Source organism: Triturus cristatus, chromosome 3_2 (assembly GCF_964204655.1).
Source record: "Triturus cristatus chromosome 3_2, aTriCri1.1, whole genome shotgun sequence".
Lineage (NCBI taxonomy): Eukaryota > Metazoa > Chordata > Amphibia > Caudata > Salamandridae > Triturus > Triturus cristatus.
This window is the reverse complement of record NC_140584.1, coordinates 1,102,828,232-1,103,104,761: the sequence shown is the minus strand read 5'-3', so window position 1 is coordinate 1,103,104,761 and position 276,530 is coordinate 1,102,828,232. Positions and strand designations below refer to the sequence as shown.

The following is a 276,530-nucleotide window of genomic DNA, read 5'->3' as shown; positions in this document are numbered from 1 at the left end:
CCGCGAGGGTTTCAAGGCGCTGGGTGGGAGGCGCTACTGATCGAACAGCCAGGTCTTGAGTATCCTCCTGAAGGTCAGCAGGTCTTGGGTCTGTCGTAGGCTCAGTGGGAGGGCGTTCCATGTCTTGGCGGCGAGGTGGGAGGAGGATCTCCCGCCGGTGGTTGCGCGGGACGGTGGCGAGTGAGAGGTCGGCGGAGCTTAGCTGGCGGTTGGGGATGTAGAAGGAGAGCCGTCTGTTGAGCTAGGCTTGGCCGGTATTGTGGAGTGCTTTGTGTGCATGGATGAGGAGCTTGAAGGATATCCTCTTGTTGACGGGGAGCCAGTGCAGGTTTCTCAAGTGGGGGGTGATGTGGCCGTGTCATGGTACGTGGAGGATCAGTCTTGCCGAGGCATTTTGGATGCGTTGTAGTCGTTTGAGGAGCTTGGTCGGGGCTCCCGCATAGAGGGCGTTTCCGTAGTCGAGTCTGCTGCTGATGAGGGCCTGGGTGACTGTCTTTCTTGTATCTGTCGGGATCCATCTGTAGATCTTGCGGAGCATGCGGAGGGTGTTGAATCAGGAGGAGGAGACGGCGTTGACTTGCTTGGTCATTGAGAGCGTTGAGTCGAGGATGATTCCCAGGTTGCGTGCGTGGTCGGTGGGTGTCTGGGCTGCCCCCAGTGCCGTCCGCCACCAGGAGTCGTCCCAGGCTGAAGGGTTGGAGCCGAGGATGAGGACCTCCGTCTTGTCCGAGTTCAGCTTCAGACGGCTGATCTTCATCCATTCGGCGACGGCCTTCATTCCTTCGTGGAGGTTGGCTTTGGCGGTGATGGGGTCCTTGGTGAGGGCGAGGATCAGTTGAGTGTCGTCGGCGTAGGAGATTATGTTGAGGTTGTGCTGTCGGGCGACGTGTGCGAGCTGGGCCATGTAAATGTTGAACAGTGTCGGGATGAGGGAGGATCCCTGGGGTACGCCGCAGATGATCTCGGAGGCTCTGGAACGGAATGGGGGGAGGCGGACGCTCTGGGTTCTGCCGAAGAGGAAGGAGGTGGTCCATTCCAGAGCCTTGTCTCGGATCCCTGCGGCGTGGAGGCGTGCGCGTAGTGTGCGGTGGCAGACGGTGTCGAAGGCAGCGGAGAAGTGTAGGAGGATGAGTGCTGCGGTCTCACCGTTGTCCAGCAGGGTCCTGATGTCGTCGGTGGCGGCGATGAGGGCAGTCTCGGTGCTGTGGTTGCTGCGGAACCCTGACTGGGAAGGGTCCAGGATTCTGTTTTCTTCGAGGTATCGGGTTAGCCAGTCAGTCAAGAAGGCTTTATTTCGATATAGATATATCTTAAAAAGCAGAGTTACACAATGTACACAGTAAAATGTTAAAAGACATCAGTGCATTAAAAGATAACCAAACATTTCAGAGCAGCTACTGGTGTCAATAAATTAAGTAAAAACCAATGTATTTTTCATAAAAAACAGATTAAACAAGATAAGAAAGCCTAGTTGATCTGATGCGCCAAGCCCAACCTAGGAACTTGGCTAACCCACAGGCAAAAAGGGGCCGTGGATCGTTTTTTAATATTCGCATGGCCTCTGTGTGGAGTCTGGTTCCAAGTACTCTGCAAAGAGGCTTGAGCCATCTACTCCGGGGGGCTGCATAGGCCGGGCATTCAAACAGTAGGTGGGGTACAGACTCAGGCCTTTTTTCGCAGAAGGGACAAGAAGAAGTTGTCTGCATTGGAACCTTCCACCTGAATGTCAGTTCACCAACGGGGAGTAAACCTACTCTGAATTGAAAGTATAAAGCCCTATCTTTTCGGTTTGAAATGATGTCCAGGTAGGGTTCGCAGAAATACACCTCCTTAATCAGGAGAAAATCCATAGAAGACCTACACAGTTTGGCGTCGCTACTTCTGATGCCAGCTACCCAGGTCCAATAGATCTTTTTCAGCTCCAGCTTAGGAGGTGCAGTTCTGTTGTTCCAGTTTTCGCCGAGGCCAAGGCTGAAGAGAAGACGCTTGACTTCCCTCAGCCAAGGAATCTTGGCCCAGGCTGATGAACCCAGCACATCGGTTAAGCCGTCTGCATAGCTGGATAATTCTGGTGTTCTCCATATTCTCGCCCATAGGAGGAGAGGGCGAAGCCTTACTTGGTCACTCAGTGGGCGAATACCCGTATCTAGAAACAAAGGGAGGAGTGGGGTGCTATGGGGGAGCCCCATTAGATCCTTAAGAAATTTATTTTCCGAACGGGAAAGAAGATCTACCTTTTGAACCCCCCACAGTTCAGCCCCATATAGAGCAGCGCTAACAGCCCTTGCCCTGTAAATGTCCAGAACAGCAGCGATGGGTTTTATGGATGAAGCACGATGTTCCTTGAGCAGGGCACCCACCACCCTCTTATGGGTCAGCAACATCTTTTGGAGGTGGCAGTTCCAGCTCATGGAGTCGCAAAGCCGAATGCCCAGGTAGTCGAACTCTGAGACTCTCTCCAGAGCGATAAGATCTAAAGTCGGTGGTTTGGCCAGTTTTTTAGGGGGATTGAGGACCAAATACTTGGTCTTCGCAGTGTTAATAACTAGCCCTCTCGCATCACAAAAGGACTTAAAAGTTAGTTAGTAAACTCTGCAAGCCTGCCGGGGATTTGGAGATCAGGAGGGTGTCATCTGCAAATAGAAGGGTAGGTATTCTTCTGCCAGCCAGGGATGGTGCGTCTGCAGGGTGCTGAAGCAGGTGCTCCACCACTCCATTGACATATAGGGAGAACAAGGTGGGAGCAAGAACACATCCCTGGCGTACCCCTCTATTTACAGGGATGCATGCTGTTTTTTGCCCCTGACTACCCCACCTGATCTGTGCAAAATTGTCCGCGTGAAGACTTATTAGCAGGTTTAACAAATAGGGTGGAATACCCTGTTCGTCAAGCACTCTCCAGAGTTGGCTACGGGGGACTAGGTCAAAGGCAGTCCGCAAATCTATAAAAGCAAGGTACAGACTGCCCTTGGCCAAAAGAACAACCTTCCAATAAAGCATCATAAGTCGAAAGGATTGCTCTATTGTCCCCGTGCCTGATCTAAATCCAGCCTGAAAGTCTGAGAGAATGCCCTTTTCCTCCACCCACTGCAGTATCCTGGTCAAAATTACCTTTCCAGCCACCTTTTGTGAAGTGTCTAGGAGGCTTATTGGACGGTAATTAGCTGGGTCGTTCCGACAGCCTTTCTTAAAAATAGGGACGACCTCAGCACCCTTCCATGAAGTCGGGAAAATTGCCCCTTCGAAACTAAAATTTAATAGGGCAGAGATGAGTTTTCCCCAATGTTCCGGATTGGAGCGTAACAAGTCTCCGGGAATGCCGTCCACACCTGCTGCTTTGTTGGGGACCAGACTGTTTATTGCCCCCTCCACTTCCTTAGATGTAAACAGAAGCTCATCCTTGAATTGGGCAGAGTCATAAGGGTATCGCACACTCAAGCTAACCCCCGCTTCCTGAGCCATTGAATAAAGTTGGGAGAAATGGTCAACCCACGCACTCTCTGGTACATTACAAGTAATCATTGTGTCCGCAGGTTTCTCCCTGGATCTCAGTAGGTCCCAAAAACCCTTTGCATCCTTCCTGGTGCTTGCGGCTATGAGGTCGCACCAAAACTGGTCTTCCCAATCTGCCTTTGCTTTTATTAATGCCCTCCTATAATTACCCCTAGCTGCACATACTAGGGCTCTATTCTTAGCTTTTACTGCTTTTAGTAGATCCCTTTCGGCCGCTCGACATGTACCTGAGAACCACCCGGGTAGGCCCTTCCTGGCATCTCTCTTAACCCCCTTACCCACATTCTTGGCTATGAGTAACTCACCTATAGCCTTTGTGGTTTGTACAAAAACTGCAGATACCTCTGGCGCACTGATGGAGGGGGAGTCTAGGCGAGGTAAGATATTAGCCATTATAGATTGTGCCTCCCGCATCTTGGCCTCATTGCCAATAAAGTTCTTCCATTTCAGGCGCCTACCGCAGTTAGATGGACATACTTCGTGTGATGATTTCCACACATGGGGAGTTAAGAGAGGGGGGCTACCCTTCCACAAGGGGGACAAAGATAAGAGTAGAGGGTTGTGATCACTGTCTGTGGAAGGGCGGACCTCCATGTCCACCAAGAAAGACCACAGACAAAAGCTCAGCATAATGTAGTCAATCCTGGAGGAATGGCCTATTCTATTAAATGTGTGTGCCCCCTTTTGATCAGACTTGGATCTGCCATTGGTAGCTCTCAGTCCGTGTTCCAGACAGAGCGCATTAAGGTCAATTGCGTTTTGGGACCATCTTTTGATTGGAGCAATTGACAGGGGCGGGATACCTCTTCTTGCGTCGTCGTCTCTAAAGCCCAGCACATCGTCCACTGCAAGAGGTTCGAATGTGCAGTTAAAATCCCCCGCTAATAAGACAAGGGAGTTCGGGCCACAGTTTTTAAGTTCCTCATCAACGCCGGTTGAAGAGAGAGTAGATCCTCCACCCCTAGTGCCTCTAACATAAATATTGAGTATTTCGAGTGCCCGCCCTCCACACGGGCCTCGAACTGAGAGTCTCTGTAAATCCGGGGAAGTAGTGGCAATGCATTTAATAAAATACCGCACGGAGATGCTCACCCAAATTAAGAGACCTCCGGAAGGGCGCCCCTTGCCTTCCTTGGGTCGGACAGCTGGAACAAAATAGGTGGTAAAGCACAGCTTATGCTGTGGTTCCAGGCACCAAGTTTCCTGGAACAAGCAAATCCCAAAGGTTTCAATAAATGCATTCCAGTCAGGAATATCTAAATTTCGAGCTAGACCGGCAATATTCCAGCTAGCTACCTTCAGGGGCGTAATAGGGTCCCCTCCCTGCCCTAGGGCTGATGTACTTGTAGTGGGAATAGAATTAGTAATATTGTTTGATTCACCGACAAGTGAAGCCACATCATAAGTGGGCAAGGGGCTTTTAGTGGGCGGATCCCTACTGGGTTCAGGCATAGCCTGAGAATGTCCCCAAGGGATAGATAAGAAGGAGAGAATAGGGGTGGAAAGACCCCCCGATTGCTCTCCAAGAGGAGAGTTACCGATGTCAAATTCCCCAGGTGTTTCAATATGGCACTCCTGTCTAGGGCAGATTGCCTGTCAATAACCTTGCCAAGGACAACCCTGTGGCTGGTTGTGGTTGGTGTTAAATAAGCTGAATTTAGAAGTGTAACCACGAGAAAGGCAGCTGTCCCAGCCCTCCCTCATGTGGAGTCCAACTTGTCTCGCGAGCGGAATTGGAGGATTAAAGTAACTAAGGTCGCGAGTATCGATTGAGCCCACATTGCTTACTGTACTATGTGCCTTCCTAAAGTCCCTACATATATAGCTGACAATCTTTGGGTCTTCAAAGTTCACTATGATGCAATCCCCTTTAATGGATTTTTTCCTACTACCAATCCAACCGACTCTGCGTACATGGATTATCCGGCCCTCCCATAGCTCGGGCAGGGGTCTATTCTCTTTGAGCCAGAATAGAGTCTTGTTAAACAAATCAGTGTAAGGCTCACTCTTGCCCGGGCTAAGCACCGGTACACTGGTCAGCACAACCACATAGGGCTGGCAATCAGGAGGAAGATTTCTGTTGAGGTCCCGCATTAAAGAAGGGGCCTCACCAGGCTGCACAGTGTTGGCCTTTGCAATTTCAGTTGAGCTAGCGGTTGGGATCTCATTTATACTGTGAACCACTGGCCGGGTAGGTATGATAGATGAGGTTTCGTTGCCGGGGCAGACCGGGGCTAAGGGGCGTGTCGTCTTATTGCCTGAGATAAGGCTGGGAACCTTGGGAGTCATGAGTTTCGCCACAGGCTTGTGGGAGGGGTGGACTGCATGGCTGGCAGTGTCCTCCACCAACACAGTAGGGTACAGGTTAAGGTTGGGTATTGCCAACCCAACTGATAAGCTGTCGGAGATGGTAACTGAACTATGTGGAGCGGTAGACAGTGCCTTGCCATCGTGACCCCCCCCTAGTCCTTCGTCCCTAGTCTTTAGCTGCACTTTTATGAAAGTTTTTAAAGAGAAAAAGTTGTCTAAAGTTGTCTTTTCCATTTTGTCCACACGCTCAGTTAACCCTCTAATTCTATCAAGTACTGGAAGGAGTAAAGATTTCATTATATCCTCCATTTTTTTGATGAGGAGAGAATCTGGGGGGAAAGTCGCTGCACTATCCGCAGTCTGATTTTTAGGCACAGAATCAGCAGGCCCCTCAATGTTATTTTCTTCCTGGAACGGTCTAAACGCCCCCTCCAGTACTTTATTGGGATCACCCCTCCTGACGCCTACCCGCCTCTTGTTCTTACGATTCTTTGACAGTCTGGTTATCCGAGGGGTAGCAGATCTTGTACTCTTTATAAGGGCCGGATGGATTTCTGCCTGTACCCCAGTGTCCTCCGTGGAGGGCGATGTTAGGAGAATGATGGGATCAACCGAATGTGAAGAGGAGGAAGACGTGGCTGACTTAGTTACTGCTAAGATGGGGGCCACTTGGTTTTGGATGTTGAGTGTCGTGGCAGTCAGGCTTTCAAGGCCTTCTATGTTGGCTCTCAAGGCCGCAACTCGGGGGTGGTCCAAGGAGTGGGGGGCGTGGGGGAGCGAGTCCGAAATTCGGTCCGGGGAGGGTATTTGGGCTAGCTGGCCAATCGAAGAACGTCTGTCAGTGAACGGACTTTGGGATAGCCGCCGTTCAGCCATAGTAATTTCCTTGTCAATAACATTGGCCACACGGGTGATAAACTGATCCATAGTGCCCGCCATACCCCCCTCCTTCCCCCTCAGACTTTTCCCGGAGCGAGTAGACATTACTGTTGCTAGACAGAGCTTTACATAGAATCACAACAAAGCCCTGGGACAAACATAAATGAAGCGTAACAATGGGGGATAAGAGATAACCACAGTCCAATATGAGAGCAGAATGACCCACACTCTGTCGTGCTTACAAACAGCAGAGGTTGCCGTGGATATGAATCTGGTAAAGACGATCCCAGTCCACAACCACTGAAGTAGACAGAAAATCACAAAAGTCAGCAACAGTACCTGTATGGGGCCGGGTATGGTGATATCAATGAATTAGGGGGTGGGCCCAGCCCGGCCTCTTCCGGCCCCGGACGGCCACAGACGGTCCCGCCCTTGTCCCGGGCTTAGCCCGGCGCTGACCGCGCGCGGACCCGCGACGCGGTGGCTCACAATGTTTTTAAACGCCTCCCGGCGCGAAAGTACAGTGGGCGGGTTCGGGTTCCGCTTCCCGTGGCGCTGCTGAGGATCCTGGGGATGGTAGTCCCCCTCCGTACAGCGTCCGCGTTTGGAGTGGCGGGAACGGGAGGGAGACAAACGGTGAACTCAGGACAGCACCCAGGAACACAAGCTGGTAGAATTACTTTTCGCCTCCACAACGGGTAAGAATATCGCCCGCTGTGCCAGTGGCTCACAATGTTTTTAAACGCCTCCCGGCGCGAAAGTACAGTGGGCGGGTTCGGGTTCCGCTTCCCGTGGCGCTGCTGAGGATCCTGGGGATGGTAGTCCCCCTCCGTACAGCGTCCGCGTTTGGAGTGGCGGGAACGGGAGGGAGACAAACGGTGAACTCAGGACAGCACCCAGGAACACAAGCTGGTAGAATTACTTTTCGCCTCCACAACGGGTAAGAATATCGCCCGCTCTGCCAGTGGCTCACAATGTTTTTAAACGCCTCCCGGCGCGAAAGTACAGTGGGCGGGTTCGGGTTCCGCTTCCCGTGGCGCTGCTGAGGATCCTGGGGATGGTAGTCCCCCTCAGTACAGCGTCCGCGTTTGGAGTGGCGGGAACGGGAGGGAGACAAACGGTGAACTCAGGACAGCACCCAGGAACACAAGCTGGTAGAATTACTTTTCGCCTCCACAACGGGTAAGAATATCGGGTTGCTAGACAGAGCTTTACATAGAATCACAACAAAGCCCTGGGACAAACATAAATGAAGCGTAACAATGGGGGATAAGAGATAACCACAGTCCAATATGAGAGCAGAATGACCCACACTCTGTCGTGCTTACAAACAGCAGAGGTTGCCGTGGATATGAATCTGGTAAAGACGATCCCAGTCCACAACCACTGAAGTAGACAGAAAATCACAAAAGTCAGCAACAGTACCTGTATGGGGCCGGGTATGGTGATATCAATGAATTAGGGGGTGGGCCCAGCCCGGCCTCTTCCGGCCCCGGACGGCCACAGACGGTCCCGCCCTTGTCCCGGGCTTAGCCCGGCGCTGACCGCGCGCGGACCCGCGACGCGGTGGCTCACAATGTTTTTAAACGCCTCCCGGCGCGAAAGTACAGTGGGCGGGTTCGGGTTCCGCTTCCCGTGGCGCTGCTGAGGATCCTGGGGATGGTAGTCCCCCTCCGTACAGCGTCCGCGTTTGGAGTGGCGGGAACGGGAGGGAGACAAACGGTGAACTCAGGACAGCACCCAGGAACACAAGCTGGTAGAATTACTTTTCGCCTCCACAACGGGTAAGAATATCGCCCGCTGTGCCAGTGGCTCACAATGTTTTTAAACGCCTCCCGGCGCGAAAGTACAGTGGGCGGGTTCGGGTTCCGCTTCCCGTGGCGCTGCTGAGGATCCTGGGGATGGTAGTCCCCCTCCGTACAGCGTCCGCGTTTGGAGTGGCGGGAACGGGAGGGAGACAAACGGTGAACTCAGGACAGCACCCAGGAACACAAGCTGGTAGAATTACTTTTCGCCTCCACAACAGGTAAGAATATCGCCCGCTCTGCCAGTGGCTCACAATGTTTTTAAACGCCTCCCGGCGCGAAAGTACAGTGGGCGGGTTCGGGTTCCGCTTCCCGTGGCGCTGCTGAGGATCCTGGGGATGGTAGTCCCCCTCAGTACAGCGTCCGCGTTTGGAGTGGCGGGAACGGGAGGGAGACAAACGGTGAACTCAGGACAGCACCCAGGAACACAAGCTGGTAGAATTACTTTTCGCCTCCACAACGGGTAAGAATATCGGGTTAGCTGTCTGTTGACGATTTTTTCAATGACCTTGGCCGGGAAGGGGAGCAGAGAGATGGGCCGGAAGTTCTTGAGGTGTCTTGGGTCTGCCTTAGGTTTTTTGAGTAGGGCGTTTATCTTGGCGCGTTTCCAGCTCTCTGGGAAGGTCGCGGTCTCGAGGGAGAGGTTGATGACGTTGCGCTGGTGGGGTGCGATGAAGCTGCTTGCTTTGTTGAAGACATGATGCGGGAATGGGTCTGACGGAGAACCGGAGTGGATTATGCTCATGGTCTTGATGGTCATGGTCACGCTGGCCCAGGCTAGCAGGGGGTCGTGGTCGATGGTTTGCGGAGGGTCTGTTGTGTTGCTGTCTATTGGGGCTGTCTGGGTCTTGAAGCTGTCGCGGATGTCTGCTATCTTGAGGTGGAAGAAGGTGGCGAGGGAGTCGCACAGGGCTTGCGACGGCAGGATGTCGTTGGTGTTGGAGCTTGGGTTGGAGAGATCCTTCACGATGTTGAAGAGCTCCTTGCTATTGTGTGCGTTGTTGTCGAGGCGGTCTTTGAAGGAGGTCCTCTTGGCCGCCCTGATGAGGTGGTGGTGGTTGCGGATGGCGTCTTTGTGTGCTGCATGGCTGTCCGGAGTTTGTTCACTGTGCCATTCCTTCTCTAGTTTCCGGCAGGCTTGCTTGGAGGCAAGGAGTTCTGGGGTGAACCAGCTAGCCCTCTTGCTGGTGTCTCTGTGGGGGGTTTCTTCAGCAGGGCGAGGGTGTTGGCGCAGTCCTTGATCCAGCGTCTGAGGCTGTGGGCAGCGTCGTCGGTGTTGGAGGGTTCGGTGGGTGGGCTGAGAGCGAGGTTTGCATGTAGTTGGTCTTCGGTGATTTTGCTCCAGCAGAGGCGGGGGATCTGTTGGGTGCGGTGGTGGGTTTCTGGAAGGCGAAGTGGATGCAGCGGTGGTCGGTTAAGAGGAGTTCGGTGGTGTGGCTGACGGAGACGTGCGGGCTTGAGGAGAAGACGGGGTCGAGCGTGTGGCCGGCGGAGTGGGTGGACGTTGTGACGAGTTGCTTCAGTCTGAGGTTTGAGAGGTTATCGATCAGGGTTGTGGAGTTGTTGTTGTTGTTGTTCTCAAGGTGAAAGTTCAGATCTCCGAGGAAGATGTAGTCGGTGGAGGTCAGGGCGTGCGTGCTGATGATGTCGGCGATGGAGTCACTGAACTGGGGACAGGGTCCGGGGGGTCGGTAGACGAGGGTGCCTCTGAGGGTGGAGTTATGGTCTGTGTGGATCTGGAAGTGCATGTGTTCGGCGGTGCTGAGCGCGTCGTCGGTGCTAGTCGAGACCCTGATGCTGTTCTTGTGGACGATGCCGATTCCTCCTCCAACTCCATTGGTGCGGTCTCTGCGGGTGATCTTGTAGCCGTCTGGGATGGCTATGGCGATGTCGGGTGCGGAGGAGTCGTTGAGCCAGGTCTCTGTCAGGAAGGCGATGTCCAGGGATGTTGTGTTGAGCAGGTCCCAGAGCTCGACGGTGTGTTTGCGTGCAGAATGGGTGTTCAGTAGTATGCATCGGAGGTGGTTAGGGTCTTTCTTGACAGGTGGCTCGTCGGCTCTGAGGCTGGTGTAGCTGCAGTTCCGGCAGGTGAAGGGACCGTGTGTGCGTTTCGGGGCGGCCTTGGAGCAGGTGTGGGTCCGTCCGGAGTTGAGAGCGTGCAGAGTGCTGGCGTCGTAGTGGCGGCAGTTGTCGTGGCATGTGCGGGGGCCAGGGGTTCTGGCTCTGGGCACGGTCCAGTTGCGGACGGGCGCAGATGGGCTTGCCTTAGGTGCTGCCGCACAGCGGCCGGCATATATGAGGAGGTGGGAGGGAGGAGCAGCTGGGAGGCGGGAGGCAGGGGCAGCGAATGGGCAGTGGGCAGTCAGGGGTGCGGGGGCAGTGAGGGACGATGAAGGGAACAGAAGACAAAAGAGCACAAAAAACGAGGGAAAACGAGTGGCACAGAAGGCAAAAAGGGCACAGAAATACAGCAAAAACGAGTGTCACAGAAGGCAAGAGGGCACAGAAATACAGGGAAAAAACGAGTGGCACAGAAGGCAAAAAGGGCACAGAAATACAAGAAAAACGAGTGTCACAGAAGGCAAAAAGGGCACAAGAATACCGGAAAAACTAGTGTCACAGAAGGAAAGAGGGCACAGAAATACAGGGAAAAAACGAGTGGCACAGAAGGCAAAAAGGGCACAGAAATACAGGAAAAACGAGTGTCACAGAAGGCAAGAGGGCACAGAAATACAGGGAAAACGAGTGTCACAGAAGGCAAGAGGGCACAGAAATACAGGGAAAAAACGAGTGGCACAGAAGGCAAAAAGGGCACTGAAATACAGGGAAAAAACGAGTGGCACAGAAGGCAAAAAGGGCACAGAAATACAGGAAAACGAGTGTCACAGAAGGCAAGAGGGCACAGAAATACAGGGAAAAAACGAGTGGCACAGAAGGCAAAAAGGGCACAGAAATACAGCGGCAGCTGAGAAACAGAAGGCAAAAACGGGCGGAGAGGCACGGGGGCAGCGAGGGGTACAGAAGGAAAAACCAGGCAGAGACATGGGGTCAGCGAGGGGTACAGAAGGAAAAACCGGGCTGAGAGACACGGGGGCAGCGAGGGGAACAGAGGGAAGAAAACGGGCACGGACCACGAACAGGCAGCGGGGGAAGACAGAAATATACAAAAAACTCCTCTCTGACCTATATTTCTTTTGTCTAAGATTTATTCAGGGCATGGGTTGATCAATGGTTATAATCCTAAACACTACACATATTAAATCATTTTTACAAAGATTTTCTAGTTTTTTATAAAAATATACTCTTTTTATTCATTTCACAATAACATTTTTGTTACACATCAATTTTCATTTGATAAATCGATTTCTGTTCAAATAGACATATACACAAAACTATTTTTCTCAAAATTTGTATGAAATCTGTGAGACATCCGAGCCCTACTCATCACCTGGTCAATCAACATTACAATCCACATTCATAACACAAATACACTATCATACATACAACACATTTATACTTTGTGAGTATAGGGAGTATCAGAATATTAAGACATCTCCTATAATCGCTTGTACAGAGTAGGGAAACTCTTAAAGATCGGGTCGGAATTTCATACTCCAAATTTCAACTGGAAACAATATAGCACGTGGCTTCTGTTGTGCCAGGAACAGACACGAATTCTGAAGGGTATGTAGGATTAGAGTTCACTAATCTGACACTATCTCAAGGGGAGAGACGACAGAATGCTGTACATCATGGCATTTGGGATGTAGATTGAGTCCTCGAATATTTAGACAGGAAGAATATCCCTAATTCAGATAAGATGGATGTGCGGCAGAAGATTTTCATAGATGTATGTAGATAAAAAGCCTCCTGTTTGTGAAGCGCAAAGAGGCTCCAAGTATAAACGCTCGCTGAGTAGTTGGCGTGTAGCGGGGGAAGACAGAACAACAGCAGTCACAGACACAACAATGAGGTACAGGCAATACAATAAAACAGTAGAGTGGAAGATGAACAAACCTACGGCCTACCACTGGCCGCCAGGGATGAGGTGCAGGTGGTAGCCTGCGGATGGTGGAGGGCCTCGAACTTCCTCAGCAGCAGCGGCAGCTGGGGCAGGACACACAGGCGGTGCTGTGCGGAGGGGGAGCGACCTACCTGGTGGGGTCAAGGATCGCTAAAGGTCACCTTTAACAGGTCTTTATTGTCGTCTTGAATACACCACCAACATCAGCAGCCAGCCAGTGTGCTCCCAGTTTCCAACTGATCTTCCTTAGAACCTATCACCATGGAGACTGTGAACATTCCTGGCATGAGCTGTTGGACATGCTTAAAAGAAAACACTTACATGTAACCACAACCCATCCCCATTACCCATAATACAAAGAAAGCAATAACAAATCAAATTAACCATTTGATAAAAAACTTTTCTATCCATACAGAATAAAGTGACATAATAAGTCACTAAAGGTCAAAAGAAACATGAAACAGAATAATTGATATGCACAGGGACCACGAAATACCTGGAACCAGTATTAAAACATTATATAATCCTTGAAGCTCTCAGGGGTCACATAGGAGTATGTAATGAAGAAGGGACAGCAGCGTTGAGAAGTAAAGCGTAAGGTAGCTTTATTTAGTAAGAAGATATGTAAACCCCATCCAGCATCAAGTCCTGCAACTGCCAACTGACCAGCTGCTTACAGTCTTTTACAAAATGCTCATTCCACATTCCAAGCTGCGTAGCCTAAATACAGTAAGAACATTCTAAAGATAGCAAGGTAAGAAGTGAGAACACTACATCACTCCCCCCCTAATAATACACAAAGGCAAAAGTCATTAAGAAAAGGAAAGAAAACCAAACAAAAACAAAATAGAAGTAATAATGTGCAATGAAGCAACAGAACATCTAAACATAATCCTGATATCTGGCGGGTCCTTGAACGAGCCTGCGAGGTCTAACTGACTTCGCTTGTGACCTAGCATCAGGAACCTCTGATGTTAGACAGGGTCGAGAACTCGCAGCATGACACTTGGCAACCCTATTCAAGTTCCAAACCTTATGGTCACTAGTCCAAATGGCTCCGTTCTTAAAAACCTTTATTACCTTAAAGTGTACACTGTATTTCGACCCTGAATTGCCCAAGCGGGAAGATTTTATCTTCACCCAATCACTCACTGAAACAACAGTGTTTTTAACTGCCTTTCTCTCATCATACCATTGTTTCCTCTTTTCTTTAATCACCCTTTCTCTGTCTCTCCAACCCTCAGTACACACAGCATCTTTATCAACAGACAGTCTCTTGGAAATGACCCAAGAAGGACACACCTCTGTTTTGGGCGTCCTTTTCTTGAGCAATTGGAAGGGTGAAACGCCCGTAGATGAGTGCGGGGTAAACCTGTATTCTTTCACTTTCCTTCTCATTGCTGCCTCTTAATTGGTACCCGTGGTAGTAGCCTGCTGTAAAGTTTCTTTCAAAACTTTTATGAACCTTTCAACAACCCCATTGCTCTCTGGGTGATAAAGAGCTTCTTTTTTGTGTTTGATGCCTCTTGAATACAAGAAATCCTCAATGACAGCAGAAGTGAATTGTACACCATTGTCCGATAATACAGACTTGGGAAAGCCTTTTCTTTCAAAAAGAGAGTCCAAAAACTCAATAACTATGGAGGATTAATGGCATTTACCACCTTAATCTCTGGCCAGCGAGAAAACATATCTATGCAAACGAGAACATAACGGTCACAAGATCTTAACTTAACTGGACCTAGGATGTCTATGGCCACATCTGACTAAGGACCATCTGATTCCTCTCTCGCTACCATAGGCTGTGTTCTACATTTTAAGATTTTGTCACAACAGACACACTCTGGGCAACTCCTCACCTCCCTTTCAATCCAGGCATCCATGCCCGGCCACCAGCATGACTCTCTTAACCTTTCCTTTGTTTTGACAATTCCCATGTGACTGGAATGTGCATGTTTCAACAATTTCACCCATAACTCTCGAGAGGGAATCAACTGGCTGCCCCTTAAGAGCACCCCGTCTACAACAGTGAGTTCGTCTTTTACTTGCCAATACCCCATCAACTCTTGCTCGCAATCTCTTTTGCCACACCAGCCTTCCAAAATCATCTTCATCACACTTTTCAAGGTTTCATCTCTCGTTAAAGCCCCTCTCCATTCATCCTCAGATATGATACTGTCACTAATGAGGCAAATATCCACAGCTTCTTCAAAATCGTCACCACCAAAGTAATCACAATCAGCAGATTCTTCATTAGCACAACCCAGTCTGGATAAGCAATCAGCGAGAATATTGGTGTGACCTGGCAAATAAGAAACAATAAAATTAAACTCTTGCAGGTCAACCACCCATTTGCGAATGCGGTGTGAGACAAAGTCAATGCCTTTTTTTTCAAAAAGTTCCTTCAAGGGTTTATGGTCAGTTAAGACCTCAAAGGTACTGCCCAAAAAAACTTACGTAACTTTCGAATGGACCAATAGATAGCTAGTGCTTCCCTCCCCACAACGGAATAATTGCACTCTGCCCCTCTTAACGGTCTGGACATGAATAAGATCACTTTTTCAACTCCGTCGGACTTTTGGAATAAAACCACACCTAAACCTTTAGAGCTGGCATCCGTCATTAAAGAGGATTTCTTTCTGGGATCGAAGCTACTAAGATCTTGTGCTTTGTTAAGGCACATCTTCAAGTGTTTGAACTCACTTTCGCAATCATCAGACCAGGCAAACTTGCTCCCTTTTTTTAAGAGATCTTTCAGGTGAATAGTACTGCTGGCAAAATTGGGGACTAATTTGTGGTAAAATTCCGCCATCCCAAGAAATTTCACCAGTTCTTCTCTGTTTAGAGGAGTGCAGAGTTTGCATATGGTCTCAACTAAGGCAGATTTGTGTTTAATACCATTTGCAGACACCTGGTGACCCAAATACTCAATCTCAGATACATCAAATTTACATTTGTCAGGACGTAGGGTTAAATCTGCATCACTCAACTTTCCCAAGACAAAACCCAACCTCCGATCATGTTCTTCTGAATTAACACCATACACCAAAACGTCGTCTTGGTAAATGTTTATACCCTCAATGCCCTCAAGAATGTGCTCCATGACTCTGGAATACTGAGGCCGCAGAGATCAGGCCAAAGGGCATTCTTAAAATTTAAAGGTGCCAAAGGGCGTAATAAAGGCATTTAGGTCTTGAGAAGTAAGATGAAGTTGTACCTGATGGTAGGCCGAGGTTAGATCTAGCGATGAAAAATGTCTCGCACCTCCAAGAGAGCACAACATTTCACTGATGTTAGGCAGTGGGTAATGATTCACAACCACTGCTTTATTAAGCTCTCTAAGGTCCACACAGAGTCTGGCCTCACCATTGGCTTTGCGGGCCATAACTATGGGGGAAAGCCATTCAGAAGCTTCAATCTCCTCTATAATTTTGTTTTCTTTCAGTTTATCCAGTTCAGTTTTCATGCTATCCTTTACTGTAATGGGAACCCCGCAGACTTTAGCTACCTTAGGTACAGCCCCAGGTATAATCTTAATATGATGCATGTAGTTCTTGAGACAGCCCAGTTCTTTCTTAAATACCTCAGGGAAGCGACTGATCCAATTTTTGCTGTCCTTTCTGACTTGATTAATGGAAGGTAAATCCTTCAAACCGGGGGATTCTCGTTTGGATCCAGGAATACGTGTAAGTCCCTTTGGTGAAACCAGCTTATTCATGAATCACCCTTCAATGAAACTTACATTTTACCAGGAATAATCCTGTCTTTGTAATCAATTGTGTCCAGAACCATCATAAAATATCTATTATCTCACCCCCATATCCTCTTGGACGTATGTCAGGTTTTGACAGAGTAACTTTCTTTAGAAGATACTGGTCAAAGAACTTTTTGGGAATCAGGGTGACTTTGGCCCCTGAGTCAAAAAGCATCTTCACAGGAGCGTCATTGACCAGTACCACATCAATAGGAGCATCACAACCAGAATTTTTAAATTGACAGATGTTGACCTCTTCTATATCTTCTTCAAACAAATCTACCTCTCTCACATTCTTTTGATTTCTGGAGGCTCTACAACATCTAGTAAAATGACCTTTGCGGCCGCAAGAGGAACAAGATGCCCTCCATCCGGGACAGCCCTTGAAATTTGCCATGTGGCCAGTGTTTCCACACCACAACGTGCCGATACCCGCCGTCACACCGGCTCAACTCGCTTCCTGGTGGAAACGCCACGAGTGCCAATCAGTGAAGAGTGGGAGGGGCTAAGGCTGACTAGGGATACAAATGCCGCCAGCAGTGCGGGTGCACAGCGGACGCGCCGGCGGCACGCCAAAGGCAAGCCCGTCTGCGCCCGTCCGCAGCCGACCGGGGCAAGAGGCAAGCCAATATGCTCAAAACTCTATCTACTCCACGGCCAAACTAAAATCACTCCACTCCAACAAACCAGCAATCGACCAGCACTATCTGGCTAACATAGTCACGAACGGGATAATGGCAAAAAGATCCTAATTGCCCGAATTCTGTGATCACACACACCCGAGTAAGAGACCGAACCTCAAGACCACAAACAAGGAACAACCCCTGACAGTTATCTATCTAAATACCCGTTCCATGGTCAAACACCAACTTGAAATACATAATCTACTGGCGACCGAAAAACCAGATATCCTACTGTTAACAGAAACCTGGTTAACACAGGACTCCTCCCCTGATATCCTAGCAGCTCTACCTAGCGACCATTACATCCTCCAAGCTAACCACCATCAGGGAAAAACAGGAGGGGGATGGCAGCTATAATACATCAAGACCTAAAATTCTCAGCACTTACCCCCCTCGACCTACCACAAGTAGACAACCTAGTGATTAAACTAGAGTCCGATTCCGCCCCGCTAGTCTGTGTCATACTCTACAGACCACCACAGAGCATGCCACAGTTCCCACAGTCTTTGAGTGAACAGATGACACATATCACAACAAACCACGTGAAAATACTACTGATTGTTGATCTTAACTACTGGGCTAACGACCCAGCAGGTGGACCTCACTCAGCGGAATTAACTGATTTACTTACAGGGCTAAACCTCCGTCAGCATATCACCTCCGCTACTCAGATTAAAGGGCATACATTAGACCAGTTATGGTCCACAAACCTGACCATAACAAATCCAGATGTCACTCCTTGTATCCGGTCAGATCACTACCTCATAAAATTTTCCATAAACAACCTTACTAAACCTAAAATACCCCTACATGAACCTGGATACGTTAGGAGCTGGAACACCATCGACAAAGTCCAATTCCTCGAAACGCTGTCCAATACAATCCTCATCAGCCAATCCTCTATAGATGAGAGTGAGGAAAACCTGTCGGAATGGCTCTTGACAGCCAGCAATAAACATGCCCCACTAAGGAAAATACAACAAGCATGTTGTCACGAAGCCCAGAAATAGTTTTCCGACGATTTAAAAAAGTTAAAACTTGCTCTGCGCCAAGCGGAAAGGAAATGGAGAAGCAAATACTCACCCGACGTCAAAAGCACCTATCTAAACAGCCCTTAGAACTTAAAAAAAAAAGATTCTGACCACAAAGGCCGAATACTTTTCACTTAAAATCATCACCTCCAAAAACCGATCAAAGGACATTTTCTCAATAATTAATGACCTATCAAACCTTGACCGAGTGACCTTAAAAACCACACCTTCGCAATCCTTATGCGACTCACTGAATAACTTCGTCATTGACAAAATCAAAACTATCAAAGCAAGCATCCCCACATGCACAAAGCCCACTTGTCAAAGCAAACCAAAAAACACACAAAGGCTAGAACAAATTCTAATGATAAGTCAAGAAGTTTACAGACCTACTGACCAAAGTAAAATCTGGCTCTCCTAGGGACTATTGCCCCCCTTGGATCCTAAAGGAAGCCTTTGCGGCCTGGCCAGAGCCAGCCATGGCCCTCTTAAACAAATCGCTATCCCAGGGATACGTACCTGATGCATTCAAAGAGGCGTTTGTCATCCCCCTCCTGAAGAAGCCAGGAGCAGATCCCGGAACTCTCACCAACTACCGACCTATCTCACTGCTTCCCTATACGGCCAAAATACTCAAAGCCCACGTAGCCAAAAGCCTATCCACCTTTTTGGAGCAGTCAGATTACCTGGACCCTCATCAAGCAGGGTTAAGCCCATTTCACTCCACAGAATCAGTGGTATTGTCAGTCCTGGACTCTCTGCGAGAGAAAGCGGACAGAGGTTCCCCCCAAGCCCTGGTGCTGCTGGATCTTTCTGCCGCTTTTGACACGGTCGACCACACATCCTGGTCGACCGTGTCATGTATGCAGGAATCCAAGGATCGGCCCTTGAATGGATAAACTCCTTTCCAACAAACCGTTATCAAGCGGTCCGCCTGGGAAACTTCACAACCCCCAAGATTAAGAACACTTGCGGTGTGCCCCAGGGCTCCTCTCTCTCCCCGCACTTATTTAATTTATACCTCCTCCCCCTGACCCATGCACTAAAAGAAAGGAAAGTCCAAACCTTCAATTATGCAGATGATTTTCAACTGATATTTCCGATTAATGACTCCCCTACCACCGTCCTCGAATTCCAGACAACTATGCTGTTCATCCGTGGCTGGATGAACAGCAACAACCTCAAGTTAAATCCGGACAAAACGGAAGTGATCCTCACAGGAGGCTCATTGAACCCCTGTAGCTCTCACTTCTGGCCTAAAGAACTGGGACAGCCCCCGTCCCCTCTACATCTGCAAAAACCTTGGGAGTCATAATCAATAAAGACCTCACAATGAAAAATCAAATTGGTTCCGTGATCTCAACATGTTGCTTTCAACTAAGGAAAATAAGGAAAATCAGTAGGTTCCTCACTCAGGAAGCAAACATACAGGCAGTTCTCGTTATGGTGATATCCCCCATCGATTATGCAAACTCTCTTTACCTTGGCATCCCCGCCTATCTCACCCACCACCTTTAAATGGTTCAAAACCAGGCGGCCAGACTGATCTTTCAAGAAAACAGGCGCCAACATATTACCCCTCTTCTTAAGAAACTACATTGGCTTCCAATAACCCAGAGTTGCGCATTCATTGTAGGATGCATCATCTTCAAATCCCTGAATAGTAAAAGCCCAAAATTCATCAACAGTTTTAGATACACTCCTACCCGCAACTTACGATCTGCTCACGTGCATCTCCTGACCACACCATCTTTCAGGCTAAAACGCTTTAGGGGGACAAGGTTTGCCACCCTAGGCCCTAAACTCTGGAACTCCCTGCCTCTTGAGATCAGATCCTGCACAAACCTCATGAGCTTCCGCAAACTCCTAAAAACTTGGCTATTTAAACAGGCATACTAGTAACACCTTAGTCTAACACCTGCAGAGCAGCGCCAAGAAACCAACCTGGTGTACGTGCGCTATACAAATAAAGTTTAACATAACATAACAACATTTACCCAGGAAAGATTTCGAGGTATTAGGTGGAGCTTGGTAGTGCTGGGTAGACTTTCAGACTTGTTGAAGATCGTACTTTTTGTTCCTTCACCTTTACTATGTTTTTCCTTGTCTTTGTCTACTTTCATCACTGAGCTTTGTTCTTTTTCAGGGGAGGTATTTTTGTGTATTGTCTCTAAACATACTTTTGAGTGCTTGTAGGTTTTTGCAATAGTAACTACTTAGTGCAATGAAGGGTTGTCCTTCTGCCACAAATAATTTCTCGCTATGTCAATGCTGCAACCCAACATCATTTGATCACGGAGACGCTCTTCTAATGATGCCCCAAAATTGCATGTAGAGGCTAACTTGCGAAGTTCTGTAATGTATTGCTCAACGGTTTCTTCCTTTTTTTGCATACGTCGGCCAAAGTGGTATCTTTCAAGGACTGTGCTTATTTTCGGTAAGTAGTGCAAGTCTTGTTTTTTAATAGCAATTTCAAATTCATTGAGTGTTGATGACACATCATCAGAGAGGTCCGGAAGATGTTCGTAAACTTCTTGGCCTTCTGCCCCTAAACAGTGCATCAATAATGAGGTTTTCCTCTCTGCGCTTGGGGAAGTCCCGCAAACTCTAGCGTAGTTTGGAAAAACCTTCTTCCACTTCAACCATGGTAGATTAGGCTTACCAGGGGATGATAAGAAGATGGTTGGAGCAGGAACATTCTGCATGTTGTTGAATAGTTAAATAACTCTTAAAACTACAATTTAAATCACAACTGAGATAATGTGAAAATAGCGTTGTATAAACACAGGTGGTGTACTTAAATGAAAGAAGAGGCTGTGCGTGTCAGCGATGTTGAACAATAAATAATGTTGCACTTGATGGGTAACATCAGGTGTGCATAGGAAATGCGTGTATCAACAAAGTAACCTATAAAAGAAATGATGCACTTAAATTATGGAGTAAACTGTGCGCATCAGAGATGTCTGGACATGAAATGCTGTGCGTATCAGTGACGTTGCAACAGTGAAGTGACACACGTGAACAGCTGTGCGTGTCAGCGTCATTGTGAAATTTGAGTAATGGGCGTGAATAAAAGATAAAGCTGTGCGTGTCAGCGATGTCAATCTTCGCTCGCGTATACGCCGGGTTGAGTAATGTAACTGACACGCAAGGAAACAGCTGTGCACGTCAGCGATGGCGAGCCAAGGAACAATGGTCAACAACGGTAAGCAAGGGAGTAAGCTGTGCACGTCAGCGATGATGAGCCTAGCAACAGTAGCTGACAGAAGTAACCATGGGAAAGAGCTGTGCGCGTCAGCGATGACGAGCCTGGCAACAGTGATTGCGTGTCTGTAGTCGCGTTGACTGTGACGTTGGGTGAGCGAGTCAGCCAAGTCTCGAGCGTTGGACTGCAGAGTTGAGCTCGCACACCCTCACGCAGTGCGTGTTTGTGCTGCGTCACACGCTCAAGCTCAGACTTGCTCACGCCGGAGACCTCGAAGGTGAGTGCTCGTGCTGTGTCACACGCTAATGCTCGTGCTTTCTCACGCAGGAGTCCTGTCATGCAGGAGTCCTCTCCGTGCCTAAAATTAATTACAAAGTACTTACAAGAGTCTGCCTCACCAATGAACCAGTGAGATTTTGAAGTAGCAGGGCACGCATGTGCCTCTCAGGATGACGTGGACAGCTCCGACTGAGGGACAGCGCGATTCTTTACTTTAGAGCAGGTGGAGCGCGTAGATGAAGAAGGGTCCGTTGAGAGCATAAATCAAAGGTGGGCTAAATGTGTTGGGGTTGTTAAATGACGCGTGGGTGATCCTGTTCCAGTCGTCGCCAAATGTAATGAAGAAGGGACGGCAGCGTTGAGAAGTAAAGCGTAAGATAGCTTTATTTAGTAAGAAGACATGTAAACCCCATCCAGCATCAGGTCCTGCAACTGCCAACTGACCAGCTGCTTACAGTCTTTTACAAAACGCTCATTCCACATTCCAAGTTGCATAGCCTAGATACAGTAAGAACATTCTAAAGATAGCAAGGTAAGAAGTGAGAACACTACAGAGTGTTCCTCCTGAGAGAACCACTAGGCAAATTTATTCTATGATCATGCAACTTTGAACCCGGAGGGACTACATCCCCAACTCATGTGGCAACTTGTTACCACTGTACATCACTAACTGGGACATGCTCCACTTGATCCCAGTGTGAACCGTCACCATATTCCTTCAAATGGAAGTAATGATGAAGGGACCCATAAACTCAGTAACACCCTTCCTCTACTACTGTGGTTTCTTCACCAGAACCCATTCTCCTTCACACCATTTTTTATTCTTCACCGATTTCTTTGTCATACCTGCGTTTGTATTTTTGCTGATATGACTTGATCCAGGCATTCACCTCCTCTTTGTCTAAGCTGAGAGTCCTTTTCATTGGCAACGAGCCAGGATTCATTTTGGACGCAGCTACCTTTCCCCTCAAGAGCTCAAAAGGAGAATTTTGCGTAACACAATTATGGGTAGTGCCCACCACATGTCTCTCAGAACTTCCTTAAGGGGAATTCTTGTTTTCAAGGCTCTCTGTGCACAAACTTTAACCACCCTATTCATGCATTCTGCAAGGCCATTGGCCTGTGGTGCATAGAGAGCTGTTCTCTGATGAGTGACCCCAAAATCCCTTAAAAATTCCTGCATTTCTTACGAGTTGCATTACACCCTATTGCCAGTGACCACAAACTTGGGTATCCCTTCATTTGCAAATTCATCTTTGAGAAACTCCAAAACCCCCTTAGTGTTTACAGTGCTCACACACCTTGTAGATACACATTTGGAAGTGTAATCCACTAACAATAACACACATCTCTCAGATGGCTTTATAGTTCAAACTGGTCCATCATGCCTAGGCCTAACTCAGTCCATGGCTTGCCTGGGACAACCACAGGTGAAAGAGGGACAGAATTGGAGACTCGAGATTTATCATTGGAAGCACACCGATAGCACTCTTAAACCACCTCCTCCACTTGTCGATCCATGCCCAACCACCAATATCTCTCACGAACACAAGCTTTGGTTAGACCCCTCCCCAGATGTCCCTCATGACCTAGGTTTATTATCTTGGATCTTATGCAACTGGGAGGAACGACCCTCTCACGAGATGCCCCTGAAGTAGTGTAAGTTCATTTTTTATTGACCAAAAAGGCTTTAAATCAGAATCCAGACTTTGGTAATCAGGCCAGCCCTTAATAACATGATGAACAGCCAGAGGAAACAATGTATCCTCCTCCTTTCTTTTTTCCCACTCCTCTTTTGTGATGGTAGGTTCCTTAGTGCAATTCATACCAGCTGACTCAACAGTAGTAACATCACATTTGCCCTCCACTGGCAAATGAGATAAGCAGTCAGCTGCTCTATTTACTACACCAGGAAGATATTGCACCTGAAAATTAAATTCCTCCAAACCTTCACTCCAACGCTTAAGTCTAGGTGTTAACCTCTCACTTAGGCTACATGAGAATATTTGCACGAAGGGGCGATGATGGGTTGTTAACAAAAAGGGAATGGCCCACAGATAAAACTTGAAATGCCTCACTGCCCAGGCTATAGCTAAGGCCTCCCTCTCAATGCAGGAATATTGTGCATCTGCCTTCTTCAGTGCCCTGGAAGCAATCACAACTACCTTCTCCTCACCCCTGTCAAATCAAGTAAGAACCGCACCCAACCCTTTAAGGCTGGCATCCTTGGCGGGATTATTCTTCCATTTGGTGTAAAAATGACCAAGGGTAGGCATTCTACTGATTGCTTGCTTCACAGCCTTGAAAACTGCATCACAAACTTCTGACCAGGCAAACTGAGTCCCCTTTTTTAACACTATCCTGATGGGTTCTACATTGCTAGCGAAACCTTTAATGAACTTCGAATAGAACTCAGCAAGTTTAAGAAAGGATCTCACTTTCTCCTGGTCAGAAGGAGTAGGAGCATCCGCAATACTCTCTGCTAACTCAAGCTTGGGTTGAATACCCTCTCCCGATATACCATGGCCCAAATATGTGACTGACGTCACTCCAATTTAGCATTTATGTTTTTTACAGTGAGACCTTTGTTTGACAATCTCCCCAACACCCTTATAAACATTCCGTCATGCTCAGTCACATCTTTACCATACACAAGGATATCGTCTTGAAAGAATAATATGTTAGGCATATCACCCAGAACCGTCTTTATGATTCGCTGGAAGCAGGCCGCAGCCGAGGCCAAGCCCGAATGGCATCCTCACAATACGATATGTATCCAGTGGCTTCACAAAGGAAGTCAGGTGCTTTGAATCTTGGTGCAACTGCACCTGATGATACTCTGAAGAAATATCTAACACACTTAACCACCATCCCGCATGGTGATGGATCCAGCAATGTTGGGGAGTAGTTGGCGAACCAATCAGATCCATTTATTTAGGCTTCTCAAGTCCACACACATTCTAAAAGACTTTCCCCCATCCTTAGGTGCCAACACCAGTGGAGCCAACCACTCTGAGGATTCAATTTCCTCTATAACATTCAGAGCCATAAATCTGTCTACTTCCTCTCTCAAAGGTTCTAACATCATATTAGGAACCTTTCTCAGTTTTTGTACACAAGGTTTAGCATCCTTCTTTAGCACTATGCGATGCTCAAAGTCTTTGAGTAGGCCTAACTCCTCCACAAATACCTGCGGAAACTCTTTGAAGAAATTATCTCCATTCCCACAATCATCAACTAATATAACTTGGTCACATGCATTGCATGCATTCGGATATAATATAATCCCCAAGTCTCTTTGATGTCTCCAACCTAGGAGGTTGTCCCCTGGCTACATACACTTTCCCAATGGTCTCTGTGCCTTTGGATTCTTCCTCATTATCACATAACCTAAGACATCAATATATGCACCTCCATAACTTGCTGGGTACTGGGTTAATGTCCAGAGAACAGAGCTGGACATTGGGAAATGTCATATCCCATAACTCATTTCCAATCATTGTAAATGGGGAACCCAAGTCCGCTAGAACCACAAATTGTTTGCCTCAAATATAAACCCCACGCTCAGGCATGCTCACACAACCAGCATCCACTTCACCATCACTTTTTACATTCAGTAACACCATTCTGAGACTATCGCTCACATTTTCCACATTTTCCACAGCTAGTACTCTCCCATTAGACCTGCAATCCCTTGTATAATGACATTTAAGGCCACACTTAAGACATGTGGAATTTTTTGCATAGCAGTTGGGACTGCTGGAAATGTGACTTAAACTTTCACAACGGTAACATTTCACTTTAGTAGTCTCAGTTGGAACCTTAACCTTCCCTCCATGGGTCACTTTATAAACGTTTCCAATTGAATCTTGTTGCACCTCCTTCTCCCCCACTTCATGTATATTACTAGGTGTACGAACATTATCCATCACCATCACGTAAGTCTTCATCTCTTTTACCCAGCCCAAAGTATTTTCCATTCCCTTAACGATGGCAACTCACAAAGAAGCCTTTGTGTGAGGGATTCCTTGATAGTAGTGTCTCTTGTACCCTACTGCTGTTTGTACACCTTACTAACTGATCCCTCACCAGTGAGTCTGTTAAGTCTCCAAATTCACAACTGCGTGCAAGTGTTTTTAAAGACGCAATGTAATTGGCCACTTTTTAATTTGGTTATTGTGCTCTTGTGAAAAATATATGCCCCTTTAATAAGACATTGATGTGTGGACCAAAGTATAAGAAGAATGGCTTGTTTTCTGTGTGCAGAGAATTTCTCACCTCCAATAGCCACTAAATACGAGTAAAAAAAGTTTCCTCCATCGCTTCATGAAAGCATTGTTTCCACTTTTTCACATAGAAAGGAAGGAGGTTGAGACATGTTGGTAGATGACATGACTAGAGCAATGTGTTCATTGAATTGCAATAATAAGACTATACCTTTATTTTCAGTCAATGTCAGTCATAAACTTGTTTTGTATGAGGCTTTTTAAGAAATTGTAGTGTCTTTGAACTAATAATCGCGTCACAGAATGCCGAACAGCTCAATCAGTGTAAAATGTGATCGATCCAACATGGCGGCTTGAGTTCACACGGTGAGGCGATTCGTGAAATAATGCTGTCCCAGAATTAATGGTCGTGTCATACAATGCCTAACTACTTAATGGGAAATGTGACCTATCTAATATGGCAGCTCACGTACACGTGGTGACATCACATGCCTTTGTATGCCAGGAGAACATCGCTGTAGTCTCGATGACCTGGTGCTCCGCTGCACGGTATTCCTTGTGTTGTTCCTCTGAGCTGAATAATGGTTGTCCTTGCGAGCTCTCTCAAACAAACAATGGCTGCTCGTTCATCGTCTCGATCCAATCACGGAGCACGAGGAGACCGCCGGCAGAGTCAAAATGTCGCAAATAAAGGTAAAAATTACCTTGTTAGCACTACACATGGTTGTCCTTTGCCGGGTCAAAAACGGTTTCTAGTCTTTTCAAATCTCCATCCAAAATCTCAGGCAAGGCCCATTGATTCCTCAATCTCTGTCAATCTCCACAATTGGGTTCTCAGGGGAGTTGGGGTTGAAGCTTGTCCCCAATCAATAATCACTTGTCGCCAGTGTTAAGACGCTGTACATGGTAAACTTTAAGTAGCCTTTATTGTCGTCTTGAATACACCACCAACATCAGCATCCAGCCAGCCAGTGTGCTCCTTGTCTCCAGCTGATCTTCCTTAGAACCTATCACCATGGAGACTGTTAACATTCCTGGCATGAGCTGCTGGGCATGCGTAAAGGAAAACAGTTACATGTAACACACGTACAACACGCTTCCAACAAGGAACTGTGCATTTAAGCAGCGAGGATGTGCACTTCATTGTTCATGTGCCTACTTTTTCAAATACTGTGGCTGGTGTCTCAATTGGGCACCAATAACACTATTTTACTTTTGTGCCTAGGCCGGGCAGTTCAGCCGAGTCCTGCCTCTGCTCTTGCTCCCGCTTTACTGTACCATGTACATACGTGCCAATAGACTAGATTCACCCATGGATTACTTTAGAAGTCATCCCAGAGTCATTAGATGATCATCCAAGTACTGTAAAGTCATTTTCACATCATCAGACATCATCAAGCTCTTGAAGTCATCAGCAAAGTTTAGAAACTTAAGTCTGATAATTCGAGGATGACTTGAAAATTAGTATCTGATGACTTCACAAGGTGTGACTATTCCCGATGACTTCAGGATTATTTAAGAATAAGTATCCGATGACTTCAAAAGGTGTGACTATTCCTGATGACTTTAGGAGGATTTAAGAAGAGTATCTTATTACTTCATAAGGTCCAATTGTTTTTGATAATTTGAGGATGATTTTAAAATAAACATCTAAAACTACACAAGCATAATTTCTTTTTAGCATGATGAAATTGTTTCTGATGTTTTGAGAATGTTTGCGGATTACCCCAAGAATACACCCACTATTTTGGTTTAAATTTTTTGTCTGAAAGGTCTAACCTGCTGTGTGATTTTAGAATTATTTGCTGATTACTACTCATTGAACACTATTTAGGTATTAAATGAGTTTTCTTTAAATGCAAATTAGCATGCAGTGTGCTTCATACGGCTATGTAAGAAAAGCCACAGGAAAATATTTTTTGAGTTTTTATGAATTTTACATAATTGGTCTTAGGTGTGCCGAATAATAATTGGAGGTGATGAGCATGTCGGCCAGATGCGGGCGATTGCTTTGTAGATTAATCATCTGGCCTTGAAGATGGTACATGTTGAGAAGGGGAACCAATGGAGTTCTGTGGGGAAAGAGGGGATGTGGTCACATTTCTTGAGGCCCAGACGAGGCATCCTGAAGCATATAAGATGCCCAGTGGGAGAGGGGGCTGTTGGAGGCAGTGTGGAGTCCGGTAGGCTGTTGAGTAGGACTTTACAGCATCTGGATGTGAGAATAAAAGGACTGGGATGTAACCCTGGGCATAGTTCGCGAAGTAGCACTACGCGAAGCTATGCAAAGTGCACTTCGCGAGCTACGCGTAGCACTTCGCGACCTGCATAGTACCCTGTTCGCACTGTGCAAGATGTCGTTTTCAATGATTGCACAGTGCGGTCAAGCAACCGGCACTGTGCAATCATTGAAAACGGCATCTTGCACAGTGCGAGCTGTAGTTTTCTGCCGCTCGAGTAGATTTTTACTCGAGCGGCAGCTCTCTCAAGGCGGACTGGTAGTTTCTCATCGCGAGCGGTCGCGAGCATACGCGACCACTCGCAATGAGAAACCTGACCTCCTCGCGTTGAGAATCTCGCTGGGAGGTTTATTTTCCACGCTCGCGATCGCCAACTTGATGTTGCTGATCGCGAACGAGGAAAAAGTCTCGCCGGGATGTGATTTTGCTTGCTCGCGGTCGCCAACTTGACATTGAGGACCGCGAGCAAGCAAAAAATGACCGCTGCACTATGCAACACTACGCTACGCGTGTTCGCACTGTGCTACGTGCAATTTGCGTAGTGCGAAGTAGCGCAAACTTCGCAAACTACGCGAGCGTAGCGTAGTGCTTTGCCCAGGCTTACTGGAATGGCAGTTCTGGAGTCACTGTCCCTGAAGATTGGTTTCACTTTCTACAGTACAGAGAGATAGTACCCATCCGTCTTGGTTTTCTTAAGGATGAGTTCCTTCAGGGTGAGGTCAGTCTCCAGAGTGAATCCTAATGCCTTGGCATGGGTGAAAGGTGGGGTTCAAATATGTCCATGGTCATGTCACTGTGCCATGTTTGCAATACTTGTTGCTGGTTGTTTTTGAAGAATAGTGGCAATTATCTCTAGGCGGGGTTGAGCTTCAGTTACATGTTGGACATCCAGATCTGGATATGGTGACGGCAGTGTTTGAGGTGGTATAGTTTCTTTGGAAACTGGATGCATAATGTATTCAAGACATACAGAGATACAACTACCATATTCTTAAATGTATTTTAAAGTTATTGTATTGACAGTATATTGGGCCACTGGAATTATACGAGTTTGGGCAGCAGCATTTTCCAAATTATTAGGAATTTGCTGCAGTTCCCACATAATCCATCATCTGCTGCATAATCTGCAAATTTTTACCACCAAAATTGTTTCTATGTTAAACAGATCAAACATTACTATAGATGCAACAGCACATATTGCTGCACAGTGGAAGGCCCTTCACAAAGGTTGACTGGTCATTTTTCGGTGGCTTGTTGCTGTATTTGGGTGTAAAACTAGTTGCAATGAGGTAAAACCTTTCCCCAGACAGTATTAGCGTGTACAAATGACAAAGTAATGAGGTAATACTATATAAAAATGTGCTTCAATAAACTGCATAATTTGCCTTCTCTTGCGGCATAATTTAGTAAAGCCTGCCACATAATTTGATCCAACCCTGCTGCATAATTCCAGTGGCCCTTAAAGTACATAGAAGGAGACTTGTGAGAAAGAGGCAGAATTGTACTCATATTTGTCACCATTCCAATTTTAGCTATGATGCTTCTGTCACGTTATAGAAGAAAATGCTGTTAATTTACCTTTCTCCTGCTTAAACGTTCTTCACTTTTAGTTAATTAAATTCCTCCCATTTTACCCTCAAAGCCGCTGTTGCACCTGCTTGTGTGCTATCCTTTGACTTAATTTTTTTAGTACATTTTATTGTGAGCAAAAGAAAATACGAAAAAACGAAAACATACACTTTTGGTTAAATAGTTGCAATTTTGTGTGTAGTTTTATATAATACGAGGGCAAATTCTATTTTTTTATCATATGTAAGCTCTGGGACATTTAGCGATTTGACTTGAATCACAGGATGCTGAGCCGACGCCGAGATTCGAACCGGGTTTCCCTGTTTCAAAATCGTCAGCTGCGGCTATAACGCCACACCCGCCAATTTCTTATGGTTTCATTTGTTCCGATTTTCAGTTTGACCTAAAATGATCATGTGTGTTTCTATGTCTTGAACTAAAGTGCATTGTTTTCATGTAACATACGTTATCTAAGATTCTTGTAGTTCCACTTCTTGCACCAGCCCCTATTGCTGCCGATTTTCTCTAACTGGGCTTTAACAAATACAACAAAGGCAAAGCTTTTCGTGCACTTTGCTTTTTCTTTGGGCGACACCGAATAGAACAAAAGGAAACAATCAGCACCACTCTCTCAAATACAAACTCTAATTAAAGGTTTGATACATGAGACCCTGGCTAGATTATTTTAACCAATGAGATGGTTTGCAATTCACGTGTTAAATAAGATCAGTAAACATTATCAGTTCACCCTCATATGGAGGACCATTGGCAAAGTCCCACAACAGTTCATTCATTCACTCAAAGTAGGTGCATCTCAACTAGAGGTGTAATTTTATCGAAGTTTTGTGCTGCATTGTAGCTTTACAAATCACCGGTATCCAAATCAAAGATTGCTATTTTTACGGGCGTGAGAAGGCCTAAGGGCTGAGCCAGTTTTTCCATATATTTATATTTCCAGGACAACTGACTCAGCCCTTAATCCCACTGAGGTCAATAAAATAACAATGTCACGTTGAAACTTTCAAACCTTTCGAAAACAGCAAAATGTGTGACTTTTAATTAAACTGTCCACCACTGTTTGCCTGTCTATTTGTTACATTCACCTGTCAATAAAGATTGTTGAATAATGAGCACTTGCTCCCCTTCAATCAACCTTGTGGCCTCTGCCTGCCCCTAGATCATTTAGGACAATCAACAAGAAGATTGTTGTGATCAAACCGGTCCTCAAGTTAACTGCCCTCTGGTCTTTGTTCCATGTCATGTTGTTGAAACCGAGGGAAATGCCGAGGCTTCGAGCAGAGCATTTTTGGAGCTATCCCGAAGGAAATATGGGCCATATGTACGATTCTTTATTGCGGCTGCAAACGGGAGATCCTCCCTTTTATGGCCGCAGAAAAGGGTAATAGCATGTACAAATGCTATTTGGCGAGTCACTACCTAATAGCGAGTCAACATGCTATGTTCTAATGTTTAGCGGCCGCAAAACCACTTGCAGTTTACCACCTACTTCAAGTAGGTGGTAAACCACTCGCAATGGGGAAGGGGTCCCCTGCCTTTGTGAGTATGTGGGAAAATAATTTTTAAAGAGTAGGCAGTGTTCCCAGAGACCACTGCCTGCCTTTAAAAAAATGAAACTGAAATGTTTCATTTTTCTTTTTAAAATGCATCCCGTTTTCCTACGGAAAACGGGCGGCATTAAAAAAAAAAAATGTCTTTATTAAAAAAGCATCCATGTGAATGCCAGCCATTCTTAAAGGGGTCGCAAATTGCGCCTACCTGATTAATATTATTGAGGCATGCAATTTGCGACCCCATTAGGAATCGCAAACAGTGTTTGAGACACTGTTGTGCATTCCAATTAGCGAGACGCAATTTGCGACTCGTTAATTGGCGGGTCATACATCTGGCCCTATATCTGCAGCTTTTTCTGTTTGTTTTGAGATTAGGGGCCAGATGTACGGCTATAGTAAATTGCGACTCGCAATTTGAGCTCGGTTGCGAGTCGCACATTTCGAGTTGTAATTTACTATGTATAACAGTGTCAGAGACATTGATTGTGATTCCCAATGGGGGGTTGCAAAATGCGAGGCTCGTTAATATTAATGAGGCACTCGCATTTTGCAACCCCATTGGGAATGGCTGGCCCTCCCAGGGATGGTGGCCTGCTGGGCTCAGCAGATCACGATGTCTGGGACTGGTTTCAAATAAAGCAGCTTTTTTTTTTAATGCAGCCTGTTTCCTTAAAGGAAAACAGGATGCATTTTTAAAAAATGAAACGTCTTCGTTTCATTTTTTAAGGGCAGGCAGTGGTCCCTTGGACCACTGCCTGCCCTTAAAAATTATTTTCTCATGCATTTACAAAGGGGAAGGGGTCTCCTGGGGACCCCATCCATTTGCGATTGCATTGCAACCTACTTGAAGTAGGTGTTAATTTGCGAGTGTTTTGCGACCGCAATTGCGGTAGCAAAACATTTATACATGGCTCATGAATCGCTATTAGGAAGGGAATGCCCCTTCCTGATAGCGAGTCGCAAAACCTATTTTGAGAGTCGCTAATTGATTAGCGGTCACAAAATAGGTTTTGTACATGGGCCCAAGGTTTTTAGTGTACCCAAACGGGTCTAAAACCCGTTTGGGCACGCTAAAAACCGGAGTACATCTGGCCCTAAATGAGGAACGGTGCAAGGTGTTCAACAGGCAGGAAGGAATGGGGCGAAGTGAGATTAGCAGGGAGAAACTGAGATGAATGTTGTGATGAATGATTGAATCTTCCCATCCCCCAAGGTGAGAGATTTGAAAAGTTTCCTATTATTTATACAGGAGGGCACAGGGATACCCTTCACTCTGAGCCTATGGCATATACGACTACAGAACGGTATCTTTCTTTCCACATCTACGATCTACCCTGCTCTTTAACTTCCACGTTTTTTAAATTTATTAAACAGTGCAAATTTGACCTGAAGGTATTGGAGCGCTTTACCCGAGCATCAGTTACATTACCCAACATCAGGTTAATTTTTTAGAAACAGGCAATTATGTGATTTGCCAAGAATCACAGCCTATTGAGCGATGCCGGGACTCAAACCAGATTCCTCAGGACCCAAGTCTGCAGCCATAACGCCACATCCTCTCACCTACCACGCATGTTTCACACTCTCAATCCACTCTCCGCATGTGCTATCTATATTATATCCACTTTCTACTCTACGTCCAAGCATTTCTCCACTCTATACATTAGCTCTCTGCATCATGTACATCCGCACTGATCTTGACTCTCCTCATGTACCCCCATTTGCCTTTTCAATTTCTATGCATGCTCTTCCATCTGCACCCTACACTCTATACACTCACTACATACATTATCACATTTATTCTACACACTGTGCTTCTGCTGTTCACCTGGTCTTTGCCCTTCATATGGGCTATCCACTCACCACATGCAGTCTTGACCCTCCACATATGTCCTCCACCCTCCACTTACACACTCTACGCTGAAAATTAATTCACCACCGTGTAATGCACCCTCTCTCCTCCACATCTGATCTTTGCCTCCCACATGCACTCTACATAGTCTCCACACATTATCGTCACTATCCACATACACTCCTTTCATTTATTCTCCATGATCAACACCTTCTCTCCACTGTACTTCCACTGTTTACCATGTACATCAGTTTCCAACCCAGATGTATTCTCTACACTCCACTTTTGTTCCCCATCCTGTACTTGTAGTCGGCACCCTGTTTTCAACTCTTTAGCCTGCACATTTTCCTTAATCCGTCATTTGCTCTTTCCAAGCTGCGCAGGCTCTCAGCATCCTCTATCCACATCTGCTTTCCACCCTGTATATTTGTTGCCCTTCTGCAGATGCATTCCCCCTGATATATTCTCTAAACCATCCAGATCCAGTCCACTCTCCACCCTGTACACCAACTCTCCACATGTCCTCTGCTCCTGCAATCTCAACCCTATACCTTCACTCTCTATGAACCACTCTATATCCATTCTCAACACCTCTTCACCACATCTACTGTGCAGACTGTATATCCTTTCTCCACCGTGAACACCTGCACGCCATGGTCCAGATCCACTCTCCATTTTTGCTCTCACATTGTGCATTTGCTATCCATTCTGTTCATCCTCTTTCCCTGGTCTCCACTGCACATATGATCTCCACCATCTGCGTACACTGTCCACCCATCCTCTCCACTATGTACATCTGCTTTCCACCCTCCACTCAGGATTCTTCCTTTATTCTTCACACTCCAGGTGCTCCTTCAACCTCCACCATGTGCAATAATGCAGCAGGTGCAGTGGCAATGTAGTCCAGACGGGGTGAGGGTGCCTGTACCCTAATCATGGCACTGTTTTACTACCTAAACACACTCGCTACCTACACTATCACATTTATTCTAAAAACTGTACTTCTGCTGTTCACTTGGTCTTTACCCTTCAGATGGGCTAGCCACTCACGATTATATACTTCAACATTGCATGCGTTTACAACGCATGTGATTACATTACCATTACCATTACTACGCAAGTCGTTACAACGACTTGCTCTAGGGGGCGCTGGACGCTGGAATAGTATTATTTACTATTCTAACTCCAGTGTGTGCAACAGTAGGGAAGGTGTTGGAATAGTAAATTATACTATTCTTTATCTTAGAGCGCCCCCTCCAGCAAGTCGTTGTAACGACTTGGGTAGTAATGGTACTGCTATGTAACAACACGGTCGTTGTAACAACCGTGTTGTAATTGCATGCGTTATTATGCATGTGATGTAATGGCTGTTTCCCGCCACTCACCACATGCAGCCTTGATCCTCCACATATGTCCTCCACCCTCCACTTACACACTCTACACTCTGAACATTCTTTCACCACCGTTTAAATGCACACTCTGTCCTCCACATCTGGACATTTTCCATATCTGAATTGGGAGCCAGGATACTCTAGCACATGCTCTGTCTGTTGTGAGACATTTTATTAGCTTACGGTAGGGTCAGAGACCACCCATTGCTTACCCTGGTTGTCTTCAGTACCACTCTTATTTGTTTTCTTCTTATTGGTCAGCTTCTATAGGCTTTCTTTCCACTTCTTGTGTTTTTCCCTCCCCTGGAGCATGGGCGCATTACTTCTATCTTCCACTGCTCCCTTTTCAGGCACTACTTTTTTGTTTTGTTGATGCACTCTATGAGTTGTCTATGTGTTTTCTTTTTTTTTAAACTCTTTTTATTAAGCAAGCTCAATAGACAGTACAATCATGTGCGAAAGAGCATGTATATCTTTGGTTTACAGTTTTACAATCATGATTCATGATTCAGGAGAGCAGGGATGGGGGGGGGGGCATTGCACAAGGAACACAATCTCCACCTCCAATACTATCTGTTGGAGTTCTTGTGTTTTCCAGCTGTCTCTCTCATGTACTTCTCTCCCCTCTGTATTTCTCTTTTTCACCCTCCCTCGGTTGCTGTTCTTGCTTCCTCCTCACCCACCTTCCCTTGCTGTTTTTGCTTCCCTAACACCCCTTTGTCCATGTGCTTCCCCATTCACTCCCTCCACTTTCCAACTGCTTCTCAGCACTGAATACCCACCTTCAGTTGTCAGCCTCCTTGCTTCTCCAGCCACAATGGTGGGTGGATAGGAGGGAATGGGGCTGCAAGCTGAAAGTGGAGGGTGAATGGGAGGGGCAGGAGAGGCAAGCTGGCAATGGAGGGTGAGCATGTGGTCCCGGAGAAGCACTGTAGAACTGCCAGTCTACCATCTGTTCTCCGTGCGCTTCCCATTTACATTGTAAGGATTCTTCCCCAGCCCCTCCTGTCCACCTTCCATTGTCATAGCTGCACTAGTCCCTAACACCCCCCCTTTGTTGTCAGCTTACTGCCCTATCCCCTTCCACCCACTCTTTCTTGTCAGCTACTGCCTGAGCCCCTAACACCCACCCTCCATTGTCAGTTTGCTACCCTAGCCCCTCCTGCACACCCTCAACTTTTAGCTTGCTTCTCAAGAAACTCCTGTCCACACTCAGCTTAAAGCTTTCTTTCCTATATCTGTTGTCATCCTACTGCCCCAGCCTCTCTGGCACACCCTTCATTGTCAGCTTGCCACCCCATCACTCCCTGCACTAACATAATTGTCGTTTGCTGCTCCTTACCCTCCTGCCCACCGTCCATTGTCCGTTTGCTTCCCCAGCTGCTCCTGCCCACTTTTCGCTGTCCGTGTGCTTCCTGAGCCCTTGCCACCCAGCATCTGTGGTCCATGTGCTTTTTAATTGTCTCTCACGTGTCTCTTTCCCCACCAGCATCTTTACTGACTGCTCTCGCTCCCTCCATTTGTCCTCATCCCGAACACACTCCACCGTTTTTTAAATTCTATAAAAAGCACATTAATACCAGCCATGTCACAGCCTTTTTACAAAAAAAATAAATATATATATATATTTTAAGCCATGCTGCTGGACATCGGGCTAAAAATAATTTCTGAAGCCGATAGCTCTCAAAGGTGAGACCTATTGGCTTTGCCATGCTTGTTTATAAAGTAAGGCACAGGCTGGATATTTGAGTTATTAAGAAGAATTGTTGACTACTGAGTGTCTAACCCTCATCACCTTTCCAGCCTTTACATCCTCTATATTCTCTTTGTACGCTCTCTATATTAGCTCTCTACATTGCACACCCACTCTGAGCTCTCCCCACATATCGTCAAAGTCCCACCTCCACTTTCAACAATGTACATCTGATCTGCATTTCCACTCTCGGCACTCTATCCTTTCAGTGCACTACATCTGCTTGTTACCCTCTATCTATATTCTCTGAGTGTTCTCTATATCTGCCGTCTACCTTTCACTCCACAAAAAGTCTTTGCCTGCTACATCCACTCTCCACCAAACACATTCCTCCACATCTGCTCTTCACCTTGAAAATCTGCTCTCCATCCTGGACATCCGTCCTCTATACTACACATGTGCTGTCTATGCTATATATATGTGGCCTCCATCCTCCACATGTACTCTCCACTGTACTTCCCTTCTCTGCATGCTTGTACATGTAATGTAAAGGCTCCACTAGTGTTGTACATGCACCCTCCATCCTCTACATTTGTTCTCTACTCTATAGAGCCATTTTTCACATCTACTACCCAGCCTATACATTCCTACTCCACCTTGCAAGTGCTCTCCACATTTGCCATCCACAGTCCAACCTACACTCGCTCTCCAACCGTGTTTCCTACCTCTACATAACGCTATCCACCCTTGAGATATGCTCTCCACTAAGCCTGGGCAAAGCACTACGATACGCTCGCGTAGTTTGCGAAGTTTGTGCTACTTCGCACTACGCGAATTGCACATAGCACAGTGCAAACATGCGTAGCGTAGCATAGTGCAGCGGTCATTTTTTGCTTGCTCACGGTCCTCAACGTCAAGTTGGCGACCGCGAGGAAGCAAAATGACATCCCGGCTAGACTTTTTCCTCGTTCACGATCAGCAACATCAAGTTGCCGATCATGAGCGTGGAAAATAAACCTCCCGGCGAGATTCTCAACGTGGGGAGGTCAGGTTTCTCATTGCGAGTGGTCGTGTATGCTCACGACCGCTCGCGATGAGAAACTATCAGTCCGTGTTGAGAAAGCTGCCGCTCGAGTAAAAATCTACTCGAGCAGCAGAAAACTACAGCTCGCACTGTGCAAGATGCCGCTTTCAATGATTGCACAGTGCCGGATGCTTGTCCGCACTGTGCAATCACTGAAAACGGCATCTTGCACAGTGCGAACAGGGTACTACGCAGTTCGCAAAGTGCTACGCGTAGCTCGCGTAGTGCGAAGTGCACTTTGCGTAGCTACGCGTAGTGCTACTTCGCGAACTACGCCCAGGGTTACTCTCCACACTATGTATACTCTCTCCACCAAGTACTTCTGTCTTCACCCTCCTCATATCCAGATATGGTGAGGTGGTGGGGAGAAAAATATGGAGGGAAGGGTTTAGACCATGGACAGCCCTACATCCACTCTCTGGCCTCTACATCCTCTGTGTAATCTCTTTATCCACCCTCTACGTCTGTTCTCCACCTTATGCCCCCAATCTAAACCCTCTATATTGACTCTCCAAGTTCCACCTCCACTTTCCATCATGTATATCTGCTCTGCATGTCCACTAAGCACTCTCAGTACATTACATCTGCTTGTTGCCCTCTACATCCCCAGGTCACTCTATATCTGCCATCTTCTTTGGCTCTCCATCCTCCACAAACGCTCTCAGCCTGCTGCATCCACTCTCCACCCAACACATTTACCCTCCACATCTTCTCTTTACATTGAACATCATCCACTCTTCAGCACTCCACATGTGCTTTTCATGCTATATATTTGCTTTCCACCCTCCACATTTACTCACTGCCCTGTGCATCCACTCTGTACGTTTGTTCTCTACCCTGTTCATCTTCTACAAATACTCCACATGTGCTGTACATGCACTCTCCAACCCATATGTTTGCACCATATATATCTCCCCATTCTATACATGACAATTTGCACAACTACTCTGTACATTCACTTTCCGCATCTGATCTCCAAACCATACATCAACACTTCCCATGTGCTGTCCACCCTGCACATCACTCTCCCATTCGCCTTCCCACCATTTCATGCACTCTCCTACCTCACTGCTCTTTACCACCCTGATCATACACTCTCCACCCTCCAGATATTCTCTCCACCCTCCAGACATGTTCTCCACTCTCCAGATACAATGTCCAACCTTCATGTGCTCTCTCCAGCCTTCACATGCTCTCTCCACTATCCACAATCTAGGCACCCAGTACTTCCCTCTTCACCCTCCATGTGCTCTCTCCATGCTGCACATTCAATTCAAATGCACTTCCACTCTGTATAATCACTGCCCATGGTCCAAACCCTTCCCTCAGTATCATTTCTCCACACCCCTTATCTTATGGGAGGCTCTGCATCCTCATTCCACATGTGTGTCTACACTGTGCTGCCCCCATCTTCTCTCCAAGTTCTACTTCCAATCTTCATATCTCGTTTCTAAACTCCTGCACCGTATTATATATTTGTTCTCCCCCAACCATCCAGTTTCCACCAGCACCTCTACATATATGCCATCCATTGTCCACCTCCATAATACTCTTCATCCACCTTGTGGAAACTCCAATATCTACAGGAGCTTTCTGCCCTTCACTAACACACTCCACTCTACAGTCATTGTTCTCCCTCTATATCTGTTCTTCATATTACACATCTTATCTGAACCCTTTCTATTAATTCTTCAATGTCCATATCCTCATCTTGCCTTATACATTTGCTTTCCATGTCTACTTTAGCCAATTTCCGCCTACCACTTCCACTCTCTACACACTACTTCCACTCGGCACTCTCCATATCCATCTTTTACTCTCTACCCTGCTCATTGAATTTTAGTCCTCTTCATTCTGCCTCCAGGCTCTACATCTTGTCTCCAGCCTATATACCACGGTGCATAATATCTGCTAATAACCTTTTCCAGCTACGTCCCCTATATACATAGTCTCCACCATCTAAACCAGCCTCTACATCCACTGTACATCCTCGATATGAGCTCTCTATACCTGCTGAACAGCCACTGACTCACCACCTCCAGCCTCCCCAAACACTGAAGTTTTCTTGAAACTACTGTCTGTTGAATGCTAGCCAAATCTGTTTGCACACCACACTCACATACCATATGTATACATGTCTATCCAGCACTCTACTGTTCCAATGAACCCATTCTTTTTTTATTTATTTTATAACTTTATTTACTTTTTAGCACAGCATAGCACAGCATAGCAATACAGGCGTAGAAGTTCACTGTCAATGACTTTACAATGGAGAGCAGTAATATGGAGCATCAAACATCAAAACACTGATTGATATGGAGTATGTCTGTTAGATGACATAGATCAGCTAGGCATAGAAAAATAAATAAACAGCAGACCTGAAGGCCCATCCTCCAACCCCGAAAGCAATCAAGCGTCTCCCAGCAATAGGTCTATAAGCCCACTGTATACAACCACCACAGTGGAGGCGACATAATCAATTTGTCACAAGTACTGTAGGATAATACAGAGCAGAGGAAATAAAACCTTGAAGAGGAAAAAACTTGTCACCCCACCCCCGCAGGAACAATGCCCCGTTCTAGCTCTAGCTGTGAGCCGTAGGCTCGTCGAGCAGTTTCCACATAGGGTCTGTATGGTTCCCAGATGTCCTTGGGTTTTTCACTGGTGTTTGTCAGCCAGCGGGAATTGGGGATCATGAGAGCAGAGGCATATAGTGTGGAGGCGCCGGAGATTCGTCGCAGCTTATCCCAGGCCAGCTGGTAGTGGAAACAGTCTGGATATCATTAGGGTCTCTGGTCACGCCCTTGGGTAATACAGTGGATAACCGCTCAAGGAGGACAAAATCCACCTCATTGCGGAGGAAGGGGATCCTAGCATCAGGGTGGAACCATGCAAAGGCATAGCAGCATTGGGCCACAAGATAATACAAGTGGAAATCTGGCACCCCAAACCCTCCCCTCTCATACGATAGAGTGAGCACCTGCCAGCGTACGCAGGCCTGTTTGCCCCCCCAAACCAATTTAATAAGGTGTGATTATAACGTCAAGAAGAAACTGTTCAGGCGGGGTATGGGAATATTGATAAAGGGATATAAACATTTGGGGAGAACCACCATCTTAATAACTGCCACTCTGCCGCCGATAGATAATGGCAGCCGCAACCATCTTTCCACTTGATCTTCGAGGGCGCTGATTGCCTGCCCATAATTGAGACGAAGGATCTGGGCAGCGTCAAGATGTGTGTGTATACCCAAATACTTAAATGAGTCAGAGCACCATTCGAGGGGGAATTCACAGTCCCATTGAGTCGTACTGGAGGTTAAGGGAAAAATAACCGACTTGCGCCAATTGATGCCCAGGCCGGAGTGTTGGCCAAAACAGAGAATCTCTCTGATGAGCGGTTCTAAGTTAACCTGGGGTTCTCTGACATAGAGGATGGTGTCGCCTGCGTAGAGCGAGGCTAATAGAGGGCCGGTGTTGAATTGTAGGCCTCTCGGCAGATGTCTTTTACTGAAAATATCACATTAAAGGGTCCATGGCTAGGAAGGACAATAAGGGGGACAGGGGACAGCCCTGTCCGGTGCAGCGGGATAAAGAGAAGGGTTGGGAGAGCGTGCCGATCAGGCGCAGTCTCGCCGTAGGACGACAACATAGTAGTGCGATGGTGGGTATGAATCCCACAAGCATTCCCGTACGGCACATGACCGACACGAAGAAAGGCCACTCCAACTAATTGAAGGCCTTCTCAATGTCCAATAATATTGCGGCGGCAGGGACTTCTGGATCAATCGCGTGGAGGACTGAAAAGAGAGTCCGGAGATTCAATGAGGTCGATCGACGGGGAACAAAGCCGGATTGGGCCGGCTCGATAATGAATTCCATCAGCTGGGACAACCGATTGGCGATTATCTTAGCTAAAATTTTGTAATCCAAATTTTGTAGGGACAAAGGTCTGTAAGACCCGCATAATAATGGGTCTTTGCCCGGTTTGGGGAGGAGTATGACGACCGCTTCATGAAGAGTGGGGAAAGTATTTGTTTCTCGAGGGCCTCTGCGTACACTTCAATTAGTTTTGGCACCAGTAGTTCTTTGTAAGCCTTATTAAACTTCCCCATGAAGCCGTCCAGCCCAGGGGGCGGATGCGCGTCGGAGGGTGTCAATGGCTCCAAGGACATCTTCCTCGGAGATCGGCTCCGCTAAGAAATCCTGCATATCTTTTTACAAGTAGACAAGTGTGATCTGAGATAAGTAAGCTTCCTGAGCCGTGGGATCACGTCCCGTTTTGGAGGTGTAAAGAGATGTGAAGTAATCAAGAAATTTGTTGCGAATGTCCGAGGTGCCTGTGAGCACCTGGTCTGTAGAGGTACGCAGCTCAGTGACATAGGCCCTGCTCTATGGGGGCCGAAGCATCTGGGCCAGCACTCTGCCTGGACGCTCGCCTTCACCGTATTGCTGAGCAGTTTGATATTTGCCTAAATAAAGTATCTCATGATCTGCAGTGTTCCTATATTCGGTGAAGAGGGCCAATCATTTCCCCACCGTGTCCGGCTTAGGGATGTGTATATTTTTGTTGTCCATTTATGTCAGGTCACGTTCTAAGTGAGAGAGGGTGTTACAGAGATCCTTGAGGACTCCATCATGCTTGGCGATACAAACGCCTCTTATGTATGCCTTGAAACCCTCCTATAGAACCGCCCAGGTGTCGACCGAGCCCATATTAATAAAGAAGTAGTCTTCAATGGCCTTGCGTACTTCAGTATGGAAAAGGGCATAGTTGAGGGCGCGACTGGGGAAGCGCCATTGCCATTTATACCCTTCTGGACGGGGCACCATAAGGAGAAGCTTAACCGGAGAGTGATCAGAGTACGTTCTCAGGAGAGTCAGGAGGGAATGGACCCAGCTGGAGATGCCAGGGGAAACAAGCCAGTAATCGATTCTAGTCCAGGTGTTGTGTTGGCCAGTGTAGTGTTTATATTCGGTGTGGGATGGCTTGCGCCTGTGCCAAATGTCTAATAGAGAGAATTGCTCGCAGAGATCAAGAAGGGCGTGACGCGTGCGTGGTTTAGTGCCGGGGGAGCCCGCAGTACTCTCTAATGCGGGATTAAGGAGCAGATTGAAGTCCCCCCCCCATTAATAATAGGATAGGGTCTATTTTGGAAAGCTGGGCATGTAAAGTGTGAAATAATTCTGAGGAGTCAGTGTTCGGGGCATATATACACACCAAAGCTGTACTGTGGCCCATTAGTGACCCAGTGACAATGAGGTATCTACCCTCGTTGTCCGTTACAACTGAGCGGGGGCTGAAAGGAACCCTTTTGTGGATGAGAATCGCCGTGCCCCTAACATAGTTGCTGAAGTTGGCAAAATACCTGTGTGCGCCCCAGCTTGCTGCGAAATGAGTAGAGTCGGATTTAGGTAAAAGCGTTTCCGGCAGAAAGGCAATGTCCACGCTGTGTCGAATAAGATAATGGACAACATGTTGCCTCTTACGATTATCATTGAGACTCCTGACGTCCAGGACATCAAGGACAGGTCAGAAGGACCTTCAATATTACCCAGCTGAGCCATCCGTTAGTCGAGGAATGGATGACAAGTACAGGCTCCAACAGTGAACTGCAAACCATGACAGTGTATCAAACGGAAGAGAACCATAAATGGCAGTGCAATAGCAATTATCCCTTCCCCACCCCCCACCCACACTTACTACAAAGAAAGCAAGGCAGACCCCTAACAAATAACAATACGTGAGGTACCAATTGACTTTACAGGGGAATGAGAAAATCCCGAAACGGTACATCAGAGTATCAAGAAACAAACCCAGGGTGTACACCATGAGGGGTGGCAATGCCAGGTCAAACAACTAGCTATTTGAAACAGTTCGGTTAGATGCATAACATTATCCCAGTTCAGTCCTGCTACGAGAGAAAGGGCAGTGCAGCATCATCAGCCATTCCCAGACCCAGAGAAGAGTTCCATGCTTGCGTCGGAGACCCTGTGCGGAGAAGAAGGCCTACCATCGGCCGCACCCGTCTGAGTGTTAGTCTGTTTGTATGCACAGCAGAATTCTTGTACCGCAGTGGGGTTATCAAAAATGCGAGGTCGGCCGTTAACATCAATTCTCAATCTGGCAGGGTATAGCATGCCATATTCGAGTCCTAGGTTCCTGAGTGCGGCCTTGACCCAATTATATTTGCGACGAGCCTCTTGCACCATGATGGTAAAGTCCGGGTAGAATGAAAGTTTGGAGCTCTGCCAAGTTGTGTCCCTGCGTTCTCTGTCAAGGGGCAGTGCGGTGTTGTGGTCTCGGAAGTTCATAATGCGGGCGATTATAGGTCTTGGAGGGCAGCCCGGGTTGGGCCGGGGCCCCAGGGTGAGGTGAGCGCGCTCCACTACGAAACCGGGTGTAAAGGATTATTTCCCAAACAGGTCGGCCAGTAGAGTCTCCACAAAGAGGTCAAGGCGGCCCATGGTGGTGGTCTGGAACTCCCAGGATACGAACAGTGTTGCGCCTACTGCGCCCTTCGAGGTCTTTGTTCTTGATCACCACTTCTTTGAGGATGCGCTCTACCAGCTCTAGCCTCTTAAGGGACTGCGCAGTACCGTCCTCAATGGCTGAGATGTGCGCCTCAGCCACGTCCAGGAGCCTGTCATACACTTGGATTTTGGCCCCCAGGCTCTCAAGGTTCTTGTTGAGGGCATCAAATCACCCTTCTAGTGCTCTAAAGCCCGCTCTCATCTCCTGCAACAGGGAAGTGGATGGGGCCAAGGGGTCTTCAACACGATCCATACTTGCCCACCCTCCACCATGCTGGCGCAGTCCTCTGACATCTTGTCTGCGAGCCTGTCGAAAGGGGGGGGTCTTCTGCTTGGGATCTTTGCCGCCCATGCCGCAGCACAGCGAAATATAGGTGGCGGCAGAGGCACAATCCCTGTCTATGGATGCGGAGAAGCAACACGCCCAGACCAGGAGCCAGCAGCTGAGAGGAATGATCGGTATACAGGGCCCTTGGTGGGGACGGAGCAGACTGTAGTCACTCCCGGTCCGCTGGCACAAGGTGAGTACGGACGATGTAGAGCCTGTATTCGCTGGGGGCAAGCTGAGGCAAGACAGTGCACCAGGTGTACAGTATTCAGCCCCCAGTTCAAACCTATAACACAGCCACTGGATTCAAATCCTGGGAGGTGGGCGCAATGATGGAGCAGAGTAATGGCCAAAGTGAGTGGGCCCAGGGGGGGCAGAGCGACAAGACAGGGCCTGGAGCGGACCGAGGGCCAGTGAGATACTCCTCTGAGTAGCTTGGAATAGGAGGAGAAGGGCGTCGAATGGTTGAGGGCGCCTGAGCAGGTCCCCACAGCAGCATGGGAGCGCCCCAATCGTGACTACCAAACTGCATCACAGCCAGGACTACACGTCGGAATGTAGAGATCTGTTGTAGGAAAAAGCGGAGATCAAGGGAGGAGTAGCGGGCCAAAGTCGGTTCATTACATGTGGTCCAAGACGCCTCAATGCAGAGCGCAAAGGGGTCACGTGTCTCAGATGCACAATTGTGTAATGGCGCCAGCACAGGTGGGTCTCCCGGCTTCAGGCCGCATGTCGGGTGGGCCGATGCAGCTAGTAGCAGCGCGGGGGCAACCGGGCGCAGGAAGCAACGGTATCACCCTTACCTCTCCCCCGCAGCCGCGCCTGCAAGCGACCGGGTCGTCACCTCCCAGGCTCTCTCGCGGGCCCTGTCCCCACGAGGCCTCGGCGAGAATGAAGGCGGAAAATGTGGAGCCCGGGCCCAGCGTGACGTGGCCGCACCCAGGTTGATTCGGGGGGTCAGCGGAGGGGGTAGGGAGTCAGGAGGGAACCGCGCCCAGAGCACTCACCGCAGTTGTGGAGGACCTCCTCCGCTATCCAGCAGTCCCGGGTCGCGGCGTCTCGTCCTTCGGGCCGCATAGGCCGAGGCATGCTTCGAGGCCTGGCGACGCTCCACCCCTATTCCTCCAAACGGCAGTCTTTTATGAGCGGGGCCTCCAAACTCTGTGAAAGTGGGACCATCGGGCTCTCCACATGTTCAGCTGTTCGTAGATGTCGAGCAGGAGGCGGCCACTGCAAGATTTTATGGGAATATCGCCGCAGAGCTGGGGATGTTCGACGGAGCTTCAGTGCCGCGTGGCTATCTTGGTCGGCAGCCTGGCCACGCCCCCTACGTAAACCCATTCTTGACTCTTACCACCACTTGTCGAGAGGTACTTCAAATACTATTTGGTAACACCCTCTATTCAGAGGCTGCTACTAGCACTACTTATTCTCGCCTTATATTCATTCCCAGCCACGCAACACACCAAACACCCACCCCAATCACAATACCTCAGTTTTCCTCAGCTGTTCACACTCTGTGCCCTTAACCATTTGTAACCACTCACTCAATGCAAAGTTTATCTGGGCATCAGGTCTAATCACTGAATACCGCTGATTCATACCAGTCTCCAGTCTCCAGCACCCACTACCATACTTTTTAACCTACTGTCGCTTACAAAATCAAATATGTGGTCTTGTAGGTTACAAAAGATATAGGTTTATTAGGTTTAGATCAGGTTACATGAAAATCCGGTGAATCCACACTAGGAGCTGCATCCCGCTGCTCAGCCACTCTCAATCCAACCGTCCACTCATCCAAGCACAAACACTCTCAACATTCCAAGCATCAATTATCCTCACTCACTGTGTGAGCAGCAGGGAACATCAAGACTATGGCAAGATAGCAAGAAGCCACAACATATCTCCCCCCCCCTATGAAACAACAGGAAATTCATCAGGACGAAGGACGGCAAAACACCCTCCCACAAAACATCCAGCAAAACTATAAATACTACCCCACCGAAACAAACAGAAAAGTTCAAACAACACTCTCTGCAATAACTTTAATGCTCCAATGGGATGTAAGATGGAAAAATACACAGGCAACCAATATTCACAATGCAAGTGTACAGATAACCCAAAAACTGAACACAACTACCCGTTCCCCTCACAACATATGCAGTCTAGCAGGCTCAGCCTGTTACCCTACATGACACAACACTGAAACGGAACCAGGTCTTCTTTCACACTAAACTGGCTCATCGTTCTAACCCCAAAGGAAGGATGGTAACTACCCACCGGGCTTAACACATTGCCCATACATCCTAAACCCATTAGTTAGGATGGACAAAATCACACGTCATAGCAATGTCACGTGGGTCCCGTGCTCTCCATGCCACTGGAATCAAGCTATCCTAGCTGAAGTGGGGTGAAACCCCAAAACCGGTCCTAGGATGCTTGTTTCCAGCCCAGGGAGGACCTGGCTTGGCAGTTCGGGCTGGACTGTTCCCATGAGGCACAGGGTCAAGACTTTTTTGCATATGGCTGGGTTCAAACTGGAATGGCATGGTGAGCAAACAAACGATGGATTTAGGCCTAGATCTCTGTACTGGGGTGAATGTATGACATTTTTATGCATTCTGTCCATCAACTGTGGTTTTTGCATTTGTCACCCCGAGTGGGACGGGAATGCCCAGACGTGGGTCCCATGCTCTCCATGCCACTGGAATCAAGCTACCCTGGCTGAAGAGGGGTGAAACCCCGAAACCGGTCCTAGGCTGCTTGTTTCCAGTCTAGGGAGGACCTGGCTTGGCAGTTCGGGCTGTACTGTTCCTATGAGGCACAGGGTCAAGACTGATTTGCATATGGCTGGGTTCAAACTGGAATGGCATGATGAGCAAAAAAGCGATGGGTTTAGGCCAGATCTCTGTACTGGGGTGAATGTATGACATTGTTCTGCATTCTGTCCATCTACTGTTGTTTTTGCATTTGTCACCCCGAGTGGGACGGGTATGCCCAGATGTGGGTGCCGTGCTCTCCATGCCACTGGAATCAAGCTATCCTGGCTGAAGAGGGATGAAACCCCGAATCCGGTCCTAGGATGCTTGTTTCCAGTCCAGGGAGGACCTGGCTTGGCAGTTCGGGCTGGACTGTTCCCATGAGGCACAGGGTCAAGACTGATTTGCATATGGCTGGGTTCAAACTGGAATGGCATGATGAGCAAAAAAGCGATGGGTTTAGGCCAAGATCTCTGTACTGGGGTGAATGTATGACATTGTTCTGCATTCTGTCCATCAACTGTTGTTTTTGCATTTGTCACCCCAAGTGGGATGGGTATGCCCAGATGTGGGTGCCATTCTCTCCATGCCACTGGAATAAAGCTATCCTGGCTGAAGAGGAGTGAAACCCCTAAACCGGTCCTAGGATGCTTGTTTCCAGTCCAGGGAGGACCAGGCTTGGCAGTTCGGGCTGGACTGTTCCCATGAGGCACAGGGTCAAGACTGATTTGCATATGGCTGGGTTCAAACTGAATGGCATGGTGAGCAAAAAACAATGGATTTAGGCCTAGATCTCTGTACTGGGGTGAATGTATGACATTGTTCTGCATTCTGTCCATCAACCGTTGTTTTTGCATTTCCCATCAGACAGGTGTCAGCCCTGGGCTCAGCTGGGAGGCCTGCCCTCCTGGCTCAGGTAAGATCCGTCACTGCTGGTTGTGGCCGATTCCCAGTCGTTCCACGGCGAGCTGCTCTTTTGCTTAAAGCTGGCAGGATCTATGTCAACTTGTTCCTGGCAGCCTCCGGGGTGAGCATAGCCTTCTTCCTGCCGTCGGGCTTCTGGGTGTTCTTTGCGAATCTTCTTCCCGTGAGGATGCTCCTCAGCGGCGACGACTTCGGTGCCTCAAGTAACTGACAGCGATTCAGCCTTGATTGCGGGGTTCAGTGTACCAAGAGGGAACCTGTGCCCCTTTTGAACCCCTCAGCCACTTGCTCCCTCACGCCTGGATTGGGCGGCTAGCGGCTAGCTTGGGGGGGTTCCAATCTGGTTGCCCCCTTTTTTGCGGGCTTGTGGTTTGGGGTTCCTGGCTCAGGGAGGCTTTTGGTAGAGGCGCCTATTGGGTCCAGCTTCGCCTCCCCCGGCCCATGAATCAGCTTGTTCCAATGAAGTTGAGCAGCAATTTCCACTGAAATTTCCAATGCCCACAGGGAATGGCAGTCTAACGCGATCCGGCACTGACATGAGATAAGGATCGTATAAGTGTTTGGCTAGAGCAATAGGCTTTGCCAATGTTTTAAGGTATGCTGTTGTGGCTGTTGTGCAGCATGTTGAAAAGTTATGATAAAAAAGTTTAATAAGTATTTTTAAGGTCCCAAAGGCGAGACCTATTGGCTATGCCAATGCTTGTTTTTTATTAGCTTGTGTGTTTGTCCTTTGTAAATGCCGTCTCCATTGATTCATTATGAGGCTTGTTAGTCCCGCTTTAGTACAGCCATTCACAAAGTGTGGGCTGTTACCTTACGAAATCGTGCATATGATTCAAAATCAGTTTCTTCAGTAAACATTTAGCCACCGTTTGAGCATCCCTCTTCTTTTAGTGTAAGCCTCAATCCAGCCTGAGAACATTAGGCCCACCACTAGTGTATACTGTAACTTGTGTGCTGGTGGGAACTCCACAAAGCCTGTCTGTAAATGTTCAAAAGACTGGAAAGTCTATCGGGGAGAGTAGCACTGTTCAAAATGATGGCGCTGCCACGTTTTCTGCACATGTTAGAGAACACACCATTCTATGTTCCCGCAGACTACTTTAAGGCTGTTAAGGGTGAGATCAGGAAATTACTCTGGGATGGTGGACCCCAAGGATAGCTCTAGATAAATTAACCCGAAATTGGTATGATGGCGGAATAGCCCTACTGGATATACAAAAGTACCATTGGGTGGTTCAGCTCACAGTCATAGATCAAGGGGTTTGTATTCCAGTAGATGAACCAGCCTATCGTATGGACCAATATTTTTTTTAACTCGGGAGAGGTGTGTACTTGTGAGCCCTCTACACTGACATGAAACTTGCCAGACCAACTTCACTTACAGTCCAATTGTGGCACACAACACTTACATCCGTGGGCTGGGGAGGCAAAATCATCCAGGCAGCTCTGTTATGAGATTCTGAAAAATTGGGCACTCTTGGGAGACGTCACAGCTTTGACAAATGGGATCTTATAGGATTATGGGTTGGAGATCTTTGGACCTATGGAGGAATAATGAAATTTTCTGACCGACAAAGGGAATATGAAGTGTCACCCATGGAGACTTTCCGTTAACTGCAGGTGCACCATGCCCTGCAGGCATTTCCCTGCTGGGAAGGCCTCCCTGAATCGTCGCCACTCGGGGACAGATTACTGGATGAATGCATGAACCGCAAAGCAATATCACTCACTTAATAAAACAAGCATTAGCATAGCCAATAGGTCTCGCCTTTGGGACCTTGTAAGTAAAAAAAACAATGAAGTATAAGACTTCACGTTTACATTTACTTCGTATTTAGGATGCAGTAAATGTTAATGTGAAGTCTTACACTTCAGTTTGTTTTTTTACTTACAAGGTCCCAAAGGCGAGACCTAGTGGCTATGCCAATGCTTGTTCTCTAAGGAAACATTTCAGATAAACGTGAAACCCTGTCGCTGTTCCTTGGAAGACAACTCCCATGATGAGTGTTCTGGAAGTGCAGGTCTTTTTCCTGTAACTCCTTGGGCGTGCCCACCATGCAGCAGAAACAAGAACGAGAAAATAATAGTGCGTTGTGGAACATTCCAAAGTTTTCATGCCTGTTTTCACAGATGCTCAGCGCGGCGTTACTGTCACTGCAGCCTACTACTTTTAATTGAACCAATTTGGGATGAAAGACCGACGTGCCACAACACACGGGCTTTCCAAATCCTACGGATTCCCTTCTTCGGCAAAAGAGCACCGTAGAAGACACCAGTATAGGTAATGTCTACTCACCGATCTCTCCGTCCACATCCACCTCTGTCTCCCCATCCTCGGACACCCCTTCCAGTTCCAGCAGGACATCCTCGTTGTCCACGTTCATGGCTGCTCCCTGCAGAGGGATCCCTCCGCTCTCCCAGGACTTGAAAGCGCAGCAGTCTGCACACAGCTGGAGAGGGGAGGGGAGGGGACCTGGGCGGGGAGGAAGAGGCTGTCAGGGCGGCAGGAGGGGGAGCTGCCACGGGCAGGAGGAGGCTGGGGAAGCCGGTCTTGAGCAGAAGAGGGAGTCGGTGGTAAGGAGAAGCCTGACTCGACTGAATACGAGGGAGCGGGGAAGGAGAGGAGGGGGCAGCCCCCAGCGAAGAGAACGAGAGAGACACCAGATTGAGTATGTGGCGTAACAGCCAGAGCTGTCGGTTTTAGAGCTAGGGATCCGAACCAGGTTCGAGTCTTGGAATCCACTCACTCTCCTGTGATCCTGGGCATTCTCCCACTGCCTCCTAAAAATTGAACGTGGTGTAAAGGTTAGAGCTGCCGACTTTGGAGCTGGGTAACCATGGAGTCGGCTCAACATCCTATGATTCTGGGCAAATTACTTAATCTCCCCGTGCCTAATGTAAAGCACTTCAAAATCTTTGGGTCGTATTTGGACAGTATAAAACTGGAGAGAAAAAAGCCTGAGAGGAGTGTGCTGGTGGTGATGCGTGACATCTCCAGGTAGTGCTGGATGCATGGCCAAAGGTTTTACATGCTTAGATTTGTAAGCCTATACCTGGCATTGGCGTGTTATCTACACACATTGGACGTGCTTTAGGTGTAGCAGGAGACTCTCCCACCACTGACCAGCCCCTACCGAAATCAAGTTATTGCCATGCCCAGTGTAAGTGGGTGAATCTACTCCTGCCTTCTTTGATTGTATTCTGGTCCTTGTAGTTTAAGTTATACCACAACACAGCCCGGGGCAACAAATCCCAGCATGAAGTAACACTGAGGCTCGATGACTAGATCGTGCCCGACACACGGCACCTCAGGATAGTCCTGTGCACCGCTACATTGAACGAATATTGCCGGGCTCTGGGGGGATCAGATGTGTGACGAACACTAACTGTTGGAGGGAATATTAAACCAATCATTTAGCGATTCATAACCGACGTCACTTACCACCATGTAAAATCGGAGAGAAGTTTGGAGAGGAGGAGGCAGCAGGGGGAGGGGAGAGAGGAGGGGGCCTGCACCTGTTTCCCTTGCGGGAGCAAGCAGGAACCATCTATTAATTACAAACAGATGGTTTCCAAGCTCGCTCCCGCAAGGGAATCGCCAAACGTGCACATGTTGCCTTGGAAAGCAATGCAACGCGTGCACCTTTTTGGGACAAAAACTGGATCGATTCCTAAAGGTCTCCTTCTATACAGCGCATGCGCGCTGCATAGGCGAGACCTAAACAACGAATCAATAATCAGCCAGATCTATTTATTCACATATGAATACGTTGGGAGGCTGATTTTGGGGGTCTAGCTGATGATGACTGGTCGGAGGCACTAGCCTCTCCAAAGAAGTTGCCATTAGGGCACGGTTCAGACTGCTTCAATTGAAAGTACTCCATAGGGTGTGTTTCTCCAGTACTACGCTGTTCAAAATAGGAAGACTATCTGATGCGAATTGCCATAGAGGGTGTGGCAGTGAGGGTACCTTCTTCCATATCATTTGGGACTGTTCGATGGTCCAGACTTTCTGGGAGTCAGTGGTGACATGTAATAATACTGTATGTGGTAGTGATCAGCCGGTCTCTGTTAAATGGTGCCTTCTCAATGTGTGGGTGGCCACTGGCTTAGGTTGTATGGACCAAATTTGGATGATGCTACGTATGATTATTGCTAAGCGGAATGTAGCTAGCCAATGGGGGTTGGCGACAGAGCAGCTTCTGAAAGACTGGAAAAGAGACGAAGATTGGTGTATGGTAGCTGAGAAGGTCTTTTATGAAAGTTGGGATAGCCCAGGGAAATGGGAGAATGTCTGGGGCAAATGGAATTATAGGGTAAGCCCCTGTGCCTTCCAGTAGTGCTAAATGCGGAAGACATAATTTTTGGGGAGGGTATTTTTGCCACATGAAAACTGGGGTGGACTGGGGAAGAGCCAGATTAGATCATTGTTTAAAGATGTAGCTACTGTTGCTTATTTCATGCTTGTTGTAAACTTAATAAAAAGATGTTTAAAAAAAAAAATACTGGAACGTGTCCCGATGCTGTGGGTGTTACCTTACCACTATTAAATAGTTCACAGGTAACACAGTTACGACATATGGTATTAGCATTCTTCTGAAAGTTCATACTATACCAAAATTGTGAAAAGTACCAACACTTGGCATTACACACCAAATGTGGATAGTAAAGGCCAAATTAAATAAATAACTAAGAATTAGGCAGCCTTATCAATCTATTCAGTCCTACCGAAATCCCATCAACCTCGGTACCCTCCTTTTGCCATTCAGCCTTTTCTTCCTCAGTTGCATCTTGTTGTAACAAACGAGGATCCATATTCATAGTATATTCTGCTTGTGAGATTTGTTCATTTTGTTCGGATTGAGTTACATAGATAGTATTTGGCTCTGCTTATTACAGTGGCTTTAGTGTTCTTAGCTACATCATCAATGATTTTCTTTTGGGCAGCACATTTGATTATGGCTAAAGCCTTTCGTAAATCCAGTGCACTGAGGAGGTGCACAATTAAGGTACTGTGTTTTATTTTAGCACCACTAGAGGTCAAAAATCCTCTTCCGCCCCTAAGCCTACCAAAATTGATTACAACCCTAAAGTTCACTGTAAAATCTGCACTTAATTCACATGCTTGACTGATGGCTATTATTTGAGCTGCCTGGGCTAACAATTATGATATGTGCCTTGTTTCCACTACTGTGTGTAATGTATTATGGCACAAGCTGCTCTAGTTTCTCCTATTGGAAGTTTAAAACATGATCCATCTACCCATAGATCTGCATCTCTTCCAGTAAAAGCTTTATCGGACATATCACTTCTGCTTTTAATTTGCTATTATATCACCAAAATACAATCACGTAATTCTGTAATTTGATCTTCCACAGGTAATGGCATCAATGTGGCTATGTTCAAAGAAGTACAACCATGTAAAGTAATATTGTTAGCTGACAAAAGAATCAGTTCATCCCTAGTCAATCTTGAATTGGTCAATTGCTGCGTGCAGGTTTTGTTCAACAATGTGTCAAGAGAATGAGGAACGTACACGTTCAATGTATTGCCTAAAACCAAACTCTCACTCTGTCCCACCGATGCTGCAGCTGCTGCCCTCAGGCATTTGGGAAGTACTCTGGCTAAAGAGTCAAATATAGCAGACAGATATGCACAAGACCTCCATGTTTCTGAGTGAGTACTGCAAGGGCACATCCTACTAGCTCATGTGTAAATAGATGGAACTCTTTAGTCTAATCTGGAATCCCTAATGCTGGATTCACAGAGAGCTTTCTTAATAGTTTGAAAACTATCCTGATGTACCTGCATCTAGGTGGCAGGGTCAGTAACGTCCTTAAGTGTCAGGTCTTGTAAAGGTTTAGAAAGCAGTGAGAAATTTGGTCTCTGTTGCCTGAAATACCCTGCCCTTTTCTAGGAATCAACTTACTTCATGTTGTGTCATGGAAAAAAGTTGTATTATTGCATAAATACTTTTGGATGATATTCTCCTATCCCCTTTATAAATCAGGTGGCTCAAATAGGACACCTGCTTTCTAGAAAACTGTAATATCTTTGGGGACGCTTTGTGAGCATGAGTTGCTAAAAAAGTATGCAAGTTTATACCTACCCACATACACTGTTCTTCCGTATTGGCAGCAAATCATGTCGATCAAGTTCTGCTTTTAATATTTGTGAATACATGGAAGAAGATTTGGTATACCCTTGGGGAGTTTGTGTTCACAAAATGGAATGACCCTGAAAAATGAAAGAAAATAAATATTGGGTACCGGGATGTAGGAGAATGAAGAAGTACTGATGGCAGTATGGTGCTTAGAATGGTAGTGGGTTTAGGCACAAGGGGAAAACTGCTTTGAACTATCTTGTTAATCTCACGGAGGTCTTGAACCAAACGCATTCATCAGGTTTTAAGGGGTCTTTACTTTGTTTGCACACTGGGAGAATCGTTGAATTACATCCACTGCCCTCTGTCTCTACTAAGACTCTCTCCTGCAACCCCATTTTTCCCTCCCATGAAATATGATACTGGAACTTGAGCCAGTACAACATTTTTCTTAAAAAACATGAATAGGCTTGTGATTCAATATTCTACCTACATCAGATTTGTTTAAAGCCTAAACATCTACTGTAACATTATTCTGTACAATGTCAAGTAAACAATCCAGAATATCAGATTCAACTTAAGTGTGATGTATACATATTTGATATATAAATCAATATTTGTCTCTGCATTCAAAGAAAACACTATCCATTATACATTTTATAACAGCATTCATCTGTTTCACTAGATCAAGATCAAAACAAATTAAATGTCACAGGTTGACTGATAGGACTTTAAATGGCAAATTTGAAATCCCCATAGAGGTGTTCATCATCCCCAAAAGGGGTACCTGGAGAACAGTATTAGCTGATACAGTGGAGTTAGTGGCACCAGTGTTTATGACACCTAACATTATGACCATGAACCATTCATTGAACATAGGGACCCTTGTGGTCAACTGACTCAGCAGGCGCCACTACTCCTAATTCCAATCTGGGGCACCCCTATACTTCTTAGCAATAATCACCATAGGCATCTTTGGCCATTATCTGGTGTGGGGTCTGCTGCTGGCGCCATTCAAAATAATGTTTGTTTACTGAACACGACAGAGGCCTTGGACGGGAGGCGGGGAAGGAATTGGGTGGATGTTGCATGGGGGGGGGGGGTCATGCTGGTTAGGAAATTGTTAGGGTTATAAGGACTTTCATTCTTCCAGTGATCATTAGCACCACAAATACAACATCCCTAATCTAATTGTGAGGATCCCTCTTCACCATGTCCCCTGAAGCCTCCACGTCTCTGGCCATGCGTGCTTATGCCAAATCCCCTTCTCCATCCCCTATTGTTGGTATTGACATGCTGGAGCTGTTGAACCATCAACTTAGTTTTAGTATCTCTTCATTGTTTTTCCTATTTTCTCCCTGTTGTTGTTGAAAATCATAACAATATTGGGCATTAGCTAATATTTTGTCAAGGGGTTTCACTGCCTAACAGGGAATGACAGGTGGTAAATGTTTCATAACCGGGGGTAACAAATCCTGTACAAAGGCATTCACAAGTGCGGAGGAGGAACCTGGCACCTCTATGTCTATCCCACTATGGGTTTTGAAACCTTTTCTCAATCGTTCAAAATAAGCATGTAATGTGTCTTCATTTGATTGTACTATCTGAGCCAATTTAGACCAATCTGTTCTTTTCCTTGGAATTGTGTCAAGAAGGAGTTGCAATACCTTCCTTAGGGGCTCTAAAACCTTGCCCTCCGTAGATCTATCTTCCTCTCTTTTAGGTTCCCTTTTCAGTCCCTGTATTTCCTGCCTTCACTTTTGCCAAGAGATCAGATGGAACAATAATAGAAAACATGGTATCTAGATCCTACCAAGTGAGATCATGCAGTTTCAGAACCTGGTCTACCCTTCTACACCACGTTTCTGGATCCTCTCTTAAATTAGGGAAATCTTTTGTGAAAGTATATAAATCCATTTTTGTCCATGGGGTATAGACATTTTTAAACTCCTTGGGACCTGCTTCAGGGATTCCCTCATAGGGAGTACATGATCCACCGTTCTGTTTCCCTATGTTCAGAAGGAGAAATGCTACTTCCTTTCTAGGAGTGATGGTGGCAGTAGTTGTATGCTGTTGGCCCAAGTGACTACCCTCCTTAGCTATGTCTATCGCTGTTTGCCACACTGCCATTTATTCACCAAGAGCCACTTGAGCCCTATAATCTGTTTAACAAGTATCTTGCTGCGTCCATAGACAATTACATGCTTCCTGCCGCTTTGCTGATTATTTTTTCCTCAGCCGGCCAGCCAGCCTCCTCGGAAAGTTGCATCAGTGTGGGATGATGCTGTGCCATAGCCCTCAATTGTTTAGATAATCTCCACAGTTGCAGACTTTAGTTGTACACAATTTTGTTCATCAGTTTGTTATCTGCAATTTGCCCTATTTCAGTTAAATTGACACTTTCAAATGTTTCAATACATCTTTGATTAGCTGATTGTAATTGTGAACGAAAAGGTATATAGTTGCTTCCTCATCTTTCTGTTACGTCAACTTCACCTGTACTTTGAACACTTATTGTACTTGGTGTATAGGGGTGGCTTGCTTTCTAAAATCCTTTCAATAACTTCATCCACATCCCCTATACTGGCGGGGGCGAAGGCCGCGCCACCAAAGGTTTACTCTCTGCTAAGGCATCTTCATGCCAGTATTCCATACTCTTTTGCAGGCTCTTAGCCTGTCTAAATCCCTGTATGTTTCATTTCACTGTATTACGTACTATTCCTTTCACTTGTTTTGCATACTTTAATTGCCAGGTATACGTCTCCTATTCGTTCAAACAAACTATGGTGATATAATCTTCTTTTTAATATCTGTTTACATCATATAGTGTCTCAAAAACTGTAACTTCGATAAATCAAAGGTTTCCTACAAAAGTAATTGAAAGTAAATATTATCCTTTGAATACTCATGCCACTGATTCAAAAATAAGCCTGTCGATATAGAAACCTTCGTCATTATTTGATGGGATAGAAACTCTTCAGGTGGCAAAGACTGACTTTGGTCTAACCGATTACTTTTGCTGAATGCATGACCCATTATTGAACACTAAAGGCACTCCAAAGCTCTAACAAACCCTTGTAACTTGAAATATCCTAATGGGAAGGACTTAACCTCCTTATCTGAGGAAGAAACAGTTTCCTTGGGGAAAGTAATCCGCTTTGTTCCCTTTATCAGTGCCTCTCTTTCTCCTTTATCCTGCTTGCCACTCTTACCCAATATCCCATCTCTCATTAGTTCTTTGGGATGACGCGTGGGTCACTTACCTTGTGTCCGGGTTTTACAGCTGGTTCCGCACAGATGTCGGCTCTCAGGAAATCAGTTCTGTTATTGAGGTGTGCACAAATTACAATGAAAGAAAAGTCAACATAATACGATCTCTCTCAGTGAATTCCCTTGCACCGTCTTCCAAAGTCACAGTAAGTGTCACACTTCATGAATATATAACATAGGAGCTAAAAATACACTTTCAAAATATAATAAAAGTTAGGATTTTTCTCAGTTTAGGAGTAGTAAAGTTAGACTTTACTACTCCTAAACTGAGAAAAATCCTCCTTTTAAGACTTTCGGTATTCACAGAAGGCATTTAGGAGTCCTAAAGTTAGGACTCCTAACTTCTGTGAATACCAAAATGAGTAAGTGCCTTCTGTAAATACCAAAATGGTAGTAAGTTTAGGATTTTGTCTTAAGTTAGTTCTGTGAATCGGGCCCTATGCACTGATTGTTAACATTCCAAACTCCCTAAAGGCCTTACTGGCTCCAGACTGGCCAAATGGCAGAGTCTGGTATTGTCAGTTCAACAGAGAGACTCCACCTCCTCTGAAGGACCAGCTCTAAGCACCGCAAGTGCACTGGCTGGTGGACAGTGCCGTGGTTTATGTTTGCCTTGCAAAAAGATGCAGGGCCCACTACGCCTATCACCTAAATCGGTACAGGGTGCCATGTGGCGCTTGTTTTATTTTTGCTAGAAAATCAGGTCATAGGAAAATGCAGTATGCGCATGTATGCAGTGCTATCTTTAGAGACAATGACAGAGCAGGTGGCAAGAACACACACGTCTTCTGACCTACATAAATATCAGCATGCAGAAATGACTGTCAACAAAAAACAGACAGTCTGTTGCAGCAGGACTTAGACATGTGTCTCCTGAGCTTCGTTCCAAATGTTAATGCCTGGCCCTTGAGAGGTGTCTGCACCTGCACGTTGGTGGACTTGCAGTAGTGTGATGACACTAATCTCCGACTTCCTTAGCAAGCAACACAACACAGTGCCCATGAATGCCAGGAGTCTTTCAGATGGTCTGAAGGTGCAGTGGTAATGACAGTGAAGTCATTCAGCAATGGGGACAATTAGAATAAAGAAGCTGGATCATGAGGTGAGGAAGGGGCTGCATAAATGGGAGATCAAGGCACAGTCACTGCACAGTGACTTCCTCAGCTTGAATTTTCTTTTAGCGGGCCATATGTGCCAATGACCCCCTTGACTGATGATAGCGAAGGAGTCTCAGTTCAGCATTCAGAAATATTAGGATTTAGTCATTAATGTGTGTCAGTCTCTCCAGGCTGAGAGCATTCATGTGGTGGTGGCAGTGATAATATTGCCTGCGGGTCCAGTGGTCAGTTGTTACTGTGTGAGCCTTTCAGCTGCGCCAGGGCCATGTCCCTTTAACACAGGCATGATTGTGGAGCTCTTGTATCTGCATATTTCTTCATTGTATCCGTTTTGTGAAGAACTCTGCAGACTTCATTGTGCTTCTGTGACGTCATATAGGCTGCCAGGGTATACACGTTTGCACCTTCCTGGGACATCAAAGCTTTTGTAATCATTCAATGACGTTCTTCAGTGTTGCCATTGGCAGGCTGCCGAAAGCGTGCGATTGTGCGATGTAGTCAGTGAAATCCTTGAAGCTTTTTCCACTGAGGTTTTCAAACGTCAATTGAGAAATGAACACCTGAACGACCATCCTGAGCAGAGACATGCCTTAAGATCAATTGAGGACTCTCCCTGAGTAACTAGCAAATATTGCCCAGTGAGATTGGGGCCACGAGTTTGAATTGCTCCTTCTTCCCACACTGCTGCATGTGGAGGAGAGATTTTTAGAGACTCTGAACGTTTTTACATTCCTCTCACTTCTCTGATTCCACCCACAGCTCACTTTGACTTCACTTTCCCAAGGAATAGTTCCACAGTGCTTAAAACATGGGCACATCCTATCCTGCCCTTACTAAAAAAAACAGGTGGTTGAACCTGCAGTTCTAAATAACATTTGCCTGGTTTTAAATCTTTCCTACTCGGTGAGTCTCAGATCAAAAACTACTCTAAGAACTCTGACCTCTTTATCTCGTTTGATTTGTTTGGGCAGACGAGCCGTCCTCCTTTTCTGAGATAAATGGAAAATGGACTGAATGGCACAATACTCATCTATTACTCCTCAAACTTGGAGAATCATAGCTAATACAAAAAGAAAAATGCTAATTATCTTTCCAGTCTGGCAATGATCCACTTTGCAACATCTAAACGAAGCCACCAGTAGTCTGTCATCTCCTGTCACTTTTAAGCAAATGACACACAGAAGTAGCTGAAACTCACCTTCCTGGAAGATGTGGACAAAATCCTTGCTGAGATCCAAAAATGGACGTTAAACACCATATGAAGCCTAACTCTCTTAAATTTTAAATTTATTTTTTGCTTTGTGAACACGCCACAGGACTCTCAGCATGAGCTGTCAGACTCACTGGACCCATAGAATGACAGACAGAACACATCAGAAATCTCTAATCGGGATAATGACTGTGTTGCCCTAAAACAATATTTTCTGATTGGAACAATTTGGTCCTAGGGCGCTTCACACTGGGTGGTGCATCAACAAGTGGGCCCTGTTCCTCAAAAGGTCCTGGGAAAATCCTGACACTGTTGAGAACACTGATGCACAATTCACACTAATTAGGGCCTCATGTAGGTAGCATACCAGTTACCACTTCTTAAATACCGAACGTTACCGAATCGGTATTTAAGAAGTGGTAACTCGTATGTAGGTAATGTGTCGGTATTTTTTACCGATTCGTTAAAATTCGGTAATTACCGAATCGGTATTTACCGATTCAGTAATGAGGCATACCTTCCCATTGAGGGGAAGGTATGCCTCATTACCGAATCGGTAAATACCGATTCGGTAATGGGGGAGAACATGCAAGGGTGGCAGGGTGTCACATTGACACCCTGTTGCACCCCTGATTCGGCCATGTGTGCACATGTGGCACACATACATGCCCTAAGGGCATGTATGTCTGCCACATGTGCACACTTCTAAGCGCTTTTAAATGCTTTTCCTCATCCATACATTATTTACCACCAACTATTAGTTGGTGGTAAATACCGACTCATAACAACACCCACACACTCCCCCTACATCTCATTTCTGGATTCGGAATTTACCGAATCGGTAAAATTACCGAATCGGTAACATTACAGATTCGGTAATTTTACCGATTCGGTAAATTCCGAATCCAGAAATTGTCCCCCTACATACCAATAGCCAAAATACCGGTCGGTAACGGTATAATTACCGAAAATCGGCCGTTACCGACCGGTATTTGGCTACCTACATGAGGCCCTTAGTGCTAGAGCAGAGTTTTCAGTTTGAAAATTAACTGGGTTTTGAAGCTCTGGCATGTCTATTTGTTATATTAATTTATTAATTATTAATTATTAATTATTTGTTTTGTGTAAGTGTTTATATTAATCAATCCGTTTGTTTTAACAAGAGAGAATTACACGTGGGTACGCATAAGTGTGCTGTTTAAAAATAACGTGCGTGTTTACATGTTTAAAGTTGCTATGTGCTGTTTATTTTTGAGCACAAAACGCTTTTCGAATTAATGCTTTTTTATGTTGCAAGAGCTAGATAATTACATATACACATAAGGGTATTAGTGGGGTTAACACTGTTTAATCACTATGCTGTGGTAATGTTGTTTTTGTCTCTTTTAATTAAGATGGTCTATTGTGGCCTATTGTGGCCTAAATAAAGATGGCCGACATGTAGAGCCTGGCCTCGAGTGAGAAATCGTGATGAGAGAGAGCCTTGCTGAATATGGTCCTGAAGTCAGCTGACCACAGTCCTTGCTTGCCTGGTTAAAACTTTCCGTGAGGACAGCAGCAGTTTTGGGTGATCTCCAAATGAAATGAAACGTCCTTGGCAGCTTTGGGAAACAAAGGAGCTTTAATGAAAGACTCTGAACTATGATCTCATTGCAGAGGAAAAGTGGAAACTACAAGATACAGTTGTGTTTCTTGGTTCCTGTTCCGTTTTGTTTATTTTGTGATTTTTCCTGAGCGGAGATTTTCAAATGTAGTGATGCTACATCCTTTCCTTCTCGCTCTGCTCAGCGGTTCAACGGACGTAATGAACTTTTTATGTATCTTTCCTTTGTTTAATTCACTATAAGAATTGTTAGCCTAGAGAGGGTTTTTTGCCACTTGCCATTTGCCTTTTGCTGCGTTCCGAATCTGCGTTGGTGAGGATCGTTGCTGAGAGGACTTCGTCTTGAGAGACTTTACCGAGAGACTTGTCCTGACCCGTTCTGACATTTAGCTAGAATAGGTAACTATGAGAAAAATGATTTATTCTGATTGATTTTCTTTGACTAATTTTAGATAAAGCAATATAATTTTGAATATGGTGTTGGTTATTATTTCTTGTCAATTATTGAGTACTATATTTTGATTATTGTTGTATAGATTGTTGAGATTATGTTTAAGGGCAGTCACAATAACCAGGTCTTATCGACCTCGATATAGATGCAGGGTGTTTAGGAGTTTACTTTCCACAGGTTTATTGCTGGTAGAGTATTTGAGCGTATGTTAGTGAAATGGGCCCTAGTGTATGATGAGTGTATGTGCGTGTAACTGTGAGAATACTCTATCCGTGGAAGTAGGGATATTATATGCACCCTGATCTCTATCAATTTCCTGGTAGCAGAGGATGGTTATTGATGATTGTCTTGATCTGATTAGATTGCTTGTACATTAGCTTATTGATTATTGATTATTGATGTTGGTATATGTACTAATACTATATGTTGGAGTCGTCATGTTGAGTTATATGTAGTGCTTCTGGAACTTGGAAGCTGGTAGCAGTTCCGTAGTAGGGCAGAGGGAAGTATATGCTGCTCTCGGGAAAGACGGAATTGTAAGGAAAAAACGTGTGACAATTGAAGTTGCGCGTCACATTGTCTGGGTTCGGAATCAGTGACATTATTGTATGTTACTATTAGAATATATTTCTGGTATATAAGGAGTGTGTATGGTAGTGAAGGTTATCAGTGAAACTCTGGTCTTAAGTCCCAGGGATCCGTAAGGTTCACCGTTAAAGCTTATCGCGGGAGGAGTAATAGGTATTCTCTGAGCTTGTTTGAGGAACTGGGCAGAGATAAGCTGCTTAGTTGATTAATGTTATAATTCTGTAGTAGGACAGATTGTTCGCTGTTCTCGGGAAACAGGATTCTGTATGTATGTACTATATTTTCTTGTATGAATGTGCGTGAATGCATATACATTTAATTGATTGTAAGACTCTTTGGATAAGTCCTGGAGGAAACAGTTAAGAGGTGTATGAAAGTTTGTTGATTCTTGTGAAATAGATTTCCTTTTACTATTCTGTGGTTAGCGAAGCAGACAATGGAGATGTTTATATGTTGTAACTAATAGATTTTGTAGAAATTTTGACACGAAGTCTACTGAGAAGATTTTGTAAAGGAGGGGTAGACGAGTGACAGGAGACAGGAGACAAGCGACTGCAGCGACTGCTGACGTCAGAAAGACCGCGCTCTGATTGGATAGTGGGTCAGAATAGTGTTTGCGCTGGGATTGGTGTGTTGGTGTGAGCTGCGCAAGGATTGGAAGAGCTATTCTAGTGACGTAGACGCTCCAGGATTGGTGCGTTAGTGTGAGTCGCGCTGTTATTGGTTGAAAATTCGTATTGTATATTTATAATACGGAAAAGAGTAGAGAGCTTTGGTAAACGCTAAAATGTATTACCAAGAAGAGAAAAAGAAGAAAACATTCTTTGGAAAAATAAAAAAGTGGTTTAACAAGGATAAAGATGTTAAGACGAGAGAGGGTGAGTTGTTACCTCCAACGAAAACACCTGCATCCTTCATGGCTGCAAAATATGGGTATCATACCTGTATATGGTTGGAGAATTGGGTTAGGTATACTAAAGAAGATGGTGTTCTAGCATTTCCAGAACATGGTTCATTTAATCTGGCCGTGTTGAGAAATTTACGGGAAAAGATGTTATGTCTAGACCCCAAACCAAGACCTACACAGTTCGAGGCTTTAGTGGAATGGGAAGAGGAAGTTCATGAGCGAGAAAAACAGAGATCTGGAGGACAGTACAGGTACATGTTTGGGAGGAGACATGATCGTGAGACTCATCATGATCGAATGAAAAGGTGGCGAGATGCTAGTATGTCAGAGGGATTATATCCGATGAGAACAGTTGAAGGGGGAGCAGAAAGGGTTCCTGAGTCAGAAATGAGAAGATATGGAGTTAATGAGTATGAGGATGAGGTCTTGAATGACATGATTTACAAGAGACCACCTCCATATAGACCAGAACCAGATGAGAGTACACCAGTTGTTTCTCCGATAAGAGATACAGTTTGTATCATTGAGACAGAAAATGTGACACCTGAATCAAGAAGTAGTAACTCTTTCAGGGAGAGAGGGAATCGAAATGGTGACGAAAATGCCAGACAACTAGCCAGAACTACAACAGAGCTGACTGAAAAGATTAGGGAGTTAACGAAGAATCTGGAAGCTGTTACGGTGCCTGTAACCATAGGTCCAGTTATGCCTGTATTTGACAAGCAGAGGACGGGTGAAAATGGACTGGTGATTCCATATGTTGGGAATAATTTGATAAGTTCAGTTGGTCCTTCAGGAGATTCAGGAAAAAGAGCAGAAAGAAGTGACCTGAGACAATCCAGACATGACATATGTAGTGAAATACTGGATGCTAGTGAAGCTAGTTGTTCAGGGATGCCAATTTTAGAACCGCAGAAGAGAGTGGTTCCAGTGAGGAAAACTACTGAAATAACAGCTGAAGATTTGAATGATTGGATGAAAGTTCTTCAGAAAAAGGATAAAGATTCACAAGCAATTGATGTGGCTAGGTTACGTGTAGAATTAGAAGAGCTTGTTACAGGGACAGTTCCAACAGAAATTCTGAAGAGTCATCATGATGGTGAGCTGATGTTCATGTGCAAGAATATTACCTGGAGAGCGAGAAATACACATGACAGGTTAAGAGCAATAGCGAATGAGCAGGGAGTTGACATTGATAAAGTGAAGGCTTTGCAAAAAACCTACAGGATGGATTTTACAGAAAAGGATATTGAAAATTTGAATGCAACTGGTAGAACAGGACAGATTAAAGAAATGGTCGCATTATTGCGAAGATGGGGAGATGTAGAAAAATGGAAAGATAGGTGGTATAAGAAAAGAGAGGAATCTGAAGATAGAACAACTTATTCAGCATTTCCAGTGAGAGAAAAAGAAAAACCAGTGGATAATTATCCTATGAGAGAAATACCTGGAGGAGGATATGTACATGTTCCATGGACCAGACAGGATATTTTATCATTTACGAATGATTTCCCTCGATTGAGAGAAAAGCCCGTCGAGTGGTATAGGCAGGTAGATAGGTTTGTGAAATTGTCAAAAGTGCTGTGGATTGACCTGAATAGTCTGTTTGATATAATTGTTCCAGCAGACTTGTGGACTGAGTGTAAAATAGTTGTGAGTTGGCCTACTGAGGAATATCCAAGAGATCCAAGGACAGGGGCACCAGATCCAGAGGTAATGAGAAAGTATGACCAGGTGATGGTATACCTGAAGAGTAAAGTACCTGCAAAAGAGACAGACTGGGTAAAAATAGATAGAACACAACAAGAAGCAAAAGAATCAGTTCATGCTTTTTACGAGAGGCTGATACTGGCATTTAAACAATTCAGTGGAGATGAACACCTGGGTGACAAAGATTTGAGTCATTTTGTATACAGATTTGTATATGGCCTAAGACCTGAAATTGGTGAGAGAATTCGTGAGCACACAGTGGATTGGCAGAGTAAGAAAATAGATGAGATTCTGAGACATGCGAAATACTTCAGTTATGAAATTGAAGCAAAACAAAGAAAGCTGAAAGAGAAAGCAATGTGGGCACAAGTGAAAGTTGCGGAAAGACAGGAAGCACAGTTAATGGAACAGACAAATAATCCAGGAAATAATGCAGGGAATAGACCTAGATATGCAGGGAAAGGAAAAGGGAATCTCGAGGAAGCAAAGAAGAAGTTTCCTTGTCACAACTGTGGCCAATTGGGGCATTGGAGATCAGAATGTACCAATCCACCATTAGCGAGTAATGAGAATAAACCCTTGAATCAACAGGTGCAGAGTGAAGGAAATAATCAACAGCAGCAACAACAGAAAGTTGTGAGACAGCAGAGTCAAGAGCCAAAACCGCCCTTGCCGCAGAATAGAGGGTCACAAAAGTATAATCAGGATTCAGGATTCTACAATGATGAACAGGTAAACAAACCAAGGCGTTCTAATCAGGTACAACAGTACTTGTTAAAGAGTGAAGGGAGTGAATCTGAGGGTGATTATTGACGGTGCCGAAGAGAGGAGGAAGAGTGCATACTTGGTGCAACTCTAGAAATAGACCAGGCAGGACCATTTGTAGATGGGAAAATAAATGAAGAGAGTGTTACTTTTTTGGTAGACACAGGTGCGACGAGATCAACTGTCAGGTCAACAGATGTTAGAAATCTTCCTCTCTCAGATGAAGCAATCCAAGTAGTTGGTGTAGCCAATACACAAATCAGGACACGTCTTACTGAACCAGTAAGAGTACAGATAGGGAAATTTTCAGACATGCACAGATTTATCGTCTGTGACACGAGTCCAGTGAATCTGTTAGGTAGGGACTTGTTGTGCAAGATGAACTGCACAATTTTCTGTACACCGGATGGAATAGCTTTTGAAACACCAGTTGAGGATGTTTTGTACCTAGTGACTCTAGAGAATAGAGAAAGTGAGTTAATTGGTGCATTTGCTGTGTTTGATCCAGAGGATTTGCCTCAAGAGCTGAGGGACACAGTGAAAAGGACAGTTTGGGATTTTACTGGAGAGGATGTGGGATTGATGAATAATATAGATCCAGTGAAAATTGCAGTGAAAGAGGGAATTACATATCCTAACATTCCTCAGTACAAAATGACACCAGAAATAATTGAAGGGATAACTCTTATAATTGAGAAAATGATTCAGCAGGGAGTCCTGAGAGAACTACTGAGTAGTCCGTGTAATTCACCGATAATGGGGCTAAAGAAGCCTAATGGGAAATTTAGGATCGTACAGGATTTGAGAAAAGTTAATCAAATTGTGGTGGCATGTTGTCCTATCGTGCCAAATCCATCAGTGATCCTGTATCAGATTCCACATGATGCTGAGTGGTATACAGTGATTGATTTATGTCATGCGTTCTTTTCAATTCCATTGCATCATGACAGCCAGCCGATTTTGGCCAGCGTATTTTAGCATGGTGTCGTATCCCACAGGGGTATACAGAGAGTCCTTCGATATTCAATCAGTTATTAAAAAAATCGTTGGAGAGTTTGATCATGCCCGAAAACTCAGCACTAGTGCAGTATATTGATGACCTACTTGTGGCATCAAAGACGCGTGAAGCTTGTGAAGTAGATACCATAGCTTTACTGAATCATCTGGCAGATGGAGGGTTAAAGGTATCTCCAGCCAAATTGCAATTTTGTAAGAAAGAGGTGCATTATCTTGGACATAATATTGAAAAAGGTCTGAGAAAAGTGACTGATGACAGGATCAGAATCATCAGAGAAATGAAACCCCCAAAGACTCAGAGGGAAGTGAGAATGTTCCTGGGGATGGTGGGTTATTGTCGTCAGTGGATAATGAATTTTTCCCTGATAGCAAAGCCACTGATTAAACTGACAAAAAGTGAGATGACAGACCCATTGGAACTAGATGGAGAACAAATGGCAGCATTTGAAGAGCTCAAAAATAGAATGTGTGAGGCTCCAGCTTTGGGTATGCCTGACTATGAGAAGGAGTTTGAATTGTACTGCAGTGAGAGAAATGGATGTGCACTTTCAGTGTTAATTCAGAAGCATGGATTACTGAGAAGGCCTATTGCGTACTTCTCATCGACACTGGACCCTGTAGCTGTGGGTTTACCAGGTTGTCTGAAATCTGTGGCTGCAACATGCAGGAGTCTGGAACAAAGTGAGGGAATCATAATGGGATATCCTGTAAGGGTATTCGTACCTCACAATGTGGCGATTCTTTTGACAAGAAGCAGAACCCAGTATATGTCACATAGTCGGCTGACTAAATATGAGAAAGTGATTCTGGGAGCATCGAATGTGACTCTTGAGAGATGTGTAAATGTGAATCCAGCGACACTCTTGCCGGATATTGAAAATGTGGGTGTGAAAACAGAAGATGATCATGATTGTTTGGATGTGCTTGATTACTGTACAAAACCAAGACCAGACATAAGGGATCTTCCCTTACATGAGAGTGATCATGTGTTGTTCGTGGATGGATCATGTCTGAGAAATGATGATGGTATGCTATGTGCAGCATATGCGGTGTGTAAAGTTTCAGAGGTCATGGAAGCATCACCATTGAAAGGAGTGAAATCTGCGCAAGTTGCTGAATTGGTGGCATTGACAAAAGCTTGCGAAATTGGGAAAGATTTGAGGATAACTGTGATGACTGATAGTCAGTATGGATTTGGAGTTGTGCATGATTTTGGCCAACTTTGGCTACAAAGAGGTTTCTTGACATCGAGTGGAACTCCAATAAAGAATGCTGAAGTGATTGGTAAATTACTTGAGGCGATACAGCTGCCTAAGGAGTTAGCAGTTGTAAAGTGTGCTGCCCATGGACAAGGAGAAGATTTTGTAACGGTTGGAAACCGTTATGCTAATGACATTGCTCAATACTGTGCGAAATACAACCAGTCTATTAATCGGGAACGAGAGGGTGAAATGTCTTTTTGCTCTGTGATGTTTACTAATGTCTTAGAGACATGGGATGAAGTGAAGCAGTTGCAGGATGAGGCAGGAGAGGAAGAGAAAAAAGATTGGATTAAGGCAGGATGTGCTCCAAGAGAAACAGACCATGTTTGGGTCTATAGGGATGGCAGACCAGTAATGCCGAACTCCATTTTGTCGTCAATGGCAAGAATGTATCATGGCCAGGGACATTTGGGGAGGGATGCGATGATCAGGTCGTTCAAGCAAACCTGGTACTATGCAAAATTCAGGACAATTGCAGAGAGCATCTATCAAAGGTGTTTGATTTGTCAACAATTTAACACTGGGAAAAAGACAGTGGTGAGTCTGGGAACAATAGGCAGAGAAGGAGGTCCTTTTACAAGAATGCAGATTGATTTCATTGAAATGCCCCAAGTGAACAGACTGAGGTATGTTCTAGTGGTAGTTTGTTTGTTTTCAAGATGGGTGGAAGCCTATCCGACTAGGAGAAATGATGGAATAACAGTGGCAAAGTTACTGTTAAGGGAGTTGATTCCTAGGTACGGGTTTCCAGTAACGATTGAGTCTGATAGAGGTGGACACTTCTATAATGAACTCATGAGTTTGATTTGTGAAGCATTAAGCATACAGCAGAAGCTACATTGTGCATACCGACCAGAGGCTTCTGGTGTGGTTGAGCAGATTAATGGCACAATGAAGAACAGAATTGGTAAAATGTGCTTAGCTACTGGCATGAAATGGCCAGATGTTTTGCCTCTAGTGCTGATGACTATTAGATCTACTCCAGATAGAACTACTGGTTTGAGTCCGCACGAAATAATCATGGGACGTGCAATGCGCCATGCATTTGTACCTGTCAATAAGTTGATGACAATAACTGATGACATGATTTTGGATTACTGTAAAGGCCTGGCTGACGCAGTTCATTCTGTGTTTCACCAGGTTGGAGAAGAAGCTACCACACTTGAGAAGAAGCAAGCCCATGATCTGAGTCCAGGAGACTGGGTGAGGATTAAGGTGCACAGAAGAAGAAATTGCTTGGTTCCAAGGTGGGGAAGGCCGAGACAAGTTATTCTGACTACAACAACTGCAGTAAAGTGTGCTGGAGTGAAAAACTGGGTACATGCAAGTCATACTCTGAGAGTTCCAAACCCAAAAGAGGGGACTGGTAAAGAGTACTTTGAAGAGTCAGATTCCAGTGATGATGAAGATACAGAACCAGTGAGAAAAGAAGCAGAAAAGGCTTCAAGAGAACCATTGAGAGACTCAGAAAGGAGATCAGATTCTGTAAGAGAGCCTGAAGTTTCAAAAAGCAGTGAAGGAAAAAGAAAAGAAAAGAGCAATTCCACAGAGACTACTCCTGAATTAGAAGAGAAGGAGATTGAAGAACCACTTCAGATTATACCTGAAGAAGTAGGGTCAGAAGAAGATAGAGAGGGACAGATTGCGGAAGACCCCCGAGGAGGTGTAGGGAACATTCTTGACAAGCTAGGTGAAGGGACAAGTAGACAGCAAGAAGATTGCGTGTCGGAGACCCGAGGAGGGACAGAAGTAGGGAAGTCTCAAACAGTGGTGAAAGAAACTGTGGAGAAAAAGAAAACTGCTAGAAAACGAAAACAGAAGGCACTTGAAACAGAATTGGATGAGAGTGAGAATGAACAAACAGAGGGTCGAGTTCTGAGAAAGAGAACTTGGATTGGAGAAAGAAATAATAAAGAAATAAGGCCGAAAAAGGTGATAAAAGGAGATCGTTGGCCTAACAACAGAGTTAAGAGGCTGAGATATAGAGTAATAAGAGCAAATACATCGAAAGCTGAACAAGTAAATGAAAAATCGAGTCAAAATTCAATAAAAGGAGAAGAATCAAAAGAACAAGAAAAGATCAAAAGAATAAGAAAACCTAACCAGAAGTATAGGTCGCCGGAATGGATGTACATGACATTGTCTGAAGGTGAAGAGGCAGAAGGTCAAGGAAATCCAGAGGAGACCGTACGAGAAGTGGTTGAGGAAGATACTGGTGAAATCCTGAAAGTAATCTTGACTGACATTGGAGAAGAGTCAAATACTGAGGATTTTGATGTTGGAGATTTAATACAATTTGATGTTGAAGAAATTGAAGTGAAGAATGACAAGTATCCAAATTGAATAAAAGAAGGATTCACTTGGATTAAGTGAACAGAAAGAATCATTTGAAGAAACTGAAGAGAAAAATCCTAAAAGAATTGTTGAAGAATTTTTAAAGTTTCAATTTCAGTAGTGGAGTAGTAGAGGCTAAGTCAAAAGATAAGGTCAAAGTAGTAAAATGGCTAACATAGAGGATAATCAAAATAGATGTGCCTTCTTAAAAAGGTGGTGTAGAATGTGCTGCTGCTGTACTGGATTATTAATGCTTCTATGGGGTGTTTTAGTTTTATTAGTTACTTTTAAAGTTACATTTGAGATGCATACAGAGAATATGACAGATATAGAGAAAAATTCGCAAAAAGTAGTTCCAACTAGAATTAGTAATACTTACATACACAAAGATAGGTCAATTAATAATTTTTCTAGTAATGTTTTTTCAAAGTTGTTATACGAATATGTGAAAACAATGGAAGTTAGGGATTGCTACGTATGTATGCAATTACCTGCATCCGTTTCAGAGGGTGTTACTTATCATCATTTGCCAGCTACATATGGTATTTCATGTAATATATTAAGTAGTGTTTTCTATTTGTTAGGGAGAATAGATTATAAGATGTCTAACAGAGATAGTATTTTGGGGCATTTGCCAATGAACAAAGAGCTGAATCCAGCTAAAGAGGCTAACACTTTTGGTGAAATTTTTATTGAAGAAAAAGGATTAACATTAGATTACATTTTTAAGAATAATTTAGCTTGCAGTCTGAAAGGAGAGGAGAAAGCTTTCCTGGATATGGTAGAGGAAAGGAGATTGAACATGCATGAGAAAGCAGGGAAATATAAAGTGAGTGAGACAATTTGGGACATTGAGATGGGAAAAGAATTGAGAAATGGAGCTAGTCCAACTTTAGCTCTAGATGCACCACAGAAAGGTAAGCTGTGCATTACAAGGAGGAAATCCCAATATGATACATATTTTGTTGGGACTAGTGAGTGCCATGATACATACTTCATTGCAACAGGTTGGGGTTTCAGAGGTGGAGAAGATACAATTTTTCCAGGAGTGTACTATGTTTGTGGGAACAAGGCTTATTACAAGTTGCCTGACCATTGGTATGGCACGTGTTATGTGGGCCTGGTTTTTCCAAAGATTTTTCATATAGATAAAATAAGAGATGTAGAACATATTAATTTACTAATGCGTTTCAAGAGAGAAACCTGGTCTGAAATAGTGGGTGATATTTTTGGGGTTTTGATTCCAGCAGTGGGAATTTCTTTGAATGCTTATGGAATTCGGAAACTGTCAACAGTGGTTGATCGCTTATCGACAAATACCGCTGGAGGGTTTCTTTTGGGGAATACGGAATTAAGTGCCGTACGTGCCATGTCTATGCAAAATCGACTTGCCCTTGATATTCTATTGGCCAAGGAGGGTGGAGTTTGTGGAATGCTGAAAGTTCAACATTGTTGCACTTACATTCCAGACGAAAGTAAAGACCTGAAGGTCTATATCAAAAATATTACTGATTTGCATGAAGAATTAGTACCACTTGAAGCTGAGAGTTTATGGACTAAAATAGCTAATAAGATGATAGCTGTTAAGGATTTTATTGCAAAAATAGGTAGTACTATAATAGGTAGAATATTGTTTCCTTTAACTTGTATAATTGTTGCTTTATTGATACTGAGATTAGTGTGTGTGTGTTGTAAAAACAGGGGAGGGAAAAAGAAATTAAATAAAGAGAAGAAAAACAAAAGGTTGAAGAAAGAACCACAAGAAATTGAATTAGAAGAATTGAGGGAGAGTGTTTACTTGGAAACAAAGAGGGATGATGAAAGAGTGACTGGTGTGTAGTGTTGTGTAAGGAGAAAAAGACATTTCCGATTTCTCCTAAAATGGGACTAAATTTTCACTAATTTTTTTTTTGTGGGTTTATTTGGTGATAAAATCACCAAAGGGGGGATTGCTAGAGCAGAGTTTTCAGTTTGAAAATTAACTGGGTTTTGAAGCTCTGGCATGTCTATTTGTTATATTAATTTATTAATTATTAATTATTTGTTTTGTGTAAGTGTTTATATTAATCAATCCGTTTGTTTTAACAAGAGAGAATTACACGTGGGTACGCATAAGTGTGCTGTTTAAAAATAACGTGCGTGTTTACATGTTTAAAGTTGCTATGTGCTGTTTATTTTTGAGCACAAAACGCTTTTCGAATTAATGCTTTTTTATGTTGCAAGAGCTAGATAATTACATATACACATAAGGGTATTAGTGGGGTTAACACTGTTTAATCACTATGCTGTGGTAATGTTGTTTTTGTCTCTTTTAATTAAGATGGTCTATTGTGGCCTATTGTGGCCTAAATAAAGATAGCCGACATGTAGAGCCTGGCCTCGAGTGAGAAATCGTGATGAGAGAGAGCCTTGCTGAATATGGTCCTGAAGTCAGCTGACCACAGTCCTTGCTTGCCTGGTTAAAACCTTCCGTGAGGACAGCAGCAGTTTTGGGTGATCTCCAAATGAAATGAAACGTCCTTGGCAGCTTTGGGAAACAAAGGAGCTTTAATGAAAGACTCTGAACTATGATCTCATTGCCGAGGAAAAGTGGAAACTACAAGATACAGTTGTGTTTCTTGGTTCCTGTTCCGTCTTGTTTATTTTGTGATTTTTCCTGAGCGGAGATTTTCAAATGTAGCGATGCTACATCCTTTCCTTCTCGCTCTGCTCAGCGGTTCAACGGACGTAATGAACTTTTTATGTATCTTTCCTTTGTTTAATTCACTATAAGAATTGTTAGCCTAGAGAGGGTTTTTTGCCACTTGCCATTTGCCTTTTGCTGCGTTCCGAATCTGCGTTGGTGAGGATCGTTGCTGAGAGGACTTCGTCTTGAGAGACTTTACCGAGAGACTTGTCCTGACCCGTTCTGACATTTAGCTAGAATAGGTAACTATGAGAAAAATGATTTATTCTGATTGATTTTCTTTGACTAATTTTAGATAAAGCAATATAATTTTGAATATGGTGTTGGTTATTATTTCTTGTCAATTATTGAGTACTATATTTTGATTATTGTTGTATAGATTGTTGAGATTATGTTTAAGGGCAGTCACAATAACCAGGTCTTATCGACCTCGATATAGATGCAGGGTGTTTAGGAGTTTTCTTTCCACAGGTTTATTGCTGGTAGAGTATTTGAGCGTATGTTAGTGAAATGGGCCCTAGTGTATGATGAGTGTATGTGCGTGTAACTGTGAGAATACTCTATCCGTGGAAGTAGGGATATTATATGCACCCTGATCTCTATCATTAGAAGAACCTCCATATGAAGCCTTGTAGAAGTCCTCTCTTTTTAGTTTATAAAGCTTTATTAAATAGCATAATCAAAGTAAAACATCAGTACAGAAAATATAAAAAAAGAAGACAAAGGCAATACAGCGGAATAGTATATAGAGGAGAATCAATTATACTCTGAAAAGATACCAGTGAAAAGGTAGGGCATATACTTAGGGAAAAAGCATTTTAAGGTTTTGATTAATGGGTAGGGAGGGCAGAGAAGAGGAGAAGGGGGGGAAGGGAGGGGGAAATGCAACCAATGTACAAGATAAGCATCAAATAAGTACCGTAAGCTAGCAAATGAACAAATACATAAGATAGAACTATATGTAGAACATGAACAATGAGAAATAAAAACAGCAGATTAAGGGACATGTTGAGAGAGAAAATTAGTTAGTGGCAACCATAACAAATCCTTTTTGATCAGAAGGGGAACAGTGGTGGCGAAAGCACGATCCAGCCGATGGTGGTGACACAATAAATTCCACCATGCATTATATGAGATCTTCGAGGTATCTTTCCAGTTGGACGTAATTATCTGTAAAGAAATGGCTATATACAAATCTATAAACTTACGTACATTAATAGAAACATCCCACATAGGAGCCATACCACCCAAAAAGATATGGACGATCTCAAATGTGTGATTGGTAGCTAACGGGCAGTGGAAAAACATATGAAAAAGGTCACTATTGTCAGAGGGGCAAGACCAACATTTCTTAGAGTCAATTAATTTGAACCTATAAAGATCAGAGGGAGTGAAAAAAAGTTTATTATAAAAAAAATACAAGGTCTGTGTGGTGCTAGCAGAACGTGAAGCAGTATGTAGCTTTGACCATAAGGAATTCCAAACTTGAAGGTGAAACTCTTGGGCTAGATCCGTTTCCCAGGACAGTTCAAGTTTGGACTTTGTTCTCTCTACAGGGGAACAGGAAAGTAGCTTGTAAATAGCAGCAGCTTTAAGGGGAATAGAGAAGTCCGGTAGCGGGAAAGTGGTTGGGTCAGTGTTGGAGAGTGAGGCGCCCTGAGAGATAAAGAGATCTAAAGAATTTTTGAGCAAGGGATAATGGGAGGAGTGGGCATTGGAAAGATGGAAAGAGGTACGTATATCAGAGAAATCGCGCAAGGAATTATTGCTAAATAAGGAGTCGAAGGTGATAATACCTTTATCTATCCATTCTTTCCAAAAAAGAGCTCTGTGATTAATCTTAATGGATTTATTATACCAAATTGGGATTGAGGAATGAAACTTCAACGGCGAGAGGGAAGAGCGAAAGACAGAAAGAGCAAGTGCCTTAGAGTGTCTAAAGATAGGAGTAAGGAGGCGTTGTGGAGGGTGAGACAGTCGGGAAGCCGTAGCAAATGTGAAAGGAGAAAGCTGCGCAAGCTCTATAGCGCTCCAGGCTGTCAAAGGGGGATCAAACAGATCAGAAAGGAAAGGCCAGATCTGTTTTAGTGTAAAAGCCGAGTGAAATTGAACAATGTTGGGAAAGTTAACACCACCTAGATCTTTAGGTTGTTGAAGACGGGAAAGAGAAATCCTCGCCTTACGTTTATTCCATAAAAATGTAGTGAAAATACGGTTTATAGTTTTGAAGAAATGAAGAGGAAGGGAGATTGGAAGCATTCAGAGATAAAAATTAACAATCGGAAGAAGCATCATTTTAATAGTGGCGAGCCTTCCCCACCAGGATAGGAAAAGGGGGGACCAACGCTCTATAAGGGAAGAGAGCTTTTTAACTATATCTTGTTGATTGAGCTTAACAGTCTCTCTAATAGAGCTAGCATATAGGATACCCAGACATTTAATATTCCCTGAGTTCCATTCAAAGCCTGAGCCCTGAAACATATGAGGAAGGCAAAATTTGTTAAGTGGCAGAACCTCAGATTTATCAATATTAAGTTTGTACCCGGAAACAAGAGAATACTCTTGTAGTAGAGAAAAGAGCGTGGGCAAAGAAGTGGACGGGTTAGAAATATAAAGCAGAATATCATCAGCATATGCCGTGAACTTGATATTAATGTTTCAAAATACGAAGCCAGTATAGGATGATGAACGACGAATTTTTTCCAAAAAGGGTTCTAACGCAAGAATAAAAAGAAGAGGGGAGAGAGGGCAGCCTTGTCTTGTGCCTCTATGCAAAGAAAAATAAGAGGATTGAGAACCATTAACCCAAATAGAAGTGGAGGGAGCAGAGTATAACAGTTTAACAAGATGGATGAAGGGGGGACTAAATCCATGCCACCGCAAAGCACCAAACATGAAGTCCCAACAAACTCTGTCGAATGCCTTTTCGGCATCTAAGGTAATAGCAGCGATAGGGGAGTCCATCTTTGAGGCCAAATGAATAATATTAAGAAAGGTTCTCGAGTTGTCAGTAATGGATCTGCCTTTAACAAAGCCAGATTGATAAATGTTGGTGAGATCTGGGATAACCTTATTAATACGAGATGCCAAAACTTTAGCGTAAATTTTACAGTCTGTGTTGATTAAAGAAATGGGTCGATAATTTTTGCAGAGGGAGGGATCTTTATCTTTTTTAGGGATTAAGCATAGCATAGCCTGAGTAAAAGAACCTTGGGACTTCCCTAGAACAACAAATGAGTTAATCAATAAAATAAATGTTGTAACAAAATATCTTTAAAGTGGAGATAAAACCGAACCGTGAAGCCATCAGGGCCCGGGGTTTTGTCTTTGGGAAGAAGAGTAATAGCACTAAGTTCAGAGAGAGGGGCGTCAAGTAATGAGAGGTCCACAAGACTATCCGAGGACTTAGGGAGAGATTGAAAGAAGGACTCAATTTGAGAAGGTGAGGGAACGGATTCAGGTGTATAAAGCGTGGAGTAATACTGGACAAAACAATCGAGAATTTTGTCGTCGGAATGTTGAGGATTTCCGTGTGAATCAGTAATAGTTGTTATTTTAGATTTTTGTTTTTTAATTTTTAGATAATTAGCAAGAGACTTACCAGCCTTATTTCGTCCCCCATACATCTTAGAATGAAAATTGAGAAGAATATTACTCGCCTTGTGGGCCCCCAATGTGTTGGGGGTGTGTGGTTGCACATGTCCCTGTGCCAAGTGGCAGGCACTGTGCAGTGCCTGCCACGCAGTGCAGGAATATGCTCGACATGCTTTTTTGGACATCGCGGCGGTGCTGCTGGCAGCAGCAACCGCTGCAATGTTAAGTGCAGTGATCGTACCGCCGCGGTCGGAATTCGACTGCGGAGCATAGTAATTGGACCGGCGGTTATGCCGTGGTCCTAGCGGGCGGTGTTTTCCCGCTACCAGGGTGGTCCAAAAATCCTAATAGACCCCATGGTTTGCTTGTGCAGACTTATGGATGAACTATCCCATTTTTCTCCCCTGCATTCACTCCGTGGCCTGACCCATCCCATCCCACCCTTATCTCCCCCATATACCCCCTGTGGCACCTGTGGGGGGATAACCCACACCTCCTACCTACCCCCACTTGGTACCTTGATTGCCATGGCCCTGCACCCAATATTGTGCGCTTACCACTACCGGAGGGACCCAAGGTCCTCTGGTCCTTGGTCTCCCATCCCGGATAACACATTTAGTCACATTAGAGCTACAACATCCTTAACGCAGTAACTTCTATGAAATATCAACTCATAATTATTGCCTAACAATTATCATTTATCATTTGTATGTTTTATAGCGAGCTGTGTATCGTCTGTAATAGCTCCTGTGCTTTCATTACATCTTCTACTATGTGGGATTTACCGTTTACAAGAACCTTTAGTTTGGATCGTTGAACAATTGTTGCTTGTGCCCCCTTTGCTTTAAAAGAATTACTCATCCGCACAAATTCTCTCCACCTCCTTGCAGCTAATGCACTCATATCCGAAAAGATTTTAAATTGGGGAACTTCTTGCATCGTCAAAGTTTTTCTTTCAATGGCCTTGGACAATATTTACTTCTTACTCAGAAGTCAGCGAAATTCACTAAAATAGTACGAGGGTGAGGCGTGGCCAAGCAACATGGCCGACAGGCCATGAGCTTCACAGCTCCCGGCCGGCCCGCCAAGTAATCCTGCATAATTCTGCAGTCTGCTGTCCGGATCTGCAAAACAGCCCAGAAGGCATTAGAAACTTAGCAGACCAACTGGCTCTCTCCTCGACTCGCATAGACTGCTTGCCCCCCCCCCGGAGTGGAGTGAGAAACCGAAGGCTCGATCGGGCCCTGTACCAGGGGCCAGAGGGCACCTGATTTCGGGGGCCTGCTGACTGCCTGGTGACTGCTCGGGTGCCGGGGTTTGGCGGAGATTGGCTCGAGTCCCGTCCCTATACGACAAAGGTCCTGGAAAACACGCTCCGGCGGCGGGAGTCCATGCCAAAGTGAGCCCCCTGAATAAGAGACCATCACTCATCGGGTACCACGACAACCAGGGAGGCCTGCAGCCCTACTTCCAATCACACGAGGTTAAGCGGGGACCGCGACGAGGGATTGGCCACCGCCCAAAGGTCCTACTACAACGAGGACGAGAGCTGAGGCTGTGGGCGGCCTCCCCAACGACCAGTAGCGGCTCCTGGTGGGAGTGCTGCCCGGCGGAACGTGGGGCGGGGGAGGGGGAGGGGCAGGGGCAGAGTGGGTGTAGTAAACACCAGAATACGGATGAATGCAGGTAAGTAGACACTTAAATCAATAAAACGAATTTCGTTGCGCGCGCTGCATCGCCATGAAATTCGTTTTATTGATGGCAAGGCACAACTGCGTGCACCTGGCAGGGCTTCATGGAGCGGATGTCGAAGTGCACCTGTTCCACAGAGAACTGTCGGTGTGGGCTCTTTCCCTGTTTTGGACAATGATGTCCAATATGTCCTACCAGCCTTTGCAGGAGGGGGGTGTAGCGTACTGGCAGACCTATACCTGGGCTAGAGCTTCTCCACCGATGAACTGGCGTGTGGGGACTTTGGGCTGGGGAGGTGACAATATTTGCAATATGCCGGCTTGTCCAATTTATTCAAGGAGCTACAGCCCACATACCCTTCTATCCCAGAGCCTTCCCAAATGTTGGATGTGTTGCTTACATGTGGAGCTAGGAGAAGTCTTATTTACCTATTGTATAATGCCATGAAAGCTGACGCAGATGGTCCCTCTCCAAGGGCGTTTGCAGCATGTAGCGCAGACTTGGAGGAGCTCCTGGAGGATATAGAATGGAGGACAGTGGGCACGCTAAGCCATAGAGTTTCATGCAACACCCGCTTCAGACTTGTCCACTATAACTATATGCACTGCACCTACATGATCCCAGAGAAGTTCCACTGCAAAGTACCGGATTGCCCGACTCCTGCCCAAGGTGCCACAGAGATGGGGCCAGCTTCTTGCACCTGGCTTGGGAGTGGCCCCGGGGTTAGGCTCTTTTGGACTGAGGTGGTAGAGAGGGTAAGGAGAATTATTGGATCACGAGTGAGACTGACACCATCCCACCGCTTGTTGGGACTGATACGGAAACCTAAAGGACAAAGCGAGATAGCATACAAGCTCCTACAGTTAATAATTGTGCTAGTGTGGCTTAGAATAGCGATAGTGTGGATGGGGATGCACGCCCCCGAGATCGCAGCATGGCTTAAAGATGTATGTGAATGGATGCTTGCTGAGGAGGTTCATATGAAAGTGTGCCAAAAACATGACAAATTTAGACGAGGATTTAAAATTATGGAGGGAACTTTGTCACAATTTTCTGGATGAGGGGTCACAAATGAGTGCTCAGAGTCAAACAGGAATGGACAGTTACAGAGATTCAGAAGGAAATACAGACTAGGTATCATGTGCGGCTCCCTGGATGCTCACGAGATTTCCCACATCATGCAAATTGCCAGGGCTATGTACTATATCCGCTATACTAATGATTATGGGGCAGTTGTACGACCATTTTGCATACGCAAAATCGGTTGCAAAATGTTTTGCGCATGCAAAAATGCCCGTATTCAATGTACAAAAGGCATTCGCAATTGCCCAAAATAATTTGAATCCTGACTCGCAAAAAAAGTGCATGCTATTTGCGTTACCAAAATTGCGAGTCGCAATTGCGACATGCAAAATTGCATGTACAGATTAGTCGCAAATTGCCACAAGGCGCAAAAACGTATTATTGCGCATGCAATTTACCACTAAGTAGAAACAGGTGGCAATCATGAACAATCTATAAAAACAGACCCAGAATGCATCGCAAACCTTTCCACAATGGCTGCCCTTTACGGGTTAGCGAGGAGGAGGCAGATATTGGCCGCATTACAGAGGAGAAGACAGGAGAGGATATTCAGAATAAGGCTGACATTGTTGGATAAGACAGAAGAGGAGATTTATGAGCAGTACAGGCTAAGTTGCAGGGTCATACTAGAGCTCATTGACAACTTGAAGCCACAACTTGAGAGCAGAACGATGCACAGCAATGCAATTCCCACACATGTACAAGTCTTGTGCTCCCTCCACCTCTTGGCCACTGGTAGGTACCAGGATATCATTGCAGTGGCTGGTGGTGTGTCTCAGATTGCGCTTTTGTGTTTTTTCCATAATTTCCTAGACGCCATGCTATACCACAAACATCAACACATATACATGCCCAGAGATAATGAGAAATTAGACCAAACAAAACTGGATTTCTACAGAATAGCAAGGTTCCCACAGGCCATAGGGTGCATAGATGGGACCCATGTGCCCATAAGTCCCCCATCCCACATTGAATAAATTTTTTGTAACAGATAAAGCACACATTCCCTCAATATCCAAGTAGTGTGTGACGCTAAAAACATAATCACAGACATTGTAGCCAAATACCCTGGAAGCACCCATGATGCATTTATTTTCAGGCACAGTGGTCTATAGCAAAGGTTAGAAAGAGGTGACGTTGATGGTGGATACCTCCTATGTAAAGTTTTTAGCAGTCGCCAGACGAATTTTTATTCACTTGTATGTCTGTAAGCATTTAACATCAACATCATATATCTCATAACAGGTGACAGTGTGTATGCCCTGCATCCGTGGATCCTCACACCGTATCTATCTCCCAACAACATACATGAAAGGCGGTGCAACACTGCACACAGACTCACAAGGACAGTGATTGAGCGTACTTTTGGAATATTGAAATCGCACTGCAGATGTCTACATAAGAGTGGTGGAGCTCTGCAGTATGCACCAGAGACAGTCTGTAAAATTGTGGCAACATGTGCCATGCTACACAACATGGCCTGCAGCGGTGGAATGCCCATGGATGTGTCTGACACAGATTCTGAGGATGAGGACCCGGGACCACCTGCCATACATCAAAGGGATGGTAGCGCTGCAGCAGAGGGGAGAAAGCGCAGAGACCAGATTGCCAACAAACATTTCTGAAAGGTAAGTACACATCAGTTAGACACTCAGCTGTACAAAAGACAGAAAAAATTGTGACTAGCAATGGGAGCTTTAATTTTGAGGCATCCGTTATCAAACTAGGACAAGCTGTTCATCAGTAACTGTAGGAATAAGCCTTTAAATAAATACGTTGGGGTTACGTCACCACAAATAATGAAAATTAAGTCATAGGAAGTTTTTTTTGTGAGCCCAAAAAGTTCATTTCCTGCCCCTGCTTGTAGCCTGGCCAGAGCTGCCACTACCCAACCCAAGGTGCCGGCTGCTGCTTCTGCGCATCATTGGTGTCTCTGTGGCTGAAATGCTACTATGGCTTGGCACTTCGCTGTCAGTGCCACCAATGCCAACATCCCCCATGATCTGATTGGTCTGCAGTGTTTCCACTGCTGCTGTAATTTTTTCTAGGCCACGTGCTACGTCCCCACTATAGCGGCCCATCTCCACCTGCAGGCCAAGTGTGTGCTGGCTATGTTTGTTTGTAGCATGCGCCAGCCTATTGATTGCCCTGTTCAAATGATCAAGTTTCTGTCCCCTGCTCTGCTCAATGTGCCTCTGATTTGCTCTTTCTGCAGACTACTCTTTTGCTAAGTCTGCCAGAGTGTTGGTGAGGGAACCCAGTTTAGATTCAATCCTGGCCTGATTCTCTGCCAGTTTGTTGATGATCATGCGGAACCCCTGGGACATCCTGACATTCCGTTGTCTTTGGATTTTGTTTTGCAGGCGCTGTATTTGCAGCATTTCGCGGTCTAGTGAAGCAGACATGGCCTGACTGATTGACCCAGTGGAGGACAAACCTTGGGTCCGACGCAGGGACTGTTGTGTTGCCGTGAGAGATGCACACGGGTGGACAGAGGGCCTTGCAGTGTTGTGTCCTGCTGTGCAGCTGAGGTGACAGTGGGTGTTAACTCAGTAGTGGTTGCAGCCACAGTAAATGGGACATCAGATGACCTTTGCCCACTTGTTTCCCCAATGTCATGCCCTTCCTCCATCTGCTCTGGCTCGTGGCTACCCGGTGTGTCCTCATCAGTGTCGTCTGCTTCCAATGGTGTGTCTATTTGACAAAAAAGATAATAGAAAATAATAAAATATGTGTTTCACTGTTTCAGGGGTGTTGCAGTGTTTATCAGCTCAAGTCATTCCCTCACTACACTGAATTTGTTACAGACTTCATCTCCCATGATGCAACACTTGTGTTGTTTGTTGTTTGTACATGGATGTTTGCTTGTGGTTGATTAGTATGCATGCACAGTACAGGCGTTTGTGGGTATTCACACATGCACAGTTTTCACTTACCAGGATTTATGGATGGCTGGGATGTATCAAGGCTCCCAAAGACTGCTACAGCTGCCCTCTGCAGGGTAGCTTCCACCATTGCTTCAGCTGGTGATGGCTCTGCTGAAGTGAATAGTCCCCCCCCAGGTCTTTTCGCCTCTTCGAGTCGTGCTGCCACCCTCTCCTTTGTCCTGGAGCGAAGATTATACTAGCGCTTTTTTATATTGTCTATGAAGAGGTGTGCAACTCCTAGCGCATTTATCCTTTGCTGCATACTGCGCCAGATCTTCCCCTTCTCAGTCTCAGCCAGACGGTGTGAGGCAGTGCTGAATAGTTCATGGCGGTGGTTACAGCATTCCTCTGTGATGATATCCAGCTCTTTCTCTGAACACTTCAGCTTTCTCAGCCTCTCCTTGCCTCCCTTATTGCTCTCCTTGCTGCTCATGATTTCTCTGGTTCTCAATCAGCAGTCTGTAACAGTGCTGCTGCACCTGCACATGTGCTTGATTTTTGTTCTGGAGTATCCTGGGCACCGCTTCCTGTTTTGGGGTCCTTCACCTCAAACAGGAAGTGCATCCCTTTTTATTTTTTTTTAATCGCTATTTGCGAGTGTTTTATTGGCCTGTTTCATGCACACTCGCAAATAGCGGATGCAAAATAGCTCTTTTCACGGGACTCGCTATTTGCGAGACAATAGCGATTCGCAAATTGCGAGTGGGCCAAATAGCGTTGCGAGTCAATACCGACTCGCAATCATGTTGTCTGTGGTGTTAGTAGGTAGCGAATAGCGACTCGCTATTTGCGAGTCGCAATTTGTTGCAAATAGCGAGTCACTATTTTCACAGGTCGTATATCTGGCCCTAAGCTCTTAAGGAATGCTTACAATTGTTGTACACCTGTTATATGTGTTGTTTAAACCCTAAAATAAAGTTAATTAAAAATAAATTATAAAAAATAGTACGAAGGTATTTTGTATTGTGGGGCTTTGGAAAGGTACCCTATGGGCTATTGTAATCATTAAGTCTCCTGGGATATTGTTGAATTTATTAACTGGCTGCTTGTGGTTGTAGCTGTCACAGCAATATGCGATTTTTAAAAGAGAGGGTATGGTTTGCTACAGATGGGAGTTGAAAAGGGCTCAGCAGTAGATGACTTTTGGAGGTCTCCCAATTCGATATTATTTTCCATATTTTCTGTTGTTTCCAGAGTTTTGAGGGGTTAGACATTTGCAGTCCCACAGCCTTCAAAGTATCTTCATTCTCCACTCACTTTTCGCTCTCCGCCTGGGCCTCGTGGACATCGGGGGTCTCTAATCTATCAGCCTCCAACATCTGTTGCACCTTTAAGTCAATCCTCTGTTGTGAGGTTCGTAATGTACGTGCATTACCCAGTGTTTTCTCTAGGATGCTCGTTTGGCGCAACTTCTGAACCGGGGTAGATTGAGTAACAGTAACAGAGTTGACATTTGGGGGTTTGTGCTTAAATGCGTGCATACTGCAACAGTCACCTTCTTTCCTCCATTCTTTTTTCATTTTTAAGCCCCTATTGTTCAGTTTTTGCAAAATCAAGAACTACTACTGCGTTAACTCTTAGTTATTTAGAGTCAGACATATGATTGAGTTTCTGCTCCTTCTGGAAGCGCATCCAGCGACTGAGCTTAGATATAAGAAGCAGCGCAGGCTCGGCTGACGGACAAACGAAGATCTCAGGCCAAGGACAAGATCCAACCCAGCCCGGCTTCCCGCGCATGTGCATCCTTACCTTCGCCTCCTGCCGTCGTCTTGTTTCTTAGCTTGGCTTATTACCGGTATTTTCAATCCACTGCTATCAGCATCCTCCTCTTGGCTTCCCGGTCCACGTTCTTAAAAGTGTACCCCCCCCATACCTCAAACACCAGCAGAGATGCTACTAGGAACTCTCCAGAGCCCTATGGCCGCGCCCGAGATTGAAGCCTTGATCCTTCGCTTCCGGAGCGTTAACGGGGTAAGCGCAGTTACGGCGATGAATGTGGTCAGCGTCTGGCCTAGGCCCTGGATTTTGTGAGGGATCAGAGGAATTTGGTCAGTATGGGTAGGTTTGGGTCGAAGTGGCTAAAATAACTGCCCATGCCTAAGAAGCTTCTAACTTCAGTGGCTTCTGGTACATTTATGATGTCCTCTGACTTTTGGGAATCAATTCTCATTCCCTCTTTTGAGAACATATATAACAAAGAATTCCACTTGATCTTTTCTCCCACTGTAGTATGAAGCCTTGGTCAAACGTCTCTAGCATTGCCCTCAGGTGGTGATCATGGTCTTCAATTGTTTTGGAGTATATCAGGATGCCATTGCTTATGGTCAACATGCTCCCCTGTCCTGACAGTGTTTCGTGTAAGGCATTTTGGAACTCTTCAGTAGCAGATCAGATTCCAAAATTCTGCCTGTTATGTATCCGGAGGCCCATGTGAATTGAGAATCTGGGGAAGTAACGATGTGTGCGAAACAGTACTAGCTGGTGATAACCTGCATTACGGTCTATTTCGGAGAACCATTTGAGCTCTCTTTATATCTGCTATGATCTCGTCCATGAAGGGCGTAATATCTCTCCCAGCCAATGGCTCGGTTCTGGAGCCCCATGTTAATATACATGTATAATCTGCCTGGATGTTTGGGCTTTGAGATGATCACCATGAAGGATATCCATGGGCTAAGTCCAGACACCTTCTCCATTATCTCCACCTAGAGCACTTCACAAAGGCAACTTACACTTGTGAGTAAATTTACATGTGTAATTTACTCTAACACTTTTGAATACGTTTACTACTTTTGGCTACTCACAAAATCAGAGTGTAAAGTTATTCAGAAAGTATAACTGACATGTCTCTACCTCATGAAAAAAGACTGGAGGCAAACTTATCATTGTAAGTTACTACTAAAAAATCAAAAAAACAGTAGTAAGTCTAGCACCACGCCTGACCAACTCCTGGTAGAACAACACCTTCCAATACAAAATAAAGGAGGGAACAAGTTAAAATGAAACCCCACAGGAGAAAGTTTTAAATTAAAATAAACTATTTCAAATAAAAAATGTGGTTCATGCTAGGAAATTAAGTTATCATTTCCCCTACAGGTAGCAGCACACTGACGCCAGGGTTTATTAAAATGGCTGAGTCTGAGTCTCCAGGCAGTGTGTCCATAGGCCCAGTCTGCTATGTGTCCCTGGGTTTATGGAATGTGGTTGGTGGTTTCTAGGGGTTTGAGGGCTCAACTCTAATGGGACTTATTGCTATGGTGACACAGTCTTAGTTACAGTTTAGGATACCATTTATTTGTTTCTGTCTGTTGATATTCCTGGCACTGGGCAAACAAAGTGTGCTCTTTCTTGCCTGCACAGAAGGCACTCTCTGGGACATACGTGTGACATCAGACAGGCTACTAGATCATCCGGTGGGCAGATCGACTAAATGAAAAATAAATAGCAAGCGCCAGATTCAGCCTCACTTGGATACAGCACCTTCTGTAGTTTTCAGGACAGCCCGCTGCAGGTTACTGGTCCAAGTGGGCAGCAGGCTGTGGAAATCGCAGAAATTGCCGTTAGCATAAGCTGAAGCCATTTTGTTTGTGGCATCCATTTTAGTTAGCCACATGCTAGCCGTGTGCTTCTTCCGTCCTCACTGTTGCCTGCTTTTCTATTCTGCTTGAGTCATCAACTATAGTTAAATCTTTCAGTACTGAGCCAGAGCATTGCGCATGCTCAGAAAGCCCTGTGGCTGCTTGAATGCACCTGTCTTAGACTGTAACTGTCAGGCTATTCCAACTGACATAAGCAGTAATATTTCCCCTCCCACGTATTTGACCAAGCAATTTCTATATGCCGTGTTAGTCAATAATCATTCCTGTATATGTCTGTACCTCCTCCTTGAGTCTCCATGCTTACTCAGCTGTAAACTGGGTATATAAGGCCCATGACCTCTGTATTCTATGGACTACCTCCTACAGTGGCTTGAGGGTACTTTATTGACGTGTCCCACTCATGAGAGGTTAATAAACGTATTTCTGTGATATTACAGCTATCGTGCCAATCTCTACTTTGTTGGTTTAAGAACCAGTGGACAGATAAGGGTGAACCCCTGCACCGGTGGGCCTCTAAAAAGGATCATTTCCACAAGGCATGACAAAACTATTTTTCCCTTCACTGTGTGCTTCTGCCACACTGGCCCAGGCAAGTGGCACGACATGTGGAAAGCTTGCCATCAGACTGGTCCTTGCTTGCTTTGCCCTTGCTTAAGCCCGGCTTCCTTCTCATCTGCTACATCATGACCCTTGGCCGACAGCCCTAAACACCTGGCAGTAAAAGATGGTGGTGTGCTGGAGATAGGTCTGGCTCAGGTATGGAAGACAGGGTTTTACCAGAAACAGGCAGGAATCGGAAATAGGCTCCATGAAAACTTTGCTGCTGCCTCAGGAGCTGGGGATAGTGGAAGGGCTGAGCTCAGGTATGTTTAGCAATCATGGTGTGGGCTGGCTAATTGGTAGAGTCATGGTGTTTACTGCAGCCATGCTAGTCTCACATAAATACTAAATGTGTAATTTAAGTTGGTCTTCTACTGAAATTCCCTGATTCACTTACCAGAAAAAGGAAGTCTGTTACTTTTAGTTTCAGCTGGGCACAGCACAAATGCCTCACATAAATGGCCATCAGCCCTCATTTTTTTTAAAGTATTGATGGAGCTTAGATTTCACCTATAAAATGTATGCATTATTACATGACAAAAAGCTGCAGACATGATTTCTAAAATGGCACGCAGATTGTGGCGCAAGCAAGATGAAAGCATAAGGCCTGATGAGAATGCTTCAGTTTGGAGGTGCTTTCATGTGAAAACATGCTCAATTAGTTGAACAGCCATGTTTATATGTGATTAATCAATATGTAATCTCACTATAGAATGCACATTAATTTAGAGAATGTATTTGTACTTTCAAAATGGCATCATGTATTTTTGCAAGAGTAGAAATGTGCTGAATTGTGTTTCACAGTGTAGAAAACCATGTGATTTCAGTTTGCTTTAGAGGACTCAGCTTACTGCAGTTTTTGCCCTTGAACATTAGAATGGAATGTGCTCCTCCTCCCTACCAAATTTCAATGAAAGGGTTTTGTTAATAAATCAAGCCCTCCTGTTTCCATCTCTTCGACCTTCCCTATGTTGCATATTTTTGTAACCTGTTTAAACGTGGAGTGAAGAGCACAAATTTTTTTGTTTTCATAATCACAAGACTAAAATTTGAACAGGAACACGCCTGATTAATGACGTATCCACTCAGCCCATGGGGAGATGATGTGTCTAGAAATTCTGATTGGATCAGCTATGAGGACCGAGTACGTGAACTTTTCCTTGAAATATGGCTTACAAGTGGGAGGAGTGCCTCTTTTTGCTCATTTATTCTGAGGGCCAGGCCCAGTTTCTGTGCTGGACACAGAGACGGGGAGGAGAAGGAAGGAGGGGCTGCATCTGCGGGGGCTATTTTGCAGCCCGAGACAGAGACACAGGCTATCACAGCGAGGCAGAGAGAAAGAGTTGAAAGGATCAGAACAGATTTAGATTTTAGGTGCTAAACTTTACATTTCATGCTTTAACTAACTGCTTTTGGAAAGATGTATTTGTCCTATGCATTTATTTCTCTTTATGGGAGATTTTTGCCATTATTAATTATTGATTAACCTTGTAAAACGTACTCTTTTTCTTAGAAACTCTTTAAGAGTTTTGACTGACAATTTGCGCCACATTTCCCTTCCTATATGTGATGCTTATATGTAGACTGTAATATGTTCAGTATTAATGCTATTTTTCCTATTTTTCAATTCTGTAACCTGATTGATATTTGACTAATGAATAAAAAGCCAGAGAACCTTAACTTTTGACTTAAAAATAAAACCCTTTAAAATAACTCGCCACTCTCATTATTGCCTTAAATATTGTTTGCATTTAATTTTCATATTTATGTAAAGTCTGCTGTTTGGTGAAACATGGTCATCAAAAGGTCCATCATTTCACCCTTTACAGCGGTAAACAATAGGTAATGAGGTTTTGAATAGGGAAATTACCAGGTAATTACTGCTGGATCAGTATTATCCTAGCTATAGCTGAACACCTGATGCCAGGAAACAAACTCAGCTTGTGACTTTCACAAGTGTTTGTATAAACTGCCATTTGGGGGCAGGTGTTTGAGTTTCCAAGCTCTGTAAGTCAGAGATATGCATGCACTGCAAGAGGGTCAGATTTATATCGGTATATATCAGCAATGACTCGAATAACCATTTATATAGCACTTACTAATAATTTGTTACTGCCAAAAGAATCCCTTTAAGCAACCTTACAATAATGAAAAAGTAAGGTTCTACACTTAAACTTGCACTTTGCAGCAGGTGCCTCTATTGGAGCGTTGGTGCTTAGCCTCCTTGTATTTTTTGCCCCATATTAAATAAAAGTTAAATTACCTTTTGTTGCTTTGCTTTGCTTTTAATTCAGATTTGGTGCCTTTCTGCATGAGGACGGGGTGGGGCTTAATTGATTGACAGATGGCTATCTAGTCTTCAAGTGCCCATGTCGGATTGGACGGTACCTTCCTGTGTCCAGCCTGACATGCGCATTTGAGGTATTTCCTATCTGCACATTGTTAGGAGCTGGAATAATCCAACCACATCCCCCAGTCACCTAAAGAGTGCTTGGTTCTCTTGACCAAGCCAATCCGAACGCTGCCTACTAAAGCCTTATAGTGGGCTATACCGACTATTAAAGGCCCGCTCTAGCGTTAAAAGCCGGAGCCGAAGGCAAGGGCCTTTAACAAGGGATCCTGACTTTAATAGCCGGTATAGCGCAGCTACAGATGGCTCTAAGGTTATTAGAACATTCTGCTACTAGAGGGCAGAATGTTCTGTGTTCAAAATATTTTATTGAATTTTGTTCAAATACAACTAAAAAGATAGACAGCACATAAAATATTATGATTAAGCAATAATACCTAAATAACATTATATATCGTAAGCAAAATCATAGAAAAAATTATCTTAGGTAATGAGAAAATACATAATCAAAAAATACCAAAAGGGAGAATAGAGGGAGGGGAAGGGAAGGTACAAATATACCAATTGACGTAGAAAATGCAAACAGAGCTACTATATGCCATTATAAAACTGATCAAATTAAGTACAAATTTGAATTAAAATTATTCATACAGCATTAAATGGATAAATATTCATCAACAGGTAACCAAAAAGATTGATAAGAAAAAGAATTATGAGTGATCCCCTTCATAGATAATTGAGCACCTCTTCTGGAAAGAATAACCCATGACCACCAAGCATGAACAGATAATACAGAGACATCTTTCCAACAAAAAGTAATGGATTTTAAAGCAGCTGAAATAAGAAAATCAAAAAGTTTACTCTCTAAATCATGTATGTTTTGTGGAAGAATGGCAGATTTACAGATTATTAACTGATAGGAAAGATCAAGTTGAAATTTAAAAATCTTCTTAATGATATCCCAGACTTCAGACCAAAATTTAAAAACCAAAGGACAATCAAAAAACATGTGTTGTAATGAGCCAGGGTGTGATTTACAATGCCAACAATCAGGAGAGGGGAGAAGTTTAGCTTGGAACAAACGTGATGGAGTCCATATACGATTATACAGGATATAAGAATTAGTTTGGTAGATTGAAACAGGCAACCACCCAGATATACTATTAAGCCAAATATCTTTCCATGTGTCAGTGGACAAGGAAAGTGAAAGTTCATTATTCCAAAACGTGGAAATCCTCTCTATATTGCTACCTAGAGTATCAGATAATTTTTTATATAAAATAGACACCTCATGAGATGATTTTGAAACTGTTTGAATATAAATTGCTAAGTCAACTGTAACAGTAGAGGGGATGGCAGTAGGAAAAGAGTCTAAAATTGAATTGCACAAATATTGATACTTAATAAGATCAGATTCAAATAAACCAAAACTTGTTTGCAACGTTTCAAAAGAAATAAACGTATTATTAGAATAGACATCTTTAAGATAAAAAATGCCAGCCTTAATCCATGAAAACCAGAAATTAACATTCCTATTCAATTTAATAACATTACTATACCATAAAGATAATTCAACAGTGTTATTCATGGGAACAAGAAAAATTAAGTCAAGATCAATAAATAACATTTTAGTGGATTTAATAATAACTGACTTTTGAATAAATGGGGCATTATTATGCATGGACACCAAAGAAGGTAAAGGAAATGGATTCGTAATTGATTTCTCAATACGAAGCCACGTAGGAGAATTATTTAAAAAGGAGCAATTAAACCATAATGAACTTTGTTTTAAGATAAAAGCTTTATGATAAAGAAAAAAGTCCGGGATACCAAATCCAGCATTACGTTTAGGAACTTTTAATGTTTTATACGCAATACGAGGAGGTTTGTTGTTCCATAAAAACTTTGACAAAAGTTTATCAACATCTTTATAAAACTTTAATGGAAATTGAGTAGGAACCATGGCAAGGGTATAGAATATTTTAGGAGCTATAGTCATTTTAAGAGAATCCATCCTACCCCACCATGAAAGATGTAATGCTGACCATTTAGACGTTTTGTCTTTAATATAGTTTAGGATGAAATCACAATTTAGATTGATTGTCGATTTTATGGAAGAGGAAAATAAAATTCCAAGATATTTTATCTTATTCTTTTGCCAAATAATTTCCTGCATGGGGAGCATATCAGGAGTGCAATAAACATTTAAGGGGAAAAATTCAGTTTTATTAGTATTTAAAGTGTATCCAGAAACTGCAGAATACCTTGTAATAATATCCATTAATGAGGGAAAAGAAGATATAGGGTCACTAACAAATAAGAGCACATCATCCGCATAGGCAAGGGTTTTAACAGTAACATCCTTAATAGTGATTCCTTTGATACGGTCACAATTTCTGATTAGGTTAAGAAAAGGTTCAATGCCAATTAAAAATAAGAGGGGAGAAAGAGGACAACCTTGTCTTGTACCTCTAAAAAGTGAAGATTGAATTGAAATTTGGCCATTAATAAATAGACGAGCAGTAGGGGCAGAATATAAAGCTGAAATCATACGAATAAAGGTATCTCCAAAATTAAATGAGGACAACGTATGGAATAAAAACTGCCAATGAAGTTTATCGAATGCTTTTTCAGCATCTAAGGCTAAAATTCCAGATGGCATCGATAACGTGGGACTTTGTTCAATTATATGTAGCAAAGTTCTCGTGTTATTAGCAGAGTATCTATTCTTCATAAAACCAGATTGGTCAGGGTGTATAATAGAATCTAAAATGGGGCCCAATCTAGTAGCAAGAATTTTAGCATATAATTTACAGTCTTGGTTAATTAAAGATATGGGACGATAATTAGACACTCTGGTGGGATCTTTATCTGGTTTTGGAAGTACTATAATTAAAGCTTCTGTAAAAGAACCAGAAGTATTTCCAGTGGAACCAAAAAACGTAAAAAGTTGATGCAAATATGGTAAAAGGTGTAACTGAAATTCTTTGTAGAATTCCGCAGGGATCCCATCAGGACCCGGAGATTTGTTCTTTTTAAGAGATTTTATAGCTGATAGGATTTCATCTTTGGTAATAGGAGCATCAAGTCTAGTTTGATTAGATTGTGAAATCTTGGGTAATTTACATGATTTTAAAAAGGAGTCCAATAAGGAAACCTCCAGAAAATCTGGTTTATTATATAATGCCGAGTAGAAATTCATAAATTCATTAACAATTTCATTGTGAGATAGAGCAATATTACCATGAGGACCAAGAATTGAGTTGATTTGAGTTTTATCTTTTTTTATGCGCAAATAATTAGCTAATAGTTTACCGGATCTATTGGCATTAAAACTAAATCTAGCTTTAGCATTAGAAATTTGAATACCTGCCCTTTTACTGAGGATTGAGTTAAATTCATAGCGCAATTTTTGTAGTTTAAATTTATATTGAGGATTGTTGGATGTAATAAAAAGTCGTTCAAATTTCGCAATTTGTTTTTGTAGGTTTTTCACAGTAGCATGAAAGGTTTTATTTTCATGGGCCATAATAGATATGGTGACGCCCCTAATATAAGCTTTGAAAGCATCCCATCTATTTATCATAGAAGTAGACCCTTCAGGATTAAGTATAAAATATTCTTGAATAGCAGCTAAAAGCTTGGGCTTGTTATACTCATTCAAAATTACACCGGTGTTCATTCGCCATCTAGATTGTTTAGTAAAAGTTGACTCCAAGTTCAAAACCAAAGAAATCATCGCATGGTCTGAAATATCAATGTTACCAATATGAGGAGCAGTTATTGAACCAATTAGGTGCCTGGAAACCAATAAACAATCAATTCTAGAATGGGAATTATGAGGGTTTGAAAAGAATGTGTAACATTTTTCTGTAGGAAAATGTAACCTCCAAATGTCAACTAATTTAGTGGTTTGAATAAATGATTTGAAAGCAAAATATACCTTAGAAGGGCGAAACTTGGTAAGAGATGATCTATCTAACAAGGGGTCAAAGATAACATTAAAATCACCTCCGACAATTAAAGGAACATTACCAATCTTTAGAACCTCTGTTGTAAGATTAGACCAAAAAATATGATCATCTGCGGTAGGACCATAAACATTTAATAAATATAGAACTGAGTCATGAACTTTAATTTTAACGAGTATATATCTACCATCCTTATCAGATGATTTACTCAAAATTTGACAGTGTAATTTTTTTGCAAAGAGAATAGCTACACCATTTTTTTTACCATTGGCAGGAGAAGAGACAATAACATCAACCCATTTTTTCTGCATATAATCTAAAATGTTATCATCTATATGAGTCTCTTGTATAAAACAAACATCAGCTTTGCAACAACCAAGGTAATCTAAAATTTTTGCACGCTTAACTGGATGGCACAATCCTTTAACATTTAATGAAATTACTTTAATATCATGGATATTAGCCATAACAGAAGAAAAGAGAAAGGAATACAAGAAGTGAAGGATAAAAGAGGATCAAGAAAATGAGAAACAGGTAGCTCCATAGACAGAAGAAGGAAAGGAAAAAATGAAAAAACATAGAAAAAACGACAAACAGAAGACATAAATGTGAAATGTGAAACGCACACACGCTGTACAAGCATGACCGAAACCGCTGGAGCCCAATAAAGAGAAACTTCATAACTGTGTCAGAAGAAAAAACATAACTGGCAAAAATCAAGTAGCAGAGTCATTGGTATCCATAGAGTGCAGAGACTGCTGATCCAAAAAATGCTTCAAATCTTCTGGACGTTGAAAAGATTTCGAAAAATTATCCTTCCAAATGCGCATCGTCGATGGATCAAAAAGACCATATTTATAGCCTAAACTGCGAAGTTGCGGGCGAAGAGCCGTGAATTCTTTGCGAATTGAAACAGTTTCTTTGGCATAGTCTTGATGAATAAATATTTTATTCCCATTAACCATCAAAGAAGGGATTTCTCTAGCTGCTTTTCTGATTAAAACCAAATGGTGGTGTCGAAGAACTTTGAAAATCATTTGTCGCGGTTTTGTATGTTGAGGATTCCTGTGTGAGGGAGTCCTGTGGGCTTTATCAATTTCAAACTTTTCGGAGAATTTAATTTGTAGAAGACCAGGTAATAAATTCTCCAAATATAATCTACAGTTATCCCCCTCAACATTTTCAGGAAGATTAAATATGCGTAGATTATATTGTCTGTTACGATTCTCCAAATCCAATAATGTTGAGCACATAGGAGAAATTTTTGCCACCAGTGGGGTAAATGAGTCAAGTTTGACCTTATTATCGTTTATTTTGATGGAATTATCTGATATTTTCATTGAAAGGCTGGCCATATCTTTACGCACATTTTTTACTTCAGAGGCAATGGTATCTGTATTGACTCGAAGTGCCTGAATTTCCTCCAATATTAAAGACAGCGAAGGTTCAGAAGACTCCACTACCTTTGATTTAGCAGGAGGAGGTGAAATTTGCTGCTTCCTTTTATTAACAGAACTCTTATTCTCCATTTTAAGGTAAAAAGAGTCAAAAATATAAATGCAGACACAAAATGACGAAGGAGGAAATAAGAGCTGTGGAAAACACCAAGGAATGACTGGTGCAGCAGCTAAAATGGGCTGGGGGAGTGGTTAGGCCCAAGCCAGGCCCTTTCCTAGAAGCTTGCTCCGCCCCCTTGACTGAAAGCCTGGCTGTACCTGAAAGCTGTGCAGGGAGCAGGAACCAGGCAGCGAGAAAACCCACTTCCGCCATGTAGAAAAGCTTGAATTTGCTCCACAGTGCAGGTAAGAGCTGTATAATCACAGCGACCTCCTCCAGGGCAGTTTACTGACTGGAATCGGCGTTAAAATCGGCAAAAACGGGCCGAAAACGCGCGTAGACTTTCACGCGGCGGCCATCTTGGATCGCGCGCTCGCGCGTCTCCCCCAGAGGGCAGAATGTTCTAACAAATTAAACAAAGGCCTCTTGGAGCCCCAGGTGATTAAAATCCCCTCAGGCTCCAAGAGGCCTTTGTTTAAACAACATTGGAATGTTGCTCTGTGGACCTTTACCGTAGGGTGACCAAATGGCATTGGTGCAAATTCAGGACGGCGACTAAGGGCTCTTGAAGCTAGAGGGGATTTTACTCATCCATTCATTCATCCTTTCACCCTATCCATCCGTACACTCATCCATCCATTCACTAATCCATCCAGCCATTTACCCTTTCACCCATCCAGACATCCTTTCACTTACTCATCCATCCACCCAGTCACTCATCCTTCCACCCATTTACCCTTTCAGTCATCCATCCTACCTTTCTCTCTCCATCGACCCTTTCACTTAGCCATCCTTCCTTCCATCCATCTACTCATCTACTCATTAATCCATCTATTTACCCTATCACTCATCCATCCCTTCACTCATCTATCCATCCTTTTGTCCATCTACCCTCCTTTTCACCCTTTCACCCATCCGTCCATCCATTCACCCTTTCACTTATCAATTCATTCATCTATCCATCATTTCACTCATCCATCCACCCATTCACTTGCCCATCATCCACCCTTTTGACTCATTTATCCATCCTTTCACTCATCCATCCACCCTTTTACCCATCCATCTACCCTTCAACCCATACATTCATCTATTTACCTTTTCTCTCATCCATCCTTCCACTCACTCACCCATCCTTTCTCTCATTATCCATCCATTAACCCTTGCAATCATTCATTCACCCTTTTACTAATCCATCCAGCCATCCCTTCACTTTCTCACTCGCCCACCTTTTCATATTAATTATGAGCTGAGCCTTTGTCTACAGAGTTGCAAAGAGAAGAGGCCCAACAAGGATTTCACCCCTGCTGTATATCCTAAAGCAAGGGGTGGGTTGGGGGTAGGGTTCACTTTGCCCCTGCACATAGGCAATCTGAAAAAGTGGAAATCATGAGTCATGCATGATGCACAGTGCCAGGCCATGAGGTAACTGTGACATGGTGTTGTTTCCAGGGCTTTAAGTGGGATGAAAAAACTGGAGGTTATCTCCAAAGGGTGTGTTCGATGTAATAAAGGGCGTGGCTTAAAACACCTAAACTAAAAATCTGTAAATAGTATAGTGTGCCGCCCGATTGGTATTGCGCCTCTTCTGTCATTGTATCCAGATATATAACACATCAAGTAACGTTACACCTGCAACAAGCCAGAGCTATTGGCTTTGTCAATGGTTGTTAGTGGCATAAAATAAAAAATCAGCAATCATGGCTCTGTTGAACATAACATTGAAAATGCATCAGTTCTAAAATGAAGAGACTGTGAAAGAACTCTAGCCCCTTCTTTTTAACTTCTATCACAAACTTATTTTGATGAACTGTATTTTTCTGCCCTAGATGGAGGCAGGAGGAGGCCAAGCACATGCTTAACAACCCAGACTGGCCCATTGTCATTCTGTATGTGGCAATCAGCCACATACAGAATGACAATGGGCAGGGTGGGGCTGCTCTTGTGCTCCGAGGATGAGTGCAACGCGGCCCCATCAGGAAGTTGAGGCTTAAAGCAGGTGAGCAGTGCTGTTTCCTGCAATGCCAAAAATTACGAACAAAAGGCGTCTGTATAAGGGATCATCACGGACAACGAACGTGAGATCCAATTTACGGACGGTCCGTGAAATTTACGGACAGTTGGTCACCCTACTTTACCGGCCCGTAGAAGCACGGAGCACTCCATTGTCTGCAATGGAGTGCTCCACATTCCAATGTTCTAATATAGCCTTATAGCCCGCCGTAGTGGGCTATACCGGCTGTTAAAGGCCCGAGCCGAAGGCGAGGGACTTTAACACAGCAGAGGGATTTTAAAAGCCGGTATAGCCCTGCTACGAAGGGCTATAAGGCTATTAGAACATTGTGTCACTAGAGGGCAGAATGTTCTAACAAAACAAAGCCTTCAGGGAGCGGGAGGGGATTCAAATCCCCTCAGGCTCCCTGAAGTCTTTGTTCACAGCCAGAGCTGTGAACAAAGACACATTGGAATGTTGGTGCTCCGGGCTTATACCAGCCATTATAAGCCCGGAGCGCTCCATTGTTTTCAATGGAGCTCCCAACATTCCAATGTTCTAATAATATTTAAAGCTCAAGGAAGCAGCGTCGGGATTGGCAATGGCACAGGAAATACAAGTAGAGAGGCAGGCCTCTAGTTCCGACTCCCGAACATGGCATTGCACGCAAGAGAAGTTAATGTCTGCCTGCCCTGCGGGCTTCAGCAATCAACACACAAGGACACAGTTGCCTTGGGTGGACTTGCCGGTTTAAACTATCCTCAGTAAGTAAATTAAATGAAATAACTGAGTCGGCGTCACTTCTTGTGGCGCATGGACCAAGTAAAGATTAATTTACTTTAAGTAGTGTCCACCTGCTGCTTGCGCTGTAACTGAGATACTATTTCTTCTTTTTTGCTATTTTTTTTATAGCGGAAAAAAGGCCCGACCTAAAGGTATTCTTGCCCTTTACATGACCATCAGTAACATTACACAAGTTCACGTTCATTTTTGAAACACAGGAACGTTAAGTGATTTGCCCAGGATCACAGCATGTGGAGCTGATGCTGAGACTTGAATCTGGGTCTCCAGTTCCGAAGCCAAGTGACACTTCTTTCTTCACTCTTACACTCATGGCTTTTAGGGAGGGGAAGGAGAGCAGTGCACGCTCTTTGCATGTTTCTAGTTTTCTGTTTCAGGGACATCTCTAGCAATCTCGGCGGCTTCTGCAGCAGAGAAAAGGCAGGGCCTTGAATACTCCTAGGGACAGAGCCCCTGCCCCTTTCTATACTTCTCACTCTTGTTTCCTTGTTTTCTTACCTTCACACACACAAACTCTCACTCTAATGCCCCCTCTCTTGTTCACTCTGTCTCTGTTGTGCACCCCTTTCTCTCATCTCTCTCTCAAGTTGCCCTGTTCATGCCTCATTTTAAATTTGCTGCAGTGAACACGCCAATAATGTACAGCACTTTTCTCTCTCACACAAACAGAAGCCTAGATGACATCTAGCGAGCAATTTTCCAAAGCCTAGATGGCTCACTTCAGGCCATGAAAAAGAAAGCCCTGCCTGTCAATAAACAATGAAAGGGAACTGCGAAGTGGGGGCTTCAGGGAGCATTCATCTTCAAAGCAGAGGGCGGGTCTCACCTGCTACAAAAACAAGGCCATTTTGATTTTTAACTACCTTCAGACTGCTACTTCCTGAGAAATCTCTTTGCACAATGCTGTAGTTTCTCGTCTCTGTTTACAGTTAGCATAGCATGTACAATATTACCACACTCTTTGCCAGCCAGGGCTGGCGCTAAGCATGGGCAGTGTGGGCAGCTGCCCAGGGCCTCGCACTCAGCCTACCAGCATGGGGCCCCGCATCGGTGGTGTGTTCTGTTGTTTCCCTGCCGATCCAACTGAAAGATGGGTGGCTCCTTGCAATTAGGGTCCATGGGAGGGGCCTTCCCCAGGCCTCTCATGGATGGTGTCAGGAGGCCTAGGGGAGGGAGACACTTCCTCTTGTTCCAAATGCAAGGAGACCATTCAGAGACACTGCGGGAGGCCCTTTGTCCATCACTTTAATGCCATTACAGGCATTTCTTACACCTTCAGCCCAATAGGAGCTGTAAAAGAGGTGCTGGTAGGAGGCTGGGAGGAGGAGCTACGGCCCAGGAGGAATCTGCACAAAGCAGCTTCCCGAGCTGTGTCACTTAAGTAAATTAGAGGGGCCTCAGACATTCCCTTTTGACCCGGGGAGCCGCAAATCATAGAACCAGCCCTGGGGCCAGCAGAGGATCAAGGTAGGTGCGACTATGCGATCGCACTTGGAAACCTCTAGCACGATTGAGCACGGCACCTCTGCCGGACCCTAGGGAGCACTTTTATCTCCCATTGGAGGTTGGAAAACCAACTCCAAATGAGTAGGTACCACTGGAAGGGCAACTTATGTTATATTTGTGGGGTGGGAAGATACACTAAACGATTCATGACCTGACGAAGAGCCACGGATCCTCCTGACTACAAGCAGCGTGAAACATGTTGACCAACTACAGTTGTTCCCCAATGAGACAAATCACATCTAGAATACCCAGGGACGTTATGACCCTACTGGTTGCATCTTCCTAGAAAGGTTTTTGATCTGACAGGGCGGTCCGCTTATTAAAAGTAGTTAGGGGTCTCCCTGATCATTTTTAACTCACATTATCACACATGAAAGAACACCCCACCTAGACTCTACCTTGCACTCACCATACGGCATACCAATAAAAGATCTCCGCCAAAGTGACCCTTAGAGTTACCCAGTGCCGGCCCATCGAGGAGCAACAGCCCTATGATGAGGCATGATATCCCTTTGGGATTTGTGAGGGCAACATGAAACAGTCCTTCTCACTGCCACCTTACATATGCCCCTATCTTGGATAACCTGTCGACACTCTAGCTTTCTCTTTAGCAACAGAGGCCCTTATTTTTGATTGCGATATTACCACACATCTGGTAAAAAGTATCACTGTGAGTTGACAACACTTTCCGATTTGCAATGAACCACGCCTCCCCATACCCCAGCCTTGATTTATTCAGTCAGCTTGTGCCAAATGTAGTCTATAGAATGAAGCCGTAATAAGACAATTTGCCACATGCTTTTTTCAAAATTTTCTCAGGGGACAGAACCCCCTCAATCTTGCTCAGACTCGCTCGCTTCGCGACATAACACTCAGCTACAACTTTTACGCCGCACCACTTTGAAATGTCACCAGCCGCCACTTCTTTGCACGCAGCTCTTTGATACAGTTTCGTAACTCACTGATCTATATGAAAAGGGTTATCATTTGTTACCTGCAGGTAGGGTTGCCACATCTTGCCGTGACCAGTATCCGAATGTCCCTGCTAGTACAAAAATTAGATAAACCACCTAAATTTGGTATTTTTCCCTTTATCAGTACACACTTTAAATAGTGAATGTAAGAAGAAAACACTTTAAAATGTGTTCACCGTCTTTCTTAATGACCCCGTACTGATAATTAAAGTAAACAGAAAAGCCCATGCTAAAATGAATACATAGGTATAACTTCATGTACAGTTTTACTTCAAAATCATATCAGGCCTTTGCAGAGTGTTAAAACCAGAACTGATGATCTGTATTTTTCTTTGGGAAAGGTGGCAACCCTACCTGCAGGTAACACAAGGATCTCTGCAGCTAAAGCAGCCACCCACTGAGCTGTCTACATACAATGCAACCTGTTTGTCACCCGTTGTGCTTTGCAGCATCCTTTAGTCAGACTTGTGACCATACGTACAAAGTTTTCTCCTGTAAATGATTTAACTGCCATGTATGTTAGTGGCCTGTCTTCCATTTCAGTTTTTTTTTTAGCAGTTTCAAGGCCCTTTTAGACCTTCTCAAGTCTCAATTCGAGGTAAGCTGATATTTCTCCCTACGTGGACTTCATTGCTTCACTCTTAAGTGTCACACATTTGGAGGTGGAATGAAACTCAGACAGATACCAAAACAGTGGAAATGTCACACATTTATTCCGAAAACTTGGCAGCTGCGTGTAATCAGTAAGTCACGCACTGCAAACTCTGCCTGTTGTGCTGAAAGCAAACAGAGAGTAGGTCAGGTGGTTCATTAGCAGGTGATAGATAGATAAATGTTTACGATCTGCGAGGAACACGACATTCAGCTGGGGTTAAAATGGCGAACAGCTTCCTGAGGAGGTTTGGACCCCTCGATGAGACAAACCGGACAGAAATGAGGAACTTGGCGATGACGTGGGTGAAAGAGACGTTTCAAGATGTGGAGCATGTTTCTACAGAGACGCTGCAAGGCTTGATGGGAGAGGAGAAAGAGGGCTTGCTCCTTCTTGTGAGTTGCTACAGCAAAGCTTTTTTTTGACTGGGAGTCTTCAGCTGACACACTTTTAAATTGCACTTTGAAAATGTTGCAAAGTCCGTGCTGCTTAAGGTGCAGTTTCCAGAGCAATGTAAAACAAGCATTGGCATAGCCAATAGGTCTCGCCTTTGGGACCTTATAAGTGATTAACCAGATGTTTTGGTTTGGCCTTTGCTTTAATCTATGTTGTAATGCTGATGTAGTGCATCACTCATGTTGAAGTTGTGCTTTCTTGGTGCTGAATTGCTGCTGTGATATGGTTGTGCTGGTACTGATGTGGGGCCGTGTGAAGAGCAGAATGGCGTGCAGTGCCTGGTAACTGCAGTTCGACGTACGTTGCAGACGTGTGTGCTTAGGCATTGTTCTGTTATTACTGCATGCTGATTGGCAGAGTTCACATGTAAAGTGCAACGTGAGTTCCAAGGTGGTACAGAATCACACAACTTTGAGCAGAAGCCAGGATGTTGTCCCGGTTCAAAGTGAGCAGCGCTTACCACTATGCTACATCCCTTTCGCAGTGACTGCATGCTGACTGATACACAAAACGAACATGTGGCATGCAAAACGTGGGTATATCGCGTGTGCAGTCTACCAATATTACTGCATAGTGACCGGTACAAGGGGCCGTGTTATCCCATTATGTTTGCAGCTACCCAAAAACTGACTCAGTATTATCAAAGAAAAAATACACTTTTTTGTTGCAATACGATTCAAACTTTGTTTTTTAAAACAATAACATTGTTTTTATGCTGGCTCGTGTAGCTGTGTAAATAAATCCTACAGTATTAGCATTTGTTTTGGAGGAAAAAAAGTAGGCTGAAAGTCTGCTGTAGTGTGAAACATTAGCATGTTCCCTACAGCTGCGAAAGGAAACCAAGACAAGCTAATTGAGTGTAAAGAAGCCTCGTTGTAAAGATCCTAATCTTGTGTCTGCAGCATCTGTGAGATGCAGATCAGTTACTTAAAAACAACGTGCAAAAGCAACTGTAGGTTACAGCTAAAAGGTACAAAAAATAAGAAACACGACACACACATAAAAGGATTTTAAAATGTACAATTGATTTTATGGATGCCACACAGGCCTTAAAGTACATGGGACTAAATGTATTTTATAAAAGCGTTCCAGTATGTTTATAGAACACCAGGATTGAATCCAGATTCCAGGTATTCATATTATGTAGTGGTATTTTACATATAGGAAGAGCACACTGGTAAATATAAGCCAATATTTTCGGGTGCTTAGCACTAGCACCGTATAATCAACATAACAGCTTTTGCTCCAGTCCCGAGCATATGTACTTTTACATATACATATACTTAAAAATTTTAAGTATATGACCAAAATCACACATTGTAGAGCAAATTTTAAAACTGGAACGTGAGTTCCAAGGTGGTACAGAATCACACGACTTTGAGCAGAAGCCAGGATGTTGTCCCGGTTCAAAGTCAGCAGCGCTTACCAGTATGCTACATCCCTTTCGCAGTGACTACATGCTGACGGATACACAAAACAAACATGTGGCATGCAAAACGTGGGTATATCGCGTGTGCAGTCTACCAAGATTACTGCATAGTGACCGATACAAGGGGCCGTGTGAAGAGAAGAATGACGCGCATTGCCTGGTTACTGCAGGTCGAGTAGTTCACCAACATCACAGACGTACATTGCAGACGTGTTTGCCTAGGCATTGTTCTGTTATTACTGCATTCTGATTGGCAGAGAAAAATTAAAACATGAAGCGCAGAAACTGTTCACATGTTTGCTTTACTTTTATTACAGCATTCTGGCTGGCACACCGCATTCTGTTTCAAAGGGTAGAGCGCTGTGAATTGTAAGGTTTTTTTCGTATGCTCAGTGACACAAAAGCAAACGCGAATCCCTAAAGCTGCCACCTGTTAAGATTCCCGGAACATTATTTGTTACAAAATCAACACTAGAAGCTCATAAGTCACCAACACGAAGGAGCTGCCTTGATTTGCGATACCGGGGGCCTGGTTCCCTTAATCTGTTTGTGGAGAGCATGTGGGGGCATAATACTAATCAGTGCTAAAATCATCGCAACACAAATGCAAACATTAAAACTCTCCGGTCACCCCAATTTTTTTCCATGCCTGAGCAAATTAAGAAAGACACCAACACCAAAAACGAAAAAAATACTCAAATCAAAATACTTCACCACACTAGTGGTACGATTAAAACAAAATGTGCTCCCTAAAGCTGACGCCTAATAAGATTCATGGAACATTATTTATTACAAATTCAACACTAAAAGCTCACAGGTCACCAACACGAAGGAGCAGCCTCGCTACTCCCGTGCAGTGTGATCGCTAATGGGGCCCCCCTCTCCTGGTGACACCAAAACCCCTTACCTGCACGGAAGGGATTTGTGGTACCAGGGCCCTGTTTCCCTAAAATGAAAAATAGTTCCAAGACAAATACTTCAGCACATTAGTGGCAGGTTACAGTACTTAGACGGTGCTGCATAGGCATTCCCAAACAAATAAAGGAGGAACTAAAGGACAGATTAACCGGTCAAAAGCAAAAGATTTAAGCTGACAAGCAAAACCAATAAAAAGGTAATAGGCGGCAATAGGCGGAGCTTCACCACTGATACGGATTACTGGATGTCTCGGAGAGACAGCGCATGTGCGCTGCCTAGGCAAGACCTAACAAAGGCAAATATTACCCTATTGGTGTCTAGTCTGCAGTAACTCACTGTGTAACAGTTCAGAAGAAGGATTCTCTTTAATACAGATTTATCAACGGCCACACATAGTCACTCATAGTCAACCCATTTGAATTTCTATGCGAATAAATTTAAAACTGCATAGAAGTTCAGGAGATTATGGGGGGGTGCCATGGAGAATGTAAACAACGCGCTACATTAGATGAATACTTCAAATCGTTCACAAGTTGTAACCATATAGAGGCACTAAACCAAGAGCAGTGTTTGTTATGATCACCCCATGAGCCATCGGTCACCCACAGAAAGGACATTCACAGCTCAGGGTCAGTCTTCCCGAGATTTTCACACTTTGAGTCCTGGATTCCCTCTTGCTCTGTTATTCCATTTCTTGTATGAAAAAAACACCAGTCATGTTCATTCACAGACACTTATATATAGCGCCTGCCACAAAATAATTACTTAGCATTAACATATAAGGTGAGATTACTGCTCCACTCATTGATATTCATTCTATTGAGCGAACCTGCAAGCTCTTCTCTACTGCGCTGCCCTGGTGGCTGCATGTGTGTTCTGTTTATCTGTCGCTGTTGTTATGTAGGGGTTCAGAAGTCTGTGTTGTAAGCAGGCATGTGATCAATACATACAGAGAAAATCACAGCTGCCTCTGCATTGTGTTGCCTCTACGGACAGTGGTGGGCGGCTCCCGAGAGCTTGCTCTGCACTACTGCTTGAATTAGTAATAGTTGCTGCTCTTGTCATACTGTTTACAGTTAGCATAGCATGTACAATATTACCACACTCTTTGCCAGCCAGGGCTGGCGCTAAGCATGGGCAGTGTGGGCAGCTGCCCAGGGCCTCGCACTCAGCCTACCAGCATGGGGCCCCGCATCGGTGGTGTGTTCTGTTGTTTCCCTGCCGATCCAACTGAAAGATGGGTGGCTCCTTGCAATTAGGGTCCATGGGAGGGGCCTTCCCCAGGCCTCTCATGGATGGTGTCAGGAGGCCTAGGGGAGGGAGACACTTCCTCTTGTTCCAAATGCAAGGAGACCATTCAGAGACACTGCGGGAGGCCCTTTGTCCATCACTTTAATGCCATTACAGGCATTTCTTACACCTTCAGCCCAATAGGAGCTGTAAAAGAGGTGCTGGTAGGAGGCTGGGAGGAGGAGCTACGGCCCAGGAGGAATCTGCACAAAGCAGCTTCCCGAGCTGTGTCACTTAAGTAAATTAGAGGGGCCTCAGACATTCCCTTTTGACCCGGGGAGCCGCAAATCATAGAACCAGCCCTGGGGCCAGCAGAGGATGAAGGTAGGTGCGACTATGCGATCGCACTTGGAAACCTCTAGCACGATTGAGCACGGCACCTCTGCCGGACCCTAGGGAGCACTTTTATCTCCCATTGGAGGTTGGAAAACCAACTCCAAATGAGTAGGTACCACTGGAAGGGCAACTTATGTTATATTTGTGGGGTGGGAAGATACACTAAACGATTCATGACCTGACGAAGAGCCACGGATCCTCCTGACTACAAGCAGCGTGAAACATGTTGACCAACTACAGTTGTTCCCCAATGAGACAAATCACATCTAGAATACCCAGGGACGTTATGACCCTACTGGTTGCATCTTCCTAGAAAGGTTTTTGATCTGACAGGGCGGTCCGCTTATTAAAAGTAGTTAGGGGTCTCCCTGATCATTTTTAACTCACATTATCACACATGAAAGAACACCCCACCTAGACTCTACCTTGCACTCACCATACGGCATACCAATAAAAGATCTCCGCCAAAGTGACCCTTAGAGTTACCCAGTGCCGGCCCATCGAGGAGCAACAGCCCTATGATGAGGCATGATATCCCTTTGGGATTTGTGAGGGCAACATGAAACAGTCCTGCTCACTGCCACCTTACATATGCCCCTATCTTGGATAACCTGTCGACACTCTAGCTTTCTCTTTAGCAACAGAGGCCCTTATTTTTGATTGCGATATTACCACACATCTAGTAAAAAGTATCACTGTGAGTTGACAACACTTTCCGATTTGTAATGAACCACGCCTCCCCATACCCCAGCCTTGATTTATTCAGTCAGCTTGTGCCAAATGTAGTCTATAGAATGAAGCCGTAATAAGACAATTTGCCACATGCTTTTTTCAAAATTTTCTCAGGGGACAGAACCCCCTCAATCTTGCTCAGACTCGCTTGCTTCGCGACATAACACTCAGCTACAACTTTTACGCCGCACCACTTTGAAATGTCACCAGCCGCCACTTCTTTGCACGCATCTCTTTGATACAGTTTCGTAACTCACTGATCTATATGAAAAGGGTTATCATTTGTTACCTGCAGGTAGGGTTGCCACATCTTGCCGTGACCAGTATCCGAATGTCCCTGCTAGTACAAAAATTAGATAAACCACCTAAATTTGGTATTTTTCCCTTTATCAGTACACACTTTAAATAGTGAATGTAAGAAGAAAACACTTTAAAATGTGTTCACCGTCTTTCTTAATGACCCCGTACTGATAATTAAAGTAAACAGAAAAGCCCATGCTAAAATGAATACATAGGTATAACTTCATGTACAGTTTTACTTCAAAATCATATCAGGCCTTTGCAGAGTGTTAAAACCAGAACTGATGATCTGTATTTTTCTTTGGGAAAGGTGGCAACCCTACCTGCAGGTAACACAAGGATCTCTGCAGCTAAAGCAGCCACCCACTGAGCTGTCTACATAAAATGCAACCTGTTTGTCACCCGTTGTGCTTTGCAGCATCCTTTAGTCAGACTTGTGACCATACGTACAAAGTTTTCTCCTGTAAATGATTTAACTGCCATGTATGTTAGTGGCCTGTCTTCCATTTCAGTTTTTTTTTAGCAGTTTCAAGGCCCTTTTAGACCTTCTCAAGTCTCAATTCGAGGTAAGCTGATATTTCTCCCTACGTGGACTTCATTGCTTCACTCTTAAGTGTCACACATTTGGAGGTGGAATGAAACTCATACAGACACCAAAACAGTGGAAATGTCACACATTTATTCCGAAAACTTGGCAGCTGCGTGTAATCAGTAAGTCACGCACTGCAAACTCTGCCTGTTGTGCTGAAAGCAAACAGAGAGTAGGTCAGGTGGTTCATTAGCAGGTGATAGATAGATAAATGTTTACGATCTGCGAGGAACACGACATTCAGCTGGGGTTAAAATGGCGAACAGCTTCCTGAGGAGGTTTGGACCCCTCGATGAGACAAACCGGACAGAAATGAGGAACTTGGCGATGACGTGGGTGAAAGAGACGTTTCAAGATGTGGAGCATGTTTCTACAGAGACGCTGCAAGGCTTGATGGGAGAGGAGAAAGAGGGCTTGCTCCTTCTTGTGAGTTGCTACAGCAAAGCTTTTTTTTTGACTGGGAGTCTTCAGCTGAAACACTTTTAAATTGCACTTTGAAAATGTTGCAAAGTCCGTGCTGCTTAAGGTGCAGTTTCCAGAGCAATGTAAAACAAGCATTGGCATAGCCAATAGGTCTCGCCTTTGGGACCTTATAAGTGATTAACCAGATGTTTTGGTTTGGCCTTTGCTTTAATCTATGTTGTAATGCTGATGTAGTGCATCACTCATGTTGAAGTTGTGCTTTCTTGGTGCTGAATTGCTGCTGTGATATGGTTGTGCTGGTACTGATGTGGGGCCGTGTGAAGAGCAGAATGGCGTGCAGTGCCTGGTAACTGCAGTTCGACGTACGTTGCAGACGTGTGTGCCTAGGCATTGTTCTGTTATTACTGCATGCTGATTGGCAGAGTTCACATGTAAAGTGCAACGTGAGTTCCAAGGTGGTACAGAATCACACAAATTTGAGCAGAAGCCAGGATGTTGTCCCGGTTCAAAGTGAGCAGCGCTTACCACTATGCTACATCCCTTTCGCAGTGACTGCATGCTGACTGATACACAAAACGAACATGTGGCATGCAAAACGTGGGTATATCGCGTGTGCAGTCTACCAATATTACTGCATAGTGACCGGTACAAGGGGCCGTGTTATCCCATTATGTTTGCAGCTACCCAAAAACTGACTCAGTATTATCAAAGAAAAAATACACTTTTTTGTTGCAATACGATTCAAACTTTGTTTTTTAAAACAATAACATTGTTTTTATGCTGGCTCGTGTAGCTGTGTAAATAAATCCTACAGGATTAGCATTTGTTTTGGAGGAAAAAAAGTAGGCTGAAAGTCTGCTGTAGTGTGAAACATTAGCATGTTCCCTACAGCTGCGAAAGGAAACCAAGACAAGCTAATTGAGTGTAAAGAAGCCTCGTTGTAAAGATCCTAATCTTGTGTCTGCAGCATCTGTGAGATGCAGATCAGTTACTTAAAAACAACGTGCAAAAGCAACTGTAGGTTACAGCTAAAAGGTACAAAAAATAAGAAACACGACACACACATAAAAGGATTTTAAAATGTACAATTGATTTTATGGATGCCACACAGGCCTTAAAGTACATGGGACTAAATGTATTTTATAAAAGCGTTCCAGTATGTTTATAGAACACCAGGATTGAATCCAGATTCCAGGTATTCATATTATGTAGTGGTATTTTACATATAGGAAGAGCACACTGGTAAATATAAGCCAATATTTTCGGGTGCTTAGCACTAGCACCGTATAATCAACATAACAGCTTTTGCTCCAGTCCCGAGCATATGTACTTTTACATATACATATACTTAATAATTTTAAGTATATGACCAAAATCACACATTGTAGAGCAAATTTTAAAACTGGAAAGTGAGTTCCAAGGTGGTACAGAATCACACGACTTTGAGCAGAAGCCAGGATGTTGTCCCGGTTCAAAGTCAGCAGCGCTTACCAGTATGCTACATCCCTTTCGCAGTGACTACCTGCTGACGGATACACAAAACAAACATGTGGCATGCAAAACGTGGGTATATCGCGTGTGCAGTCTACCAAGATTACTGCATAGTGACCGATACAAGGGGCCGTGTGAAGAGAAGAATGACGTGCATTGCCTGGTTACTGCAGGTCGAGTAGTTCACCAACATCACAGACGTACATTGCAGACGTGTTTGCCTAGGCATTGTTCTGTTATTACTGCATTCTGATTGGCAGAGAAAAATTAAAACATGAAGCGCAGAAACTGTTCACATGTTTGCTTTACTTTTATTACAGCATTCTGGCTGGCACACCGCATTCTGTTTCAAAGGGTAGAGCGCTGTGAATTGTAAGGTTTTTTTCGTATGCTCAGTGACACAAAAGCAAACGCGAATCCCTAAAGCTGCCACCTGTTAAGATTCCCGGGACATTATTTGTTACAAAATCAACACTAGAAGCTCATAAGTCACCAACACGAAGGAGCTGCCTTGATTTGCGATACCGGGGGCCTGTTTCCCTTAATCTGTTTGTGGAGAGCATGTGGGGGCATAATACTAATCAGTGCTAAAATCATCGCAACACAAATGCAAACATTAAAACTCTCCGGTCACCCCAATTTTTTTCCATGCCTGAGCAAATTAAGAAAGACACCAACACCAAAAACGAAAAAAATACTCAAATCAAAATACTTCACCACACTAGTGGTACGATTAAAACAAAATGTGCTCCCTAAAGCTGACGCCTAATAAGATTCATGGAACATTATTTATTACAAATTCAACACTAAAAGCTCACAGGTCACCAACACGAAGGAGCAGCCTCGCTACTCCCGTGCAGTGTGATCGCTAATGGGGCCCCCCTCTCCTGGTGACAGCAACAACCCGTACCTGCACGGAAGGGATTTGTGGTACCAGGGCCCTGTTTCCCTAAAATGAAAAATAGTTCCAAGACAAATACTTCAGCACATTAGTGGCAGGTTACAGTACTTAGACGGTGCTGCATAGGCATTCCCAAACAAATAAAGGAGGAACTAAAGGACAGATTAACTGGTCAAAAGCAAAAGATTTAAGCTGACAAGCAAAACCAATAAAAAGGTAATAGGCGGCAATAGGCGGAGCTTCACCACTGATACGGATTACTGGATGTCTCGGAGAGACAGCGCATGTTGGCTGCCTAGGCAAGACCTAACAAAGGCAAATATTACCCTATTGGTGTCTAGTCTTCAGTAACTCACTGTGTAACAGTTCAGAAGAAGGATTCTCTTTAATACAGATTTATCAACGGCCACACATAGTCACTCATAGTCAACCCATTTGAATTTCTATGCGAATGAATTTAAAACTGCATAGAAGTTCAGGAGATTATGGGGGGGTGCCATGGAGAATGTAAACAACGCGCTACATTAGATGAATACTTCAAATCGCTCACAAGTTGTAACCATATAGAGGCACTAAACCAAGAGCAGTGTTTGTTATGATCACCCCATGAGCCATCGGTCACCCACAGAAAGGACATTCACAGCTCAGGGTCAGTCTTCCCGAGATTTTCACACTTTGAGTCCTGGATTCCCTCTTGCTCTGTTATTCCATTTCTTGTATGAAAAAAACACCAGTCATGTTCATTCACAGACACTTATATATAGCGCCTGCCACAAAATAATTACTTAGCATTAACATATAAGGTGAGATTACTGCTCCACTCATTGATATTCATTCTATTGAGCGAACCTGCAAGCTCTTCTCTACTGCGCTGCCCTGGTGGCTGCATGTGTGTTCTGTTTATCTGTCGCTGTTGTTATGTAGGGGTTCAGAAGTCTGTGTTGTAAGCAGGCATGTGATCAATACATACAGAGAAAATCACAGCTGCCTCTGCATTGTGTTGCCTCTACGGACAGTGGTGGGCGGCTCCCGAGAGCTTGCTCTGCACTACTGCTTGAATTAGTAATAGTTGCTGCTCTTGTCATACTGTTTACTGTTAGCATAGCATGTACAATATTACCACACTCTTTGCCAGCCAGGGCTGGCGCTAAGCATGGGCAGTGTGGGCAGCTGCCCAGGGCCTCGCACTCAGCCTACCAGCATGGGGCCCCGCATCGGTGGTGTGTTCTGTTGTTTCCCTGCCGATCCAACTGAAAGATGGGTGGCTCCTTGCAATTAGGGTCCATGGGAGGGGCCTTCCCCAGGCCTCTCATGGATGGTGTCAGGAGGCCTAGGGGAGGGAGACACTTCCTCTTGTTCCAAATGCAAGGAGACCATTCAGAGACACTGCGGGGGGCCCTTTGTCCATCACTTTAATGCCATTACAGGCATTTCTTACACCTTCAGCCCAATAGGAGCTGTAAAAGAGGTGCTTGTAGGAGGCTGGGAGGAGGAGCTACGGCCCAGGAGGAATCTGCACAAAGCAGCTTCCCGAGCTGTGTCACTTAAGTAAATTAGAGGGGCCTCAGACATTCCCTTTTGACCCGGGGAGCCGCAAATCATAGAACCAGCCCTGGGGCCAGCAGAGGATCAAGGTAGGTGCGACTATGCGATCGCACTTGGAAACCTCTAGCACGATTGAGCACGGCACCTCTGCCGGACCCTAGGGAGCACTTTTATCTCCCATTGGAGGTTGGAAAACCAACTCCAAATGAGTAGGTACCACTGGAAGGGCAACTTATGTTATATTTGTGGGGTGGGAAGATACACTAAACGATTCATGACCTGACGAAGAGCCACGGATCCTCCTGACTACAAGCAGCGTGAAACATGTTGACCAACTACAGTTGTTCCCCAATGAGACAAATCACATCTAGAATACCCAGGGACGTTATGACCCTACTGGTTGCATCTTCCTAGAAAGGTTTTTGATCTGACAGGGCGGTCCGCTTATTAAAAGTAGTTAGGGGTCTCCCTGATCATTTTTAACTCACATTATCACACATGAAAGAACACCCCACCTAGACTCTACCTTGCACTCACCATACGGCATACCAATAAAAGATCTCTGCCAAAGTGACCCTTAGAGTTACCCAGTGCCGGCCCATCGAGGAGCAACAGCCCTATGATGAGGCATGATATCCCTTTGGGATTTGTGAGGGCAACATGAAACAGTCCTGCTCACTGCCACCTTACATATGCCCCTATCTTGGATAACCTGTCGACACTCTAGCTTTCTCTTTAGCAACAGAGGCCCTTATTTTTGATTGCGATATTACCACACATCTGGTAAAAAGTATCACTGTGAGTTGACAACACTTTCCGATTTGCAATGAACCACGCCTCCCCATACCCCAGCCTTGATTTATTCAGTCAGCTTGTGCCAAATGTAGTCTATAGAATGAAGCCGTAATAAGACAATTTGCCACATGCTTTTTTCAAAATTTTCTCAGGGGACAGAACCCCCTCAATCTTGCTCAGACTCGCTCGCTTCGCGACATAACACTCAGCTACAACTTTTACGCCGCACCACTTTGAAATGTCACCAGCCGCCACTTCTTTGCACGCAGCTCTTTGATACAGTTTCGTAACTCACTGATCTATATGAAAAGGGTTATCATTTGTTACCTGCAGGTAGGGTTGCCACATCTTGCCGTGACCAGTATCCGAATGTCCCTGCTAGTACAAAAATTAGATAAACCACCTAAATTTGGTATTTTTCCCTTTATCAGTACACACTTTAAATAGTGAATGTAAGAAGAAAACACTTTAAAATGTGTTCACCGTCTTTCTTAATGACCCCGTACTGATAATTAAAGTAAACAGAAAAGCCCATGCTAAAATGAATACATAGGTATAACTTCATGTACAGTTTTACTTCAAAATCATATCAGGCCTTTGCAGAGTGTTAAAACCAGAACTGATGATCTGTATTTTTCTTTGGGAAAGGTGGCAACCCTACCTGCAGGTAACACAAGGATCTCTGCAGCTAAAGCAGCCACCCACTGAGCTGTCTACATAAAATGCAACCTGTTTGTCACCCGTTGTGCTTTGCAGCATCCTTTAGTCAGACTTGTGACCATACGTACAAAGTTTTCTCCTGTAAATGATTTAACTGCCATGTATGTTAGTGGCCTGTCTTCCGTTTCAGTTTTTTTTTTAGCAGTTTCAAGGCCCTTTTAGACCTTCTCAAGTCTCAATTCGAGGTAAGCTGATATTTCTCCCTACGTGGACTTCATTGCTTCACTCTTAAGTGTCACACATTTGGAGGTGGAATGAAACTCATACAGACACCAAAACAGTGGAAATGTCACACATTTATTCCGAAAACTTGGCAGCCGCGTGTAATCAGTAAGTCACGCACTGCAAACTCTGCCTGTTGTGCTGAAAGCAAACAGAGAGTAGGTCAGGTGGTTCATTAGCAGGTGATAGATAGATAAATGTTTACGATCTGCGAGGAACACGACATTCAGCTGGGGTTAAAATGGCGAACAGCTTCCTGAGGAGGTTTGGACCCCTCGATGAGACAAACCGGACAGAAATGAGGAACTTGGCGATGACGTGGGTGAAAGAGACGTTTCAAGATGTGGAGCATGTTTCTACAGAGACGCTGCAAGGCTTGATGGGAGAGGAGAAAGAGGGCTTGCTCCTTCTTGTGAGTTGCTACAGCAAAGCTTTTTTTTGACTGGGAGACTGCAACTGACACACTTTAAAATTGCACTTTGAAAATGTTGCAAAGTCCGTGCTGCTTAAGGTGCAGTTTCGAGAGCAATGTAAAACAAGCATTGGCATAGCCAATAGGTCTCGCCTTTGGGACCTTATAAGTGATTAACCAGATGTTTTGGTTTGGCCTTTGCTTTAATCTATGTTGTAATGCTGATGTAGTGCATCACTCATGTTGAAGTTGTGCTTTCTTGGTGCTGAATTGCTGCTGTGATATGGTTGTGCTGGTACTGATGTGGGGCCGTGTGAAGAGCAGAATGGCGTGCAGTGCCTGGTAACTGCAGTTCGACGTACGTTGCAGACGTGTGTGCCTAGGCATTGTTCTGTTATTACTGCATGCTGATTGGCAGAGTTCACATGTAAAGTGCAACGTGAGTTCCAAGGTGGTACAGAATCACACAACTTTGAGCAGAAGCCAGGATGTTGTCCCGGTTCAAAGTGAGCAGCGCTTACCACTATGCTACATCCCTTTGGCAGTGACTGCATGCTGACTGATACACAAAACGAACATGTGGCATGCAAAACGTGGGTATATCGCGTGTGCAGTCTACCAATATTACTGCATAGTGACCGGTACAAGGGGCCGTGTTATCCCATTATGTTTGCAGCTACCCAAAAACTGACTCAGTATTATCAAAGAAAAAATACACTTTTTTGTTGCAATACGATTCAAACTTTGTTTTTTAAAACAATAACATTGTTTTTATGCTGGCTCGTGTAGCTGTGTAAATAAATCCTACAGGATTAGCATTTGTTTTGGAGGAAAAAAAGTAGGCTGAAAGTCTGCTGTAGTGTGAAACATTAGCATGTTCCCTACAGCTGCGAAAGGAAACCAAGACAAGCTAATTGAGTGTAAAGAAGCCTCGTTGTAAAGATCCTAATCTTGTGTCTGCAGCATCTGTGAGATGCAGATCAGTTACTTAAAAACAACGTGCAAAAGCAACTGTAGGTTACAGCTAAAAGGTACAAAAAATAAGAAACACGACACACACATAAAAGGATTTTAAAATGTACAATTGATTTTATGGATGCCACACAGGCCTTAAAGTACATGGGACTAAATGTATTTTATAAAAGCGTTCCAGTATGTTTATAGAACACCAGGATTGAATCCAGATTCCAGGTATTCATATTATGTAGTGGTATTTTACATATAGGAAGAGCACACTGGTAAATATAAGCCAATATTTTCGGGTGCTTAGCACTAGCACCGTATAATCAACATAACAGCTTTTGCTCCAGTCCCGAGCATATGTACTTTTACATATACATATACTTAAAAATTTTAAGTATATGACCAAAATCACACATTGTAGAGCAAATTTTAAAACTGGAACGTGAGTTCCAAGGTGGTACAGAATCACATGACTTTGAGCAGAAGCCAGGATGTTGTCCCGGTTCAAAGTCAGCAGCGCTTACCAGTATGCTACATCCCTTTCGCAGTGACTACATGCTGACGGATACACAAAACAAACATGTGGCATGCAAAACGTGGGTATATCGCGTGTGCAGTCTACCAAGATTACTGCATAGTGACCGATACAAGGGGCCGTGTGAAGAGAAGAATGACGCGCATTGCCTGGTTACTGCAGGTCGAGTAGTTCACCAACATCACAGACGTACATTGCAGACGTGTTTGCCTAGGCATTGTTCTGTTATTACTGCATTCTGATTGGCAGAGAAAAATTAAAACATGAAGCGCAGAAACTGTTCACATGTTTGCTTTACTTTTATTACAGCATTCTGGCTGGCACACCGCATTCTGTTTCAAAGGGTAGAGCGCTGTGAATTGTAAGGTTTTTTTCGTATGCTCAGTGACACAAAAGCAAACGCGAATCCCTAAAGCTGCCACCTGTTAAGATTCCCGGAACATTATTTGTTACAAAATCAACACTAGAAGCTCATAAGTCACCAACATGAAGGAGCTGCCTTGATTTGCGATACCGGGGGCCTGTTTCCCTTAATCTGTTTGTGGAGAGCATGTGGGGGCATAATACTAATCAGTGCTAAAATCATCGCAACACAAATGCAAACATTAAAACTCTCCGGTCACCCCAATTTTTTTCCATGCCTGAGCAAATTAAGAAAGACACCAACACCAAAAACGAAAAAAATACTCAAATCAAAATACTTCACCACACTAGTGGTACGATTAAAACAAAATGTGCTCCCTAAAGCTGACGCCTAATAAGATTCATGGAACATTATTTATTACAAATTCAACACTAAAAGCTCACAGGTCACCAACACGAAGGAGCAGCCTCGCTACTCCCGTGCAGTGTGATCGCTAATGGGGCCCCCCTCTCCTGGTGACAGCAACAACCCGTACCTGCACGGAAGGGATTTGTGGTACCAGGGCCCTGTTTCCCTAAAATGAAAAATAGTTCCAAGACAAATACTTCAGCACATTAGTGGCAGGTTACAGTACTTAGACGGTGCTGCATAGGCATTCCCCAACAAATAAAGGAGGAACTAAAGGACAGATTAACCGGTCAAAAGCAAAAGATTTAAGCTGACAAGCAAAACCAATAAAAAGGTAATAGGCGGCAATAGGCAGAGCTTCACCACTGATACGGATTACTGGATGTCTCGGAGAGACAGCGCATGTGCGCTGCCTAGGCAAGACCTAACAAAGGCAAATATTACCCTATTGGTGTCTAGTCTTCAGTAACTCACTGTGTAACAGTTCAGAAGAAGGATTCTCTTTAATACAGATTTATCAACGGCCACACATAGTCACTCATAGTCAACCCATTTGAATTTCTATGCGAATGAATTTAAAACTGCATAGAAGTTCAGGAGATTATGGGGGGGTGCCATGGAGAATGTAAACAACGCGCTACATTAGATGAATACTTCAAATCGCTCACAAGTTGTAACCATATAGAGGCACTAAACCAAGAGCAGTGTTTGTTATGATCACCCCATGAGCCATCGGTCACCCACAGAAAGGACATTCACAGCTCAGGGTCAGTCTTCCCGAGATTTTCACACTTTGAGTCCTGGATTCCCTCTTGCTCTGTTATTCCATTTCTTGTATGAAAAAAACACCAGTCATGTTCATTCACAGACACTTATATATAGCGCCTGCCACAAAATAATTACTTAGCATTAACATATAAGGTGAGATTACTGCTCCACTCATTGATATTCATTCTATTGAGCGAACCTGCAAGCTCTTCTCTACTGCGCTGCCCTGGTGGCTGCATGTGTGTTCTGTTTATCTGTCGCTGTTGTTATGTAGGGGTTCAGAAGTCTGTGTTGTAAGCAGGCATGTGATCAATACATACAGAGAAAATCACAGCTGCCTCTGCATTGTGTTGCCTCTACGGACAGTGGTGGGCGGCTCCCGAGAGCTTGCTCTGCACTACTGCTTGAATTAGTAATAGTTGCTGCTCTTGTCATACTGTTTACTGTTAGCATAGCATGTACAATATTACCACACTCTTTGCCAGCCAGGGCTGGCGCTAAGCATGGGCAGTGTGGGCAGCTGCCCAGGGCCTCGCACTCAGCCTACCAGCATGGGGCCCCGCATCGGTGGTGTGTTCTGTTGTTTCCCTGCCGATCCAACTGAAAGATGGGTGGCTCCTTGCAATTAGGGTCCATGGGAGGGGCCTTCCCCAGGCCTCTCATGGATGGTGTCAGGAGGCCTAGGGGAGGGAGACACTTCCTCTTGTTCCAAATGCAAGGAGACCATTCAGAGACACTGCGGGGGGCCCTTTGTCCATCACTTTAATGCCATTACAGGCATTTCTTACACCTTCAGCCCAATAGGAGCTGTAAAAGAGGTGCTTGTAGGAGGCTGGGAGGAGGAGCTACGGCCCAGGAGGAATCTGCACAAAGCAGCTTCCCGAGCTGTGTCACTTAAGTAAATTAGAGGGGCCTCAGACATTCCCTTTTGACCCGGGGAGCCGCAAATCATAGAACCAGCCCTGGGGCCAGCAGAGGATCAAGGTAGGTGCGACTATGCGATCGCACTTGGAAACCTCTAGCACGATTGAGCACGGCACCTCTGCCGGACCCTAGGGAGCACTTTTATCTCCCATTGGAGGTTGGAAAACCAACTCCAAATGAGTAGGTACCACTGGAAGGGCAACTTATGTTATATTTGTGGGGTGGGAAGATACACTAAACGATTCATGACCTGACGAAGAGCCACGGATCCTCCTGACTACAAGCAGCGTGAAACATGTTGACCAACTACAGTTGTTCCCCAATGAGACAAATCACATCTAGAATACCCAGGGACGTTATGACCCTACTGGTTGCATCTTCCTAGAAAGGTTTTTGATCTGACAGGGCGGTCCGCTTATTAAAAGTAGTTAGGGGTCTCCCTGATCATTTTTAACTCACATTATCACACATGAAAGAACACCCCACCTAGACTCTACCTTGCACTCACCATACGGCATACCAATAAAAGATCTCTGCCAAAGTGACCCTTAGAGTTACCCAGTGCCGGCCCATCGAGGAGCAACAGCCCTATGATGAGGCATGATATCCCTTTGGGATTTGTGAGGGCAACATGAAACAGTCCTGCTCACTGCCACCTTACATATGCCCCTATCTTGGATAACCTGTCGACACTCTAGCTTTCTCTTTAGCAACAGAGGCCCTTATTTTTGATTGCGATATTACCACACATCTGGTAAAAAGTATCACTGTGAGTTGACAACACTTTCCGATTTGCAATGAACCACGCCTCCCCATACCCCAGCCTTGATTTATTCAGTCAGCTTGTGCCAAATGTAGTCTATAGAATGAAGCCGTAATAAGACAATTTGCCACATGCTTTTTTCAAAATTTTCTCAGGGGACAGAACCCCCTCAATCTTGCTCAGACTCGCTCGCTTCGCGACATAACACTCAGCTACAACTTTTACGCCGCACCACTTTGAAATGTCACCAGCCGCCACTTCTTTGCACGCAGCTCTTTGATACAGTTTCGTAACTCACTGATCTATATGAAAAGGGTTATCATTTGTTACCTGCAGGTAGGGTTGCCACATCTTGCCGTGACCAGTATCCGAATGTCCCTGCTAGTACAAAAATTAGATAAACCACCTAAATTTGGTATTTTTCCCTTTATCAGTACACACTTTAAATAGTGAATGTAAGAAGAAAACACTTTAAAATGTGTTCACCGTCTTTCTTAATGACCCCGTACTGATAATTAAAGTAAACAGAAAAGCCCATGCTAAAATGAATACATAGGTATAACTTCATGTACAGTTTTACTTCAAAATCATATCAGGCCTTTGCAGAGTGTTAAAACCAGAACTGATGATCTGTATTTTTCTTTGGGAAAGGTGGCAACCCTACCTGCAGGTAACACAAGGATCTCTGCAGCTAAAGCAGCCACCCACTGAGCTGTCTACATAAAATGCAACCTGTTTGTCACCCGTTGTGCTTTGCAGCATCCTTTAGTCAGACTTGTGACCATACGTACAAAGTTTTCTCCTGTAAATGATTTAACTGCCATGTATGTTAGTGGCCTGTCTTCCGTTTCAGTTTTTTTTTTAGCAGTTTCAAGGCCCTTTTAGACCTTCTCAAGTCTCAATTCGAGGTAAGCTGATATTTCTCCCTACGTGGACTTCATTGCTTCACTCTTAAGTGTCACACATTTGGAGGTGGAATGAAACTCATACAGACACCAAAACAGTGGAAATGTCACACATTTATTCCGAAAACTTGGCAGCCGCGTGTAATCAGTAAGTCACGCACTGCAAACTCTGCCTGTTGTGCTGAAAGCAAACAGAGAGTAGGTCAGGTGGTTCATTAGCAGGTGATAGATAGATAAATGTTTACGATCTGCGAGGAACACGACATTCAGCTGGGGTTAAAATGGCGAACAGCTTCCTGAGGAGGTTTGGACCCCTCGATGAGACAAACCGGACAGAAATGAGGAACTTGGCGATGACGTGGGTGAAAGAGACGTTTCAAGATGTGGAGCATGTTTCTACAGAGACGCTGCAAGGCTTGATGGGAGAGGAGAAAGAGGGCTTGCTCCTTCTTGTGAGTTGCTACAGCAAAGCTTTTTTTTGACTGGGAGACTGCAACTGACACACTTTAAAATTGCACTTTGAAAATGTTGCAAAGTCCGTGCTGCTTAAGGTGCAGTTTCGAGAGCAATGTAAAACAAGCATTGGCATAGCCAATAGGTCTCGCCTTTGGGACCTTATAAGTGATTAACCAGATGTTTTGGTTTGGCCTTTGCTTTAATCTATGTTGTAATGCTGATGTAGTGCATCACTCATGTTGAAGTTGTGCTTTCTTGGTGCTGAATTGCTGCTGTGATATGGTTGTGCTGGTACTGATGTGGGGCCGTGTGAAGAGCAGAATGGCGTGCAGTGCCTGGTAACTGCAGTTCGACGTACGTTGCAGACGTGTGTGCCTAGGCATTGTTCTGTTATTACTGCATGCTGATTGGCAGAGTTCACATGTAAAGTGCAACGTGAGTTCCAAGGTGGTACAGAATCACACAACTTTGAGCAGAAGCCAGGATGTTGTCCCGGTTCAAAGTGAGCAGCGCTTACCACTATGCTACATCCCTTTGGCAGTGACTGCATGCTGACTGATACACAAAACGAACATGTGGCATGCAAAACGTGGGTATATCGCGTGTGCAGTCTACCAATATTACTGCATAGTGACCGGTACAAGGGGCCGTGTTATCCCATTATGTTTGCAGCTACCCAAAAACTGACTCAGTATTATCAAAGAAAAAATACACTTTTTTGTTGCAATACGATTCAAACTTTGTTTTTTAAAACAATAACATTGTTTTTATGCTGGCTCGTGTAGCTGTGTAAATAAATCCTACAGGATTAGCATTTGTTTTGGAGGAAAAAAAGTAGGCTGAAAGTCTGCTGTAGTGTGAAACATTAGCATGTTCCCTACAGCTGCGAAAGGAAACCAAGACAAGCTAATTGAGTGTAAAGAAGCCTCGTTGTAAAGATCCTAATCTTGTGTCTGCAGCATCTGTGAGATGCAGATCAGTTACTTAAAAACAACGTGCAAAAGCAACTGTAGGTTACAGCTAAAAGGTACAAAAAATAAGAAACACGACACACACATAAAAGGATTTTAAAATGTACAATTGATTTTATGGATGCCACACAGGCCTTAAAGTACATGGGACTAAATGTATTTTATAAAAGCGTTCCAGTATGTTTATAGAACACCAGGATTGAATCCAGATTCCAGGTATTCATATTATGTAGTGGTATTTTACATATAGGAAGAGCACACTGGTAAATATAAGCCAATATTTTCGGGTGCTTAGCACTAGCACCGTATAATCAACATAACAGCTTTTGCTCCAGTCCCGAGCATATGTACTTTTACATATACATATACTTAAAAATTTTAAGTATATGACCAAAATCACACATTGTAGAGCAAATTTTAAAACTGGAACGTGAGTTCCAAGGTGGTACAGAATCACATGACTTTGAGCAGAAGCCAGGATGTTGTCCCGGTTCAAAGTCAGCAGCGCTTACCAGTATGCTACATCCCTTTCGCAGTGACTACATGCTGACGGATACACAAAACAAACATGTGGCATGCAAAACGTGGGTATATCGCGTGTGCAGTCTACCAAGATTACTGCATAGTGACCGATACAAGGGGCCGTGTGAAGAGAAGAATGACGCGCATTGCCTGGTTACTGCAGGTCGAGTAGTTCACCAACATCACAGACGTACATTGCAGACGTGTTTGCCTAGGCATTGTTCTGTTATTACTGCATTCTGATTGGCAGAGAAAAATTAAAACATGAAGCGCAGAAACTGTTCACATGTTTGCTTTACTTTTATTACAGCATTCTGGCTGGCACACCGCATTCTGTTTCAAAGGGTAGAGCGCTGTGAATTGTAAGGTTTTTTTCGTATGCTCAGTGACACAAAAGCAAACGCGAATCCCTAAAGCTGCCACCTGTTAAGATTCCCGGAACATTATTTGTTACAAAATCAACACTAGAAGCTCATAAGTCACCAACATGAAGGAGCTGCCTTGATTTGCGATACCGGGGGCCTGTTTCCCTTAATCTGTTTGTGGAGAGCATGTGGGGGCATAATACTAATCAGTGCTAAAATCATCGCAACACAAATGCAAACATTAAAACTCTCCGGTCACCCCAATTTTTTTCCATGCCTGAGCAAATTAAGAAAGACACCAACACCAAAAACGAAAAAAATACTCAAATCAAAATACTTCACCACACTAGTGGTACGATTAAAACAAAATGTGCTCCCTAAAGCTGACGCCTAATAAGATTCATGGAACATTATTTATTACAAATTCAACACTAAAAGCTCACAGGTCACCAACACGAAGGAGCAGCCTCGCTACTCCCGTGCAGTGTGATCGCTAATGGGGCCCCCCTCTCCTGGTGACAGCAACAACCCGTACCTGCACGGAAGGGATTTGTGGTACCAGGGCCCTGTTTCCCTAAAATGAAAAATAGTTCCAAGACAAATACTTCAGCACATTAGTGGCAGGTTACAGTACTTAGACGGTGCTGCATAGGCATTCCCCAACAAATAAAGGAGGAACTAAAGGACAGATTAACCGGTCAAAAGCAAAAGATTTAAGCTGACAAGCAAAACCAATAAAAAGGTAATAGGCGGCAATAGGCAGAGCTTCACCACTGATACGGATTACTGGATGTCTCGGAGAGACAGCGCATGTGCGCTGCCTAGGCAAGACCTAACAAAGGCAAATATTACCCTATTGGTGTCTAGTCTGCAGTAACTCACTGTGTAACAGTTCAGAAGAAGGATTCTCTTTAATACAGATTTATCAACGGCCACACATAGTCACTCATAGTCAACCCATTTGAATTTCTATGCGAATAAATTTAAAACTGCATAGAAGTTCAGGAGATTATGGGGGGGTGCCATGGAGAATGTAAACAACGCGCTACATTAGATGAATACTTCAAATCGCTCACAAGTTGTAACCATATAGAGGCACTAAACCAAGAGCAGTGTTTGTTATGATCACCCCATGAGCCATCGGTCACCCACAGAAAGGACATTCACAGCTCAGGGTCAGTCTTCCCGAGATTTTCACACTTTGAGTCCTGGATTCCCTCTTGCTCTGTTATTCCATTTCTTGTATGAAAAAAACACCAGTCATGTTCATTCACAGACACTTATATATAGCTCCTGCCACAAAATAATTACTTAGCATTAACATATAAGGTGAGATTACTGCTCCACTCATTGATATTCATTCTATTGAGCGAACCTGCAAGCTCTTCTCTACTGCGCTGCCCTGGTGGCTGCATGTGTGTTCTGTTTATCTGTCGCTGTTGTTATGTAGGGGTTCAGAAGTCTGTGTTGTAAGCAGGCATGTGATCAATACATACAGAGAAAATCACAGCTGCCTCTGCATTGTGTTGCCTCTACGGACAGTGGTGGGCGGCTCCCGAGAGCTTGCTCTGCACTACTGCTTGAATTAGTAATAGTTGCTGCTCTTGTCATACTGTTTGATGGTATCGACTGTGTCCCAATACAGCCTGTTTTATGTCTGGCAGGAAATCAATCAATCAGTCAGTGTTTGTTAAGCGCAACTACTCACCCGTGACGGTCTCAAGGCACTGGGGGGCTGTAAGTGCTCAGGGGCGCTGAGGTTCAGTCGAAGAGCCAGGCCCTGATATCCTTTCTGAATTGGGTCAGTGACGATGATAGCCTGAGGTGGAGAGACAGGATGTTCCAGGTTTTGGCAGGGAGGTAGGAGAAGGATCTACCTCAGGGCCTGTTCTTGTGGATCCGAGGGAAGGTGTCTGATGGGTACGTGGGATGAAAGGCGGTACTTCCAGGGGCGGCTTGTGACATTTGAAAGTGGTGAGGCGTAAAATGATTGGTGTACTGCACCGTTGCGAGCGAGCGTAGCGAGCGAGCCCGAACCACCATAAGGGGGGGTTCGTTTCGATTCTCTTCCAGTGAAAATTTTGAAAAAAGAGAAGAAAAATGGTGCATTTTCAAGCAAATTTGAGAAAGCAGGAAGGTTAATAAAGCAATTGTGAAAGTGCCTCTGTGGACTGTCACTTTTCTCTTTACCTATCTCTCTCCCAGAATTCACCACCTTCACCTGTAAGTGGCTGCAAGCTGCTCTATCGGCGTCACTCTCTTCCAGTGACACTCTCACTTTCCCATCATCTAAGTATCCCTTCCTACCTTATCTCTTTCGCTATCTCAGCATCTCCCCTCCTCTGTCACTGGCTGGGTGCTGCTGACACTGCCCGGTGACTGTCTCTTGCTGCCCCTTCCAGTGTCTCACAAACCCCCATGCTCTACTCTCTCCCAATCTTGCTTCCTCTTTCTATCTTGCTATCTCTTCCTATCTTGTTGCTCTCACATCCATCTTGCTTGCTATCTCTCCCTACATCTCAGTATCTCTTCCTCCCTCGTCTTTTTCTCTGTCTCCGCACCTCCATTCCCCCGTCATAGCAAATGACAAGTAGTTACGACAGAGCACATCTCACACAAGAATCGGATGAACTATGAGACTCTACTATAGCGCCTAATATGTACCGGTGATTGCAGGTGGTGGGCACTTAGCACTGCCACTCTTTTAAGGTCCGGTCCAGGGCGTATTTCTCATCATCGGCCTTCACCCCCAGAGCAAGAGAGAAAAGTCAGTTAACCGAGGAATAGAAAGAGAAGGAAACAGTGACATAAGGGAACGAGGGTGCAGAAAGGAACGTGTGAGAGTAACGGAGCTGACCTAATGCCCATTGCTTTTATCATTACAAAACGAAAGCAGAATGGTTTCAAAAGACCACGTTTGTGAATACAGAGCCGCAGTATGCATTTTGTTTTCCAGTGCACGCACCCAAAAAGCAGGTATTTCAGTGCCTCCAGGAATAGTGTGCTTTCCCACCCAGGGAAAACATGGTTGTTCAAAGAGCGAGGAGGCAACAAAAGTAGGGCTTCACTGGCAAACACTGTAATGTGGGGCTAATGTGTTTAGGTGTGAATAAATCAATATGGCCACCTTGCTTTAGTTAGTTAGTTATTTTTCATATTTTGAATGTTTTATTTCTCTCTACCCTGAGGCTGCACTTAGAAATTGAAAAATGTCAGCAAAAGACTACGTTTCCACTCCAGCAAGTTCTTTTCTTTTTTGGATCCATTTCACAAGGAAGCAAATAAACGAAAGGACGAAAGAGAAGGTAATACCTGTTTCTTGAAGTCTCCGACCAGTTTTTACTACATGAGGAGGAGCGAGACAGAGAGGGAAGAGGGGGAACAAAGGAGGGGGAGGCAGCTGCCAGCAGCGGGAGAACTGGACTCAAGCAGTGACTTACGACAGAGCACATCTCACAATCGGTTGAACATCATGAACTATCTATCTATAGCGCCTAGTGAGACCTAATGCCCATTGCTTATATCATTAAAAAACGAAAGCAGGATGGTTTAAAAAGACAACGTTTGTGAATACAGAGCCGCACGCGCAGTATGCATTTTATTTTCCAATGCACGCAAAAACATTCTTCAAAGAGCGAGGAGGCAGTCGCAAGGGGGGGTCGCGCGGGGGAGAGGGGCCGAGGGAGAATAAAATCAAAACGAAAACTTACCTGACCGCCTCTGCTCCTGGTCCGCGTTGGCACCCCTGCCCTCTTCAAACAGGAACAGCACGTCAGCACTGGAGTGGCAACCCCTCAGACAATCCTGGTGCTGCTACAGCGCCAGGATTGGCAGAGGGCACATCTTACGCTTCGCCCGCCGCCTGCCCATTAGGAGACTGAGGGGCTCCTAATGGGCATGCGCAAGGCAGTGAAAACACAAGTGCGCATGACTGGGCACGGGCTAAAAATTAGCTCACCTTGCCCACTCATGCGCACTTGTGCTGCAGTGCTGCCTGTCCCTGGCTTGTCTGACAATGCATGTCAGTCAACATGACGCCGGACCGCCCACGGTCCGACATCATGCTGACTGACATGCATTGTCAGTTCTCCCCACCCTCAGCGTCTCTGAACTTAAGTACACTAAGTTGAGAGTCGCAGAGGGAGCTGTGGGCGTGGGCGGGGGCCGGGGAGCAACGCCCCAACACCCCCAATGGACGCACCGCCACTGGGTACTTCAGGTATGCTGGTTCGGCATCGTGGAGACCTTTGAAGGCATGTGTGAGGGGCTTACACGTGACTCTTTTGTTAGCTGGGAGCCAGTGAAGTGCTCACAGGTGTACAGAGATGTGACTGCTGAGGGGAATGTTGAGGACCAGTCTAGCTGCGGCATCCTGAACGTTCTGTAGTTTCCTGAGGAGTTTCTGGGTGATGCATGCATAGAGTGCATTGCCGTAGTCGGGTTTGCTGCTGATGAGTGTGTGGGTGATCATCTTTCTGGCCTCATTGGGTATCCATCTGGACGACTTTTGAAGCAGGCGAATAGTGTGGAAGCATGATGAATAGATGTTGCTGATCTGGTGATTTATCATGAGTATTCTGTGGTTCTTGGTTGTGTGGGGGGGGGGTTCTACCACAGAGGGCCACCAGGAGTCTTCCCAAGCAGAGGTGTTGGGCCCCAGGATGAGGACTTCGATCTTGTCCGAGTTGAGCTTGAGGCAGCAGTGTCTCATCCAGGTAGCAATGGTCTTCATCCCGTCGTGGTGATTTGGTGAGGGAGAGGATCAGCTGGGTGTCGTCAGCGTAGGAGATAATGTTGAGTCCGTGGTACCTGACTATGGCTGTGAGCAGGGCTATGTAGACGTTGAATAGGGTGGGGCTCAGGGAGGAGCCCTGGGGGACTCCGCAGCCGACCTCCATGGGTTCTGACAGGAACAGTGGTAGTCTGACACACTGTGTTCTACCGGTGAGGAAGGAATGGATCTAGTCCAGCGCTTTGTCAAGGATGCCCGCATCGTGGAGTCTTGGGCTTGGGTGTGATGGGAGATGCTATGGAAGGAGCCTGAGAGGCCGAGGAGGATGAGAGAGCTGCTGTTTCTCCCCGGTTGAGGAGGGAGCAGATGTCATCGGTGGCAGCGAGGAGGGCAGTCTCGGTGCTGTGGTTGCTTCGGAAGCCGGATTGAGAGGAGTCCAGGACATGGTTGGCTTCCATGAACTTGGAGGGTTAGGCGTTGGTTGCCTTCTTGATGACCTTGGCTGGAAAGGGGATGAGGGAGATGGTTGTGAAATTCTTGAGGTCTGTTGGGTTGGTGGACGGTTTCTTCAGCAGGGAGTTGATCTCAGCATATTTCTAGTCATTGGGGAAGGTGGCAGTCTCGATGGAGCAGTTAATGGTGTGGCGTAATTCGGGGGTGATGGAGGTAGTGGCTCTGTGGAAGATGTGGTGGAGGACGGGGTCTGAGGGTCCTCCGGAATGAATGCTCTTCATGGCCTTGAGAGTGTCGTCTGTGGTGAGTGGGGTCCTGTTGAGCAGGATCTGTTGGGGGCTTGGTCGTCGTGTGTGGTGGTGGCGGGAGTGATGGGCGGGTCTTGGGTGTCGAAGCTGTTATAGATCTGCTTGATCTTGTGGTGGAAGTAAGTGTCGATAATGTTGCAGATGTCTTAGGAGGGTGGGACTTCTGTGGTCTTGCTGTTGGGTTGGCAAACTCCTTGACCATAGTGAAAAGTTCTTTGCTGTTGTGTGCGTTGGCATTGATTCCGTCTTGGAAGGCCATTTACCTTGTATTTTTGAGGAGGAGGTGGTGTGCGGTGGCGGCGGCTTGGAAATCTGCGTCTGGGCTTGTGGAGGGCAGCAGTGAACTAACTGGATTACGTGGAGTGTTGCTTGCCAGGTGCTTTCTTAAGGGGCGCCATTGTGTCAGAGCAGTTGGAGATCCATTGGTGAAGGTTGCATGCTGTGGTATGGCGTCCGTGGATGTCGGTGGTGTTGTGCTGAGGGTAGCATTGAGGTGTTCTTCGGTGACCTTGTTCCAGATGTGGTGGTGGGGCGGTGGATGCAGTGGTGTACAGAGGGTTTGGTGAAAGCAAAACAAATGCAGTGGTGGTCGGTCCAGAGGTGTGGCTGTATGTGTATTTATGCATGTAGAGAAGATGAGGTCAAGCCTGTGTCCCTCTGCATGGGTCACAGAGATGACTAGCTGTTTGAGTCAGATGTTGGCGAGGTATTCCAGAAGGGATGTGGTGTTCTGGTTATTTGGGTTGTTCAGGTCGCTGAATAGGATGTAACTGGTGGATGTGAGACCCTGGGGTGCAATGAAGTGGATGATGGTGTCGGTGAAGGGCGGCCAGGGGACAGGCCATCTGTAGAAGAGGGTGCAGTGGAGGGTGGTTTTGGGATGGTCTGGACCTGGAAGTGGAGATGCTCAATGGTTGTCGTTGTGCTGTCCGAGTGGGTGGTCAGGCAGAGGAAGTTCTTGTGGACGTTGGCAATGCCGCCTCCTGGTCGGTTGTTGCGGTCCTTGCGGGTGATCTTGTAGCCGTCAGGGATGGTGGCGTCGATGTCTGGGCCTGAGCTGGGGTTCGTCCAGGTTTCTGTGAGGACGTGATGTCAGAGGAGACGTTTTCCAAAGACGAGTCTCACAAGGAAGCTTCAGGAAGTGTTTAATTGAATTGGTAGAAAGCCCTTGATGTTCAACGCGCTGCTCTCTATACAACTGCCTCTGTGTCCCCTACCTTCCAGACTCCCCACTCGTCATACAGTTGCTAGGCAAACAGGAACTTCTAAGAATTACTACCATACATCAAAGAAATAAATAATGAAGGATACTAATATGTATAGGAATGTAAATATAACATATCTCCCTTCTAACAATAAAAGAAAACATAAATACATATATCTCCTACTAACAAAAAAAATAAAAATACAATTATAGAATACATTGAATACTATGCTTACATAATGTAAAAATGATCAATCACAAATATAATCATCAAGAAATTTGGGCTTGCATATGGTACGAGAAGATTGACGGGTACAAATTGTTTTAGATACACCTTTACAATGTGGTATATTCATATTAGAAGTGGAGTCAGAACTATTACTGTGAATAGGTTTAAGAGTTTGACATCTAAGCCATTCATTCTGTTCAGTGATATTACATATGGATACTTTTCTCGTGTTCCACCAATTACCATCCGCCAATCTTACACAATTACCTTTTACCTGTACAATTTCCTTGGGACATGACCATTTAGAGGTGCCTTTTTTTTATCTATCCCCAATGTAAACTCTTACCCACATTCCAGTTTTGAAAGATCGGGGAGATTTGTAAATACATGAATTGTGTCTATGGCCGTACGAGTACGAGTTCTGGTATCTTCTAACACGTGCCCTAATTTCATCATGATTGGCTTTACTTGTGCGTGCTCTATTCATCCAAGCAGGCACCGCAACTGTGCAAGGTATTCTTCCTTTGAGAATACTGAAAGGAGTTTCTTTGGTAACTGAATGTGGAGTGGTCCTATAACACCATAACATGTCCTTTACTTGTTGTTTGTAATTCAAACCATTTTTGTTAGAAAGTTGTATGTTTTCAACTAGCACTCTGTTGAACCTCTCCACTAAACCGTTTCCCCTAGGATGATACAATGGAGTCCTGGTATGTTTAATTTCCCATTTAATTAAAAATTTCTCAAATTCAGCTGAAATGAATTGAGAACCATTGTCCGAAACAATTTCAGCAGGACAACCCTCCCTTCTGAAAATGTCTTCGCAAAAAGTGATTAGTACACTAGACTTTACATCTTTTACAAATGTTACTTCGGGCCACTTTGAAAAATAATCAATCATAACGATGGCAAATCTGTCATTGTTACCAAGGGTTTCAAATGGACCACAGATGTCAATGGCAAGTTTTTCCCAGGGTGATTCAGGTAAAGGTATAGGATTAATGGTGGTTTCTTGGGTGGTGTGTGATTTATCACTTACAGCACAGGCCACACAATCACGTACAAATTTTTCAATATGAGTGTCCATAGCTGGCCACCAAAAATCCTCCCTGATACGTCTTTTCAAGGCAGACATGCCGCAGTGACCTTCATGCATGAGGTTTAATAGTCTTTCTCTAAGACTTAGTGGGACTACAAGACGACACCCCCTTCTCACAATATTGTTCAATACAGCGAATTCTGTCCATATAAGTTTGAAAGGTTCTAATGAATCGGGATGTAAATTCCACCCTTGGATATCAGTAAGAGCTTCCATGAGATTTTTTAAAGTTGTGTCATTACTGGTAGCAGACATCCATTCCTCTTCAGATATGGCATTACAAATGTAATTAATGTCAGCAATCATCCATTCATCATCATCATTCACGCTAGTGTTTTCAATTGGTAATCTAGATAAACAGTCGGCATTAACATTCTTTACACCAGGAACATACTTGACATCAAAGAAATATTCTTGAAGTCGATAAAGCCATTTGGCTATTCTAGGCGTGGCTTTAGCTGATCCTTTGGTGGAAAAAAGATCTACTAACGGTTTATGGTCCGTTCTTAACGTAAATCTGATGCCTCAAACATATATGCGAAAATATTGTACACCCCACCAGCAAGCAAGGGCCTCTTTTTCCATAGTAGAATAAGTGTGTTCTGCACCCTTTAAGGTGCGAGAAGCAAACGCTACCACCCTTTCTTTTCCCTCGTGTTCTTGGATGAGGACAGCACCAAGACCATGGTTACTAGCATCAGTAGATATAATGGTCTTGTGATTTGGATTAAATGGTTTTAAACTCACAGCCTTAGCAATGACCTTCTTTATACCCTCAAATGTAGTTTGGCATTCATCGGACCATGTGAATTTTACTCCTTTCTTCATAATGTTCCTTAGATTCTGAATTTTATCAGAAAAATGGTATACAAATTTGGAGTAATACTCCACGAGACCAAGAAAAGATCTTAGTTGATCTTTGTCTGTAGGAGGAGGTGCTTTTTCTATGGCATCTATTAAACTACTTTTAGGTTTGACTCCATCTTTAGTCAAAGTGTGACCTAAATATTCTACTTCGGGTACACGAAATTTGCACTTTTCAAGTCCAATGGTAAACCCTGCATCAACTAGTTTACACAAAACAGATTCTAAAATGAAATCATGTTGTACAACATCACATCTCCAAATCAATACATCGTCCTGAAATACTAAAGTGTTCTTGACCCATGTTAATATCTTTTGCATTACTCTTTGAAAAACGGCGGATGCCGAAGCAAGACCAAATGGCATCCTGATAAATTGAAACGCCCCCTCAGGAGTAATGAATGAGGTGAGATGTCTTAGAACCATCGGTACGTTCCTTACTTTGTGTACTTTGGGTATTGCATTGTTTTTTTAAATAATGCGATGTTTAAATTTTTTGAGGCATCCTAACGATTCTTTGAACAGGTTTGGAAACTTGACGACCCATTTATTGTTGGAAGAGCTTATGTTCAAAACTTGATCAGGATGATTAGGATCTAATATAATGCCTAAAGCACGTTGTTCTTTCCATCCCAGAAGTGATTTCCCTTTTTCCACTATGTATAGTTTGGCAATCGTTTTCATGTTTTTAAAACTAATTTCAGTAGAAACATAACCAATGACCGGAAGTTTATTGTCACAATAACCTTCAGGTGTGACATCAGTGTTTTGTAGATCCTTCGAGCAAAAACCAATTTTTTCCCAAATAGATTTGTCTATTATGGAAAACGGAGAACATGAATCTGCCCACATGTGAATCTCTGAATCATTAATCCTCACAAGACATTTGGGAGGACGATAGCTATCTTTGGAATCTTCGCAATTGCACACCTGTGATGAATCTATCATTAATAATTCAATATCATCATTATCGCTTTCTCATGAAACTTCATCCTCTTTCACAAAATGTATGGCTTTGTTATCTCTTTGGAAATTTGGCGTGCCCTTACATAGTCTCGAGTAGTGTCCGATTTTCTTGCATCTGTAACATCTGCTCCTAATAGCTGGACAATGGCTTACATCAGCAGTATGTTTGGGACTGCCACATCTGAAACTATATCTGGGTTTAGATCTGGTTAGATCTGATTTTCTCTCATCAGGTTTGGCCTGACTGAATTTATTGATTTGTTTGTTTGTATTATTGATGCTGTTAACAGCTTCATCTTGAACATCTTTACTGGAAGACTTGTCGTTTAATTCTTTCACGTATCTGGAAGTATTTTCCATTCTCTTGGCTGTCGCAATAGTTTTTTCTAATGAAGGATTTTTCATGCCAAGAAATTTTTCTTGTATCTTGAGATTATACAATCTGTTGATCATTTGATCCCTGATAAGTTCATCTCTTAAATCCTTGAAATTACACTTCACTGCAAGTTTCCGTAAACTGGATACATATTGTTCTATGGATTCAGTCTGCATCTGGGCACGAGAGAAACATTTGTGTCTTTCCACTACTATACTAATTTTTTTTCCAAAGTTTTCTAGTAGAGCTTTTAGAGCTATGTCATAGACATCAACGTCGTTAGCATCACCACTTTCATCTGTTTGCTCTCCCATTGTATTAATTTCATCCATTTCAGGTAAAGTTTTTAATACATTTCTGCCTTCTTGACCTAAAGAATGTTTTAAAATAGCTAATTTTCTTTTGGAAACGTAAACATCACCACCTATGGCTTCTAAATAAGTCTCAAAGGCTTCTTTCCATTCCTCTCATGGAGTGTCTGGTTGTCCTGGATTTTGTAGAAATGGTGGAGGAGCAGTGATTGTAGTTTGAGACGTAATAATGAGTGGAAAGTAGTAATTATAATAATAATCCTATACTTTAAGATGGTGAAATTGCCTTAAAGTTCCACTAGAGGGTGTGTTAGTATCACTATTGTTCCATAGTGACTGACTGCTTATTTGTTTTATTCTCTTTTTTTTTATTTGCTGAAAAGAGGAGGTGTAGAATCGCTGTGAAATTGGCTCAACGCTAAGGTAATTGAAACGATACGATCATTAGCGTATGTTTTTGAAGCTGGAAACGTAGATCGTAGGTTTATTTGTTTTCCCAACTCAAAATGGACGCACGCACGCTGTGCGTGATACGTGGCTGAATTTAATTGGTCTTTGACAGGTGATGCGTCATAGAGGAAGCAGCAGCTTGAGGAGAGGCGAAGGCTCGTGAACGAAACTCACGGACACACGCGAGTAGCAGTAATGGTAGGCATCAAAGTTAAAATGTAATGAAAGTCACTAGGTATAACTCGGTTGTCATACCCTCGACAGACCTGGAAGTTACTCACCAAATCTAGAGGTTGTGTATTAAAGGGCTGTGTGGCTTGGATCTTGGGAAGTGAAGAGTCGATTTCTGCAGATTTAGATGCGGTATCGATTTTTCTTCGAATTTCACAGATCCCACGTCGATTAGAAGATGATCCCAAGCTCGTCGCCAATTTTCCAAAGACGAGTCTCACAAGGAAGCTTCAGGAAGTGTTTAATTGAATTGGTAGAAAGCCCTTGATGTTCAGCGCGCTGCTCTCTATACAACTGCCTCCGTGTCCCCTACCTTCCAGAATCCCCACTCGTCATACAGTTGCTAGGCAAACAGGAACTTCTAAGAATTACTACCATACATCAAAGAAATAATTAATGAAGGATACTAATATGTATAGGAATGTAAATATAACAAGACGGAGTCGAGGAGGACCCCGATTTACGTGGCTTGCTTGTAGAGGTAGCGTGTGTTGAATAGTATGCAGCTGATTCTGTTGGGTGTGCTGTGGGTCGACCAGGCAGCAAAAGGAGCTGGAGTGTGCAGGTAGGTGAGGGTACAGCTGCAGTTTCAGCAGCCTTGCCAAGTATCGCGCATCAGGCATTAGGCTAATGCATTTTAATGCTGGTGTCCGCATCACCGCATTAAAATGCATTAGCCACGCATATATAGCTCGCTCCCAGATAGTGTAGAGAGTTCATGCAGCGCTTCAAAAATCAGCTTTGCGCACCGCAGTTTATCTCTGCACTGCTGCTCTGCATTGCCTACGAGAAATTAATCCTGCCTGCGCTGGGTTTGGAGGACTCGTTGTTCAGATTACCGGCCACGGATATATTGTGTCTTTTCCTGCTGCTCCCTATGTCAGCCCCGCCCAGCCTCCCTGACACAGACAGAGTTGCGGATCTTCCGAGCGGGCGGGCCTGCTAAATTAAGAAAGTCATTGAGCGAGGCTGTGCTTCCTCTGGTCTGTCTTTCGTTGGAGCAGAAAGCCATTGAGCGCGAAAAAAGGAACGAGATGTTGTGTGCTTGCTGTTCACACTTAAAATATTCAAATATAGTTAGTGGCGCTGCCGCCTTCCAGCATAAGACCCTCCTGGAGGAGAACTGAATGTGACGCCTGGCCAGGATGGTCGCAAAACTTCCAAAGTTGGTGACGTCGCAGCTCAAGGGAAAGGAAGCAGATAAACCGTAAGCATAAGGATTATGAGGCAACATCTCCGATCTTTCTTTGTCACTTATGATGTACATTTCAGTCATTACAGGCCATGTTTAGGTTTTAGGTTATCAAATCCGTGGCTTATTTTGTGAGCAGAGCAGAACAGGAGTCAGCAGGCCACAGATCGGCCCGTTTTAGAATCCTAATCACAAAGGAAGCGCTCCAGTGACTATGATTATAAAGCCCGCACTTGATGGGGTCATGATAAACTGTTGACATCGACACAGCACCTGCTCGGGCCTCTCCAGGCCCCCCCATCCCCCAATGGGAGGGGCGACGGCTGCTTCAGAGGCCTACACATATTTGTTGAGTAGGCTTGGGCGCGACCTGTACCAACGCTCGGCGAGGCCAGAGTTTGGCATGGACAGAATAAGGTAAGGCGAGTCCTTATTATTAATAGGCTGTTCTGTATACCGCAGCTACTTGATGGCTGGCTCTGCAATGACTGTATTTCTGCAACCACTACCGTAAATTGAGAATATCACCCTGAGAAGCTGTTTTTGGGGGCTGGAAACAAGCCTCCAGCCTAAGGATGAGTTTGCAGAAATAGCAAAAGGCAAAGTAAAGGACAAAGTAACGAAACCATGCATGTCTTTACTTTTCCCTGTCCAAACCTTCAAATATAAACCATGCAGTTGCAGATATGCTTGCTTAAGCGCATTAAATCAAATAGCAAATCAGGAATGGAATAATGTAGCTGCAGGGCTGTTTATGAAAGGTCTATTGTTGGTGATATTGTCTCCTCACACATTTATTCAACTATTTGTTGACCCTGAATTAACGATTATGTAGGCTGAGATGAACATAATGCTCTTTCAACAAGTTATGAATTTTTAAGCAAAAGGCCATAGCAAATAAAAAAAAAAACTACAAATCCCAGAATGCAGTAAGGGGTTGGCTATAAAAGCCATGGATGACTAAAGTTCTAATTCATAATGATGACACATGGGTTATCAACTTTCTGGCATATCATGACGTGATGCTGAAGCAAAGGCACCAGTCAAAAGTTTCAATTTCGTACAGTGGCAGAAGTGGGGCATGACTGGTGCAACCATATGAAAGTAAAAGCCAACTTCACAGAAGCGGGCAATTTAAATGTGGTGAGCTCAATCACATGTAGGGCGTGGAACAAGAAAGGGAGACCACAGAGTCGGAAAAGGAAAAAACAAGGATTTTTTATGTAGTTCTGTAAGTAGTTGAAAAGCACTACAGTACATCTATTTATACAATGACCTTAATACACACACAAAGTGGGCACTGGACGTGCTAGTAAGAAGTGAACGGCGCAGTGATAAAGGAGTGCAATAGAACAGCGTGAACGGCGAATTGAGAGAAGGTTTTAAAAGTGGTCAACAAGGAATACAAAACTTTATACAAGTTGTTTATACAAAAGTAATTAGGTAACTGAATTGACCACAAGAGTGCCTGGGTTCTTGGCTGTGTAGTCGACGGCGTTTCAACCCGTATCATTTCGGGTTATCATCAGGACAATAGGTCATTAGTTTAAGTGGTAGTGCTTCTATGGAAAGAGGGGAAAGAGGGTTGGTCAGAAAGCGAGTAGTCCCAAGAAGGAAAAACAGTAGAGAAAGATTGAAAAGGCGAAATTACCTAGTAAAGGGGCAATGAGTTGAGTGTCTGATATGGAAAAACCTTGAATTAAATCAAGGACGCAGTAGGGATCTGTGAAAAAGAGGAATCGTAAGGGAGAGAACAAGATAGATGGTAAGAGTAGATATGCGATGTAAGTGGAGAGCAAGTTACCCAATCTTAAAACAGGAGAAAAACAAGCGCGTGGGGACAAATTGGCCGGTAGCGCGGGCCCGTAATTGGTCTTGATCCGGTGCCAGGGGGGGCAGAGAGACGTCAGGGGAAAGACGAGATCTGGAATGACAATGGTGGGAGAGGGGTTTAATAATACACGTATATGAGTGCGGACAGCAGCGTACGGTCTGGAGACGGCTGGAGAGAAACGGAGGGACTTACTGATTAAGGATCCGCGAGGCAAAATCAGGGCATCAGAGTAGGAGAGTCAAGCGATCCATCCACGAGGAGTTAAACCTCTGACTGAAACCAGAGTTCGGGGGCAGTTCGATGCAGCTGCATACGGAATGGAATAGGATAAGAACCCGGAAATGAGTCACGTGACCGGAGACACGGGGTAGGAAAAAAACTAGACAGGGGAGAGGATAGGGGGAGTGAGGTGCCAACATTTAAATTGCCCTTTTCAAAACAACCTTCCAGCTGAGACATTGTCTTGTGTTACATAGCATGCCCGGTCTCACCTGGGTTAACGGGCTGTACTCCTGTTACTTATTACTTTTTTAACTTAACAGAAGCAGCACAATGGACTTGATGTTTGGAGGTCCATACATTTTTTTCCCCAAACGTTAATTTAAGTAAATTGAGAGGAAGTTTTTCAATGAGAATCCTTATTTTTAACGCAGTGTGCGTGTGTCCACCAGATAGCTGCCCTGTGGCAGTGAGATGAAAAACTTATAATTTGACTAATGAGGGCATGAAGGAGCTGAAACTGTATCATAAAATCAAAGCTGTTCCGAACAGGGCCCCCCAAAAAATACATTTGCCCAGGGCCCGCAACATCCTTAAAATGTCCCTGAGATAATACTCAGTATGCGTGAAGAATGGGACAAGGCATTACTGCTGGTTTCCATAGCGTCACTCAAAGGCAATGAAAGGTCACGCACAACCACACTGAACCAAAGAATTGGCACACAAAAGCAATCTGAAACCCCAGCAGCTATGTTGCCTCGGCACCGGCTCGCCAGGCTCGCAAAGAAGTGAGTGCATGAGACTTGGCGACGGTATAATCTCCTAGTTGCACTTGCTATGCTATGCTATAAAATTTGCTTTCTCCTCAGGGCACTGCTCAGGACCCTGACAAGGGTGGGGGCCCTCAGAGAGGGCATTCTCCTCAGGGCACTGCTCAGGACCCTGACAAGGGTGGGACTGGGGGCCCCAGAGAGAGCATTCTCCTCAGGGCACTGCTCAGGACCCTGACAAGGGTGGGGGCCCTCAGAGAGGGCATTCTCCTCAGGGCACTGCTCAGGACCCTGACAAGGGTGGGACTGGGGGCCCCAGAGAGAGCATTCTCCTCAGGGCACTGCTCAGGACCCTGACAAGGGTGGTGGCCTTAGAGAGGGCATTCTCCTCAGGGCACTGCTCAGGACCCTGACAAAGGTGGGGGTTGGGGCCCCAGAGAGAGCATTCCCCACAGGGCACTGCTCAGGACCCTGACAATGGTGGGGATGGGGGCCCCAGAGAGAGCATTCTACACAGGGCACAGCCTCTGAGAAGGGACGAGGCAGCACAGAGCTGACAGGAGAAGGTTTGCAGCTTCAGGAACAGGATCTGCTGGGACGCATTGGAAGGTAAACAAGCATTTGTCATGCAATTGGTCTTGCATTTGTGAGAGTTAGAGCTATTGAAGTTGTAAAGGACAATGTATTTAACCTATGCGTTTTCTGTTTGGAGTGGAGTGAATGTGTGTGGTGTCAAGTGGACATATGTGGTTTGGATTGGAATTGCTAGTTGTGGAATTGTGTTGTGTGGATTAGATCTGTGTGGTGAAATAATGTGGCATGGTGCGCAGTGTAATTATGTGGATAGTTATTATGTGGTATTGAGTGTACTGGAATTATGTGGAGTGGGATTGTGTGTCATAGAGTGGGATTGTGTGTCTTAAAGTGAGATTATCTGGAATGGTATTTTGTGTTGTGGAGTGGTATGTAGTGGAGTTTACTTATGTTGTGTGCTGTTAAATATTGTAGCATGATGTGGAATTTTGTGGTGTTGATTGGATGTGTGTGGTTTGTTGTGTAATTGTGTTGTTGGCTTGAATTATGTCGTTTGTTGTTTAATTATGTGTTATGGAATTGAAATGTGTAGAGTTGAATTTTGTGACTTGGAAGTGTGCGCTGTTGAGTGAAAATTATGTTGAGTGGTATTATGAGGCATGATGTGAAGTGTAGTTATATGGAATGTTGCTACGTGGCATAGACTGGATTTATGTGGAGTGTATTTATGCAATATGGAGTAGAGCATAAGTATGTGGAGGTTAATTATGTGGTGCTGAGTGGTATTATGTGGAGTTTAATTACGTTGTGTGATGAATTGTGTGGGGATGAATTGTGGAATTGTGTGATGTGTGGAATTATGTGGTATGGTGTATAATTGTGCGAAGTGGAATTATGCAGCGTGTTGCATAGTTGTATTTTGTGGAGGGTAATTATGTGTTTTGGAGTTGAGTGTAAATATGTTGCGTGAAGTGTAATTATGTGTAGTTGAATTGTTGAGTGTAATTATGTGGTTTGAGTGGTATTAAGTTGTGTGGAATGTTATGTGATGTGGAATTATGTGGTATGGAGTGAAGTGGAAATATGTGTTTTTTAATTTTTAGGATTGTAATTATGTGATATGGAATGTTGGAGGGTTACATTATTTGAATTGTGTGGCGTGGAATTATGAGATTTTCAAATGTGCTGTGTGTGGCGGAATTAGGTGGCATGGATTTGAACAAGCTGTGCACGCTAAGGCTTTTATGTCATGGGGTTTAAAGTTGACGATTGTCTATTTTTCTTTTTAAAAATAATATGGGCTGTTTCTTTACCTTTCAGTAAATTTCTGAACAAATTGTTAAACTAAATTGTATTGTTGCATTGTGTGCGCATGCAGGAAAGAACAAGTGTCTGGCAGACATGCAAAAAATCATTTTAGGTCTCAGTATTAACTTCCACACTTCTAAGTAGTAATTCCAATCCTAGAATGAGTTACCTGTTTTCTTTACAATGACAGTTAGTAAAACAAGCAAGTGCTTTCCCAGCATGTATAATTAGCAAAGGTTTTAAAGGGACTTGTTTTTGTACAAGGTATTGCTTTTCCCAGTTCACGGAAGGGATAAAAAACATATCTAGATAATAGGGTTGACAGGATGGTGTGATAGCAGAATATTGATACATGTGGATCTGGTGAGGACTGCGGACAGCAAGTGCGTGACACGCTATTTGCATAAGAAAATACTATATATTTTTTCAATTATCCTCTATTAATTATTAGTAAGGAAGGGGAAAGAGAAGCGTTCACCGACAGCATTCGGTTAGTCTTAGGGAGACAAAGAATGGTGTGGTAGATGCCGCTCAGAAGGCATAGGTATTTGACTCAGGAGCTGCCAATTAAAGGAAGTGGAAATGCGCTTTAGACGTTGCCAGTATTGATGGCTACTGTGCAGTTGCAGACTTCGCTGGGCTGACAGTGGGTGGGGAAATGCTACGTTGTCACTGTAGGTTTAATTACATGAATGGCGCATTCTCTCTGGTGTTTGTCCTTGGGGTACTTGCTGACTGGTGCTACATATGGGATCAGGTTTGCCTTTGACAGGAGGTATGGTTTAGTGGGGTAAATTAATGTTGGTGTGAGGAAACAAAAATCGTCCGCTTTGTACATTTAATATTATTGTGTGCATCATGCAGAGGATGAAAAGTAGCAGGAACGGCTTTGATGCCGTAGAGGCTAGCAGGAAGAACTGTTTTGGGGTGGTCAGTTGAAGAGATTGTTGAGCATGTTTTAAATTACCACAGTGGCATTGGGGAGGGCAGCAGCTGAAAGTCTCTGTCTTTACTGGTAGGCAGTGGTTAGATGGGGAGCGGCCATCAGTCTTTCTGTCGGTGGTGGACAGGAGAGCAGTGGGTGGCTGTCACGGGTTCGCAGTGACATCCGAGGGGTGGTTTTAAAGGCGGGCGGAAAAGCATAACTGCGGACTTCGTAGGGGTGAGAGTAGAGTGTAATGGATGCGTTAGTAGCAGGCACGACAGCAGTGGTGTGTGTTTGGAGGTGTTTAACTGAGCGGGCTTCGCTTGGAGGTGGGTCATCAAGTACGAAGATGTGTTTGGTGTGCTGTCTGGATGCAGTGTTATGTAACTTTGCTGGAGGGCGCAGCAGCAGTATTTACTGATGTATGTAAATCGCCCGATGAGAGGGCGGATGTGACTAATGGAGGAACCAGAATCCTTTTTTTATGGCTGGGGTGAGCCCCTGCAGTATTGCGGGTCGCTGGCCTGAGACCTCTTGATTGGCGCGGAGAATGGGGGGCCCCCTCCATGTACTTTGCAGGGGGGCCCCCTCAGGTTTCGTTACGCCACTGCCTGTGCCCCCAACTTTTTAGTGACGGGTACTGGTGGCAACTGAATCTGACTAACCAGGACCGGAGCCAGTGCTATGCTAAAAGACACTTAGAATACAGTGAAAACACCTACATACACTAGGGAACACTATGCGTTGGGGTACCCCTGTAATGAGCATGACCTCCTCTGTATTTGCCATGAGTTAGTGCGTGGGTCATTGCATGAGTACATGGGTAGTGACTGGATGGTTAGAGTACTGCAAGGACAGTGCATGGTGATTTTATAACTGCTTGGGTTTTGGCGGAGTGACTAGATAAGTACATGATGCTGGATGGGTGATTGGAGGAGTGCATGGGTTGTGACAGAGGGATTTCTGGAGTGCATGGGTACAACCTGGCTGATTGAAAGAGTGAATCAGTACTGTGTATGTGGTTAGAGGTCTGCATGGGTAGTGCAGAGGGGATTGTAGCAGTGCATGTGTTAGTGCCTGGGTCACTCCATGAGTACATGGGTACTGACTGGAAGATTAGAGTACTGCAAAATGAGTGTGTGGTGAATTTATAAGTGCCTGTGTTTTGTCGGAGTGATTGGATAAGTACATGGTGCTCGCTGGGTGATTGGAGGAGTTCATGGGTAGTGACAGGGCAATGGCTGGACTGCATGGGTACTGCTCAGGGTATTGTAGCAGTGCATGAGTTAGTGCATAGGTCATTGCATGAGTGCATGGGTAGTGACTGGATGATTAGAGTGCTGCAAGGAGAGTGCATGGTGAATTTATAAGTGCTTGGGTTTTGGTGGAGTGATCGCATACGTACACACATGTCACACCAGGCCCCCTCCCTTCACCACTGTTCAAACGCGCCCCCTGGCGGGTTTTAATTTGGGGAATTAATTCCCCTTTAATCCTGAGGGTCCCTGGGGGCCAACTAGCCCACCATGTACCTCCAGTAAGCGCCAGGGAGCTGCCTTGCAGAGAGATAGTCCAAGGCCACGCCCGCTTTTTACACAACTCCGCAACACAGCTCTGTGGCGCTTACTGGAGGTAGCTGGTGGACTAGTTGGCCCCCAGGGACCCTCTGGACTCAAGGGGACTCAATCCCCCAATTTGCGATGCACCAGGGGGTGCGTTTAGACAGTGGTGCAGGGAGGGGGCGTGGCCTGATGTGACAAGTGTGCAAACACGCCCTGTGGCGCATATAAGTTGGGGAATTAAGTCCCCTTGAATCCTGAGGGTCCCTGGGGTCCAACTAGCCCACCAGGTACGTCCAGTAAGCGCCACAGAGTTGCGTTGCAGAGAGGTGTAAAAAGGAGCGTGGCCTCGGACCACCTCTCTGCAACGCAGCTCCCTGGCGCATTCTGGAGGTACCTGGTGGGCTAGTTGGCCTCCAGGGACCCTCAGGATTTGGAGTGTTGACAGCCAATTAGAATAAAGCTCGTGGTCGGGAGGGTCCACGGATCCACTGCTCCTCTAGATATCGAACCTTTTATTTTTTTATTTTCTCAGTAACTACTGAACGGATTTGCACCATTAAAAAAAGGCGCTTTCTGAACCAAGCACTACCTTTATGCCAAATTTGGTGTAATTCTGATCAGCAGTTCGAGCTGTAGCCGTGTCTAAAGTTTCCTATGAGAAATTGATTTTCCGACCTCTTTTTTTTAAATTTCTCAGGAACTACTGAACGGATTTACACCATTTAACAAAAGGGCTCTTTCTGAAATTTGGTGTAATTCCGTTGAGAAGTTCCGGCTGTAGCCGTGTCTAAAGTTTCCTATGGAAAATAACATGGAGAAAACACGTTTTGGGACCCCCCTTCTTTCTCGGCCCCCGCTTGGCGAATCACCCCGAAACTTTCAGGATAGGAGCTGACCGGAGTGGGTCACTAGTTTTGAAAATTTCGCGAAGATTCGTCAACGCCAAAGTTATTGGGAAAAGAAAAAATGTCTTCCTATGGAAACTAGGTCCTAACTATAACTATCTACTGGCGACCGGCAGTTGATAATCTATCTATCTATCTATCTATCTATCTATCTATCTATCTATCTATCTATCTATCTATCTATCTATCTATCTATCTATCTATCTATCTATCTATCTATCTATCTATCGATCGATCGATCGATATTTAAATATATATATATATTTTAAGGGCAGCGTTTCAATAGGATATGCATTTTTTTTGTTAATAACTTTGGTACCGTTTGAAGAATCTTCAATAAACTTTCCAAAAAAGTGCTTCTTTTTGCCTATTTTATGCATGGGAAGATTTAGGGTGATCTGTCAAGCAGAGCCAAGAAAAAAAGGGAGAGGGGGGTCCAAAACACAAAATACTAATCAATTTCTATTGATTATTTTGAAAAGCACTACTGCAAAAACTGCTGAACTGAATTACACCAAATTTGGTAGGAAGCTAGATCTTGGTTCTAAAAACATGCTTTTTGAGATTTGGTGTAAAACCGTTAAGAAGTTTTTGAAATATTCAGGAACAAAATATTTGTGTATCTGGATGGTTGGGTTTGAGGGATTATCATGAGGGGATTTGAGCCAGCCCTCCTCACCCACTGGTTTCTTGAGCTGTTATTCACCCGTTGCTTTTTCCCACCCTGCTCAGCCCAGCATGGGAAAAGGGCCATTTTGCCTAACACATGCACTTCTAAGCTCGCTCTGCTGTGGCTGTTGGGTAAATACTTTGGCCCAGATTTACAAAGAAGTCAGGTAATGCATGCCAGCAACTATAGTTGCTGTGTTGCATTGCTTGAATGGAAGAGAGGTGAAAAGCACCATATTTACTGAGATGTGTCACTGTTCTCTGTCCCTGCACTGGTGCAGTTTAGACAGCCATTCGACAGTGCAGACACTCTTGCGCCATAGTGCAAGAGTTTCTGCATTGTCTGAAGCATAGCCTTAGTACTGATCTGTTCCAGTACAAAAACTATGTTTTAAGGCTTTTCCCATTTTGTGTGTGTGCTGTACAATGCAACACACATGCAAAGTGGGAAAGCGAGAAGGAATGAAAATATTTCTCCTCGTTATGCCTGCTCATGGAAGCATATGATTTTGGCACAAGTCACTTTCTTCAGTTCTTTGTAGATAGGAATGTTGTGTCAACACCCATGAGTGTTTGAATGGGAATGCCAGGCACCATGGGTGATTAAATGGGAACGCCAGGCACCACCCATGGAATTCCCCTCAACGCAAAGTAATGCAAGGCACCATATTGTGCAACTTAGCATTACTTTGCGTTACAATGCAATGAAAATCAGGATTTGCTTTGGACTGTAAATCCCACCTGAATACTTTGCATCGGGTTTGTGTAAGAAAAGTAACACAAACTTGACACAGAGTTTGTAAACCTGGGCCTTTGTTTTGCGATTGCCTTTTTCTTTCCATTTTAAATCCTTTTTTTCTTTTTTATCTTTGTGTGTTTATGCCTACAGGTCACAGTATTTCAAAGCCAATCTTACCTATTCTTTTCACCAATTATAATCATATTTTCAGGTGCTGTGAATTTAAACTAAAAAACGTTTCGATATTTGTTCTAGTACACCTGTCAGGTAGAATGCAGCTGTAATGTTGAATTAAAAGAATATGCAATTAATATTTTGGAATATAAAACTTTTATTTCAAAACTATACCGTCACAATTAGGTGGCATTTTTTTTTCTTTTTGTGGCAAAAGCTTACATTAAAAAGCAAACAAAATGCTCGCTTACATTTGGGATACTCAAAACTATACCTGCAAACAAACAAGAAACAATTTAAATGATAAGCCAAGTGTATTAGTTCTGTCATTACCTTTTCTTTCCAGGCTTAGCCGCTTTGTGATTCGTGCTATATAGTTCCCTGAAAAGTAGATGCGTTTTCAAGCAAAGCAAACGCTTGGCAAATCAACAGATGCATTTTATCTTGTCTAGGTGTGAATTTTAAATTTACCGCTAGAGGTCAGCAAATGTCTTCCATAATGTAAGCAGCGCCCAACACACACACAAGCCATACTGAGAATTAAACCTTTTAGCAATGCTCCCCATCATTCAGTTTCACACCCCCAGTTGACTGCTGATATTTCCGATTCTGGTGATGTTACTGTGATTTATTTGTATCACATAAATTTGGTAAACAGTTTACCTTTTGTAGGTTTAAAAGCGCCATTTTCCGACCTATTTCAATTATCTAGAGAAGGAACTAGGGATGTGCCGGACGTTGAGTATTCCTGTGCATATATAATTGTATTCAATTAATAAAACAGTAAAACGTTAGTTCTGATTTACTAAACATAAACCCGTAAAATCTCAATGTTCGCCAGTTATGGTTTGCATTACTCATTATGCAACTGATGTGGCCAGGTTCCCCACTACCATTTTACTCTGGAACCCCTGCTCAATGAATCTTTGTTGCCTCCTGAGAAGTGTAGAGGGGAGAAATAACTCATATGACAAGCTTAACAACTTTAAAGAGCCACAGCTCTGAAGAATCACAGACTCCGAATTCCAAGTTAGTGGGTTTATTACAAAGCCAAAAATAACTAGGCACACAAGCACCTCAAGACGAGGTTGTAGAAGTACAAGGGAACTAAAATAATCCGAATCTATGAGCAAGACGAAGACGCCAGATCGTAAAAAGAATGACAAATTACAGAACCAGAACACAGGCAATGATTGCCCCCACGTCAAAATCAGTCTTCATCTGGGGTGAATAAGTGAAAAACATTAGTCTATCCTTACACTACCACTACCGTGACATCCTTACTTAGCATTCCCCAGGCAAGATCAGGAAAAGGTGACAGCTCGTGAAGACTTCCAGAGAAGTGCACTCACGTTGTACGAATCAAGTAGCCAAAGCTACAGAGCTCGTTCTAAGATGCTGCTTCCCTTTTCATTGATTTCCTCACCTCCTCTCCTGACTGAAACTCTGGGGCACTGTCCCTAATTCAAAACGTAAAACACACCCACTGCTTGCATCTCAATCACCTCATTCTGCGGGGCACTTCTCGTAGGGGATTTTCCCATTTAGTTTCGATACTCCCAGCTCCTGGCTCCTGTTACTAATTGTGCTACCAACATAAGCAGCCCGTAAATGTAATTCAGGCCTGCCATTGCAGAGCCTGTGGGCAGTCTAGAGCTGCCATATCGACTTGGCAAGTGCACCCACTTGCCAGACCCTAACCTTCCCTTTTCTTACATTAGTCACCCCTAAGGTAGGCCCAAGGTACACCTGTGGGCATGGTGCAGTGTATGTGAAAGGTAAGACATGCCCTGATGTGTGTGGCATGTCCTGATAGTGAAATACTGCCAATTTCGTTTTTCACTATTGCAAGGCTATCTGTTCCCATAGGATAGAATGGGGAGTTTTCTTATAACATTTTATAAACATAACTACCCCAGGGAGCAAGATAGGAAAATAGAGTTTGATATGCCTGAACTCAGAATTTTAAGATGCATCTTTTAGTGAGGGTGATTTTTACATTCTGTGTTCGGAAATACCACTTTTATAAAGTAGGTATTTTCTTGCTTAGCCATCCAGTGTGCCTCTGCCAGGATGTGTATTGACTGTCTGGCTTTGGTGTGACAGGGGCTGGGGAAGTGCAGTGGCTCCAGAGAGTCTGGATGAGTCAGCACTAGGCTGAATAAGCCTGATCGACATTTGGAGTGGTGGGAGGAATAGCACCTGCACCTGAATAGGGCTGTGTTTGCCTTCCACAATGATGGCTCAGCCCCCCTGTGGTGTGTCTGGAGCTAGGACAATGGAGGTTGTTGTGCACTTACAAAGTGACCCCCAGAACTTAGGTGTAGACTAGGCTCAGAACCCTGGGCCAGGAGAGAACAGAAATGTACTGTATAAAAAGAAGGGCCAGACCCCAGACTTTTAGATCATTGCTGAACTAAGGAACCTGCCAGGAAGAAGACCCAGGAAAGCTGGAGGAGGAGTACTGCCCCTGTGCTGTGTGCTATTGGGGTTGGCCTGCAGTGGTTGCTTCTGTCTTGGACAGGGAAAGGACTAGACTGTGCTTTCATCAATCTGCTGTTAGAGTTTTCTCAAAGGGCTTGAAGTAGAGCTTGCCTCCTGTTGGAAGTCTCAGGGATAGAAAAGACTTCTAAGATCACTTCTGGTAATCAAGAGGAACCTTTGCTAAGGAGAAGAGCCAGAGAAGCTGAGGAGGAATACTGCCCTTGTGCTGTTTTGCTGTCTGGGGTTGGCCTGCAGTGGCTACTAGCTGCCAAGGAAAGGAGAAGGACTTTGCTGTTTCCTGCGTCCCTTGCTTGAGGAAGATTTCCAAGCACTTGAAATAGAGCTTGCCTCCTGTTCTGAAGTCTCAGGGACACAAAGACTTCATTTCTTCTGTCCTTCTGCATCTGGAACTGCTGTTTCAGCTGCCACAGAAGGAAATTGCAACACTGACGCCAGCGAGTGATGCCGTAAGCTGCACCGAAGCTGTGGGCACAGCTCATGAAGAGCAAGACACACCGCCCCGACTTGCACTGTAGGGCCGACGCCTGCTGATGCCATGCCGCATCGACTCTGAAGCCATCACCGAAGCTGCTGCCTGCACCGGAGCCGAGGACACCGCTCGTGATGTCCACGACGCACCGTCCCGACTTGCACCGCAGCCCCGACTTCACCGATGCCGGTGCTTCTTCAATGCGGAGCCGATACTCGACGTGGGTGACTCCTGAATCCATCAACACCGCACCGTCGTAAGGAACTGACGCCTCGCTGCCACCTTGACGTCACCTACCCTACACAGTAAGGAACTGACGTCTCACCTCCGCTGCATCGCAGTAAGGAACTGAGGCTTCAGCTCCCTGGTGTTGTAAGCAACCGACGCCACCCGGCGCCAACAAAGCATCACCTCCCCGATGCCATGCACCATCTTTGCTTTCATCGTTTCCAAGGTACTGTTCTTTGGGGTTGGATACAAACAAAGAGACAAAGTGGCTATTTCCACTCCAAGGGAAAGGCGTGGGAGGTCCAGCAAAAACAAAAGCCCCAGTAACAAAGATTACAAGAATCGGAGTTAATGCAGTTCCTCTATAGTAGAGTTAAAAGAGTTAAAGAGAAGGCTGGGTCCAACTAAGTCAACATGGTGTCTATGGTTGGGAATCCATATGTTGGATTACGGTGCCCTCACACACCCTTGCGGGTGTCATGCTTCATCATATGGGCTGCTCCTCATCGGGTCGGCGGTGCAATACCCAACGGGCTCCCTTAAAAAAGGGGAGCTTTGTCGGAGATCTTCTTTCCAACTGCCGTATGGTGAAGTGCGGGTGTGGGGCCTGGATAGTGTAGATGCATGTAGGTGATTTAAAATAGGGTTAAGAGTGCCTGGTGGGAATTAATTTTATTCTGGGGGCCTCCTACCCTAATTAAAAGCGTGTGAACATAGCACTTGCCCGAGTATAATGTCTCGTGTTAAAGTGTCCTATGTTAAAAAATAATATGTATCGGTCAATATGTTTCTCGCATAGAGTTGGTGCACTCACGATTCGTCAGGACCAGGAAACAAGAAAAATAACTATCTACATCTAAAAACTACTGGTGTTGAAGTGTGTAGCAGGTTAAATGTTTCTTAACTCTAGTACCTGTTGTGGTCAGGAGCTACCTGTAGGAAAAGAAGGAAGGTTATAAATAACATACAGGTATGCATCATACAGAAACATTTCGCAATATAGCCTTCAATGTGACTCAAAACTCTAATTTTGTCTTAATGGTGGTGATTAATAATGTATCAAAAGGACACGTTTAAAACTTATAAAAAGAGCTTGGTGGTGGATCCCCAAGGTGAGCTATCGTGACTACTCACCAATGTGGAAATCCAATAAAACAGCAGGGAATACACAGGTGTGACTCACCCTATTCAGTGGCTTTCCAGACATCAACAGTACTCGGTGGATTATGCATGAGTTTGGGTTCCTCAATAAGTAGGACTAGACCGAAAAGGGTAACACACTTGATGAGTTTGGAAAAAAGGCATATCATGTGAGCATAACAGAAGCAGTGAGTGGTGAACATAATCTCTGGTATGCGGGGGATCATGTCGTGTTGAATGCTGCTTTGTTAAAATGTGGGGGTCCCTACCAAACTTGTTTAGTAGGTAATGGAGTCAAGGTAAACCTGTACAAGTAGGTGTCGCTGCCAAAGGTCAATGCTGACCGACTGATACAGTGCAATGTATATAACCTTAAGACAAGTGTGGCACTGTGTCACCGGTTAAGTCTTAAGTGAAGCATATGCTTATAAAGTGATGTATAAGTAGTGGTTCTTTGGGGGTCTACTTGACACCACGCCTGATGCCGCGCACGTCACGGTTGGCACCTTACTTTGAAATTTTCATCTGTCACGACGTCGTAATAACTCCAGGTGGAGGTATTTGTTGCTTCAAACTTTATGTAAGTGAATAGCCTATATTTAAGTATATTTTGATAACTGCATTGCCGAGTTTTGTCATTTGGTCTTGCTTTGGTTTAGATAAAGATTACTTATTTTGTTTAGCTGGTGTGGTGTTCATTTGTAGTGTTTTCACTGTATTAGTGTATATGTTCACTAATGCTTTACACACCGCCTCTGAGATTAGCCTGTCTGCTCGTGCCAAGCTACCAAGGGGGTGAGCCAGGGTTATTTTAGAAGTGTATCCCCCTTTCGCTGACTCGGAAGAAGGGATCCTACTTGGACAAATGTACCTACCTCTGCCAACTAGAGACCCCCATTTGTAACATATTCTACAACACTGTTTTCAATATGTAATCACTTGTATTTGCTTTTAAAAAATAGTAAATGGTGACTTTAGAGTGCACCAGGATTCAACAATCTTTGTTGGAGCCCTTCAAAGATTCCCTCACTATTACCCTCTAACAGTGTCCCTCATCTCTCCATTGCCCCTCTCTCACATGTATTTCATTTGTTTTATAGTGCCTCTCATACCGGTGTAGCGTGATGGAGCACTTTACATCACACACAAATACAATGAATCATACGTGTGTAAATTAGAGTATAGAAACTGTTACATTAGACAAAGGGGACTGCAAGGTGTAGGATTCATGTCCTCCATACTGGTAGGCATTTCTAAGATTGCTTGGTCTGGAGAAGCACTTACCCAGGATTCAGAATGTAACACAGTTGTTGGGGTTGGCTTTGCTAATAAGAATTTATTTCTAGCCAAACAAACCTTTTTTTATCAGAATTGGGATAATGAAAAACTCGGAAACATACCTTTCTAACCTATACAGTGTGGTTTGCAGCACTTTGATGACACTTCATACGTCACTGTTCTAGATTATGATTGTAATTTATGAACTGCACAGTAACAAAATGGTCTGTATGACAAAAGCAGTAACCCAATAGGCTATGCACATAAAATACTGTTCTGTTATCTGCACAGTACATGCTGTTTGCAGCAGGCCTATTAACTGTGCGCTACTTTAGATGAGCCAAAACTGCTACTGGACAAAATCTGTCTCCAGCAGGTACATTAATCACTAGAGTTCTTTTGGCACTTTTATTCTTGCCTGAAAACTACTGGATGTACAAGTAACTCCACTGCGGGTGCTTTCAAAACTGCTGCACTGTTACACAAACAGGGAAAAGTCCAAAGCCGGTATGGCCAGTCCAGCCTTGGACATACAGCCAAATCTCTGACGGCCCTTACTCCGTTGAGTTGTCGGAGGAGTAGGACCACAGCAGAGACGGCGCAGTCTCCGCTGTTGTCAAACTATGCTTCGCATTGACTTTAAATAGGGAGGGTGGTCCATGGTCTTGGAGGGAATGGAACTCCGTTGCCGTTGCAATCAATCAATCATAACATTTGTAAAGCGCACTACATACCCACGAGGTTCTCAAGGCGCGGGGGGGGGGGAGCCGCTACTGTTCGAAGAGCCAGCTCTTGAGAAGTCTTCTGAAGGTCAGAAGGTCTTCGGTCTGCCGTAGGCGGATGGGAAGGGTGTTCCATGTCTTGGTGACGAGGTGGGAGAATGATCTGCCGCCGGCGGTCACTCTTCGGATGCGGGGGATGCTGGCGAGGGCGTGGTCTATGGAGCAGAGCTGGCGAGTGGGGGTGTAGAGGCTGAGTCGGCTGTTGAGGTACGTTGGTCCGGTGTTGTGGAGTGCCTTGTGTGTTGGTGAGGAGTTTGAAGGTTATCCTCTTGTTGACGGGGAGCCACTGCAGGTCTCTCAGGTGGGGTGTGATGTGGCTGCGGCGAGGGATGTCGAGGATCAGGCGTGCAGAGGCGTTCTGGATGCGTTGAAGCCTTTTCAGGAGTTTGGCCGAGGCTCCTGCGTAGAGTGCGTTTCTTTAGTCCAGTCTACTGCTGACGAGGGCCTGGGTGACCGTCCTTCTTGTTTCGGTGGGGATCCACTTGAAGATCCTGCGAAGCATGCGGAAGGTGTTGAAGCAGGAGGATGAGACGGCGTTGACCTGCTTCGTCATGGAGAGGGTAGAGTTGAGGATGACCCCTAGGTTGCATGCGTGGTCGGTGGGAGTTGGGGGTGTTCCTAGTGCAGTCGGCCACCAGGAGTCTTCCCAGGCCGAGGGGGTGGATCTGAGGATGAGGTCCTCCATCTTGTCCGAGTTTAGCTTCAGTCGGCTGTTCCTCATCCAGTCGGCGACGGCCTTCATTCCTTCGTGGAGGTTGGTTTTGGCGGTGTGGGAGTCCTTGGTGAGGGAGAGGATCAGCTGGGTGTCGTCGGCGTAGGAGATGATGTTAAGGTCGTGCCGTCGTGAGATGTGGGCGAGCGGTGCCATGTCGATGTTGAACAACGTTGGGCTGAGGGATGAGCCTTGGGGTACGCCGCAGATGATCCCGGTGGCTTCGGAGCGGAAGGGGGGGAGGCGGGCGCTCTGTGTTCTGCCAGAGAGGAAGGAGGAGGTCCAGTCCAGGGCCGTCTCTTGGATTCCGGCGTCGTAGAGGCGTGTTCGTAGTGTGTGGTGGCAGACCGTGTCGAAGGCGGCTGACAGGTCCAGGAGGATGAGGGCTACAGTTTCTCCGTTGTCTAGCAGGGTCCTGATGTCATCGGTGGCGGAAATGAGGGCCATTTTGGTGCTGTGGTTGCTGCAGAACCCGGACTGGGACGGGTCCAGGATGCTGTTCTCCTCGAGGAAGCTGGTCAGTTGTTTGTTGACGGCCTTTTCGATGATCTTCGCCGGGAACGGGAGCATGGAGATGGTTCGGAAGTTCTTGAGGTCCTTGGGGTCTGCCTTGGGTTTCTTGAGTAAGGCGTTGATCTCTGCGTGCTTCCAGCTCTCCGGGAAGGTCGCTGTCTCGAAGGAGATGTTGATGGTTTTCCAGAGGTGGGGTGCGATGGTGCTGCTGGCTTTGTTGAAGATGTGGTGTGGGCAGGGGTCTTCTGGAGATCCGGAGTGGACGGTGTTCATGATCTTGAGGGTGTCGTCGTCGTTGATGTTGGTCCAGGCGTTCAGGAGGTTGGTGCGGGTGGTTGTTGTGGGAGCGGGGGTCTCAGTGGTTGCTGCGGTGGTGACGGCGTTGAAGCTGTCGTGGATGTCTGCGATCTTGCGATGGAAGAAGGTGGCCAGCGAGTCGCACAGGTATTGCGAAGGTGGGATGTCATTGGTGTTGGAGCTGGGGTTGGAGAGTTCCTTCAAGATGTTGAAGAGCTCTTTGCTGTTGTGTGCGTTGTTGTCTTTGCGGTCTTTGAAGTAGGTCCTTTTGGCGGATCTGATGAGGTGGTGGTGTCTGCGGGTGGCGTTCTTGTGGGCTGTGTAGCTTTCCGGTGTTCATTCACGGATCCAGTTTTTTTTTAGTTTTCGGCAGGTTTGCTTGGAGGCCTGGAGGTCTTCGATGAACCAGCTGGCTTTCTTGCTGGTGTGGGTGTTGGAGGGCTTCTTGAGTGGGGAGAGGGTCTTGGCGCAGTTCTTGCTCCACTGTCTGAGGTTGTGAGCGGCGGTGTCGGGGTCGGTCGGATCTGCGGGTGGGCTCCGGGCGACGGTGGTGGAAAGCTGGTCTTCGGTGACTTTGCTCCAGCAGCGGCGCGGCATCTGTTGAGTGCGGTGGTGCGTGGTGGGTTTCCGGAAGGTGAAGTGGATGCAGCGGTGATTGATCCAGTGGAGCTCGGTGGTGTGGTTGAAGGAGACGTGGGAGCTTGCGGAGAAGATGGGGTCAAGCGTGTGGCTGGTGGAGTGGGTGGGTGTAGTGACGAGTTGTCTCAGTCCGAGGTTGGCGAGGTTGGCGATCTGGGTGGAGGAGTTGGTGTAATTGTTGTTCTCGAGGTGGAAGTTCAGGTCCCGGAGGAGGATGTAGTCTGCGGAGGCGAGGGCGTGTGTGCTAACGAGGTCGGTGATGAACTGTGCTCGTGGTCCAGGGGGTCTGTAGATGAGGGTTCCTCTGAGGGTGGTGTTGGGGTCGGTGTGGATCTGGAAGTGCAGGTGTTCGGCGGTGCTGAGGGTGTCGTCGGTGTTGGTTGAGAGTTTGAGAGTGTTCCTGTGGATGATTGCGACTCCTCCTCTTACTCCATTGGTGCGGTCCCTGCAGATGATCTTATAGCCTTTCGGGATGGCTATGGCGATGTCGCGTGCCGAGGAGGGGTTCAGCCAGGTCTCCGTCAGGAAGGTGAGGTCTGGTGTGTTGGAGTCCAGTAGGTCCCAGAGTTCCACGGCGTGTTTGCATGCGGAGCGGGTGTTGAGAAGGATACATCTGAGGTAGTTGGGTTCTTTGGTGGGTGAGTTGGCGGGCCGGATGCTGGTGAAGCTGCAGTTCCGGCAGGAGAAGGGTCCTTGGGTGCGCTTCAGGGTGGCCAGGCAGCAGGTGCGTGATCGTCCGGCATTGAGTGCGTGGAGGGTGCTGGAGTCGTAGCAGAGGCGGGTGTCGTGGCGTTCGCAGGGGCCAGGGGTCCTGGCGCTGGGCGCGGTCCAGTCACGGATGGGTGCAGACGAGCTTGCCTTAGGCACGCCTTCAGCGCTCCAGCGGTTTGCCCGCTGCGCGCGTCCACCATATATGGGGAGGTGGGAGGGAAGAGCGGCTGGGAGGTGGGAGGTAGGGGCAGCGAATGGGCAGTCAGGGGGGCGGGGCCACAGGGGCAGGAACAGGAACGGGAGCGGTAAATGGCACAGAAGGCAAGGGCACATAATCACGGGGGTTACAGAAGGAAAACCGGGCACAGAATCATGGGGGTCACAGAAGGAAAAGGGGCACAGAATCACGGGGGTCACAGAAGGAAGAACGGGAACAGAATCACAGGGGTCACAGAAGGAAAACGGGCACAGAATCACAGGGGTGACGATGGGAACAGAAGGAAAGAAGGGTACAGGAGAAAATACAGGCACAGGAGGAAGACAGACAACAGCAGTTATAGACAGCGAAAAGGAAACGATAAGGGCAGTACAATGAACAGTATAACAGACCTAAGGCCAACCACTGGCCACCTGGGATGAGGGGCAGGTGGTAGCCTGCGGGTGGAGGAGGGCCTCAACTTTCCTCAGCAGCGGCAGCTGGGGCAGGGACAGGACACACACGCGGTGCTGTGCGGAGGGGGAGTGACCTACCTAAAAAGGTCAAGGGTCGTTCTCCTCACTTCGCAGCGGCCACCATATATGGGGAGGTGGGAGGGAGGAGCGGCTGGGAGGCGGGAGGCGAGAGGTAGGGGTAGCGAATGGGCAGTCAGGGGGGCGGGGCCGCAGGGGACGCAGCGGCGGGAGCGGGAGCAGTGAACGGCACGGAAGGCAAGGGCACAGAATCACAGGGGTCACAGAAGGCGAACTGGGCACAAAATCACGGGGGTCACAGAAGGAAAACGGGCATAGAATCACGGGGGTCACAGAAGGAAAACGGGCACAGAATCACAGTGGTCACAGAAGGAAAACGGGCACAGAATCACGGGGGTCACAGAAGGAAAACGGGCACAGAATCACGGGAGTCACAGAAGGAAAACAGGCACAGAATCACGGGGGTGACGATGGGAACAGAAGGAAAGAAGGGTACAGGAGAAAATACAGGCACAGGGAGAAGACAGACAACAGCAGTCACATACAGGTAAAAGGAAACGATAAGGGCAGTACAATGAACAGTAGAACAGACCTAAGGCTTACCACTGGCCTCCAGGGATGAGGCGCAGGTGGTAGCCTGCGGGTGGAGGAGGGCCTCAACTTTCCTCAGCAGCGTCAGCTGGGGCAGGGACAGGATGCACAGGCGGTGCTGTGCGGAGGGGGAGCGACCTACCTAACAAGGTAAAGGGTCACTCTCCTCACCGCGCAGCGGCCACCATATATATGGGGAGGTGGGAGGGAGGAGCGGCTGGGAGCGGGAGGTAGGGGCAGCGAATGGGCAGTCAGGAGGGCGGGCCCGCAGGGGACGCAGCGGCGGGAACGGGAGCGGTGAACGGCATAGAAGGCAAGGGCACAGAATCACGGGGGTCACAGAAGGAAAACCGGGCACAGAATCACGGGGATCACAGAAGGAAAATGGGCACAGAATCACGGGGGTCACAAAAGGAAAACGGGCACAGAATCACGGGGGTCACAGAGAATCACGGGGTCACAGAAGGAAAACGGGCACAGAATCATGGGGGTCACAGACGGAAGAACAGACACAGAATCACGGGGGTGACGATGGGAACAGAAGGAAAGAAGGGCACAGGAGAAAATACAGGCACAGGGCGGGAACGGGAGCGGTGAACGGCACGGAAGGCAAGGGCACAGGATCACGGGGGTCACAGAAGGAAAACCGGGCACAGAATCACGGGGGTCACAGAAGGAAAATGGGCACAGAATCACGGGGGTCACAGAAGCAAAACGGGCACAGAATCACAGGGGTCACAGAAGGAAAACGGGCACAGAATCACGGGGGTCACAGAAGGAAAACGGGCACAGAATCACAGTGGTCACAGAAGGAGAAGGAAAACGGGCACAGAATCACGGGGGTCACAGAAGGAAAACGGGCACAGAATCACGGGGGTCACAGAAGGAAAACAGGCACAGAATCACGGGGGTGACGATGGTAACAGAAGGAAAGAAGGGTACAGGAGAAAATACAGGCACAGGGAGAAGACAGACAACAGCAGTCACAGACAGGTAAAAGGAAACGATAAGGGCAGTAGAATGAACAGTAGAACAGACCTAAGGATTACCACTGGCCTCCAGGGATGAGGCGCAGGTGGTAGCCTGCGGGTGGAGCAGGGCCTCAACTTTCCTCAGCAGCGTCAGCTGGGGCAGGGACAGGATGCACAGGCGGTGTGGTGCAGAGGGGGAGCGACCTACCTAACAAGGTAAAGGGTCGCTCTCCTCACCGCGCAGCGGCCACCATATATATGGGGAGGTGGGAGGGAGGAGCGGCTGGGAGCGGGAGGTATGGGCAGCGAATGGGCAGTCAGGAGGGCGGGGTCGCAGGGGACGCAGCGGCGGGAACGGGAGCGGTGAACGGCATAGAAGGCAAGGGCACAGAATCACGGGGGTCCCAGAAGGAAAACCGGGCACAGAATCACAGGGGTCACAGAAGGAAAAGGGGCACAGAATCACGGGGGTCACAGAAGGAAGAACGGGAACAGAATCACAGGGGTCATAGAAGGAAAACGGGCACAGAATCACAGGGGTGACGATGGGAACAGGAGGAAAGAAGGGCACAGGAAAAAATACAGGCCTAGGGAGTAGACAGACAACAGCAGTCACAGACAGCGAAAAGGAAACAATAAGGGCAGTACAATGAACAGTAGAACAGACCTAAGGCTTACCACTGGCCTCCAGGGATGAGGCGCAGGTGTTAGCCTGCGGGAGGAGGAGGGCCTCAACTTTCCTCAGCAGTGGCAGCTGGGGCAGGGACAGGACACACAGGCGGTGCTGTGCGGAGGGGGAGCGACCTACCTAACAAGGTCAAGGGTCACCCTCCTCACCGCGCAGCAGCCGCCATATATGGGGAGGTGGGAGGGAGGAGCGGCTGGGAGGTGGGAGGTTGGAGGTAGGGGCAGCGAATGGGCAGTCAGGGGGGCGGGTCCGCAGAGGATGCAGCGGCGGGAACGGGAGCGGTGAACGGCACGGAAGGCAAGGGCACAGAATCACGGGGGTCACAGAATGGAAAACCGGGCACAGAATCACGGGGGTCACAAAAGGAAAACCGGGCACAGAATCACGGGGGTCACAGAAGGAAAACGGGCACAGAAATTGCGGGGGTCACAGAAGGAAAACGGGCACAGAATCACGGGGGTCACAGAAGGAAAACAGGCACAGAATCACGGGGGTCACAGAAGGAAAAGGGGCACAGAATCACGGGGGTCGCAGAAGGAAGAACGGCACAGAATCACGGGGTCACAGAAGTAAAATGGGCACAGAATCACGGGGGTGACGATGGGAACAGAAGGAAAGAAGGGTACAGGAGAAAATACAGGCACAGGGGGAAGACAGACAACAGCAGTCACAGACAGCGAAAAGGAAACGATAAGGGCAGTACAATGAACAGTAGAACAGACCTAAGGCTTACCACTGGCCTCCAGGGATGAGGCTCAGGTGGTAGCCTGCGGGTGGAGGAGGGCCTCAACTTTCCTCAGCAGTGGCAGCTGGGGCAGGGACAGGATGCACAGGCGGTGCTGTGCGGAGGGGGAGCGACCTACCTAACAAGGTCAAGGGTCGCTCTCCTCACCGTGCAGCGCCCGCCATATATGGGGAGGTGGGAAGGAGGAGCGGCTGGGAGGCAGAGGTAAGGGCAGCGAATGGGCAGTCAGGGGGGTGGGGACGCAGGGGACGCGGCGGCGGGAACAGGAGCGGTGAACGGCACGGAAGGCAAGGGCACAGAATCACGGGGGTCACAGAAGGAAAACCAGGCACAGAATCACGGGAGTCACAGAAGGAAAACGGGCACAGAATTACGGGGGTCACAGAAGGAAGAACGGGCACAGAATCAGAGGGGTAACAGAAGGAAAACGGGCACAGAATCACAGGGATGTCGATGGGAACAGAAGGAAAGAAGGGTACAGGAGAAAATACAGGCACAGGGGGAAGACAGACAACAGCAGTCACAGACAGCGAAAAGGAAACGATAAGGACAGTACAATGAACAGTAGAACATACCTAAGGCCAACCACTGGCCACCAGGGATGAGGCGCAGGTGGTAGCCTGCGGGTGGAGGAGGGCCTCAACTTTCCTCAGAAGCGTCAGCTGGGGCAGGGACAGGATGCACAGGCGGTGCTGTGCGGAGGGGAGCGACCTACCTAACAAGGTAAAGGGTCACTCTCCTCACCGCGCAGCGGCCGCCATATATGGGGAGGTGAGAGGGAGGAGCGGCTGGGAGGCGGGAGGCAAGGGCAGCGAATGGGCAGTCAGGGGGGCGGGAACAGGACGCACAGGCGGTGCTGTGCGGAGGGGGAGCGACCTACCTAACAAGGTCAAGGGTCGCTCTCCTCACCGCGCAGCGGCCGCCATATATGGGGAGGTGGGAGGGAGGAGCGGCTGGGTGGCGGGAGGTAAGGGCAGCGAATGGGCAGTCAGGGGGGCGGGGACAGGACGCACAGGCGGTGCTGTGCGGAGGGGGAGTGACCTACCTAGCAATGGAGTTCCTCTCAGCCAAGATATCAATCAGGACCTTGGTTTGGTCTGATCTCATTTTTTTTGCATTCATTAAGTAACCTTTCACTCTTCACAGGCCCCTGTCCTTTATTAAATGTCACTGGGGATACCAGAATAGCCAACGATTAATACCGAGAGTGGGTAGAACAATTTCTTGGCATAAAAGGGTTAATGACAAATTAATGCTTCACATTTTTGCTTCCTACGGCATTCTTCCTGCTCGTCTGAATTCAGTAGCAATTGTTTGAACTTCACAAAAGTTTTGCCCATTCTTGCCACTTTTACTAGTTAAAAGTTGTATTCTGTGCAGAAAAGGTTGACATTTAAGTTAATAAACAGAACATATCTCATTGAACACCTATAGTTTTCACATGAGATATATAGTGTGTCCTGGGTGGTGTAACTATGTCGGGTGATTTTTAATGTACATTATATTTACGTCACTCTCTTGACACCCCCTGTTCGTGACGCATGCCAAGAGTCCGCTTCACATGTGGTAAATAGAAAAGAACAGGCAGACATTATGCTGTATTTATAACCGCCCTGGACGCAGGCTACAATTTCTTGTAACTTCTGCTCTGTAATTGAACCTCAGTAGCGAGGGAGACGGTAGTTATTGTTGCTGAGTCAGAGATTGTACGAAGGGAATTTAATGAAAGGCTTCTGAGGCTGTGTGTACAGACCGCGACCACTGAAGTCCAGAATTCAGGCAGCTGGTGCTAAGAACTACCAGAGCCGCAGGATTCACAATTACGTCATCCGATGCCCATCTCGTATCCTTTTCCTCCATCTCTGCACTTTTACTTTTTTATTTTTCTTTACAAACTTCATTTCTCACCCTATTTACACACATCAGATTGTCTACCTTCTATTGTGTTGGCATCTTTACCTCCGAGAATGGTTTTGTGCCACCTTTTTCAGCCTGTCACCCAAAATACAAAGGAACAGTCATACCCAATTCACATGCGGATATATGTAAAAATGTGCAATTATACTGGATATCAAATGTAATATACGTTTATGAATCATTTTGCTGTTTATGTCTTTTTTTTCACTGTCGTTGTGGTTTGAATCCTGTTGTTTTTGTTCTGTAACTTTAATAAAGGATTTTTTTTAGGAACTGGATGGTGTCTGTCACTTTAACTAAATAAATGGGGGCTTATTTCCAATCCCCTTGCGCCACCGATCCCTCACTTTTTGTGACGGCGCAACCTCCTGCCCCACACCAATAAATCAATCAAAACCACTATATTCGGATAGTGAAAGCCATAAAGTACACAACAAACATCAACTATCATACCAATAAACGTTAAAATTATTTTAAAATGTTTTGGGAAGAATAAAATATACCAGTTACAGAAAAGAAAAAGTAAATATTTAAAAGGGTATCTCATAATTCATAGCTCAAGCAAAAAATACATCAGTCAATAAAACTTCATCTTCTATAGCTTTTTTCACAAGTATAAAGTTTTAAATAAAAACCCATTTATATCAAAGCATACAATCAATCTGAGCTTTTAACACCCTTTTTTCCTGTGTCTAACAGCTGCCACTAAGAAATTCACAACATTAAAAATCTCCCAGGGATCGTTTAACATCTGCAGATAAAGTAAGGCAGGTCTAACTTGCATAAAACCCTTCTCCTTTAAAATAGGTCTTAAAAACGTGTTACGCACGGGGCTAAAATGATCAAAAAACATTGTAAAGTGCATGGTATCCTGTGTCGGGAAATTGTCACATGTGCAGGGACCTAATTAATTTACCTTACTCCATCCCTGTACATCAGCTAAAAGGCAATGGATGAGATTGAAGCGAAATCTGCCCCACACGTAAAGTCACCATGGGTGGCTTTTCCTGTCCTTGTAAATACGGCCCCTTCTCACGCAACCCTTTGCGTGAAAGGGCGTGACATGGGTGTTCCCATGCATGTATTCTGCCGCATTTCCATATTTACAAGAATTCGTAAACCTGGGAATGCGGCAGAATGCTATGCCACCCCAGGGGTGGCGTAGCGAACAGCAACAAGGTACATTTCTCTTTTTTTTCCCTCTTTCTAGGGGTGCTGCATTCTGCAGCGCACATAGGAAGAGGAAATAATCTCTTTTTTGTTATTGTTTATGTGCAGGAAGGTACCCTTCCTGCACAGAAACAATCTTCCCGCAACGCTGGCACTCTTGCACCATGGCGCAAGGGTGCCTGCAAGGCGCATGGCAGCCGATTGTCCGCCAGCGTAGGGGGACACACAGGGATGCATCATATTGTTGTAAATATGACGTATCCCTATGTTTTAAAAATGCAGCAGTGTGGCGCAGCGAAAGGGCTTGCAGTGCTGCTCTGCGGCACTTTCTTGTAAATATGCTCCATGCTGTGCAGGTTTTGGAATTAATTTTGCTTTTGCAAAGCGGCCTTTTCATGGCGACTTGAAACAATTGGTTGCTGCTTTATCATATATTGTGTTAACAATAATAATAAACTACCTGATAATTTACATTTTACAATGAATTGTTGTGAGATTTAGAAAGAATTACACCATGATCACTTGGCGCATTGGGAGGATGTTGCTAAATGTAAAAGAAAGACTTTCATGCATGACAGTGCTCAAACTAATGGAGTTGATGCTTATTTGCCTGTTTATTTTTGTAGTGCTTGTGTTGCACATCCATATGTCTTTACAAAACATTTTCATAAAATGGAAATATTTCCCTGGAGGTACTATAATGTAGTATAAGGGATAAAGTACTCCCTGAAGTCCATTTTAAGGATTTTGCAAGTACCCGAGGAGTTCTATAACAATATAGAGGAACTAGGCCGAAGGCCGAGTTCCTTTTAAGGTTTTGGAACTCCAAGGTGACTTGAATTATCTTTATCATGTACCTCAGGGGGTACTTTATTCCATATAATACATGTTCACACCATCACCTTTCCCACAGACCACTTGAAACCTTGGTGCATAGAAAGAAAGATTGAGCATGTTTACAAACCTCAAGAATAAAAATAAGGCCTCTAGTACAAAATTAAATGCATCAAAAACCTGTTAGATATTTGTTGCAAACAGATATTAGACACAGTTCAATACAAGCCCATTTTTATTTTTAAAGCTGCAGTAGCTCGGAATGTGTAGAAACATGCAGAAGGATTCTAACTTTTCTCTAAGGAGTGCAACAAATAAACATGTTCACTCTGCTTGTCATTATAAGCTAATAAAATAGAGCAGAAGAAAGAAAAGCAAACTTCATTTTTTGTTGCTTTAAACAGCTGCCTTAAATATGTTAAGTGAACTGCCCTGCCTTTCACCACGGCTGCTAGCTCTAGCGTCAGGCATTGTGATGTCAGAACTCAACAGTAATAACTTATAATAGTCGAGTTCTGACGTCTTTTCTTTTTATTCTTCAACTGAGTGCATAGCTGACTATCAAGAAATTAGAGGCTGGCATTTATATAGGTAAACATCGTTTAAAATCAGGGGCGCCCACTGAACCATGCCCACCGACCATTATGCATCAAGCTGTAGGCCCAATCACTGAACACCTCACTCCTATTTTAAATCAAATCATAAGCTCTGGACAATATCCCACTATTTGGAAAAAGGCAGCCATTACCTCCTTGTCAAAAAAACCTAGTTTGGACCCCTGCAACCCCAACAACTACCGCCCTATTGCGGGCCTTCCCCTCGCAGCTAAGGTCCTAGAGAAACATCTGAATAAATCCCTTACTGTCCATCTAGATACAAATGGCTTGCTAGACCCTTCTCAACATGGCTTCCGGCCACGCCACTCGACTGAATCAGCGCTAGTCAAAACTGTTGAACAGATTTGCAGGGTAGTGGATGGTGGCGGGAAGGCGGTCCTGGTACTTCTGGATTTGTCGGCCGCTTTCGACACCGTTAATCACATCGTTCTGGTGCAGCGGCTGAGGGACATGGGAGTGGGAGGAACCGCCTTGTCCCTACTAACCTCCTTCCTAGAAAACAGAGAGCACAGGTTGTTCTGGGAAGGTATGAGATCTGACAGCTTCCGCCTCCCCTGCTGAGTGCCACAGGGGTCGGCCCTATCTCCAACTCTGGTTAATCTATATGTCACACCTTTGGCTGACCTTGTCAGGAAACATGGTTTTACGTTGGTATCGTATGCTGACGACTCCCAACTGATTATATCTACCATCAATCAGCTTGAAACCGTTGCATGCAGATTTTATGCATGCCTTACGGAAATTATGTCCTGGATGGGCCAGAACTATCTAAAAATATACACTGACAAAACAGAGGTGATGGAGTTCGGGCCGGGTTCACCCCTGTGGAACCAATCATGGTGGCCGGTGGAGGCGGGAGAATGTCCGCCCCCTGTAGAGAAGGTCTGAAACTTGGGGGTCCTTTTTGACAGCAAGCTTACTTTCGCCGCTCAAGTCAACAGTCTTGCGTTCTCGTGCTTTTTTTTTACTGAAGATGCTGAGAAAATGTTTCCCCTTCATACCTCAGGAGCTTCAAAAAACGAAGCTGGACCATTCAAACGCCCTGTTTTTGGAGATCAATAGGTTCCAACTGTTGAAACTACAATCTTTGCAGAACGCGGCAGCTAGGCTGATCTTTGGTCTACACAGAGGACAACCCACTTCAGATGGGATACGTTCCCTCTATTGGCTGCCTATAAAGCAACGCATAGAATTGAAAGGGCTCACATACGTGCACAAGGCAATCTATGGGGGAGCTGCTGAGGACCTGGAAAGCTTCTTCGTACTCTACGTCCCTTTGCGTACCCTAAGATCGGCCACTCAAGGTTTAGTCAGAGTACCAAAGATCAGAAGAGAAGGTTGGGGGGGGGGCCATACGATTACATACTGTGCGGCTAGACTTTGGAATAAGCTACCCCAGTCCATGAGGCTCCAATCCAACCTTCAGATGTTTAGAAAGAATCTAAAAAATAAGCTCTTTGCAGCCACATAGGCCACCTAACTCCGCCTTTCCCTGCCACAACACCCCCAGCACCAAGACGCCTCGGCATTCGAGCGTTTTAGAAACATATAAACATAAACATAAACATACCCGGCATATGAAACAACGCATGTCATTACAGCGCGGTTATTACAAACAACCGCATTGTTACAACGCATGCCATTACAACGCAAGCCGTTACAACAGCTTGCTGTAGGGGGCAGAAGGTGTTGGATTTTAAATCCAACATGTTCCCTACTGTTGCACAGACTGGAATTGGAATATTAAATTATGCTATTCCAACACCCAGCACCCCTACAGCAAGTCGTTGTAATGACTTGCGTTGTATTGGTATGAAATGTAACAACGTGGTTGTTATAATGACCGCGTTGTAATGGAATGCTTTCTAAACGCATGCGTTATAACTAAGGCTCTCGGTTTTATGGTATTTATGGTATTTATTTTTCTGTCATTTCCATCTGTATTTATCCATATTTATATTTTGCAATTTTTTTCTGTATTTATCCATATTTATTTTGGATTTTGTGGAAAAATTAAGCTGAACTTAGTATTTTGCCACATTTATGTAACCTATAAATATGCACTCATGCTTGAATGTCTGCCACGTTCCAGTGCTGTGAACACACGCAGAAGAGAAAGCAGTGCGCTTATATGAAAATATGGTAATTTCAGTTATAACCTTGTGCATATCTACTGCTGTTAAATCTAAAATTCCTTTCTTTTTTAACCCCCTTTACTATCAATCCACACATATATTGGCCTGGCAGTCATGGAGACAGTATTTAGAATTACTCAAAAAGCAACCCAATTTCCGTTTTTATCCACATTTAAAAATAAATACAGACAAGAAAATGAAAGTTTTCTGTCTGTATTTATCTGTAAAAATCAGTAAAAACGGAAAACAGGGAGCCTTAATTATAACGTGGCCTATACATTTATACAAGGATTACCGAATCCCAAGTATAATATATTGTGTAGTAGTGGCATTTGTATAGCCTATGTTCATACTGTGGCATATGTAGGAAGAGTTTTGGTGCCATATGTGAAGACGTATTAGGGTGAATTTGTTACTGTGCTTATGCGATGTAGTGGTTTATGCATTGGTTGGTATAATGCCAGTTTTCAGTTCGATTTTTGTGGCAAGAGTTTTCATGTTGTCCATGAGGATAAGAGAAGTGAGTGTTCCTGGTGATTTATGAAAAACGTATTGCTACAGTTATGCGTTGAGTGAAAACCTCAAATCGTAGCTTCTTGTCAATGGTTGCTTGATGCATGCCCGCTCAGCGGGACGCAATGACTTCGCCTCTCAATACCCAAGACCACAATGTACTCTTTGGCGGAGTGAACTCTGTCCTGTAGCCGGCCCACACTCCATCTCTGTAGGCCTGAACTTTTGACTTCGACCAGTGTACCACAACCATATAACTAAGGTTGGTGCTTTTTGCTTCTTAGCACTCGATTGTTACAAAACCTTTAAAATTGTATATCTCGGGGGTGTGGCCGACGCGTCAAGATGGAGGTCGCACTTTAAGATTGCTCCGCACTCCTCCATCATCCGCGTCGGAATCCGCCGCCATCAGTGCCCCTATAAGTCCCCACTGATTCCCTCCATACCTATGATGTAGCGCTTAAAAGTTTGAAAATTGTAGGGGTGCATTATACTCACTGTTAGTCGGCACCCGCATATAATCAAATGTGTACTCAGGTATTTTGTGTGCAATGTATTACGAATTGTCTAACCTATATCGATTTTAATAGAAGTGCTAGCTATGTACAAGCACATTGTAAAGGTATTAGAGAAATGTATAGAGTTTAGCCTACATGAAAAGTAATGTGGTGTTAGAAATGTGCACCCTAGACTTCGTGTCTGTAGTTTGTTTAGCTTGACCACACATGAAAGAAAGACGTAAATGTCAATACTGTGATTGAAACCTGCTTGTGTAACCGAAGTAGTGGCCAGAATTCGCATATATCGTTGAGGCGAAAGGCCTGGTATTTTCTTATGTTAGCCAAGGGCAATAGGCCAAAAAGGATTTATTCCAGTAGAGGTTTTAGGCTGTAGTAAATTGCAACTTAAAAGATGTGAAGAATGTCTGCTTTGCATGATCTCACCCCAGGTGCAAGGACAGTTGCTCGTTAGTAGAGAAGCTCTTTGTTCACAAATTGACTTATGTAGTAAAAGCCAGACATGGGAGTGTATTGGAATGTGCCAATCGTAACTCCTAGTGCGGATGGCGTCTGGGACTCAAGGCCAAGCGATGGACGATGGAACTGGACAGCGCTCTGTGGAAATTTACTGAAAGACGACCCCGCAGAAGAGGAGGCGCAAAGGGCGTGTTCTGGGATTTGGGGTTCTGTATTAGGGACAGCGCCCCGAGGGTGGAGGCAGATCAGAGCAGCCCTGAGCAGAGGAAGGCTAGGCGAAGAGATAGAGGGGGCAACTTAGACCAGCTCTCTAAGTGAAGACTTCTTATGAAGTTTCACTCTGACACCTTTTATTCGATGAGGGTCTCAAGGGGTTGCTAAGTAGGGATGTCATCTAGTGCAGAGTAGGGACAGAGATGGTATGGTTCAGTGTCCCTAGTATCGACATTTGCTTGGTGGTGTTCTACCTCATGCTTTTAGAGATTGTACTTTTAGTTATTTTTAGCCGTATGCGGATTCTCCGTAGAGTAGCTTTTGTGTTAGTGCCTATGTACTTGTTGTGCCTCGTACTGAGGACTTTGTATCTGCAAATCTTTATGCTGATAATAAAAACCAGAGAGCCAAGAGATTAAGTCTCGAGTCCTTGATTATGGCAAATTGCGGACAGTAATTTTGATAATTGTGTTTTCCCTCCACGCTATTGGGCAAGTAAAAAGGTCCATCTGACCCGAGTGGGTTCCAGTAGATAATTGCGAGATACCCAAATGGGCCGGAGCAGTTGGTAGCAAACGAGGATGGTTTCTTACTGATAGCGAGGGAAGATTAGAGAAGGATAAGTGACCCTTGAGGTCCAAGAGACGATAAGCGATGCTGAATCATCAGATGGCGAGTAGCAGACGGCAGCAGATGAGCATCGACGGCGAGTAGCAGCACGGCCGAAAGCAGCAGTTCCAGGAGTGAGTATGAAAATGAGATGTTGTAGATTGCGGTGTTGATTTGTTGTGTGATGTCTTGCGGAGTTGTTGTGTATGTCGTGTGATTGTGAGATCAGGCTGTGAGCGCGCGCAGCCCGGGAATTGTGGTGTAGAAGACACCTGAGATAGATTTTGTTGACCACCCAAAGGAGATCGTGAGGTACCATCGATCACCTGGACCGAGATAGGGGGAGCGAATGCGTGTGTGTATGGCAACGTAACGCTGGTCGTGGGTTGTAGTGTGTAGATCGGAGTGTTAGTAACCTATCAGAGGCGAGTCGTCTGGCCGGACGGGGCAGACGGGCGCCAATCGAGGTCAACAAGGTCGAGAGACTGTGGACGAACAGTCAGAGGCTGTGGACGGACAGCCCGAGAAGTAACTTAATTGGTTATTTCAGTGTGTGAATGGGACGTGAGTAAGCGTGGAACGAGTTTGGAGAAGGGAACTGCTGCGAACGAAGGAAGGTGACGTCAGAGAGTGTCGCGCTGTGATAGGCCGGTTGGTGTGAGTCGCGCTGTTATTGGAGGATTGGAGAACCAGAAGTAAATAGAGCGCGAGATCGAATTTGCTCATCATGAAGTGCCTTAGGGCTTTGCGAGAGTTGTGTAGAGGCGATAAGCATGTGGTTGTTCGAGGGGGAGAAGAAGCCCCTCCTGAGGATACCCCGGCGCATTACATGGCACAGAATGTGGGGTTACATACTATAGTTTGGATCGAGAATTGGCACAAGGTTACACAAGGTGAAGGGGAATTAGCTTTCCCGAGGTACGGCTCATTTAGATTAGCGGTGCTGTACCAACTGAAGACGGTGATGGGGTCCTTAAAACCCTTGCCAAGACCAGCACAGTTTGAAGCATTACATGCGTGGATTAGAGCAGCGCATGATAAGGAAAAGGGAAGAAGTCAAGAGAGAATGAGGAAGTCGATTAGGGCATTCCAGGATGCCAAGTGGGACGCAGCGGAGAAAAGATGGAGAGTGCAGACAATTGAGGAAGCGAAACTGTATCCCGCGCTAATGGAGGAGACTGGGATAAGGCATGGGAAAGCACAGAAAGAGGAAGATAGTGATTCTGATGATGGGGTATTGCAAAGATTGCTAGACGAGAGACCACCCCCTTATAATCCAGATGAAGAGGATGATAGGTGGGGTGAGAGGGGAGACTCTAGGAGGGTAACAATCCAGCCTGAGACCCGAGTGGAAGGGTTGGTTTCGTTTGAAACAGCGAGTTCACAGGGTCAGTCGGAGACCAGTGGAAGGATTGGAAGAGAGATGAGGTTACCGGATGCCTTGAGGGTACCGGTCACCATTGGACCGATTGTGTCAATATACAGTCCGGAATCAGAGGAAAGAGAGAGGTCAGAACAAGTGGCAGAAAGAACAAGGAGAGAAAGCGGGGAAAGTGAGTTGGAAGGGGCAACGGCCCGACCTCCAAGCCCTGTACAATGGAGTACACCATTAGCAGCGGTGTCAGACACATCTAGGGGCGAAGAGGACGAGAGACCGGTGAGGCCGAGGACTCTGATGGAGTCAAGATCAGATTCAGGGTCATGGGTACCGCCAAAGAAGCAAATGAGCTGGAATATGGGCCGAGCGGGGACAACCCCAGTTGCCTTTACGAGCCATTCTGCTCCCATAGAACTACCAGAAGAAAGGCGAGAGCAGGAACCGGAATGCGAGTATGATGAGGGACGTGGAGCAAGTTGTCAGATGTTGAAAGGGGCCTTGAAGGCAGGAATGATAGATGTAGTAAGACTTAAAGCAGAGGCGGATGAAATAATATATGGGAATCTACCTCTTGAGAGAGTAGTGACATATACTCCAGATGAATTGCTTTTTGTAGCAAAAGATGTGACTCGTAAAGCACGAGTGGCACATGAGAAACTGGCGGGTTTGGCTAGAGAATATGGGGTGGATCTATCCAAGACTAGAGCATTACAAGGGAACCATAGGATGCATTGTACCGAGCGGGAATTGGAAGAGAAAAGAGTTGTTGGTCTAAGGTCACATACTAGGGAACTGATTGTAGCTATGAGAATATGGCTGATGCTTGACAAATGGCAAGAGAAATGGGCTAGGAAAAAGAATTCTAGGGGAGCGAAAGGAGGGAGCTCTGAAGGAGATTTGCAGGAGGTAAAGATCCTTCCCTTGAGAGAGGTGGCGAATGGAGGATATGTGCATGTACCATGGAGCAGGGGGGATTTGGCATCATTTACGAATGATTTTCCCAGGCTCAGGGAGAAGCCTGCAGAGTGGTACAAGCAAGTTGAGCGTTTCGTTAAGATTTCGAAGGTGTTGTGGATAGATCTGAACACCTTATTCGATATTGTGGTTCCGGGAGATCTGTGGAACGCATGTAAAATTGCTGTTGATTGGCCGGATTATGAGCCTGATAGGAACATAGTTACAAATGGTCCGTCGCCCGTGGTAATGAGGCTGTACGATAAGGTAATTACCTGGTTGAAATCGAAGGTTTCACCCCAAGACATCGATTGGGTGAAGATAGACAGGACAGTGCAAGAGCCAAAGGAGACAGTACATGAATTTTATGAGAGACTTTTGAAGGCTTTTAAGCAGTACAGTGGTTTAGATGAGCTGGAAACGAAGGACATGGGACAGTTTGTGTCTAAGTTCGTGCTGGGTTTGAAGCCCGAGGTCAGTCTTATGATACAGCAGCATTTGATCTGTTGGCAGAATAAGCCTGTAGATGAGATCTTGCGGTACGCCAGGTACTGCACGGATGAGATTGAGTCCAAGCACAAGAAGATGAAGGATAACTTATTGCTTATTCAGATGCAAGCTGCTCAGGGACCGCCGAATGGGGGTCAGGTGGGGCGGAGACAGGGAAATTATCAGACAGGGAATCAGAACGCGCAGGGTCAGGGAAGGCCGAGGCCCGTTGACCCTAGGACAGGCATAGATGTAGCGATCTTGAAGAAGACGACTGCTTGTCACCAGTGTCACCAGGTGGGACATTGGAGGCGCGAGTGTCCCTTGAACCCCTATAATCAGCCGCAGATGGAGGGAGGAATGGGTCAGGTCCCTGGGGCGGAACAGGTACAGACGGTGACTGTACCGAGAATGATGCAAGGGGGGACCGGCGTCTCGCAGGTGCAGGTTCCCCAGCCACCCAGGATGCAGAACATACAGCAGGGAGCTCGGACTTATTTGCAGATGCCCATGTTCGAAGTGGGAGACGAGAGGGATGCAGATTTGCTGGCGCAGCTAAGAGTAGGTCAGGATGATGATTGCCTACTTAGGGCTATTCTAGAGGTAGATCAGAGAGGACCCTTTGTGGAAGCAGAACTCGATGGACACCCTACTACCTTTTTGGTAGATACGGGGGCTACCAGGTCAACTATAAGATCAGCGGTAATTCCGGGGGTAGCCCTTTCGGGGGAATGCATACAAGTGGTTGGAGTGGCGAACAAGAGGTTAGTGAGCCCCTTAACGGAACCGATTCCAGTCAGGATAGGAAACTTTAGGGATCGTCATCAGTTCGTGGTGTGCGATTCTAGTCCCGTTTGTCTGTTGGGAAGAGATTTATTGTGTAAGATCAATTGCACAATCTACTGTACCCCGAAAGGAGTAGAGGTACAGACAAGAGATGATGACGCGACCTTTAAGGTTGCAAATCAGCGGGTGTGCGTGGAAATGTACCCAGCTTTGACAGTGGAGGAGCTTCCACAGGATTTGAGGGAGTCTGTATCGACCGATGTGTGGGATCTAAGCGGAGAGGAGATCGGCTTAGTCAGGGGAGTGGAACCAGTGAAAATACAGGTTAAGCCGAATGCGGAATTCCCGAGAACACCTCAGTATAAACTATCGCCTGAAACAGTTGCAGGGATTAAACCTGTGATTGAGTCTATGATTAGGCAGGGAATACTGGTGGAGATCATGGGTAGTCCATGTAATTCACCCATTATGGGACTGCAGAAACCAAGTGGGAAGTTCAGGATAGTGCAAGATCTGCGGAAAATAAACGACATAGTTGTTCCATGTTGTCCAGTGGTACCGAATCCATCTGTGATACTGTTCCAGATCCCATGCGAAGCTGGATGGTTCACAGTAATTGACTTGTGTCAGGCATTCTTTTCGATTCCCCTACATGAAGAGAGTAGATTTCTTTTTGCATTTAGGCTAGAGAATCGTATATTAACGTGGTGTCGTATCCCACAGGGGTATACGGAGAGCCCGTCAATTTTTAATCAGCTCTTAAAGAAGAATCTTGAAGGTCTTGTGTTGGTGAAAAACTCTGTTTTGGTGCAATACATTGACGACCTGCTTGTTGCGTCAGAGACAGAAGACGCTTGCAGGGTCGATACCATTGCATTGTTGAACTTCCTGGGAGAGAACGGTCACAAGGTGTCTCCAAACAAGCTGCAATACTGTTTACCTGAGGTACAGTATTTGGGGCACAGAATTGAGAAGGGTAAAAGGAAGGTGTCTCCAGATCGCATTGATGCGATTCTGAGAATGCCAGTTCCCTCGACACAGAGGGAAGTTAGAATGTTTTTGGGAATGGTGGGCTATTGCCGCCAGTGGATCCCAAACTTTTCCTTTGAAGCGAAGCCTTTACAGCGGCTGACGCGAAAGGATGTAAGTGATCCGGTACCATGGGACGACGACTGTTTGAAATCATTTCTGAGGCTGAGAGAAGCCTTATGTAGCGCTCCTGCGCTGGGAATGCCGGATTACAACAAGGCATTTGCATTATTCTGCTGCGAAAGAGAAGGTTGCGCATTAGCAGTGTTAACCCAGAATCATGGAGGTGTCCGTAGACCAGTTGCTTATTTCTCAGCTACTTTAGATCCAGTAGCTTCTGCGTTGCCCGGATGTCTCAGATCCGTTGCGGCAACAGGTGTCAGCATCGAGAGATGTGAGAGCATTGTGATGGGGCATCCTCTTACTGTACATGTGCCACACTCTGTTGAATTGTTGATGACTAGGACTAAAACACAGCACCTCACGAATAATAGGCTGACTCGTTATGAGCAAGTTATCCTTGCAGCCGATAATGTGACATTGAAGAGGTGTGCTGTTTTAAATCCTGCTACCTTGTTACCTGTTCCAATTATAGATGATAATGAAGATTGTGAGGACCATGATTGTCTCGATGTGACTGAACTATGCACCAAACCGAGACCCGACATTGTCGATGAACCGCTCCCAGTGTCAGATGAGATTTTCTTTGTAGACGGTTCATGTTTAAGAGACAGTGTCGGTCGACTGAGAGCAGCGTTTGCTGTATGCACCATCACGGGTGTGGTTGAAGCCGCTTGTTTAGAAGGAGTACACTCCGCACAGGTGGCTGAGCTCATTGCCTTGACTCGTGCCTGTTTGGCAGCCGAGAAGATCCGTGTAACTATTTATACGGACAGCCAGTATGGGTTTGGTGTGGTTCATGACTTCGGACAGCTATGGTCCCAGAGAGGGTTTATGACGTCTTCAGGTTCTCCTATAAGAAATGGTGATCATGTGCGGAAATTGTTAAAAGCATTGCAAGGTCCTGATGAAATTGCTGTTGTTAAATGTGCTGCACACACAAAGGGGAACGATTTCGTTTCGTTGGGGAATAACTATGCTGATGAAGTAGCCCGATTTTGTGCAGAACAGGGATGCAACTTCACTGAGACCCACGTTGAGGAAACTGGGGAGGAGGTGGTGTACGGTCAGATGTTAGCAATGGCCGACTCATGGGAGGAACTGAAACAGCTTCAGGAAGGGGTCTCGGATCAGGAACGTGACAGCTGGATACGAGCGGGATGTGAGAAGGGAGATGCGGATATATGGGTTTCGAATGATGGACGAGCAGTATTGCCGGAAAGTTTGTTGAATCCCATGGCGAGGTTGATACATGGTGCTGTACATCTTGGTAGGGATGCCATGATGAGAGTGTTTCGTCAGACTTGGTATAACCCGAAGTTTCGTGCAGTGGCTGAAACTGTGTGCCAGAGGTGTGTCACTTGTCAACAGATGAATGTAGGGAAAAGAACCGCTGTGACGTTGAGCCACATAGGGAGGTCAGGGGGACCTTTCAATAGGATGCAGTTGGATTTTGTCGAAATGCCGAAGTGTAATGGGTTGAGGTACATATTAGTGATAGTATGTGTCTTTTCCAGGTGGGTGGAGGCGTACCCTACACGCAGATGTGACACACTCACAGTAGCGAAACTTTTATTGAGAGAACTCATTCCAAGGTACGGGTTCCCGACGTCCTTTGAATCGGACAGAGGAACTCATTTCCACAGCGAAGTTATGAAGTTGCTTTGTGCTGCTTTGAATATAGACCAGAAGTTACACTGTAGCTATAGACCAGAAGCTTCAGGGATAGTGGAGCAGGTGAATGGAACTCTGAAGGCTCGGATGGCGAAAGTGTGTTCGTCTACGTCTCTGAAATGGCCTGATGCATTACCTTTGGTCCTTATGAGCCTCCGAAGTGTGCCTGATAGAAGGACTGGGTTGTCACCCCATGAAATCCTCATGGGAAGAGCGATGCGTTTGCCTGCAATACCTGCTACTGCTCTGATAAATATCACTGATGATATGATCCTGGACTATTGTAAAGGCCTTGCTGACGTGGTCCGTTCTGTGTCTCAGCAGGTGCAGACAGCAACGGTTCCAGCTGCGAGTGACCGGTGCCACGACTTGGACCCAGGCGATTGGGTCCTAGTCCGAAAGCACGTGAGGAAGAGTTGTTTGGATGCTAGGTGGCGCGGCCCTTTCCAAGTGATCCTTGTCACGAACACCGCTGTCAAGTGTGGAGGTTTACCGAACTGGGTGCATGCTTCTCATACCCGTAGAGTTCCAGCACCCTTGGAAGATACAGCCCCTCTCGAGAACAAAGATCCCAGTGAGCCGACAGAGCCTCCTGAGAGGGCCAGTCAAGCTGTAAGGGTTGCTGAAGCGGCTGATGGTGCACTGAATCGAGTTGAGGAAGAACGTGAAAGGAGTACGGACCCAGAAACCGGCGAAAGAGCAAGAGGTGCAGTGGGTAGTACAGAATCGAGTTCGGGCGAAGAAGAGGAAGTCAGTGCACAGGGTATCGGGGAGAAGACCGGAGGTGCCACCGAAGCAGAAAGGGTTTGGCCCGCAAGACAGAACCGGGTAAACCTGAGGTTGGCTCCGGACACAGACCTTGCACCAGTCTCGGAAGAGCCAGAAGAAGAATCAGGAGACGAGGAGAATCCTCAAGGTGGTGTGAGAAGGTCCAAGAGAACTCGAGTGCCAAGTCGGAAGTACGCTTCACCCGAGTGGGCATATCAAGTGACTGATGCCAGGGTTACCGAGCACGGGAAGGTTGAGGTCGATGACATTGGTCAACAGTGTCCCGCTCCAGAGGGTGGAAGTGTTGCTGAAGGTTCCAGGATTGGAGATCGAAGGAATTTTGACGATTCATATTCCGAGTCCGCCATTCCTGAGTGTCATTCGAGGTATGATCTTGGACAATTTGGAGTTCCCGACGTTCACGACTGTGCCAGACCCACAAGAACTGATCATTCTTAAGCTCGAAATATTGCAGGGAGTCTTGGAGCTGTTGGGACCAGCGCTTATGTTAGATTGATTTGAGAAGGTTGCAAGCAGAGAAGAAGATAACCTAGATCCGAGCGGAAGAAGAACAAAATTAGGGATTTTCCGTTGTAGAACGAAGAAAAGTTAGGGAGGTTTGCCTAAGTTCCCGAAAGAGACACTGATGAGAAAGAGACTTACCCTTTCAGAGACTGTATTGGACACTGAGTACATTCCGAAGATGGCAGATCCTGCAAACCCACATCGTAGGGCTAAACTGATAATAGGCACATTGATAGGAGTTGTGGTAGTCACCATATTTGCGGTAGTGATAAGTTCGTACATGGTGGCTCACAGGCAAGAGGGGAAGGTTCAGGGAGCACCCACACCTATTACCCCAGGGCAGAGTGGTGTCAGTATCAGGGAACAGGAAACATCGAAGTTGAGGGATGATCGCAGACTCCACATGGATTTGTCCAAGGGTGATTTTAAGCTTAATGCGTATGCAAGGTTGCTGTATGAGTATGTTGATGCGATGGATGTGAAGGATTGCTATGTATGTATGCAGTTGCCTGCTTCAGTGGATGAGGGTATCAAGTATCATCATCTCCCATTGACTTATGGGATTTCTTGTAGTTTATTACTCAGTTTATTTTATGACAGGAGACAGTTCGAGTATTTCTTTTCAAATTTTGACACGGTACTTCCTGAAGTTCCAGCAATCAAGCATTTGAACAAATATGATTCTAATAAGAAAGAGGACAGACTCCTGAAGTATTTTAGACCGACTATGAAGTTGGATACGGCGCATGCTCACAGGAATAACCTGACATGTGCGTTATCTGAGATAGAGAAGAAATTCATAGACCAGGTAGAGGACAGATACAGACAGTTGACCCAGACACGACACACCGGAGATAGTCCAGTAGATTGGACAGACGAGGAGAGGGCTCACAGATCCAAGGGAAGTTATGGACCAATAGCGTTAGATGAGGTACAGAGAGGGAATTTGTGTATTGGGCGGCCTCAATCCGATACGGATAAGGTCGCAGTCGGACATAGCACTTGTTCTCAGACCTTCACAGTGGAAGCTTCTGCTAAGAATTTTATGGTAGGTCCGATAGAGGTAATTCCGACAGTATATTATGTATGTGGGAAGAATGCTTATGTCAGGCTACCTGCGAATTGGTATGGCATATGCTATTTGGCCATTATATTCCCGAAGATCTATCACACCGAGGACTTGGAGTTGTTAGAGACGAAGCGACAGTCTAGGAAACGTAGGGCTACGAACGCCGGTGCAGTGATTGGGGACATATATGGAGCAATGATACCTAGTATGGGTGTGGTGTTGAATGATGTGAAGATTAGGAGGTTGGCGACTGTGGTTGATGAGTTGTCTATGAACACGGCGAGATCTTTGTTGTTGGTGGCTGGAGAGATGTTGTCGATACGGAATATGGTTATGCAGAATCGCCTTGCTTTAGATGTATTATTAGCAAAAGAAGGCGGAGTCTGCAAATTATTGAAGGTTCAGGAATGCTGCACATATATTCCAGACAACACGAGGGAGATAGGGAAGTACATAGATAACATCACGACTATTCACAAGGAGATTATGGATTTGACGGAGGAGAATGTGTGGGAGAAGATTGGATTAGGCTTTGGAAGAGTGGGAACCTGGTTTGCGAATTTGGGAAGAGGATTTCTGGGATCAGTGTTGAAGCCAATTATCATTGCTGTGGTTTGTGTGATTTGTGCGTGGGGATGCGTGAAGGCATGGAAGTGGTATCAAGGAGGCAAGGTTGAAAGGGCTCTTAAGGCAAACGAGAAAAGGATGGCGAAGCTCCAGGAGCAGCAATATGAGAGTCTTAAGAAACTGGAGGGAGTTCGACATGGCCAAGTTATGACTAGCGCGGTTTAAATCAGTTCTAAAGAAGAGAAATGTAATGGTGTGATGACGGATGTCATCAAAGGGGGGAACTGATGTAGCGCTTAAAAGTTTGAAAATTGTAGGGGTGCATTATACTCACTGTTAGTCGGCACCCGCATATAATCAAATGTGTACTCAGGTATTTTGTGTGCAATGTATTACGAATTGTCTAACCTATATCGATTTTAATAGAAGTGCTAGCTATGTACAAGCACATTGTAAAGGTATTAGAGAAATGTATAGAGTTTAGCCTACATGAAAAGTAATGTGGTGTTAGAAATGTGCACCCTAGACTTCGTGTCTGTAGTTTGTTTAGCTTGACCACACATGAAAGAAAGACGTAAATGTCAATACTGTGATTGAAACCTGCTTGTGTAACCGAAGTAGTGGCCAGAATTCGCATATATCGTTGAGGCGAAAGGCCTGGTATTTTCTTATGTTAGCCAAGGGCAATAGGCCAAAAAGGATTTATTCCAGTAGAGGTTTTAGGCTGTAGTAAATTGCAACTTAAAAGATGTGAAGAATGTCTGCTTTGCATGATCTCACCCCAGGTGCAAGGACAGTTGCTCGTTAGTAGAGAAGCTCTTTGTTCACAAATTGACTTATGTAGTAAAAGCCAGACATGGGAGTGTATTGGAATGTGCCAATCGTAACTCCTAGTGCGGATGGCGTCTGGGACTCAAGGCCAAGCGATGGACGATGGAACTGGACAGCGCTCTGTGGAAATTTACTGAAAGACGACCCCGCAGAAGAGGAGGCGCAAAGGGCGTGTTCTGGGATTTGGGGTTCTGTATTAGGGACAGCGCCCCGAGGGTGGAGGCAGATCAGAGCAGCCCTGAGCAGAGGAAGGCTAGGCGAAGAGATAGAGGGGGCAACTTAGACCAGCTCTCTAAGTGAAGACTTCTTATGAAGTTTCACTCTGACACCTTTTATTCGATGAGGGTCTCAAGGGGTTGCTAAGTAGGGATGTCATCTAGTGCAGAGTAGGGACAGAGATGGTATGGTTCAGTGTCCCTAGTATCGACATTTGCTTGGTGGTGTTCTACCTCATGCTTTTAGAGATTGTACTTTTAGTTATTTTTAGCCGTATGCGGATTCTCCGTAGAGTAGCTTTTGTGTTAGTGCCTATGTACTTGTTGTGCCTCGTACTGAGGACTTTGTATCTGCAAATCTTTATGCTGATAATAAAAACCAGAGAGCCAAGAGATTAAGTCTCGAGTCCTTGATTATGGCAAATTGCGGACAGTAATTTTGATAATTGTGTTTTCCCTCCACGCTATTGGGCAAGTAAAAAGGTCCATCTGACCCGAGTGGGTTCCAGTAGATAATTGCGAGATACCCAAATGGGCCGGAGCACCTACTGCTGAGGAGAGTGCCGTGCGCAAAGAAATAACTTGTGGGGCTACTTGCAGTGGTGATAATTGTTGTAACTTATGTTTCCCTGCTGCTCAATCCACCCTGAACTCCGGCCTGCAGGCTCCCAAGATGGTGACACCCGGTTCTTGAGCCTCGCCGCTTTGCCCTCACTCTCCTGCTCCGGCTCCCCCAGCCTGTTGCCGGGTTGAGTGCTGCCTGCCCTGGTCACTCTCGGGGCTGAGGCGGTTGGTCGGTTTGATTGTGGAGGCGGCCCTCCCTCCTCCTGCCTGGCCGCGTCTCTGCCTTCCTAGGCCCGGCCTGCGGGGCTGTGGGTGGCTGCTGAGGACAGCGCTCCATACCACCAGACGATCGGCCGCTATATCGAGTGGAGGGGGCCCCGAGATCCGCCACCCACCCTCCTTCTCCGGGCCGGGCTTGCCTCCGATCTGGCTCCCCACCCGCCGTCTTGACGGGGAGGTGCGACCTGGCATTTTCCGGGGACGGGCTGGAGATTGACTGAACTTGGGTCTCAGAGAACGAGACCGGCCCGAGTCGTTCCTGATGCTCCTGAGGTCTGGGGGTGTGAGGCCTCTTCCTGGCTGCTGCCGAGCTCATCGGATCAGTGTTCTGGACCCCCGCCCTCCCCGCCATAGTCCCGGGACCTCTCCTCCTGTGGTGGTGTTCCAGGGGTGACCTATGCATCTCCTGACTGGTCTCCTGGTTCGGGCCCAGTGATGGATCTGCTGAGTGGAGGTGGGTGAGTGCGCTACACCTGTATCAGGGGTGCGTGAGGGGTTTTACTTGGCCTGGGCGCACCCCCCCGCTTTGAGCCTGAGTTGCCGCACCCTGCCTCACCCCCGGCTGCTGTGACGACCTCCCATTGAGGCCTGGCCCTCCCTGGCCCATCCTGGCCTCCTCTACTGACACGCCTATCACTTGAGGCGGGACAGCACGTCGAGGGCTAGGGGCCTCTGGTGACGATGTTGTCTCGGCCGCACTTATCGAGCAGCTTGGGGTCCTGGCTTTGGACCCCCTCCACAGTTCCCTGTCTTGTGCCCCAGCTCGAGATAGCCCCTGGGGCTGATGGCCACCGCCCGACATCTGCCGCACGCATTGAGCGGCGTGGGGTCCTCGGCACCGAGTTCTAGTGTCTCAGCATTTCCTCTAGAGAGCCCAACCTCTGTTGCTCCCGGTCCCCGCTTCCGACCCAGGAGTACTCTCCCAGAGGTCACTGACATCCTGCACAGACCATACGGGGAGGGGCGGAATCGGCCGCATTCACCGAGCGACGGGGACCCGAGGACCTGACCCCGCCACCCCTCCCCGTCCCATCTCCCTCTGGTCTGGCAGCACCCATTCAGGGTTGGTGGCGGCAGTGGGTTCCTCCTGGCTTGGCCGCCGTCTCGGGCAGCGGAGTACGGGGCCTCCGGACTTGGCGTGAACAGTCCCTTGGGGTTGGAGGGCGTGTGCCGGGGCGGGTTCGGCGTCCGGGCCTGAGCATTGACGGCTTGGGTGCTGGCTCCCTCCCGCCCAAGGTCGAACGCCCGTAAGCCTGCCCCCCCATCTAATTGGACGTCTGGGTCCTGTGTCCACAGCCGAGATGGGTAGAGACCGTGCCCCAAAAACACCCGCTGCCCAGACTCAAACTAAAAAGGACCAATACACCACCACTGATCGGAACCCAGCGGAGGGACCATCTGGCGGCCCCCCCCTCGCCGGGGGAGACCATGTGACCATCCTGCAGGCCATCGGCACCTCGCAAACCTCGGTGGAGGGTAAGATCGGCGAGGTGCGGGTGGACATGGCACTTCTCTGCCAGGACTTGTGCAACTCCTTCTCCGCCTGGACTTGCGCAATGCCACGGCGAGAATTTCAGAGGCTGAGTCGCATCTCTCCACGGCTTAGGATGAACTGGGTCAGTTGAAAACCCAGGTGGCCCGGCAGCAGACCCAGACCTCGGAACTACACTGTCGAGCTAAAGATGCGTAAAACCGCTTGCGACAGAACAACCTGCGCTTCATAGGGTACCCCAAGGGAGCCGAGCAGGGGAAAACAGACACCTTTGTGGAGACTTGAGTGAAGTCATGGATACCCAAAGACGCTCTCTCTATATTGTTCGCAATTGTACATGCCCACTGCTCTATGGCGCCTAAGCCTCCCCCGGGGCTCCATCTCGTCCCATCATCATTAGGATCCTCAGCTTCCGGTACAGGGATGCCATCCTTCGAGAGGCACGGGCCCATGGCCCCCTGAAATACCAAAACAATACTATACTACTCTTCCCAGACCACACGAGAGATGTGCAGGCCCAGTGTCGCACGTACACGGAAGTCAAACAAAAGCTTTGCAATTGGGGACTGCGTTATGGTCTCCTCCTTCCCGGCCCGTCTCAGAGTTATTTTCCAAGGCAAAACAATCTTCTTCGACATCCCACAGGCGGCCTAGACTTGGCTTACGGAGGAGCGACCTCTGAGGACCTGCCCTACTTTCCCCCTGTCTTGTTGGACCCTCCACGGCCACACCCATCTCCTCCCAAGCCACAGCGGAGGCACAATTGGTCCCGTAGGAGGGGGGACAGATGGAGAGGACCATCACGATCGCCGGGTGCTGGGTCCCAGCTGCTGATCTCCTCTGGGGTCCCTCAAGCTCTTGATGATCACAGCCGAGCCAGTTTATTGATTGATCTAAACCAAGGCAATGACTCATCCAACACACTGCGCCCTGCCCTATTGGACTCTGACCTCTCCTGAAGCCCCGCGCTCCGGAGATCCGGTGAGGACACAGGCATCTGACTGTGGAGGCCCACGGGCTTGGAACTGGGGTAGAACTCCTGGGTTATCTTATGTTACTAAGCAGCTGATGACACTATGCTATCCGTCTACATGGAAGGGTCCATCATTGCCACAAACTACCCTGCTAAACGTTTTAGCTTAGCTCTTTGTTATTGTTATTGTTTTTCTGGGCGACAGATGCTTCAGTTTCGGTAGTGTAGGGTGGGGGTACGGGGAGGGGTGTGGGTGGCCGTTGCTCTCTGAAACTTTTTTGTTTTGGCTTCGTTTGAACCATTATTTTCTGTTTTCTATGACAGCCTATTATTTACGCACACCATCACCACAGACAGACAACATACCACCTTGCACATGTCACCTCTTCCTACTCTAGCCGCAATGCACCACTTCCCCTGGGATCCGGGCTCCTTGGGTCCTTCATGTCCCCACATTATCTCCTGCACAGATGCATACCCACGGTAGACCCCTCCATGTTCTGTAGTGGAAAGTGAATGGCTTGCTTTGTACTAGTGTAACCTAGTGTATGTAGGTGTAGTGTCTTTCAGGATAGCACTGGCTCCGGGCCTGGTTAGTCAGAGTCAGTTACCACCAGTACCAGTCAGCAAAAAGGTGGGGGCACAGGATGACTTTGCAACAAGGTCGCGTTCTGCACCTCTGTTGGTTCTTTCTGTATATCTCTTGCTTCTTTCTGCACCTTTCTTCGTCTTTCTGGACTTCTGTTGCCCTTTTCTGCATTTCTCTTGCTTCTTTCTGCGCTTTTATTCCTCTTTCTGCACATGTCCTACCTCTGTAGGAATAGTTAGAAATCAGCATTTAAAAAACCTTCGAAATTCACTGAAAAAAACATAGGTTTCAGGGACGCTATAGTTAGAAATTATCATTTTGCATACTTCTCCCCTGAGGCGGAAGCCGGGGGTTCTTTGCTCTTTTCTGGGATTTATATTAAAACTTATTGATCGCTCGTTATTGATTTAAGAATAACGATTTTAAAAAGTGTAAATATTTTAGCTTGCATTTTTAAATTATCTTCCCCACCTCGGCGCGAGACTTGCGTCGCTCCGAGGTTGCTCACTGACCTGCCCTGCCACAGCGCTGCTGTTATTAGGCGCTGGCAACTAACTTACTCGATCCACCTTAGCCGCCATCTTGAGCAGGGTAAGGCTGCCGGTCTAGTTGTTCCTCCCTCCCACCCTCCTCCAATCTCCTTCAAACATGTATAAAAACAGTGGGCCATCCCGTCCGCGCAGCGGGCGGGCGCAGCGAAGGTGCGCCAAAGGCAAGCCCGTCTGCGCCCGTCCGCGGCCGGCCGGGGCTCGGGGCCAGGACACCTGCCCCTTTTATCTCTACTGCCAGTAATGAAAGCAGACCTATCTGCTATACCACTAATGATCTACTGGCCCTCCGCCCCAAGGTTGCAGATAGCTGTCGCCACACCCTGTCAGTAGACTCATTCTCACCTCATTGCGATACCTGCCACTTTACCACCCGTGGATGGAGTAACGACTAGTTGACGCTGATTAATATGAAACTAATATTATTAAATTGTAGATCTATGAAAAAGCACAAACTGGAGATACATGACCTGGTATTAGATAGGGATCTCGATGTGCTTTTTTTAACAGAGACATGGTTAGATGATGCCTCAACACCAGAAACTTTGGAAGATGTTCCTGTAAACTACTGCCTGCTCAGACTTGACAGAGAAAAGCAGAGAGGGGGGGCATTGGCAATGATCTATAAAAGCAATCTACAATGCAGCTTAGAGAAGGCCACACTGCCCAATTGTGAAGGTGTTTTTTTCACTATCAAAGCTAATCCTAAAACTATTATCAATGGACTCCTCTTGTATCGGCCTCCAGGCAAGTCCTCCCAATTCAGTAATCAACTTGCAGAGCTGATAACTCAGCATGCACTGCGGTACAAGAAATTTCTTATTTTGGGAGATCTTAACCTTCATTTTGAGGATCCTAACTGTAAGGAGGCACAGGTAGTAGTAGATGTTCTTAAATCCTTGACGCTTAAACTTCAATCTACCTCTCCGTCGCATCAACTAGGACATCTCCTAGACCCCGTTTTTGCTAACTAGGAGGGGATCACAGTTGCCACACCGATTCAAATAACATGGTCAGATCATTTCATCGTCCCTATTGAGGTAGTAATTGCCCAACAGAAAGGCAGAATGACCAAGCCCAAGCATCAAAAACGCAGAGATTGGAGGAAGTTCACGCAGGATAATTTTAAATCCGCCCTACTAAAAGATCCTCCTCCGCCTAATGATACTCTGCTGAAGGCATGGAATGACTATGAAACATGGATGTCTAGGGCCCTAGACACTGTAGCACCATGGACATTCAAGCCACCTGCCAGAAAAATCAAAACTGCCCCCTGGTTTTCCACAGAACTTAAAGTAGTTAAAGCCAAATGTAAAAATCTAGAACGAGGAAAAATTATACTCCGGAAGACATGCTGAATTATAAAAAAGAACTAAAAATATATCACAAACTCATAAGAGCAGCCAAAGGCGCTCATTTTAAGGAACGCATTGAATTTGCAAAGAAACCCCACTTAAGAGCTTTTTTCCATTTACAAAGAACTCACTGTTCCTATTAGACTGGAGGCCCAAGACACCTGCTCCAATGAGCTATGTGATGATATCGCGGACTTTTTTGTGAAGAAAGTAGACATAATACATGCCACTTTTGTTGATAACATGCCGACTAAACATCCGATGGTGAGAAATGACCCTGCCACCAAACCCCATCTGACATGTTTCAAAGTCCCTGAGAGGCAAGATCTGCTCACCATCATAAACGGCATCCAGTCCGGCTCCCCCTATGATGTGATCTCTCCTAATCGCTGTAAGGGAGTTTTAGAATGTATGATTGATCAGATTCAACACCTGATCACCTTATCTTTTCAGGAGTGCTATGTGCCAGATGCATGGAAAACGGCACAAGTAATTCCCCTGAAGAAAAAAGCTACCATGCATATCTCCCAGCTACAAAATCTCCGCCCTATCTCCCTTCTCCCTTTTTGTGGGAAAGTGGTAGAGAAGGTAGTAAATACACAACTCATGAAATTTGTTGAGGAGAACTTCCTTCTCCATTCAACACAGTCAGGGTTTAGAGCGGGCCACTCAACAGAGTCGGCGGTTCTCTTCTCCACAGAATGTCTGAGACAACTAGTAGATGAGGGGCAGACGGCAGCGTTGGTTCTATTAGATCTAAGTGCAGCCTTTGACACTGTGCTGCACTCAACGCTGCTGTCTCGCCTCTCAGACATGGGAGTTGAGGGATCTGCACTGGAATGGATAAAATCCTTTTTAGAAAACAGGAGCTTCCAGGTGCACTGTCCCCCTTATAAATCCTCCCTTCGAAATCTCAGACATGGAGTTCCTCAGGGCTCCAGTTTGAGCCCCACGTTGTTCAATCTATATATGGAGCCTTTAGCTCATATTGTGGAAGCTTTTGGAGTGGATATCGTCACATACGCGGACGATACCCAACTAATAATGAAACTCACTCACAATCAGGCAGAGGATGCCACTAACTTTTCCAACTGCATGCTCTCTGTGGCAGGGTGGATGAACAACAACTGCTTGCGCCTTAATGGCGACAAAACAGAACTGCTAGTGGTTGGTAAATCCCCCTCCGCCTGGTCGCAGGCCTGGTGGCCAACAGAATTAGGGGCAATTCCCCATCTGGTGGAGCCTGTCAGAAATTTAGGGATCATGGTGGACGCTGAGCTTTCCTTTAAGCATCAGATTAGTAAAATCACGGGAAAATGTTTTGGAATACTTAAAACACTCCGAAAAGTTCTCGACCTACTCCCCATTAGTGCTAGGAAAACACTTATTCATGCCTTAGTAACGCCTCATTTAGACTATGGCAATGCTCTTCTCCTAGGCCTAAGCAAAAAAGGTATCCACCAACTGCAGTGCGTCCAAAATGCTGCTGCGCGACTGGTGCTAAACCTCCCACGCAGAGCATCAGGTGAAATGGCACTATTTGAACTTCATTGGCTCCCTATTGAGGAGCGAATTAAGTTTAAGGCTCTCTGTTTTGCCCATCGGATTGCCCAGGGAAAAGGCCCAGGTTATTTGCGAAACCTTCTTACTATCCATCGTCCCACCCGTAATTTAACCCCTTCGATGCTCATGACGGAACGGTTCCGTCATGAGCATCGGTTGAGCTGTGCTCATGACGGAACCGTTCCGTCATGGCCCCGCCCGCGCTAGAACCCTTCAGCACCGCGGGGGAATCCGCGCAGCGCTGAAGGGGTTAAGATCTGCCGGAGCGATGTTGTTCCAACTTCCTCGCGTTCGCAAGACTAGGATGGGAGGTGGTTCTTTTAGGTTTCTAGCCAGTAAACACTGGAACAAGCTTCCTCTTGATTTACGCATGGAACCTTCCGAAACAAGATTCAGACTAAAATTGAAAACTCATCTTTTCCCACGTAAATAATAGCCTCTTGCAACCTGGGATTCAGGCGAGCCCCGGACATTGGCCTTTCGGGGAGCAGTAGCATCTTTCAGCGCGGGGACACACTGTTTTAGTGTACCATGCGCTTTAGAAGTGGTTTTATTATTATTATTATTATTATTATTTAAAAAACCTTTTAAATTCACTGAAAAAACCATAGGTCTGAGGGACATTATAATTAGAAATTAGCATTTAAAAAACCTTAGAAATTCACTGAAAAAAACCACAGGTTTCAGGGACGTTATAGTTAGTTGGACATTTTACTCGTACAAAACCAGAGAAATTCAGCAGTTATAGTTAGTTAAGCTAACTATAACTCGCGCCCCCGCAATGCACTGCTGATGACGTCACATATTACATCATTCATGACATGGTCAGTGACATCACTGATGATATCACTGATGACTTCGCAAATGACACCACTGATGACATCATCCACGTGATAATCTGATGCACCTCCTCATACCCTAATATAGCCTTTGATACACCTACTCTAGTATACCGACTACCATTTTCGAAACCATAGACACACCAATACCAGTTACTACATACCCACTCACTGATTCCTAGGTCTACACACACATCCACTCATTCACCCATACAGTCACTCATACATGCAGTCACTCATCAATACAGCACTATCATATCCACTCATATACCTATACAGACACTCCCACACCGCCACTCATCCATAGTTACTCTCACACCTAGTCAGTCAAGTAAAGAATCAATCACACTCCCATTTACTCACCTATACAGTTATACACACACCATCTCACTTATTCTTACAGATACTAACACATACTTACTCTCTTATACAGTCACTGATACAAGCACACACTAATCCATTCAGCCACTCTCACAATCACTCACTCTCACATATAGTCATTTATATACTCCAACACTCACATATACTGCCTTTCATATATGTAGTTACTCGCACATGTATCATTGAGCCATTTATTTATTCATATATTTATATAGCGCACTACTACCCAGGGGCATCTAGGCACTTGCAGCTCCACATATAGGCAACCGAGAACTGTTAGCGAAGTTGTTATGAGAGGTTATAGGGTATACAGCCAGGTTTTAAGTCCCTTCCTGAAGGAGAGTAGAATAGGAGAGTTTTTTTACTTTATAGGCATCTCATTACACCATCTGGATGTGACACATGTGAAGCTTTTACCGCCCCATCTGAGAAGGCGGAACTTGGGTTCTTTCACAAGCTTCAATGAAGCAGACCGAAGCGTGCGTGCCGGCATGTTCCATTGGAACCTATCTGTCAAATATACAGGTCCAAGGTTATGCGAGGCCTTAAAGGCGATACAGAGTGCCTTGAACTTAATTTGTTTCTCCACAGGAAGCCAGTGCAAGGTGTTAAGAGCCTGTCTAGCCGATGAAACTTTGGCTAGACCAAACAGCAACTGGGCTGTGGAGTTTTGGAGTACCTGTAGTTTTGTAACCACTGATTTCTTTACTCCAACCAGTATCCCGCTACAGTAATCGAATTTAGATAGAACCAATGCTCCTACCATTGTTTTCCGTAAATTTAGTGGGATAAATGGGAGAATTTTCCTCAGGATTTTCAAGGTGAACGAAATTGATGAGGAGAGCATCTTTGCATGATGTAAAAAAGATAAGGTGGTGTCAATGATGACTCACAGATTTTTTGCCTTGGGGACTGGGGAGGGAGGAGTCACCAACTCCAAGAGCCACCATTCTGAGAACCAGAACGATGTATCTTTGCCGAAGAGAAGAACTTCCGTTTTATTTGAGTTCAGTTTGAGGCAGTTTTCTACCATCCAAACTCCTACACTTCTCATGCATTTTAAAGTTGTGGGCTGTGTCGTGAATTGTACTCGAGATGGATACGATAATCTGGGTATCATCTACATATGATACTAGGTCGAATCCATGGGCTTTAATCAAGCGGGCCAGTGATGTAACGTAGATACTAAACAAGGTGGGGCTCAAGGATGAGCCCTATGGCACCCCACTTGGAAGCCTGAAACACTGCGATTTAAAGCCTTCTATTTTGACAAAATGTTCTCGATCTGATAAAAAAGAACTGAGGAGTACAGGGGCTGGGCCTACTATCCCTGTCTCTTGAAGCCGCTTTAAAAGGGTGCCATGATCTACCGTATCAAAAGCGGCTGACAGGTCTAGTAATATCAATGCTGCCGAACCTCCACTGTCAACTGCCTGTCTTATTTCCTCTGTTGCCGTAATTAAGACCAGTTCAGTACTGTGCTTCGTTCTGAAGCCATATTGGGTGGAATCTAAAACATGATTAATCTCGATGAAGTTTGCTAATTCTTGGTTCATATGTTTTTCCAAGATTTTTGCTGGCAAAGGCAGGCGGGAAATGGGGCGGTAATTCCCTGGGTTTGATTTATCCAGGCTGGGCTTTTTTAGCAGAGGTAAAATAGATGTTTTTTTCCATCTTTTGGGAAACATCCCTGATTCTATGGTGGTATTAAGTACCTCCAGAAGTGGGTAGGCAACTGTGTGCACTTTCATATGGATTACTTTGGGAGGGCAGGAATCCAGCAGAGAGACAGATTTGGTGGCTAAAAGATGTTTAATGATTTGTTCAGGGGAAATGTTTGTAAAGTTTGCAAAAAAGTGGTGGGTCACGTTCTAAATGTAGGCTGAGCACTTGTGCGGCTGGAATTACAGAGTCTGTTAGTGCCTGCAGGTTCTGATTGTTATCCAAACTTGAGGCAAAAGTATTATAAATGACGGACACTTTGTTACAAAAAGAAGACGCTAAGGTATTGCAGAAGGTTTGGTCCATAGTACTTTGGGTAGTATCCTGCATGTGGCTTAATTTCAGCACCGTCTCAAATACCTCTTTAGAGTTATTCTTCGCTTTATCTATTGTTTCGGAGAAATAGCTAACTTTAGTCTTCCAAAATAATTCTTTTTATTGTGCTAATTTAATCTTGAAGAGTTCTTTCTCCCTGGGATTGTAGAATTGTCACCAGCATCTTTCTTGTGTGCGGCAAAGCCTTCTTGCTGATCTAAGTTCCTCGGAGAACCAAGGTTTGGTGGGTACTGTCCTGCGAGTTTTACCTACTCTTCGGGAAATGGAAGCTTGAAGCGCTGCTGTAATCCAATCATGATAAATAGAGGCAGCTGCCTCTGAGTCATGTGAAAAACAGGGAGTGTTCTGATTCAGATGTGTGGTGAAGGCTATTTTGTCTGTATGATGCCAGAGATACCTTTCTGGACTTCTACCTGGGTTATGCTGAGGGATTATTGGTGGGGGGCAAGGTAAGATTTAGCATCACTGCTGAGTGGTCGGACCAGTGGAGTTGTAGGTTATGCTTATGCTTTAGGAAAGGACAGTTTGTAAAGACAGCGTCCAGCAGGTGTCCTGCTCTGTGAGTAGGCCCTACCACAATCTGCTCTAAGCCTACACTTGTCACCAGGTCCATCAGGGCCGAGGAGTCATTATCAGAACAGTTATCTAGGTGAAAATTAAAATTACCTAGAATCGGGTAGTCTTGAGTATTCACCTTATGTTCGAGAAGCTGGCCCATGGATTGCATAAAAGTAGTTCTGGGTCCTGGGGGACGGTACACCAATAGACCATTAAATGAATACAGATGGTTGACTGTGATTTTGAACGTAAGCACCTCTGTTTCTGTATCATTGGAGATATTTTTAAAAGATGCTCTTAAGTGAACCCTATATATTACTGCCAGACCTCCTCCTTTTTTATGCAAGCGGTCCTTCCTGGCTCTTGCAAAACCTGGTAGAAAAGCTATCAATTGGTCGGGCCCTGAAGTTTCATCAGCCCAAGTTTCCACCACGAAGATGAGGTCAAGGGTATGTGAGTCAACAACATGTCCGAATTCATGTTTGTGTTTGATTAGGGACCGTGCATTTAATAAGGCGCATGACAATTCTTGGGTACACTTTCTTGCTTAGCAATGGATTGAACCTCCCTTATTCCTACGGGATACTCACTGTCGGTTTTGTTCATGACAGCATCAGAATGCATCTTACTCTTTATATCGATAAGTCTCAGTTTACAATTTGGACAAACCTGTGACCCGGTCTCATAGCTACCTCCCAGAATTGGCCCTTGACATTTATAGCACAAGGTAGATATTCACAATAGCTCACCTCTGGTGTACTTGTATAAGGCAGCTATACTGGATACCAGAGCCAGCAGTGTGGCTGGCGCTGAGCGCGTGCTGAGCGTGGACGGGTGCAGACGTGTTCACCACGCGTCCGCAACAGGGGTGATATGCCCTCCCCTCCTGGTATCCAGAGCCTGCCTGTAGCACTAACCGCTACAAATTGGCGGTCGACGAGCACTTGGCTTGGACTGCTGCCTGACTTGCCTGACTCTCTCCACTCAATCGGCTATAGCACGAGCCGTGGTGGAGGAGAGTCAAATTCAGCAGAAGGAGGAAGTGGTGTACAGGGTATTCAGGCAGAGAGCAGAAGTGCGATCAGAGCAGAAGAGGTTTGGCCCGCAAGACAGAGGCGACTGAATCTGAGGTTGACACCTGAAAGAGACCTTCCTCCAGTGTCTGAGATGTCTGAATCGGAAACAAGTGACGGAGAACAGGCTCAAGGAGGTCCGAGAAGGTCGAGGAGAACAAGAGTGCCGTATCAGAGGTACGCCACACCGGAGTAGACGTACGTTGTGACTGATGCCAGGAGTGGTGAGCTCACGGAGGTTGAGGTCCGTGACAGTGATCAGCAAGATTCCTAACGTGAAAATCGACGTGAGATTTTTGGTTCCAGGACTTGAAATTGAAGGAGTGCTGACTCTCACGATTCCGAATCCCCCACTTCTGAGTAGAGTTCGCCATCCAATATTGCACAGATTGACCTTTCCGACGTTTGGTTTTGAGCCACCGTCTCATGAAATGATAATTCTTTGTCTTGAACATTTGCAGTATGTTTTAGAGATCCTTGGAGCTGAACTTATTTTGGACTGAGAGTGAACTTTGATGTAAATAAGAGTCTACAAAGAAGATAACCTTGGCCCGAGTGGAAGAAGAATAAACTTAGGGACTTTCCGCCGAGACAACGAAAGAGAGCTAGGGAAGTCTTTTTATGGACTGTGTAAATAAGGAACTGAAATTACAAGAGGGGATTTTCAGCTTTTCGAAGTGTTGTTCGAACTGGTTAGCAAACGACGTGTGGAGAAGAAAAGAGACTCGAGTGTTTGCTGCTGGAACCAAGAATTTTGAGAACTTTCCCGAAATCATGGAGGCTGGAGATACACAACGTGGATCCAAATTAGTAGTAGGTATATTCGTAGGTGGACTGATAGTTTCCATAATCATAGTAGTTGTGGTTTCGTATATAGTCCCACATGAGCAGGCAGTGGAGGTGCAAGGGACCCCTACACTCACCACTCCTAGCCAGAAGGAGGTCACCATAGGAGCTGAAAGAGCTTTACTAATCGAAGAGAGTCGTAGATTTCACATAGATTTGTCTAGAGGTGATTTAAGCTTAATGCGTACGCCAGGCTGCTATATGAGTACGTGGATGCGATGGATGCGAAAGACTGCTATGTGTGTATGCAGTTACCTGCTTCAGTGGATGAGGGTATTAGGTATCACCACCTTCCACTGACGTATGGGATTTCATGTAGTTTGTTGCTGAGTATATTTTATGAAAGAGGTCAGTTTGAGTATTTATTTTCCAATTACGAAGCAGTGCTTCCTGAGGTTCCAGTTTACAAGCATTTGAACAAGTACGATTACTATAAACAAGAAGATAGACTTAGGAAGTATTTCATACCGTCTTTGGAACTGGATACAGCATATGCTCATAGACACAATCTAACATGCTCATTATCAGATATAGAGAAAAAGTTCATGGATCAGGTAGAAGATAGATACAGGAAACTAACACAGACACGAGATACAGGAGACACTCCAGTAGATTGGACTGAAGAGGTAAGGTCTCACAGAGTAAAGGGGAGTTATGGTCCTATAGCATTGGACAAGGAGCAGCGAGGGAAGTTGTGTGTTAGACGGTATCAGACCTATTATGAGAAGGTCCCAGTGGGACAAAGTACGTGTGATCACATTTTCACTATGGAAGATTCTGCTAAGAACTTTCTGCAAGGTTCTGTACAAGTGATACTAACTATATATTACGTGTGTGGAAAGAATGCTTATGTTAGGTTGCCTGCGAATTGGTATGGTGCGTGTTATTTGGGGATTATTTTTCCAAGTTTTACCATGCAGAGGATCTGGAGCTTTTAGAGACGGGAAAGCATTTGAGGGTGAAAAGATCTGAGAGTGCGGGAGCAGTGATTGGAGATGTTTTTGGAGCAATCATACTAAGTTTGGGAGTAATGCTGAATGATGTGAAGATTAGAAGATTGGCGACTGTGGTTGATGAGTTGTCGATGAATACAGCAAAGTCGCTGCTACTTGTGGATGGGGAGATATTGTCGATAAGGACAATGGTCATGCAGAACTGCCTTGCTTTAGATGTTTTATTGGCAAAAGAGGGTGGGGTCTGTAAATTATTGAAATTTCAAGAGCGCTGTACTTATATACCAGACAAAGGCAAAGATCTGGAGAAATATATAAGTAACATCCCTACAATTCATCATGAGATAGAGGATTTGACTGAAGAAGGTGTTTGGGAAAAGGTTGGTAAGGGATTCAATCAAGTGGGAAGTTGGTTTGCAAATCTGGGGAGAGGGTTTCTTGGCTATGTATTGAGACCTCTCATCATCATTGTGGTTTGTGTGGTTTGTTTGTGGGGATTTATCAGAGCCTATAAGTGGAATAAAGGAAACAGAGTCAAGAGAGCAAGTAGGGAGAATGAGATGAGAACGGCCAGACTGCATGACAGTCAATATCAGAACCTCAAGAATATGGAAAGACTCCGACGGGGGAGAATGGCAACAGGATCTGTTTAGGTCGGTTCTTTCTCCAAGGAAGTTGTGTAAAGGTGTGATGACACTAGTCATCAAAGGGGGGAACGGATAGAGCGCCATGTTATTCGGAAATTGTAGGGGTGCATCATAATCACAGGTAGTCCGCACCCATATATTTAGAGCAAATATATTAACGTGTAGGTTTCAGAAATATAGTACTAAACTAGTATATAATAGTGCAAATAGAAGTGTAATCATGTCATTTATGAAGATCAATGCAGAGTTTAATTGAAAGTGTATTTTAGATAATGCATAATTAATTAGTTCACGTATAATGTGATGCATTAGGCTTAGACGTGCGCCATATTAAAGTCTGCACGTGTAGTTGCTTACATATGTATGGAGAGTAATTAAATCAATGCTTTTAATGTGATTTTAGAAATTTGTGTTTAAATGCAAAGGCCTGACTGCATATACATTTAAAAGAAAGGCCTATTCGTTCTTATGTTAGCTGAATATTGTAGTCCCAAAATTGTTTCGCTTGGAAAGGCTTTGGGTTTTAGAAAAGTCAGCAGATCTTAGAGAGTAGAAAGTTTCTTGTTCCCATGTTTCTGTTGCAGGTGCAAGGACACCTAGCTTGTTAGGAAGACTAACACTTTGTTTTAGGAGTTAGGATGGTAGGAGAAGCAACAATGGGAGTACACTGGAATGCAGATATGATACTTTCAGCGGAGAAGGTGCCTGGGACCCACGGTCATTCCAACAGCCTTTGGATGAAGTAAGAGTTTCGATGGAAAAATACAGAAGGAAGACCTGGCGAAAGAGGTGTGACGGGGGCGTGTTCTACTGTTTTGTGATTTTTTATTAGGGACAGTGGCCGAGGGTTGAGCAGTCGAGGATTAGAGGGAAAGCTAGAAGGAGCATCTTAGAAGGAGCTCTATAGCTTTGGCTACTGATTTGAGCACAGTGAGTGTACTGCTAAGGAAGTCGTCACTACTGACACCTTTTACTCTCTTACCTGGGAACAATGCTAAGTAGGGATGCCATTTAGAGATAGTGTAGGGATAGACTAATCGCTTTTTCTTTTTTAGGTTAATGACTTCTAACATGGAGATTGGAGCAGTTATTGGTTGCCTGATGCTTCTGGAGTTAACTATTCTTCTTATTCTGAGTCAGATGAGACTCTTGCGTAGAATATTCTTTGTATTAGTGCCCATTTATTTTCTTAACCTTGTGATGAGGTGCTTGTATGTGCAACTACTTTTGGCTTTGTAATAAACCCCTAAATTTAGAATTCGGAGTCAGTGATTTTTGAAGTATAAAGTCGAGGTTTAATTTGCTATATTGACAAATTGGATTTTCTTCCCTTCACACTATTCAGCAGGTAAAAAGGTCCAGTCGACCTGAGGATTCTTAAGAATGGTAAGATACGATAAGGTAAGAATCCAGCTTTATTACCTCTCCAAACATCAATATGTGGTGCTACCTTGAGGCTGCGCATTCGCAACAGGGGTGATTTTATATGCCCTCCCCTTATGGGATCCAGAGCCTGGAGCGCTAACCACTCCAAAATGGCGGCCGTTGAGGTCTCGGCCCGGACTGCTGCCTGACTTGCCTGACTCTCTCCTCTCAATCGGCTATAGCACGAGCCATGGTGGACCGGAGAGCAGCAGCCAGCAGTTAGTAAGTGACATCCATTCACTCACCAACACACCCATACACATATTTTCGGGGACGTGTTTGAGTCGAAATAGGAACCAGACATAGGTAGGGATAGCATCGCCAGGGATTAACTTTGGATAGATTTAATACCATGTCTAAACATATTCTCCTCTCCTTTATAATAGAAGACCAACCTATCAAGGATACACAGACATGAAAAATATCCGACCCCTCATTGGATAAAACATGATTGAACTGGAACCAAATAATCTTAGGTAGCAACCATTTCTGGATGATCTATCTTAACCCAGAAATTAAACATTATATAAGCAACGACGTTCATTTATGCTCCAATATGTTTCCACAGGGTCGCTACTGAACATCCTTGCTATTTTTGCTCATTATCCAGCACCTGCGGTCATTTCATTTAAAGAGACAACCTGAGAACACTACTGAGGCGGAAGCCGGTAGTCGCTAATCTATTTTAAACTTTGTATACTTGTGTATTGTGTGTGATTTTAAAACCATATGCACCCTTAAAAAACCTTGGCCTTACCTGCTCCTGAGCTTAGCGGCAGACAGCTTGTCGCTTCGCTCTTAGAGCACATCGCGTCCTGCAGCCATTTCCTGGTCGCCGCCAGACACGCCCACCGCGGCTGGCCACGCCCCCTCCGCCCAGTTTGTATAAATCGCGCGCCAAAGCGCCAGCGCTTCATTGACAACCTGAGAACACTACTGAGGCGGAAGCCGGTAGTCGCTAATCTATTTTAAACTTTGTATACTTGTGTATTGTGTGTGATTTTAAAACCATATGCACCCTTAAAAAACCTTGGCCTTACCTGCTCCTGAGCTTAGCGGCAGACAGCTTGTCGCTTCGCTCTTAGAGCACATCGCGTCCTGCAGCCATTTCCTGGTCGCCGCCAGACACGCCCACCGCGGCTGGCCACGCCCCCTCCGCCCAGTTTGTATAAATCGCGCGCCAAAGCGCCAGCGCTTCATTGACAACCTGAGAACACTACTGAGGCGGAAGCCGGTAGTCGCTAATCTATTTTAAACTTTGTATACTTGTGTATTGTGTGTGATTTTAAAACCATATGCACCCTTAAAAAACCTTGGCCTTACCTGCTCCTGAGCTTAGCGGCAGACAGCTTGCCGCTTCGCTCTTAGAGCACATCGCGTCCTGCAGCCATTTCCTGGTCGCCGCCAGACACGCCCACCGCGGCTGGCCACGCCCCCTTCCTACGCACTGACATCGACTATAAAACATGAGCCCCTGCAGGAAGCGCAGCGGACGAGCGCGGCGAATGCGCGCCGAAGGCGCGCATAAGGCAAGCTCGTCTGCGCTCGTCCGCGCCTCGGTAGCGCCCGGAGCGACCCCTGAGGCTCCAGCCCCCCTATCCACCACTAGCCCTTCGCCTCTGGCGCGCGAGTCTTTAATCCGACTCAGAGACCACGCTCATGAAGGCCATCTGTCCTTCTTTGACACCGCCTATCCTCTGCACGACTTTGCCTGCAAAGGTTTACTGTCGGGTGGCCTGCTGAACGTCAGGTCTTTGCCTAAACATGCTAACGAAATCTCCCAGTTGATCGATAATCACCATCTTGATGCTCTATTCCTGACGGAGACCTGGACCCACTCCGACTGTAATATTGAATTGGATTGGGCCTGTCCTCAAGATTTTAAAATCCTGCATCTCCCTAGACCTAAGGGTCGGGGTGGTGGAGTCGGTATAATATATAGAGCCTCCTGGACCGTAAAAACTCTTGATATGGACCCAGTGGCCGGCACGGAAATACTTGGACTCTCAATCGACTGCCACTCCGGAACAACTTTCACGGCTGTGATTTGTTACCGCCCACCGGGAGCCTTTAACTCCACTCAGCAGCAGTCGCTCCTCACCACCCTTACTAATATGGCTACCTCTCACAACAAGTTGATCGTCTTGGGCGATTTTAACTTATGGCCCAACGGCAGCCTAGACTCCGCTCTTAACAATCTACTAATTTCCTGTGAAGGTATGGGACTCTCCCAGCTGGTCAATAAGCCTACACACTCCGCAGGGCACCAGCTTGATTTAATCTTTTCCTCCCCCCAGCTAGTACTTCTGAGCGACATTCTGCCTATGTGCTGGACTGACCATGCGCTCATTAAATTTCACATAGCCGACAGCAGGGCCAGCAGATCGTCACTCAGCTCCGGCCCCGATCTTTTGTTCAGAGATTGGAAAGCTCTGGATAAACTAAGACTGACCGGCCCGGTTTTTGAGGTGGAAGACAGCTTCTCCATCGCTCAGTCGGTAGAGGACAACTATCTGTCCCTCTGCTCAAGGATTTCCAACATCTCCGACCGCCTCGTCCCTCAGAAAAACGGCAAACCAAAGAGACGAGCACCTGCCCCCTGGTTCGACGACTCATTGAGAGCACTCAAACTAGCCTGCAGACAAGCAGAGAGAAGATGGAGGCAAGGCTATTCTGACACCAACAAATCTCTTTGGAAAGACAACCTCCGGGCGTACAAAACTGCCATTGCCCATAATAAGGCCAACTATTACTGTTCCAGCATCACCAATGCCACCAACAGTTCGAAAAGTATCTTCCAGATTCTTAAAAACTTAACCCATCCAGACTGTGTAACTTCTTCGCAGCCCCCCACCCAAGCCCTCTGTGATAACCTCGCAGCATTTTTTATCAACAAAATAAACACCATCATTCAAAACCTGAAAACACCCCCTTCTCTGGGAGCACCTAACATTCAGGGATCCAGCACCAGTTCTCAAAACCTGACGCCTCCAGGCTCCGTCCTGACGGCCAGATTACGGGAATTTCCTCCTATCCCGGTCTCCGAGTTTGAAAGACTGGCGCTTGGAATTACCTCGGGCTCCCCACTCGACCCCCTGCCCCCTAAAATTTGGAAAAGTTTTGGAACTGAACTTTTCGGCATCATGCGCCAAATATGTAACCAGTCCTTGCACAGTGGTTATGTCCCAACCTCATGGAAACAGGCGCTGGTCACCCCACTCCTAAAAAAACCCTCCCTGAGTCCAGACTGTCTATCTAACTACCGACCCATCTCCCTATTACCATTTCCGGCGAAAGTCGCTGAACGATGGGTCAGTTCTTGCCTTTCCTGTCATCTAGAACAGAACAACTTTCTAGACGATCATCAGTTCGGATTCCGTCCCGCCCACGGCACCGAAACAGCGGTCTTGACAGCCATGGAAGACCTTCGCATGCGTGCAGACAGGGGCCAGCCAGTAGCACTGATACTGCTGGACCTGTCTGCCGCATTCGATACGGTCAACCACAGCACGCTGCTGCAGAGACTAGGTGAGGCAGGCGTGGATGGCACAGCGCTGCTCTGGTTTCACTCCTACCTGTGGGACAGGAGACAGGCTGTCTCCCTCCCCCCATTCCAATCCACCTTCGCACCGGCGCCTCAGGGAGTTCCCCAGGGCTCCTCCATCAGCCCCATTCTTTTTAACGTGTACCTCATCCCGTTGATCACGTTAATTAAGTCTTTCGGGATAAAAACGATCAACTACGCTGATGACACGCAGCTCATTCTCTCTTGGGAAGGAGAAGACTCCATTCCTTTAACCACCTTCCACGACTGCTTAAGAGAGACGGCTGGGTGGCTCCACAGAAACTCCCTCCAATTCAACTCCTCCAAAACAGAGGTTCTGTTCTGTGCGGCCACCAACACACCCCGCCCCTTTCCGAGTGAATTCTGGCCACCTGAGACTAGGGATAAACCTCTGCCAGTCTCCTCGGTCCGCAACCTGGGAGCCATGCTCAATAACAAGCTGAGTACGGAAACCCAGGTAGCAAAAACAGTGGGGATCTGCACAGCCCTGCTACGCTCCCTGCGTAAAATCATGCCACTCCTCCCAGCACAAGCCCGGGCGTCGATAGTCAGATGCACAATACTCAGTCGCATTGACTATTGTAACTCCCTGCTCCTTGAATCTCCAGTCACGCTGATGGACCGACTTCAAAGAATTCAATCTGCCGCCGCCAAGCTGGCTCTTGGCTGGACGAGAAGGTCTTCGGCCACAGCAGCCCTGGCCGAGCTACATTGGCTACCCTTAAAGCAGCGTGTGGCATTCAAGTCCCTCTGCATCGTCTTTAAGGCTCTGCATGGACTCGGGCCCAGACCCCTGCAAGCTTTGTTCCTGTGGTACACTCCCACCAGAGACTTACGATCATCATCAGCCCGTCTGGTAAAGGTGCCCAGATTCAACAAAGCCAGAACCGGGGGCAGATCCTTCAGGGTCGCAGCGGCCAAGTTATGGAACAGTCTGCCTATTGACATACGCCAGATCTCACAACTTCTTCCATTTAGGAAGCGCATCAAGACCTGGCTATTCCCCTAAATTCTGCCCACCTGCTAACTACTCCGGTCTATCCTTCAGCAGAGTATTCTCCAGTGCCAGGAAGCCTGCAAGGTATCAGTCGCGCTCTATAAATATTTAAAATAATAAATAAATAAGAATTGACATATCAATGAATAAGGTAAACTTAACAAAACTCTTTGAGCTCAACTCTCTGGTCCTAACCTCACAATGGGAAATGCCTTCTTTTACTTCACTTTATTCACTTCTTTCTTTTGGTGATAATTGGTTTGTTTTGGTTGCTATATTCTTTTAAGCCTTTCGTGTTTTCGCACATGTGATATTGGTGACTACAAGCTTTATATACTATCTCTATTAGGATGTATTTAAAATATATCATGCATTGTCAAAGGAATATCACTGCAGTAGTTTCTCTGTTTTGTAAAAAGCACTTTTGAGAAGAATTTCACACATTATCTGATCTAATACTGTATACATTGTTAGTGATCACCATCTATACTATTTTAATTGCAGCCTTGAAAAATTCACCGAAAGTAACGAAACACGTGTCGGCTGCTCCAAACTGCCATCACTTGGAAGGCTCTAGAAATAGGACCTTTATTTGGCGACTGTACATTCTCCTTTGTTCAAAAACAATGTTATAAGCATATAATATCTTCATGCTTTTTCAGTCACTTGCCAATGTGTTGTTCTGACGATTTCGGATTAAAAATACAGTTACATATGACTTATGTTTACCTGGCGTATTTTTCCTGTGAGCACACATATATAAATATAGGAAGAATTGGGTTTTTATATGTGGCCATATCTTTGCAGATAACTTTAGAAACTGTATATCTAAACTATTAGAGTGCCTAAGTGCAATTATTTGATAAAAGAACACCCATACACACACTCACCCACCCATACAGCCCTACACATATGCAGTCTGGAACCCATACACCCAATGAATCACCCACTCACACCTCTATGCACAGAGTCACCCACCCCCACCCACCCACACAGACTCTCAGGCACCCACACAGATCCTCAGATAACCAATCAATAACCCATATAGACACTCATGTAGCTACTCACCAACCCATGCAGCCGCTTACACATCAACAGACAGACTGATACAGACATTCTCACAGTCTAGTCACTAACCCATGCATTTAGTAAGACACGTTTAATCACTCACTTATACAGTCACGCACCTACTAAATCATCCATTCAGACACGTATACACCCACTCATTCTTCAATGCACCTGGCCTATATATATATATATATAAAACATATTTAAACTTTACAGAAACACACAGTTACTGGATGATGTCATAAGTGATGTCATCAGTGATGTCATTTGAGATGCCATCAGTGATGTCACTGACCATGTCATGAATGATGTAATATGTGATATCATCAGCAGTGCATTGCGGGGGCGTGTGTTATAGTTAGCTCAACTAACTATAACGGCTACATTTCTCTGGTTATGTACAAGTGAAATGTCCAACTAACTATAACGTCCCTGAAACCTGTGGTTTTTTCAGTGAATTTCTAAGGTTTTTTAAATGCTAATTTCTAACTATAATGTCCCTGAAACCTATGGTTTTTACAGTGAAAATATATATATTTATTTGCGTTTAAGGGGCGTGACATGGGTGTTGCTGTAGGTGTCCCCACGCAACACCCATGTATTCTGATGCATTTCCAGATTTACGAGAAAATGTAAACCTGGAAATGCATCAGAATGCTATGCCACCCAAGGGATGCATGACATTGTTCTGCATTCTGTCCATCAATTGTTCTTTTTGCAATTGTCACCCCGAGTAGGACGGGTATACCCAGACGTAGGTCCCGTGCTCTCCATGCCACTGGAGTCAAGCTATCCTGGCTGATGAGGGCTGAAATCCCAAAACCGGTCCTAGGATGCTTTTTTAAAAAAAAAAAATTTTTTAACTCTTTATTTATAATTTTTGCATCAAAAAAACAACAGTGCACCACACTCGTCCAGACATGGCTACAATAGAAGAATTGCATGTAGCATGAAATCACATACATCGGCCAACCCCTGGTTTCTATACATCGCTGCCCTCCCAACGCCATTCCCATCCCCGAACATTTTGACATATGCCGTTTTCCCCCTGTCATGTCCCCTCCATGATCACAGTCAACATACAATATGCCACCCAAGGCATCCAGTCGCCCTATCCCGCAGAAGCAGCCTGCAGTCCCACGTGGCTCGCCATGGCGTTGCAGCATTAGTGTATGCGAGGGTGCCATCGCAGGCGACCATACCTTGCGCCCCTGTGCTCGATCCCTGAAAGGCCTATACTAAGCGCCTCCCCCCCCAGCCAGTGCCAGCAGCAGGAGCCACGCTCCTCAGACAGAAGCAGAAGGCGATCGCTGGTCGCTATGTGCCGCGAGGTACCGCATCAGAGGCCCCCAGATGTCGGAGGGCCGGGACACAGTCGGAAGCAACTCCGAATACGACATGATGTTTTCCTGACAGGTGGTCAAATCCTGCAGCCATTCCTTGAACCTGGGGCGTCTCCCACGCCCCCATCGACACGCTATACGACGCTTGGCAAGAAGCAACGCACAAGTAATAAATCGGCGATCAGGCCTAGGTATATCACGAGTATACCCCAATAGGGCCTGTAAAGGAGAGGGCGACAGCGGGGACCCCAGCATTTCCCCCAAGGCCTCGTATACCTGGTTCCAATATTCGTCGACAGGTGGGCAGGTCCATGCCAACCTGGTTGGGGACCTACCCTCCCCAACCCCATCTTGCATCCACCACACCTACACCGCAGCGGGCGAGGAATCTACGTGGGATAGGGGGGGGAGTGCCAAGGCGGAGTACAGCATCGAAGTCCAGACCAGTGCAGCAGAAACAGGGAGCTGCAGCACATTTGGGTCCACAGATTGTAATGGCTTCTCAACCCCCGCCACTGGAAAAGAAGCCCAAAGGCTAAAGCAGCCCCCGCTGCGGCAAGAATGATCACCCCCATGAGTGAAGCCAGTCCAAATCCGCCACCAAAGGATGGTCCAAGCAGAGAGGAACAAAATGAAAAAAGGAGAGAAAAAACAGGAGCTAGGAAAAAAACAGGCAGAGTGAAGCAGGAAAAGAGAAGCAGACCCAGGAGAGGAAACATAGAAGCAAAGCCATGTCAACTGTACTCATCAGTCCGGAGCAGACGTCGGAGAGCGGGACCCCGATCGCATCCCAGGGCCGCATCGCTGCGAGGCCGTAAGAGACTGTTCTTTGAGGAAGTCCTCCACCTGCTGCGGGCTGCTGAAGAAGAGGAGCTTGCCATGGTGGGTGATCTTGAGCTTGGCAGGATATTGCATGGAGTATGGAATGTCTCTTAGTTGCAACTTCTTCTTCACTCCGACAAACTTGCGGCGGGCCTCCTGCACCATCTGGGTGAAGTCTGGATAGAACGAGAGGGTGGTGTTTTCATACAGAATCGGTTGCTTCTCCCTCGCCAAGCGCAGTAGGGTGTCGCGGTCCCTGTAGTTGAGGAATTTGATGATAACGGGGCGCGGCGGGGCCCCAGGAACCGGCCGTGGCCCCAGCGAGCGGTGGGCATGCTCTACCACCAACTGCGGCGAAAAAGAGTCCCGGCCAAATTTGTCAATCAACAATCGTTCTATGAACTCCTCCATGCGGCCCCCGCCACTGGACTCTGCAAGACCAAGCAAGCGGACGTTGTTTCGTCGGGAACGCGCCTCTAAATCTTCGTTTTTTCTCGGCAATGACCCTGAGCAGCCGATCCATCTGAGACTGCTTAGCTGCGCCAGTCGCTGCGCCGTCCTCCAGCTCCGATATTCGCCCCTCCGCCTCCTTCCGACGCTCCCCATGCTGGTCCAGCCGATGCACCACCGCATCCAGGCGCGTATTCATGGAATCGATTTTGGCGTCGATGGATGTGAGGCTCTTCTGCATGCCCATCAGGATAGTCTTCCAGTCTACCTCCTCCTCCTCCCCAGGGCCAGTCTCCCCGCCATCCGCAGGCGGCGCGCACGCTTTCTTCTTGGGGGGGATTGAAATGGAGCGTCGCCTGTTTTGTTTCGGATTTGCCCATGGTGGCCGCAGAGGAGAGCACAGGTCACCCACGGCCAGGCCACCCAGTGATTGCAATGTCCGGGCAGGCACGTAAGCGACAACACCAATGGCCAGCAACGGTCCACACCAGCACCACCAAAACCCAGTGGAGTCCGCCAGGCGACCAGTCCCCCCAATCCACTAGGATGAGGCTGCCCAGGAAGGCGTCCGAACACGCAGCCAAGTCCCCAGCAGGAGCCACAGCACCTCCCTGGTCCTCCGCGGAGATCAGGCCACGCACTCACTGCACCGCCAGCACCAGGATCGCGAGCCAGGCAATGAACCACGCGGATGGCCCAAAAAGCGCGTCGTCCAGGCAGGTCCGCCGTCGCCTCCCAGCACAGGCACCAGGGGAAGGCCTCACCACCGATCCTCGTCTCCAAGCGGTTCAGGGTAGTCCAGGCCGCAGCTCAGGCGCACATCAGCCTCAGGGTGCGCAGGCCCGGCCAATCGACCAGTGACCGGCACACCGCCCACAGCTCCGGCCCAGCAAGGCACAGGATCCTGGCCCACAACACAACTGCCACTCCAGGTATGTGCCAGCAAAGTCCCTCGGGGGGGGGAGGCACAAGCTTTCCGTCAGCGCCCACCAGGAAAACAGCCGCGACGATTGCAGCCGGCCGCTCCCCCGCAGTCCACTAGGCCCAACGGATCCCCAGGCTCGAGTGGTCAGGAGCCGCCGCTCCGCAGCTCCGCACTGCGCAGTGCTCTGCGCCCAGCGTCCGCAACAGGTAATATCTCCGCCGTCGGGCCGCCTACAGGTTCCAAACTGACACCGAGTGTCCCCACAAGGGTGTTCTGCTCATCGGTGACATTAAAGTATGTGAAGCTGGCCTGGAGGATGGTTCTGTGGAGTCTAATTCCGCCCGGCCGGCTGGAGCCTCACACCAGTGCGGCCATGACGGTCCGGCGCCACCTAGCGCCCCCCGGTCCTAGGATGCTTGTTTCCAATCCAGGGAGGACCTGGCCTGGCAGTTCGGACTGGCATGGTGAGCAAAAAAACAATGGATTTCGGCCCATACCTCTGTACTGGGGTGAATGTATGACATTGTTCTGCATTCTATCCATCAATTGTTCTTTTTGCAATTGTCACCCCGAGTGGGACAGGTATGCCCAGACGTGGGTCCCGTGCTCTCCATGCCACTGGAGTCAAGCTATCCTGGCTGATGAGGGCTGAAAGCCCGAAACCAGTCTTAGGATGCTTGTTTCCAGTCCAGGGAGGACCTGGCCTGGCAGTTTGGGCTGGACTGTTCCGATTGGGCGCAGGGTCAAGATTGATTTGCATAGGGCTGGGTCCAAACTGGAATGGCATGGTGAGCAAAAAAACGATGGATTTAGGCCCCGATTTGTGTACTGGTGTGAATGTATGACATTGTCCAGCATTCTGTCCGTCAATTGTTCTTTTTGCAATTGTCACCCCGAGTGGGACGGGTATGCCCAGACGTGGGTCCCGTGCTCTCCATGCCACTGGTGTCAAGCTATCCTGGCTGATGAGGGCTGAAAGCCCGAAACTGGTCCTTGGATGCTTGTTTCCAGTCTAGGGAGGACGTGGCCTGGCAGTTCGGGCTGGACTGTTCCCATTGGGCGCAGGGACAAGACTGACTGCATATGGCTGGGTCCAAACTGGAATGGCATGGGCAGCAAAAAAACGATGGATTTAGGCCCAAATCTCTGTACTGTGGTGAATTATTTTATTTTATTTTATTTATTTATAAAGCGCGACATTCATCCCACTGGGATATCCCGGTGCTAGTTGTGGCGGAGAAATCATGAGTCAGGTTATGATTAGTTGGGGCAAACGGCATTGCTAGGGAAATAGGTATGTTTTGAGTTTCTTCCTGAACTCCATGTGTTCTTCAGTTAGTCTTAGCTCCCGCGGGAGCTCATTCCAATGAAGTGCTGTAAGGTGCGAAAAAGTGCGTCCACCTGTCCTGCTTTTACATATTCTCTTGGTCTCAGCTAGTGCTAAGGAGCGTGACCTTAAGCATCTGGGTGGGACATAGAACTTGATTCTATTCTGTAGCATCTTGGGGCCTGTGTGATGGAGTGCCCTATGAGCGTGTCCTAGGAGTTTGAAACGCGCTCTTTGGCGCATAGGCAGCCAGTGGCGTTGTTTCAGGCATTTTGTCGCAGAACTGTATCTGCTCTCATTGCAGTGGCGCAGTGAGGCACAACAAGAAGAATTGTTTACATTTCTCCTCGTTTTTTTCCTCTTTCAATGCGTGCTGCATTCTACAGCATGGATGGAAAGAGGAAATCACCTCAATTGATTGTTTTTGTGCAGGAAGGGGTCCCTACCTGCACAAAACAATCTCCCCACGACGCGGGCATCCTTGCACCATAGTGCAAGGATGCATGTGCCGGCGCATGCCGGCCGATTGTGCGCCAGTGCTGGGGAAAGCACAGGGATGCGACATACTGTTGTAAATATGTTGCATCTCTGTGCTTGAAACTGACTCATTGCTGCACAGCCAAATGGCTTGCGGCATGCACTGAGTCACTTTCATTGTAAATATGGCCCATAGTTTTTAGTCCATAACACTATAAGCTTGAAAGTTGTTTTGTGGGACATATATGTAGCTGGGATTGCTTGAATCACTCAGAGCCACTGGTAGTAATGGTGGGAGCATACCATGTTTTGTTGCCTTGTGTGTGCCATTACATATAGCAACTGTACAAGCATTACCATAGCAAATTCAGTTACCCATAGTTTTATCCCCTCTGCTTTCCCTCACCTTATGACAGCTCTGGCCAAGGAACCAACCATAAAACATCAATCATAGTTCGGTCAAAAATCTGCTAAGCAATCGCAACATTCTGGACATGTTTCAACAATGTTGGGCCTCATCAGGAGGGGGATAAAGATACACAGTCTGATTTAACCTGGCACAGTTGTAACCAGACTATCTGTCTTTTTTCGTCTTTCAGTGAGTGCATTACTCTTTGACAACTCAGTTCTCCATGGCTGCCATATTCTTTGTTGATTGATAAAGTCCTTTCAAAACAATGTGAGGTGTCATTGCTTACAAAATGTAGGAGAAAATAGTTTGCTACTTTTCTTACCGGTGGATGACCAGCAAAGCCCCTGATGAGGCTAAAAACATATATTTCACTGCTCATCTTTAATAATGTCCTACCAGTCTCTGCCCCTTCTTACATGATTGCGGATGTGATTAAACCCACAATTTAGAAGTGTAATTTGCTTTCTCATGTGTTTTGCTCTGTAGGACACCAGGAGTGCATCCGAATTTGCTATTAGTCATCTTAAAGGGGCAGTAAACATTGACCCGAAGAGTGATAAACTACAAGAAATTGTGCAGAAGCTGCCAGTGGACGGTATGTAAAATGCATTTACGGACTCTTTTAGAGAGCACATCACTGTTGCACTCCAGAATAAGTAAAATACATTAAATGTAATTCAGAAAAACATACACACATCAATATTATTTGCTTTGCAACAGAAATAAATCCAGCAATACACAAGATGTAGAATATTTTATTTCTCATAAATAATGAATTTCTCATTCAACACCATCTCCAACTACCCCACCCCGAAACATAGCAACACAGTTAAATAATGCTTTAAGTATTTACTCTGATATGGGGGCAAATGTACATTTTTGGGAACTTGAGAGTACTCCAAGAAACGTGCAGCGGATACAGGTTTCTAGACATGTCATGCTTCCTTTTTACAGGCATGCAAAGGCAGGTCCAAATCCATAACTCCAGGCAGTTGTTAGGGATTTTCTTCTTGTAAATTTGGGGTTCGTGAAGCGCTGTCCGATAAATCGAAGTTCGCAACTGAGCCTAGACATCAAATGAACACATTTAAATAAAGTGAAACACATTAAGCTTCACAAAGAAGACAGAGAGTGGTTATCAAACCATACTGGTTTAGTAAAGGTTAAAAGTTTACAGAGGGCAAAACCATCAAATTAGTGTCAGTCAATAATCAATATATGAATGGATTAGTTAATATGGAGTTCAAATCAATCCAAATCATATAAGTAAGAATACAAACTATCATGAAGTTGCCTCAAAGGAAAAGTTGAAATAAATCAGCTCTCCCATAAAGAGTACCATACTCTACTCTAAGATGTCTTGAGAGGTTTTTAATTCTCACTTACACTCCACTAGGTTAAATTACACAATTCAAACATTTGCTACACCTACACATAGTTCCCATAAAACTATCCAATCATGTTAAAATAAAAAGATATAACCCTGAGCTCATTCGTTTCTCAGGATCCTCCACATAACAGCTTTGTAAGCATCCTTCAAACTTGTAATTATCTGCAAATAAAGTGAGATATATTGTACCAGCGTGTACTCTGCAGACGTACTGTTGTAGCCAACTCAGGCCTTCTGACAGGGCGCTGCTGACAAGCAAGGGTGCTTGCTATTTCTAATCTTATTTTAAAACCCTGGTTTTATTAAGTTTGTTTTGCTAAAGATTGGGAGCATTTTAGTGTTTTCTTACTTCACTTGCTGTATGTAGCACTGCACTTTTTCAGAGCCTTCTTACGGCTCTCTGGTCTGCCGTGCCTCGTGCCGTTTGTTGCGGAGAAAGTTGGTCTCTTCAGTCTCGCTTCCTGTGTGACACTAGATTTTAGTCAGGTTGGCGGTCTAGACATTGGTGCCTGACAGAGAGGTACACTATTTAGGTAGCTGCAGGGCACAGATACACTGTGCTGCTGACAGGCAAAGGAGCTTGTTATTTATAATTAGGGCTCCCGGTTTTATGGTATTTATATTTTTGCCATATCCGTCTGTATTTATCCATATTTATTTTTTGGGCATTTTATCTGTATTTATCCACATTTATTTTTGCCACAATCAAAAGTTGACACTGCAGCTAGTATTTTTCCACATTTATTTAAATTGACAATTCACACATGCACTCGTTATTGGCCAACACAATACATTCATCTGATAAATTTGCCATTTGCAGAATTTCCCAAATACGCTTAAAAGTGCTATCACAAGCCATTTGTCTCAGAACCTTGCAGTTTCTGTCATCAGTAGAGTGCCACATCCTCTCCCTCACTGAACACCATACTGCCACACTGAGAGAAACACACTAACTTCAGCTACAACCCAATTGTGCCCCGCTATAAACACCTAGAAGCAACTCAATTCAAATATGCACTAGACTAGAGTAATATGCCACCTGAAAAAAAAGTAACAACGTACTGGATAAAAGCAAACACTCACAGGGAAGACACCATAATGCTTTTACACTCATTTTCCAGAAATCAATGAGTGTATTTGCTTGAAAAGCTAACGACATGAAAAGAAAAGTAGTGCTTCACTTGCAAACTCTGAAAGGTGGCGCTAATGTGTTTGGGTATAAATAAAACCAAACTGGCCACTTTGCAACTACTCTGTCTTGTTTTATTTAGTTATGTATTCATTGTTTGCATCTTAAAACCTTTTTTCTCTCCTCATGAGGCTGCATTTTGATGTAGAAAAAAAATTCCAGACAAAGACATTTGCAGCAAACGTGTTTCTCCTTTTTTGGATCCATTTCACAGAGGAGCGAATGACGAAAAGGATAGGAAAGAACAATCACAGTTTTCTACAAGTGAGGAGAAGCGCAGCAGAAAGAGAGGGAAGAAGAGGAAGAAAGGGGGGGGGGGCAACAGAAGTGGCCACTGTCCTTATCTTGACCAGTAAAAAAAAAAGAGACCGCAACGGTTATGGGCTATGCAGTCCAGCCACAAACTCTTTGTGTCCAGGTTGTTCTTGCAGCCACATATACACAGTGTACTGCTCTGCAGTCCGGCCACAAACTCGGCAACATCCACTGACGTAGCTAGGCTTTGGCACCCCAGGGGATGCTGGCATTCGATTCCTGTTTTTGCCACCTGCAAAACTGCATACGCCACTGACTCCAGCCCACCCCCTCCCCTCTTCCCCGAGGGCACTTACTTTTGATTACTAATGGCTGGTGAAGAGCTCACTCCAGGGGCTGAACGGAGCCCCGGAAATAAATGGCTGGGCATCAACAAAAACGTTTGATGTTACTTGTAGGCAGGCACAGCCCTGGAATCAGGAAGAGGGCTTGGAGAAGACAACTCTGCTGGAGCATGGCAGTAGTATTTTCCCGTTTTTACATATAAATACAGACAAAGGAAAACTTGTTTTCCGTCTGTATTTATATGTAAATATCCGTTTAAACGGAAAACCGGGAGCCCTATTTATAATCCTATTTTAAAACCCTGGTTTTATTAAGTTTGTTTTACTAAAGATTGGGGGCATTTTAGTGTTTTCTTGCTTCGCTTGCTGTAGCACTGCACTTTTTCAGGGCCTTCTTACTGCTCTCTGATCTGTCCGGCTTGTGTTGTTTGTTGCAGAGAGAGTTGGTCTCTTCAGTCTCTCTTCCTGTGGGACAGTAGGCACTGCCATTTTGTGCAGGTTGGCGGTCTCGATGTTTGGGCCTGACAGGGAGGTCCACTATTTAGGCAGCTGCAAGGCACAGACGCGTGCAGCGGGCGATATGGCGGTGTGCCGTAGGCGCGCCAAAGGCACGCCTGTCTGTGCCAGGATGATGCCAGACACCAGGACCCCTGCCGGTTTTTTAGGTCTCGCCTGAGCCAGCGCATGCGCTGCTCTGGCGATACATTTAGTGAGTGGGCTTTAAAAAGCCTACCACAGCTTTTTGTGTGGCATACTGCATGCTGTTACGTGCACAGGCAAGAGCAGAGGTGCATCTGGCTTTCCTCTTGCTCTCCAAGCACGCATGCCTCGCTCAGCCTCTCTGACTTGCACGCCCCCCCCCCCCTCCCCAGAAATGCTGCCAGTAGTGGCACTGAGTGCACGAGACGTGCCAGTTCCCAGCTGCACTTTTGCTGGTATTCACCAATATGTGCTATGTCTTTCCCACTCTCTCGCGCAGTACTGAGTTCACTCCAATCACAAGTGGGGCAGGAACAAAGCTCACACCTATTGTAAGAGGGTCTGAGAAAAATAAGTCTTGCCATGTAAATTGTATTCTATTTAAGGAAAAAAGGGGATTTAACTTAAGGCTACACCATAGATTTTCCTTGATGACGTTTCATGCTAGCAGTGTTGTGGACTATGTGCATCTAACAGGCAGTCTGTGACAATCACACATTTACTGGGCGTGTGCATGGGGATTCTGGCTAGAGTGTTAGGAGAGGGACATTTGCATAAGTTGCAAACGTATGACTAGGTCTGCGGAGGCTTGACAGTGCTGTGATGCTCAAGCTGTCACGACTGGTGCCCCTCCTATATGACTCCCGGTGGCTCACACCCGCAGAAAGGAAACCATCAGACTAGAGACGAACAAGTGTAACAAAAAAACAAGCATTGGCATAGCAAATAGGTCTCGACTTTGAGACCTTATAAGTGTTTAGCCATGCAACAGTTGATGTTATTGTACCAAGGATATTGTGCTGCATAACTAAATACTTATAAGGTCCCAAAGGCGAGACCTATTGGCTATGCCAATGCTTGTCTCTTTTGATTTTACCTGTTTCTGGTAGCATGGTGTTGTACTTGTACTGCGCTCCAGTCTTTCTGGAATGTAGCAGTTTAAAGTGTTTTATGCTTTTGTTTAAAGTGGAGCAGTCTCTTGTTGGTCAATTGTTTCTTGACCAGCAGAGAAGAGTCCGCTCTCATCTACTCTCCGACTTCAATAAAGGAACTAAAGCCTACATGCAGGATTTGTATCTTCATTTACCATACATGGCAAGTTTAATGGCACTAAAGTATTCCTCGTCTGAACTAAAGCAACTACATCAGGCTCTAATTAGGGCTAATACTCCTAATGTTTGCTGCAAACAACAGCTTTCATTATTAGAAAACTGCGGCTTTTCATGTTTAGACCCCTGCATATTTCATGTGCGATGAATCTGATGACTTGCACTGATCCGCTTTCAGTTCCTGATCAAATTCATCCCACAAAGCCTCTTCTGCAAGCTGCCAACACTACATGTTTATAAAAGGACAGTACAGGAAAGATAGCTACTTGACTCTACTGTAACGTCAGATATTTATCTTACATTGTAAGCATAAATTAGGAGTTTTAGCCCTAATTAGAGCCTGGTGTGGTTGCTTTACTTCAGAAGAGGAATAATTCATGCAAAAGGAGACATGTTGTATGTACTTTGTGGATTTCAGCCCGCCCATAGGCTTGCTATGTGTTGGCTCCCTTATCGCTCCATTATCCAGTATCCCCATTTGTCTGTGGCATGCATGCGTAATGCCTCTTCTCGTCTTTAGCCCTCCCCGAGAGCAGGGACTAAGTATTACTATTCATATACAGCGGCCATTTTAGGAAATGTCTTTGGGACAACAATTTTCTTTGGTTTAACAGCACTCTAGACAGTGCTTGTGCTTTTCGCAGATGTTTTTTTCAGTGTTTGTCATCAATCATCGAGTGCTTGAAAAACAATTGGGCATCAGGTGCAACAAAACATCCAAACACGAACAAACGTGCATTCAAAACAGCATTATAATTACAACTCCTCTCGTAATTGTATTCAACAGTGTTTCACCGGTTTTTCTGTAGCCTCCTACCTAACTTCCCAGGCACTCGTTCTCCGGTACAGTGCACCCACTTTTATGAATAAAAGCTGCTGCCTGGCTGCCACTCCCTGAGAAGGGAAGAGTGCTCAGACCTGAAAGCATTTTTCAGAACTTATTTTCCCCAACCCCCTTGTCATCTTTTCACCAGCCTTTTCCCACAAACTAATGACAGGTCGACTCCCCAGTAGATACTGGGGCTCCAGCTGAAATACACCCCTTGGTAACTGCACCCAAATGCTCATGGGTTAACTCACTCTGAGCTCGCTCTGTTATTAACAGGTTCATACATCTTTTTCACATCTCATCACATTTGCTGCAATGCCCTCACTCCTACAAACATGCTATGAAAACAGCCAAAGACATTTTCAACACAGTGCTATCTTCTCAAATTACAAGGATGTGTGCATAAGTGTATATTTGAAAGGGGTCTCATGCTGCCCTGATTAGAGTTACAACCCCTAAAAGCACGGGCCGTGGACTCTCTTCTCAATCCAAAGCCACTGTGTTACCGGCTTCCCTCATTTCTCTCCTCACAAGTATTTCTTTTTGTGTGGGATCTATCAACAGGAGATGACTTTGTTTATATTTCTCGCCTAAACATTTCAGCCCCCCTACCTCAGGCCTCCAACCTCCACTGCATAGCATCTCGCACACCTCAGTGGCTGTGTTAAAATGTTTTACAAATAACATCTATCCGTACACCTCTCTATTGCTTTAAGGCTTACTTGGCATTACATACATATTTGGGATAAAGTCCCAACATTGCATTCTGGGACATGTAGTGCCTCATACATATTCCAGTATTTCACATCTGAAACATGGAATAATGATTTTATACCATTTCCCATTTAAAAACACGTCTTTTGAAATCAGTTTGCCATGTTTTTCCTTGAAGCAAGCACCAGTTTCACCATTTCGTGTTAGGCAGCAAAAGTTTGGCAAATGAATTTAGCAAGTTTTTTCTATGCACCTGCACAAAGTTACTATATTATGACCCGTTATGCCGCAGACTTATGTCTGCTCCTGAGTCCTGTGCACATCCCACCAGTAAAACCATTGCCAATCAATATTTACACAGTAGGCAAACAAAACACTATTTCACCACTGTTAAGCATCACACCTGAGCGTAATAGAAATTATTATCTAGACGGCAGAAACCTGGCTATATATTAATCCGAGCAAAACACAGTTGACAGTCCCCAGTTTGAAAAAGGAAGCAGGGTTTAACCAAAGTAAATGGATTATCCATTCAACATGATAAGTCTGACCCCTTCGTATCTTCTCCAGCGACTTTAGAACGACCAGAGAAACTGAATTAGCAGGCAAATGACGCTTTTCTAGTCTTTTTTTATTTATCAACACAAACTCGGTCAATGAAAGTATTTTAATTTAGCTAGAAGTTTAACAAAATTTGATAGATATTTGGTTTAGCGATTTCCAAAGGATATTTTTACTGTATCATAAGTATCTCACATGTGGAATGTGGATGTTTGATCTACACAGAAACATTGGTGGTCATTTAGAGTGCGATAGTGCAAAAGTTTTCCGATTTGTTGTGAGGACCCCTGCTCCACAAAACCCCCAGTTTTCCTGCCTTATGAAGAGGTGGGGGAACAACCTGGGCTCCGGCAGCTGACCTACAGCTACTTCTGAAATTGGAAACCTTTGCCCTCTGGCCCTCCGCTACAGCAACGCAGGTGTATGAACGCCAGAAGATCCGCCATATTTACAGCAGGCTTTCTGCCATTCATATATCCTGCCTGGGCCCATCATGCAATGCATGAGAAACTTCGGTGAAAAAGAGTGAAATGTCCCGAAAGCAAAGGGAGACTGGCTGACATCTTGTCCGGAATCCCAGAGTGAGGTCCATCACATGGCATCCCATGCTGAGATTCCAGGGTGTTACGTGTCCCAGGCTCCTCCGCCGTGTTGACACTTCTCTTCATGCCTCAATAAAACCCACTTACCTGCACTTGCACGATGTCAATATGTTTTCTATGACAAGTGCATGATAGAAGGATTTCATTTTGGTGCACACAAAAAAAACTGTTTTTCCAAAACAAAAAGAAGTACTTTAACCTCGGATTCCATCCCCACCGAAGTCACAGAACCTTGTGCCAGAGTAGAGTGGGAGTCAGAAAGAAATGAAACGGCGACTGCGGTATGTTATTGTTTATGGATATATTCTATTTTGGTGCAAGTGCTCCAGCGCTGAATACCAAATCCCTCTCTACGTCACAGACCACAGATCTCTACGACCACATTCATTCACTCATTCACTGGTGGGGCCCATAACACCATTCATTCATTCTTCTTTAGATCTATGGTACTCGAGAGGGGATCCTTTTATTCCATAAGCTGGAATGGGAGGAAATCCACAAATCCCTGATGAGTAATAAGTTCACCTATTCTTCCCTACCTCACCAGGATCTAAACTTTTAACCTAGTAGTTCCTCCCATGGATAGGCCATGGATCAGCTGAGTTGCTGGGTAGAGCGACACTTAATTCTTCTAAACAGTATACATCAATGCACTTCTAAAATAATAACCAGACACAGTTCTTATAATGAATTGAAATATTTATCTAAATAACGCATAAGAAAATCATAAAGCATTCAATATTTTGATTCGCATATTTACCTAATCTGGCTAAATGACGTCCTCTATGTCAATTTCAGATCTTTTGTCTCTATGCCCATAAATCGATCAATCAGTTCGTAAATTAATTGAGCATCTGATCAGTCCGCCAAAGTCTCTGGTAAGCAGCTGTCCAGCAGTGTCACCGTCCTCTCCGTCAGAATAATGTCAGGAAATCGGGTAAAAGTGCACTGACCCTCTCTATTCTACTTCTTTTATAATAAAATCAACAACAAAATGTTACAATACATGTTTTTAAACAAATTTGATTGGTGGAACCAGGATCATTCTTCCTGATTCCCATACGCTAGATGTTTCTTTAGATGTAATTTTCAATTTACTAATAATTTGCAACAGTTACTTGTCCATTCAGGGCATTTTGGTTCTCATACGGGTTTGTGTCCATGGTGTCATCAATTATAACAGTTTTTAGTTTAAGGAAGTCCATTGTCTGAAGATTGGCACCCATCCCGGTGCGACCTTCACGGGTACAGTCTGCCTGGGGTCAGGACGAGGTTATTGTTGCTCATCTTTTAGCGCAGGCGCACTTCACCCAGTGACTTCTGTATATCGTCTGTCCGTCAAATAGGGATGGCAGCCATTTTGTGGCCACTCCAGAAAAGTCAACTTAAGCAAAGAAACACAAACGTAATTAATACATGGAAGTGACTATTAAAATGTTATTCCCTCACTAAACCCTTTATGTGTGTGTATTTATCTAGCAAAAGCAACACGCATTGCGGTTTATACTCACATTAAAAGCACAATTCACAAATCACATCACAAAAGCAACATATAACATGCAAATTCAAAATATCTAACATTAGTATGCGTTCGAAATTAGTTTACGTATCAATCAAGCCATGCCAATGCGATTCCCACGTGTATTTTCGAATTAGTAATGTTGATTATTCAAACACAGCAAACCATTAATACAATCAATATTAATCAGTTATTAGTTTTAATTTTTAACACGAGAAAATGGAGGAGGTATACGAATTTTAAGGAAAACCTCACTCCAGCAATCCCCCCTTTGGTGATATTATCACCACACAACACCCAAATTTAGTACCCTTTTTCGGAAATTTGAAATGACATACTCATAGCTCATAATTCAGTTTCTCCATATTCATCTCTTTTTGCTTTTTTATACATACTTTCTTTCCACTCATCTAAGGCTATCTCTTCTAAATCCTTTTCTGGATCTTTTCCTTTTCTCTTAAGTTTATCTCGTTTTATTGTATTATTTGTTTTCTTATTTCTACAACACATACACCCTAATCTTAACAATAATAATGCAACTATCACACATGTTAATGGAAACAAAATTTTACCTATAAAAGTACTACCTATTTTAGCTAAGAAATTTTTAATAGCAGCTATTTTCTTTCCCATTCTTGTCCATACATCTTCAACCTACAGTGGTACAAGTTCATCATGCAATTCAGTAATATTTTTAATGTAAACCTTTAGATCTTTACTCTCGTCTGGAATGTAAGTGCAACAATGTTGAACTTTCAGCATTCCACAGACTCCACCCTCTTTTGCCAATAGAATGTCAAGGGCAAGTCGATAATCTTCTAATTTTATTGGCATTCAGAGTTATTCCCACTGCTGGTATCAATGCACAAAATATGTCACCTACAATTTCTGCCCAAGATTCTCTCCTTCTACGCACTAAATGACTATTTAAACTATTTACACCCTCTTCTCTGTCCATGTGAAAGATTTTTGGAAATACCAGGCCTACATAACATGTGCCATACCAATGGTCTGGCAAACGATAATATGCCCTGTTCCCACAGATAAAATATATTCCAGGAAATACTGGATCTCTTCCACCTTTAAATCCCCATCCACCTATGATTCGGTATGTATCATGGCACTCACTATTACCTACAAAAAGATTATCATATGCAGTTTGATTCCTTCTTATAAAATGTTTTCCTTTCTGAGGCCTATCTAAAGCTATTGTTGGTGTTGACTCTCCTTTTGTCAGATGTTTCTCCATTTCTATGTCCCAAGCCGTTTTCTCAACCTTTCCTTCTGATGCCTTTTTGTGCATCTTATGCCTTCTTTTCTCAACCATATTCAAAAATGTCTTTTCTTCTTTCTGCAAACTGCATGTCAAATTATATTTAAACACAGCTTCTAATATTAGTTCACTAGTCTCTAAGAAAAATTCACCTAAAACTTTAGCAGGTTTTACCTTATTTAGCTTATTATTAGCAGGTACTAATGCAAAAATGTTATCTACATCTGAAAAATAATACTCTAATTTCCCTATCTGATAAAATAAACTAGCTATTACACTACATGTTATTCCATAAGTAGCTGGAAGGTGATGATAAGTCACTCCCTCTGCCAAAGAAGCAGGTAACTGCAGACAGACGTAGCAGTCCCTTACATCCATAGTCTTTACATATTCATACAATGTTTTTGAAAATAAATTATTAGAGAAATCGTTAAGAGACCTATCTTTATGCAAATGAATGTTTGTTTCTACAGTCGGTACTACCTTTGAAATTTTACCTATGTTAGTTTTATTTTGACCATGTCCTTCTATTGTATCTATTGTGACTTTAAATGATATTACAAGAGCTAGGATGCTCCATAAAAGCATTAATAATCCTGTACAACAGCAACATGTTTTACACCATCTTTTCATGAATGTACATCTACTTTTACTACCATCTATGTTAGCCATCTTTACTGAAATAGACCGTGTCTTTTGACTTAGCCTCTTCTACTTTATGACCAGTTTCTAACCCTAAGCTTCTAAGCTGCTACTTGGTTCCACTAGTTTCTACTTCTTCTCTTTTATTATCGTTTTCCACATCAACAGCTTCTCTGTTTATTCAGTTTGGCATCTCATCGTCCTTTGCCTCCTTCTCCCAATCAGGATACAGCAGCCGCGGCCCGTGGAGGGAGTTCCGTGGGGCGGTAAGGCGGGGCGGGGGAGGGGCAGGGTGGGGGGTTCTAAAAACCGGAATATGGATAATGGCAGGTAAGTAAACAATTAAATAAATAAAATGAATTTCGTAGCGCGCGCTACGAAATTCGTTGCCGCGGCTGGGATACAGAATTTCCTGAATCTCCGCTTCTTCCTCTCCAATATCGGAAAAGAGAACTCTCAGGATTTCTGATTCTTCTTCTTCTTTAACCACTTTCAGTAAAGCCTCCTCTGGATCTCCTTGACTGTCTGCCTCTTGGGGTTCTTCAGGCAGGGCCACATACGTCCATTCCGGCGACTTATACTTCTGGTTAGGCTTTCTTGTCCTTCCGGACTCTTTGGTTACAACTGTTTCTTCCTCCTTTGATTTTCCCTGACTCGTGACTTCATTCACCTGTTCAGCTCTTGGTGATTTCACTCGAGACAATCGATATCTTAGTCTCTTTATTTTGTTCGGCCAAACTTCTGGTTTTACAGTTCCTTTCAATTTACTTTCTTTGACATTCTTTTCATTCTTTTCTTCTCTCCAAGCTCTCTTTCTCAGAACTCGACCTTCAGGTTTTTCGTTCTCACTCTCTTCTGACTCTGTCCCAACTTGCTTTTCCTTTTCACCAGTCTCTTTATCCACCACTTGTTCTGGTTTCCCTACTTCCTTCCCTCCTCGGGTCTCCGACACGCAATCTTCCTGCTGACTACTTGTCCCTTCACCTAGCTGGATGTTGCAGTTCCCTACACCTCCTCGGGGGTCTTCCGCAATCTGTCCCTCTCTCTCTGTATCTGTCCCTTCTTCACTCAATTCTATTATTTCAGGTGGAATTTCTCTCAGTTTTTCATCTGGGACTTGCTTTCTTTGAATTTCTTTTACTGCTTCCTCTTTGTCTTTTCCTTCCTTCTTTTTAGGTTCTTTTCTAGGACCTTTCTTTCTTTGCTCGTCTTCAGAATCTGAGCTGTCCGAAATCTGCAGTCTTCTTCTCAGAGAGACACTTCTGGGAACTAGAATCTGTTTGGGTTCGTTTTCCCCCCTTTCAGGATTTTCTCGTGTTTTTGGTTCTTCGTTGTCTGATTCAGTACTTGACTCTGATTCATCATAATACTCTTTCTCCTTGCAATCCACTGGATTTGGTATTCTCAGAGTATGGCTGGCATGGATCCAGTTTTTCAGTCCAGCACACTTTACAGCTGTTGTCGTGGTCAGAATGACTTGTCTTGGTTTTCCCCACCTGGGAACCAAACAGTTTCTTCTTCTGTGGACCTTTATCCTCACCCAATCTCCTGGGCTTAGATCATGGGCTGGCTTCTTTTCAAGGGTGGTGGCATCCGCTCCAACCTGATGAAACACAGAATGAACTGCGTCAGCCAGGCCTTTACAGTACTCCAACACCATGTCATCAGAAATCGTCATCAGTTTGTTGACTGGTATGTAAGCATGCCTCATTGCACGTCCCATGATTATTTCATGAGGACTTAACCCTGTAGTTCTATCTGGGGTTGCACGTATGGTCATCAAAACTAGAGGCAAGACATCAGGCCATTTCATTCCTGTGGCTAAACACATTTTTCCAATTCTGTTTTTGATTGTACCATTCATTTGCTCAACCACACCAGAAGCCTCTGGTCGGTAGGCACAGTGCAGTTTCTGTTGTACATTCAATGCTTCACTGACCAATTTTACAATCTCATTATAGAAATGCCCTCCTCTGTCTGATTCAAGGGTCACTGGGAACCCGAACCTGGGGATGAATTCTCTCAAAAGCAGCTTTGCTACTGTCAATCCATCATTTCTCCTTGTCGGGTATGCTTCTACCCACCTGGAGAATAGGCAGACTATGATCAGAACATACCTCAATCTGTTACATGTTGGCATCTCAATGAAATCTATCTGCATTCTGGTAAAAGGCCCTCCTTCTTGGCCTATAGTTCCTAGGCTCACCACTGTCTTTCTTCCAGGGATGTATGACGTTACAACACATGCTTTTACAACGCATGCTGTTACAAGAAACTTTTACAACGCAAATGCATTTACAACGCATGCTTTTACAACGCAAGTCTTTACATCGACTTGCACTAGATGGCGTGCTAACATTAGAAAAGTGTAATTTACTATTCCAACTCCAGTCCACGTAACAGTAGGGAAGGTGTTGGGATAGTAAACTACACTATTTGTAATGTTAGCACGCCATCTAGTGCAAGTCGATGTAAAGACTTGCGTTGTAATGGCATGCGTTGTAAATGCATTTGCGTTGTAAAAGTTTCATTGTAATGGTAGTGCGTTGTAAAAGTTGCGTTGTAAAGGTTGTTCCCCGTACCAGGTCTGTTTGAACGACCTGATCATAGCATCTCTCCCTATGTGTCCCTGGCCATGATACATTCATGCTATGGTAGACAACATGCTATCTGGCAGGACTGGTCTTCCATCTCGATAGACACACACCTGATCCTTTTCCCTTGGTGCACATCCTGCTTTCACCCACTGCCTTGTTTCCTCATCTCCTGCTTCCTCCTGCAATTGTCTCACTTCTTCCCATGTCCCTACAACGTTAGTAAACATTAAGGAGTAGGAAGTCATTTCTCTCTCCTTTGCCTGATTGACTGAATACTGATTTCTGGCACAGTACTGAGCCATGTCATTGGCATATCTGTTGCCGACAGTAACGTAATCCTCACCTTGGTTGTGGGCAGCACATTTCACCACAGCCAATTGTTTAGGCAGCTGTATCGCCTCAATCAACTTTCCAACCACTTCAGCATTCTTTATAGGAGTTCCACTTGAGGTTAGGAAACCTCTTTGTAGCCACAATTGGCCAAAATCGTGGACAACTCCGAAGCCATACTGGCTGTCAGTTATCACAGTCACTCTCACACCTTTCCCAATTTTGCATGCTCGAGTCAGAGCCACTAATTCTGCTACTTGGGCATATTTCACTCCTTTTAAATAAGATGCTTCCAACACTGCTGCAACCGTGCACACTGCATATGCTGCACTCAGCACTCCTTCTTCTGTTCTCAAACATGACCCATCAACAAACATTACATAATCATTTTCTGCCAAAGGTACATCTTTTATGTCTGGTCGCGGTTTCGTACAATACTCAAGCACATCCAAATAATCATGATCTGCTTCATCTCTCACTTCCACATTTTCAGCATCAGGTAATAACGTTGCCGGATTCACATTCACACATCTCGCAAGGCTCACATTCATTGCACCTAATATGACTTTCTCATACTTAGTCAGCCGACTATGTGTCATATACTGAGTACGACTCCTTGTTAAAAGAATCGCCACACCATGAGGTACAAACACTTTCAAAGGATATCCCATCACGATTCCTTCACTCTGCTCCAAGCTTCGACATGTTGCAGCTACTGCTTTCAGACATTCAGGTAAGCCTACAGCTACTGGATCAAGCATCGATGAATAATATGCAATCGGTCTCCTCAATCTTCCATGCTTCTGGATTAACACAGAAAGTGCACATCCATTTCTTTCACTGCAATATAACTCACATTCTTTTTCATAATCAGGCATACCCAATGCTGGTGCTTCACACAATCCATCTTTCAATTGTTTGAATGCTGCTAATTCTTCCTTATTCAATTCAAGGGGATCTTTTACATCACTCCTTGTTAGCCGTACCAGAGGTTTTGCAATCAGCGAAAAGTTGCTGATTCACTGGCGGCAGTACCCTACCATTCCCAGAAACATTCTCACTTCTCTTTGAGTCATGGGGGCTCTCATTCCTTTTATGATTCTGATTCTGTCTATTGTTATTTTCCTCAATTCTTATTCAATGGTATGTCCCAAATACTGTACTTCTTTCTTACAATACTGCAGTTTGGCTGGGGACACTTTTAGTCCTCCATCTGCCAGGTAATTTAGTAAGGCTATAGTGTCTACTTCACAAGTTTTTGACGCCACAAGGAGGTCGTCGATGTACTGTACTAGTACTGAACTCTCGGCATTTGCAGACTTTCCAATGACTTTTTCAATAATTGATTAAATATTGAGGGGCTTTCTGTATACCCCTGTGGGATTCGGCACCATGCCAAAATACGGTCTCCAAACCGAAATGCAAAAATCTGCTGACTGTCGTGATGCAATGGGATGGAAAAGAACGCATGGCATAAATCAATCACTGTATACCATTCTGCATCATGGGGAATCCCTATACAAAATCACTGATGGATTTGGTACAATGGGACAACATGGCACAACGATTTTGTTCACCTTTCTCAGGTCTTGCACTATTCTGAACTTCCCATTTGGCTTTTTCAGGCCCATTATGGGTGAGTTACATGGACTGCTCATTATCTCTCTCAGAATTCCTTGCTTGATCATTTTCTCAATTATTGGAGTTACTCCTTCAATTATTTCAGGTGTTAATCTATACTGAGGAATGTTCGGATAACTTACTCCATCTTTCACAGTACTTTTTACTGGGTCTACGTTTCTCATTAGCCCTACATCTTCTCCAGTGAAATCCCAAACCTCTGCTTTTACAGACAGTTTCAATTCTTTAGGCAGTTCATCTGGATTAAATACTGCATATGTTCCAATATTTTCACATTCCCTGTTAGCTATGGTCATTTTATACAATATATTCTCATCTGGTGTTTCAAAAGCTATTCCTTCTGGAGTACAAAATATAGTGCAATTCATTTTGCACAACAGGTCCCTACCTAGCAAGTTCACAGGACTGGTGTCACACACCACAAATCGGTGCATTTCAGAAAATTTCCCTATACTAACCTTTACGGGTTCTGTAAGGTATGTTTTTAACTGTTGGTTAGATACACCAACTACTTGGATCGTTTCATCCAAAAGAGGAAGATTCTTAACATCAGCTGATCTAACAGTAGATCGAGTAGCGCCAGTGTCCACTAGGAAAGTAATGTTATCATCATTAATCTTCCCATCTACAAATGGTCCTGTCTGGTCTACTTCTAGAGTTGCGCCAAGTACGCACTCTTCTTCCTCCCTTTGGCACCGTCAATAACCCATTTCTGAATCACTCTCATCGTGTTGCAGCCAATACTGCGAAACAGTGCGGGCGCTTGATGGTTTATTTACCTGTTCTTCATTGTAGAATCCCGATTCATTACTATACTTCTGTGAGTTTCTGTTCTGTGGAAAAGGTGGTTTTGGCACCTGATTCTGAGAGGTAATCACCTGCTGCTGTTGCTGCAGTTGACCACCCACCTTGTTCCGCACCTGTGGATTCAACGATCGATTTTCAATATTAGTATTTGGAGTGTTTTTACACTCGGATTTCCAATGCCCTAACTCACCGCAGTTGTGACATGGGAATTTCTTTTTAGCTTCTTCTATATTACCTTTCCCTTTCCCAGGGCCAAATCTTGGTCTTACTCCTGGATTGTTCACTTGTTCTACCAACTGAGCTTCCTGTCGTTCAGCCACCTTTACCTGTGCCCACATTGCCTTTTCTTTCAGTTTTCGCTGTTTTGCCTGAATCTCATCGCTGAAATATTTTGCACGTCTCAAAACTTCATCTATTTTCTTATTTTGCCGATCAACTGTATGCTGCTTTATCATATCACCAATTTCTGGGCGTAAACCATATACAAATCTGTATACAAAATGACTCAAATCTTTATCACGCAGGTTCTCATCTCCACTGAACTGTTTAAAAGCCTGAATTAGCCTCTCATAATATGCATGTACTGACTCCTTGCTTTCCTGATGGGTTCTGTCAATTTTTACCCAATCGGTCTCTTTAGGAGGTACCTTATTTTTCAGAAATGCCATAACCCGCTCATATTTCTTCATTACTTCTGGGTCGGGAGCTCCTGTCTTAGGGTCCCTAGGATACTCCTGAGTGGGCCAATTTATCATCAGCTTGCATTCTGTCCACAAATCTGCTGGTACTATTATATCAAATAGACTATTCAAATCTATCCATAATACCTTTGACAATTTTACAAATCTGTCTACCTGTCGGTACCACTTGACTGGCTTTTCACGTAGTCGAGGGAAATCATTTGTGAAAGACAAAATGTCCTGTCTTGTCCATGGAACATGTATGTACCCTCCTCCTGGAATCCCTCTCATGGGGTATTCTGTCATTACCTTTTCTTTCTCTCTAACGGGAAATGCTGAAACTGTCTTTTCTGTGATATTATCGCGTCTTTTACACCACTTACTTCTCCATCTGTCCACATCTCCCCATTTTCTCAACAAACCGATTATGTCCTTAATCTGACTTATCCTTCCTGTAGTATTCATGTTCTCTATATCCTTTTCAGTGAAATCAACTTGATAAGATTTTTGTAGTGCTTTTACCGTGTCAAAATCTATCCCCATTTCGTTTGCAATTTCATCTAATCTTTCATGCAAGTTTTTCGCTCTCCACGTTGCACTCTTGCAGAGAAACAACAATCCCTCATCCTGATAGTTTTTCAATTTTTCAGTAGGGATAGTTCCTACTATTAATTCTTCTAATACCATTCGTAATTTGGCCACATCTATTGACTGGGATTCTTGATCCTTTCTCTGTAGCCCTTTGAGCCATTCGCTTAATTCTTCTACAGAGGGCCCTACTGGGTTATCTACATTATTTTGTTCTGGAGCCTTTTGTGGTTCTAATAATGTTTCCCCTGTCATTCTACTCTTTTCAGCATAAATGTGATTTACAAATGGACTATTTGAAACACTCGGTTCAAACATATTTATTGTCGGTCCCCACGGATTCTCAATTTGACTCCGTTCAGTATTTTCAATTAGATTTTGGCTTCTGTACGGCACTGTCAAACAATGTTCAGTATCTTTTTGTTTCTCAAATATGGGCATTACTGGACCTATCGTTACTGGAAGTGTTACAGCTTCTAGATTTTTGGTCAATTCTCTTATTTTCTTGGTTAATTCTAGGGTAGTTTTGGCCAGTTCTACTGAATTTTCACCATTTACTCTACTTTCTGTCTGTTTTTCTATCTCTCTTGCGGAGTTACTTTTCCCTAATTCTGGTGACATAGTCTCTGTTTTAATTGTTCGTAATGTTTCTCTCATTGGGGCACTTGGTGACAATGCCTCTGGTTCTGGTCGATACGGTGGTGGGTTTTTGTAAAACACATCATTAAGAACATCATCTTCCGATTCATTCGCTTCATACCCACTCAAATCCACATTACGCCTTTTCTCGGTGCATTTTCTCCCTTCATTCTCTCTTACCATTCTCACAGGAAACATACCCTCAGTCATACTTGCATTCCGCCACCTTTTCATCCGGTCGTCATGTGTCTCATGTCCGTATGGTCTAACGAACATGTATCGGTAACCGCTACCACTTCTCTGCCTTTCTCGTTCATGCATTTCGTCTTCCCATTCCGTCAATGCCTCAAACTGCGTCGGTCTAGGTCTTGGTTCTAAGTCCATCATTTTGTCTCGGCGATTTCTCAAAACAGCCAAATTAAAGGAACCATGTTCTGGAAACGCCAGGACTCCATCGTCCTTGGTGTATTTTACCCAATTATCTAACCAAATACAAGTATGATACCCATATTTCGCAATCATTATAGATGCGGGTGTTTTCGGTGGAGGAAGTAACTGTCCTTCCCTAGTCTCAACTGGTTTATCTTTCTTAAACCACTTCTTAATTTTCCCAAACCACGATTTCTTCTTTTCTGGTGGTTGGTAATACATTTTCTCGATTTCCGTGTACCGTTTAGTCTTCTTACAATGGTACCGCTATTCCGTCCACTCACAGCGCGACTCTTACTAACGCACCAATCAGGAGCGTCTATGTCACTATCACAATCCTCCAATCTCAGCGCGACTCACACTAACTCACCAATCAGGGAGCGTTTACATCACTCTGTATTCCCCCACTCCTAGCGCGGCTTTACACTATCGCACCAATCCGGAGCGTTTTACGCCTCCAACCTACTGTCCAATCACAGCGCGGACGTTCTGACGTCAGCAGCCGCTGCAACAGCTCTGCTCTGCTCTCGTCTACCCCTCCTTTACAAAATCCGCGCAGTAAGTTTTTGTATCAATTTCTAAAATTCTGTTAGTAACAACACAAAAACATCTCCATTGTTTGATTCGCTTACCAAAGAACAGCAAAAGACCTTTCTCACGAGAATTCTGTCTTTCTCGAGAACAGCGCTTACCTCTGTCCTACTACGGAATTAGTACTTTGGTTGATAAAGTAGCACATCCCTCTACTTCACCCTTCTATCAAGCATCAACTAACCGCTTCTCTAGAATTAATAACACTAGAGTTTTGCCATTAATTAGAATGCCTTTTTCATACACACACTGTCATACAGGGAAAATGTAGATCATTCACACAGACTTCTGTCTTTCTCGAGAGCAGCGCTTACCTCTGCCCTACTACAGAATATACCATTCGTTAACAAAGCAGCGCTTCCCTCTACTTTGTCCTTCTTGCAAGCTCAGAATATACCTGCTACCTTTTCAGTAGTAAGCGTTATCGGTATGCCATTTGGTTTCCTGGTACCTAAGACCAAAATTTCACAGGTAACCCTTTGCTAACATTCATACTTCTCTCACACAGAAAATATCTTTAATGACAACACACGACGATGTTGCCGAATCGAACCCAGATAATGCGCCGTGTAACTTCGATTGCTACACGTTTCCTTCCCGTGTACCTACGGGCAACCACAATCCCGTCTTTCCCGAGAGCAGCGCTTACCTCTGCTCTACTATGGAACTGTTACAAACTTCCGACTTCCTACATCCCAGAAGCCGTGCAAACAACATATAACTCGACGCGAGTCAACATAGAGTGTTAATACATAAACCAATACCAATCAATAATCAATAAGCTATTTACAAGCAATCGTCACTAAACCCAAAACAATAGCTAACCATCCTTCTGCTACCAGAAAACTGCTCCAGCGCTGAATACCAAATCCCTCTCTACGTCACAGACCATAGATCTCTACGACCACATTCATTCACTCATTCACTGGTGGGGCCCATAACACCATTCATTCATTCTTCTTTAGATCTATGGGACTCGAGAGGGGATCCTTTTATTCCATTCGCTGGAATGGGAGGATATCCACAAATCCCTGATGAGTAATAAGTTCACCTATTCTTCCCTACCTCACTAGGATCTAAACTTTTAACCTAGTAGTTCCTACCATGGATAGGCCATGGATCAGTTGCTGGGTAGAGCGACACTTAATTCTTCTAAACAGTATACATCAATACACTTCTAAAATAATAACCAGACACAGTTCTTATAATGAATTGAAATATTTATCTAAATAACGCATAAGAAAATCATAAAGCATTCAATATTTTGATTCGCATATTTACCTAATCTGGCTAAATGACGTCCTCTATGTCAATTTCAGATCTTTTGTCTCTATGCCCATAAATCGATCAATCAGTTCGTAAATTAATTGAGCATCTGATCAGTCCGCCAAAGTCTCTGGTAAGCAGCTGTCCAGCAGTGTCACCGTCCTCTCCGTCAGCATAATGTCAGGAAATCGGGTAAAAGCGCACTGATCCTCTCTATTCTACTTCTTTTATAATAAAATCAACAACAAAATGTTACAATACATGTTTTTAAACAAATTTGATTGCTGGAACCAGGATCATTCTTCCTGATTCCCATACACTAGATGTTTCTTTAGATGTAATTCTCAATTTACTAATAATTTGCAACATTTACTTGTCCATTCAGTGCATTTTGGTTCTCATACGGGTTTGTGTCCATGGTGTCATCAATTATAACAGTTTTTAGTTTAAGGAAGTCCATTGTCTGAAGATTGGCACCCATCCCGGTGCGACCTTCACGGGTACAGTCTGCCTGGGGTCAGGACGAGGTTATTGTTGCTCATCTTTTAGCGCAGGCGCACTTCAACCAGTGACTTCTGTATATCGTCTGTCCGTCAAATAGGGATGGCAGCCATTTTGTGGCCACTCCAGAAAAGTCAACTTAAGCAAAGAAACACAAACGTAATTAATACATGGAAGTGACTATTAAAATGTTATTCCCTCACTAAACCCTTTATGTGTATGTATTTATCTAGAAAAAGCAACACGCATTATGGTTTATACTCACATTAAAAGCACAATTCACAAATCACATCACAGAAGCAACATATAACATGCAAATTCTAAATAACTAACATTAGTATGCGTACGAAATTAGTTTACGTATCAATCAAGCCATGCCAATGCGATTCCCACGTGTATTTTCTAATTAGTAATGTTGATTATTCAAACACAGCAAACCATTAATACTATCAATATTAATCAGTTATTCGTTTTAATTTTAACACGATAAAATGGAGGAGGTATACGAATTTTAAGGAAAACCTCACTCCAGCACAAGCATCTCAGATGAACGACATCAGCGCTCTGTTTGTTGTAATCAGGCGTTTGGAGGAAAGATTGTGTGCTATGGCAGGAGTCAGGGCGAAGATTAAAGGAATAGCTTAACTTGTACATTTCACGTCTTGTTAGTTTTTGTGGTGGCGCCGCTATTGCACCCACCGTCTGAACATCTCTTTAACTTTAGTGTTTTCAGACAATTGGATTGGCTTGTATAGGAGTGCACGCCCTATTACAGATTACTCTGTTTCCTATTGCAACCAGGGATGAGGGCAGTATTCAGATGCCTTGCTTCCCCCCAGTATAGGGGAGCTGCCGGCTGGCCCTGTGCCCTGTTCACAGATGCAAACAGGATGCATCAAGATCAGATATCTCCGGTAAGTCAAGTAACCAGAGGTGTCGGATTTATTTCCCCACTCTCATCTTTCCCACAGATGTGGATTGGCTGCCTTGAGGGTATATTTATTACTCCCTTGCCTTGTACAAGGATTAGGGTGTGTGTCCTTTAGTCTTGTCCACCTCACCCCAGGGTGAACGGCGAGGAGGGGCCATTAGGGCGTCTTACGTCCTTAGCACTGTTCCAAGAGTAGGAGAGGTCATTGTTGCCTCCACAGCTTGACAAATGTTGTGGGTATATATTTATTCCCTTCACTCCTGCCTTGGATAATGATGGGAGAGGGCAGCTTTGCTCCCTTCCCACTCCACAATGCCCCAGTGCAGGGTGTTATTTTAGCTCACCCTACCTTGCTCAAGAGTTGGACTGCATCAATTGGGTGGATTGGGTGCGGACAGCCCCAGGGTCATGGTCTAATATCCCCCTCCTTGTCAAAGGGTGGAGTGTGCTTTTTACCCTCCTACACTCTGCTTTGCCTAATAAAGTGAGTAATAACTATTATAACTCCATTGTTTTGTGCAGGAAGGTGTCCTTTACTGCACAAAAGCAATCCTGCTTGAAATGCAGGCATCCTTGCACTATGACACAAGGGTTCCTGCATTGGCTCTAGGCAGACAAAAGTGCTTAATATGGTGCATTCCTGCCCTCTCTATTTCATGCAGTGCAACAAGGCATCCTGCTGCATTGCATTGTGTTGCGTGAAATATTGATAAATCTGGAAAAGAAAGTTGGGAATATTCACTAGTAAAGGTACACCTATTTACAGGTGTACGAAAACTAATTTAGCACTTCACATACATTACCATTAGTGTTCCAGGAAAGATGTACCAAGCACTAGTTTCCAGCATACTATTGGGAATGTAATACATCTCCCCATGGCTTCTCTTCCCCTGGCCTAATCATACATATAGAATTATGCACAAGGGTAGTGTGGCATTTTTCCTCATGAAATATACTTTTTTTGTTACCAAAGCCCTTTCTCTACACACCCACCAAATCTAGGTGTATGATGTATTTTTATATATAGTGCTTTCAAACCCTGATGAGGTGCTGAAGAGTTTTATGGATGGGTATCACGTTAGTCCATGAGTGATTTACTCATGCGTAAGGAATTAAGCATTATCATACAGATGGATTACCAAATGAGAAGCTCTGGGTGCATGGTGTTTATGATAATCTAAGGTGCTGTTATTGTTGTTACTTGTTGAATATATCGATGTTACAGGTTGTTATGCAAACTGATATAAAGGGATTCATTATAAGTGTAAGAAGCACCCAAAATTATACTCCAAAATGCATTTTATTTTTTGGTTTTGTCTTTTACAGTTTATTATTAACAGGTACAAATTTACATATTCAATAAGTCCCTTCATATATTTTAGTGATTATAGATTCATTTCGTAGACAAAGTCACCACACTATTTAACAAAGGTCAGAGATAGCATAAAAAATACATGTATTTTAATACATGATCAAATAATATGTCAGACCAGACAGCATGTGTTTTGCAACACCTTTCAAGGCTGTAATATAACAAGAAAAAAAATATCATCACATGGGCTACCAATTTAACATGAGAGACATTGCATTTTAATAGTATTGTTATCCCTAATTTAGAACTGAGTAATGTCATTTTTAGATTGTATATCCGAGAAATAGAGCAAACAGGATTTATTAAAACATGCAATAATACTTCATTCAGTGGGGGAGAGAAACAAAGACATGAATAAGTTTTCAGATGTAAATACATTGACACCGGGATAACAATGACCTATTTGTATGTGGTTTACAATGCAAGACTTAATTATGACAATCAAATTCTTAAATTCAAATGACGCTTGCCGTACCAAAGATCCTCAAATGTGATCATCATAGCCTTTTTCAGATAATTCTTCTGTTCACTACCAGGATATATAAAGCTTAAAAGTACATGCCTGACTTTTTAAATACACTGTACCCTGCCCTAGGGGCTGTTTAGTGCCTAACTAATGGGCATTAGCACCGGCCGCGCAGCTTAGCACGGTAGGGCAGGGGCGGGACAGGGAACGGGCGAGGCGGGGGGGAAGTAGACAGACGATGGAATAGGTAAAATTAAATAAATCAGAAATAATAAAACCTATTCCTTTGTCTGTCGACTCCTTCCCTCCATCCGCCCAGCTCCAGTGCATCACAACGCTTACCTGCACCAGCGCAACTAGGTGGCATATTTGTATTAAAAGGCATGGTTGAGGCCTGGCAAAAGGGTTATTTTACAGTTTAAAACTGCACACAGGTTGCAATGGCAGGCCTGAGACATGTTTAAGAAGACTAATTAAATGGGTTGTACAATGAGTGCTGGAGGTTCACAAGTAGCATTTAATATACAGGCCCTGGGTATATGTAGTACCACTTTCCTAGGGACTTACAAGTAAATTAAATGTGCCAACCAAGCGTAAGTCAATTTTTACAATGTTTAAGGGAGAAAGCACAAGCACTTTAGAGTGCTAAAGTGCTTGCGCTTTCTCCCTTAAACATTGGGCTAGCAGTGGTAAAGTGTCCAATGAAAAACGAATTCAGCACAACAAAAGGGGTGTAGGCAAAAAGTTTGGAGGACTAACTCCCGAGGGTTTCAGATCTTACAGAGAGCATCTAAACTGTGTGCGACATTGGTCATTTATTTTCTGCATAATGCATTGCCACAAGTCTGGACACTTGACCCGAGAGCATTTATGGCAGGTTGTGGAAAAAGTGTACGTTTGGACCCTTATTTCGAAAGTGTGGTGCTGTAAGAAACATCCTCAGAATTTACCCTTTGAACTATGCCTCCATTCCTTAATGTACTGCAGTAACTATCTTCTGCTACAAGATGTCTGCAAGTGGGTTGAACTCCATGCCAAAGTACTATGTATGTTGTGGGCATGTCTACAAGGGAGAGGACATATCTGTGCAGTACTGAGAAGACTATTAACAGTGAGCACAAAAGAGCACTTTGAAGGACTAAAGTGGTGCCAAAGTGGTAATTTAATCACCAATAGGATACCACCTTGCCACATTCTCTTCACCTCACCTATCCAATGCCAGAATATACCCAACTCCAGCTGACGGGACATGCAATAGAACCGCTGTGCAGCACTCTCTGTTTTATAAGTCAGAAAGACAATTAAATCTTAGTTCTGATCACTGAGTGGATTTGGTAGTCCACAGTATTCCCATTCAAATACAAATTTCTCAAGGTGGTATTTTCTTTTCTCATTAACAGAAATAATTTTTAGAACTCCCAAAGTTTGTTGTTTCCATTGATGATTTATTATTTGCTGTACAACAAACAGACTGGCGTCGTGGATAGACAGGGCAACCTCCGTTTCGGTGAGGACGCTTATCGGGGACTCTTTTGTGGCGCCGTGCGTTTATATTACATTTAACATGGGTGTTTGAACCTAACGTCACGCGTCAAAGAATTCAGCAACAGATTTACTATTTCTTCAGTACAAACCGACTTGTATTTGTATTTTATTGGAAAGTACTCACCGAGATGAAAATTGATGCATCAGGATAGCTGTATCCAAAGGCCAGGGAGGCCCTACAGTACAAGAATATTTATCGCCTTGAAAAAGTCTTGAAATTAAGATGAAACACGTGTCGGCTGATGTTTGCTGAGTTTCACCAATAATAAATCATCAATGGAAACAACAAACTTTGGGAGTTCTAAAAATGATTTCTGTTAATGAGAAAAGAAAATTCCACCTTGAGATATTTGTATGTGAACGGGAATACTGTGGACTACCAAATCCACTCAGTGATCAGATCTAAGATTTAATTGTCTTTCTGACTTATGAAATAGAGGTTGCTGCACAATGGTTCAATTGTATGTTATGTTTGTAGCACATTAATTCGTTAATGTGTAAATAGCACCTTCAGGGAGTAAGGGGCTGAGCCTATATAGCACCTCGTTGGATTCTAGATTTTCTTCACAATTTTTTTTTCAACTATGTATTATTGTTTATGAATGTGCGGTTAACTCTCTCTTGGGAGCCACTACTACCAACCAGGTGAATTCATTCCAGCTGACTGAAGTTAGGTTTGCTACAATATTTGTGAAAAACAGTGCTACCACGCACAAGGGGGAGAGAGCAGTGCAGAGCCATGTTTACCAAGGGGCATATTTACGAGCCCCTTTTGCCTCTGGAGTGTCACTTTTTGAGACGCTCCTGTGGTGCAAATTCCAAAATCCTATCTATGAGGCCAGGCAAAGCCACTCAGTGTGGCTTTGAATGGCCTCATAGATATGGAGTAAGGCAAGGCAGTGCACATCTCTGCCTTGCCATACTCTGACCTCAGGAGGTGTTCCATGGGCATTGCAGTGGTTTTTCCCATGTAACACCCATGGACTTTGACAATTGCCCTGATTTACGAGAGCATGTAAACCTGGGGAAGGACCAAACCCATATGCCTCCTGAGGTGAGGCATAACGAGGAGAAATAACTTTATTTCTCCTCGATTTTTCCTCTTTCTATGTGTGCTGCTTTTTGCAGCACACATAGAACGAGGAACATGCCTCTTAGGATTGTTTCTGTGCAGGAAGGTGCCCATCCTGCAGAAAAACAATCCTGCATACAACACAGGCACCCTTGCACAATGGTGCAATAGGGCCTGCGTTTGCACTAGGCTTCCGAAACGGCGCCAGCACAAGGGGAAAGGACAGGAATGCACTGTATTGCATAAATATGGTGCATTCCTGTCCTTTTACTTTGGCGTGGGACAGCGCAGCAAACTGACTTACTGTGCTGCCCTATGCCAAATTACCATAAACGAGGGCCTAAATATTTACTAACCAATCATCTGCGCTGGCATATAAGCAGGCTGCCTAGCATCACGTCCACACATTTTCAAACTAGTGTAAAAGTGTGCATATAATGTCTAAAGTATGCAAAAAAGGTATGGATGGAATGCTACTATTAATCTCGGCCACTGGTGATTACTTGTGCCGCATCCCAAGCCATCACTTGGCAGTTCAGGCTTGAGTGTTTCCGTGAAGAGCAGGGTCAAGACTGGGCACATGGCTGGGTCCAAACTGAGGTGCAAGGTGAGCAAAGAATGATGGGTTGGGATGCTACCCGAGCGTTTGCCAGTAGTTAGACAAATTTCAAGCATTCTTCCCTTCACCTTTTGTGTGTGTATGATGTAGGCTTTGTACTGGAAGTATACCCTTCTAGTAGATAATCATATGCCAATTTTAAAAAAGTTTCACACATTGGTTGTGTGCTTTACAGTGCAGCACACCTGGCACGTTTGAACGTTTTGGAGAAAGAAATATATTTTCCAAGTTTTTGCCTGCCTCAAGGAGATGGTTTTGTTTTTACACAAAAACCGGTCTGTGAAGTTCAGTTGATAGTGCTTATTGGGATGTTACATGAGTGGTGCTTGGGGGTTAACAACGGAAACAGTCATAGGGGCATATTTTCAAGCCCCTATTGCCACCAGAACGTCACTTTTTTTGAAGTTGTGTTGAGGATACAGGCTTTGCCTTATTTATCAGGCAGTGTTAAGCCACTTAACATGGCTTAATGCGGCCTTGTAAATAAGGCACCCTTTCACGCTATATTTTTAGCGTGAAAGGAGTGGACAATGGCTGTTTTTATGGGCGGTCCACAGCCCTGTGTTCCAGAAGTGGCGGAGCGCAGCTTTAAGCCAAGAAGGCTAATGCCACACCCCCTTCACTTCTTTATAAATATGCTCCATAGTTTTTTACGCAAAGTGGGGCAAAAAAACTCAAAGCACAATGTGCACTGACTAAAACTCAATACCCTTTCAAGACTTTGTTGTTTTGCGCGAATGCAACGTCTTGATATATGAGCTGAACTGAACTTCAGAGAGGACAACACAACCTTTTTCGAATACATTAATCAGCATAATTTAGGGTAATGAAGGGTAGCAGCAGCTTCTTAGGCTTGTTGTAGCACTGGCACTGCTGCTATTACCCTTGGCATTTGGCATCAGGTGTCATGATGGCAGTGACAGCAACAGAAAGTAAACATGGCCACAAGGTCCCTGATTGCTTGCTTTCGTTTCCACTCCTTGCTATTACCCCGGACTATCAGAGGCTTTTAAGGGGCTTAGGGTTACACAAATATTTAACCCTGTGATGTCATCAGGGGGGTCAAATGGTGATTGATGTAACTTCTGCTACCCCAGGTCTATTTTGAAATAACATTCATGAACCTATAGGGTTACAGTCAACAAATTGAAATGCTAAATCGCTCTTGCACAGTTTGCACTTTACAACTGGAAATGGGATTGCTTTTTTAAAATTTGGCCACTCAGCATGTTTTAATGTTGTTAAAGAACTTGATGAATTGAATCTACATTAACTGTTGTTTGTTCTGTTTCCTTGATCCTCACTTCCATTTGGAGCTCACCACTTATTTCGGTGGGAGATTGACGCCATTTTGGGAGGCTCTCTTGTTGTTCTTGGTTAGCTGCTCTCCTATTTAATCCTGGCCGTCCGCGCCCAACCAGGGGCAAGCTACTATGCTGGAAAGTATTCCTGCTCTTCTAATGAACTCAGAGAGCTTCCCTTGGTCAGCCTCCCTATTAGCCCCCTGACATTAATTAGTCTAAAAAAGCTAGGACTTCCCACATCTGGTCGTTCCACTCTTTTTAACTAGTGTAGCAGAGACCAATTCAATAACAGCAAACCTTTGTATTGTATAATTGTATAACTACGCCAGTGACCACTCGATTGGATGGTTCCCTTTCGTCCCAGGAAAACCTCGATTCTAACATACGCTTATCTACGCTTAATAACTGTTCACATTGCATCTTACCTGCACTCCTTGACTCCACTTTTAAACCGTACTGCTCCCCGGTCCACCACGGGATTTCCCGATTGTTGTGGAGGGAGTAATCGGCAACTATCTAGCACTTCCGGGCAGGAGGCGGGGGGAGGCGGTGACTCACGGTTAGCAGCCCAGCTGCTCAAAACAATTTAAACCCATGCCAAACGCTTCATGCAGCAGACGCGCGCTTGTAGTAAGACCTTTCTTATTGCTTTTAACTTGCCACAGCGGCCTTCAATTTTAATTCAGTTAACCTATTTTATCTACGCCTAATAACTGTTCTCATTGCATTTTACCTGCACTCCTTGACCCCACTTTTAAACCGCGCTGCTCCCCGGTCCACCACGGAATTTCCCAATTGTTGTGGAGGGAGTAATCGGCTACTATCCAGCACTTCCGGGCAGGAGGCGGTGGAGGCGGTGACTCACGGTTAGCAGCCCAGCTGCTCAAAACTATTTAAACCCATGCCAGACGCTTCGCGCAGCAGACGCGCCGGTGGCATGCCAAAGGCAAGCCTGTCTGCGCCTGTCCGCGACTAGCCGGGGCCAGGGGCCACAACCCCTGCATGAGCACCTACAGCCACTAACTCGTATACCCCCCAATACCTCCTGAGTCTTAGAGGAGAGGAAACTGGTAACTGTAATCGTCTACACACTATGACTCCTATGGAAGACCAAACCAGCTGTCATCGTTACGCAATTAAGTTTTGTCCGTCTCCCGAAGTCCTAATCCAATCTAAAAGGAATTCCACTCTAAAGGTGCTGCTCCTGAACTGCAGATCATTTCACAAACATGCAATTGAAATAACCATGCTAATAGAGGAGGAACGCACTGACGTTTTCTTCCTGACAGAAACTTGGCTCAGCAATGAGTCCAATCCAGTCCTCACGCAATCCCTCCCCCAGGGCTATCCCATACAGCTACATGGCAAATAAAGACAAACAAAATCACAGATACCACCATGGAAAGAGTTGGGCATTTCCCTTTTTAGGACAAAATCCCTCACTCACCAAAAGGTGACATGCTTCATCATAGGGACTCTCCTCTCAAAGGAAATACCTAGTTCCTTTGAGGGCTACAACCCTCTCATTGAGAGGGGAGCTCAGGGATGTTTTGTAACAACGAGGAAAAACAAAATCTTCATATGAAGAGCAATAAGATTGTTAAAGAGTGAGGGTGCAGCGCAAAAAAGTGAAAACAGTGAAACTAAAACTAGCTAGGAGGTGTCGATACTGAATTTATTCTAAGACACCAACTGCCAGGATTAAAACCAGAGCACCAGCGGTATGGATTTGTAACTGCTAAGGCGAAAAAGAAAGTTGGTTGGGATTTTGTCCTAAAAAGGGAAATGCCCAACTTTTTCCATGGTGGTATCTGTGATTTTGTTTGTCTTTATTTGCCATGTAGTTGTGAACACATTCTTTAGTAGTAAATAGTGTAGACCCAGGGATTTCGTACTGTTATGTATGTGTAGTTTGGGGAATAAATCCCGGGTGGTCTTTAAAATTTCCCTCAGGACCCTCTTGTTTTCAATCGGTGTTTGTTTGCGAGACTATCTCATACAGCGCCTGGATCGTAGGAATGGCAGGGGGGGGCATAGCAATTATCTTGAAAGACCTGTTTAAATGTCGCATAACCACAGACCCGTTACCGGACTGTGAGAGCCTCTTCTTTTCCATAGGTTTCTCACCCACCTTTACCTTTTCAGGACTATTAATATACCGACCACCAGGGGCAGTTGGCCAATTCCTCACGGCCATCCCGGAAACTGTTGCCAACCTAGCTAGCTCCCCTTCCAACTTCTCTGTGTTAGGCGATCTCAACCTGCACTTAGACAATCCTTTGGATTCAACGGGCGTCTGAGGCGATTGGGAATTTGTCGGCGCTTCAGTTAAATCAGATGGTATCAGGACCAACTCACATCAAGGGGCACCTTCTCGATCCCATTTTCAGTAACTGTGAGAAACTCCCAGTAGGAACACCTTCTCCGCTACCTTGGTCTGACCATTTCATGATCTCCTTATCATTGAACATTACAGGTCCCATCCCCTCCTCCAATGCAGCCTTGAGCAAAGAATGCAACTGGGCTAAGCTCCCCATAGAATAATGGGAAATAGCACTAGAAGCCACTGGGCCAGCTAGCGATCCGAACCCCATCTCGGCCAATAATAACTTTAATACCTGGATCAAAAGCTTGCTAGAGGATGTCCTTCCTAAAAGAGTCGCCCACAAAATTGGTAGGCCTAGGCTTACTTCATGGTCACCCCGAAGTTACGGGAACTAAAACGAATTTGTAAAAGGTTGGAGAGAAAGTGGAGAAAGGACTACTCAGAATGCAGTAAATTAAAGTACAGGGAGGCAATTAAAACCTATCAAGCCGAAATTAAAGCTGCACAAGCATCATTTTATGCGGAAAAAATCAACTTGCATCTAATTCCCCCAATCAAAATTGCCAAAACCCTGTTAAAACTACCCCCGCAACAAACAGCCACGGACGGTGCCCTCGCCCCCGTTGTAACAACATGGCTGAGTTTTTCCACCAGAAAATACAAAATATTTACGTATCCTTCCCTCACACTGATAGTCACAAAACTTCCGTGCCCATCACCGCCCCAGCCTCTCATACTCAAGCAGCCCTGGAAAAAAATCCCCCTATTGGACCCTATATCATTAGAAGCCATTATGACTCGTGTAAAATCAGGTTCCCCCAGGGATCCCGCACCGCCCCATGCACTGACCCTGGTTACTAAAAAAATCCTTCCTGCAATCCTTGATTTGGTCAATGCCTCCATCACCACTGGTGTGGTCCCCCCAGCTTGGAAATGTGCAATGGTGAAGGCACTTCTAAAAAAGCCTAATCTTGATCAAGATAACTTGGGGAATTATCGTCCCATCTCTCTTCTCCCTTTGCTCAGCGAGATTCTGGAGAGGCACGTTAATACCACTCTTGTAGAGTTTCTTGAAACTAACAATCTACTTCACTCTTCTCAGACAGGCTTCCGTCCCCAGCACGGAACGGAGACCGCCCTTCTAGCAGTAACAGAGGAATCCAGGAGGATTTTGGATCAGGGTGGTACGGCAGCCTTCATCCTCCTGGACCTCAGTGCTGCATTCGACACCGTCAACTATGATACACTGATCCTTAGGCTTAGGGATCTGGGCGTGACAGGTGGTGTCATCACATGGATGCCGTCCTTCCGAGAAGATCGTTCCTTTCAGGTCTTTGAAGGCGATGTTATCTCCAAACGTATGTCCCTCAGTTGTGGTGTGTATTAGGGATCATCCCTGGGCCCCACAGTGTTTAACATTTATATGCATCCACAGGCAGAAATAGCCCGTCCATTTGGCATAAAAATCGTAACTTATGCCGATGACACACAGCTCGTAGTGGCCTTAAACCACCCGGAAAAGTCATTGGGCCGCTTTGGAAAGTGTCTAGAGGAGGTAGCCAAATGGATGGAGCTTTCCTGCTTAAACGTAATGGGGACAAGACCGAGCTCATGTTTCTCGGCAACTCGCCAGTTTTCAAACCTGACCTGCTCTGGCCCAAATGTCTTGGCCCCGCTCCAGAACCCAAAAACCAGATTAAAAGCCTGGACATCTGGTTGGACCCCTCTCTCAGTTTTGAGCATCAGGCGACAAAACTATCAGCCATCTGCTACGGCCTACTAAGGATGCTTTGCAAGATACTTCCTCTCCTCCCATTCCAGGCAAGAAGAGTTATGATCCAGGCTCTTCTACTCCCTCGCCTGGACTACGGGAATGCCCTCTACCTAGGAGCCCCCAACTCACAATCTCCACAGCTCCAGATTCTCCAAAACTGCGCAGCTCGTCTGCTTCGCCAATTCCCTTATCGGCAATCTGCTAAACCTGCACTAAGAAGCCTTCACTAGCTACCTGTCAGGGAGATAATCCAGTTCAAGGCCATGTGCATCACACGCAAGGCCTTCTGGGGGAAGAGGCCAACAATTAGTCGTTTCATGATTGCCCCATACCAGCCGAGCAGAATTCTCCGTTCCACGTCCCTCTCTCTCGCCACACTCCCAAAAATAAAACGAGCTAGATGTGGCAGACACTCTTTTTCTTATAACTCTGCCAAACTATGGAACACACTCCCGCCTTACATACGTAAGGAATCCAACCTGCTGCCCTTCCGGAAACTCCTCAAAACATGGTTCTTCCAAAATCCCACTTAATCATGGTCTCTCTCTGTACGCATCCAACCCCAGCGCTGGGATGCCTTAGGGTAGCCATCGTGCTCTATAAATGCTTTTTGCTTTCATTTCCTTTTTCACTTCATATGAAACATAGTAACTTCCTTAAAGTTTGATGCAGAAAAGCCCAATTTGTCATCTTTAATAACAAGTTTTACACATGACATCCCACTGCCTGACCTTCTGAAATGGGGGAACTCCCTCCCCTTAAAACATCAGCAAAATGTGTGGGCATCATTGACAGTGAGCTCACCTTGAAACCTCAGATTGGTTTGGTGATTTCAACCTGCTTCCTGACTCGTAGGAAAATCAAAAAGATTTCGAGATACCTCACTAATGATGCCTTCATCTTGGTGGTTATGCCTCTAATTACATCTTGGCTTGATTACGCCAATTCCTTATATCTCTGCCTTCATAGAAGCCAATTACGTAGGTTGCAGATTGTGCAAAACCAGGCAGCCAGATTTATTTTTAAACAACCTAGAACTGCCATATCATTCCTTTGTTGAGAGATCCTCACTGGCTTACATTGGAACAAAGGATAACTTTCAAAGTCTGTTGCATCATCTTCAATGCTTTTGGGGATAAGAGCCCTCAAGTTCTATAAACTAGAATTGTGAAATGCTCCCCAGCTGGGAAGCTATGCTTCTTCTCCTCCAATCTTTTGAATATTTCAAAATTCAACAGGAAAATGATGGGCGGTGTTAGGTTTATTGTATAAACTCCTACAAATTGGAACTCCCTTCCTTTAACGGTACGCCTCCAGTCTGATTGCTTGAAATTTAGGAAAGAACTTAAGACGCAGCTGTTTAGGCAAGCCTATTAGTCTCCATTCCTAAACAATGTGCATTGGCTTTGTTTGGTTTCCATACTGCTTCCAAGCGCTAAGAAACTGTTTGGTGAAGTGCGCTTTACATGTGTATTTTAAAATTACATAACACAACATGAATAACACACCCCAATACTTCCCTTTGCCTAACACCAATTATCCAGAATTTTATTCCAAGGTGATTTTTCCTGTTTTAAGAACGTTTTTACGGGGCTGAATTTCTTCTGTACACTGAAGACACTTGAGTAGTAAGCATTCCTTCAGCTTGACCACAGTGGTGTCCATTATTGATAAAAGCAACATGGCAAGCTAAGAGGGACTGGGAGGAAGATTCTGAAGTTACCAGCAGTGGGTGAGTGGAGCCTGCATCAAAAGTCCAAAGTAAGCAACTACTTTTGGTGGAAGGATAACCAGGTCTTCATAGAGCCAACTGAGGACAGTGCTGCAATCATGAGAGGCACTGGTCTTTGAGGAAATGGCCAAAAAATCTCTAGATCTCAGAAAGATGAAAGGATAAGTCTAGCATGCCTTCCAGACGGGCTCCACCTACTCTGCTTCAGGGCAACTTTTCAGACTTTCAGGCAGGTCCTGTGGACACAGCACTGTCCATTATAATAAATAATTTGCAGATTGGCGTGCTTTTTATAGCGCTATTATAATGCCGCATAACAACAAGTACCTCCCACATGTTAATGTTTAATAAAATCATAGTTTATTTTTCAAAGAAACTGTTCAGTGCACCTTTCTTGGTCATGCCTACCAGATAGCGCAAGCTGTCTGGTTGCGAAACATCTATTGTAAGCTTACGGTGGTCTTGAAGCTCTCCCATTGATTACTGTTGGTTGACTTCATTGTCACTCTCATTTGCTTGCTTGCAATGGCTTCTTTTCTTGTGTTTGTCGCCGGTTTCTTGTCTATCTTACCATCACCAAGAATCCTTTCAGGTTGCCAGGATCTTTTTATCTGTTAAATAGTGTAGGTGGGGAGGAAATTCAATTCTTAGCACATAATCAACAGAATCAAATCTCAGTTCCAAAGGACCACTGACTCCGAATCTAAATTTTTTAGGATTTTATTACAACCAAGATTAACTGCACATACAAACACCTCAATACCAGGTCAAGGAAATAAATGGGCACTAATACAAAAGATAACGTACGCAGGAGTCTCATTCGACTCAGAATAAGAATAATCATCAATTCCAATAACATCAAAAATGCGATAAGTAGTCCAGTCTCTACATTAGAAGTCATTAGCATAAAAGAAAAAAAACAGTTAGTCTATCCCTACTCTATCTCTAAGGTGACATCCCTATTTAGCATTTTCCCTCCCAGGCAAGAGAGTAGAAAGGTGTCAGAATTGAAGACTTCCTTAGAAACACACTCACTTAGTCAGAGCTCGCTCTAAGATGCTCCTAGCTTCCCATCTAAATCTTAACTACTCAACCCTTGGGGCACTGTCCCTAATACAAAATCCCAAAAACATAGACCACGCCCTTCGGCACACCTCTTCAGCCAGGTCTTCTTCCAGTACTTTTCCAGTGAAACTTGTATCCCATCCAACGACGGTTAGCGTGACCTTGAGTCCCAGACACCATCTTCTGCTGAAAATATCATCCCTAAATTCCGGTGCACTCCCATATTGGCTTCTCGTACCATTCTAACTCCTAAAACAAAGACCTAGTCTCTCTAACGAGCTAAGTGTCCTTGCACATGCAACAGAAACATGAGAACAAGAAACTTTTCACTTCTCTAACATTTTCCATCATCCTGAAACCCAAAGCCTTTACCAAGGGAAATCATTTTTGGCCTACAACATTTAGCTAACATAAAAAATGAACAGGCCTTTCTCTTTAAACGTATATGCGATCAGGCCTTTACACTGTTAAACACACAATTTCTATAATCATTCCATAAGCATTAATTTCATTACACTTTATACATGAATAAGCAAATTACATGTGCAAACTTTAAAATGGGGCACGTTTAACCTAATGCACTACAGTACATGGAACTAATCATTAGGCATTGACTAAAAATACATTTGCAGTGAACTACGACATTACTCTTCATGGAATGCATGGTTACATTTCTAATCACACTTATGTTAAACAGATTCTAGTGATACATTTCTATGTCACACCTAAATACTACTTCGATTAATATGTGGGTGCGGACTAACAGTGAATATAATGCACCCCTACAAATTTTAGAGTAACGTGGCGCTCTAGCAGCCTCTTTATGGTCCCTTACAATCCCTTTGTTTGGCTCACTTGTGTCCTTCCACTGATCATATTTAAGGAGTTTCTTTTTTTTATGCAGCAGTGCTGCTACTCTCCTCGAAATAGCTCCCCCCATTCGCCATACTAAGTCGCTCTCCATACTAAATAGCTTGTCTGTAAAAGCACAGCAACAGGGATATTTGTGCCGGGGTATGGATGGAAAGCAGACTGTAAGGACTGTTTTTGTTTTGTCTCAAGCATTCCACATATTGCATTAAAGCACATCCTTTGACACACAAAGGCTTCGGCGGCTCAGTGGCAAGGGCCACCTGCTGCACTCACTCACTCACTCACTCACTCACTCACCTAGTGTCCTGGAGGCCAATAAACCTGCTCCCTGGGCTGGTGCAGAGAATTAAATGGCTGAATCTTGTGGAAAGGAAAATAGGCCATGGGAAGCATTTCCCTTTACATTCTGACGCTTCCTTCTTCTTTTCATGTTGTTTTTTAGTTTTTTGAGAGTTTCCAGATGAAAGGTCTTTGAGATATCAGAAAACAAGTGTTTGATGCTCCTCTAGTAATTTGAAATGTTATTTTTCTTTTACTTTTTTTAAATAGTGTTTAAAAACATTTTCAACGCCAACAGTTTGGCAATTGCATTCTGAAGGCGAGATATATGGGCTTTGTGAATGCTGGTTTTGTATTTTGACTACTCATTGGTGGTGGTAAACTTGAATTACTTTAAATTAACCACTCTTTCAGTAAACAACTTTATAGCTGGGTCTTTAGCATCACACAGGTTGCTGAACGGTAATTTTGGAACGTGAGTTGCTATCGAAATTGAGGTCATCCTAACATTTGTTGAGCTTAGTGCTAGGGTGAAGGTCACTTACATCTGGACCACATCTAGGATGGTCTGACTGAGTGCTGCCAAGAAGACCACAAAAGAAGAGACCCAATGGGAGATTCTTGCCCTCCCCCACACACGTATGCTAGAATGTGAGGTAAAGAATTGTCAAGTTGAGCGCATGTGGCAATAATAAAACTGAGCCGTGAATCAGAGTTTTTAGAGAGTAGCACAGCCATTGAATTGCTGAGCGTAAGTGAGCCAATCAGATTCCGCATAATGTAGTCCATAGCTACAGGTATAGGCCGAGAGTGGACTTTTTAAAGAAGAAGGGGTGGTGACAGAGCTAATAAATCTATATGCTAACTGCATTACTGAACTCGGAGCTAGTTAATAATTCCTTATGTTGACAAAAACAATTGCCTGGGTCTGTATATTGACTTACATGGTGCATGGCAGGCTGGCTTCCGGGAGCCTTTTGGCACCTAAATGGAATTTTACAGAAATTCTGTTGTCTGTGAAGTGTTGGTTAACTATTTTTGGAAACAATGCCCCCATTTTGATACCTCATCAGACCCGCCGGTTGGCAAGTGCTCCTCGCGAAGAATGGTTTTGATCAAACTGACTCTTACTAAAACATTGTAGTGATATTGAACAAGATTAGACCAACTACAAACACAGACATGGGACCTATTCACAGAACGGTATTCAAGAGTCACCTATCTGGTCATCACAGGTTTATCCTCATGAGTTTGAGTGATTTCTGGCTTTATGGAGGCCCACAAGAGGAAGTTTTGCAGAAACGTGCATAGACGCCATGGGGCAGATTTACAAGCCCCTTGCGCCTCATTTACGCTGCCGTTGCGTCACTTTTGTGACGCAGTGGCGGTGCAAAGCATGCGCCATGTTGCGGGGTACTTACAACGTGACGCATCTGGGAGATGCGTCACGTTGTAAAGCCCTGCGCCACATGTAGGCGTTCCTGCGCAGGGGGGGCGTTCCGGCGCAGGAACGCCTCCTAAAAGTGGCTGAGTGAAATCTACAAGATTTCACTCAGTCACTTTTAGACCCATGCTGCGTCAAAACTCTGCGCCTGCCTGAAGCAGGCATAAGGATTGACGCAGCATTAAGGAGATAGGGCCCCCCAGAGCATTGCTGGAGCTGCGTCAACTCCAGCAATGCGCCACTTTTACGGCACAGATGCGTCACGCATCTGTGCCGTTTTTGCCCCATGGTGCGCCGCATTGTAAATGCGGCGCATCCATGGTGGCGGAGCTGTGGCGCACAATAACTGGCGCATCCCTGCTGATATGCAGGGATGCGCCAGTTTTTGTTTTTGTAAATATGCCCCAATATTTTTCTCCACTGAGAAAATATTTCCAGGTACAGAAATGTGAACTCGCTCCACCCATATTAAATATAGATAAAACCTCTGAATGCAAATGAGGTAGAAAAGGTTTGGAAATGGTTTGTGTATACACACATACTTATATTGTTGATTTTTCCTCCCTTCACTGTGGCCACTCATGACCACGCCGCTGCCCTTTTCCTTAATTGCAAATCAACATTTCTTTTTTTGCTCACAACTCTACCTCTGTTTTCTTGCAGGCAACAAGCCGAATTTGCGCATACTTTGCTACTGCACTGTTGGATACAGATCGTCTTTAATGGCACAACGTCTGAATAGGATGTATCAGGAGGATGAAGGCCAAATCCAGGAGACCCCAATGAAAGTGTTCAATTTGGAGGGTGGATTGGTGAAATGGGCCAATGAGGGACGAGCCATGCTGGATAATCATGGAAACATCACTCGGCTCGTACATCCCTTTGATTCCACCTGGAGTAGTCTTCTGGAGCCTGAGCTTAGGGCTCAAGTCTAGTTCACACTTTCTCCAGAGAATCCCTCTTCATCTGCTACTACTCTGTGTGATTTTAGGCAGGTTGTTTACTTCATTGAACCAAGGATTACTGAACTGTAACACTATAAAAAGGATAATGCATTGATTCACTCGTTGAATAATCAATATTGTTTTAATACAAAACATTTATTGTTGTTATGTAAAACTCCTAGTCAAATGTGCTTAAAGACCGTAAGTCATTGTCTACAAAGAGTCTACTGAATTGAAAGTGTGTTTATGACTGTCCACGCTTTAGTAGTGCCGCATTCATTCAAACGGACTAACCTAGAAAGCTGAAAAACTTTGTGGCCCAGATTTACAAAAAGTTTTCGTTACTTTTTTCACATAACCTGGCACAACGTCTTCTGCTGAGATTTACAAACCAACGCAAATAACTATTTGCGTTGGTTTGTAACTCAAAGTATTGCAAGGCAGCACAGTGCTCTGCCTTGACTATCTTTGCATCGTGGGGGCATTCCATGGGTGCTGATTGGGTGTTCTCATGCAACCACCTATGGGTGTTGGTGCAAATCCCTATGAACAAAGTATTGTAAACATGGTTTCCCGTCAAACTCCCTGATGCAAGTGTAACGCGGGGAAATGTTTTAATTTGTCCTCGTTTTTCTTCTCTTTGCAAATGTGTGCTGTACATGTAAAAAGGAAAATACCTTAAAGCATAGTTGTTGTGCAGAAAAATAATTCTTCCTGCACAACAATATGCTAAGTATAATTCAGGCACCCTCGCACTATGGCATGAGGGTGCCTGCGTTGGTGCATGGCAGCCACAAGTACACCAGCGCAGAGAGAGGGCAGAATTGTGCCACCTCTAAGTACATACCGTACAGTTCTGCTCTGTCCCATTCATTTATTGCAGCGCAACAACTTTACCTGCTGCGCTGCGTTACATGAACTCTTTGTAAATGTGCCCCTGCATGTGCAACACTCCAGCACTGCAAAGACTTGCTGCAGCTTACTTAAAAAAGAAGCATATGCAATGCAATAGGTCTCGCATTTACCTGAGTGTGAGCTATTGGCATTGTAAATGAAAATGCCTTTTATTTATGCTTTATTTTTTAAAACATAAATAAAAGGTATTGTCATTTACAATGCCAATAGCTCAAACTCGCATAAAAGCGAGACCTATTGCATTGCAAATGCTTGTTTTCTGTGGCAAAATGCGTGGCTGTCGGTCGCCATTCTGGAATGTGTTAGGAAGACTTATATTTGGAGTGATCTTTCTCAGTCCCTGGAGTGGGCTATAAAGCTGCACACCCCAGGCCTCAGCGCGGGCAACACAACTGCACATTGCATAATACGTAGTAGGCAACAAAGACGCAAAACACAGGGAGACGAGTGAGCTGCAAAGCCGCACATTGAGTATGAGTGCGCTACAAAACGACATATTGCTGAAAAGGTGTGAGCTATAAAACAGATCTTCACAGGCCCAGGAGTAGGCTACACATCTACACACCCAGCCCAAAGTATTCTACGAAGCTGCACATTGTCTGCCGAAGTGTGTGGTCCAAAATCTACTATTACTTCTGTGAGCGTGGCATGAAGTGGCACAGTGAAGGCATGGAGTTAGGTACAAAGCTGCTCATTGCAGGCATGGCTTGTAGTAGAAGTAGATTTAGGGCCACACATGCTGGTTCCTGGCAGCCAGGTGATCACTTTGTCCGTATTAAGACACCGACCATTGCCGAGACCTTCGTGGTGAGGCTTACACAAGCAATGAGCATGCCATGAACATAATCTATCATGTTCTTAGCCAGGAAAATACTTTTACTTGTAGATCATGCAGCTCTTGACATAACACATTCTGAATGAACACATTGAAATTACACAGGGCATCCATCACGCTGTGTTTTTCCACATCTTGCTTTTTCAGATACTTTTCCAGTATTAGAATTGGACCTGGTACCATCGTAATTTTACACACTTGTATGCATACATTAGGAAGCCGTCTCACAATCAACCTCATCTGGAGCTGTGAAGTGTGCACACAAGTCGAGTGTTGTGACAGCCCGAACTGGCTCAGTTAATAAGGTCATGAACATGCACACTTGAGGGTGCTTTACTAGGTCCATGATCTGCAAACAGACGTTTCGTACAGTGGGTTGTGCACACTTCTATAGTGCTCTGCATCTTGGGTGCAGTTCTTAGTTTAGTGCGCTGCGTTAGGGATGGTCACACAACTCTAGTGCAATGTATCCACGCCAGGTTCAAATAACTACTGCACGTGTCTGGAGCTGCCGTAAGACATCTGTGGCAGTGGCACCCAAGATCATCTCTGAGAGTGGATGGGGGTGGGGTAATAGAGGGAGACGAGAGGAAGGGAGAGATTAAAACAAATATGAGAGACAGCACAACTGTGAAAGTGCCCCCCACAGCACGCATCCTCGCCCATGCAGGGTAAGGCGAGACAGCAGGACAGAGAGAGAGAGAGGGGGTGGTGGCTGGCCAACAGAGAGCAGGAAGAGGACAAGGAGACAGAAAGGGAATGCAATGAGCTGTAGTGAGATATCGCTCTGTGACATACGGTCCTACAGCAAGCTGATTCCTGGTGTTTGGGGGGAGCCGCGACTACAGAGAGACTGAGGGGTGGCTGAGGAACGGGAGGGGGAGGGTGTGAGAGAGATAGTAAAGATAGCAGGCAGTACCAGCAGAGAGAGGGAGACTAGTAGGTACTTGCAGAGAAATGAAATGAAATGAAAAAGGATTTCTAAAGCGCATGGCTGCCCTCGAGCGTCCCAGCGCTAAACAATACACAAAGCCACTACCCCAGGACACCAAGAGGAGCCTACAGAGGGAAAAGGTAAGTCTTCAATCCTTTACGGAATTTTGCCAAATTTGGTTCTTTGGGCCAGCGGTAAGGCATTCCATAATTGACCCGCATTAATGGAAAACCGGCGGCCACCCGTTTTCACCTTTTTTGCCCTGGGTATCACTACCAAGTTCCCATCATCAGAGCGAAGGGCTCGCGCAGGTTTATAGGAGCGGATCAAATCTCTTAGAATGGGGGGACCCGATCCTTGCAAAGCTTTAAACACTATACAGAGGGATTTGAATTTAATGCGCGCTCGAATTGGTAGCCAATGCAAGGCCTTCAAGGCAGGCCGAGCCGAAGATCTTTTGGCAGTACCAGTGAGCATACGCGCAGCTGCATTCTGCGCTCTTTGGAGCACATTCAATGTGGATTCAGGTGCCGCAAGAAAAAGGGCATTACTGTAGTCAAGCCTCGAGAGCACCAATCCCTGCACCAATAGTTTCCTGTAATTATCAGGGAGAAGCGACAAGATTTTCCGTGCTGAACGGAGCAGTCCGTAGCGCGTCCCCGCCACTCGTTTGGCTTGAGTAGTCATAGACAGCTCAGGTTCCAGCCATACCCCGAGACTTTTTATGGCCTCCTTAGGGGCTGGAGGGACACCCAAACTGGCCGGCCACATACATTTGGGCAGTGACGTGCACAGATTGCCAAGGAGCATCAGCTCCGTTTTGGTCCCATTCAATTCAATTTTAGCCGGGAATCCGACATCCATGCCATGATGTTGGTAAGGCATGCGGCAAACTTCACCCCCTGGCTTTCAGACAGGGACAGAGAGACAATCAATTGAGTGTCGTCCGCGTAGGTTGCGATTTTCACCCCAAAGGGTGCAACCACTTCCTCCAGTGGGGCCATATAGACGTTAAAGAGCGTAGGGCTCAGTGAAGAGCCCTGCGGGACTCCACACTGAAGGGGGGTAGGCAAAGATCTAAAATTGCCATCGCAAACCTGATAGGAACGACCACTCAAATATGACTTAAACCATTGAAGGGCCGACCCTCCAACTCCAATCTCCCCCAGATGGTGGATCAGAATATTATGGTCCACCGTGTCGAATGCAGCGCTTAGATCCAGGAGGACCATCGCCGCGGATCCTCCCGAATCTAAGATGCATCTGCCTTCCTCAACCATCGATATCAAAGCCGAGTCGGTTCCCTGGCCTGGACGGAAGCCAGTCTGCGTCCGACCTAGCAAGTTATTAGCTTCCAGGAAGCATGAGAGCTGGCGATTGACATACTTCTCAGCGATCTTATTCAGGCCAGGCAGAAGCGAGATGGGACGGTAATTTGCCAGATCAGTAGGGTCAAGGTCAGGCTTTTTCAAGAGTGCCTTGACAGTGGCCTGCTTCCAGCTGGGTGGAACTATGCCATGGGTGAAAGAGGCATTCAGAAGGTCAGTTGCAGGATCGGCAATGAGATCCACAAATTGTTTGAGGATCCGGATGGGCATGGGGTCCGACGGGGAACCACTCTTCAGAGCTGAGAGCTCCTCACAGAAATCCTCCCTTGAAATGGGAGAGATTATATCTAGCCCCTTCTCAACTGAGACCACCTCAGGGGCTGCTATGCCCATCTTTCCCGAACTAGGGGGAAGGCTGGCTAAGATGTTCCGTATTTTGGTGTAAAAAAACTGAGCCAGCTGATTGCATTTGTTAGAATTCACCACCTGAGTGGTCGGGGGAGTGGGGACCGTGAGAAGTTCTTTAAGAATCTTATAGGTTTCCCTTGAAGAATTGCCTGCCTTGCTTATTCTATCCTCAAGATGGGCGGCCTTAGTTGAATTCCTTGTAGGATCTTATGGCTTCACGATAATTGTCTTTGCTATTAGCGGCCCAGTTCTTCCGCCATTCCCGTTCAAGCCTTTAGCAATTCTTTCTCATCCTCCCCAGCTCTGGGGTATACCAAGACGACTTGTGGCTGTTACTTTTATTTGTGATCTTTTTGAAAGGCAAAACAGCATCTAAAGCTTGGCAAAGCCAGTCATGGAAAGCAATGTCAGCTTCCACAGGACCACGTCCAGGGGAGGGAGTAGACTCAGCAAGGGTATGTGAGAGATTGTCAATAGAGAGTTGAGACCAAATTCTCTTATAAATAGGAGGTGTCTTCTGGTGCGGAGAGAGAAAAGGGTCCAAGCTGACATTCAACTCCCCTGACACCAGGAAATGATCCGACCAAGGCAGGGGGCGGGGGGAACTTGTTCGAAGGTGCGCGATGTTCGAGAACACACAATCCAGCAAGTGACCCTTCACATGCGTAGGTTCCAGGTTGTGTAAATTAAGGTTAGCAGTCCTAAGTTCAGATCTGAGGTCAGTTACATTTTTGTCTTCCTGCAGGTCAAAATGAAGGTTAAAGTCCCCCAGTAGCACAAAATTAGGGGAAGATGCCGCTAGGACGGGGACATGGTCCAAGATAGAGCTGGAGAACTGTTTAATGGTCCCCGGGGGGCGATAAACTAACAGTCCTGATAGAGAGTAATTAGGAGAAAGCTGTATCCGAAAATGACCACTTTAAGCGTCCAGAATAGGACCCCTGACTACTCTGCACGTAAACTTGTCCCTGTAAATGATGGCTAAACCACCTCCTTTTCCTTGCGGTCTATGGAGGCACTGGATCCGATAGCCGGGAGGAAGAGTGTTAACTAAGTCAAAGTCTGAAGAAGCTGACGTCCAAGTTTCGGTCAGATACAGGATATCTAAGTTAGTGTCTTGAATCAGCTCGGAGATTTGTATGGAGTGCTTCGGTAAGGACCTACAATTAAGTAGTCCTAACTTAAGGGGCTCCTTAGTAAGGGTTTTGTTACCTCCAGCCTGGTTCCTAAAGGGGCAATACTCACAAGATGTAAAGGGAACATCAGTTCTGACTCCATGTAAGCAGTAGCGTGAGTCAGAAGGCTTTAACAGGAGTAAGTCTACTTTCGAGTATTTAGGGGGATTACCTGCCACAACCGGCAGGGTCCCTGGTCCTAGGTCCGTCCTGGCCCGGACAGGCCCAGACGGGCTTGCCTCTGGCGCGCCTCCGGCGTGCCATCGGCGCGCCCGCTGCGCCCGCCCGCTGCGCGGACGGGGGTTCGCTGCCATTTATAAAGCGCGAGGGGCAGGAAACGCCCTCGCACTAGACCGCCAACCGAGCAAACACCTCACCAAAGATGGCGGATGCGTCCGGTCACGCTAGTCGGCAGCCGAGCACAACCCCAGAGCCCTAAAACGGCTCAAAGATGCGCCCCAGTGCCTCCAAGCAGTGAAGCAGCAAACACGGTGCAAAAATACAATTTAAAAGAGCAAATAGCAATTCAGTTAAAAACGATCCCAAATATTTAAAAAAAAAAAAGAAATTTCAACTCTCTAATGCATTCAGATGTCCAGCATAACTCCCGGTGTGTGCGAGGGAGCAGCCAGTGTATAGATCGAGGCCAAAAAAGTCTGGGCAATTTATAGCGTGAGGGGCAGGAAACGCCCTCGCACTAGACCGCCAACCGAGCAAACACCTCACCAAAGATGGCGGATGCGTCCGGTCACTCTAGTCGGCAGCCGAGCACAACCCCAGAGCCCTAAAACGGCTCAAAGATGCCCCCCAGTGCCTCCAAGCAGTGAAGCAGCAAACACAGTACAAAAATACAATTTAAAAGAGCAAATAGCAATTCAGTTAAAAACGATCCCAAATATTTTTAAAAAAAAATAAATTTCAACTCTCTAATGCATTCAGATGTCCAGCATAACTCCCGGTGTGTGCGAGGGAGCAGCCAGTGTAGAGGCTTGATGGGTGAGAAGAGAAAGTGAGGAAGAAAGGCCCATCAGACAATAAAACTAAGGGGTATATTTACAAGCAGGCGATAAAAAATTATCGCCGCTTTTGTGCCGTTTTCGGCCAAAAAGCGGCGATAATTTTATCGCCTAATTAGCAAGGCCAAGCTAACGCGTGAAACCTTGCTTTAGCGTGGGGATTCCTAACGCCCAGCTTTAAATCGCTAATGAGATGCAAAGTGGGCGTTCCTGACCTAACATGACAGGAGAAATGTTGCTAAGTGTCATTTCTCCTATCGTCAAGCCCCACGCTATGAAGCATAGCGTCAGGAAAAGTAGCGATAACCCCTGTTATCGCTACTTTTCTTACGCCTGCTTCAGGACTGACTTAGCCATGATATCCTATGGAGGGTGGATATCATGACTAAATTTGTGAGTTCCTATCAGCAAGCTAACACCACATTGCGTGAGATTATCGCTGGGTTTCCAGCGATAATCTCACGTTAGGCAGTTAGCGTGAGGATTTTTATCGCTGCGGAGCTAAGCGTTGCTAATAGCACGCTATCTCAGTGATAAAAATCCACGTTACCCGGCGATAATTATCCTCACGCTAAGAGCGCTGAGCGATAATTATTGCCGGGTGTTGCTGATATGCCCCCAAGTGAGAGAATCTTAGAGATTTGCATATAAATGCATCCATTTATTAAGCGGGGGAAACCTGAATTGAGGTAGTGTGTTCATGCCTGAAAATAGTTTCTAAACACTTTGTGATGGATTACAGGCAACAAGGATTACAGAAAATCTGGAGGTAGGATCTGGGCATACCTCGCACATCCTGTGCAAGATTTCACTTCTTGTGAAACATACACTGAAAACCATAAAAAACGCCTTGCCTTGGTGTGGAGTTTCACCCCTTTGATCTGAGGAGAAGGGAGGCACACTGGGGAAGGCAGGAGCTCTGCGAGGAGCTGGACGAATGCTAAGAGTGTCCTCAAGCATATCCAAGCCCGGCCTGAACAAAGAAATTGCACAGCCTTGAGTAAAACAATAGCACGTAATCTTTGTGATCTGTGATCTGTGGCTTATGTGAAATGTGATAATCTACACCAAATTGTGTTATCATATATGCATTTTCATATGGTCATTATTGTTAGACCTTTTCTTAAAACCCGCGAGAACTATTTTTAAACAATATTCTATCTTAAACACATGCACACACACATACACACACTCATGCACAGGGAAACAGAAGCAGTGAGAGGCGTCCATCAGGCCCGGTCTGGCCGTAGCGGGCACCGGGCAATCCCCCGGTGCGCCGCACGCGTGGGGGCCGGTTTTGGGCCCCTCGGGCCGTTTTTGTTACAGGGCCGTTTTTGCAGCATAGCTGCAAAAGCGGCCCTGTAACAAAATCGGGCGAAAACCGGCCCTGCCAAAGAGCTCGGCGGCACCCCCAAGCCCCGGGGGGCCTGCCGAGCACTTTGCCAGGGCCGGTTTTGGTTCCCAGTCCGGCCCTGGCGTCCATACATAGACAAGGAGACACATCCAGACACAAACACTTGTATACTTACACACAATAATTCAGGAAGACGTTCGTACATACTGCGCAGGCGTGCAGTCCTGCACACAGATAGATACATGCACACAGGCCAGTCCCCGACGCGCACATAGGTGAGTCATGTTTGGAACTCCGCCAAACCTTTTCGAAAAGCAATCAAAGCTGAGTCCGTGCTGCATGGACCCGGCAGGTCGCTTCCATGAGCAAATTCCCGCTTAATCAGCTGTAAAAAAGAACGAGTGGTGCGCGCGCGCACGCCACAGCGAGACATCTGGTTTCAATTATCGCGCCTGTGTCTGGGCACGATAATTGAAACCACATCCCGGCCGTGCGGGTAACCGACACCAATAGGCCATGGGCGGAGCAAAGCGCCCGCCTTTGGCCAATTGCGTGCTGTCTTTGTTAAAAAGACGCACGCAAAGGCCAATGGCGTGGGCCAAAACAAAAAGCACACGCACGAGCGTGTGCGATTCTTAGGTTCGTTTTTGAAGTCCCCTACATGAAGTCTTCGCCAGAACAGCGCATGCGCGCTGTTACAGGCTCGACCTAAAAATAACAAAGATGATGGTCATGTTCTAGGCCTCTATTGCATTCATTAGTGTGGTGGATGTTCTGAGGACACGGATGAATGCAGAGCTTGCAATACGTTTTGTCGCCTCGTCATTTATTGTTTACTACTGAAACAAACTCCCAAAGTGGAATTTATTTCAATAAATTACAAAACAAAGGCCCTGACACACAGTGAGTCTTTTTGCTGTGGAGAATGGTCATTTTGTTTTACCATGCCTAAGTCCGCCATGCAAGACAGGGAGGCAAAATTACTGAGCCCGGCCCTGCCCCAAATAGTGCTAGGTGATGGTGATAGTGATCCCACTTTCCGATGGCATTGCCAGCTAAGGCTCCACCATCGGACATTGGAGACAAGCTGGAAAGAAGTTACCATTTCTCATTTGATGAATCTTTTTTGGTGACAGAGAGGCATAGTGGAGTTAACATTCAATAAACAATTTAAACCCATTTGGCCACACAATAAGGACTAGGTATCAGTAACTAAAGTTAAGTGGGTTCATACAACTTAATAATCAATCCGGTGAATGGGCAGAAAAGACCATATTATGAACGTGGAGCATTACAACATGTAAATGAATACGCTGAAGCCGATCCTGACTTGACAATAGAAGGCCTACAAAGATTGCAGTCAGAACAATCAGTCACAGAGGAATAAGACTTGGTGTTCCTCTGAGAAACTCTGCTCCTCTTTCTTAAACATGAGTAAGATTCCAAAGCTAAACCAGGTTCAGGTCAATTGGAAGATCCCTAAAGGTCTCATTGGTAGGAAGGTGTCAGCATAATGAAGCTGTCAGTAGAAATCTTCTGAAAGGAAACAAGTGTTCAGCATATAGCTTCACACTTGGCAAGAATAGGGCAAGCAAAGAGGTCTGTACCTTTCAAAATCCAAAAGGGGTCTGCTCTAAACTCTATGCATTAATTAAAACACATACCTATTTCAGCATCAGCCATATCTCACACCACCCCTCTGGGGACCTATGGTGTTAAACCAACTTCACGTTGTGCGATGGCAACATTGTCATACTTTCCCATCCCACGGAACCTGAACAGGCATAACGACCTTGAGTATCACACCGTTCCTGATATGTGATGAATAGGCGGTTTCTTCGGTTCAGCTCCTCACGCTCCTGCCAAGAGTTTCTTCTCAGGGCTCACTGTCGCTAATACAGCAAGACTCCTTTCTCTAGCTAACGAAGCCTTGAGAACGCACCCGCAATGGACAGAACATGCAAAGCAAGCCAAATGCCTTTCAAATTGAGGCCTAGTCAGAATAACTTTAGTCGAGCATTTCAATGTGTAATTGGAATACATAATTATAGGTGAATGTATAACTTCAACATAAATGCAAACATGAATAAAAGGATTCATAGTTAGATCTGCAATGTACTTTCAAAGAAATGCAATATGACTTGAAACACAAATGTAAAGGTAAATGAGAACTATAAATCTCCATGTTTAGGCTAAACATTAGTATACACACGTATATGAATCTCTAGTTTCTACAGTGAATGCACTTCAGTAGCATGTTGGATGCTACGCTTTACATTAATAAGGTTAAAACACACAGAGTATATGGTGCTAAATGCACGTATATAGTGCGCTGTTGTGACCCGTTAGGGTGGAGCTTAAACTGCGCTGCTCTAACACCCACCATTCTACATCACTGCAGATTTAACATGTTGCAGCTGATATAAAAATGTTCTCTGTATAGTACCTTGTGCTACCAGTCGCAATGGGAAAATGGATAGTGTCTTTAGTCAATGTGGCACCCCATAAAACGGTGAGTGGGGTCTCTGAAGCTGTAATGTGTGGCTAAAGGACACTGTTCAGGGGAGCAGTTAAGTCTCTAATTTATGACATCACAATTGAGGATGCAAAAGGTGGACCTGGGCTACAGATTATATGTTGGTACCTAGTATTTCTGGGACATGCATTTCTAGAATAGCTTTTTGTCCATGAATGGTCAGGTCGTTGGGCACTTTGTGGACCTGTTGTCCCCACGGAAATAAGTCCTTAGCAAATTGTGGACAGTAATAGTTCATGGTTGCGTCTTGAAAGATGCTCTTTTCACAGGATACAAAGGGGCAGATTTACAAGCCCCTTGTGTGACTTATGCGCTGTTGTTGCGTCACTTTTGTGGCGCATCGGTGGCGTAAAGGTTGCGTCAGGTATAATGTATGCAGGGTGGGCGTTCCAACGCAGGAAAGCCTAGTAAAAGTGACGCAGTGAAATCTACACGATTTCACTGCGCGACTTTTAGGACGCCAATGCGTCAAAACCTTATGCCTGCTTGAAGCAGGTGTAAGAAGTGATGCAGTGTATTGGGAATAGGACGCAACACGCATTGCTGGAGTTGCGCCGTGCATGCGACACAACTCCAGCAATGCGTGACTTTTCCGTCAACAAATGCGTCAGAATTTCTGACGCATCTGTCAATCCTTGCGCCATGGTGCGCCATATTGTAAATACGGCACATCCATGGTGACGCAAGGGTTTTGCATGGTGACGCAGGGAAAGTGACGCATCTCTACAGATGCGTCACTTTCTTGTAAATCTGCCCCAAAATGCGGAGTAACAATTGACTTGTGTGGCAGTATTTTCCATGAGAACCTTTGTGACCAAGGGCAGCATGTATAGGCCTTTTGCAATTATCCACTACGCCCTGTTAATGATCCCATGCGGATGATGATCATGTCCATGTCTTGAAATTAGATGCATGAATGACTGCAGACTTGCCATTGTGTTATATGCATCCGCTATAATAAAAACACTATTTTGATTATGGGTGATATTTTTTTTAAAAAAGGTATATATTGGTGGTTGGCTTTGGCAGCCACATTATTGTGGTAGTGTGTTATGTTGTTTTTGATTAGTTGAAATAAGAATATACAGTATATTAAATTAGGGTGTTGTAAGTGTTATGATGTCAGTTCTCTTTATATAAAAAAGTGGCTGCACAAACATGGCCTCTTGTTTTCCTAATATAAAAATTCAGTTGCGGTAGCATGTCCCATTTGTCAAAATCTTCCTAATTCCATCTTTAAACAAGCATTGAAAATACAATAGGCCTCGCCTTTTATTAAGTTAAAGCCATTTGCTTTGCTATATAATACCATTAAGTTAAAGCCATTTGCTTTGCTATATAATACCATTAGCAAAGCAAATGGCTTTAACTTAATGAAAGGTGAGGCCTATTGCATTTTCAATGCTTGTCCTCCAAATGTGTTCAGGGAGGCTGGAGTTCTGCTTTCCAATGCAGCACTATGTGTTAATTCGATTTTTTGGGAATAATTCTCTTCATTGCGGTTGCGGCTTGAGTTTCATTTAAACAAAAAAAAGTATCTCTTTTGTGGTATTTCAAAACTACTAATGTGTCTACAATGACTCTACCGGAAATGCCGTGTGTGCGTCGGCATTTGTGATATCTACGAGGAATAATGCACACATGAGACCCGATAAGAGGAGGGGAAAGGAGGCACGTGATACATGTATGCTTCTGTGTGTATTTTACCATGTTGACAGAGTGGTACAGGGGTGTGTGTGTGTATGTGTGTGGAGGATGGGGGGGTTGCATGCCGGCACTGCGACCAAGAGAGGCCGGTTTTTAACAGGACACTGCAGCAAAAACCTGCCGTCCAGCCAGCGAGATTTCCAAGCGCCCTTTTAATGCACGAGCATGCCTCTTGTGTTGAATTAAATATTTAGTTAAACAATCGCAAATGGTTGCATTTTAAAGCAAAGCGCATCTTCTTACGAACACTTGTCATGATGAAGTTGTTTTATTTATGTGTTGATACGGTGTCCCAAGACGTCCCGACTCGTGCACGCAGGCGCAGGGGCGACACGCCCCACTTTCTATCTCTCTCTCATCAACCCCATGTTACGGTGTTTTGCTTACGCTAGCAATTGTTGGGAGCGCGCCTCGTTAGGCGAGAGTCTGGTTGGCCCTGTTTTGTCTGGGGGTAATGCCGCCTGCCGTGCAGGGCTGGTGGCTCAGTGAGCAGGGCATCCTCATATTATGGGTCAGCAGAACCACACGGCCAGATCAGACGCTCTGCAGCAGCGTGGCCTCGGAATATTCCCTGAACGCCCCCCCCTTCCTCCTTTTATTAGCTGGATTCTGCAGTTTGCCCGGATTTACTCGCGTGGCCACACGCTGTGTGTTAGGCCACATCTGCGTGCCAGCGGCTTGTTTCTTCTGTAAAGCTATTAGGTTTATTGCGAGCCCTCATACTGAAAATAAACATTACCATTCCTAAGGAAGGGTGGAATTTAATGCCCGTGCTTGCATCAAAAACTAAGACTCAAACATGCTCGACACCAATTTAAGTTATAAAAGTGTCAAGAACCTGGGGGTATCCACATATCTGCACAACATCCACACGTCGAGTCATTCAGCACGAGCATGTACGGCAGACACCGCGCACACCTCGGGCATCACATACCGAGCACTGACTGCCCTGACTACACTGCAGCTCGCACCCTCCTGTCCAGAGGAGGGACAGCCGCGCCATCTCTTCAGGAACACCCACCCAGATCCAGCCCACTGTGATCCGCCCCGAAAGCAAACATTAATTAAGCTCCGTATTTGAATTGGCTCCTTGTTTATCTTCATCCCGAGTGCCAGCTTCCTCCCGCTGCTATCTGATGACGGCGGAGTAAACCCAGAGCTGAGTGCTGCGGGGTGACGGGCGCCACCGCCAGCGTAGTGTGAGCAGGGTGACGAACATGATGGGGGGGTTAGGCACGACGGGCAGATTTCAGTATCGGAGCCTCGCCTTTCAACGTAAGAGTGATTGGGGCAGACCCTCCGGCTGTACACTCACGAAGGGCAGAGTGCCTAAAGCTGAATGCCAGAGAGAGACTTTCGAGATGTGTCCACGTTTGTTTCATGCACAAGCAACGCCAACAACGCCTCCCTCTTTTTTTTCTCTTTTAGAGCCGTCCCAGTTGGACTGACTCACATGACTGGTTTCTTATCTTTATGGGGCCATGTGTTTGGCCCCATAAAGATAAGAAAACCTTTTACGTCAGCAGTAAGTCGGGGCAGCCAGTCCAACTGGGACGGCTCTAAAAGAGAAAAATGTACGTCACTAGACGCTCTCTTCCAATGGCTGGCCACCGTTTAGCATAAACGGTGACGCCAGCCAATGGAAAAGAGGGGCGGGGCTTAAAGCCAACTAGAGTAATCTCCTCAAATCATAAAATCTCGCCAGCGAGACTGCGCATGTCTGCGCAGTCTTACGCCAGGCGAGACCTAAAAATGGATCAAAATTGAAGTATAATGTTTTGAACACTTTTTGATGTTAGGAGTAGAAATATTTTGTGCATATTACCTCATGTAATTGTGCACATATGGAAGTGCACTCTGAGAATCTTTTTCTCCATGTGCGCATTTGTTGTTGTAATATTAGTTTTGCCTATCAATTTATTTGTAAGTCAATTTTATATGGTACTGTAGGGTTGATATATACTCTGTATGCTGTGATTTTAACCTTGTAATTTGAGGTTTTAATTTTATGTAATTTTGTATATTACAGCCCTGATGAAGCTCTTGTATGTGTGAAATTCTTTGGCTGTTTTGTCAGTTTTTTCATGAAGAAACAACTAACAAAGATCTGATTTTAAAAATGACATTGGGTGGGAACTTTTGTTGCATTGATTGTTGGACTTTGAACTCAAGAACTTTATGGAATTGATTGAATACAACTGTTGCCTCTCTGTTCTGTTGAATGTTAAACGCTGGTTTGTTGGACAGCTAACTAAGGAGGTGGGTAATGACTTGAAATAGAAAGATAGGGAATTTGTTGGCAGTGCGTTCCACTGGTCCTTAGCTGTCCCAGTTATTTGAAGATGACTCTCTGTCCTAGTTATTTGATGCTGACTCATGTTGGCTTTCAGCATGTGGCCTAAGAAAACCATAAAGATCACACTATTGACCTGAAAGTTACCTTTGAAATTAGTTGACCTTGCATAAAACTGCCTCACCACTTGTTGCCTCTATAGTGGTCTATTGGTATTCCTAAAATGTATCCCTTCATCTCTTGCATTGTGTGTTTAGACGCGCTCACCGAGATCTACATCATCTGCACCAATTAGCACTTTTAATCCCAATATATTTGAAGAGTTTATGATATAAATGCACTGACTAAATCTATTTTTGTGGTTTTGTGTCCTATTCTGTTCTCCAACAGCTCAATATTAAATTAACTATACATAACCAACTAATGACTTTTCCATATGTGTTATCAAACATAAGTTGCCTTTTAAAGTAAATTGCAGTTTTGATCCTGGAACCAATTGTTATGATACAAGGAAGGCAGGACACCCAGAATTAGGGCTAGGGTGTGACCGGATCTCTAACTGAGATAACTATATAGCCTTAGGGTGATGGGTGCAATGGGTTCACCTGTCCTAACCATTGGAACATACCCCAGGGATTTAGGATGAAAGAGACACTTTGGGGCTAATAAAGTAGTGATACTGGGTCATGCAAAATCAGTGGTGTAGGGTTACTCAACTTTCTACGTACCATACTCCTGTCACAACTGGCTCACTTGACCAATAGCTCCTTACCAGGCGGCAGGGTGGTTGACCAGAAGGGTGACTCAGGCTTGGTAGCATGCATATTCTTATGGTGTCTCCCATGATGCATATGCTCATCTTGCTTTTCATTTTTGTTCAAGGCCAGAATGGCTGGCAGTCCTTATCGCTCCTAAGTCAGGTTCTCCACTCAAGTCTTCCTCTACAGAGGACTCTGACAAGTGAGCCTTCGCTTCTTCTCAAGTACAAGTAACTCCTTACCTCTCTAGGATACAAGACTTCTAGGCGCTGCATAGTCACAGCTTGTCTCTTTGTTCCTCTGTTTATTATCAGCCTCAGGGGGTGACCGAGACCAGCATTACTGGATACTTGTTGTCAAGACCGATGGCTGCGTATTAGGGACTACTTTCTTGCCTTTAACCCTGCTGCAGCCTTACAAATATATATCATTATATGTAGTGAGAGATATAGAAACAAAACATATGGGAACTACACATCCCATGATTCACATGGTGACAACTACAGTCTGACCTAACAATGCTCTAAATTAGTAGTCTTCAAACTTTCCAATGCCAAAAAGTGCTTCAACACCTCGTCAGGGGTAGTAAGTGCTATATAAATACAATGACAATTTCTGATAACCCATTATAGAGTGTTTCAGTGCCACACTGTTTTTTTCCACAGCACCTTTTTCAGCATGCTGATCCTCTTGGCCAGTGCTCTGCACATCACCTGAGATCAATTCAGGCCTTCCAGTTTGAAGACCTTTGCTCTAAACAGGATCTATAAAATGATGGAGCTGTGACAATCCTTCTTCTTTCTTGCTGCTCCCAGTTAAGTGCATTTCAACACATGCCTTGTTTAGGTCTCGCGTGGCGTTGGAGCGCAAAGCGCTGCCCGCCTCAGCTAGATTTATTGTGAACAAGGACTTTTAGAAAAGGGCTTTAAGCCCCGCCCCTAATTTCCATTGGCTGGCGTCATCGTTTATGCTAAACGGTGGCCTGCCATTGGAAATTAGGGTTTTCTGTAGATGCCCTTTGGCCTCCAAGCCGGACTGGGTCGCCTGCTTTGCTGCGGTCGGAAAGCACTTTCTTATCTTTATGGGGCCATGTGTTTCTAATTAGAAACACATGGCCCCATAAAGATAAGAGATCATCATGCTCCACCGGCAGCGCGGTCCTCTTTCACTTTCGGGACCGCGCTTGTTCTCCTAGTGGAATCGGACCTTCATGTGCAGCAAAGGCATTAGCAGCGTTATTGTGGACATGTGCACACTGTCTCCTGCTTACTTATGCTACTTTCTTTCCCTTTTACTCTGCGTGAGGTCCAGCCATTGTGATCCTGAGCATAGGGCAGTCCGCGGGATGCTTGACTGGATGTGGCCATCATCTTGTTTCTTTTCTTTGTGAGCCACTCTCACTGTAGGCACAACCTGTTTTTTATTTTTATTAACAGAGCATTGCGCTTTAATGCGCTTTACATTTTAAATGCAGTACTGGGCTGTGAAGAGCCCTCATTACTGTGCGTGCCCTACATGAATGAATATTTGTTTGTTGTGTAGTGTGCAGTACTGGGCTGTACAGAGCCCTCATTGCTGTGGGTGCGCTACATGAACGGATATAATAGGCTCTTGCTCTCCAAGGTTTGCTGGCTGTTTGTTTAGCACATTCATACAGCGCAAACTGAACTCAAGAGCAGTAGAGACCTTTACAAGACACCCAGTTATAATTACACAAGAGCACATTCACACAGGAACACATTGCCTTTTAGAAGGCACGAGGGATTAACTAATTTGCCCTGAATCACACATTGGTAAGCCAACGCCGTGACTCGAACAACACCAGCTTACGCATGCGATCATCATGCGTGCTTAATCAATTAATCATACGTGATCATCATGTGTGATTAATCAATTAATCTCCCCATGGTCCCCCTGTTTACTAAAAATGGGGTGCTAAGGAACATTCTCATGCTCTATAAAAAGGGACCACCCCGTTAAATCTGTTTCATGTTCTAGCTACTCGCCGTTTTTTGTTTTTTCTTTCTGCACTCCCATGTGCCCCCTTCGAGACTCCTCTTCTTCTGCATTCTGCAAACACCCTCCCACCCAATAGTCATCCACCGCCACGTCCACCACCACAACCACGTCCACCACCACCACATCCAAAACCATCACCATGTCCACCACCAGCACCACCACCACATCCACCACCACGTCCACTACCACCACCATGTCCACCACGTGAACCACGTCCACCACCACGTCCACCACTACCACCACCACGTCCGCCACCACCACATCCACCACCACCACATCCACCACCACCACGTCCACCACCACCACGTCCACCACCACCACGTCCACCACCACATCCACCCCTACCACGTCCACCACCACCATGTCCACCACCACAACCACCATATCCACCACAACCACATCCACCACTACCAATATTTTAGGTAGAGAAAAATATATATTGATTCAACTAATGATAGGGGGGCTCTTTAAATTATTTCACATGTGGAATGAACTTGGTGTGATGATTTACAAATCCTCAGAGCTGTGATGATTTAAATCATCAGAGGGAGGCTTGAAAGAGAGTAAACATTTCCTATAGAATTTAACATCACTCATGACAAATCTTCCTTGGGCTTCAGAAATAAGACTGTATTTAAAAAGTAACACAGAAACATTTGGTGCTGCAAAATCAAAACTTTAGGCTTTGATATTCACCGGCTTTAGTCAGAGGTATTATACTTAATAAATTATGCAACCTATGTACAAGTAATTTATATGGTGGACTTAAATGTGTTTAGTTTAGATTTTTGTCCTCACTGTGCAAATGGTGTATGTATGTATTCGTAGAATCTGAATTGTATTAGAATTAACACATTTTAAAATGTAGAAACACAGAAACAGCACATGATTCAACTCTTGCTCTGTAAGCCCCAATTGACCCTCAAGATAAGCAAAGGAATGTCTCCTTGTGAAAGAGAGAGCGGTTGGTATAATTTACAGTATGTAAACTTGGAGCCTCATCTATTTAGTTGCTGGAAATGTTTAAACAAATCCTCATTTAATTCTTTGCTTTAAAGAGAATAGAAAACACACATATTTTATGTGTTCTGTTTAATGTCTCTTGCTTAATCAATACTTTCTTTTGCAGCTAATGTTATGTGTTTAGCTAAAAATAAAATATTTCTTTAAAGGAAGGTTAGGCGATGAAGTCAGTATGTGTCATTGGAAGAATTTTCGCCTGTCTGATTAATGACCTGCGCAGACAGCAGAGGGGTGGAGGTGTCCTTTAGAGAATGCAATTAGATGAAGACGGAGCTCATGCCACTTACTTTATAACATTATGTTTTATATAAACGTGTTCCTAGTTTAGGAATTTCAGAACCCTTGCAGAGACCTTTGCGAGAGACAGACCTTGACAGATTAGAGATGGGAGGCTGCACAAGAGCCTCAGATTTTGATGCAGAACTGAAGAGAGCAGAGCAGATCTGATTTACAGATGCAGGGAAGGAGAAGGCAGAGTTTTATGGAGAGCAGAACTGAGGCGGATGAAGGCAGATTAGATGTATTTTTTGTTCCAATGTGACTTTTATTAAAATCCCCAAGCTTTATGCATTGACTAACTGGCTTTGCCAAGGCTTACTTGCTCTATGCTTTATTTCTCTTAATGGGAGATTCTGCAATTATTATTAATTGATGTAACTTCATGCTAATCTCACTCTTGCTTCTATTCTTGAACTCTTCTTGAGCTCTGACTGACATAATTTGTGCCTCATTTTCTCAGAATAGGGATTCTCTCCATTATGGAATGCACTGTATGGAAATTATAATATGCTCTGTACTAACTTTATTTTTTCTTACTAATTCTGTAACCTGATTGATACCTGACTAATGAATGAAGAGTCAGGAATCTTCCATATTAATTAGAAAATAAATCCCTTTAAAATGTAAATGTTTATTTGCATTTGATTATTGCCCATGTTTACAAAGGAGCTCTTTTGGTCAAAATATGGTGGCCAAGATCCGTCACCTTGAGCGGAAAAAAGGGTGATGGTAATTAAAGGTAATGGTGCCACATTTTCCAAAGATTCCAAAGAGAGATTACCCTGAGATTTCTGCGTTATCACTTCCAAAGACCAAAATATCATCCTGGAAGAATAGTACATTTATTAGATCTTTAAAGAGCTTATGCATAACCCTTTGAAAGATTGATGACAGCGAAATCAATCCAAAGGGCATCCTCCTGTATCTAAAAGCCCCTTCAGAAGTTATATATGATGTGTACGGTTTGCTTTCTTCATCAATGCTATTTGGTGGTACGCACTAGATAGATCGAAAGTTGAAAATACTGTTGCCCCCTTCAATTCGGAAAACAAGTCACCAATATTAGGCAGGGGATGCTGATCCACCCACACACACCCATTCAAGTCCCTTAAGTCAATGCACTATCTAACTTTACCATTTGGTTTTGTTGCGGGGATTCTGCTCATGCACAGAACTATGCGCAGGAAACCAGTACCTCAGTGAATTGTGGTGTACCAAAAAACTCACCTCAGTACCCAGAACCCCTATCCGACTAGCATCAGTGTCTCATTCGTTCTCCGTATCATCTCAAAGCTACCAATGATTAGACAACCCAGAACAAGCGACTTAGACTCAGGAATGGTGGGAATCAGAAACACCTTTTTGTTATTATTCTCATATCAGTCCACAACAAGAGTAATCAGAGACACGGAAAAGTTTAAAATGTTTATTTTTAACTACGTGCTCTAAGGTGCAGTACTTTGGCTGACATAAGCAGACAAATGATTAGAAATAAAAACATATTGTTACAATCCCATAGAAAATGAAGGGAGAAATCATATTATAATGATAGTGGAAACAGGTCCTATAATACCTTGTGAAATACCCTCCCCTGGCTAGTAAGCTAGTTTTATAAACTAATAGAAGGTCTCTAGGTTTGAATGGGGAACCCCATACCTCAAAGATCAGCTTAGGTGAATCACATCACAGGATCAGCTCTGCTCTCTGTGTCTGGAAAGGTTTTTCTCCAAGTGCCTGAATCATGCATGTAAATGCAATATTAAAGGCACCCGAGTTTCAGATATTTGCAGCTGTGTGCTTGTTGTGTCTAGAGCGTGGGCCGTTCAACCTGAACCCAACAGCATACATTGTTATTTGACCTTGACGGTTTCTGCACACAGTATTCAGACCAAGCTTGCGGTGCACATCTAGGGATGTGAACAACAGACCGTTCTCATGAGAAGAAAAAGCAAGCAAGCAGTTTTACTTGTAATAACAGCTACCTGTGGTGTCATGTGCAAAACCATCAAAGTGGCAAGATGGCTTTTAACTTCTAAAGCGCCTATGCTAACATAGCAATGTGTGCACATAAAACCCTGTCTTCATTACACCCTCCCTTGATCGGACCACTAACAGAATAGGGAAGCAATGTATGAACGCAGAGTTCAAGTTCGAGTGAGACAGAACCAAAGTCATGTATTGCCAATCCGTATAATTGGTAGTGAAAGTTCGAAAAATTTGTTGGGGAAAAAGTTTAAAATTCAAACATCTCTCAGGGGCGTTCCACAGCCCAATCAGGAGTAAAAAAATAAAAAGTAAAAATATTAGAATTAGTAAGTGCGGAAGATGTAGATCTGCCAATTTAATCCATCAACGTGTAGGCACAGTATGTTGCAACAGCCTCCAAAAGGAAGTCATTGTAGCCGTCAGTAAATGAGTCCGCCATCCAGTCTAATAAAGTAAAGGAACATACATGTTCTCCGAAAACCGGAGCCTGTAGCACCATCAGAGGACATCTTGCTTGTTTTTCAAGATAACTCCATTCCAGGATTTTTCAGTTCATACTTTATTAATGTTTAGACATCGTTTTTAAAACATACATTATTTAAAATCAATAACAATATCTATAATTACACTATACAAATACCATATTTAGGAGTTTTTCACTAACAGGACTTGTAATATAAAAAGTGCATGTCCAACCTTTTAATTATAGGCCACCCTGACCGATGGGCTACCTTATGTCCTAATAATCACACAGAAGGGGACCCCTGCACTAATACCTAGGCAGGGGAACAGGAGAAAACATCAATGTCGATCAAACACAAACCCACTGCCTGAAAATGATTTATTAATAAGCTGCACGTCAAGGATCAAAAGAAAGGGAAATACACTAGCCCACCCCGTTAGGCATGTAGCAGTGTGCACAAGAAAAGAGGGAAAACTGTACAACTACACCATGCAGCAATTATTTTGGGACGAATGCCTTAAGTTTATTATGCAAATTAATAATATAAGTATCAAAATTACATAAACAAATATTATAAAAAATATAATGACAGATCGATAAACAGTGGTACATACTATGGTGCCCAGGTGTAAAAACATACCAGTCAAATATACCATACTACCAACTAGCCACACAAACCATTCAGAACCATACCCATTCACTCACACAACAAACTGCACAATGGCACCCCACTCCATCAGACACCAATAACCTCAACAGGGAACGGTCCAAGATGCCATACAAATAATTAAAACAGGAACCTTAATAGTTGTTCCATAAAGCACAATTTTCACAGTTCGACAGCTTTTATCCAATAGATGGTTAATGAATATTTTTTGAGACCTTCAAATGCAGACAAAATGGAGACATGAAATGATGATTATAATGAGGAGGTTGTGCTGATCAGCTGGGACCTGTGCCGACGTGCGTTTCGGTGGAAGACCCAAGAACAGGTCACAGCTTCTTCAGGGTGCTAAAACTTAATGCAGCAGAGGCTGCAGGCACCTGGGGAACCTGGGCTAATGCAAGCTCGATAATAACCGAATGAGGAGGCCTTCTCTCATAGGTGAGGCTTCTAGGGCCGCGGCTCCCTCAATAAGTAGCTATGAAGTGCCAACTGCATAACACTGGCAGCAGAGATGGGTAAAGGAGTCTTCAATCCAAGAAATGAGGGGAAATGGGAGTCCTTTCAAGTCGGGAACCGGAGCAACAGAACTAAATCAAATCATTTGCGGGGTTCTATCGCCCTGATACCCGACTTGAATGGAATCCCATTTCCCCAGTTCTTGGATAGAAGACACCCTCACCAATCTCTGCTGCCAAAGGGGTGTGGTTAAGACTTATGAATGTCCTTTCCTAGATAGAGGTCGAATTAACGGAACTTGTCTAAATTTCCAATCCATGATGAAATTGAGGGGGATATTACCAAGGACTGGCGATAACTATCGCCAACCTTGGTTACCGGAGTTTTCTTTATCGCCTTCTTTCCCTGACATTTATCGCCTTGTTATCAACGTATTATCAACACGTCGGTAACAGACGATAGTTCCAGGGAACGGCGTAGAAAACTCCCTCCAACATGTTAACAATGGCGATAGTCATTTAGGCGATACCGCATTAGCGGCAGGAATAGTCCCGCTAAAGCGGCAATAATGGGCCATACCACCTTTTCTTCACTCTGAATTATTGATTCCTGTCATGAAAAGGCCCTGAGCCTGTGCACTAAATCAAGTTAAGCATGTGTTGGCTGTCAACTTAAAGAACAAAGTAGAACTTCGGAATTCAGCAGTTAAATTATAAAGTGCAAGAATCCCTCATATTTCATTTAAAAAAAAAAATCTGCCAGCAGTAAAAATAATAAAAACCTGACACACCCAAAGGATTTGTTCCCTCGAATTTCTGTAGCATCTTATATATACACGTTTACTAATTACTAGGTCCTAGGGATGGATGCATGCAAACAGCAACCAGTGAATTGTATTTGTGTAACGCATTTAGGTAAATAGGTGGGAGTGTAAGATTTGAGCAATTATATTTCCTTCTTCTAATTCCAGCCTTGAAAAGCATCTGTTACTTTACCTACCACAGCACACTTTGTGATCCACTAATCAGCTGACCAGAGACTACTGAATTCATCAAACTATATGAACAAGAAAATGGGATGCTGCACATGTACCCACCACTCCCTATCCAGGTATATCCATGCAATGTGATGTGCAGTCTCCTGTCCGATACACACTTCGGGCATGGGGAAAAGGCCAGCTGGTGGGCCGGTTTTCTCCGGCGCAGATATAATCACTTTGGGGCATATCAGCAACACCCGGCGATAATTATCGCTCAGTGCTCTTAGCGTGAGGATAATTATCCCCGGGTAACGTGGATTTTTATCGCTGAGATAGCGTGCTATTAGCAACGCTTATCTCCTCAGCGATAAAAATCCTCACGCTAACTGCCTAACGTGAGATTATCGCTGGAAACCCAGCGATAATCTCACGCAATGTGGCCTTAGCTTGTTGATAGGGCCCCACAAACTTAGCCATGATATCCACCTTCCATAGGATATCATGGCTAAGTCAGCCCTGAAGCAGGCGTAAGGAAAGTAGTGATAATATGGGTTATCGCTACTTTTCCTGACGCTATGTTTCATAGCGTGGGGCTTGATGATAGGAGAAATGTCGCTTAGCGACACTTCTCCTGTCATGTTAGGTCAGGAACGCCCACTTTGCATCTCATTAGAGATGCAAAGCTGGGCGTTGGGAATCCTGATGCTAAAGCAAGGTTTCACGCGTTATCGTGGCCTTGCTAATTAGGCGATAAAATTATCGCCTGCTTGTAAATATGCCCCCATGTCTGGCTTGGGAGCTGGCGCTTGATCTTAAAGGCTGCTGTAGCCTTAGAGCAAAGATCAGAGCTCATTATAGCTAAGTACAGATAATGCCTGTCTCATTGTCTTGTGCAATAGAACAATGAGCCAAAATGAGCAGGCACAGCATGTGGTGTGTCTCCTCCTGTCCAGAGTCTCTCACCCTGACAGAGAGGCCACTGGGAATGGCTGGGATCTTTTGGAGCATCACAGCCAGCACTAATGTTACCTGGGGTATAGTGAATGGGAGCAAAGCAGGGAAAAAGATTAAGGGGCATATCATCAATGTCTGACAATAACTATTGCTAAGCACAGTTAGCGTGACAGTCTGCTGGTGATGAGTGCATGTGTGACTGTCTTCCTTGATTTCAGGGGGGCTCCATTTGAAGGTCTTGCGGAGGATGCGGAGGATGTAGAAGCATCTGGAGATGACGGCGTACGGATGGTGAGGGATGAGTCGAGTACGATGCCGATGTTTTGGGGGTTGTCCGAGGGTGTAGGTGGGCTTCCGAGGGCGGCGGACACCAGGCGTTGTTCCATGCTGAAGGGGTGGTTAATAGAATGAGGACTACTGTCTTCTCGGTGTTGAGCTACAGGCAGCTGTTGTTCATCCAGACTTCAACGTCATGCATTCCTTTCTGGAAGTTGAGTCTGGGGGTGGTGGGGTCTTTGTTGAGGGAGAGGATGAGCTGGGTGTCATCAGCGTATGATGCGATGTTGAGGCTGTGTTGTCAGACGATGGCAGCGAGGGGGCCATGTAGATGCTGAAGAGGGTCGGGCTCAGAGATGACCCCTGTTGGACTCCGCAGGTGATTTACGTGGGATCGGAGAGGAAGGGTGGTAGTCTGATCCTTTGGCTTCTTCTGGTGAGGAATGATCGGCTCCAGTCTGGGGCTGTTCCTTGTATGCCAACGTCGTGTAGTCTGGCGACTAGTGTGCGGTGGGAGATGGTGTCGAAGGACACTGAAAGGTTGAGTAGGATGAGAGCTGCGGAGTGGCCTTGCTCCAGGAAGGGGTGGATGCGATCAGTGGCAGAGAGTAGGGCGTTCTCGTTTTGTGGTAGATGTGAGGAGGGCAGGGGTTGGTGGGGCCCCCGAGTGGATGCCTTTCATGCTCGAGGCTGTGTATTCGGCTGTGACCGGCATCCAGGTGGAGATGGTGGGCTGGCTGGTATGTCAGGGGCGGGGGCCGGCTGTGGCGTCTGGTGGATGGTCAGCAATGTTGTTGTAGAGTATTTTTGATCTTGAGTGGAAGCAGGTTCCACGCTTATCGCAGAGGTCTTGGGACGGGGTGATGTTTGTGTCTTCGCTGCGTGGGTTGGTGAATTCATGAATGACCTTGAAGAGTTGCCTGGAGTTGGTTGATTTGTTGAGGATATGGTTGTGGTAGTCCGTCATGGCGTCCTTGTAGGTGGTGTAGATTTCGGGTGTCTTGGTGTTTCTCTAGTTCTCCTCCAGGCATCTACAGGTGCGTCCTGCTTCTTGGAGATCGGTGGTAAACCAGGCGGCTTTCCTGGGGCGCTGTTTGTCGGACTTGTGTAGCGGGGCGAGCTTGTATGCGCAGTTGGAGATCCATGTGGGGAGTTCTCTGGCTGCGATGCTGGCATCGGATGTGTTGGAGGCCGGGGTGGTGGTTAAGGTCTGGCGGCAGTGTAGGCAGGAGAACTGGCCCTGGGTCATGTTTGGCGAGGCCTGTTGTCAGTCTCTGAGTTTTCTGTGGTTGAGTGCGTGGAGGGTGGCTGAGCTGTAGCAGTGGTTGGCTCGAGATCCAGGGTTCCTGGCGCAGGTCGCGGTAGGTCACGGACGGACGCAGACGGGCTTGGCTTAGACATGCCTTCTGCGCGCCAGCGGCGCACGTCCGCTGCGCAATCACACAGCATCTGCCATTTAGGAGGGGGGCGGAATGATCAGCTGGGAGGCGGCAATGGGCGAGGACAGGGGTGCGGGGCCACAGGGGCAGCAGCGGCAGGAGGCGGGAAGTGCGGGCTCCGAGAGGCCAAAAAAACAGATCACAAGTTAAAAACAAGGGATAACTAACTGATGTAATCATGCTATGTATCCTAATGGGGTGGGAGGGTGGGTAGGACTGCTCAAAACACAAAGTAGGGCATGGGCGGATTGGCATGCCCACTCAAGTGTGCAGTGACTGTTTTTTGTCGGCCCACTCAGGCCGCCCAAAGCAGTCATGTGCACTTCCCTGTTTGCAATGCAGGCTGCATTACAGCCTGCATGGAGAACATGGCCACCCCTCCGGCCCCTGGCTGCATGACTTGTCCCGTTGCCGATTACCAATCCCACCGCTGCATTACAGCGTTGTGATTGACTCAGGGGAGGGAGCCTGGCTGCCTACTTCCTTTTCCTGGAAGCAGACGCAGGAGAGCAGAAGCTACCAAGACACGGGACACAGCTTCGAGGTAAGACTTCCCTCAATACATTTTTAACAACACACGATCACACACACATCCCCGCGTCCACACACCATCCAGTGTTATTTCCGGCGTTTACCACCTCACAGCTGTCGAGCACACTTCTCAATGGTGGCCGCTGTGCGCCCATGCAGAGCGGGCGTACCACTTGTGTGCCAAAGGCACATACGTAGTTGCGATGCATGCCATCACCTCGCATTCCATTCCAATTCATACTAATACTAGGCACATTGCAACAGTAGAGTGGGTGTTGCATAGCGGAGACATAAAGATCACTGTTCCCACTTCAGTGAGTGCAACCCAAAAGTAACCATTGCACAACAAACCCAACCGTGAACCCTGGAATTCCTTTTTTGAGCCCCCAATAAACACATAAAAATCACATTTGAGACAAATGCACACCCCATTTTCCATATTTTACCCCAACAAACACCCCATTTTTCATATTTTACCCCAACAAACACCCAATTTTTCATATTTTATCCCAAGTAACACAAGATTTTTTATATTTTATCCCAACAAATACCCCAAAAAATACCTGATTTTTCATATTTTACCCCAACAAACACCCCAACTTTCATATTTTACCCCAAGAAAAACATACATTTTAAAATTTTACCCCAAAACCCTTACACACCTGATAAACTTTAAATTACCTCATTACTGACCTCACAATGCGTTGTGATCAAATGCGATGTTAAGGCATCCGCATTGTCGGAGTTGTGTTGTTAACGGTGTACTGCCTGCGTTGCAATAGTCTACTCCCATGCCAAAGGCAACCCATAAGCTACGCCGTTTGCGTCCGTCTGCCCCTGGACCTCGCTCAGCACCAAGGAGCATTCCTCTTGGACACTCCACCGCTATGACACCAGCGCCCTCCTTGCCATCAACCCTGGACGCCACCTCGCCTGCCAGGACCAACCTCTGCTCCATGCCGGGTGTCACCTTCACCATCACTGACGACTGCATTATCACCCGTAAGGATCAGCCCCGACAGTCAAGGAGGAGGCACTGCCATCACCTACAGAGGCACACTCCGACTGACAACGCACTCTAATGTGCCAAGGGTGACCATGGACCACGTGAACTCCCAGATCCGGACCAAGCCCAAGAAGATCCTCTGTGGCACCCTCATGTGGAGGCCCCCCGGGCCATTGCCCCCTCTTCTCCAATACCATTGTAGACCTCATTGCACCCCAGGGTCTCTCTTCCACCGACGACATCCAACTTGGTGAACTCAAGTTCCACCTGGACAACCCAGTGACCAGAGCACCACCCCCTCCTGGGGAGGGTCACCGACATCAGACGCAAGCAGCAAGTCACCTCAACAGACCACATAGCAGGACACACGGTCGAGCACATCACCTCCGCCAGCGGGTACTTCAACTATAGGAGCAACACCGGACTCTCCTGGACTGACCATCATTGGTAACATCACATCTTCACCTTGCCCACTGGACGCCACTGCCATGATCGCATCCCCTCGCAGCTGGATCAAGGCCAGCGAAGATCATCTCATCAACTCCCTCCGCACCAACGCTCCAACAATGCTTCCAAACGATGATACCGCAGCGCACAACCACCACCGATGGATCTCCAACAGCGCCGACATTTGGGCACCCCTCATGAACAGCACTGCGTCAGTACCTTCCACCTGCCTGTTGGCAGGCATGAGGGTGAGGCAGTGCCACAGGGATAGGCTGGCCCCATGCATTGCTGGAGTTTCGTCATGGTTGTGACACGACTGCAGCAATGCGTGACTTTACTGCAGGAAGATACATCAGGATTCCTGACGTATCTTTTATTACTTGCGTCATGGAGCGCTGTCAAGTGATTACAGCGCATCCATGCTGTCGCAAGAAGGGCGTAGTGAGAAGTGTTGCAACGCTGTCATGTCGCAGCGCAACAACACTTTTCATGACTGTGGCACAGGAATGCGCACTATCTTATTGATTGTGTGCATTCCTGCACTGTAGTTTTGTCGCAGGGCAGCGCTGCAACATTGCTTGCAGTCCTGGCCAGTGCCAAAACCTGCAGAGATATGGGCCTAAGTTTCATCACCATTTTTAAGACCAGCTATTTTCTGGTCTTAAGTAACTGGTTCTAACTGCAGTTAGAGCCAGTTTTTTGCCTCTTCATAATTTCAAGGAGCCTCTTGATAATATGGAGTAGTGGTGTTTGCGTGCCTATTTGCTCGGGAACGCCTACTGTGCATGTCATTAGCGATAAATATCGCTAACATGATTTGAGATAAAAAAACGAGCCGCTATCGCCAAAAAACTCGCGCTAAGGCCCGTTAGCTGCAGACTGCTAATAGGGCGATAAAATTATCGCCGCTTTAGCAGCAAAAAAGTGCTGCTAAAGCGGCGATAGGATGCCCCTGAATCTTTTGATGTGATGTCAGTACCTATTTGAATGCTGTATGAGAGGCTTTAACTAGTGAAGGATTTTTTGGGAAGCACTCTTTATTTTTCACTGTGATCATTGCCCACATGCTATAATTTGTGTCCCAAATTTATGATCCTCTGGAGCTGGATTTCCTTTCAGATTTTCTTCTTTGTTTCTTGTTTGACTCTTTCCTAATGTCAGGAAAAACTTAGGGGCATATTGCCAAGAACACGCGATAAATATCGCAAATCTCGCTTAGCGCGTTTTTCATTATCGCCCTCTATCGCTGAATTACATTGCCGTGTTAGCTGCGTATTAGCAACGCTTTGCTAACAGGCGATGTACAATCCAGCGATAGACTCTGATAATCATCATTAGCGTGTGAAATCCAGCGATGATTTCACAGCGCTAATGAAAAGCTTGTTAATAGGGGAGTGTGGAATTAACCAGACAATCCACCTCCCATACAAAACATGCTTAAGTCAAGTTTTTACCAGGCGTAAGAATCTGGCGGTAACCATGGTTACTGCGGCTTTTTTTATCGCTCCGCGGTTCCGGGGCCGCATTGTAAATACCGTGATGTTGTGTTTGCGACTTTTTTCATGTTGTTTTTCGTAGGAACGCCTATTTTGCATCTCACTAGCGATGTATATCGCTAACATGAGAAGCGTTAAAAAAACGGCAGCTAACATGCACTAATGCATGTTAGGGACGCCTTGACGATTGCGCGATTGGAAAATCGCAGATTTTCCGACGATAAGTGCCGGAAACATGGCTGTTGATAATATGCCCCATAGTGCCTGGCTTATATACTTCTGTATTAATTGTCATCATAAATCAAAAACGATATGATTGCCAGTGACGTTTTTTACCCTTTTGTGTTTCCCCCTTAACTGTGACCTATTTACGTAGACACTTGACATATTTCACATGTAAATGTAAGTGCAAGAACCCCCAAGAATGAAGCTTAACAGATTTTGTTAATTAACCCAATAGACATGTCACTAAAACAGTGGTGGCCAGGTCGAAATGAATGACCAGCCTGTTGAAACTGTGTGAATGCTGAATTGGAAACAGACACCTCCCCTAGCACATGAGGCAGAATGCCCCCCTTTTGGTCTGAGAAGTCCAATGCCTTCTGCCCACTCACATCCCCTCCCTCTCAGCTCTCTAAAGCTGCAGTGAGAGTCAGGAGTACTTTTTCATGGTTGTCCAGCGTAGACTCATTGGGAGGAAACACAGGCTTAGTCATGCATCTTGTGGTGCTACTCAGATGATTCCATTGAGTCCACAACACTCCCTGTGCTCGTCTATAATCCATGGGGAGCTGTGTTTCATTGTTCTTGTGTATATGAGCAAAACAAAAACACGTCTATTGCCAATATTCCTCTGTTTAGAAGCACTCTCCAGACATTTTGGTGCTAGTGGTTGCCTGACCACCTCATGCCATTCTTGTCAATCAAGATGGGTAGGCACATATTGATGGTAATATTGTTGAGAATCAATACGCCACCTTCAGTTGATGGATTTGACGCAGACACAGGAATCAGTGTTTGAGTGCGATGGTTCATTGTGTCTGAATACGTTTCCCATTGTCTGACCTCTGTTCTCTATTGCTTGTTAGAGTGTTATAAACCATGTCTTAAAGCAACAGCCTGAGACAACTTTGGGAGTAGAGACTCCTGTACAGTTTACTACTCTCTATCTTACACAACATCACTGAACTCCAATCCACTCTGCTCCATTATACGATACTCACAGAAATGCAGGAATTTAGGCATTTTGGCAATAAGATAAGGTTTGATCACATTGAAGGAAGGTGTTTGACTTGGCCCTTTCGGCAGGGTCATCCCCAGACCTTTTGCTTCACACCTCCTATCTATCTTTTTTTTGCTGAATTAGTTTCTGTGCACTCTACTATTGCTACCCAGAGCTAAAGTGCTTGTACCCTCTCCTTAAAATATTGGAAACATTGGTTTATACCCAATTGGCATGTTTAATTTACTTGTAAAGACTGAGGATTTGATTACATGTCTCAAAACAAGATCATAGGTAGGCGGATTTGGTTAAACAGCAGGGCAATACTAAGGTGTGTCCAGTGAGGAAGTGAGAACGTTTTCTGGTATGGCCTGGGAAAAGATTTGAAGAGGTTTCTTGTCACAAGGTTGGGTCTTGGACGACTGCTTTGAATTTGTTGGCTGTAGTGAGGAAAGTGTTGCAAAAATTGGGAGCAGAGCCAGAAAAGTATGTGACTCATGCTTTTAGAACAGGAGTAACTACAGAGGTTGCAAGGCTGAGTTTGAATTGAAATGAGATCAGAGGAATAGGGAGATGGAAATTAAAATACAGTGACAAACACATCAAGAAGTGTAATACATATTAGCTGATTATTATGGTCAGATATGACTGATAATTTTCTTTTCTTCACTACAGGTTTTGTTAAGGGTCTTTCTGCAAATACGTGAATAGTTAGACATTCAAGTGTTTGCTGGTTGAAAAAATATGCGGAATGGCAAATATATGACCGTATCGTTGGACTGCCTCACAGCAGGAATGCGGTGATGTGGTGGGAAAAAAGTGACTTGTTCTGGGGCAGACTATTGTCTTTTCTAGCAGAACTGTTTCCAAGTAGAGGGTGCACTGGTATGTTAGTCAAACATCTTATTATAATTATCTGTGTACATCTCCTTTTTAAAGCAAATGATTGTATATGTAGTGCACATCATTTATGATCTGTAATAAGGTCTATTTCAAGAAACTAATAACAATTATTTAAAACTATACATCTAGGGGAGAATTTCTGGTACATCTATAAGGTTTCACTTTCATGAAACAAATGAAAGAGGATTTGCAACTGCTAAAAAGAAAATGGTCTGGAACATGTCTCATGTGGATGGAATTTGTGCCAGGAAGACATTGAAGAGGTGAAATGAAACATGCAGTGATGGTCAAGGCGAGGACACATTTAAACAAGGCAATAAGGGTTGTATCACAATGGAGTTGTTGGAAAGTGGGTTGTTAGTAGTGGCAAATGTATACCTGCCACTGGCAGTAAGCCCATAAACACAAAATAGGGCTCAGTAAAGGTCTTAGAAAATTATTCCCATGCTGAACTCTTGGTAGCTTGGATGCGAGCAGGCAGGCTTGTCTTCAAAGACAGGTATGTAAAGCATTTAAAAAAAACTAATTTAGTAAATAATTAAGCCACTACACACAATAAAAATCTAACACCAATTTATAAAAATAGGAAATATTTTTATCTTTAAAATAATACCAAAATCCAATGTAGGAAACCGGAGACATGAATTTAAAAACAATTAGCACTATATAGCACCTACAAACCTATAAGTGCCTATTGGGACATCTGGTTGCTTTAGACCATGGATACTCACAAACTTTCTCTCTGGGGCCAAATTTACAGTGTGGTTTGTGGCTGAGGGCCGCACCGGTGGGGGCGGGGGCAGTGGGGGAGGAGGCGGGGCTAGAGCAAAAAAAAAACTATGACCATGAGGTTGAACACAGGCCCCTGCAGCGGACGCCTTCGTCCACTGAGCCACCAGACCCGGCATTCACACATCTTTATCTATCTATCTATCTATCTATCTATCTATCTATCTATCTATCTATCTATCTATCTATCTATCTATCTATCTATCTATCTATCTATCTATCTATCTATCTATCTATCTATCTATCTATCTATCTATCTATCTATCTATCTATCTATCTATCTATCTATCTATCTATCTATCTATCTATCTATCTCTCGCTCCGTCTCCTTCCCTCTCTCTCTCTCCCTCTGTCTCCCTCACTGTGTCTGCCTCTCTCTGTCTCCCTCCCTCTCTCTCCGTCTCCCTCCCTGTCACCCTCCCTCTCTCTGTCTCCCTCCCTCTCCCTCCCTCTCCCTCTCTCTGTCTCCCTCCCTCTCCCTCCCTCTGTCTGTCTCCCTCCCTCTGTCTCCCTCTTGTCTGTCTCAGTCTGTCTCCCTACCTCTCCCTCCTTCCCTCCCTCCCTCTCTCCCTCCCTCCATCTCTCTATCTCTCTCTCTCTCTCCCTCCCTCTATCTCCCTCTCTGTGTTTGTCTCCCTTTCTCTGTCTCCCTCCCTCCCTCTCTCTCTCTGTCTGTCTCCCTCCCTCCCTCTCTCTCTCTCCCTCCCTCTCTCTCTCTCTCTCTCTCCCTCTCTCCCTCTCTCTCCCTCCCTCTCTCTCTGCCTCCCTCCCTATCCCTCCCTGTCTCCCTCTGTCTCCGTCTCCCTATGTCTCCCTCCCTATGTGTCCCTGTCTCCTTCTCTATCTCTCTCACCGTCTGTCTCCCTCCCTCTCTCCATCTCCCTCCGTCTCCCTCTGTCTCACTCCCTCCCTCTGTCTCCCTCTCTCCATCTTTCTCCCTCCGTCTGTCTCCCTCCCTCTGTCTCCCTCCCTCTCCCTCTCTGTCTCCCTCCCTCTCTCTGTCTCCCTCCCTCTGTCTCCCTCTCTCTCTCCGTCTCCCTCCCTCTCTCTCTCTCTCTCTGAATCACTGTTTGTCTCCCTTTCGCTCTCCCTCCCTCCCCCTCTGTCTCCCTCCCTCTCCCTCTGTCTCCCTGTCTGTCTCCCTATCTGTCTCCCTCTGTCTTCCCCCTCTCCCTCTCCCTCTGTCTTCCTCCCTCTGCGCACTCTGTCTTCCTCCCCCTGTCACCTCACCTGCTGCTCTCACTCCCTGCTGCCCTCCGTCACCTCACCCTGCTGTCCTCCTCACCCTTTGACACCTCACCCGCGCTGAGACAGCTTCCGAGAACACACACAGCCCCCGCCGCACCCAAGTACTTAACAGGTGTTTCAAAACCATTCACTTGTTAATGAGGCTTTATTGAATTTCACCTCTTCTTAGCGCCCCTGATGCAGGGGCGCTAAGAAGAGGTGAAATTCAACAAAGCCTCATTTACAAGTTAATGGTCTTTAAAAGAAATCGCCCGGGCCCCAGAAGCTCCACGCTGCTGCAACCGGCGATGTAAAAAACACACAGGTATGATGTCTGTAAGGTCCGCGGGCCGCCACGGAAGGCTTGCCGGGCCGCCACCGGCCCGCGGGCCGTACTATGAGTACCCGTGCTTTAGACTGAGACAAAGTCAAAGTTACAGGCCGACTGCGATGGAGTGTACAGCTACCCCATGCAGTAGGTCTAGATTTTGCCTTCTGACTTAGACACTTTTCTGGAGCTTTTTTTTCCTGGGTCCATCAAAGCTCTCAGCCAGTCCAGATTCGGTGAGGGTTCGCCCGCTTGCCTTGCGACGAGCTCCCGGTCAAACTTGTGAAAGTCCGATCTCCGGAGCTTTCCAGCGGGACGAACCAGGGATCCAGGCCGGCCCGCAGTTGAATGTGGGCGGCTTGACTCTGGTGGTTGGTCCCGGTCACCTCTCCTACGTTCTGACTTTTATGTAGTTTTTTCTTCAGGGGTCCCTCGCTGCTCTTCACCAGGTCGGCTTCAGTGAGGGTTCGCCAGTTTGGGTTTCAGTTTACTCCCGTTCAAACTCTGGAAGTTGGACCTCTAGAGCTTTTCCGTGGGACGAATCTGGACAGCCAGCCGGCTCGCGGTTGAGGGTCACCGGCTTGGCTGACCTGGCCGAGTCGGTCCACTTAAGGAGCTTTTTCCAAAGTTGCTCCAAACTTCACCAAACTTCTGGTACTTCTTCCTGAAGTTTGCTAAAGGGTCCCTAAGCGTCCAAAACGTACTCCACGGGACTGGAAGCTCCAAGATGGTCCTTGAAAGTTTGGAACTTCAGTTCCCTCAATCCACTTGAACAAACCTCTTACAAATCCACTGGTGGTACTCCAAGCTGAGGATTCTTGGTGGTGATTTTCCAGTTGAGCTCTGTTATCCTGTAGCTTGCAGGGAGCCCACTCTTTAGTTCTTTTGAAGCAAAGTAGTCCCTAGGGCTGTAGTTCTAGATTGTGCATCAGGCGCAGTCTTCAGAGTGCAGGGACTGGTTGGTGCAAATCAAACTTCCCAGCATTGACCCTTGTTCTTTCTTGAGTTTCAAGCAGCAGATCTGAGAGACTCTGCCCATCTCAGATACTTATTCCAAGTTCTCTGGGTCAAGCAGGAGGGCACTCCAGTTCAATGAGGTGCAGGATAACAACCCTGGGTATGGCCACATCCTCCAAAGTGTGGCACTATTTCCTCCCAGGGAGCACCATTTCTCCAAAATTCATCATGGCTGATTTCCAGCAGGGAGGGAAGAACTAGCTAAATGCACCTCCGGGACGGCTAAACTCCGTAGTATCTCCCCTTTGCATCTGCTCATTCCTGCCTTAATCCCACCATCTGGCTGGGTTCAAAGGGCAAGATGTAAGAAGTATTTTTGCATGCGCAAATGGGTTTGCGACCCGTTGTACAAACCCTAATTAGCGAGTCGCAATTTATTTGCAACTCGCTATTAGGAAGGGGCGTTTCAAGG

The 276,530-nt window shown here is 45.2% G+C and overlaps 1 protein-coding gene across 1 annotated transcript; it reads left to right on the top strand.

Annotated features, from left to right (window-relative positions):
* The first annotated feature begins 118,394 nt into the window (after positions 1 to 118,394).
* On the top strand, positions 118,395 to 241,572 carry LOC146859211 (uncharacterized). The gene is made up of 3 exons (XM_085649895.1): positions 118,395 to 118,617; positions 202,898 to 203,006; positions 241,072 to 241,572. The coding sequence occupies exons 1-3, from the start codon at positions 118,447 to 118,449 to the stop codon at positions 241,341 to 241,343; spliced, it is 552 nt and encodes a 183-aa protein (XP_085506021.1). The 5' UTR covers positions 118,395 to 118,446; the 3' UTR covers positions 241,344 to 241,572.
* The last annotated feature ends 34,958 nt before the right edge of the window (positions 241,573 to 276,530 follow it).

Excerpts from the sequence above, each read along its gene's own strand:
- LOC146859211 (XM_085649895.1), top strand. The coding sequence starts at position 118,447 with ATGGCGAACAGCTTCCTGAGGAGGTTTGGACCCCTCGATGAGACAAAC. Across the intron at positions 118,618-202,897 it reads AAGAGGGCTTGCTCCTTCTT|GACACCAGGAGTGCATCCGA; the intron begins GTGAGTTGCTAC and ends TTTGCTCTGTAG. Across the intron at positions 203,007-241,071 it reads GCAGAAGCTGCCAGTGGACG|GCAACAAGCCGAATTTGCGC; the intron begins GTATGTAAAATG and ends GTTTTCTTGCAG.